Source organism: Bemisia tabaci, chromosome 7, assembly GCF_918797505.1.
Source record: "Bemisia tabaci chromosome 7, PGI_BMITA_v3".
Lineage (NCBI taxonomy): Eukaryota > Metazoa > Arthropoda > Insecta > Hemiptera > Aleyrodidae > Bemisia > Bemisia tabaci.
The window spans coordinates 18,658,451-18,920,495 of record NC_092799.1 but is presented as its reverse complement, the minus strand read 5'-3'; the positions used below and the strand labels follow the sequence as shown (position 1 = coordinate 18,920,495).

The following is a 262,045-nucleotide window of genomic DNA, read 5'->3' as shown; positions in this document are numbered from 1 at the left end:
AGCAAAGGAAAATTCTTTGTACACGAGTTTAAATACAATCCTACAAATGTCAAAAAAGCATACCCCTGCATTATTCCAAAACAGGTATTCCCTGTTTGCTGAAGACTACGAGTGCTTTTATAGGAAGGGTATTACAATTTTTGCAGGAAATGCAGCTTTGCGGTTGGCTCGACCAGATTGAATCTATAAATCCTTGAATTATTACCCTGCATATCTACCGGATCATTCTCCGAATTTCTCATAGTTATCGATCATTTTTGGTGTCCCCTTGGATGTCTTCATTCTTCCAATAAAAAGCGAGTCACTTAACTCGTAAGAATAGAATAGCCTCCCCAATAAATACCGTAAGGATAAGTCCCAGGGCCCACTTATCCGAAGAAATTGGAGATTGCATGAAGAAATGTACAATGAATACATAATAGGTGCTTGTATCCATTAACTATCTGGGAGGATCATTCGATTAGAATGCACGACAAAAGCATGCTTGGGAATGATAAAATAGGTTACAAAAGTCAAGGAGTTACGGCTCTGGGCTGCTTTGAGAGGAGGATAACTCCAACACTAGGTCTTTTGACAAATTGCTCAGTTACATGAAAAGCAGACAGAGAGACCAAGCCAAGGGATCAAATGGGCGGGGTGGAAATTATGATAATGTGACGAGTCTTTTCATGCGGGTACGTGCTTAAGGGACATGGCGCATAAAGATTATGATTGCATTTACCAATCGAGTTCTCTCTCTGATTTTATTCCGTCTTCCATTGGAGAGATCTCAATTTGATCGAAATCAAAGCTCATTTCCTTGATTGCTAAGATATACTTCGCTGAAGTAGCCTAATCAGCTCTAATATTAGAATATTGTTCATGCGGATGTTGAAGCAATAATGAATAGATGCATCAAAAGCACGATACAGATACAAAATTTATCAAGAAGATAGTCAAATTAACATGTTCATACTGTTATAAGCTCTTTTCACGATAATAAACGCTTATATTTTGATGGTTTAAAATAAATCAAAAATAAGGAGGACAGTGCAAAAATTTAGAAGAGAACTTAAATTCTACTTTACATTCAAGTTTTTGCGCGATTTCTTTCTGTGTTGGTGGTAAAATCTGGGTAAAAAGTGCTCTCTTTTAAAAGGCGTTTCAAAAACAGTTGTTATTTGCACTTTTTTGGAATACTCTCCCAAATCTATATGGAATTCATGCAATACTACATTGAATTAAACAAATCTAGTGTATTAGTAATATGGTTGATAAAATTGACATTCAAATTAAATGAACCCTAAATTTAAATGAGCCAATACCACATTTTTACTATCTTTCATTCATCAACATATTTACAGCGATTATGATGTCGAATTGTCAAATTTTCTACCGAAATTAAGGATAAACTTTCCTTAAATGAGAACCTTATGGAAGAGATGTTGAATTTGAATATGTAGCAAGATTTTTTGCAATTTCGGGTATTGAAATCATGAGAAAAAACTGTCGAGCTAATCACAGCCTGGCGAAAGACAGGACAAAAACCACCCTCTGCAGAATACTGTTCATGGTGAAGCTTAGAAATTCTGTAATCGAATATTGTCCTTGCCTCTTCTTTCATTTCCTTCACATTTTATTCAAATGGTTCTTCATATTTCTTGAATTTCAAATGTATCCCATACGTAGTAATTTTATGCGAATAATCTGCCTACAATGCTAGTGTTTCGTTAGATGTACATTTTACGGTACGAAAGTAAACCCTTTTAATTATGGTATTATGCAAAGCACCCTCTTACTTCCCGGAGACGTGTGGGTGTGGGTGGATGGCAGTTGAAATAATAAGCTCATAAGAGCCAAGCTGATGGTGATTTTGATGGGTGTGCTGAGCATTTTAAACGGTGCGTCTGTTTTGTGAATGCATATTTTCGCTGATTTATATCCAAGGGAACAGGTTAAAAAATTGACTCTTAGAGGTAGTTAGTGGTCTAACGTTCGCCTCATACTGAATATTCACGAATGCAGTCCCTCGCGATACAGGGTTTCCATAAAAGAAGGACTTGGTCGCGTATTTCACAGGATGGGCCACCAGATCATAGGTCTGAAATCCACTACTCACTATGCGAAATGAGCGGTTTGGAGGACAAGGCGCATAAATGCAGTTTTTGAGAAAATTAAGATGATAATGATTTTTTAGCAAAACTAGTTTTCATGCGTATTCTGTGTTGCTAAAAATTCGCTGCCTAGTTCCAATTTTAAAGTCAGTTTGAACTTTGTTTCCTCCATATGGCTCCATGTAATTTCGAAACATCAAACATGTTTTTCTCGAAACAGCAAAAACTTCACTTTTGCGCCTTGCCCCCCAAGCCCCTCAAATGTCTTCTCATGAAAATGCCTCAAAATCACGTGAATACAGGAATCTCTCTAAATAAAACCTCTACGCGCGAGAAATTAACGTATTAAGTAAGAATTAACTTTGCTTTGAAAACCTAAATTGGGTCATATTGTGCATTGTAAAGATGTGCACAGGATTTTTGAGCTATACATAACTTGTTAGGAATTTTTTTTCATTCACACATATTTCCACTTAGCTTAATTGTGTCACATTGGAAATATGAACAAATAACTTAAATGAAAAGGAACGATTAAGCGCGCAAATTCTACACGGAAATAAATATTTATTGGTGACGAAGCGTGAATGATCGATTATTGATAATTCCCCATTTGAAGCTATAGTAAAGAATCGATTATAAAGGTGTTAGTTGCGAACACCTGTTTATCGGTCCTTTTTCATAGGACAAAATGGCAGATCAATCGATCCATCGCAAAGCAAGCCACGTCACTGGTCTTTGTACTATATTTCAGATTATATGAACTAAATTTTGCAATTAGGAACTTTCAGTTTTGGCTCATCCATAAAAGCACCTATCAGCGTGGGGAGAGTAATGATGTAGTATTGTATTATTCTCAAAATGTGCCAAAATCGTAATCCCTTGGTGCGAAAGGGTGATATTTTCATCCCTCATTGAAAATTTAAAGAGTCGGACATAATAACAGCTTAAAGCCGAAGATAGGTCAAAATTTTGGTTCAAAGTGTTCTCCGGTTGCGACACTTTAAGCCACAATGCAGGTTTTTTCGCCGTTTAAAAAAAAATACGCACACGCTAATCAAAAGTTTTACTTCTTTCCTGTGAATTTTCCCTCTCGTTCAAATATTTTCACCGAAAATTTGTCTCCTTCTACAAACACAAACATTGGCACAGATTTCGAAATGGTGGAATGGCGGGCATACGGATTTCTCGATTTTACAGATAAATATTTATATTAAGTTTATTAGAAAGAAACCAGCCCACATTTTCGAAAAAATTCAGTTATGAATGTTTTTGGGTTCCACTAGCCGTATATCTTTCTCCTGCCAAAAACTGAAAGTCGAAAAACAGAAATTAGTTTGTGAAAAGAAGGGTAAAAGTTTATGTTCTAAATCGAACCTAACGCAGGAATAAATCTTCAAACCTCTTTTTCTCAGTTATAACTTAATGTGGGTTGGTTCCTTTCAAAAGAACTCCATCTATTTGAAATAATGAGTCAATTACCTGAATACCCTACGAAATAATCTTTAAAAGGTGAGGAAAGATTGCATAAAATCTTGATTTGCATTTATGGACGAAGTTTTTTCACATGAGAAAGCAGGAGTAGGTATTAAATCGAGCTTAGTGCGAAAAGATTTTCGTGGAGTACACCCTGTATAAACACGGCTAAAAATATGCGAGGAGAGATAAAGAAATTTGACATGTCCATCGAGCGGAAACAAAAAGGCAGCTTACTCGTAAAATACAGAGGAAAACCAATAAACTTTGGATATTTATAAAGTATCAATTCGAACCCGCAGAGGCTGGGGTTTAGGAAGGGGGAAGGGGAGGCCAAGGTATACGCAGCATAGAATACGTGCCCCATAAAATAAATTACTGAAAAATGTCTCGATTTACATCTACTGGACCAAGTGTTTGTTTTATAAGGACGTCTCTGTCAGCCAGATATAATTTATACGAAGCAACTTGTCAAAGAATTTTAATAGCTTACCGCGTCTCCCTTCTCCCCTCCCACCCGCTCATCTGCATCTTTGAACCAACCCTTTCGAATTTTCTTTTTTGATTCACTGCCTATGTTGATCGACGTGTCTTGTTCCGAAAATGTAGTGTAATTTCATTGGCGGGTTGGTTCAGGTGAAAAAATTAAATCAATTCTCGTATTTGGCCGCATAAACAGCCAGTGGCGAGGCGTGAATGATCGATTATCGATAATTCCTCCATTTGAAGCTATGGTAAAGAATCGATCATTAAGGTTTTCGTTGCGGACACCCTATTTATCAATTATTTTTCATAGATTTAAGTGGCAGATTAATCGATATATCGCAAGGCACGCCATGCCACAGATTGAGTAAGCTTATTTTTCCCTGCTCAAGCTTAGCTAATTGATCTACGATGACATCAAGTAATGAACAATCCAGATGTAAAAAGATGTTTCCGTGATCAAAATGCGCTGATCCAAATGGGACATCGATGTTATGCGATTCTTGAAAGTTGCCCATCAAAATTTAGGAGCCCCTCTCTTTTTGTTCAGCATAAATCGCCAAGCGAAGATAAAACGACACATATTTGGCCCTCTCTTTGCAATATATGTTGATCAAAAAAGTAAGACATCGCTAACTTTTAATGGGCAACACTCAACTTTAATATCAATGTCCCATTTTCTTCGTGGGAGCAACATCATCTTATCTTGCAAAGGAATTTCTGTAACATTTTTTGAAATCATTCCACGGGAGAGGAGGGATTCGAGTTAGACCTGATACCGTCGGAACTTAATCTATCAAAAACTAAGCTTAAAACAATGGAACAAATTAAGAACCTATAATCGATATCAAAAGGAACAATAAGTACAAAACATTTTTTGCATCACCTTTGTCGCAAGCCTATCAAATGACCTTTGTCAAAGAATGACTTGGCGAAATTAGCAAGATAATCAGCAGCATCAACTCTTCAAGTGTGCTTGTTGAGGCAATTTATAAAGTAAGAATTGTATCACCATGAATAACCGAGAACGTGTAATCAACAATTAGAATGTTTCCAGCCAGTTTTCCGGCCACCATATCCGTATATTGTACGGTAAGCATTCAATGTCTGGGGACAACGGACAACAGAGAGTCATTTTGTTCTACTTGTGTGCATCTATCTTCTCTCAGGCTTTAAAATTTCTAGGAAATATAAGGACTTTATTGGCATTCGCTACAGTGACAAATATCGCCATAAAATATTTCATTTTGCAAAAAAAGGTCAAATTGTAACTAAACTTGAGAACTCTGGGCTGGGAAAATAAACCCAGGGGCAAAAAATGAAAGGGCACGAGCTCGAGAAAAACAGATGAGCAAAACGTAAAAGAGAGGAGAAGAGATATTCAAAGAGGAAGATAATAATTCAAGAGAGGAAAGCATAAACGCGGGAGTCTCCGGTAAAGTCTCCAATCAAAATTCCAACTCCAGATATGTCACTGAAACGGGCGCCTGTTCTGTAATTTCATGAAATTTATAAAGTCTGACGCGGAGTTAACAGACTGGACCTGCCACGAAACGGACCAACTTGCCAGGGAGTGAGACAGGCAGTCAAGTCATCAAACTGGGAGACAACATCCAACACTGCCAACGTTGCCGCAGCAAACCAACGAATCGTAAATGTTAGCGTATATAAAGATAAATCCTTTGGTGCACATTGGCCAATAAATCAACCATGAGACAAGTCAATCATTACTCAGTATTACAATTAAAAAAAAATTGAAATTAAACCTCAGGATTCAGAGGCATTTTTAAAATGACACTAAATATTTGGTTCGGTGGTAAGAAATCTTATTTATTTGAATTAATCAAGTTTAAAACACACCTATTATTATGCTTGCGCACCGAATCCTTTAATGCCGATGCAGGATTAATAACACATAATAGGGGCTGCAAGGATTAATTCTATCTTTACACTAAAAAATACGGTTTCCTATGAAATACATTGTTAGTGGAAGGGTCAGTTTAAGTTGTGTTGAGCAACTAAATTAATTCTACGGTGAAGTATAGAGTACCACGAGGAATAAGGGCGCACCAGACTGAAACTGAATGACGCATAAAACTGCGGTGCCCCATCAAATACCCTGCTATAGAAGACGAGTTTGGTGAAGTTGGGTCACGCAACTATACAAACTCCACGGCGAAGCATGGAGTATCACGAGAAATGAAGGCGCACCAAACTGAGACTGAATTACGCATATAATGTCGGTTTCCTCTAAAATGCGTCGCTTGGTGAAGTTGGGTCACGCAACTATACAAACTCCACGGCGAAGCATGGAGTATCACGAGAAATGAAGGCGCACCGAACTGAGACTGAATCTCGCATATAGTGTCAGATCCTCTTGAAAATGAATTGATAGTAGAGAAGGTTAGGTTAGGTTGGGCTACAGGTGGATCCAGGGGGGAGGGGTGCACCTCCCTCCCGTGCGCTCCTCCTGTTCAAAGGAGGAAAAAAAAAGGAGGAAGAAAAAGGGAACAAAGAAGGAAGGAAGGTAGGAGGGAAGGAAGGAGGGAATGAAGGAAGGAAGGAAGGAAGGAAGGAAGGAAGGAAGGAAGGAAGGTAGTAGTAGTAAAATAATTTTATTTTAAAGCAAGGAAGGAAGGAAGGAAGGAAGGAAGGAAGGAATGAAGAAGTGGGAACCCTCAGATTTGGGAATTACTCATGACGAAATTGACTCAAACTGCATATCAGGTATTTAAAAAATTTGAAAATTCGCCAGGAGAGCCAAGACTCTCCCTACACCCCCCCCCCCCCTGCACGAAGTGTCTGAGTCTGCCTAAGGGTAAGACAACCGATCTAACTCCACGGCGAAGTATGAAGTATCATAAGAAATGAAGGCGGACCAATTTGAAACTGAAAAATATCATCAACAGAGCGTTGGCAGGAAAATTTCGAAAATCCGCTGGGAAGTCCATGATGTTATTCTGTAAATTCGGCAACAGTGGAAAATGTAGTTGTGGCTGCGGCTGGCACTTCTCATGAACAATCTGGCTTACCGTGTATCGCTCGTCACCGCGCATGGTGGACGCTTGACAAGTTGAACTCGATTATCATTCCACCATTTTTATTTTCCCCTCGGTAGTTGATAGAAGCCTACCGAGATCGAGTCTAAGAGAAAGAAAATGAGGCGCATATGATTGCGAATACCCGACCTGAGCCCCCCCCCCCTTTCATCTACCCTCCCCTCCCCTCTGAGGCGATTCACAAAGCTTGGTAGGAATCAGCGGCGTGGCGTCCTTTGCGATACATCGATTGGTCTGCCGTTTAAACCTATGGAAAAGGATCGATAAACAGATTGTTCATAACGAACATCTAAATAATCGATTATTTACCATAGCCTCAAATGAAAAAAATCGATAATCGATTATTCACTTCTCGCTACTGGTAGGCATCTTAACTTCCAAGATAACTAGTCTCTCCGTGAAAGCCCTGCTTGCAGTTTTATTAATCGTTGGGGTCGTTCGGTCGTCGTGGAAACTTAAGGAAAATATACTTGGCTAACAGATCTTTTGAGTATCACGTAACGCACGCGGGAAGGACGGGGTCTTGAGTCTACGATACGCAGCATTATTAAAGGAGGGAGAGGCGGTAATATACGGCTTACGCTTACGCAACGAAAAAAAATTAAAATTTCTATTCCGTACATCAGTGGCGTGGCTTGCTTTGCGATGTATCGATTGATCTACCATTTAAACCTATGGAATAGAATCGATAAACAGGGTGTTCGCAACGAACACCTTAATAATCGATTCTTCACCACAGCTTTAAATGGGGAATTATCGATAATCGATCATTCATGCCCCGCCACTGCCGTACATCTTTGAAAGGAGAAAGATATTTGGGGAACACAACTTAGGAAAATGTATGAGCACTTGAGCAGTGACAGAAAAGATCCTGTCCAGAATTATGCAGTTTTTTTTTTGTATTTACTTGAGATTATTTCCCCTTCAAACAGGGGTGTACGTAGTTTTTTGGCAGTTTCAAGCAACCAGAGATTCAGCCCACCCATTGTGGAATTACGTCATCGCAGTATTTTTCTAAAAATTAAACGCTGTCACATCCTGAAAATTCAACGCTCTCGCAGTAAATTTCTCAAAAAGTCAACGCTTAGCAGTAGATGTTTCAATGATCAACACTTGAACAGTAATTTTTTAAACAAACATCAACACTCAAATAGTAATATTCTCAAAATATCAACGCTTTCGCACTAGTTTTAACTATCGCAGTGCGTTCGCAAAACATCAACATCATTGTACAGCGTTTTCATAAAAATCAGTATACGTTGAGTGTTCACTTTTTCAAAAAAAAAAACAAATTTTATGATTCGTGTAACCGAACGTTCAGTTCAAGTAATCGAACTTCTTTCATCAGTTCGTTTACAGGGCCGGATTTACCTACTTGCCGCTCATGGGCTGCCTATATTTTGCCGCCCCCTTCTCATTCGTTTTGAAACATCGATAAAAACCATCGAGTGAACGTGCCGGAGGAGGAGGGGTGCATGAGACGCGTTTACTCGTGTTGGACACATTTTTTGCGTAAACCCTGTCAACACTAGTAGCTAAATTTCACGGAACTTTGCGCGAAAGTTGAGTTCCGTAAACCTATCTCTATGTGGAAAAGGCCTTCCATTTATAAGAAATGAACGAACTAATTATGAAAGAACAAACAAAAATGTGCTGTAATAATTTTAACTTTCGCCGCCGCGCCGTGCTGACCGCACTGTTTTTGGTGCAATTCGTGAAGTATTCATGCAGTCTTGTAGGCTCCTTGCGTTTCGCGCTGACTGCACTGTGTTTGACGCAATGCGGGAAGTATTCATGTAGTCTTGTAGGCGCTAATATGTTTTACATGCCGACCGCCGCGAGTCGCGCCGAGGGCTTCTCCTATTCATTTCAAGTCCTCGTCATCATTGCTCTCTGCGCCGCGACGCTCCAGGCCAAATTGCATGTTAACTGCTCTCTTAACTCGACTTATTGAAGGTGCTATCTCTTGTATCACCAAATGACGACAAAATTATACACTACTATACTCTCAGGAAATGAGAGATTTTGTCGCCTCTGGTCTGTAATTTTTTTTTCTGAATCCGATTTTTTATACCTTAATTTAAAGAAATGGCAAAATTTGCCGCCATGGGCCGCGGCCCATGTGACTACCCCCTACATCCGGCCCTGTTCGTTCAACCTCATAAGGTTTGTTACACGAACCGAACGTTTGGTTACACGGGCTGAAAGTCGAGTTTGAAAAACCGAATAGTAGAGATGGTAGAGAGCTTCTCCTTTCATTTTGTGGATACGCAATTTCACCTACCTGACAGTCTAAATAGTTATATTACGTGTTTTGCTCCATACACCTTTTTTACTCCTGCGTTAAAGTCTCTGAGTCAGCCGAAAAGGAATTCTCCTTCATTTCGTGGATACGCAATTTCACCTTCTTGGAAGTCGAAATAGTTGTATCACGAGTTTTGCTCCATCCACCTTTTCTACTCCTGCGTTAAAGTCTCTGAGTCATCCGAAAAGGAATTCTCCTTCATTTTGTGGATACGCAATTTCAACTACTTGGAAGTCGAAATAGTTGTATCATGTTTTGCTCCATCCGCACCTTTTCTACTCCTGCGTTAAAGTCTCTGAGTCAGCCGAAAAGGGATTCTCCTTCATTTTGTGTAAACGTAATTTTCCCTCCTTGAATGTCGAAATAGTTGTATCACGCGTTCCGCCGCATCCTTTTTTCCCCTCCGCGTGTTGTCAAAGGCAACGAAAAAGAGACCACGCAGCCTTTTTTTTATTGTTACAGAAAGTAATATTGCTTCATAATTGAGACCGGATCCGGAAAAATAGGACCTCATTCTCCGGAAGAATATTTCAGAAACTTTGAACTTGCGGGAAAAACGATTGCCAAATCATAAATCGATACTTTTAGACTCTTTCTTTCTGTAGGTAGCTGATCACATATACAAACAAAATCATTTTAAGAGCGGAGGGGGGGGGGGGTGACTACCACGACTGCCCCCTAACGCTTTTCAATGAGCGAAGAAAGGAGGGGGGACCGAATCGCTACTCGTGGCGAGCAGATGAATGGACTTGATATCTTCATGAAAAGTGAAGGAGAGCGGACAATAAAACACATATTTTAACAAAAGTGCGCTTTGCATACATTAGGTGACCAGGCGGTTGACAGTGGCTTATCTGCGGTAATATTGCTGTCAGCGAAAGCGAGCAAAGGCGAGCGCAGCGCCACGGGGCTCGGTGCGGGGAAACCAGAAACTGACTCCGTCACCACATGCTGACACTGGCGTGGCGCACCATGGTGTGACAATCGGAGAGTATTCATTCATGAAGCTTATCTTCCCGCCCCCGGACCCGCCGACCGTAGTAATCCGCGTCATCTTCACCCAGTTCTCAATGAAATCCAGCATATTTGCGTATCGCCTCATTATATCGCGGAGCTTGTGCGTTCGTCATTTTCTCCGGCTGATTTTCGGCTAGCGCCAGGCGGAGGCGCCATGTATTTTAATTGATGCTGCGTTGCCAACGCAACGTTGACCCATGTTGGTGCAGTTGGTGGGCCAGCCGGCTGATTGTTGAAATTGACGGGAAAAGACCAATGCCGGAATCACACGCTGAATGTGGCTTGAATGTAGTGGTCATCGACGCGACACCTACACGGAGAAAAAAACTTCGTGCGTGGGATCCGAAGTTTAGGTCATATGGATCTCAGAAGTTTTCGGATTTAGCATCTGAACACTTTAGGTCCAGCTGCTGAGGTTTGGATCACACATCTGAAACTTTCAATTCTTACATCTGAAGTACTTCGGTTTTGACATCCGAAAAACTTCGGTTCTCGCATCTAAAGTACTGCAGATGTAAGAACTAAAGTTTCAGATGTCATACCTGAACTTCGGCAGCCAGACCTTAAATGTTCAGATGCTCAATCCGAAAACTTCAGAGATCCATATGACCTAAACTTCGGGTTCCACGCACGAAGTTTTTTTCTCCGTGTATGAATCCTCCGCGTGTTGCGCAAAATTTAGCAACGATTCTCAGCGACTATCAAATAATGTTGGATACGTCTGGACTATTCGAATGAATTTGACGCAAAGTTGGATGACAATAACTCAAAATTGCAAGATTTCAGCCGTTGGGCGATGATTGTTGACTTCCATATTCAACTGCCGAATTCAGCGAGTGATTCCTGCATAAGAGGACCATGAGAAATTTAAAGCGATCCTGTCGGTTGAAATGTGTGGTTTTTGCAGGCTAAGGGAGAAAATGATGGACTTACCGAAGGCAACCTATGAGAGACCTCATACTGTTAGTCTATCATTTTCCCACTTAGTCTAGGAGTAACAATTACCCGTTTCAGCCAATAGGATCGCTCAATTTTTCCTTTGTTTTTTTTTTCATTGCTTTGTCTATCAATTTCAATAATCAGCCCGCAAAAGGGAGAAAAGTCTTGAAAGTTTTATTGTATTCTTCTCATAGACGTTGAAAAACTACACAAATTGATCGGAAAACCCATTCATAAGTGATATTGTCGGTGCTAGTTCGATTGTTGGAAACACGGTGTGAAATATGCTCCCGAAGCAGCATACACGAATCAATGCTCATTTCCACGCAGCAAAAGTGCGGAACTTCCATTTCGCAAGTTGCTCCTTCTTCTCCTCAAGTGCATACCTATTGATGCACGTGGGATGCTTTGTGGTATACCTTTTAAAATGAAGTAGCAGATTGACCATTTGCTTGTGCGTCATCAGACAGCTGAAGTCTCCATACTTTAACAATCGATTCTTTGACATGGCTTCAAATGGGAAATTATCGATACTCGATCGTTTACGCCTCGCAGCTGACGTCACTGGCAGGGAAGCTAAAGTCGCAAGGAAAAAAATGAATAATAAAAACAAAAAATCCGCGATTGGAAGTCGCTCGGACGAAGATAGGTGGACCCCGTAAGTTCAGTTAAAACTCTTATCCGACCATCCAGTTTCCATTGACTATTTGCATTCACCATTGACCAGTCAGCCGGCGAAGCTTGCACCGAGCGTGAGTTCACAATAAATTCCGTATCACGTGCTCGCAATCACTGCCGTGATAGCGAAAAGAGCCGTAAGTGCATGCTGGGATGAACCCCAAGCCATATAAAAGCATGTGCAAACCAGGGCTCATACAAAAACGCACTTACTATCACGGCAGGTCACTGGTCCAGCCGTGGTGGCTCGTAGCGGATCCGCGCCAAATTTGTCATTGGCTATCGATATCGCCCCATCTGAAGCTACGGTAAAGAATCGATCATTGAGAAACGTTGCGACAATCGATTCTTTTCCGTAGTTTCAAACGGCAGATCAATCGATTCATCGCTGAACACGACGCGCCTCTGCGTCGAACGTATGATCGAGGTTGAGGATACGACTCAATATTTCACCGGCCGATAAGGATCTGTTGTGCAACATAAAATAAGCTTGTAATTCGATTTATGGTACTCGGTGCATTCGATAATGGTCCTCTTGTTTCAACCTTGCATCCGGTTTTCGCGTTATCGTGTATCGTCAGCATAGCGCCGACTGCCAAGTTGCGGCCCAGTCCGCGCTGCAGGCGAATTTTAGGATGCAATACATTGAGAAAGTGATTACAGCGGGTGTGTTCGATGCTGTTTAAAACGCGTTTTGGGGGTGTATGTTTTAAAACGCAAGTCAATTGAAGTTCAACAAACCATTATTGGGCTCTCAAAATACCTCTGTATCAAGTGCCGCGGTCCAAACGGGTAACTAAATATTTTTCAACCGTTTCGAAAAATTGCAGGCAAGGAGTCAAATCAGGTCCTTGTTGCAAGATAGTGCTGAAAAGTCAGCAGTTTTCCAATTGAACGCCATGTAAAATTACCAATTTAATCGCACATCTTCATCGGCAAACTTAAAAACGCGCCTACATAGAAAACAGATGAGCGCTTCTCTAATACGTTCGTATTAGAGCTTTCCCGCTTGTTTCTTTTTTAGTTAGCAGAACTGAATCGAAAACGGAAATAACATCTTTGTTATTACTCGCACAGTATAGGATGGGCCGATGCAGGTGCCATATATGACTGCGCAAAAATGCGGAAATCGGCCTCCGCGCAGAAAATGAAAAGCGCATTCTTATCTGAAACGGGCTCCAACCTCATTTTCCAAAACCCATCAGCGGTAAGTGTCCGAACCGTGTTCGTGAAAGTAGATCACACTCGCCTTGAACGTAATCGAAAATAACCATGAAACCTAACGACTCCGCTCTCAAGTGGGGGGAGGGGGAAGGGAGTCCCTCGATCAGAATGATCATTCGAACTTGCACACTTTCAGACTCACGGAATTCAATATCCCTTTCAGCTTTGGGCTCTGGTGCCAGGGTGGTCATTTTCTCCTGTTCGAAAACAGGAGGGGGATGAAAGGTTGGTGACGAGAGGGAGAGGAGAGTTCGAGCCTACGATGAGGGAGCGGGGGGCGGGGAGGGGGGAGTGGAAAGTGTTGGAGAGAGAACGGAACGCTATGTGAAGTAGGAACGTTAAAAACAGTTTATGAAATTGATGTAAAAAGCATTATTCATGTGGAAACATTAGAGTTGATATAAGTATAGATGGTTGTTAATAAACGAGCGGAAAGGGTGGCAGAACTGAGTTAGTGGCGGGAACCTCCCGCTGGGCCCTTGAGTGCTCTCCGCCGTGCATCCTCTATCACTCCCGCAACAAAATAACATTTTCATGTTTTGTTCACTTAACGCGCTTTTTTCCCTCTTTTTTGTTTTTGTTTATCTCGGAGGAATAACGCCGTCCCCGGGATTAAAGCTTTAATTTTTTCCTCCTCCAGGATCTGCTCCCAACATCTGCAAACTTACAACTTTCTATCGCGTGTCCGTCACGCTCTGAAAGTTTCCAGCTTCGGGGACGAATTTACATTATCGCCTTCCAGTAAGGGGATGTTTCATGAAATCAGAAGTTGCAACTTGTTTTGAAACTCGTTGATTTGAAAAGGTCGATTTTTTCTCTTTTTTCGTTCCTTTGTTTTTGTATTTTTATTATTGGGGATGTTCAAGAACGATGCTGCACCGGCCTTGAGTGACCGGCCTTGCGGGCCCTGTACAATTCAGTCACTTTCGGAGGTCAACACTCAGACTTGCTTAATGATGACAAATGCATGATGACCGAAAAGTTGATCAATTGATTTAGCAATCGTGACCTAATTTGTAAAAAATCGACCACAAAACTTTACTCACTCAGACTTAGACTTAGTCATCATCGGACGAGTTTTACTTGATTTTATGCTCAATGAGTCGCTCATCTATCATCATCAGGTGAAAAGTAAGGATGGCCTCTGAATTCAATTTTTGCTTCATCTACTTACATTTTTCAGATTGTTATAGTATGGGTTTTTGCACTAATTAAAAACTATGGATAAATTTAATATATTGGTGGCGTTTCATATGACGTTTTGATACATTAAAGTCACTAGCATTATTAGGGGAATGTTTACCAATACGTTGGTAATTTTATCACAAACCTGGTAAAGTTATCATTTCAAGCTAAAAATACCACAATTATTGGTCAAGGATTTTACTTATTGAAATTTTAGAAGGAACACCACTAATACAGTCATCCTAACCATGGTTTTTTCGTAGTGTGAAATATGTATATTATCTCTGATCAAATGACTTGTTCATATGCTATCTCGATAAAGGTGCGTTTATCCTTTATCGACATGCTTGCCTGCTACACGTAGAGCCGATAGATGAGCGTCATATGCGAGCCGATCAAAATAATCGTGTTCACGAACAAAAGGATTAGTCCAAGCGAGACCCACACAAAAATAATGGCTCCGAACAAAGCCCGTACTATTTATTTTCATTTTGAATTAAAAAAATGACTACATTTCGTCACCTTTTGTTGTGCAGGAAAAAGTCAGGGGGGAGAGGAGGGAGCGGGGGGCTGGCTCTTGGAAGACATCTCCGAGGATCCCGATTGTCTGATCTTCTCTCATCCTTGTTTCTCTTGAAAATCCAGCCAAACACAATGGAGAGGCTTATGAAACGAAACGACCGATATCCTATGAACTCCGATCGACACCGAGTCATTCCGCAACGGCCGTGTCAGTGTTTATTGTCTCTCGTTCTGTTCATTTATTAATTAGGAGCTTGGATTTGAACGGAGCTAATTAAAAATTTGGTTAGATGAGGCTTAATCCGATGCCGTAATTGAACGGTGTGTTGTCGAGGCGTATTCATTCCGGACGCAATCGACCCTGATTGTTCTCTCGCTTTTAGGACACGTGCTTCGAGTCATTTTCCATAACCGTAGTTGCCACATTTTTCAAATTCTTAAAGTGAATCTTCAATATTGTTTAGAATGATTGGATAGGAGCTCGATCAATTGATAATATCTGGATTTAAGGACATTTTTTCAAAATTTCTAAGCATCATTTCATGCTCTAGTACGGTAGCTATTTTTATACCGCTAACCGGAAAATACTGTCTACAGCTTAGATGACGTTTTTTATTGCGCCGATCTGAAAATTTTCTTCCGCTAAGGTGACTTTACTGGATGACTTCCGAATTTGGTACCTGAAAAGAAAAAATAAATCTTTAGTGAAACGTCATACTCATGCCCATAAATTATCATATCAGTGATGAATTTTTGGTTCAAGTTTAATGATAAACAGCATCTTTTGGTATTATCATTTATCTGAAAGAATTAAGTAAACACAAAAATATTGGACGCAAAGACCAACAAATGTTGTCCAGGAATGACCAGTTAGTGTAACCATCGATGTTACCACGTTCATTCACATTAAACGTTGTATTAGAGAACTACATGCGCATTACACAGTAATAGTTGCTTGCCGCAGTGTAGCCACGTTCAATCCCATTAAATATTGCATCTAATGACTACTACCTATTGACAGTGCACCTTTTCACACTCACCCTGACCAGTTCGCCTTCAATTCTAAAATAGGCAATGAAAGGCATCAGAATAATGTGCTTTATTGAGGTAAGAAGGAACCACATGCAGGTTCCTTAAATAACCACATCATCTATCCACTTTCAGTCAGTTTTTTCTATAAGTGTGAACTGTAGTGTAAAAGCACATACAAGTTTCTTAACTGATTGCGGTAGACGCACGGATCCTTAAAACAGTAAGTTGGAATTTGTTATCCAACGTGCAGGGCCGGATTGAGGGGGTGGCCACATGGGCCACGGCCCATGGCGGCAAAATTAGGGGGCGGCAAATTTTGCAATTTTTTTATATGAAGGTACAAAAAAATTCGAATTCAGAAAAAAATTACAAACAAGAAAAGGTGACAAAATCTCTCATTTCCTGAAAGTTCATTAATTTCTAATTTTTTCGTATTTCGGTGATACAAAAGACTGGGCACCTTTAATTAGTTAAGTTAAGAGAGAAACCAAACACGTAATTTGGCCTGGAGCGGCTCGGCGCAAAAAGAAATGATGACGAGGACTTGAGATAAAAAGGAGAAGCCCTCAACGCGGCGGTCGGCATGTAACCCATATTAGCGCCTACGAGACTGCATGAATACCTCACGCATTGCGTCAAACACAGCACGGTCAACAGCGGTCGGCGCGGCGTGAAACGCACAGTGCCTACAAGACTACATGAATACTTCACGCATTGCGCGGAACACAGTGTGATCAGCGTCGCAGCGGCGGAAGTTAAAATTATTAAACCACATTTATGTTTGTTCTTTCATAATTTTTTCGTTCATTTCATATAAATGGAAGGCCTAGTCCACGCAGAGATTGGTTTACGGAACTTAACTTTCGCACCAAGTTCCGTGACCTTTTGCTAGTAGTGCTAGTAGTAGTGTTGACAGCAGGTTGACAGAGCTTTTGCAAAAAATGTGTCCAACACGAGTAAACGCGTCTTATGTACCCTTTTCCCTCCGGCACTGCGGCGGAAGTTAAAATTATTAAACCACATTTATGTTTGTTTTTTCTTAATTTTTTAGTTCATTTCTTACAAATGGACGTATTTCTATGAAACGGAACTATGTGCATTATGACGTGAGCCCTGCTATGAGTATAATCTCATGGTTCTCAGGACTCACGTAATAATGCACATAGTTCCGTTTGATAGAAACACGTCCAAATGAAAGGCCTTGTCCCCACAGAGATAGGTTTACGGAACTGAACTTTCGCGCGAAGTTCCGTGAACTTTTGCTAGTAGTGTTGACAGGGCTTACGCAAAAAATGTGTCCAACACGAGTGAACGCGTCTTATGCACCCTTCTCCCTCCGGCACGTTTACTTGATGGTTTTTATTGATGTTTCAAAATGAATGAGAAGAGGGCGGCAAAATACAGGCGGCCCATGGGCGGCAAGTAGGTAAATCCGGCCATGCCAACGTGCGTATATCAGCATAAAGCTGAAATCTCAAAAGGAGGGAAAAAGCTTGTATAAGCACAATTTTCCCTCAAAGAGATACGCTGTTTGGTGCAACACTAGTCACGACCCTTCAGGAAGGCAACTGCAGACGCGTTTCGGATCTAAATTGTGTGGAAAAATTGTGCTCATATGAGCTTTTTCCCTCTGTATTGAGATTTTCAACTTTATGCTGATATATGCACGTTGGCTTAAAAATTCCAACTTACCGACCAACAAGTTGGTTTGAAATTGTTACATTATAACTTCGTATACAAATTTCTAATGAATATTTTCCGGTCAGAGATGTGGCAAGCAGAAATGGAATAACGTTTTATTTAACGGGACGGTACCGACGAATGACCGGTTACACCATCAAATTCCCGTCAAATTCCGATCAAATGGTGACTGGTGCGCACCATCTACCATCAAATTTCTGCGCCCTGCAAAAATTTGATGGTAGATGATGGAGCTGTGGGGCTAATCCTTCATCTGATTTCCACACAATTGTGCTTATTTCATTCAACACGCTGTTTTAATTAATTCTACTCATCAATCTAGATAACTCTCGACCGCCATCTTGGTCATCATTTTGATCGGAATTTGACGGGAATTTGATCGTGTAACCGGGCCAGAACAACCACTATGAATTTCAAAATCCGATTTTTTACTCGACTCGACGAAAACGCTCCACCGAAAATTTCGTCTCCATGGACGAAGGGCCTTTTTTACGCGGACCGTCACATCATGTTGACAGTATCATTACCCTTCATCTCGCGGGAAGATTTCAACACATTGCACCGTGAACGTGTCAGCAGACTCTTCCAACCGGCCTCCGACCGAAAATAAAAACAAAGCGAAACGACAAAATGGCCGTCGTCCGCAAAATGGCGGCGCATTCCGAAATCGACCGCAGCAGTCACGGCCGCGGGCGATTCCCAGCGGAATAAATAAACGTCGACCGATGAGCGAATAAACGCGAGAATTTAATAGAGTATTAATTCGTCGCCTCCTTGAAATAAAACCGTAACTATACTCAGCGATGAGCCCTGTTATCCGTACACCCCAGTGGTGGCCAGGGCTCATCTTCAAAGGAAGTTACGCTCTTTTTCAAGCGGGGGCACGAATAAAGGAAACAGAAAGCCGGAGAACAGACGCGCGGCGAATAAGTCTTCTTATTTTGGTTCCGTTTCAAAGGGCGATCGTGCAAATGAGACCATAAATCTCGGTGCCCCAACAATTTCGTACTTGCAAATGAGTCGCCGTTCCCCGGAAAGGGGACGGGGGACCGGGGGAACGAGGGGGCGGTGGGAGGGAGGGGGAGGGCAGGTGGGAGTGTAAGTTCTCCGCGGCGCGGAAAATCATAAATATGAGTTCTCTGTCAGGAGTCTGGTGTTCGAAAGAAATTGAATTATCTCCCCGTGGCACGGGAGCGCGCTAATTAAAAACTAAACACGCCCGCACGTAACGTTTAATAGCGTCCTTCACTCCTCCTCCTTTCGTCTCGTTTCGACCCGAATTAAGGGCTCCCCGCCCTCCGCGAGGCTCGGGTCATCCTTTAACCCGGCCCGATTGGGTTTTCAGCTACCCTTAGAACGGAAGCTACGGCCTACGAGGCGCGAGGGTGAGAAATGTCTACTGTATGGCAACATAAAGAACTTCTGAAATATTTGAAGCTCATTTTTGAGGGCGCTCTTCACTTTGGAATCTTAATCAACTATGAACTATTTGATAAAACGATTGATAAACTTATATGAGAGGATTGGAAGACAAGGCGCATAAGTGTATTTTTAGACGGGATTGAGCTATTAATGATTCCAAGTAAAACTAGTCTTAAGGCAAATTCTCAGTGGCGAGGCGTGCTTAGCGATACATCGATTGTACTGTCATTTAAACCAATGATAAAGAATCGATTATTAAGGTGTTCGCTGCGAACACCCTGATTATCGATCCTTCTCCACAGGTTTAAATGGCAGTACAATCGATATATCGCAAAGCACGCCACGCCACTGCAAATTCTATGAACAACTCGCTCCCAAAATTCAATTTTCAAGCATCATAAAGTCAATTTTAGCTTTCTCTCCACCATAAGGATCCGTGTAATTCCGAAACTTCATACACGCGTATTTATCGAAAAATCAAAAACTGCACTTGCGCCTTGTCCTCCAAGCCCCTCATTAGTGTTCTTCAGCTACTTCTGATTGATGTAGAAAGTGAAGCACAAACCAACCCGAATTTTGTGTTGATTTTGGTACAGTTTGCTTTGAATTTAGAGCAAAAAACAATGGAGAGACTGAGAAATCCCATAGTCAAGCGGAGGCTTGGGTTATTTTTTGTTTTAATTCCCGTATTAACCAAACTTTTGGGTTGAGTTTTCTTCCTGTGTGGGTACTCAGTGCTCTTCAGCGCTTCAGGAGTATAGAGTTGTACAGCGCTTCTTAGTTCTATTTGATGGATGAGAATTTGCTGATCAAGCATTCAAATACACTGGTAAAACCTAACTAAGTATAGCGTTATTAATACAGTTTTACCCAATAGTGCTCTGAAGGAGCTGCGAAGAATTTCTACGTCTGACATCCTATTTTACGGTCTCAAGGTCTCAATGAAAATAGTTTCTTATAATTTTTTTCATGATTCTCATGCAGTTTTACACATGAGAGGATTTCTAATAGTAATTATGTTATTTTTCTATTAATATGTGTCATGGTCTTGAAAATACTTGTAACCGAAACCGGCGACATTACCGTTCCCGTTATAGTGGAATCATCCTTATCTCCTTTTTTTTTGCTTCAAAAAGCGCTTTCCGCTCAAATTTAATTAGTGAGAATTATATTTATATCGATCTCCAACATTAATCACTTATATCGCTGGAAATTCGCAAGCAGAATGTGTGCTGCCTCATTATATTGTAATAATTCGCATCGACGTGATAAAGGTTTCATTGGTGAAGAACTCCAGGAGTACGGTCTCGGCTTGGAGCGCCTTTAACTCCTCGTGATACTCCCCGCTTTACCGCCAGGTTAGTTTAGTTGCTGAACCCAACTAAACCTAACCAAGATCATTAATTTCATTACGCGCATGTTCAAGTGTAGTGAGAGCTACACGATTATGACTTTAAGAAGAAGAAAAAGTCTGCTTTAATTTCAAGCATAATAATAAGTACTCTCTATTGCTTCTTAATTTTTTACTTTTTATATTTTTCTATTCAATATAGATTTCACATTGCCGATGGTTCCTAAAAACCTGCGCTTATCAATTAGCCTACTCTCATAAAATTATAAATGTATATTGAATTTTCTATGATTTCTAATAAGCACAATAATCACGATGAAAATCCATCTCCTACTTTCTTAGGGGGAGCAGTGCTTTCTCAGCGTATATCCAGAAAACACCGTCAACTTTGCCCCCTCTCTGATATCGAATGATCGATATCAAAGAATGTCTTCGATATTTAATAGATATTCTCTAACACGAATTCAATTTCCATCGCAATCCGTAAACGTCCTGACAAGGAAGAAATCTTTAGTTCCTGTCCATCGCAACGAACAAACAACCGTGCTCAGAACCCTTTTGAGGAGAATTCAGAGCAGAAAAAAGCTGCTAATATGACCGTTTAGGCCAAGTAGGTGCAACATAACCAGTCGTTACGAAACAAAATGGAAATCAGCGAGGAAGGGGGGGGAGGGAGCCAAGAACCCACCGAACTAGAGAAGAAGCTAGCAAGTCGGGGCAAGGGATAACTCGTCGCCCCTCAGACGTAAAGGCGTATCTCAATTTCAATTCGAGCCACGTTTTACACGTAAATCCATGCTTTTTGGGGCTCATGAAGATATTTAGATACGCCCTTACGTCAGAGGAGCAACGAACTGCAAGCGAGCAACAAGCGGATCCAGAAGCGACGGGACAGGGACAAAAGCGAAGGGCCCGAAAAGTCGAATTGACCGAGTAATTGCTGATAACCTGCTGAGTGAAATCGCTAACAACTCCCAGCGCCGACATTATTTTAAAGGATATTTTTTTTATTCGCGGCCCTCGAACGAGATCGGATGCATGGATATCGGACAAATGACTTCCACAAAAGGGCCCCCGAGCAGTGCTTGAGTGTAATAATTTCATTGTGCTCCGGTCGCATAATAATACCTGTAAGTTCCGCGACGTGAGAATTCCGTCTTTCTTGCCTTTTCCTTTGAGCCGGAATAATATTTAGTTCATTTGGCCTTTGTGCCCGGCTGATTTGCCTTTGACTTAGCCCGGAACAATGGGACGGTGTTGTCACCCCTGAGTTATTATTTATTTGCCTCCCCTCGCGACGCGGGGTGACTCCCGGAAGTAGGCGTTGTTTCAAGGCTCCACTTTCCTCTCGAGGACTATTATCACGCGCTCGATTCTCGTCCTCCTCTCGCGCCACCTAGGCTTGCTCCTTTCGGAACCTGTAAGCTCTCCTGCAATTTTAATAATACCGTTCACCTTGCATCGCTCACAATTTGACGGATACTGGATTTTGGTGTCGATGCGGGTTGGTCATTTCTGCTCCATGAAATGCTCCTCCGAGTTTATCACGAAGGGAGCATGTCACATCAATATCAAGGTTAGAAAAGAGGGATGGAATGGACAAATTGTAGATTTTTTTTTTTAAATTTTTTTAATTCATCAAAGGTGACTTCTATACAGGAACTACTTAAGCCTTATTGAGCTTACACGAGGATAAGAATAAAATTACCATACACGGAGAAAAAAACTTCGTGCGAGGAACCCGAAGTTGAGGTCATATGGATCTCTGAAGTTTTCGGATCACGTTTTTAAAAACTTGAGGTCCAGCTCCCGAAGTTCGGGTTAGAATCGAGGCACTTCGGTATGTACCGGAATACTTCAGATGTGCGACCCGAACCCTTCGGTATGTATCGAAGTACTTCAGATGTCTGACCCGAACTTCGGCAGCTGGACCTCAAGTTTTTAGATACGTGATCCGAAAACTTTAGAGATCCATACGACCTCAACTTCGGGTCCCACGCACGAAGTTTTTTTCTCCGTGTAGAAAGATAAAGAATGACGACCAGAAGCTTCTTTGTAGAATACATAATCGTTGCTGTGACAGCAACGTAGAAGAACTTGATACATTTTTCCTTTCGATGCGTGCTTGATGACAGTATTAAAAATCAGAGTTTATGCCCTTGGTCGCGAGTTTTATCATTAGGAAGCACCCTGAATTGGAAGAAGGTGGCTCATAAATTTATCTTTTACCACTGAGGTAGATATTCCAATGTTAAAAAAAGACATTTAAAGAACAATTTTTGCAGAATTACGCAGTGCAAAAATGCTCCCACCCTCAAAGAGTAATATTCCGTCAAAAACTAAACTTCTGAAAATTTGGCAGTTCTATCCTTGTTCAAGAAACCCGTTCAATAGAGAAGTCGCACTCATTTTTTTTAACACCTCACCTGAGAGTGCTTAAAGAGGTGACATAGCAGTTTTTTTAAAAACATGATTTCTGATATGGGGCATAAGGACATTATGAGTATGGAGCGATCCTATTGGTTAATTTGGGTATAGACTAAGGGGATACATGATGGACTTGCTAAAGGGTCTTTCGTGGATTGGGGTTAGTTAGTCTATTACCTACCTCCTTTGTCCATTGCAACCACCCGCTTCCACCAATATGATCCATCCACATCCTTTTCGTCTTTTTGTCTATGGCTTTGCCTATCAATTTCAAATCCAGCCCGCAGCGGTCTGATTATTGAAATTGATCGACAAAGATATAGACAAAGAAGATAAGAGGTATATGGAGGGAACCCACTGGTGGAAGCGGGTGGTTGCAATGGAAAATGAGATAAGTAATAGACTAACTAACGGCAACCGACAAGAGACCCTTTAGTTAGTCCATCCTTTTCTCCCTTAGAGTCTATAGGAATACCACCCGTTTCAACCAATAGGATTGCTCCATACTCCCTATGTCTTCTTTGTCTATAGCTTAGTCTATCAACTTCAATAGTCAGCCCGCTGAAGCTACTTCGCTGAATCGTTCTCTTTTCGGAGCACCCTATGCCATGCCAGTGCTCTGGAGAGAGCAGTGTACCGCCGAAACCGTTCACTTCGCTGGATCCTTCTCTTTTCGGAGCACCCTGTGCGGATATTTGCGATAATTGAATTCACGCTCCACGAGCAAAATCGAGGCGTCTCGAATGCGGATAAAAAGAAATCCGCTATTAGTCCCAAATCCTGAGATCTAAATCTGCCATGGGCGATAAAACCGCGGATGAGGAAATATCTTCATCCCGTGACAATGAGGTGGACGCTCAAATCGGCGATGATGAAGATCCTCTCCGCACTTGGACCGTGGCGTTCATAGCTTCATTTCTGGATCATCTCATCGGCGATTCTCGGATCTGCTGCTCCCAATTTTACGCTCAGTTTGACGGGAAACTGGATTCGTAATAGATATCTTCGGTCTGACGGCGGTGACAGTCAAATCGGAGAGGTGGATTTGGGTTTTTGATGCCTCACACACGCACTGCGTGCCCGCAGATTGTATCTCCGAAAGTCAAACACGCTCATCGAAAAGGACATCGAAGAAGTTGCTCCCTCTTTTTCGAGAAGAATTTATTCGAGCCCAGTTAAAAATCGTGGCGTTAGCAAATCTTCTGTTATGATATTCGAGTCGAGTTAAAAGCTGGTTAAGGTGATACACTTGATACAGCAGAAGCAGAAGCACGTAAACATTTTCAGGAAAAATATTCGCTAGTTTGCTTAATTAAAATTCACCTCAATATTGCAAACATCTTCCCAAGGTGAGGAGATGGTGCTGGGTACACACTATTCCACAGGAAAGACAAAGCCAAGATATTCCAAAAAAATTTCAATTAGAGTAAAGAATGGTTCACTGGAAAAAAAACACATTGGATCTAGAGTCCAGACTCTTGAAAACATTGACACGAAAAACTACTCTTGATTCAATCAGATTTTTTCTTGAATCAAAAGGAAACCCGCTCAAATTAAGGGGCTTGGTTCTTGATTTAAGCAAAAATCCGATTGGATCAAGAGTATTATTTCTTGTCGATGTTTTTAGCGTCTGGACTCTAGATCCAATGTGTTTTTTTCCCAGTGTTTTGCTCTAATAAGATTTTTTGGATTTTGCTCAAATTTTGTTACTGTAATTGAAATTATTTTGGAATTAATTTCTTGGCTTTGTTTCCCCCACGTAATGGTGTGGACCCAGCACCATTTCTCCACCTCGTTAAATACAGCTCGGGCCATTTTTTAGCGTTTTTCTCGCATTTCCCCAGGTGAACTGTCTTTTTACAAACATACACTACTCTCTGAAATTCAGCTTTAACGACGCTGCTCGATGCGATAAACCCGAGGAGCGGTTAAGACTCGATTACGTAAGTTTTCGTTGCAGCTGGGCGGTTATTGGTCGTCGATGCGTGTGCACAGACCAGATCCTCCACCCCTAATCCGGGCCCACACTAATATCGGATAAACGAGCGGATCTAAGCTCAAAAGTTGGCGGCACTTGAAGCGGTGGCGTATGCGTTCGAGACGCTGCTTCGGCCTGAGGCAACGAGGACTCGGGAGCCAATCCGACACGAGTAGCACTCGAAAACGGCCCATGTGCCATGCGCCCGAGCACGAGGATCCGCGGCGGCCCCGGTGGGCGCACCAGCTGAAACCCCCGGCTGAGGTGCGCGGCGAGAGGTCTGCCTCTAGGGGTGCTTTAAACGCCGCGCCGCGCCTGATGTTGGGCCTCTTTCCAGCTGGATCGCAACTTTTTGGCGGCTTTTTTGCGGGTTGTTCGGATTTGATGGTGACGATTAGCAAGAGCACCCACACAGTTGGAAATTTCGGTATTTATCTACTCACTTTAAGTTCCTTTTTTTCGGTCAGATCAACGTGCCAAATGTAAAAAAAATTGTTGGAGGTTGTACCTTAAAATTGTGTTCCTGTCCCAGTTTGTTGGATGATACAGGTACTTACAATTAAATGTGATAGTGCCGCAACTCAAGTTGGGGTAGCAACTCAACATTTGGGTTGGTAACCTGATTTATTCCGGTAGTGCCCCAATTAATTGGAAATTCCGTATCATCCAACAACCGATACTTTTTTTCCGTGCAAAAATACTTTGTTAATCGACCGAAACCGTATAGGTTACTCTAAGAAATCGAGGCATAAAGTAAGTGTTCTGATGAACAACCATTAAGTATGGTCCGTGGGAAACTCAAATTTCTATGCAGGTAACATGTTTTACTTAATGCTCCCCGAGAAAGAATATCACTTTTACGGGAATGAACGAGTCCCTAGGAAGTGTTTACTTCCTCACAACAGAGAATTGCTATGGATAAAAAAGTGTCAGACAAGCTAGTTTTTGCGTCATAGATTCCTGATAGATTTCAGACGTTAATGGCGATTCCGCGCTTACAGTCTTTGACTTAGGAACAAAGCTGAGGGATATAAAACAAGAATGTTACAAATAAAGTGAAACATGGGCGCAATTAGAAACTGGCATTTAGGTTTTCAGCCCTTCAATAAAAATAGATATAAACCAAAAGGAAAACTTCAACGTCCTTAACTGACGGAGAAAAGCAAATATTGGTTTAAAAAATTTACGCGCATTTTGAGCCCGTTTCGGCGTAGGGGGTCCCAGCACTATGTACCGTGCTTCGGATCGTAAAATCACGACGATAGACTAGCTCTGCTGGTGACTTTTGCCAGGTATGCACGATGAATATAAAAGAAGATATTAAATGAAAAAATGCGCTCATAAAAATTGAGCACGCACACACATACTATGTTAGAGACAGAAGTGAGAGGATAATTTTTGTGTCATGTCTGCGTGCAGTAACATTCGCACTTGTCAAAGTGTGAGTTTATGGCGAGTTTAAATGATTGGATCAGCTCGTCGTGACGAAGGGGCGAGGATTCATGGATAGTTTAAGCGGGATGATCATGATTTTAAACCAGTAGACGTATTATGTGCGATTATTTTTTTTACACTTTCTCACAGGAAGCCAAAGCCTGAAAGTTGGCACCAGAAGCTTGGGAGATATAAATGGCTGCATTGACGTCGATTCGGATGTGTAATGCAATCGGTGAGGGTAATTTGAAAATGCCACCAGTTTTGTTTTAATTAAAAAACGAGCGGTGCATTTGTGAGATTTGACGAAATTTCGGTATCGCAGACTGGTTATCATTTAAATTTATTTCAAATTTTTCTCGATAAAATTAATAATCATTCTTTCGATAAAATTATAGTTTCATCCGAAGGAAACAGAAAATCGACTGATTTCAATTTTTTTTATTCTCGCTTAGAAGAAGAGGAAGAGAACAAAAATCCTCCTGAAAAAGATTTTGAGATCTTCATTTGAAAATACTAAGATGGGTTGTTTGAGCGTATGAGTCACACAAAAAACGTTGGTTTCAGACATCGTGCGTTACTCGTCTAAATGCACCAGAAAAAATTGATTCGTATTTAGAGAAAAATCGGATTTCACCTACATCTTTCTTTCTTAAGATTATTTGACTGGTCTTGACTGAATTGTAAAGCACCAAAGTCAAGGAGCATACATCTTGAAGGAGAAATGTAGGTGAATCTACTTCCTTTTTCAATGAGAAAACAGAAAAAAAATCTGATCTATATGGGAACGTAGTGGACGTTAGCTAAAATAGCACCACTTCAACTTTATATGAACTTTATATGCTCTATTAGATAAAATTCAGTTGGTTATGCCAGTGTTGGGCTAGGTAGTTGATTATCTTTTGCACCCTCAGAATTATGCGACTAATGATGCGAAGCTGATGCCACTAAGCCTCGCGAACAAGCACATAAGCAAAACGAGAAGATCCTAGGGGACCTACCCCCCTTCCAATAGCTGATGCCCCCCTCCCCCCAATATGTGTGATCGTGTGCACGGAGAAAAAACCTCGTGCGGGGGGCCCGAACTTTAGGTCTTATGGATCTCTGAAGTTTTTGGATTGAGCATCTGAGCACTTCAGGTCTAGCTGTCGAGGTTCGGATCACACATATGAAACTTCAGTTCTTCCATCTGAAGTACTTCAGATGTGAGAACCGAAATTTTTCGGATGTGCGAACCGAAGTTTTTTGGATGTGAAAACCGAAGTACTTCAGACGTAAGAAATGAAGTTTCAGATGTGTGATCCAAACCTCAGCAGCTGGACCTAAAGTGTTCAGATGCTCAATCCGAAAACTTCAGAGATCCATTTGACAAAAACTTCAGATCCCTTACACGAAGTTTTTTTTCTCCGTGTGGAGAGTTACTCAGCATCAAATGACCATGTTAAGAGTAATTGCCCCCCCTCCCCAAAAAAAAATAATTACGCTTATGAACAGAAATGAGTAGAATTCTGCATCATTAAGGATAACGATATACTACATGGAGGCTGTGTACCAAAGACTCTTCTACGCGGGCTGACTGAAGTGGCGCAACGGTGATGGCCGTGCAAAGCGGCCGCGGCATGCCGACGGCACGCGGGGAAAAGTTGGAGCTCAATGGTCGGGTGTTGCACCAGAATGAGGAGCACTCGGTACACGAGGTGATCGCACGTCGTATCGAACCCGGGACCACGTCAATCAAACCCCCGCCCGGTGAAATTATTTATTTTACATATTTGCATGCTGCGTTTTTGTGCTTTTGCTGCGCCCACCGGAGGGTGTGCACTACAGCGCTACCCTCAAAAACTTCCTGGGGGTCCGGACCCCCGAGGCGCCTCGCCCAACCACCACGGCTCGTAACTTATACTTAAACCCCGGTCCCTTGCCCTTCACTCGAACTGAATCAACCCTCTTTCTACCCTTAGTTTTAATTTCTCCATTTTTTTTTAAATATATAAATCCCAAAACGGTCATTTCATCCTACTGTATATTGAAGCCAAAACACCTCACATTAGCATTTCGGATGAGAACAAAGAGTAGACTGAGTATTGAGTAAACGTAACGAATAAATAGAATTAATTATTTTATAGGTATAAAAAACAATAGAAAATAGAGAACATGATTTTATATTTGAGAGTTTACACGAAAAGCTTTTTGTTGCTTCATCTGAAAGTGTCAAAATTGAGATTCCGCAGTACTTTCTCATAATTTTTTTCTGATATGGGAAATAGTATAAAAATAGACCCGAGGTTGAGAAAATGCACCCCCCGCTGACGTCATCTTGCGATATCTCCCATTTAGACACATGTATTTTAGCAAATTAGATAATTTTGTCATATCTACTCCAATGATTGTTCAATTTATGAGCCATGGGTATCCTCGTGTTAAGTTCAATAAGCAGTTACAGCAGTTACCAATTAAATACGAAATTCTTCAAATTTCAGATACGTGCAAATTCTCAACTGGAATAAAGTCGATGATATTTCTAGGTTTAGCAGTTAAAAATATTTACGGATACTTTTAGGGTATGCTGATAAGAACTTTTGCCGACAAGAATTTTTTTAAAAAAAAAAAAAAAAAAAAAAAATCAAAGAAACCTGTCAATGAACCACTAGACAAGGCACGTATTTCAGCATTCTGGTACGTGTTTCTTAATCAAAAGTTCACGTAGAACACGATGTGCGTAACGAAAATTACCGAAATCAACGCCTTACGAATATATTTAATGCTTCTTGATGCGTGAATTCAAACCACCCGCTCATGGAAACTCAATGCTCTGCGTGATTCACGTCGGGCACTAAACGTTATCATGACAATCTCTGCGATATAAAAATCTGGCAACCTCAATCTTGACGCTTTGGTTCAACTATAGCAAATTGCTTATAGTTTGAACAACACATGGTGGGAAATGAACATTGCTCGATTGAGCGGCTTGCTGAAACCGTTTTACTGCGCGATTCGACTCACGTAGAGCTTTGAGTTTCTTGTGAGCGGGCAGTTCAAAATACGCGTAACCAATGTGGAATAAAAAGGTTAATATTTTCGTTAGGAGTTGGCTTTAGTAATTTTCGTTTCGAATCGTGCTCTACGTGTAATTCTGGTTAAGAAACATGTATCAGAATGCTTGAATTTGTGCATTGTCTAGTGGTCCATTACCCTTAAAAAATGACACTTTCCTTTAAGATTGCTTGGGTATTCTTCCGTGTCAAAGAAAAACCCCGTATGAACCTCCAGGCGTTTCCAAATTTCCTTTGATAAAACACGAATTTCCTGATAAAGTTATGAATATTTTCTTTCCAATTTTTCAGATACTCTTGTCGCAATTCCACCTAAAGCTCCTGAAAATGTCAAAGAGAAATATTCGTAATTTTCCTAAAAAAATGAACATCTAATTTAAGTAAATTTGGCAACTCTCAAATGTTCATACGGCGTTCTTCCTTAGCACGACAGTATTGGTGAGTAAGCATGGGGCTTCTAGAAAGGGTGAGCTCCGCAATTTTACTTCGAAAAATCATTTCTTGGAACCGAAGCCGGGAGAAAGTTCAACAACCCCGCTTTCTATGAGCGAGGATAGCATTTCTGGAGCCGAGGAAAAATAAGGGATTGTCATTGAAACTGTATTAAGTGGTGGGAGTGCGGTCGACGCCGGCCCGCTATTGGATAAGAGCCACCGGGGTAGTCGGGTGGCGAGCGTTTGGAATCGCTTAATTCAATCAACCGAGCAGGGGGTTAATTATAAACAATGAGCGTCTCAGGACCAGCATCCAACGCCGACGTCCATACCCGAAACACGGTTGCCTCGTCCCGATCAAAATTCGACAACATTTTGCAATGGGAACTACGATGGGTCAGTTGCGCTGGTTACAGAATCGTGTGTTGATGCTTGATCCTTGTAGATTAGCTAACTATAAAAGGATTCGTCCAAACAGCAACTTTCTACGTTGATTTTGATTATTAACCGTGATATCGTGCCTTTAAAAACTTGATTTATGACGTCATCCACCGTGGTAGTACATACCATGTTATGCACAACCGTGGTGGATGACGTCAAAAACCCGACTTTTCATAGGGCGATATCTCGGTTAATATTGAACGTATCACTGGAAAAAAAACACATTGGATCTAGAGTCCAGACTCTTAAAAACATCGACAAGAAAAAATACTCCTGATTCAATCAGAATCTAGCTTAAATGGAGAGCCAAGCTTCTTAATTTAAGCGAATTTCGTTTTGACTCAAGCAAAAATCCGATTGAATCAAGAGTATTTTTTCTTGTCAATGTTTTCAAGAGTCTGGACCCTACATCCAATGTGTTTTTTTCCAGTGTAGACAGTTGCCGTTTGGACAGATCTTATTATATTTAGCTAATCTACAAGAATCAAGCACGGGTCTGTTACCAGCGCAACTGACCCATTTCTGGCTAATCTGCAGAAGTACCTATTTGCATACAGAAATTAATGTCACATTTTTGTTTCTAAAATGAGATAGATATAGTAGTTCCTGATCACACTGAGGCAGATTTACGAAGGAATTATCCTCGGTTCGGTCACCACTCAACACTGCAAAAAGCTGGGCGTTTTGAAATATGGAAGAAAAATAGTTTGCAAGCTGTTTACGCCACACGCCATAGACGGGAGGACTTACTGCTTGCAAATGAAAATTTGAACGATGATATCATCGTTTGCGCTCGGGGCAGTATTCTAATAACACTACAACCCAAAAAAGGCCGTGTCGATTATTTTCTACTTCTCACACAATTTTAGAAAAAGCTGCTTAAGGCATTTTCTGTCATATTCGATTCTCAAAGTAAGTAGATTGTAATGCAAAACGTTTTATCAGCTGGCACAAAAACTAACTAAAGTACTTGCAACATACTTCTCGGGGGATTAAAAAAGAGCCCAATTTTTTAGAAAACCTGCCGAAAAATGTGTAAAAACTTCTCAGTTTTTATATGTCTTTGAACACTATCGCGCATCCATAAATTTTACTACCAAATATATGTTTTCTCTCTTCAGATGAAAATAAAAATAAAAATCTAACCTAGTGAAAAGAAGTGTGTTGAGGAAAGAAACAACGTGCGCCTTCAAATGTTGCATATGCAATACAAACGACTCTCAAGTGGGTATAATTGCATTCAAGCAATGTGATGAGAGGAACAGTTGTTCACTCTGTATATCTAATTCACGTTTTGTCACCTATGAAAACGTTAGCGTGGTGCCGATAAAACTTAGAAGTCTACTCTCACTAATTTTTCGATTTGTACTTTTGCTCAGACAATAGGCCATAAGACATTAGACAAAGTCTGCATAAAAAAACGCCACTTGTTTTAGCTTCAAAATCTTACATTTGCATATAAAAAAATTCACACAAAGGGAAGTATTGAAATCTACTCCCTAACGAGATATTAACAGGTCTTTTAAACACAGATCAAATAGAAGTTCGATTATGCAAATGGCGTAATTTTTATATATTTTTGTCATTTAACCAACGATGATAGAAACAACTTATACTTAATTTAGGAGTTGATTTTCAGACTTCCCATTGTGTGATTTGTTTTTCTTGAAGAATTCTGAACAGAAAACATATATCGTTGTGCTTTAATCAATACCTTGTCTAGAGGCCTATTATCGATTCACAGGTAAATCGCCGTAACTCCATTCAAGATTTTGCATGTTCCTTTCGCACATTCTGCTCTCTTACGAAAAGTATGCTCCATATCCATTCCGCTCAATGATCTTAGTTTGAGTTCTCAGCAGTATGTCAAAGATATTCAAGAATTCTCAAGACTGAATGCTCGTTAGTTTTCTGTGATATAACATATTGCCTGGAAAAAATTGAAAAATAATCTATGATTTAGTTACGGCGTTTCTGCTTAAGACGGCAGAGTTATGCCTATATAGTTTTTTTCACCAGATCAAAAAATTACTTTTGAATTTTGTGGATTCAGATCTCCAGTTCGTGGAGGGTCACAAATATAGGACACTGGTGCCAACCAGGCAACCCGGATTATCGATGAAGCATGGAACGTTGTTCCTTTCATTAAAGTGTCCATTGTGTCAACGAAAATTGCCAACCCCCGTTCCTTCCTATCCCACTTAACGGAACTTCCCTTACTCCACCCCCGTGCCGAGGCTCTAAATGTGGAGATGTATCACCGCTACCATCCATCGTCCGATGGATAAATAGCTCATTACTACCTTGTGTTGCGGATCTCTCCTTTTCTCCTGTCCAGTTTCCTCCGCTGGACCGTGAAACATTATCTGACCTCCCTCCTCTTCCCTCCGATTTCCGCTCATGCTCCGATGCCAGGAATAATTGAACGCGTTGTTTTGAAAAGTGCCCGACTCTGAGGAGGGAAACAAGTGCAAATAACGAAAAAAAATATCGGTCCTGAGGCTTTTCATTAATTTGAAAAATATGTGTAATGCATGTTGCTAACTAACTTGCAAAGGATAGAGCCTATTACTTTCTTATAGGAGCACCGGCGCAAGCCGCAAGCGCGAAAATTTAGGAATTTGACTTTTTAGTGAATTACAGTTGCCGAGAAGTAGACGTATATTGTACTACAGGCTCAAAAAACGTCTCTAAATGACCTATAAAAGCATTTTAGATACTTCGTTTAGACTCAAAAAATTGGAAGGGTATGGCCTCGATTGACATGAATCGATCGAAAAATGAAAATGTGAATCGATTGACACCGATTCGATCGACAAATCATTAAAAAACTGGTGTCAATCCGATCGACACAAATAGATCGGGAAATAATAACGTGAACCGATCTACATGATTTGATCGACACCGATTCGATCGACAACGGTGAATCGCTCTATAAACCTGTGAACCATTCAACAAACCCGTGGATCGATCGACGAACTCGTGAATCGATCTGTTCACGCCGATCGATTCACGTTTTTATTTTCCTATCAATTCATGTCATTTCACCATCCAAAAAATTGAGCGTGGACGTCTAAAGAAACAGTTTTCCCCTTATTCTAAAAACTGGGGTTTTGGTGCTTGGAAAAAAAATTCGATTAAGTTGAAATGGTACCCAAATTTATACTCCTTTTGTCATAAAAAAAATGAGTGATCTAAAATTATAGAGATGGATCTGAATTGAAATTATCGGAGTCCCTAAGTAAAAACCTGATAGATTATCTTTTTTGAATGATTTTTCAATGAAAAAAGAAAAGTATTTGAATGCAGTTTTGTAAGACAGCCTGGAATAGCTTGAAAGACATCTAAAGCCAGATAGTTCAGGTGAGAAGACTCCGAAAGACTTCGGCATTGTTTTTAGCAAATGTAAGTTTTTTTCGGTCATTAGTTTCTATTATTACTCGCTAAACATTTTTTATTCATTCGCAACAGACGCGATTACTTGCTCCCCATCCGCGATCGAGAAGTTCACAATGACTATGTACCTAAAACTATACTACTCAAATTTCCAGTCTAATTTATTTCGAGTTTACCCATTACAAAGAACAGGGAAACTTTATTTTATTATATGGATTGAGAAAACTCTCCATTACATGTTTCGAGTTATATATTTTATCCCCTGGAGAAAATGACAGTAATTAATGCTGCTTTAATTGGACTGCATTTTGCAATTTGGAACTATAAATTCTGGCTCTTCTGGAAAAACACTTATGTGCATAGGGAAACTAATGACACATACGTTGTTTTCAAACCGGGCTAGAATTTATAGTTCCAAATTGCAAAATGCAGTCCAATTATTCTTACTTTAAGTTGTGGCCCAATCTGCCGTGCTAAGGAAAAACGGCATATGAGTCTTCGGGTGGTGCCAAATTTCCTCTGATGAAATAAAAATTGTCGAGGAAACTGTCGAATATTTTTCTTCCAATTTTTCAGTGAATTTGATTCCCACTTTGATTTAAAGTACATGGAAATTTTAAGATAAAATATCCTTAACTTTCCTTACAAATTACCGTTTTATTATAGGAAATTTGGCAACTCCTGGAGGCTCATACGGCGGTTATCCCTAGCGGGGCAGTAGTGGTCCATACAATCTCCATTCAATGGCCGAACCTAATGGAATCGGGAAGAGTTGAATCGCTTACTAAGCTTAATTTGCGACCTCCTCGCATTAATCCAAGCACCGCCGTCCAATGACGGTTTTGCAGCAGACCATTCTGAAATTAAATAATTGAAAAATATCTTTTTGATATTTATTAATTGCCCCTCGAAAAATGGAAGATTTACTGTTTAATATGAAGCGCCATCATTTTTCTCGGGAGACGGGACGGCCGACCAAGGAGCAAAGATTGATGGTTTATTCGTTAGAGAACACTGTAAACACGATAGAGAGGGGGTTCCGTACCACTTCGGCTCGCCATGGACCCCCCGTTCCCACCTCCATCGTCTATGTACGTTGCACATGACCCCTTGGGAGGTGCAAGTGCCCCCCTTCCCTCGGACCCAATCTCCTTTAACTACGCCCGCATTTACATTGCACCAGTGGCGAGGCGTGAATGATCGATTATTGAGATTTCCTCATTTGAAGTTATGGTAAAGAATCGATTTTTAAGGTGTTCGATGCAAACACCCTGTCTATTGATCCTTTTTCATGGGTTTAGATGACAGATCAATCGATAGATCGCAAAGCACGCTACGCCACTGCATCGCCCAATTGTTGCTATTAGATACTCTGGACTGTGTTCATCAGCACGAATTGGAGAGATCGAAGCAACATGCGAAAGTTGAGAAATGCGCATCTCTGAATGTATCGTTCAAAATCATCATTCATGATCTACTTTACGAGTATTTAAGAGGGGGCTAAGTTAAATTTTCATGGAGACACCCTCATACTTTATTTTTACATTTATTATTAGGAATAAAGACATACCGAAATTAGGCAGTGATGTCATTTTATGAAAACCTGCGGGGGGGAGGATACATATTTTTTGCTCGTAAAAATGACATGATACCAAATGTGACCACTAATGCTCCATAAAAATTAAAAGCGCTATTAATTCAAAAACCTTAATAACATTTTTAAAAAGAATCAAGTTTTCGGAAAGTTTGATCCCTTTTCCTTGTTTTAATCTAGGCTTTCAGAAACACCTATCTCTCCCCCCCCCCACCCTAAATGATGCTACTGAAACTAGATTAATTTTCTTCATCTTCCCCAAAAAAATTTGAATATAATAATTTTTCCTCTTTTTCTCATTTCAGCTTTTTCTTTCTCGAACATTGCGAAATGTGCTGCTTTTAATGGACAAGATTTGGGAATGGAATGGGTGAATTAGTGCATGAGAAAATACAAACTGTGGGAAAAGGGAGTAAATTTGTGCGGTTAAATTAAAATCAGAGAGTAGCGTAGGAGATAAGTTAATTTTGTAATAAATCAAGGAGCTTAACCTAAGCAAGAGGGGAATAAAAGGTGCCAGTTTTAATCTCGGCGACAAGGGAGGGGCGAGGGAACTCGCGTTTTAGCTGTGATGTTCTTAATTAAAAAATACGAAACATTATTCAGAGAGTGATTAAAGTTTCAAGAAGAAAAACCAACAAGGAAAATAGAACCAAGGTCTTTGCACGGTTTCATCTTTGGTGCCAAATTCTGGGCAGACTGTCGTCGCTTGAGACACATTGTTTTCCCTAAAAAATCGGGAAGCAAACGATACGCGTATTCATATTTTATTTTCAGATAATTGAGGTACACACGAATGTCACTCAGATGCAGCGATAAAATGTTTTCTTGCAAGTCACAACTTTCGATTACAATCGAGATTGCACGAACAAATGTATTTGTTACATCTGAGAGTGCTGCAGGAGCTACGTTTGCAGTATTTTTCATTATATTTCCTGATATTGGAAATTGTAAAAAATCATTAAGATAAGCTATTAAAGTATACCTTGGATGCTAATAAGGATAACTCTATGTATCGATGGGCAAAATATGACACTACGTATCTCCGTAGCGGTGTTTAAAAACTGCCGCTCCTATTTTATTTTTTTGAATGAAAAAAACAAGTTAATTGCATGATTTGAAATTCATACATAAATAACAGAGAAGAAAAATCAAGGAGGTTTTAAAGAATATACATAATCCAAAGAGAAAATATAGTATGACGGGAAGTCTGCAACGTCACAAATGGATATGGGTGGTTTCGCACTTTGGTCATCGATTTGTTCTGTCGATCAGTTGATAGAATTTCAAGACATTTTTTGAAATACAGCACGGAAGAAATTCCATCACGACCAAAAAAATGACATAAGAACTAAACTTTCGTTACCATGGCTAAAATTTCACTTCATGCACTAGGTTTCTTCCTAAACTAATTATTATCAAATCTCTCAAGCTCCTTTTCTCATACGCGTTTGTTCTTTCAATTCACGCACGGTCATAGCTCAGTTCTGCCATGCCAATGAAAAACGCCGTATAAACCTCCAGGCGTTGCCAAATTTCCTTTGAAAAACGACGAATTTTTGGAAACATTAACAGATATATTTCTACCAGTTTTTTTTAGGGAATTTAGTTCTTAATTTTATCTAAATAGTCCGAAGATTTAAAAAAAATGCACTTTATTTTCTTCAAAATTACATATTTTCTGTGAGAAAATTTGGCAATATTCGAATGCTCATACGGCGTTCCTCCTTAGCACGCCAGAGTTCTCCAAAGCACAAAATAAACGAATCATCACCGGAGAGATTTCACTGTGCCGTCCAACCCCTCACTCCTGCTACTGAGTAAACAACCAGGGCTGAGGGATAATATACTGCTCTCTCATGCAAAAAAAAACACGTAACTCCAACGAGGAGCTTACGCAGATACGCGATTTCATTCAGGAAGACAGTGGGGGTGATTAACGAAGCGAAGACATTGTAATGGACCGCAATCGAGTTTGATTGTCCCAAAGCACGAGGCGCGGGCCGGCGACCATGGGGGTTGCCTGGACAACCGAATCTCGACCCTCTCGCGGGATAAATGAATTGCGCGGATAAATATTTAATGTTATTTGTGTAAAAACACACTTACAATCCTAAATCAACTCGTCTCTCGTGTGCTATTAAGTCTGTGGGTGCGCGCGTGGCAGATACCCGGTTCTCACCCTTGAGGTCAGGGTGTAATGTTGTTCTCGATCAGGGTGTTGTACTCCCGTATTAAGGCAAAACGCCGTATGGAAATTCGATAGTTTACTTTACATTAACAGATTTTATAGTTGGATTGCATTTTACAAAAAGGAACCACTAGCATTGCAATGTTGCTAAGATTGTGCAACTTCTTTTGTCTTGGAGGAAAAACCCGATTACCCCTTAATAGTTTCTATTTTACTCGCTGAAAACGGTAAATTTAAGACAAAAATTATCATCTAAATTTCACAGTTTTTCACAATTTTCGCAATTTTATTGCAAAGGATGAAGTTGCACAATCTTAGCATCATTGCAATGCTAGTGGTTCCTTTTTGCAAAATGCAATCCAGTTTAAAGTCGCCCAAGTTTATTGGCGTATGGCACTGCTAGGAAATTTAGTAGAAAAATGCATCAAATGGATTGAATTACAGTAGACTCTGGATTATCCGGATTAATTGGTGCTGGGCCCGATCTCGATGAAAAAAAAATCCAGATAATAATAGCAAACACAAACACCACCAACCAACACCACAGTATTCTTATTATGTATACATCATGTACATACCAACATGAATTTAAAAGGTTAACGCCAAAGTGAACGACTCAATGGTGATTCTGAATGGTAGCCGACAACGATAAATTACAATACAACGATTAAAGCGCGCAATGTGTGAAGTATTCATGCAGTCATGTAGCTGCTAATGTGCGTTTTACGCTAACTGACCGACTGTACTGCGTTTGGCGTAATGCGAGAAGTATTTTTGCAATCTAGTAGGCGCTAATGCGTTCCACGCCGACCTCACTGTTTGGCGCAATGCGTGAAGTATTCCTTCAGCCTCGCAGGCGCCAGTATGCCTTGCGACCGCTTCTCCGCGGATCCGCTCACTTATCGGAATGCGTACGTAGTTACATGGTTGCAAAATCGATCCGGATAATCCAGAGTCTACTGTCTCTGTAATAGGAATTTATAGGTAACTCGTAGGCCAAGGGTGTCACTGCCGCGGAGAATGACCTCATAAAACGAATTTTCAAATCGGTATATATCGTCAACTACCGGTCAAGGTATCACAAGTGCCATGGGATGTTCAAAACTTTCCGCCGTCATTTTATTTTTTTGACTAAGAAAGTTCAACGAAGCTGTCCGAAAATTTCACTGAATTTTCTTCGTGCTGCCAATGAAATTGAGTGAAATTTTCGAACGGATTCAACCATCAATACCTCTGTAAAAAAATAAAATGACAGCGGAAATTTTGAAACGTCGCATGGCGCTTGTGATACTTTGACCGGAAGGTGCCAATATCTCGAATAATAGCAGGGCCGGATTAAGGGAGTGGCAGTGGCCACATGGGCCGCGGCCCATGCCGGCAAATCTAAGGGGCGGCAAAAATTTGCAATTTTTTTAATTGTAGGTATTAAAAAAAAATCGGATTTAGACAAAAAAAAATTACAAACGAGAAAAGGCGACAAAATCTCTCATTTACTGAGAGTATAGTAATTTCTAATTTTGTCGTCTCTTAGTGATGCAAGAGCCAGTACCTTCAATTAGTCAAGTTAAGAGAGAAACCAAACACGCAATTTGGCCTGGAACGGCGCGACTTAGAGAGAAATGTTAACGAGGACTTGAGGTGAAAATGAGAAGCCCTCGGCGCGGCGATCAGCATGTAACACATATTAGCGCCTACAAGACTGCACGAATACTTCTCGCATTGCATCAAACACTGTGAGGTCATTGCGGTCAGCGTGAAACGGATAGCGCCTACAAGAATGCATGAATACTTCATGCATTGCGCCAAAAACAGTGCGGTCAGCGTGAAACGCATAGCGCCCACAAGACTGCGTGAATACTTCACGCATTGCGTCCAACACAGTGCGTTCAGCAGCGGTCGGCGTGAAACGCATAACGCCTGCAGGACGTCTGAATACTTCACGCTTTGCGCCAAACATGGAAGGCCTTGTGCACACAGAGAAAGGTTTACGAAAATTAACTTTTGCGCAAAGTTTCGTGAACTTCTGCTAGTAGTGTTGACAGGGCTTTCGGGCTTTCCCCAAAAATGTGTTCAACACGAGTAAATGCGTCTTATGCACCCCTCCCCCGCTGGCACGTTTACTTGATGGTTTTTATCGAGTTTCAAAACGAATGAGAAGGGGGCAGCAAAATACAGGCGGCCCATGGGCGGCAAGAAGGTGAATCCGGCCCAGAATAATAGTGAACGTAGAAAGTTGCTTTGCGGACGGATCGTATTATTTTTAGCTGATCGACAAGAATCAAGCATTAAAACACGATTCTGAGACCAGCACAACTGACCCATCCACCCCCGCGATGCTCGTCCTCACGAAAGTGCCTTTACCCGTGCTGCCGTGCGAAGGGAAAACGCCGTATGAACATTCGAGAGTTGGGTCATTCCACGCCTAGGTAGTCCGGGGGGTATTTTTTTTTTCTCCTCCAAATGACCCAACGATATTTATTTTTGGACTCCTTAATACTCCTAGTTTTTGGAAATATATGTGGTTTACCTCCGTTTTGTTTTTTTTCTCACAATTTTTACGTGTTTTGTAACCCCGTTGCTTAGCTTTATCCTACTGTAAAAAGAGTGACAGTTTGGCAGCAATGCTTTCTGGTGTTTCCGCCAAAACCAAGTTTCAGGTTATGCTTGCAGTTGTCGAGAAACTGATTCAATGTGCTCCTGCAAAGTTTCAATTTTTAAAAGTAGTTACCGTATATTATATGTAACTTTTAAAACTTAAGGTACTGACTGTCACACCCGTTCCGCAAAACATGGGTTTTTTAATGTAACTATTTTAATTCATGTCATTTTGAGATGCCAATTTTTTCCGTACGTTTTCAAGTCGAGTACAGCTTTGGAGTATTTTTTCCAAATTTTTATTTCAACAATTGATGGGCAAAAATGCGTAACGGGTGTGACAAGTTACGGGTGTGACCAATGAGAAGAACCTTCAATTATGCAGATGTTGCCTCACTTTTCACCATTTTTTTATGGTTATCACAAGAAATACACTCATATGCATAATTAGAGGTTATGTGTACATCTAATAAGAGAGAGATATCCAACTTTTTTGCCATATTTCACTATTTAAAGTGAATACACCTTATCTCAAAAGGACTTCAAATAGAGCTCGTTGAACTCTCTCCGATTTGATTGAAATATTTTCACTTTACTATAGGCCCAGACCTACCGTGCCAGGGTTTTTTTTTTTTTTTGTTAATTTGGGCCATGCGAGGTCCAGGACTGCGGGGACGAAAAGGGAATCCTGGGTTACCCAAAGGAAAGCCCTGGGACGGTAGGTCTGGGCCACCCTGTAGAAAAATGTAGTTTTGGCATGTTCTACATCAAAATGCGTCATATTGCAGATTGATTTACTGCTTAGGATTGCCTACAATAAGAGTATGAGAAGAAAAGTAAGTTTTTTAACTTTTAAACTCTCTCAGAAATGATGGACCTCACAGAGACAATCTGTCACACCCGTGACGCAAACGGTAGGTCAGGGCCACCTTGTAGAAAAATGTAGTTTTGGCTTGTTCTACATTAAAATGCGTCAAACTGTTGATTGATTTACTGCTTAGGATTGTCTACAATAAGAGTATGAGAAGAAAAGTAAGTTTTTTAACTTTTAAACTCTCTCAGAAATGATGGACCTCACAGAGACAATCTGTCACACCCGTTACGTCACACCCGTTACGCAAACTTTCCCATTTTTCAAGGAAAGAAAAACAGATGATCGAAAACGGATCATCGGCAGTTGAAGCAAAAACCCTTGGCTTCATCATATAATTTAATCAGATTTTTACATTCATAAAATTCGCTGAGTTTCCACTTTACACTCACTGAGGAAAAACTCACTTCCAAAATCGGTCACACCCGTTACGCATGCCTTTTAATTTTTTCTGAGAAATGGAACAAAGTAAAAACAATTTCTGATAAACTGAAATGATCTACAAAAAAAGTTCTTTCTGCTGCTGCAGATCACTTTTTAATTAAACCCCAAGAAAGAGTTCAAATTCTTGTTTAAAGTTGAATTGTTGTCACACCCGTTACAATGGAATGACCCAGTTGCCAAATTTCTCCGAATAAAACATGTGTTTTTGAGTAGAGTTATGCATATTATTCGGTGAAATTTTCGGATATGTTAGATCAAGTTGCGAACAAAATGAAGATGTTGCATGTGTGAGGGATTTGCGATTTGACTGTTGATTCTTATGTAAAAGTTCGCGAGAAACACGATGGTGTCACTGCACTCAAAAAAAGCTCCGGCCGTGGAGGCCAGAAGCAGCGGACCTGGAGCACGGACTGGATGTGCTATATGGCACTACCGTTCGCCTACGCGCCTAACGGCCGGAGTGCTACGTGCGGGGACGACGCGGATTGCTACGGACATGAAAACCGTAAGTCGCGGCCTCGAGCGGCATAGGCAGCTTGCGCTCTCCGCGCTACTTACGGGCTGGACGGCCGGAGCTCTGCGCGCCGACGCTGTCCGCGACGTGGTGGATTTTTTCGGAACTACAGCTGAAAATTCACCATTAAAGTACATAGAAAAGAAAAACTTTCCAGCAAAGTTTTAAACATTGAGTGAATTATCTTGTGTCAATTTCTGAACAAGATTTTTTTTCTTTCCTTCTTTTTAAAATAGGTATATATTTCTTTGTTGATAGTTCATAACAATTTAGTTTCAGGAAAGTTATGGATAATTCACTGTCTAAGAAAGAAAAAGAGCACATGAACGTTAGCTTGTTGATCATGTTTCAGATATCAAGAGAGATTTGAACTCCTTGGCTGATAGTTCAGCAAGTCAATTTGAGAAAAGAGATGAATCTTAGAGAAGAGATGATGCTTATTGGGAAAGAAAATCAGCATATGAATGTTAGCTTATTCATCGTGTAGAGATATCAAGAGAAATTTTCAAAAACCTAACTTTAATGTTGCAAGCTTTCCTAGAAATAAATAAAGCACTGGGGAAGCACTGGAAGGAACAAATATAGATAGATCAAAAATTCTTGCTACCTATTTTAAATGTAGAACAGACTGCCCAAGGTATGATAAATTGCTAAAACTCATTGCAGCGAAAAATGTAAATTGAAAAATCATTTTTATCACTTGGCAGCCCGTTCTCAATAAATGTAATTACTTTCACTCAATGAGAATTCAGCATTTGTCAAAAACAAAACCTGGTTCATCCCTCAATAAAAAATACGAATGCAAAGTAGGAAATCACCTAAATGATTAACAAAGGAAAACCACAGGCGTAGGTCTGGGTACTTACAGATTTTTACTCCTTACGACAAGAAGAGCTTCAGAATCTTGAAAATGAGGTTGAGAATATTTCAAAGTGTAAATTCAGTAGTAAAAGTTGACAAAACTTCAAGATATAACTCTCCGCAATAACTACCGGATACAATTTCCACAAAATATTAGCGAAGAAATATACCACCGAAAATTGTCACACTTGTTAAAATTGTAGATCTTCCCTTCAGCAAACTGAAGCGCAATTCACACAAAATTTTACCACTATTACAGTACACTGAGCTCCCTAGAATTGGGATATGGAATCAGAGAGATATTCACAGCAACAATGTTTGCACTGGCTCTTATCGGATAATCAACGCAGGCAAGATTGGCTTACCTATAGCTTCCGCTGGCGGACAGCTATTTTGGCAACCGAGAAGGGAGGTGTTGGATGTCGGAGAGTGAAATACTACCTACTCTCAATTGAAAACATTTAAGTATAAGCCAGAGATTAGATTGAAATGGAATAAAAAATCAATCCAATCTTATGAGCAAGCAAAGGTGGCACAATGAAGTTGCAATCGGTAAATAGACATTCTCGTGTCTACATTATCAGTATTTTAGTGTGGCGGTAATTTACTCTGTGGGAAGATGCGTGGCAGGTAATTGATTGCTTTTCTTTGATTTAAGTTCTTTCCCTTAGTAGGGGGAAAATAAGTGAATTGCAAACGAACTTACAGGAGGAGAGGATATGAGCTCAGTGCGTAGGTAAAACTGACAATTTTCACTTAACTCTCGTCGCATTTCCGAAATTATTTGACAAGCGTTATCACACAGAACTTTAGAATCAATCGTGCACCGCACAGAATCAAGAAAATATATCGAAAACCTCCAAAATTAAACGAAGAACGAACACACGTAATGAGCAATGACCAACAATGACAAGCAATTTACTAGATTCTAACCTCAATAAACAACGCTGAGTGGTGGCTCCCGAATATGTTCAAAGCTGGCGGCAACTTTAAATTCACGCACTGAATAACATTGACGTAAAATATTATAATTTTCTGCGAATATACACGTAGCCGTCTCAATTTTAATCTGATGGTGACGCCATTTTCCGAAAACTGAATCTCACCTCACTGCCAACGGCCGTGGAAGCGGTTGGCTCCGATCCTGAAACCCGTAACTTACGCTCGGCTCCTAACCGGTCTTACGGCCACGAAGGCCGCGCGGGTTCCACGGGACATCGGCCGCTGGGTCCAGTACTAGCTGGCGCACAGCACGTTAACGCCGGGATCACCAGTGTCCAGAGCAACCGGGTCACAGGGCCGTAGTTTTTTTTTTGAGTGTGGTTTTCTCTGAAATCAACTCCCAAGCTCAAAAAAAGCTCTCAAGTTGAGGCCAAAATGGAGGGGATACCCCACGCTATCCTGAGAGTCCACCTCTACATCAAGACAAACTCTCCGTGCAAAGATAGGGAGCAAATACATTGACAGGGCTGCCACTTCATTTGGGAACTACACAACTGAAACCACGACAACCCTGCTAATGTATTTGCTCCCTATCTTTGCATGAAGAGTTTGTCTTGATGTAGAGGTGGACTCTCAGGATAGCGTGGGATATCCCCTCCATTTTGGCTCCAACTTGAGAGCTTTTTTTGAGCTTGAGAGATGCTTTCAGAGAAAACCAGTGGCACCATCGTGTTTCTCGCGAACTTTTACATAAGAATCAACAGTCAAATCGCAAATTCCTCACACATGCAACATCTCCATTATCTGAAAAATTCGAAGGAAAAAAAATATTCAAAATTTTCCCAGTAAATTCGGTTTATAGTAAAGGAAATCTGGCAACGTCTAGAGGCTCATACGTCGTTTTTCCTTATCACGGCAGCGTGGTTGGTCATAGCCGCAGTTTATAGAATCGCGGCTCTTCCTTCTTCCGAGGAACTGGATCCCGGGCTGCCTATCAGATCTCGACGCCCGGTTCGAGGGATCCGCGGCGACCAATTAAAACTGGTTTAGACATAACTAATTGCATTCAAAGATGGTCGGTCTCGAGGACGCGGCGTGTATATCCACCACGTGGGCGGATCCCATGCAATTAGCAGGATTCTGGTTAAAACACACGGAGTCGGACAAGTTATCAAAACCCCTCCCCCTCCGCTCCCCCCGATCCCCGAGGGATCCCTCGAGCCCCCCACCGAGGGATCTCGGCACGTCGTAGCCGGCGAATATTCAGCGAGTAATTCAATTCAGTTCGTAGGTATACATGTGCAACAAGTTGGTTTCTCGCGCCATTAATCCTTTGCATTCCGCGCTCCGATGGGAGGACCGTGGATGGCGGTGGGTGCTCCGATATTGTTACCAGATCGTGCTGAGAAATCACCTTTCTCCGTGTAATATATTCGAATTTTATCGCACAACCTGGCAACCGAGGAGACTCTCGTGTTGCGCTAGCTGTTGCGTCTCCACTCGACTCTGTTTCCTTTTAAAAAATGTAACGTCGCCTTTGAGTCGCACGATGCTCGTTACTAATTAGAATCTGAAAAGCTCCGGGGATTTATTCGCAACTTCCAGGAATGGATGCATTGTGAACGGAACCGTCGCGAGGGGCGCAAAAAGCACGCCCTCACGTAGGGCGCAATCGTGCGCTCGGAAGAATTTCTTGTCGGATCAACAGGGATTCCTGTTACAAATGCCGCAACATGAACGTCTTGTCGTAACAATTGGCCTGATGCAAATTTCAGCTAAAGCACGAAGAAGTAAATAATGCTGGTTTATTATAGAAAATGTCTTAGAAATCACAATTACCGCATCGGAAAAGTTCGAAACACACTCCTAATTTCCCAATAATATTTTTTTTTATTTTTTGTTTAAGTTTCCCGCTTCAAAAACGGTAGTAGGCTTCTCGTGGTGTAGTTGCTGTAGCGCTGGCCCTATGACCAAGAGATCCCGGGTTCGATTCCCGGTCAGGTGATCTGAGCTTGATGGTCCCAGGCAATGGTCACCTGGGGCTGGGGTAATAAACGTGGGATTAGCCGATAGGCTATTTGAAATCGGTAAAAAAAAGAAAGAAAAACTATGGTACAGGTGAATATTTTGTATGAAAAGTCGTTCCGTCCAACCCTCATACGCCATGTGCCCTGGATGCGACACGATATTCAACATGTTTGACACATCCTCGCGTAAAGCGTAAGGAAGCAATATGATCTTCATGAACGCAAGGGAAATGTAAATATAAACACACCGGTTCTTGTAAGCCCGTATCGTCACGTGTGTTTTGGTAGGTTGACGTCGGCCATGTTGAATATTGCGCAGTATCCTAATGCGCAAGGGTTGGATAGAACGACTTATTTTTCGAAATGTTCTCCAGTGCCGTAGTATCATTTTTGAAGCGGGAAGCTTGAAAAAACGCATATATTCCTAACGCAGAATTTGAACTTATGTATAGAAGCGTATTTCAGGCTTTCCCAATGCGCTTATAGTGATTTTTGAGCCACTTTCTTCCGGAAATAACTCCTCTTTTTGCTCTAACTGAGGTTTACAATAGGTCCAATGCAATTTGCTGCTCCATTGCCCAATGAGTCCACGATTTAGATCGAATAGAAAAGAGGATACTTACATATACTATAGAAGGCAACGTCCCTGGCTGTCACGCAGCCCAACCCGCAGAGGGTGAAAGCGCCATTTAAGGCCCGCTTTTAGAATCCTCATAAGTTAATCGAAATAGAGCGGGCTCATCAAGAAAGTATCTCCTATCGATAGTTGTAAAAATCATGAAAATCGATCCAGTAGGTCTTTAGAACGAACTTTCATAAAAATGAGCGTTTACATTTTTTAAATGGTAGAACCACTAGAACCCACAACTTAATCTTTAAATATAAAAAAAAACCTGGGTCGTATTTCCAAAATCTAAATCAAGTGGGTTTATCTAGCGACCATCATCTGCGAAAACCATTCACATCCCACCGGATGCAAGTTATTTAAGTAAAAGAAATGTTTGGGTCGATCTGAGACTTGTTCTTTATGTTCTTATTTTTACACACGAGGTATAAATGTGTCTGCTCCTTACGCTCCATTCCGAGAAAAGCGTGTTCCTCTCTGCATTTGGTTCGAGCCGCACATCATAATTTTTATCATATTTTCTTTCTTGGAGCGAGGAAAATACAGGGGCACCGTTAAATGAGAAGCAATTTATTTGTAAATGAGCCCGAGAAATAAGCATATCCCGAGAGAAACGGGTGATGGTTTTTGTGGGAGGGCGAAAGAGAAACCGGTTGATATGATATTAAAAATTCTAACTGATACACTGATCGCCGAGAGATTTTCATTCAAAATTCAAACTGCTCTTTCTGAATGATCCGCCACACATCGCAGATTCATTCGACCCGTGTGCTATGCGAACGAACACTCCGGCGGCAGAAATGAGAAGATCATTTGCGGTCATAAACATGACAAAAGCACACAGGCAATGCATTTAAATTGAATAAAAAGAAATAGTCTCGTACCCTTTTTGTGCATTTACAACAGGGAGGAACAACTTTTTATTTTTGAAGAGAAAAGAGGGTAAATTTATGCTTTCATTTGCTCTTTGAATTTTTCCTCCTACCAATTGATACTGTCGCCTCTGTTCGGAATGGTTTCGAACCATTTCCGTTAGCAAGATAACTACGAATGGTTCTTAAAAATGGCTCTTATTGTCTTCCTCTGATCATCGTCTGCGAGCAGTAAACATCATTAAAAGGGATTAATTTATGACTCACAGAGGCAATGAAAAACAAAAAACGGCAATATTTATGATTTTTTTTTATCAGAATCAATGACAAAAAGGTACAAACTCTATTTTTAACGTCACTTTTTTAAAATTTCGGTGCAAATCGGTAGCAAAAATGTGAAACCACGTATCTTCATTAAGGTGTTTCAAAACGTTCGTTTCTATTTCATTTTTTCGAAAAGGAGAAAGTCAACTTAATCGCTAAAAATTTTTCAGAATATTCTGCTGGCAGAAAATAAAAATTAAGGAAATCGTTTAGACATTACATTCACTGGTACTGAATAAAAACAAAAAAATTGTGACAAGAAGTTTACAACGTCGCAAAAGGAGATACGCGCTTTCGCACTTTGGCCATCGATATGTCAGGTACTTTTCTAAAAAAAAATGTAACTAACTTTGACTTTCGCATGGAATCCTGAGTATTTTTAGATGTAAATAGAAATTTTACGTGAAATTGTATATAATCTTACTTTCTATTTCGATAAAATGAATGAAGACACCTTATCTCTGAGGATTAGATAATAACTTCAGGTTCCACAATTCCCCTTTGGTGCATAACAGTGTGACACCGTACTTCCTCTCTTTTTGAGGGTGTGTCTTCAAAGAGGTTTAAAGGCAGTAAGTGCCCCAAAAAATCCCTGGAAATCAATTACTGGGCTCTTGACGTGCTGGGAGGCAATGATAAATCCATTTATCTGTCTTGCGTTAATTACCAAAGCGATTCTTTTTTCCGTCCTTTCAAGCCGCACAAAAGGAATCGGAAAGACAACGGAAGAGGAGAAAAGGGCACGACAATGAATCGAACTGATACAGAAGTCAGGAAATGGAGATGGGACCCTAACAAAAAAATCCAGCTCTCTTTCTTAGAAGCGTGCGTGCGAGCACTTTTTCACCTGGATCAATGTTTTGAAACGACGTTGTCGATTTCATGAAGTGGGTTCTTGAATTCCATTACAAAAGCATGCCATGACGATGCATGCTTTGTTAAAAACTCGCCAATTTCAGCCTCTGAATTTAAAAATTTGTAAATTAAGGTGATTCGATGGACGCCATATTTTGTGTCAGAATGGCATGCGATATATCGCATCAATTGGTTCCATTTTTTCAGCTACTCGTCATTTTTCTCTAATTTTGAGATCGCAATTCTGTTGTCAGGGGACTAAAGCACTCACTTACCAATATTAACAAAAAGATTCAACGTAATAAAGGCGTGGTTTTTTCAGAGAGAAAACATCGCATTCGATACTGATATCGAAACTGCACTCGAATGCGATATTTTCTCTCTAAAAAAACTATGCCTTTGATACGTTGAATTTCTTTGTTAAAATTGGTAAGTGAGTGCTTTAGTCTTCTGACAACAGAATTGCGATCTCAAAATTGGAGAAAAATGACGAGTAGCTGAAAAAATGGAACCAATTGATGCGATATATTGCATGCCGTTCTGACACAAAATATGGCGTCCATTGAATCACCTTAAACCGTATATGAAAAGCATCTGGAACATTTTGCAATTACTACGATTTCTGGCTCATCTGTAAAAGGACCTATCTTCATAAGGTAACTAGTAGCACGGACGTTGTTCCCAAAATCAGCCTGAGATGGTAGTTCCTTAATGCAATTTCTAATCCATTTGATAGAGGGGAAGCGACTAGATTTCGGTGTTTTCAAAATCGTACGTAGATGATAACTGAAAACTATTATTATACAATGTAGACGGTATTTGTTGAAAAATGGAAGTTCCTTGAGTTTACTTGGATTTGAATCACATCTGTTTCTACAAAACTTTATGCGCGTTTCGTAATGCAGCGATCATGCCTCTGTGTTTAAAGAAGCTTGCGATTCATTGCAAACAAACACTTGTGCGTGCAAAGTTGGCGTTTCATTTTCCGAGCTAACACAGAGTGTGGCAAAATGTCGAGTTTTCTTCTAGTTTCAACATTTTTCTTGAAGTATATTTTAACTGAGAGATAAGAATATTATCGGATGTAATCTTCGCTCGAAATGGTATTGTGACCAAAATTTCGAAAAAATTTTCTTCCATCAAGTTAAGAATCTAAAGTCTTGTGTTTATACTCACCCTCCATATTCTCTGTAAAGCCATTAAAAGCCTAAGTTGCCGAGCTAACACAGAGTGTGGCAAAATGTCGAGTTGTCTTCTAGTTTCAACATTTTTCTTGAAGTATATTTTAACTGAGAGATAAGAATATTATCCGATATATTTTTTTCTAGAAATGATATCGTGACCAAAATTTTGAAAACATTTTCTTCCATGAAGGTAAGAATATAAAGTCTTGTGTTTATACTCACCCTCCATATTCTCTGTAAAGCCATTAAAAGCCTAAGTTGCTGAATGTGTCTGATAAAATAACTAAATAACTACTAAAACAAAATCCTCGAAAAATTGGAATACATTTTTACGATCTGAAACGTATAATCATGATGAGAGATATCCCGAAGAAACTATGCTAGCAGAATTCTGAAATTTTCACAGTTTTAGCTAACGGACTGATAGGAGACATATTAAAACTGTTGCCAACCCCTTTTGATATCAATATGTAAGGATTAACTCCGGTTCGCTGTGAAGTTTCTGTTTCTCACTTTGCATTTTATCTCATTTTCCTTGGCTGACAATTCGTCTCAATTAAAAAAAGCATAAAAATAAGTGCATGAGTTTTAGACAATATACTAAATTTCCAGAGAGTTGCTTGTTTTTATCGGGCAGTTAAACAAATTTCACCAAAAAAAATAAATATATAAATGAAAAATAAAATAAAATAAATCATCAAACTCACCCGATGCTTTTATCACACCCTGTATACTAATGTCTGTGTACATAAAGGTAGTGATTATTTTTACGTCATTTTCCGTTGGAAAAGTCATCAGTCAAGCTCGCCCGATACTCTGTCACACCCTGTATATAACCATGTCTGTGCACACACAGGTCGCCATTATTTTTAAGTCGTTTGTCGTTGACACGTTCAAAAATCATCATTCGTGCACATTATTCGCGGTAGTGCAATATACTCAGTGGTGTAGAGTCAAGGTAAGAATTCACTCAAAAGGCAGCTCAGTTTGAGACTCAATATGACCGGAATGTTGCCGATTTTTAAGATTAACCTAAGAATTAGCCTCAGTAGCCTCTGCCTTATGGTCTTAAGTCCCCTATTTGTTAATTCGTTTATGCTCGATCCTCATAGCCGCGCAAAAATAAAATTAGAGTCTCAGCAAGTTGAGTTGGCCCAGCTGACCTACGCGAACCTCCTGAGCGTGGCGACTGTGGGGACCCCTCTGTTTTTGTCCCCTACCATCAAAAGAGGAGACATCGCTGAGGCTCGACGACTTGCCGCAGTCCTGCCAATCCCACCTCTACTCCCGGGAATCGAGAGTTTTTCCGGTTTCATCACCGTCAACGAAAACCTCGGATCCAACCTGTTTTTCTGGATGTTCAAATCCTTGGAGGGCGACTGGACGTCGAAGCCACTCATCATTTGGATCCAGGGCGGACCTGGCTTGACGGCCATGTTCGGATTGGTCGAAGAAATCGGACCTTTTACCGTCAATCAAAAGGTTAATGCCTTCAGAAGGAAGTACACGTGGTGCCGGAAGTACAATCTACTGTTCATTGACAGCCCTGTTGGAACTGGGTTCAGCTTCACGGCACATGACGCCGGCTACCCAACTTCAGACCTGGGTGTAGCGATAGACCTCTACGCCTTCCTCGTCCAGTTCTACGCTATGTTCCCGGAGTTGAAGAGTAACCCGATGTTCCTCATAGGTGAGATAAATCAGAAATATTACTTGAAAACACTCTAATGTCGATGGCAGTGGTGCGAAACCACGTATCTCTATTACGGCGTTTCAAAATTTCTACTCCTGTTAAGTTGTTTTAAAGATGAGCAAGCCAATTTTATAACTTGAATTTAATCAGAATATTCTGCTAGCAGAGAGAACAAATCAAGGCAGTTCCAAGAAATTAAGTTGACTAGCTTTCCATTGAAAAAATAAAGAATGACACCAAGTTTATACAACGTCGAAAATGGAGATACGTGTTTGCACTTAGGCCATCGATTTGCTGATGCCGATCTCTCAACATCATTAGCCTCTTTTAAGAATAGGTGGTGCTGCACTTCTCCCTTGCAAATAAAGAGTCATGTCTGCACTCATATCAGTCCAAAAAAGAAAAGAGATGGCCCCTTAGCTTGCATGGTTTTCCTTTTGACTAGTCTACCCAGGCTTACACTGGCGTTCGAAAACGAAAAAGCTCCGATAGAATTAGAACTCTTTGAATCAACTATTCGTGAAACTAAGAAGAGTAAATTATGATACAACTATTTTAACTCCAAAGTACGCGTGTTGCATACCTGCCGCCTTGAAGGCGAACATGCAGCCGTGTTGAGCGAATGCACCTCAGCAAATTTCAGTTTCTTTAATCGCCTGTGAGCAGTAGATTCTGATACCACTATTTTAACTCCAAAGTACGCGTGTAGCATACCTATACCAAAACGAAGGCAAACTTGCTTCGTCGTTAAAAGAAGGAACTTCCGCAGAATTTGAACTCACCTAATCTACTGATGGACCAGTGGATAAGGTAAAAATTTAAGCATCCTAATAAACGTTTCTTAACCTGAATTTCTTGTAGGACACGATTCGCGCAAATAAAATGACTGAATTCATCTCTTAACTAAGATACTATCGTTCCTAGTTAAGATCGGTTACGGGAAATTTGAAATCTCCGCTAACAAGAAAATCCAGTGTCTACTTCAATAAATCCGGTTACCACAATGATTTTGACAGGATTCTTGATCAAGCAATGATTCTTTTCCATCTTGTGTTGTTCAAAGCGTTGAAAACATGCAAAAGCTGAGCCGAAACACCGACTGTGAGGTTGCCATGTTTTCATAAGTACACCCCAAATAAGTTTAGGCACATTCAGACTGCTGCGACAAAAGATCCGTCTGATTCTTGAAATTACTTTACATGTTAAACTGACGTCGAACCATCGTCTGTCGCAGTTTAAAAGTGCGAAAACGTATTTGGCGTGGACCATACAGTGGGGATCATTACGATAGTTTAGTGTTTAGTGTACAATTTTTGATTCACGCAGACTTTTGTTTTTCCAAGGGCGGGAGGTCTGAATTAACGCATCGAAAACTGCTTATTATCTTAAGGAGTTGATTTCAGTTTAAATCGTAGTCTACCTGTAGTTTTGATAAGGAAACATTGATTGAATTGGGATGTGCGAAAACTGCTAATGTCCATTTTTCCAGTCTTAAGTTTTTTGGAGTTCATAATACTTTTCGGAGTTGGTTCCAACCACGAAAGTGGCGATAAAACTCATTTTCGGGTTTCCTTCATCCCAAAACGAATCCTTTCATCACTTTTATGGTTGTATCAACTCTTTAAAGTATTATGAAGTCAAAAAAACTTAAGACTGGAAAAATGGACACTAGCGGTTTCTGCACGCCCCAATTCACTCCGAATGATTAAATTTCCACCTTGTCTAGTGGTCCATTCCTGCAACCGCACCGTTCTATTTTCGCCCCTTGTTGTACCGCCTTTCGATCTAATTATACCCTTTCCTTTTCACAGGTGAGTCTTACGCCGGTAAGATGATCCCCGCTTTCGCACATTACATCCACCTGCGAAACAAGGAAAACGAGGGCAAAGGTTTCGTGGTACCCCTGACCGCAGTGGCAGTGGGGAACGGCTTCTCGGATCCCATCTCCATGCTGGACTACTCGAACTACCTCTACCACCTTGGTTACCTCGATCGAGCCGGGAGGGACCTGATACGAACGTACGAGGACCAAATTCGAGCCGCGATCAGAGCCAATAAGTGGGTCGAAGCCAGAAACATCTTTTACGATATGATGTTCGGGGCCATTTACAACATCACACAACTGATCGCCCCTTACAACTACATCCACGACGGCGCCGCGTCCAATCCACCCACCTACGAGTTCTTCATGAGACCGGACGTGAGAGCCGCGATCCACGTCGGCAACTTAAAGTTCAACTTCATGAGCGACAAAGTTTGGGACTCGATGGCCGCGGCGTTCATGCAGTCGGCCAAGCCTTGGATCGAGGACATCTTGAATTGGGGGGAGTTCTCTTACGTGTCGTTCAGCGGGATGTTGGACATCATCTGCGCCTACACCTTGAGCGAGAATATGTTCTACGACCTCAACTGGAAGCACGCGGCTGCTTACGCGACGGCGAAGAGGTGTCCGTATTATATGAATGGGTGGCTCGCTGGATACGTGAAAACAGTTGGCGTCTTTACAGAAGTCTCGTTGCGGACCGTTGGGCATATGGTTGCCTACGAGGAGCCCGAGATCGGGTTCACCTTCTTGGACACGCTCATGACGAACAGGACGTTAGGGTTTAGGTGTGATTGAGTAAGCCCGCCTGAATAGTTTTCTTATCGATAGCTAGGGTGTAATACAGTGGACTCTCGATAATTCGAGAACCTCGTTAATTCGAAGGAAAGTCCGTTTCCCTTGAAAATCTCCCGGTAATTCGAAGAAAATCAATGTATTTTTTTCCCCTCGTTATTTCGAAATTTTTAAGCTGGCGCGGCCCTCTATAATTCGAAATTGCGACGAAAATTCTCTCAGTGATTCGAAGTGTGGGAAGTAAATATGGTCCTCCCTCTATAATTCGAAATAAGACGGTACATTCCCCCTACAATTCGAAGTCAACTGTTTATGAACCTGGGTGTCTGAAAGAGCTGATGGGATTGTCAAAATGTAAACTTGTAATTAATAATTTTAAAATTAAATATAAATAATTAATACTTAATGATAACTTAGTGTAATTTTTACCGCCGGAAAGAAATAAACTGATATTTTTGGTTCCTTTTGACGTAAATTCGTCCATTTGCCTCTCTACGTTCGAACCTCTCTAATTCGAAATTTCTCCACATGAATCTTTTTATTTCGAAACCTCGCTAATTCGAAGAAAAAGCCGATTCCCTTCAATTTCGAATTATCGAGAGTCCACTGTACCACGTATCGTCATTTCCGTGTTTCAAGATTTCCGCTCCTTGCTAACTTTGTGGTGCTAGGTTATTCCCCTAAAAAAATTTTCCTACCATACTTCTTCCTAGTGCTTCGTACCTACTAGTTTTATGTTCCATCCTAGTAAGTCCTACGAATGAGATTTCGCACTGGCTTTTTTCAGTTTCAATCTTTTGCAAATTTCCGATGGAAAAAAGTCAGTAGTACATCCCATTCGCAGGACTAACTGCAACGGGACAAAAAAAAAAGAATAGAAAAGTAGTATTTAACCTTGTAGTAGGAAATCATGTTTTTGGAAAAATGACTTGCCACCAACTTCTTAGCTTGAAAACACAGAGTACGCTGCGAGCAGCTGAGTTTAAAAATTAGGGAAGTTATTAAAAAATCACGACAGTTAGTTTTTTAAAGAAAGCTAAAGTATGACATAAGGTTTGCAACGTCTCAAACGGAGATACGTGATTTTGTACTTTTCGACTTATTGACGAGGATAGATGGAAAGTGGAAATTCCAAATTTGATAAGTTTCATCAGGTGTGTTACAATTGGACGTGTTTTTCGTCGCTGTCTGGGTACCTAAGTACCATTTCTTCGTGGAATCTTCAAAGCAAAAATAGTCTCTCAACTTCGATCTTCTTTTCATAAAGATTCGACATTCTCAAGCCACTGGATTCTAGTTTAACGAGAGGGATGGTTGCACAATTGTGGAAACATCTGCACGCATGATGGCAATTACTAGGTTTTCACTTTCTAAATGTGATCTTCCACGGGAGACTGCATGCACACGCATCCTAGTCCACGAAGAAGAAGTTATTTTTAGTTTCCAGTTTTGTCTTCATCTTACAAATAGTCAGTTAGCAGATATGCGGTATCGTTCCTTAGCCACCTATATGTAAATTCTTGGTGACTAGTGTGCTCTGCAGCTTAAAATAACTGTAATTTCAAAACCGCAACTGCTCTAGTCGTCAGGTGACCAATCACCGAGTGGGAGTCCCTCCAGCTGGATTCTGATTGGTTGTCTTCCGGTCGACTTCATCTTCCCACGACGCGGTCTAAATCATCACAATGTCTCGGGGGGTGGATTAAAAATGAGGAGTCATAAATGTGGCAAGAAACAGGCGTAAGTAAGTAAACACGGGGGCACAGGGCCGAGGGGAAGGGACGAAGGGATGGGCGGCCTCGGCGCGCTAAAACAAAACTGAAATGTCCCCGGAGAAGGAGGAGGCGGTGAGCGAGCGAGCGAGAACGCGGAGGAAGGACGGAGGAGAGAGGAAAGAATACAAGGAACGCAGTGTGATGTATCTTGTTAATTACATTAATATAATTTATGTGTTTCATTAAAAACACACCGAGTACTGTACTAATTCTTTTTGTGTTAATTTCTCATGCTGGAACCCCGTTGCCCGGTGCGCGCTCCTTACCTCAGTTCGTCCGCCCTGAAATTTATTGCGCCTAGCCTTAATCCATTTATTTATAAATTTATAAATCATAAAATGTACACTCTATGTACAGGTATTGCTTTTTGAGAAATATATAGAATTAATAAAATATCTTCATCGTTACACCAGGCAGCGCCTCCCCCGCCCGCCACCCGCCCCCGCGAGACGAAAAATAATCACGATCCAAGATAAATTGGCGTTGGCATCGCCACGCATTTTCCCTCGAAAACTCAGGAGCTCTAGCGGGAAATTGACGTCGCTTGTTTTCGCCGGTGATTTGTGGCTAGCAATTTCCTTCTGAAAAATTACACGGATCAGTGATCAGAGGACTTTAATTGAGTGAAAGTGGGACGAGCCCTGCTTCAGCGGGGTTTTTATAAGCATTGTTTGGAATCTATCTGCTTCATAGAGGAGGATAAGCTGTAGGTTACTTTTTTTTGGGTGAACGCTGAAAAAAAATGGAAGTTGATTTAACATTCTGAATGTAGAAAAAGTGTGCGGGAACTTATAAACGGCTAAATTACCCGCCATTGCACCACTGAAAAAAATGTGTGCTGACATGCTGATTCTTGAATTTCAAGCCAAGATTTTTTTTACCTTGATTTAAGCTGAATTTTTCTTGATCCACAAAAAATCATGCTTGGGTTACGCAAAAAAGTTGTTTATGTTCAGCAGCAATATTCTTGATTTAAGAAAAAATACCTTTTGGCGGCAAATTTAAGATTTTTTTTCAGTGGCAGTTAGTTTTACATCTTGGTTTTGATAAAGTAACTGCTGCAGCGGGTAATTCAGAATTTTTTAAGTTCTCGAACACTTTTTTTTACATCCAGCATGTTAATTCAACTTCACTTTTTTCGCGGTGTGCATTAACATTCGCATTTACTGTGGAACTTGTACACTTTATATACTGTATTAACTTCTTCTTTACTTTACTTCACCTATTCCTCACTTACATTATATGTATCGTGGAACAGGGTCGGATTCACTTACTTGCCGCCCATGGGCCGCCTGTATTTTGCCACTCTCTTCTCATTCATTTTGAAGCATCAATACCATCAAGTGAACGTGCCGGAGGGGGAGGGGTGCATAAGATACGTTTACTCTTGTTGGACACATTTTTCGCGAAAGCACTGTCAACACTACTAGCAAAAGTTCACGGAACTTAGCGCGAAAGTTAAGTTTCGTAAACCTATCTCTGTGTGGACAAGGCCTTCCATTTATATGAAATGAGCGAAAATATTATAAAAGAACAAGCATAAATGTGGTTTAATAATTTTAACTTCCACCGCCGCGCCGCGCTGACCGCACGGTGTTTGGCGCAATGCGTGAAGTATTCCCACAGTCTTGTAGGCGCTATGCGTTTCTCGCCGCCCGCTGCTGACCGTAGCGACCGCACTGTCTTTAACGCAATGCGTGAAGTATTCATTCAGTCTTGTAGGCGCTACGCGTTTCACGCCGCCCGCTGCTGACCGTAGCGACCGCACTGTCTTTGACGCAATGCGTGAAGTATTCATGCGGTCTTGTAGGTTCTAATATGTTTTACATGCCGACCGCTGCGCCGTGCCAAGGGTTTCTTCTTTTCATCTTAAGTTCTCGTCATCATTGCTCTCTGCGCCGCGCCGTTCCAGGCCAAATTCTGTGTTCGGTTTCTTTCTTGGTCTTAACTCGACTAATCAATTAAAGATGCTGTCTATTGTATCACAGAAAGACGACGAAATTAGAGATATACTCTCAGGAAATGAGAGATTTTATCACCTTCTCTCGTTCGTAATTTTTTTCTAAATCCGATTTTTCTTTATAGCTACATTTAAAAAAATTGCAAAATTTGCCGCCCCCTAAATCCGGCCCTGTCGTAGAAAATACTGTAGGTATGTTTGACACTACAATCTAAATCTATAGCCCTTGCAAGACTCTTGTACGAAATAAAACAATTTTTAGTTGAATTTGAATCAGAGTTGTACAATTTATGTGAAATAAAGTAGTGGATAATGACATTTACTGCGTGGGATACATTACAAAAAAAAGTGTGATCAAATGAACCAAACTAAGACCATATCCACATGGACAGAAATATTCGCTTTGTCTAGCCTAACGATTGGTTCATGCGATCGAACTTCTGGATTGAACTGAATTGAAAAAAAAGACTGTTACAAGAAGTGAATGTTCATATATTATTTGAATCAGAATATCGGTTTGACACGTACATCGAACAGTTATTGATCTTGATCAATTTATGTGACGCTGAGCTCTGATGAACACGATCAGACGAGCAAACTCCTTCTTTCCCGATCATCCATAAATACGCCCATTTCATCACATTATAAATTTTAAGAAATTCTTAGACTTCAAGAAAATTTTACAAAGCCATATACTTTTATACTTCTAAGTTTCGAAATGAGGAAAATATAAGTTTTTAAAGCTTCCTTGTCAAGTCTGACGTTTCTCGTTAGCTTGTTCCAGTGCGCATGGGTTTGGCATCGAGCTGATTCAAAAAATACCCTCAGGCGAATTTCACAAATTATAAATTTTAAGGGATGCCTCTTCAAGGACATTTTACACGGTCACTTTTAAACTTCTAGGTTTCGAATTGAGGAAAATATAAGTTCTTAAAGCTTCCTTGTCATGCCCGACCTCTCTCTTTGCCTCAATCCAGTGCGCGTAGGTTTGGCACCGAGCTGATTCCAAAAATACCCCCAGGGGAATTTCACAAATTATAAATTTTAAGGGATGCCTCTTCAAGGACATTTTACACAGTCTTTTTCAAACTTCTATGTTTCGAATTGAGGAAGAAGAGTCTTACAGCTTCCTTGTCGTGTCCGACTTTCCTCATTGGCTTGTTCCAGTGCGCGTAGGTTTGGCATCGAGCTGATTCCAAAAATACCCCCAGGGGAATTTCACAAATTATAAATTTTAAGGGATGCTTCTTCAATGAAATTTTACAATGCCACTTTTAAACTTCTACGTTTTGCAGTATGTTGGAGCTTTTTAGCCAACGTGCGTTAAAAATTCAGCATAAAGCTGTACATCTCAATACAAAGGGCACAATTGTCTCTCAAAGATATACGCTGTTTGGTAGTTAGAGTTTCTTTCCCCTCTGTGTTGAGATTTTAAGCTTTATGCTGATTTTTAAGGCACGTTGCCTAAAAAGCTCCAACATAGTGTCTTACGACCCGTGCGTCCACCGCACTCAGTTTTTGCTCTATGTTTCGAATTGAGGAAGATAAAAGTTTTTAAAGTTTCCTTGTCATGCCCGACCTTCCTCATTGGCTTGTTCCAGCGCGCGTAGGTTTGGCACGGAGCAGATTCCAAAAATACCTCCCGGCTAATTTCACACGAGGATGATGCACCGTGAAACGGCCCATAATTAATGGCCGATTATTCGTCTGCTCACAGCCGCGCTCAACACCGTAGGACACGGGAGGCTGCGAGAGTATCCTCGGATGCTGTGTGGTACGGCTCGACGGCGTGTCCGGTGTTATTTTAAAGGCGGGGTCACACTGTTAACGCCTCCCGACGCTCTCTCGCGTCGGCGGCGCGGCGCGCGGAGAGGCAGAGGTGTCACTCCAGATGGGCCGTAACACGTGTCTTCACCAGGTCCCACCCCCCGGAACCCTCCTCCGCGCCTGTAAAACCGCGCACCCGCGCCGGGTCCTCGTGGGGAGTTGCGTCGTTTGGTCGCGGTGGGGCGGAATCATCTTCAATCCACCCCGCTGGTGCCCCGCACAAAAACAAAGGCTTCAATTTATGAACTCCGACGCGCGCGTCAATATTGCCGACGTCTTGTCAACAACACGAGCTTGTTTATTTGCTCGCTTGCCCAACGCTCGCTGACGATGGATGCAACGTTTCCAAGGCGTAACTCCTCCTTGCGTAGACGTGTACCGAACATACGACCCTCCCCTGTCAAGCTTTGCTCGGAGATAAAATCCACTATTATTTTGTTTCGAGCTTGGAGGGTGTCTCGCATGAAGTAGAGTTAAGTGACGTCCTCGTGAATCGGAGAAAAACGATGCTTGCAGTTGGAAAAGAAGGAGGTGGAAGTTTTCGATATAAATGGGGTTAGAACTCGGTTAACGAGTCGAAAAAATAAGCGTCAAATTCTAAAAAAATAATTACTGAAAATGACTAACATCTTTGTTGTTATCTTTTTTCGGAATTAGATGTATTTACGCGGAATGGTTACAAAGGAAATGTGAATCACGCACATGCTATGTAAATAGCTCATTGCGATGTAGACAAATGATATTAAGCATGTTCATTGTATTTTTTTTTTTTTTTTTGAAAACTTCATGAACCATAAATTCTCAATATCTCAGATGTTTTCGGTGTGTTTCTGCAAGCAAGCATATAGTATATGACTTAAATTTTGACAAAGTAGGCACAAAAGTATACGACTTTAGGTGAATAATGAAATGAAGTATTGAAATTATATTATGATTTAACTTTTTAGTGTTTTTAGTGCCTTCAGCTTTTTTAACCCTGCTTACAGTAGATGTTGCTAGGCCCACGCGCGCATGGTAGCTTTATCATGAAAAAAAGGGTATATTTTCAGATTCGGGAACAACGCCCCGACAAAACTGATAAAAAGGCATCAAACTCTGTTGGCGTGCGTTTATCATGCAGTTTTAATGTGCGGTTTGGGGTGTTATCCATTTCAACGCTTTGATGCAGTTATTCGAGATTGAAGGCTGACCATGTTGCATATCGACGGTGAAACTACCAAACCACGTATCTCGTTTGCGGTGTTTAAAAATCTACGCTCACATTTTATTTTTTTGAAGTAGACCAAATCAATATCATTCTTTGAAATTTTCACGGAATTTTCTCCGCACAAAGAGGAAAAATCACAGAAATTTTCAAGACTGGATGTTAAGTAGTTTTTCATTTAAAAAATAAAGTATGACAGGAAGTCTGCGACGTCGCAAACCGAGATACGTGGTTTGGTAGTTTCACCGTCGATATACTAAATTATGAAAGCGCGATGGTCGATTCTTTTTTAAAACATTACAGAGGACGCTTTTTTAAAGCTACTGGTGGTTGATCTGGTGATCTCACTCCTTGCCGATCAAAGTGATGCGACATGCTGAGTGGCGATTTTAACGTCACACGGCCTGCTATATCATCATGACAACATTATGGAAAGAACATTCGCTGGTGAGAATCGAAAAATATGCATCTCTCTCATTGACGTTTTAAATTTCTCGCCACATTTATTTCTTCCTTCTTCTCAAAGGAAATCTAATCTGGCGTGTAACGGAAGGACGTCAAAGGAACATCAAAACTTCGCCAAATTACCTCCAAAAAATTATTCATTTGAGAATACCCCTCTTTAAAAATTTTATGCTCGCTGACTCAAATTCCGAAGAAAACTAAAATTGCGATTGTCTTAATCAGCTAACAACGACAACAATACAAATGAGGAGACCATAGATATGAATGATCCTCCATGCAAATTTGGAATGAAAATAAACAAATATTTTGAGTAATGGCCGTGCACAGAAATAGGGTACTTCGGAGGGACGGACACCAATTTTTCAAGTATGGTTCTATGGTACTGGGGGAAAAAAACACATTGGATCTAGAGCCCAGACTCTTGAAAACATTGACAAGAAAAAAGACTCTTGATTCAATCAGATTTAAGCTTAAATCAAAAGGAAATCCGCTCAAATTAAGAGGCTTGGTTCTTGAGTTTAGCAGAAATCCGATTGAATCAAGAGTATTTTTTCTTGTCGATGTTTTTAAGAGTCTGGACTCTAGATCCAATGTGTTTTTTTTCCAGTGTGAGGCTCGAAAGTTTTCGATCGCTTCAAGCATCGGAAACAAAATGGCGGCGATACAGGATCTCGGGGCCGCCGGAAAAATGGAGAAGGCACCGCCGGGTCGAAGCGAGAGGGGAACAGGTAATAAATGGCTGAAATGAAGACAATCATCGGGAAGCAACGGCGGGCGGGAGCGACGGGCGGAGGGGGAGGGGGGCGAAAAAATTGTGGGAATATTTTCCCGAACGACCATAAGTTGATGAAGGGGGGGAAGGAAAGGCCGGAGAGTGCAACGAGACGAAAATCAGGAATGAAACATTAGGAGCGTCTATTTTATTTCATTCGTTCATTAATAATGCCCATTCATCGTCTCGGTGGTTGCGCTCTTGGCTCTCGCAGCATCGCAATAATCACTAACCACGACGCCCCCCTCCCCCCCACTTTCCTCGTGGCCCCTCGCGCCCTTTTGGGCCCCGGCGCGGCACGGCGGCCGCGGCAGTCGAGATAGGGCCATTTTGAAGGCCACGAACCGCGGACGGCTGCATCGTTGCTTCATGCGCATGCACTCGACGACTCGTCTCTCGTGATTCGTCTTCGAGATTGGAAATCGATGGCCCGAGCTTGAACCGTTGACCAATCAGAAATCACATCGAACTCCAATTACCGATTTTTAAAGGATCCAGCCCACGCACGAACGGGGGCCTTCAAACTGGCACTTATTCTTTCATTTCTCGGCCACACTGAAAAAAAAAAAAAAAAAACCACACATTGGATCTAGAGTCCAGACTCTTAAAAACATCGACAAGAAAAAATACTCTTGATTCAATCGGATTTTTGCTTAAATCAAGAACCAAGCCTCTTAATTTGAGCGGATTTCCTTTTGATTTAAGCTTAAATCTGATTGCATCAAGAGTATTTTTTCTTGTCAATGCTTTCAAGAGTCTGGACTCTAGATCCAATTTGTTTTTTTCCAGTGCATTTCTGCACGAAATTTTTTGAAAATCTCAAAATTGGATCTTTGATAGGTCTCAAAAATATCAGTTATCTTCAATGATCGTCAGGCCAACAATCTTTGAAAGCCAACAGTCAACAATTCTATCGATGAACCTCTTTGATGCCTCTAGATTGTACGTGAGCTGGACGCTTAAGGCCTCGATTTCATTGTGTATAGGATGCCTATGTTGGGAGAGTATTGATATTTGAGGGGCTTGGAGGAAAAGGTGCACAAGTGTGATTTTTGCTATTTCTTGAAATACGTGTTTGAAGTGTCAAAATGACACGAATCCTTACGAGGCGGCGGGAAGAAAGTTCAAGCCGACTTTTGATGCTCAGAAATTGGAATTTGAGAGCGAATTTTTCACAGAAAATGCATTTATGAGACCAGCTTTACATAAGATACTTCAATTTTCTGGAAAACTGCATCAGTTATGCACCTTGTTCTCAAAGCCCCTCATTTCTGAAAGTCGGAAAATTCATCGATGCCTCTGCCTGTGATAGAAATTTATTTGACACCTCGCGAGACAAATAGGTCACAATTTGGCGGGAGTTCAAAACAAAGTGTTTCATTACTCATTTTCCACCTCCGAAAAGAGCGAAAACGCAATTCGCGTAATGAATTGGTGCGCCGAAAATTAATAAAAGTATGTACGCGAAGAAATGCTCTGTACATTATAACTAATAAATATAAAGAGGATTTAGGTAGGAAATAAGAAATGTGACTAGAGGATTTATTAGACTTAATAAAGTGCCCTCTGGAAGAGGCGCCCCCCGGGGAGCCGAAATTGAGCTAAGCATCCCACTCCGTATTTCCCGTGCCACGCTCTTCTTCGCCCCTCCCCCATTTTTCCTCCTTCCTTTCTCTGAATTCTCTTACATTAATAATATATCATCAAAAGGTCTTGTTTCCTTATGACAGAGTGGCTCTTGTCCGATCCATTGAACAAATTTTTTAAACCACTTCGCAACTCGAGTTGTGATTCGGGGGGCGACAGAGACATATTCCTCGTTTTTGATCAACCGAATTTCCTCTGAAATTAAGATTCCTCGCCGAGACGGATAACAGTATTTCGGAGACCATCAATTGAAATTTTTTTTACGAGGATATATGGCGCTTCCTCGTCTACGTAAATAAAGTCGCTCGTATTTTGCGGAGCTGTCTTCGGAAACGAACGCGGATCCAAAATAGTTAATGAATCACTCGAAAAATGTCGCTGGGATTTACGGGAGTTGACACCGATATTTTTATCGCCTTGGCACCGGGCATAACTGAATTATTGCTTTTAATTCAACCAGCGAGGTAAAGAGAAATTGAGAAACGGATGAACAACCGTTTGGATGTGGAAATTGAAGAATTATGTAAAATAATATCATTATGAGAGTAATCATAATTTGAAAATTTACCCAGCACTACGAGAATTAAATTGACTGTTTTTACATTTTAGGTAGTTTTTATTAAAAATTTCTTCCTAAAACGATAAATTTAGATGGTAAATTTCTACAAAATTAACTAACGTTGAGGAAGTAATTCTTGTTTTCTAATAAAATCAATCTGTCAGAATTTTTGAGGGTATGAGAGAAAAGAAGATGTAGATGTAGTGGAAAAAAGCTCTGAATGGCTATCTTTTGGGGACACATTTTTTCGGACATCATATAAATAACTTTTTGGTTCGGAATACCGCAGTCCTCACTCCTCAGTAAAAAATACGCATCTTACACAAAGTAAAAATAAAAAAAACACAAGAAATAATTATTTTGGTAACGTTTGCCAAAATTCATTTCCTATTACTACAAAATTTGTCGTTCAATTGAAGCCAATTTTGTTTTCTCCATATAAAATTGAGTTAGAAGAATATACCGTGCGCCAAGAAATGCTGCTGATATGTATGAATGGTACGCAATGAATGAAATAATACTACTTTCATCCTCTAATTTGCATAAACTAGTGTTGTGTCACCACATTCTTTTTCTCAGTGTCAACTCCAATTCCAGCTCATTCATTCAGCGCCTTGCGCTTGTCAGTCATTCGAGCCAGGAATCGTCAAAAATCATGCTCGTGGCAATCCAGTTCCATCGTTAAGACCACATCAAAATTTTCTCCCGGTGACGCCAACCCATAAACGTCCTATGAAGAGATTTCAGATTGAAATCTCAGATAACAGTTACCAGTTTTCGGCATTTTAATTTTCACGTGGAACTCAAAATGCCATGCTAAGGCAAAACGCCGTATGAAAATTTGGAGGTTGCCAAGCTTTTTCTCACATGGTAGTCATGATTAGGGCAATAAATGGATGTTTTTCTTCAGCATTTTTAGACACATCACGTTAAATTGTGAAATATGTTGGATGCTCTACAGCATGTGTCAAGATATACATTTGAACAACTTACAACAACGGGTAATGAGGCCAGAATACACAAATGAAACCAAGACGTTTCGGCTGGAAACACCACAGCCTTCTTTAGTCTTTCTAAAGAACAAGAAATATTTAAAAACTTAGCACTCGATTGTACGAAAACGAGATGAATCCACCACCCGTTACACAATAGATCAAGTCAATAAGAGAAGGTCGGACAAAATTTGGAAACTTAAAACGCTTATAACTCCGTTTATAGAAGTTTGTTAGGACCAAAAGTGACTCCATTGGTTTCGTGAAACTCTCTTTTAGAAATACCCCTTAAAGTCTAAAATGTGACGAAATAAACATCAAAATTTGCGGTTTTAGTCAAAAATGTCATGTCCAACCTCTCCAATTGACTCAATCCACTGTGATTTATCTCGCTCATCACGTTCATCACGTTTTAGAAGGGTACAACCGAGTGCTAAGTTTTTAAATTTTTTAATATTTATTGTTACTTATGCAACGGAAAAAGGCCGTGGTGTTTCCAGCCAAAACTTCTTGGTTTATTTGTGTTTTCTAGAATTTTCACCCGCTGTTGTAATTGTTTAAACGTTAAATTGTGAGTTTATATCTCTGAAAAAATAAAACAAGCACAAATGAAATCTTTATCATTGTCGGTTTATATCAGTACAAATTTGGCAAAACATACAGGGTGATTAATTAGTACCGCATTACCAGCACCAAACAGCATCCCTGTAACTTTTGGGAAAAAATGAGATAGGTAGGGACTTGAAATGTTGTGGGTGCTCGAAACGACTTTAGGAAACCCCCAAAATTTTAAAGGGATCATTCTGAAAAAGGCAAAAGCCCGAAGGGTAATAGCGGCAGCAGTGGCGTGGCGTGAATTGCGATTGAGTTGAGATCGAATGTTAAACCTATTACCGCCATTCAAACCTATGAAAAAAGATCGATTATCAGGGTGTTCGCAGCGAACACCTTAGTAATCGATTCTTTACCTTAGCTTCAAATGGCGAGATATCGATAATCGATTATTCACGCCACGCCACTGAGCGGCAGTGCGGTACTTTTGGATCACCCTACAGATATTCATACGTCGTTTTTCCTTAGCACGGCAAAGTTTGCGCAAGAGAGCTCATCAAAATAGCGTTACGACATTTCGCGACAAATTCGGCTGATGAAGCCGGATAGAGGGCGTTAGGCGCGCGAGCCGATACGACATTTTACGAGGGTTTACGTGTTAAAATGATGGATACACTTCCTCCAGGACGAGATTATTCATAATAAAAACGGAGGAAAAAACAACCGGGAGAAAAATGGAAAAATGATATTTATCTGAGCGTAAGAAATTTCAACCGGGTAGCTGTCTCCGATCGGACGCCGAGATAAAGCCGCAAGAATTTTAAAAGTTCGGCTTCGAAAGGAAACTGGTCGTGGATTTTCATTGAGGATCTCTGCTCAGCTGAGGAAAAACGCCGTATGAGCCTTCAGACGTTGCCTAATTTCCTTCGAAAAATCACGAATTTCCGGCAAAATTTGTGAATATTTTCTTCCGATTTTTCAGAGAATTTTTTTTCGTAATTTTATCTAAAATTTTTAAAAATTTCAAGGGTAAATGGACCGTGTTCAACAGAAAGGAACCAAGCCACATCAGCTGTTGCCAACTTTAATCGGGCAATTTAATTTTTTACATGAAAACGGTTGCGCAGATTTTCGTGCAGATTTCGGTGCATTTTCTCCATAGTACGAAGCTAATTCCCTCAAAATTTTCAAAGAAATCCACACAGACTTTCTCTCGTAAAAAATTAAATTGCCTCATTAAATTTGGCAATGGCTGATGTAGCTTGGTTCCTTTCTGTTAAACGCGGTCCAAATATTTCTTACTCTCTTAAAAAATTGATACTTTTTAAGAGGAAATTTGACAACATCCGAAGCCTCATACGGCGTTCCTCCTTAGCACGACAGATCTGCCCTCGTGATATCAGATTTTCATTCCTGGATGCTCGGCGAAACAATGCAGGTGGGCCACGTTGCCAGATGAGACATACGCAGCATGGAGGATTATTAATCCAGGCGCTGGACTCGGCAACGCTGCTTCGGAAATATGAATGAGAATCGCGTGCATATTTGTTGAGTCGCGATCTGGAATAAAGACGTCCAGTCAAAAATACGACTTCCTGTTATTGGGGCTTTGGATCCGTGGGTACACGCGTCTCCGCTTACCTAACCTCAAATCTTGAACTCAATGACATTTTGGACCGGTTTCGGTCCTGTCGAACGACTATGAATGAATAGCGATGGGCTATAACGCGGCACCATAATTTTTGGATCCATCGAGTGGTGTCCGGACGTTGCTATATTTTAAGGTTGAACGAACATGGATTTTTAGTGTATTTTCCGAAGAAAATACACTATTATAGATTATATTCTCATTATTGGTACACTGAAAAAAAATACTTTGGCTGTGGAAGCTGTATTTACGGGCTATATAGACGTACCGTCCACGTTCTGGGCTCTGAGACCGAAAGTTCCGGGCGTAGCATCCGGAGCAATCGAAGCCGTAGCTCCAGCACCCCTGAACTTTCGGCTTTTGTGCCCGGAACGGACGGTAGGTCTATGTAGCCGTAGACCGTAAATTTTTTTTCAGTATGAATCCCCCATTGCAGCACCGGGTAGTTCGTAAAGTAGTTCACCGAAAGTAGTTCGGTGAAAGCAAATTAAGGAGATGAAAAGATTCATGTAGTTATGTTTGGTACGCATTACTCATAGTGCACAATCAAACTATGCTCAGTTGGAAAATTTATTGTGTGCACGGAGCAAAACTAGGTACTATATCGTCGGCCTCTTGACTTAAGGACGAAACTATGTTTGACGATGAACCCTGTAGTCCATAAAACTCAATGCTTTTCCGGGCTCAGCTTTAAGTGTAGTTACGCCTTTTTGTCAGCCAAGCGACGATGTCTCCCGAACACGTGATATCTTTGCACTGAAAAAAAATTAAAAAGTTAAAGGCTGCATAGAGATACCGTCCGTTCCGGGCTCAGAGGTCGAAAGTCCCGGATGCCGGCGCCAAAGTTTCGATTGCTCCGGGTTTGGTGGCCGGCGGAACCAGGGCCGGATTTTCCTACTTGCCGCCCATGGGCTGCCTGCATTTTGCCGCCCCCTTCTCATTCGTTTTGAAACATCAATAAAAACCATCAAGTGAACGTGCCGGCGGGGGAGGGGTGCATAAGACGCGTTTACTCGTGTTGAACACATTTTTTGGGAAAGCCCTGTCATTACTTCTAGCAAAAGGTCACGGAACTTTGCGCGAAAGTCAAGTTAACCTATCTCTAATGGACAAGGCCTTCCATTCATAAGAAATGACCGAAAAAATTATGATAGAACAAACACAAAATTGGGTTGAATGATTTTAACTTCCGCCGCCGCGCCGCGCCGACCGCACCGTGTTTGGCGCAATGCGTGAAGTATTCACGTTGTCTCGTAGGCGCTGTGCGTTTCACGCTGACCGCACTGTTTGGCGCAATGCGTGAAGTATTCATTCATTCTTGTAGGCGCTATCCGTTTCACGCTGACCACAATAACCGCACTGTGTTTGATGCAATGCGTGAAGTATTCGTGCAGTCTTGTAAGGAGTCTTGTAGGAAATGAGAGATTTGGTCGCCTTTTCTCGTTTGTAATTTTTTTTCTAAATCCGATTTTTTTTATACCTACATTTAAAAAAATTGCAAAATTTGCCGCCCCCTATAGATTTGCCGCCATGGGCCGCGGCGTATGGGGCCACCCCCTTAATCCGGCCCTGCTCTTACTGTGAAGGAAATACGTCCATTATATGCATATAAAATCTCCGTGTAATGAACCGTGTAACAGTGACTTTTCGGAAACATTTGCCAAGGAAGATCCCGTGGTTTACGCAAAATTCATCAAATAAATTTGAATGACAGTATTTTTCATCCCAATACTTATCAGTGTTTTCAAATTTATTTAGAGTTTGTAAAAACTCACCGCAACTTTGATGCTCCTATTCGGTTACACTAGTGGTGAAAAATGCAATTTTTCCCTCTTTAAAACACAATGATTACAATCGAAAATTGCAATTTTTACTTCCAAATCTGAGAAAAAATTAGACATTAAAAGATGAACTGCAGGCTGATCGTGGGTAAATGGAGAATTTGCACGCAGATGTTTCATTGCCTCGTCTGAGAGTGCTTAAAGAGCTGATTTTGCACTATTTTTTATAATTTTTTTTCTGTCATGTGAAATAGTATAAAAATAGTTTTAAAAGTGAAAAAATTAATCGCCTAGTGACTTCATTTGGCGGTATTTTTCATTTAAACGCATGCATTTTAGCAGAACTAGAGTCCCTTTATACCCAGAGTTAAGACAACTCACTTTTGGTTGGGCCAGGGTTGGACTGAAAGTGGCCTAAAAAAAAATCCAATTCTGATTGGTTCTCGCTCATGGAGGCCAAAACGAGTGCACCAAGATGGCGGTACCTAGAATGTGAACAAGAATAATGAAAATATTACCTATTTGTGGTTTATCAAGAGTAAATTGTTATTTCCATCGGTCCAAAATGAAAATAGATTAAGAAATGTTTCACAAACCAATCTCACTTTCTTTTTAATTGATCAATTTGTTGATGATGTTTTTGTGTGACAGACATCGCAGGATATTCCTGATCCTTATCCCTCAATATCCTTCGTTCGGGTGCACTCGTTTCGGCCTCCATGGCCAGCCAAGGCCGGCTGCCAGTCAGCTGATAATCGAGTTGTCTTAACTCTGGGTATAAAGGGACTCTAAGCAGAACAGGTCCTTGGGTCTTATTATCTCCTCAAATAATTGTTCAATTTATTAGAAAAAAGTGTTATATTTATCATTGTGTTAAGTTCACCCAGTGGTTTCCACTTAAACACAAAATTCGTCAATTTTCAGAAACCTGCAAATTTTTAATTCATCCTAATTTTTTTTGTACCAATGAATTAAATATCCAGCAGAGCAACAAAAAATCAGTTGATTTAACCCTCTATGGCATGCATTAATTTGGATCTCAGATTCTAGGGGACACCAATCTATTTTGTGACTTGCATAAAAAATATAGTACCAATTCTTTTTCAAAATTTTAAAGCTGAGAAAATAATTTTTCCACAAAAGGAAAAATCTAATTAAATTTTGCAAAAGCATGGCACATGGGAAAGATCCAATTTTTAAAAACCCCGAAAGTACGTTGTCACGAATTCATAACGCTATGTCGTAGAGAGTTTTAATGCGTCTAAATATAGTAGATTTTCAGAGAGGAGATACCTGTACCGAGAGTATGACTTGCTCGGAGCCGACACGGCGCAAACCCCGCGTGAATTTACTTGCATAGAAGCACAACCTTGCTCTCGGAAGTTAAATGCATTACCCTGTTATTATCTCGTTATGAACAGACCCCGAGCTGTAACTTCCAGACTCGCCGAACGAAGGGAGATCCCTCACAAAAGCAGACCCCAGCATCCCAGGGCCATTCTTATCACTTCCGGTTACGCCTAAAGCGGTGCCTTTTAGCCCTATTTAGGGCAAGCACCGTTTTACGCGCTTATAAGACTGACAAATAAATACTTCGCAGATTCTTAACTCTCCTGCTTTAATCTCCGCTTTTTGTTTCTCCTTCTGCCCCGTGGGAACCTCGCGTTTTCAGGTGAATTCGAGTGATATTTGATGAAGGTTCGATGGTGACTTTTAATGTGCGGTTCATTTTATTGTGTCTCAAATTTTTTTCTCTTGGTCAGAACATAGACTGATAGACACCAAAGATTGACAAAATATAACATTTTTAAAGGAAACACCCCTAAAAGAACATCGACGGCAGTGGCGTGGCGTACTTTGCGATACATCGATTGATGGGCCATTTAAACCTATGGAAAAGTATCGATAGACAGGGTGTTCGCAGCGAACACCTTAATAATCGATTTTTTACCACAGCTTCAAATGAGGGAATATCGATAGATCGAAAAGCACGCCACGCCACTGATCGACGGTGTAAGTCCGCAACCGCGTATCTCGATTTGCGACGTCCCAGACTTCCTGTCATACTTATTGTTAGTTTTTTAAACGGAAAACTACTCGACAGCAATTATTTAAAACTGCTGTGATTTTTTTTCTCTGTGCGAAGAAAATTCTGCAAAAACTTCAAGGACTCATGTTAATTTGTTCTCCTTTAAAAAAATAACATGGAGCCAGATATTTTCAGACACCCCAAACGAGGTACGTGCGGTTGCGGACTTACGCCGTCGAAATGCACGCGTTTGTGCACAGACTGACCATCCTAAAACGGTAAATTCCTAGACGACTGTGATATTCAAGATATAAACTCCCAGACAAGTGAAATTATCATGAAACACCCCTAGAGGATCGTTGAGATGAGAAAAATCGTCGCCTCCTTGACATAAGGGTGTACCTATACACTCTGTAATGAATTGTCTCCCGTATATTTCAATGCTTTTTCGGGCTCATCTCAATGTGTAGTTACGCCCTTATATCAGCCAAGCGACGAAATCAGAGAATAACAACAGAACAAGGCTCTCGAACTCGCTCACGGAGCTTTGATACCACTATTCGTGCCTCATGGATGTGCTTGAAGTATCGTCAAAATTGAAGGCGAAATGAGACATCTGGTCAGTGGCCTTGACTTCGACTTCGTGCCGCGCTTAAGGACGACCCTTTTCCATTGAATAGTAGCATCTATCCCCGTTATTTGAGTATATCTACGACGAAAGTGCAAAGTTACGCAACTCACTTTGCGATGTTGCAGATTTCCCGTCGTATTTTAATTTTGCGAAAGATGATTAACCACGATGGACACTTGGTCTAGTCATTTGGTGTTTTTATGTAGTTTTGAGAGCGGAACCTATTTTGTCGACAGATCTCTCACTTATGGAGGATCTCATGCGAGAATCCAAATTTACCTCCCTACAAACCACGAGGAAAACCCCAAAATCAAAAAATCTTGACTTTTCTAGCTTACTCGAAAAATGTGGAACTTTATTGCAACGTTTCACAATTCCCGCACTGGTTTAAATCTCGGAATGAAATTCGGTGTACTGTCACCCCTGCTTGTGCGCAGCGCCCAAAAAGCATCCGTCAAAAGAGTAGATCCCGCTCCATAAGAGTGCAAGTCACTCTGTATAAAGAACGAATTTCGCTCCGCAATTATATCACTCGGGTTTTTGGGTGCTATAAGAACTCCGGATGAAGGATGGACGCCGAATTTCACCCCGAGATTCTTACATTCTGACTTGGAGGACAAGCCGCATAATTGTGCAGTTTTTGCTATTTCGAGAAATACGTGTTTCGATATTACATGGATCCTCATGGCGGAGAGAAAGTTTAATCTGACTTTTTGATACTGAAAAATTGGAATTTGGGGGCGAATTTTTCACAGAATATGCATCGGGTCTAGTTCTACCAATAATATCTCAATTTTTTTTCGAAAACTGCACTTATGCGCCTTATCTTCCCAGCCCCTCTTTTAATACATTTAATTTTGTCTAGAGGAGACGAACCGAAATGAGTCCTTAAATTTTTTTTTTCGTATTACTCGGGACATTTTACCGTATAGTTTATCGTATAAGCCATGTCTACTGCACTATTGTCAGGGGACTCAAAATATTGACTATTCATCAGCGTAGGCGCCTCGGTTTTACAATCGGACGTGTTTTGTCAAACGGTACCATGTACATTATGACGCGAGCCCTGTTATGCATATATTCTTACGGGTCTCAGGGCTCAAGTATTCATGCACATGGTTCCGCTCGGCAGATATACGTCCAATTTGCCCACGACACATAAAATATGAAAATGAGAAATCTCAGAGGAAGGCGTAAAAATCTTCGTTGCTCAATGAGTCTTGCATGACATTTTTCGAGTCGGCCGGAGTGAGTCCCAATCCCGAAAGCAGGTTCGGACGAACAGGTTGCTCCGCGCAGGTAGAAATACCATCCCCGCTAAGCCGGAATCGCGCAACTGACACGGAATCCCCATGCAGATAGGCGGTTTTGGCCGGGGCATAATATAAGTCGCAACTCACAACTCACGCCGCCTCGGAGACAACGGCGACGTGAACAGCGAACACTCTTGAGTTTAATGACTCATAACAAAATAAATCAAGCGAGCCTGCACATGTGAACTGCACGAATTTATATCAAAAGGACATATCTTTATTGTGAAATAAACTCTGCCGTGCTACACTCTTATGCGTCCCAGAGCTTAGGTCACAGTGGCGATAGTTCGTTTTGATTGAATATGATCCACCTAGGCCTACGCGACTCTCCGTCGAATCAATAATTGATGAATTATAATACCTGATAAACGTCTGAGAATCGTCTGCCACCGCTCCGTGTAAGTTTTTCACCTTTTCGAAATCCAGTTTGTCTTATAAAACTCCTCTTTATTCCGCCAACGCTGGCTTTGTTTGTGTTTATGATATATTGATCAACCGCTGTCATCAGGAAGAAAGGGCACCCGAATGGTCTCTTCATAACAGGTGAAACTTTTTTCCCATGACCTTCAAGGAGACTGAATCGTAAAATAAATCCCATTACTGCGAGTCACTCTTGGCTTAGAGGACCCAATGTGGCAATCAGATTAACTGTGTCTTTATACACGGAATAAAAATGATGGGATCTCAAAAGTCTCCTTAATCTTTGTCTTTTTCCTGATTTTTTATATTGTTATAAAATTAACCTGCACAAAGTTCACCGAGGACTCGAGGAGCGTAAAATTGTTTATGAGTATGACGTATCGATGGCGAAACTAAAAGTTGATGTGTTTCAAAATTTTCGCCCCAGCTTCCGATTTTTTTTCTCTTTTTTTTTAAAAAAAAAAAAGGATAATGAACTAGCATTATTGCCCAAAATTTTGACAGAATATTGACGTATCATTGAAATTTTCAAATAATGATATGCTTTGGTTTAGCATAGAAAAATCAAATATGGCAGAAGAATTCCAACGTCGCGGCAAGCTGAGATTCGCGTTTTGTCTGCTATGAAATCAGTTATGAACAATCAGTACCTAATGTACAGTTACATGTACCCGTAAGCCGGTTTGCCGTTCCATCCATAGACATATTTTTTTTTTAAAAAGTAATGCTCAGCGATTAAAAGAATAAGTCCAAATGATACAGACATAGTAAATTAAAGAAACCACCTAACTACGAGGGAGCTGATGATTGTAACTACGAAAATATACTGCTCTTTCATTCCAAAAAGTATAAACAAATTGGATGAAAAATATTTCATCTAAGAATTCTCGAGCCTATCAGCTACACAAAGAAATTCATGTTTAAAAAAGTGAATAATACAAATGAGGGGCTTGCAAGACAAGGCGCATGAGTGCAGTTTTTAAAAAAATTAAGATTTTAATGATTTCAAGGAAAACTTCTCAGAGGATAGTCTGTGAAAAATTCGCGTCCAAATTCCAATTTTTAAGCATCAAAAAGTTTCCGCCATAAGGATCCATGTAATTGCGAAACCTCAAGCACGTATTTCTCGAAGTAGCAAAAACTGCACTTAAGCGCCTTGTCCTCCATTTCCCAAAAATGGGAGACATGTCTGACCGAGATTGTGTACAAGCGTCATAAAAAAGGTCATATGCACGAAGAAAAATAACAACCACGCTCTGAAACCGGCACGGCCCAAGTAATGATTGAGACACAGTTAATTCATATCATTACATCGCATACATTCCCGCCATTTTTTACGCATCACCATCAAGCCCTCTCGACTTTATCTACAACACAAATCCTCATTTTATCCAAGGGAAAATTTCCCACCATAAATTTAATTTGCGCGCCCCATTGTACAATGTAAGTGCAAACTAGCGTGTGTGACTATTTTAGTCTCATATATTTCTCGGCGATATAAATTAAATTTTTCCTCGTGTTTTGAAAATCTCTCGGGAGGAAATGGTGAATGAAAAATATAAAAATGCGAAATGGAAGAAGAAGAAAAAGTAGGGAAATACGGAGAGCTGAGCCTCGGCCGGGTAATTTATTGCAATTGCAGAGGATCGAGAACTCCCTGTTGGATGATAGTAGTTATTTGTTGCTATAAACTTGCAACTTGTAAAGCGAGGGAAAGATAAATTTGATTTTGGAATCGTAACAGCTTCCCCGCGCCCCCAGCCCTCCCATGTGGGGAGACTCTCGGCTCTCGACAGTCTCATGCTTATCGGAGAATCAAAATATGCTTTTAGGATTTTCTCAAGCAACTTACAGGAAATGTTCAACATCCGAAATTTTCGCATGTGCATTTGTTTTTTTTTCAAGCGTCTTTTTCTGTGTTCATTTCTCAACTAAATTGCAAATGAGGGGTTTGGAGTACGAGGCGCATGATTGCAGTTTTTGCCATTTAGAGAAATACGTGTTTCGAGTTTCAAAATTACATGGAGTCTGATGGCGGAAAGGAAGTTTAAACTCACTTTTTGATGCTTTAAAGCTGGATTTTACTTGTGAATTTTCCACAGAATATACTTCCAAACTAGTTTTCGTCGAGTTCATGAATATCTCAATTTTATCACACTTATGCGCCTTGGCCTCCAAGCCCCTCAAATGAGAATGAACTTAAGGAAACATGGTATGCTCACTATCAAAAGATATCATTAAAATCTTGGTTTTGGGTTAAACAAATTAGTGTGAGATTTTGAGGGGGAAAACATAGAAATAAAATTACTTTCTTTTTTATTTTGTGCTGAGCAATTCGGTTGAGCTCTCTTAAATTCTCTTTAATTGAATCTATCGAGAGTGCCACTGATAAATATTTTCTACTGAAGCCAGATGTTTTTTTTTATCAAAGTCTGAAAACTCTATTTACAGAACTGAAACTTAATATTACATACACCGAATAAGGGTTTTTGGTATCATTTACATTATTGAATGTTCCACTTTTATTTTGATTTTTGTTATTTTTTTTTTTTTTTTTTTATCCTTCATGACATCTCTCCCAAATCAATCAATTCTTATATCGCAGGTGGAGATTTGAACGCGACATAGAAAAGTAAACTAAGACTACAACTTAATAATTGTGATCCGACAGGAATTATATTATGAAACTTCTTGGAATTCTTTCAAGTATGAAACAAGGGAGTACGGCCTCTAACCGCTTCACGGTCCAACACCCCAAAACGCTTCGCGCCTCAAGCGTTATGCGTTATTACGCATTACTTTATGATTTTATATTATAGAGTATAATATAAGGGTTTTTTTGACTGAGGGTATAAAATATTGATGACCCCTAAGTCGGAAATGTTGGAAAAGTTCTACATTAATTTCTAACCTTTTTTTTTTTTGGAACCGCTGAAATTGTGCAAAATACTTCAATATCAAAACGTTTCATAACATTTCGAGTTTTTTATTTAAAAGAAAAACGCAAAAAGTTATATTATACTTCCATTGTTTGTCGAAATTCATATCATTATGACATTTATATATTATAACATTTTCCTGAATATTTATGACGAGAAACATTGATTGATCGTGAAACAACGATAAAAATTATAAAATCCCTCCAGATCAATCGAAAGCATCCGCTAAAGTTCATCAAGGCTGTTTCACAGCCACGTGCATTTTATGAGCTCATATAATCCTTTCCTAACTCGGAGCTTCAATTTCATACATTCATTAACAATCGTGAGCACAATAACAGCTCATTCTCCCGATGGAGGTAAGATCCAAGACGAGCACAATGAGGTATCGAATGTTCGACGATACATAACCGCGATGCTATTAAATTCGTCAAAATTGTGTCAAACTTTGAATAGGAGGTCGCGTCGAGGCAGAGGATACCATCGTGCTAAGCAGGAACCACGCAACGCCAACGAAAATCCCATGGTAAGATACGCGGTTCTTGCTCAGAACGGAAGGATAAGGCACCGACTTGATTATTGGCAAGGCTTAATCTCGGGACAAAGTTCAGAATTAGACAGAGGAGAGACACTGAAAGCCGGGGCAAGGGATTACGGCACAGAAATTAATATTAAGGAACAAAGAGCCGGTTGCCCCGGCCTCCAATTGAGCCATTAAATGCAAAAATCCCGATCCTCCCGCGCGTTTCGGACTGCAGATGCGCGTTTTTTGCACCCGGGCCCTCAATTATGAATCAACGAGAGAACAAAGGCTATCTTTTTCCATGACGGAAGTGCCCCGGCCCTTGTGTTGTGTGATACGCGAGCGGGTGTTGAGTGTTGAATGTTGAGCTTGCGGCTCCCAGCCAGGTATCATGCAGCTTTTAATTAATCCTCCTTTGTTTCATCATTCCTCCCCGCTTTTTCTTCTTTTTTTCTCAAGAGTAAGTTCGGGATTCTGTGTTATGTCGATGCATTAGCTTTCCAGCTATTGTCATCGGGTCCTGAAGTGAGCCAAGGATATGTTCAGTCAATAATCGAGTATCAATTCCTTCGGCGTTGTCACTTTGCGGCTCAAACACGAAGAATAAGTGTTTATGGAACAGGTGTTTGGAAGAAAGTACCTAATGGCATCGAGAAAAAAAAAAGCTGGTCGCATTTCGGGGATTTTGGATTTTGTCGATGACGTAAGTTGCGGAGCGGATGGTTTTTATATCATCGATTTTCTTGGAAATAATGTCGTCTATGGAAAAAAGTCATTTCATATGATGTGTTTGAAATTCTGTTATGCGTTTATTTAAGCCAAAAAATGGACGTTATGGTCCACGTTTCATACCTCGAATTTCGGATTTCGATAGAATATCGCCGCCGTATTGTACGTTGACACGGGATCACAATCGTGGGAGAGAAGGGGGACTGCGTCACAAACCTCAAGATGCGACCACCTCCTTTTTTTACTCTATGACCTGATGCCTCTTTTCTTATGGTAATCCTGGTGGCGTTTGGTGTCCTGGAAATGAACTTTGGATAACAATTTTCGATAATTTCAGCGACTGCTTCTATTGAAAAGGCCCTCCTCCCTCCAAAAAGAAAGAGTAAAACAGTAAATCCCCCCAAAAAATGTGATCACATCTTTTTTTTTAACGAAACGGTTCAATCACTCCTCAAAAATTCAATTAACTGCAAGGGTGTGTTAGTTTCACGTATTACAGGCTCATATTTTGATGGATAAATATCACAGAGCATCAAGGTATAATATAACGAGATCCATTCGAATGACATGCTTTATGCTATTACCGCGCCATACGCACCACTAAAAATAAAATTTATTAATTGGATTTACATTTAACGTAAGAGATTGATTACTTCTGGTTTAAATAAATAGTCTCAGTGTTGCGTCTGAGGCAGGGAGAGAAAGCAATCTAGATCGATTCTACGGCATGAAATAAGAATATTAGAAAGTCAGTTGGTTGCGAGAAAAATACGACTCGCCCAGCATGGAACTAACCCTTCTCGCTTGTTTTAGTGATACTTTATGCGCTATATGCGATACGAGAGCGCATATAAATATGTGATAATTCTCAGTGGCCTACACTCATTTGCTTGTTTTCCTCATTTTCCCGCACGAAATACATACAGCATGTGATTCGCAATCTACATTGTGACTGACTGCGTATACGCACACCGTTTTGCTTTTGCAGCTCTTTAGTTTATTGCCGTTCGAACGTAATATCGTTCCTATACTACCCTTCATACTTTAGTATTCCATTTGCTCGTTGTTTTCAATTAATACCCGAATCAAATCAAAATGAAATTAGGCCCTAAAGACGGTTCGGGAAGCACATTTAATTCATTAAATGTCAAGCCTTGTCTTCGCACTTGAATTGTAATTGAACTTTTTCCGACTGAAAATGCATTTTTGAGCTTTTGAACGTGATTTACTGTTCTTCTTGCAAATTATATTTCTAGCTCAGAATAGTATCATCCAAGGAATTTAGGCTGACGCGAGTGAACAAATTTTACGGCAATGCCAAACGTACAATTTTCTGTGACCTATCGTTTGAACTTAGATTCGTAATTCATACTTACAAATGCAGATCCTTCTTTCACATTTTCTTGCCGGCTGCGCTGTTAAACTCAGATCTAACTGATTGAATGCATATTCTCTCATCTTAAAGCGCCTTCACAAATGGCTTACTTAAAAATAAATGAGATAAACTTTATCGAAAGCTCTATGCACTGGAAAAAATGCTACACTACAAAAGTAAACTCCGACTTCCGAAATCCACAGATATACCGTCCGTTCCGGACTCCAAGGCCGAAAGTTCCGGGTGTGGCTCCCGCGTTCCTCCCAGAGCCGGATTAAGGGGGTGGCCACATCGGCCGCGGCCCATGGCGGCAAATCTAGGGGGCGGCAAAAATTTGCAATTTTTTCAAGTGTAGGTACAAACAAGTTGGTTTTTGCAATCGCTAGCGATAGCAATATTCGTCATGGGAACTTTTGCTTCTGGGATATGAAAATTTTAAGGTAGGTACAGTTCGCTTGTAGTATCTTCAGAATTGAAGGGGCTATGTAATTTTGTGTCGACATCTCTTTTTTAACATTTTTAATTTTTTTTCTTTGCATACAAGAAAGCTGTTATTTACCAATTATTTATTTTCGTTGGATTATGTATGGTTTTTGGAAGTTAACGCATTTAACTTTCAGTTTCGTTTTTTCGGCGTAAAGTATGATATTTTTACTCTACGCATATGCCCGAATACGCATCATAACGACGGTGAAACTACCAAACCGTATCTCGTTTGCGGTGTTTAAAAATCTCCGCTCACATTTTATTTTTTTGAAGTAGACCAAATCCATATCATTCCTTGAAATTTTCACAGAATTTTCTCCGCACGAAGAGGAAAAATCAGGGAAATTTTCAAGACTGGACGTTAAGTAGCTTTTCATTTAAAAAATAAAGTATGACAGGAAGTCTGCGACGTCGCAAACCGAGATACGTGGTTTGGTAGTTTCACCGTCGATAAGTGACCTATGTGCTTCCTAAGTTGCCATTTTTTCATTCAAATAGATGTAACCGAAATGTTAGATGTGTACTACCTATACTACTTTCATGTCATTGCTTTATTTATTTATTTACATTTTGCGTAGGTATATATTGTTATTTTTTGCTGAATTTTGGAGAAAATATTGCTTTAAGAACGTGGAATGTAAATTAATTTTATTGAAAAAAGAAAATACCATCATTAATTTGGGCGAACAGAGAAAATATACATCAATATTTGGGTCAACATCTCCCTGATTATATAAAGGATGAATATATTAGTATTTCTGTATCAAAAAACTTAGCTTTTGTCTTCAGAGATACGATGATTCTAGTCCCAGTCAATTTGTTTTATTGAAAAAACAAAAAAACAAAAAATAAATAAAAAAAAAAAAAAAACAACTGAAATGTTAGCATACTATTTTCATGTCTTTCTATTTGTATCAATAGGTACTTTTTGCTTAACTTACGAACGTTGAATGCAAATTAACTTTATTGAAAAAAGAAAATAACGTCATTAATTTGGGGCAACAAGTGGCTGATTATATGAAGGAGGTATATTCCAGTATTTTTGTTTAACATATTAACTCACGAGAAAATGTTCGTACATTTATCATCTAGTATTAATTATTTTTTGATGATTGGTCTAAAACATTCAATACAACCATTAAAAATTATCTCCCATCGCCGGGTATCGAACTCCCGATCACCTATTGCCCGCACCTTATCAAAAATATGGGGCGCCTCAGTCGACTAGGCTATCACAGATAGGCAAAAGGATGGGAAAATATAGCATTTAAAAGACTCGGACGATGGGCGGGACTTATCACAAGAGTTGTCCTTGAGCGATTCGGCGATTCGCGTCTTCGTAGCTTCTGGAGAAATGAGCTAAGCGCCTTTCTCTGTGAGACATTGTTTGCCTATGCTATCATGTGTCTCAAGGTTCATATCAGCAGTCATTTGCCATTGCGGCAGTAAGCTGAGGCAATATTTCTGTATTCATGGAATAAATCAATCAATCGAGTTCCGATTTTGGCTCATATATCCGTAACGGGTCCTCCAGAGCAGTTTTCCACCTTGCACAATAGTTATAATTTCTTTATTTCTATTTGTAAAATTTGAGGTGGGATAATGGCGGCTTCTCAAGAGCAACGAGGTAGGCGATCTTTTGCACCAACGAACAGAAAACTGATGGCGAAAAATAACCAATCAGAACCTCCCAAAAAAAAGAATTTGCCTAAAAACGGAACTTCGTGGATCTGCGCAGATTTACCAGTCAGACACGACATCTCAAGTTGGAAAAAAACTCGCTGAAAGCGAATTTTAGCAATCAACACAACTTGACGTAGAGACATGATTGGCTAAAAAATACAACGGTTTTTGATACATCGGAAAATCAACCAAAAATCGGAGACTGGGCGAAACGCTCAAGGTCGCAGAGGTATAGGGAATCCCATAGCGAAAGCAACGGAACGATTGTAATATCATGGGGAACTCCGTTCCCATGACAAAAAAAAATCGGATTCATAAAAACAAAATTACAAACGAGAAAAGGAGACAAAATCTCTCATTTCCTGAGAGTATAGTAATTTCTAATTTTGTCGTCTTTCAGTGATACAAGAGACAGCACCTTTAATTAGTCGAGTTAAGAGAGAAACCAAACACGCAATTGGCCATGAACCTAGGGGCGACTTAGGGAGAAATGATGACGAGGACTTGAGATGAAAAGGAGAAGCCCTCGGCGCGGCAATCGGCATGTAACACATATTAGCGCCTACAAGACTGCACGAATACTTCACGCATTGCATCAAACACAGTGCGGTCATTGCGGACAGCGTGAAACAGATAGCGCCTACTAGAATGTATGAATACCTCACGCATTGCGGCCAACACAGTGCGATCAGCGTGAAACGCATAGCGCCTACTAGACTGCGTGAATACTTCACGCAGTGCGCCAAACAAGGTGCGGTCAGCGGGAAATTCATAGCGCCTACAAGACTGCGTGAATACTTCACGCATTGCGCCAAACACGGTGCGGTCGGCGCGGCGGCGGAAGTTAAAATCATTCAACCAAATTTTGTGTTTGTTCTTTCATAATTTTTTCGTTCATTTCTTATGAATGGAAGGCCTTGTCCATTAGAGATAGGTTTACGAAACTTGACTTTCGTGCCAAGTTCCGTGACCTTTTGCTAGTAGTGTTGACAGGGCTTTCCCAAAAAATTTGTTCAACACGAGTAAACACCATCGAGTCTCTACAGCACCAAATTGTAATGTAATACCAGTGTAATATCGCCACCTTCCGGCCAAAGTATCACAAGCTCCATATGCGACGTTTAAACATTTCCACCGCCATTTTGTTTCTTTACAGAGAAATTGATGGTTGAGTCTATTTGAAAATTTCACTGAATTTGATCGGGAGCACAAAGAAAATTCAGTGAAATTTTCGGACAGCTTTGTTGAACAATTTTTTTGTAAAAAAATAAAATGGCGGCGGAAATTTTTAAACGTCACATGGCGCTTGTGATACTTTGGCCAGGAGGTGACGATACGTTTAACGGCAGGTTCAAAGTGAAAGGCACCGTTTGTTTATCACCTAAGCTCTCAAAAGCCACGAAGTGAGAAAAAAATGAAGAGGTTAATTTATTAAGTTCGATATGATTTTGACCAAGTTTGACGTGCTCTCTAGTGTAATTGTCCACATAGTCGAACAATTTCGGCTTAATTTGCAGCTTACACGCTAATATTCGTATTGATACAGCGTGATCTGTTTTTCCTCGCGTATGACAATGCTTTTTGCTGGCGGGATGGATGTTCCACGCGTCCGCCTGGTCAGAACCCAGCGGAGCGCCCCAGCAAGGGGCAGCCCTCCTGTGCAGCTTCTGTACCACTGAAAGTTGCCATTTTTGCAAGAAATCCCCAAATTATCTCATGGAAGGCTGTAGAAACTTGGTAAACGCGACGTGAAAAGTAGCAACGTTTGCCTCACCAAATCGCGACGCAAACGTGAGGCGTTCAACGCTTCAACGGTGGATCGTGCGAGTCTTTATTTGAACGTACTTCTGCCAAACGGAACTATGTGCATTATGACGTGAGCCCTGTTGTGCGTATATCCTTATGGGTCTCAGGGCTCATGTCTAAATGCACATAGTGTTGTTTGGCAGAAATACGTCCGTTTGACTCTCGTCTACGGTCAACAGTTGGGCAGTATTTTTCTGAAAGGCACCAGATGACGTCAGCTGTTGCCTTATCTTATTGGACGTTTTATTTTTTTAGAGAGAACGTTTTTACCGATTTTTTTTAAAATTTCATTGAATTTTCGTTAAAATGCAAAGCTGCATGATCCTCTGGACTATTCAAGAGAATCAATATTACCGCTCTCTTACAAAAGAATAATTTTTTCCTGGGAATTTGGCAACAGTCGATGTCACTTGATTCTTTTTAGAGAAACACCGCCTGGTTAACGCTCATCGACAAACAAGCGTTTCTCTCCGCTCTGGTCGTTCGATTTGACCCGTAAAACCGTCTCGGAACGTGAGTGATTGCGAACGTGACCGTTAAATCGTGACGTCATCCTGTTTCTAGCTTCTTGATTGTCCGACGACGAGGAGAGCCACTCACCTTTTCCTGATGAAAAATAGTTCGGAGATCCACAATGGCTGTGCGAGCAATTCAAAACGGCGCCACATTACTGGACGGAAGCAAAACTGTGGTAAACGGACTCAAGTAAATTCGTGGGTGTAGGTAATTAAAGCTCTGTTAGTATTTAACGTATTTGTGTATAATAGCTTTATTTTAATATGGTAAATGCTAATCAGATTTTAATTATCTTCACTTGAGGCCTGTAACCTGTTTGGATCCTAAATCAGATAGACTTGTGGTTTTGACCGTACTTTTTCCGTGAACCATTCAAACGGGTTTCTCAACTTGTAATGGTAGATACTTCGAAGAAATTGGATCACAGTGGTCCATTTTGGTTTTAAAACCAAAATAAAATTAAAAGAGTTGTATTTAATAGAAAATGGCTCAAAAATCATGATGAGTGCACCGGGAAAGTGTGAAATACACTCTTAACTTCGCAATCTCCGTGAAAAATAACTTCCCGTTTCAAAAACGACACTTTGGCGCAGGTGAACATTTTGTAAGAGGAGTCGTCCCATCCAATCCCTGCGCACTTAGGATATGACTCATTTTCCAACATGTCCGATGCTAACCCGCCAAAACACAGATAACAAGGCGGGATTTTATCAACCGACGTGTTTATATTTACATTTTCCATGTGTTGATAAAGACAATGGTGCCTTCTTACGCTTTGTACAAGAAAGTATCAGACATGCTGGATATTGTGTATAGCACCTTATGAAATTGAAGCTCTGATTGGTGGAAAAAGACCTGAGTTGAGGATGCGACCAATGAGAGGCCAAATTTGATGGCTCAATTTGATCATGTAACTGGACCTTTAGGGCGGAAGGTTTGGACGGAACGATTCCTCTTATGAAATGTGCACCTGTGCAGTAGTATCCTTTTTGAAGCTGAATGAAGCTTTAAAAAACGCAGAATTCTTCCGCAGATTGTGAAATTAGGAGTGTGTGGAATTAGGACTTTCTCGATGTGCTCTTCGTGAGTTTTGAGCCATTTTCTGTAAGGAAAAACTATTCTTTCTCCTCTGGCTGAAGTTTACAGCAGGCCCATTGAATACCAAACACGTTCGCTATCAGCAGAGCACTTAAAAAGTGCTCTGCTCACGCATTACAAAATTTTCGCTCTTTTTTTTATCAGACCGTGCAATTTTTGATTATGTTGCCTTTTATACGGTGAGCAGATCGACTCGAAAGAAAGAGCGACCCGAAGGAAGGAAGAATAATTTGATTATAAAAGAATGGCGGAGCGCGCGCAACCTGTAATTCGGGTGGTATTAATTATGACAAGCGCATCGCCCAAAACTCCCGCCTCCCATGCAGTGCTGCCAAATGACACAGAAATAAAACAAAATGCACAAGATAAAAGATATTTGCGTGTACGAATTGGCGTGTGGCGTTTCCCTCACCAAGTCCAGGATCGTCGAGTCCTCCTCCCACATTTAGCTCGGCCCCGAAGCCCGCTCCGCTAAGCCAAACCCACTCGACCGCAAAGGTAACCTTTATCTACGTGTGCGTTTTTTTCTTCAGACGACTGAATTAAAGTTAATTTATCGGATTCAACACGAGCCGGTTCCAGTTGTTTCGGCCGCGACCAGGTGTTGGGTATCGGCTCATTGAGGGGTAAAAAAAGTCGAAAATATGCGAAACGATAATTTAAGTGTTGATAGCTCATTAATCCGCAGCGTGGAGTGCGGGGCGAGGCAATTTCGCCACCTACCACCCTAGCTCACACCCAAACAACCACATTTCATCTTCTTGCACTCGCGGCCTGTCTTGTTCCTCAAATCTGAGATGGATTCGACGTGGACCTGGACCACCATCTGTGGTCTCGGGTTCAGCGCCCTGCTTTGAACTGCAGCTTCGAAATCCCGAAATAGTGTTAGTGTGCAGTTTGCCGTTTGAACTTCTCGAGGGTCTCCTCTAAGAATTCAAGATATTCGCCCTCCAAGAGGCTTTCAGGGGTCCTTCTGGCTTTCTCTGTGCATACAATTCTAGGGATAACCACTCTTGAACCTTCCAAATCTTGGGGAGTTCCGTTGAGAAAAATACACCGTATCCTAAATGAAATTACACGAATGCATTTCAACGTCATAAAATTTTCGCTCACATATTGTATTTTCACTGAGAAACTTTTGGTGCCGTTCTGAAGGCAAATTTTATCAATTATTTATCTTATGTCACGAGAAAGCCGGCGTTACTTTGAATAAAAATCGCGCAGTCTTAATCTTCTTAAAAATTCAACTGTAGGGGCTTATGCACTTGCTTACTAGTCACAAGTTTACTGTTTACGTATGTGCGCCTTATCATATTAGTAATGAGTCAGATGATAACAAAGATTTTGATAACATCATGAAACATTGTAGAAAAGTAGTTTCCATACTGCCATATGGACTATAAGTGAATCAGTATTTATAAGAAGGGCGGAAGTCCACTTTTTCTCGGTTTTCTTCCATTTTTTACGCCCTTTTCACGTGAAATTTGCATTCCTGTGCATCGCGTTTCAACAAGCGGATCACCGCTGTTTCCTGAGGCATCATGGTAATGACAGCAGGAAAGTTAAAAAAATTTAAAAAATCAATTTTGAAAAATAGACTTTAGCCCTTTTTAGAAGCACCGATTCTTATGGAATTTAAATTTTAGCAACACATTGATTACTTATTTCACAAATTTTTGGCAATATTTTTCGTATGACGTCATAAAAAAATCATCAGAAATTGCACTGGCTTTCTTAGTTCGAAACGTGGACGGAGGTATACGTGACTCGGTAGTTTCACCATCTACTTGCCCCTAGCTTTCATCTCTTTGATTACAAACTATTTTCAAAGAAAGGACAGACGTCATTTGGAATTCTGGAACCAATCACGACGATCTGCCATCTGTTTTGATGACGATACGTTTTTGCAGTATCCCATAAACGACGTTGGGCTAGAAACAGAGATCGGGCGATCGATGACCGTATCGTCGACCGAGACGTTCAACGTATCTATTTCCCGCTCTGGAAAAGGGGCTAACAGTATAATTACGCTAACTGTTATTCCGAATCGGTGAGAAAAAACCCCGGCCTGATTAGAGGAAATGAAAAACAACTGAAATGGAGAGAGAGAATTACAGCTAAAGTACCATAACCTGGCAGTGCCGTCGTGTTTCCTCTCCCGGAAAAATCAGTCAAAACCGCATATCTGAATCACATACTATGAAGGGTTATGCGATTTTGACTTAACGTGGCAGAACGAGCGGTGAGAACCAGTAGCCAGGGAGGGGAGGGAAACGCAAGTTTGAAAAAACAGTTTCCGTGCGGCTGGGAAGCCAGCGCGGATGTTTTTATTCAATTACCGAGTATAACTGACCACACACAGTGCATAACTAATTTAATAATAGAAACATCCAATTGTAATCATAACACTCGGAATGGGAGAAATGAGAGCGCCTCTCCTCTCGACTGTCTCTCTGCTTTTTTTCTTGTTTCGTTTTTTGTTCGTCTTCATTGGACTCATCGTCGCTACACCGTTCCATTGGCGAGGCGTGAATGATCGATAATCGATATTTTCCTATTTGAAGCTACGCTAAAAGATCGATTTTTAAGGTGTCCGTTGCGAACACCCAGCTCATCGATACTTTTCCATAGATCTAAATGGCAGATCGATGGATATATCGCATAGCGCGCCACGCCACTGCACCGTTCGGCCCGAGTGCCGAGCATCGGGAAGCAACTGACGGAGGCGATGCAATGTGCGCCAATATCGGAGCCCGGGCAAAACATGAGAGAAACAGAGCTGAAGAAAGAGGATGTTCTTTGTCATTGATTCAATCGATTTTTATTAAATTAGAGGAATATCATTTTTAACGGGGCAAGAAGTTTCGGTAATTCTGCGAGCGTGACCAATCAGATTAAATCCGTTCGATCACGAGTTTCATTAATCAAGAATTACAAATGTCAGGTATTAACGTCATGATTCCTTGCGAGTTTTATTCTCGCGAGCAGTTTTTGCACGGAGTTTTTTTTCTTTCAAGAATTAACAATCTTGTCGAGTGAAACATAAGTAAAATAATTTCTGTGTCTCCATAAATTCGTATTATAGTAAAAACTAAGTGACTTGGAGGCACATAGGGGAAGCTTCTGCTATATTTCGAGAAATGCGTGTTTGGGGTTTTGAAATCACACGGGTCGCTATGGTGAAAAGAGAGTTCAAACTGACTTTTTGATGCTTAAAAATTGAACTTTTGGAGCGAATTTTTCACAGTTCATGCATTGAGACTAGTTATACTTGAAATCATTATTATGTGAATTTGTTCAAAAAATACAATCATGCGCCTTGTCCTCAAAGCCCCTCATTTCTGAAAGTTGGAAAATTCATCGGATCTTCATCGATGCATCTGCCCGTTGTTTCGTCAGCATATATCTTTGATAAGTGAATTGACTTTGAGTGGTTTGAAAATTACAGTGAAAACGAATCAGATCCTCCAAATTAAGTAGCATTTCAGTTTTCAGCTATGCAACATGGATATCAAACACGCTCGCAAAGTTGCATCCGAGTTTGGTCACCAGTGAGCTTGCGTCTTCAGTTTAAGCTACACAAGACGTTAATTTACTGTCGGATTTACATCGCCATGCCTGTCCATTACTGAAGAAATTACATCGCCCCCCACCAAACACTTAGTAACGTTCTCTAAAATGCAGTAGTGCATACCATGTTTCCCTCATTCCTGGATTCATTGGTGATTTGTATGTCATGCGACCAGCAAAAAATATGTGTGTGTCGCAAATTGTCATGAAAAGTTGTGAGAGTTTATGGCATGCAAAGTTGATTTTATGGCACCATCGACCTTTTTCCTCAGGAGACAATATAAGGAAGTGATTGGAGGAAGAAAATCTATACAAGTTACAAACATCAACAAGCGATTCTGTCACCCACGCATAACTGCACTACATTTTGCAATCAGGGACTTCAATCTCTAGCTCACTTTGGAAAAAATGTATCCATGGCTATAAATGTTTTTACGGATGAGCCAAAAATTCTAGTTCCTAATTGCAAAATGTATTCAAACTGACCCATTGAACTAAACACTCATTGAGCATCTTTTGAGAAAAAGAAATATTTGCTCGCAGAGCAAAGGGTTAGAGAACATTTTTTCACCAAGGATTCTAAGACATTATCGTGGTAACAAAGAAGACCTCAGGGTTTTTTTTGTGTGCCATCAGCGCATAGCGTTCAACCAGCATTTTACAATCAAATGATCGAGCGAGCACGAGACAAAGGCGAAATAAATCGATTGTAGGTTCACTGTTTTCACCTGCACCCTTTCTCTCCCTTTTGTGGATATCTTTAATTGTTCGAGGTGAATTGTTGTGTTGACCACACGCATCGTGTAGGGAACAGCAACAGCACTGGTCGAATATTTTGGTTTCGTTTCGACTCGTTTTTTGAATGACTTGGTCATTCGTAAATTGAGGGTCGCAGGACAGGGTGCGCACGCTTGGCTCCAGAACCAAAATCATTCTTTCAATAGGACGTGTTTATGCTAAAAGGAACTATGTTGCACGCAATCCCTATGCGCATAGTTCCTTTTAGCATGAATACGTTCAATAGTATTTTCTCCCACGTTGTCGAATCCAATTTTACAAGCGTGTTTAGTCTGACGTCCGTAGATGTCAAAGTAGTATCTATACTGTCTGCCACTAACGGTTTCTTTTTGTTTTGTTGGAGTGGAGCCTTGCCCTCGACCTCAAATAATGACCTCGACAAGAAGTGAATTTTTTACTCCCATGTTTTATTTCTTGAACGAGAAAATTACTCAGAGAAGACAAAAAAATTTTCATAAAGCTGCTGCGAATGTCTTCTGTACCGAGGATACCATATACTCTCGTGTGTAATACTTTCAATTAATATGAGAGATAACACACAAGCTCATTTAAAGTTTGTGTTAACTTCGGCTATCACAAAGAACATTGAAAAAACCTAACAAAATTTGGATTCAACCGGGTTGGAGAAAAGTTTCATCTTGCATTCGGGCATTGAGTCGAGGTTGCGCCTTCAACTTTTAGCTATGCAATACGGACATCATTCGAGTAGATTTAGTTGCTTCCGAACGTTGTCATGTAGTGGCGCTTTTATTTCAGCCAAGCAATATGCATATCCAACAAGCACGTTCAAGTTTTATTCAAAATCTGCTGTAGATTTTACATCTTAAGTGTTGTCTCAAGTGCACGGTTCTTTGCTTCGTCTTTTGCAAAATGAAATGCATTTTTTTTTCTCATCTAAAGGAATGTCATAAAAAATCTGATCATCTTTTCCAGCAATAAAAGAGCAGACCAATTTTTAACTGCGGTTATTGGCTTTTCTGTGAAAATGCATAAAACGCCACGATAACTATTCACTTGTTTCCCCAACGTACAAATTGTTTCTCTAAATAAATCGTTTTGTAAGTACATGGCCATAGTCGAAAAATTAATATCTCGATTATGTCATTGAACATCTGCGCTAGTCTTAATTTAAAAAAAAAAAAAAAAAAAAAAAAAAAAAAACCGCCAGAACAATTTTTTAGCTTCTGTTTTTTTCTTTACTTGGTTAGGTTCCTTTTCAAAATACATTAAAATTGGAAATTTTAATATAGATAATTCGGATTATTTTACATTGGTAACCGATAAATGAATTTTTGTTTGTGGTCTAAGAAGTCTGATCCAGTGACAAGGAAGAGTCTCATGTCTCAAATTGCATCGGTATCTCCATAATAATCAAAAAAAAAAAAAAAAACTTGTGCGTGAAAAATTTACCATCATGAGGTTTTCTACTCAATTTGCCTCTAGAATACGATTTTTAAGTTTGGGCTCGTTTAAATGTAAATTGTTCACAGATAACATTAAATCAATTCAAGCATTTGCAGGATGATGGAGACACCCCCCAGTTAGTTCAAAGGAATGCACGGGACAAAAGTGTCTAGCTCGCTAATATTTCATGTGCCAATGGCGTAACCGTACGCCTGTGTAAGTCTTCGCAGAAGCCAATCGGTGTGCCCATTTCTTTTCGGATACGGATATCGACGAGACTGGTGGATGTAAAAACATCGGGAGGATAAACAACGTTGACAACTCAACTCGTGCGTAATAACAGAACGCCCCCACGAAAACGCAGGCACGTCAGAAGTCAAACGAGAGAAGACGGATTGCCCGAGTTATTCGGGTGATTAGCCTGTTATTGATGCTGCTGACCGGAGGTCCATCGCTATACAGGGTGACTCACAATTACTTACCAAGGCCTTGTCTCCACGGGACGTTTTCATGGGATTTGTCCTAAGTTCGAATCGCAAGAATGAAACTTCTGGGATTTTTCCCAGTTACCGTCTCCACGGGACGGGGCTCATACAGTCCTGCGACTAGTTTGCGCGGGAAGATAAAGTAGTCAAAGTCGAGTATTTAACCGGGATTATAATAATAAATGCACTCAATTGACAATGAGACACATTATTTTAACTAAACAAACATTAACAATGTAGTAATGAATAAAATATCGCACAATTCGTTTTCACTTCTTCTTCTTCTCTCAGTGGGTCCTAGGGGTACAAGTAGGTACCATACTTGGTACTAGGAAAAATATTGATTAACTCAATATTTTTCCCAACTTGGTAAGTAGGATTTTTCCCTGGGACAAATCTCGTGAAACGGCTCCTGGAGACAAGGCCCAATAGAGCAACTCCCAGAGTTTCCATTTCTCAGCTTCGTGAGAAGGAAAACAATTATGTTACCGATTTTGAAAGAGGAGAATTATTTTTTCATTTTTGTAATGATGAATAATCAATGTCCAAGAAAGTTAAGTTTGCTTGTTGACGTATTTAAATAAACACGGATTTACAGATTTCGGTTACGAAAATGTACAGGCCAAGATCTTTTTGCGTCGAAGAAAGAGCGGAATTAATTTCGGTACACACATTTTACGATGAAACATTGTCTCCTTTTCCTATGCTGAATTTTTCTTGTGATGCGGACGAGTTTTAAATATTTGAAGAGGGAATATTGGTCAAAAATGTCGTGAAATTCAGAAAAACTGAGATAAAGTTTGCCCGGGAATACCCGAGAAAAAGTCATCCTTAAGCGCAGCACAAAGATGGGGTCAAGACCGAGTGTCTCATTTCGCCTTCAATTTTGATGATACTTCAAGCACAACCATAAAGCACGAATAGTCGTATCAAAGCGCCGTGTGAGTTTCAGAGCGTTGTTCTCTTGTCGCCTTTTGATTTTTCACATCTCAAAGGTATTTCTTAAGCAATAATCTCAGTTCGATACCGTCGCGAGGTTGAACGAAAAACTGTAAGATAAAGTTTGCCTAGACGTCGAGGATAATCGTTCCGGTTCGTTAGAAAGAGGTTGTCTTTCGGCTTGGCATAAAGTCGGAATCAGGTCCAGTTGTCTCATTTCTCCTTCAATTTTGATGATACTTCAAGCACATCCATAAAGCACGAATAGTCGTATCAAAGCGCCGTGTAGGTTTCAGAGCCTTGTTCTCTGGTCACCTCTTGATTCTTGACATCTCAATGGTATTTTTTACGAAATTGTCTCAGTTTGATACCGTCGCGAGAATTAAAATTAACCAAAAAAACTATAAAATAAAGATTGCCCATTCTTGCTGTGTTCAGACGTCACTATGTCTCCAACAGCATGAGACGTATGGATCGCCCTGTATTGTGACGGAAATGTCACCATTAGATCTGCCAACACAGTGGGAACGCACCCCAATCTTGTCTCCGAACCGGGAGGTCTCCACACTTCCAGGCTGCCCCGCGCATCGCGCCCCGAGCGGACTTCCGATGTGGGATGTTCCTCCACCCCATGCTCCACTTATTATACGCGCTATTTCAATCCATCGTATGCGTAACTCATAAATTAGACCCTCCGATGACACGCTTCTTTTATGGCTTTCTCCGGGTCACCACCCCACCGATACGCAGAGGGCACGCTCTCAAAGGTCATCTAATGAAGATGGAAGTACCCACCATCAATCCGCAGATTCCTCGACAAAGCTTCTCCGGCTCCCGGGTAAATATTGGCTCAAATTATGAGACAGGGCAGACCTAATCTCAAGGTGATGTCCTAATAAATAGAACGCCCATTTCCGCCCGCTTTAGGCGATGAATGAAACGGTATCCGAGTTTACGATTTTCTGCCGAATAATGTTCCATTCTCGGATTGCTGGGCGAGCCATGATGCTTCATTTTTTGGCAATATAAAGAATTATACACTCTGTCGAGGATGAAGTTTAACGACTAACGTCTTAAATATTTTTTTTTTTTTTCGACTTGGAATTTTTGACACAATATGGTAACGTTCTCTCGTCTAGAAAACGACGATACGGGCCGAATTTAAGCATCATGGCAAAAAAATGGGCTGGGAAGAGCTATGAATTTTTAAGAGTGATTTGATCAAATGAGATGCTTACATTTTTGTACGTATTTGAAAAAACTAGTCATTTCATTCAGCTGTCTCTCAACTGCTCTTCAATAAATTTTTTCTCCTTAAGCCTTACATTTTACAGCATATGCTGTTTGCACCAAGAATTATGCAGGCAAAAGCCTTTATAAATTCAAAAAATGTCAAAAAAATTGCTGAGAATTTTCAGATTTGTTTTCAATATTCATTTTACATGACAGTTTGCATTTAAAGGCCCCTTGTTCCAAACAGAAGGCAGATGAAAAATGCATTCTTTGGTATTTAGACCCACAATATTCAAATTGTAATTTTAAATAATTAAAGTTAGAATTTTTAAAAACAATTATTAGACATGTTCGCATGCAGAGAAGGTTGTGTCGTCTTGCAAAGTAAGTCGTTTCTCTCCTTTACTCTGAAATGTACCGTTAAGCAAGAGGAAACGAAGTTTCGTGTTGAAATGCTAACGACGACCGTGGAAAGAAATTCGTGAAGGTGTTGGTCCACCTGCAGCGTGAATGTCCTTACACCCGTCACCAATACAAAAACAAGGTTAGCTTAAAACAAAGCAGCAAAAAACGCATGAATAAGTAAACAAGCGAACGGATAGAACTTGGACTCTGGAGGAAAGCCCTCCTTTATCAGCGGCCTTTGAATGTCTGACAAGAGGATTTTGTGGTGTCAAAACTCTTCCCTTTTTAACATATCGAATCCACTGGTTCCCCGAGGATGCGAAGCACAGGAGCACAGCATTCAAAGAACTGCTGGCCAGGGACAAAGGGTGCACAAATGCGGGGACAAAGGCCCAATAACAATTAGTCCGGTTGAAACAAGAGGCGAGCTGGAAAGTAAACAAATCTAGTTCGCCACGGCGCGTTGTGAGGTCTTTCTAACCTGGTCGTATCAATGACCGGGGTGGACCCGGCCGGACAGTGTCCAACAATGGGTCTTCTCGCCCGATGAATGCCGTGAAAACTATTTACGACTTATTGCACAGTGCAAGGCGCTCTCCAAACGAGCACCAATTCATCAGGGCAACCTGCGATATATCAAATTTGACGCGACCTCACTTACGGTCGCCAGCGAGGACGAACTCTCAACTTCCCATTCAATGGATTTTAGAAAGCAGCCCTGCCGTGCTAAGTAAAAACGCCGTATAAGCCTTCGAATGTTGCCAAGTTTCTTCTTTGAAAATATGTATTCTTGTAGAAAGTTATGAATAATTTTCCTTGAAATTTTCAGACTTTTTAGATCAAATTACGGCTGAAATCCTCTAAATAATCGAAGGAGAAATATTCACTAATTTTCCAAAAAAATTCGTTATTTGTCGAAGGAAATTTGGCAACGTTTGATGGCTCATACGACGTTCTTACTTAGCACGGCAGAGTGCGCTCGGGAATCCGGATCGTGTGTCCTCAGTCACAGTGTCACACGACCTTTTTACTCCGATCTGGGCTTCCTTTTTTTTAAGCACTGATATTTTTTATTGTTCCCGATTTTCCAACCCCCGCCCCTCCCCATCGCCTTGCGTGGCGTGTGCCTCTATCTATGTGTGTGGTTGGTGATTTTGTCCCGGGCCCCATTGTTTCCTTTGTTTTCCCCCTATTTTCCCTCTTTTTTAAATCGCCTTTTCCTAGGCACCAAGTTAGAAATCCTTTAGTTCGCATGTGAATTCAGTTGATTTTCTACCCCTTTTCGATGTTTTGACTTTAAGAAATGGGTCAGCTGGACCAATCAAGGATTAAACTCATGATGTTGGAATCCTCTAGGTTTGCAAAAATTAATGGAAACTGTTGGTTGCATTGTTTCTATGGCCAAAATCATCGTTAACATCATACTCAAAAAAATACTGTGATTTGCTTTACACTCCTGCCCGTAAAATGTACCTTGCTTCTTTCATCTTACATCTCTCAATCAGATATACGCATAATTGCACATATCCTTCCATGTACATTGCTAACAAGACCAGTACATGGGTTGAATCCGAAAATGAAAAACCGAAAAACCATGTTATACATTTCCGCACAGGGTGATATCTCCGGTTTATCGGTACGCCTACTTTGCTGCCTTGCGTTAAAGTCCCTGAAAAAATTCCTACATTTTGCCGTCTCGGCGATCTCTCATATGGTTTAGTGATCGACTTTTTAAATATTAATGCCCCTATGCGTCAAACGACTCCCGTTTCTCGATACGCCTACTTTTATACCCTACGTTAAAGTCTCCAAAGTGATTCTTGATTTTTGCCGTGTTTGACGCTTGTTTTACGAGAGTAACTGTAGACCTTATTTGGTAAAGATGTGAGGAAAAGATATACTTTGATGAGCGAATATTTATGTGAAATTTTAGGTTTTAAAAAAGGTGTAGAGAAGGGCAATAGTTTGAATAATCGAAAACCTGAAAAATTAAATGAGTGTGTGGAAGGTTTATGGATAGAAAAACAATCGATCCATTATCAGTCGAGATCATTAATCATTAAAACGAACAAATGCATTATTAGCAAGGATACATTACGGTCACTGACCAACTCAGTAAGTCAGCCAACACCCTGCAGACAAAATTTGCACTTCTATCGAAACCCAACTGAAAGCAAGCGTATAGTCACGGAATCATCAGGTAAAAAAAATCCAGGTTTGAGGACGATTAAAATGAATAGTCTCGAGAAAGGAGCAAGTTATAAATGAAAGGCTACTTTAAAGATCTGAAGCTGATTTTCCTTAGGTTTCGTTCATTTATTAGACTGCGGTCTTTCGGCCACCGGATTGCCAGAATCGGATTTCTCGGCCCGTAGAGGCCACTTGAAACCTTTCGGTTTGAAAAACCGATTGTCACCGTTGAAAAATTGGACGATCACCGTAAGATGGCCCGCTTCTTGCCTTCTGCTGATTATAAATGGACCCGTACTCGATAAAAGAGAACATTCCCATTCCCGGAGGAGCCCTAAAATCCACAAAGGTGCCAACCGCACGGGGCTCATCTTGGAGCGGACATTGCCTCTTTTAAAAAGCAAGGTTCAAATTGGGAACCCGGCTCATTCTGATGACCACGTCCTTCGTAATCTTGACTGTTTTATTAATGATGTGGCTTGCGTAAAAAGCACCCACCTTTGGATCAGATGAAATGATTCGCATCTAAAGGATCCCGTCCGGAAACTAAATATTTTAACGGCCGACAAGTTTGAAAAAATCAGTTTTTGGAGACCATCACCTCTTACTCCTAATCACACGAAAGGAAGTGATGAGAAAACTGTTCAGAAAACAGTGCTCGGTTTGACAAACTTCTCCGGCGAGTGCCTACTTGGTGCGCTTTAAACATTATCAGATCTATATCAGATTGGAGATGCGAGTCAGGTTGAGCTATCCATGAGAACGATTTTGCATCCCCGAAAGTGACGTTTACCTCAAACTCAAAATTAAAAATATCTAAAATCAAAATATCTGAAGAATTTTGTTTTTAATAAAAACTTTGAGGTTTTAAGGTAACTTAAGGGATGACCAAAACTTGACTTGTGCTCAAAACATTACAACCCTAATAGCACAAGTGGTGTCACAAAATTGGGAGAGGTTTCTAAAATGTTTCGGTAAGTGTCTATATCGGATCTTTCAATTGATACATTTCTAACACAGTTTTAAAATGTTTCAATGAGAGGAAAGTTTTCCCGTATCATTAACACATTTTATAAATGTATTAAAAATATTTTTACGACACATATTAGAAACGTTTTATTGATAGGTTCAGGGACAGTTTTCAAAACGTGTAAGTTATGTCTCATGCTCCGGCATTCGGCAAGAAAATAGAGAGTTGCAGGAAACGTTTCAAAAACGTGTCAAACACCTTCCCCACGTGTTTCGTTGTTACATTTCTTACGCCTATCTAAAATGTTTTTTTGCGTTTCAACATTTTTGGACCACAGATCAGCTTCGTTTTAGACCCGTTTCAGACACATGGGAACGAATCATCGGCATGAAAATAGAAACTTGCAGGAAACGTTTCAAAAACGTGTCAAACACCTTCCCTACGTGTTTCGTTGTTACATTTTTAACGCCTGTCTAAAATGTTTTTCTGCGTTTCAACCTTTTTTCGACAACAGATCAGATTCGTATCAGACTCGTTTCAGACACATGGGAACGAATCATCGGCATGAAAATAGAAACTTGCAGGAAACGTTTCAAAAACGTGTCAAACACCTTCCCTACGTGTTTCGTTGTTACATTTTTAACGCCTGTCTAAAATGTTTTTCTGCGTTTCAACCTTTTTTCGACAACAGATCAGATTCGTATCAGACTCGTTTCAGACACATGGGAACGAATCATCGGCATGAAAATAGAAACTTGCAGGAAACGTTTCAAAAACGTGTCAAACACCTTCCCTACGTGTTTCGTTGTTACATTTTTAACGCCTGTCTAAAATGTTTTTCTGCGTTTCAACCTTTTTTCGACAACAGATCAGATTCGTATCAGACTCGTTTCAGACACATGGGAACGAATCATCGGCATGAAAATAGAAACTTGCAGGAAACGTTTCAAAAACGTGTCAAACACCTTCCCTACGTGTTTCGTTGTTACATTTTTAACGCCTGTCTAAAATGTTTTTCTGCGGTTCAACCTTTCTTCGACAACAGATCAGATTCGCATCAGACTCGTTTCAGACACATGGGAACGACTCATCGGCATGGATATTAGCACATACAGGAAACGTTTCGAAAACGTGTCAATCACCTTTCCTACGTGTTTCGTTGTTACATTCTTTACGCCTGTCTTAAATGTTTTTCCTCATATGCAATTTCTTCCCGTGTGCTTTCGAAAAATAAGATTTTTTTCCTTCTTCTTTGTTTTTGCCTCGGTTTGGCCTATGTTATCAGCAAAATTTCTATTAATTGAACGTAAGTTCTTCTCACATTTCTGTCTTTCAGAAAATTTTTTACTCTAATGGAAATTGTTGGAACTTTCTCTGGCCTTGATTTCCCTGCAAAATATTATCCCAGGACTATTCCACCAACTTGTTACTCACAGTCAGGGCCACATTTTTAGTGACTTTTTCTCTTCTAGTTTTTAAGTTTACTAATCAATAGTTACCTATTTTGAATACTTTTTTTCAAAGTGTACTAATGGTATTGTCTAGTTTCTTAATTCCTTTTGTTTCATTTCATTAAAGTTTTTCTTTGTCTTTTCAATAATTAGCATTTGTCTATTGGAAAATGAACTTTCAACTCGGACCTTTGAAGCTTTTAAAAACTACGTACCTAGTAAAGTAGTGAAAGAAATTAAAACTAACCTTTAGTTCTTTCCTCCTATGGAATCTTTTGAGAACATACAATTTTTAGCCTTTGTACAGCCTTAAAGAGATAGTTAACGTTTTAAGCATTTTTTTAAGCCATCCTTTTGGGAGCAAAATTATTAGATTACGGAGAGATATAATGCTCAATAGTAATATTCTGGATATTTTTTGTGTTCACTAAATTTAAAAATATTGAAGCAATTCACATTCAGTATTATGTCAGAAACTTTGCTCTGATCTATAATGCGGTCTGTTGTAATGTTTGCTGAGAATGTTTCATAGATGTTCCCATGTAGCATTTGGATTTCAAGATTAAGTAAGGAAAGAGTAAATATTACCTAATCATTAGATCAATTTAATGATTATATAAACATTAGTTAACGATTAGGTAATCATTAAATAAAAAAATTTTGAAATTTTTCTTTACTTAATGATTAGGTAATCATTATTTAAACTTTATTTAATGAAGAAGTAAACATTAATTTATTTTATTACCTAAAGATGAAAATATGTATTAAATAATTATTACTTGTTTATTACGTAATGAAGAAGTAATGGTCAAGATATTTAATTACTTCAACATTAATTAATAATTAAATAATGATTACTTGTTCATTACCTAATAGAAAAGTAATTTTTCAAGATATTTTATTACTTCAGGATTAAATAATGATTAAATAATGATTTCTTGTTCTTTACCTAAAGAACAAGTAAATGTTAGAGATATTTTATTACTTTGAGATTAAATCATGTTTAAATAATTATTACGTTTTCATTACCTAAGGAGAAAGTAAATTTTAAAGAAATTGTATTACTTTAAGATTAATTAATCATTAAAGCATCATTACTTGTTCTTTACCTAACGAAAAATAATTTTTTTTTTTTTTTTTTTCTTTTTTTTTTTAAGGTTCATTTGAACGCGTTATCATACATAAGGGTGGTTTTTCCATTTGGACGCAAAATGTTGGGGTCTGTTGCCCCCAAGGAGTCCCCCTGCATAGTTAGGGGGCGCGGCCTTGACTAAGGAAAGGCCCCGAACGTTTAAATTTTTACCTCAACTAAGTACAAAGTTAGAAGGGGGGAGGGGGCTTTCCAGGTTGCTGTTAAGAATGTTTCTAATCACCACCCTGTATATGTTATGCTTCTTCAGTGTTAAATCATCAGCTGGAAAAACTCCTAGTTGCTTCATCTATTTAACTCTCTTCAAACACAGTTTCTTCTCAAAACAGAGACAGAACACAAAATACAGTGGTGTGAGCTGAAGTGTTGCTTCTCATTTGCGCTTTAGATTGCTGACCCTTGAACCCATGCGACAGAGAGGAAAGAGACAAAATGCTGATTACCTCATCTCTTTTTGCCACACTTGAGGCTTCCAAGGTAACTCACAATCAGGGAAACAGCCAGTGAGATACAAAATGTCAGCTCGCGCTCGCACCACTGATACATGCAGATATACACATTGTTGTCAGCTCCTCATCGTTTTAGAGGCCATCAAAACCAAATTTGGAGGCATAATACACATGTGACAGTAGGTAACAAATTTACTCATGCACCGGCACAACCACCCAAAAACTCAGATTTTGTTGAGCGTCAAATCATGATAAAATAGAATTATCAACGTTTCTCTTCTTAAGATTTGCCCACTGCTTGCTGAGACTAATATTGGAGATAACCGTGTAGAATAAGTGGATGACATTGATCAAAACATGGCCAAGTACATTGGGGCATTTACAGAAGCACCTATCCTGCGTGAAGAAATTAATTGCAGGTAATGTTATGTCTGAAATAAGCCAGAAATGTTGGTTCTCTTTCGACACGTAAACTCTGCGCAGACTATCTATGCACATACGCTTAGATTATTCTTTCCTGACAAGACTTCTCATTGTAAGTAAAATCAGGTATCAAGTTAGGGAATTAATTGAGGGATTACTATCCACCGATTGCATGAAAATTGAAGTCTCTGCAAATATAAGTACAAAGGGTCAATATAATGTCAGCTGTCACAGCCCTCCAGAAGAAAAAAAGAGAAATTATTCACATGGCAAATTACTCACTGGCAGCAGGTAAAGGATGTTTCAATTGCCAATCGTAGACATTTCCGTTTGAACTCATACGAAGAACTGTAATAATAAAATTCCGTGGGGATTTGCTAGCTGTTCACACTGATAATAGGAAGAAATGTATTCAGGAAACGAAGTGTAACACTTCGACTGGTAACGCCTTAAAGCCTCGGTAAATAACTCGGGAAAGCCCCAAACGTGCATTTGAGGTGATACACGAAACCATTTCTTTCTCATTCTCATATTTCCTTCGTGAAAACTAGAGTGTGAAAACTGTAGTGGTCTGGTGAAAAATTGTGGTTTGATTTGTTTACGAATTGTTATCACGAGTTCTCAGTTCAGTTCAGTTCGTGTTCCGGGAACGAAATTCCCTTTTGGTCCGATGATCCGCGTCCGCGTTCCGCGTACATCGTTGAGGAATTTTCAGGATGCAACTTGAAGGAGCCGTTAGCCGTTACCTCGTTGTTACAGCCTGAGACGATGTTGGTCTATTTTTCCAGTCTCTCTTCAAATGCAGCCTCAAAAATAAATGTAAGTACTTAAAGTTTGTTAGTATATCATTCAGGAAATGTAGATCGACAGATCCTACCCAAAATTAATGATCTAAATCAACTGAGATCTTCCTCCCTCCAGCAACGAAATTTCTGTTCTCACTTCCTCACATGAGTCACATGAAATGACATACCTGTCACAGTGTCATTATTATGAGAAGAAAAGTCGTTCTGGAAAACATGGAGAGGGCAGGTATCGTTTAGGACTCACTGGAAACCATGAAATACTTTTGTCTCACAAGTTGTAAGTGGTAAGTCTCCATTACTCTCATGAGACTACACTGCAGTGATAGCGAAGAGAGCGATAAGTGCAAACTAGGATGAACCTCAAAACAAAGAAAATCATGTGCTAATCATGGCTCATGCAGAAATGCGCTTATGGCTCTCTTCGCCATCACGGCAGAAAGGTGTGCAAATTTAGACCTTCGTCCCGATTTGACCAATGTCCCACTCAACAAGTTGGGCCAAGCTCATCTCGCCATCAAAACATCTCATCACTTCTTAATTATTAGGTCATACCTCCATTTTCACACGAGCCCTGCAAGTACGCACCAAGCTATATGAACATTATGTCTCAGTACAATACAAAGTTGCGTCCATTTGTCCTAGGAGTGATGATATGTCCCGTTCTCTATTATTTTTATTACCCACACTACCTGGTACGTTTTCATTAGGTTGATCCAACACATAACCTCTTCTAATTCTCTCAGTGAATGTAAAACGATACCTCTTGAATATTCAATACATCACTTGCGTGACTCAGCACTGTCAGTGTAAAGGACCTGCAACTATCATAATTTGTTTCTGTGACATATACAACTGACCCATTTTACTTTTCTTAAAACTGAGCTTCTGCATGTTAGAATATCCAATAGGGATTAAAGAGAAACGATGTTCCTGTGAGCCCTACCTCCGGCTCTTTGTCCCTTGATTATTTACTACCACCAAGGCAACGTAGACTGCCGTAGAAATTAAGCATGAGCAATCATCACATCGGAATAGCATTTCATTAAACTGCGTGTAAGGACCAAGATATGAAAGGACCCAAGCGTAAAGAGCGAACCAGTTTATCGTCTCTCAGGCTCCGTTTTACTTGTACTGAATGCTAGAGCATTATTACACAAATGAACTAGAGTGCGGTAAACAGAATGTTTGTTTTTTCCAAGAGCACAATAAATGAGAAAAATCATGTTACATTGCACTAACCTAAATTTTGGGAACGTTGTAAGGTAAATTTTCAAAGAAATATGTGTTAATGATGTAACAATTTCAATTGTTGCGTTTGATTGGAGGGGGAGAAAAGAAGATAATTAAAGTCCGATTTCGGATGCCTACTTTTTCTCAGTTTAAATATTTGCCGAGACTGGTTGAAAATAAATTGTTGGCAACTCGATTTTGGTAAGTGTTCCTTACCTCACCTTAACTGTACCTCACTTAGGTACCTGTTTTCTACTTTAGACAGGGCAAAATATTAAAATCCTCAGTTTCAAGAGAGTTCTGAAAAAAAACTAATTTTTAAGAAAAATTCTTTGGTATCAACAATTGAGAAGTTACACCGATTTTTAGTTTTTGAAAGAACTGCAATTTTATGATTATTTTAAAATATCATTCTAGGTACTTAAATGAAACAGCTTGAGATCTAGGTAATTTTTTTTTCAACGGATAAAATTTGCACTTCAATTATGAGTAAAATCTAAGAGCTAAACAGTCACAAGTCACCTCATTGAACTGTCACCATGCCTTGTATAATGCTGTTTATTTGTCTGTTTTTCAGGTTTTTGAAGGGCTTTCTGCACTTCAGCTTGCTCCCTCTTTCTGGATTTCTTGCATTCTGGATTAAGAAAGCGGCTACTATTCTATGACATGGCTGTCAGTTTCTCACCTGAGCAGTCATCCGATAGGAAATTAGCAGCGACTAAAAATCATCTGGTTTTGAGAAATTCACCATGAATCGCCTCAAAACAACATCATCAAAAGAAATTGCAGTGTGTTCAGAGAAAATAAACATAAGTAGCAGCTATAGTTTTCCTAAAAATTTTATGTCTGACCGGAAATTTCTTAAGAAATTTGAAGTGGTGTGAAGTTCGATTAGTTACCTTAATTATTAATTATACCTTAATATTCATTGCTCTAATCTAAAGGAGAAAATAAATGAAAGTGAAAGTGCTGTGTTCCAAGTATCATGAATAGCATCATTGGTGTTTTTCTTCAGGTTTTATTTTTGATGAAGGATCAGTTGAATTTGGTGAGTCAAATCTATTATATTTTCCTTTTGCATGCTATTTTGCCACAGGAAACTGTCAATAAATAAAATAAAATTACCTAATGCCCTTGTAATTGAATCAATTCTGCCTTTTTCCCTTCAGTTTGTTGGCTCCTTGAGTCTGAAGGATGTACGAATTTATTCTGAGAAACAAGCCTGAAACGGGTGGTGTATATCACCCTGTTAAATTTCACCATAAAGTACTGCAGCTAACAGGCCTCGTTCCGACACTGAAGCTGCAGTAATATTACTTAAGAAAAAAAAGATAAGGAAGGAGCAAATGGAAATTTTCAGCTCTGAAGTGATGTAAGCTTCAATTGACAATCAATGCATGAATAAATCGTCACCTTTCGGCCAAAGTATCACAAGATCCATGCGACGTTCAAAAATTTCCGCCAACATTTCATTTTTTTACAGAGAAATTTTCCGACAAAGCTGTCCAAAAATTTCACTAAATTTTCTTAGTGCTGCTGATAAAAATCAGTGAAATTTTCAAACAGATTCAACAATTTCTCTATAAAAAAATTAAATGGCAGCAGAAATTTTTAAACCTTGCATGGAGCTTGCGAAACTTTGGCCGGAAAGTGGCGATATAAACATTAGCTAAAATTTTGATCCAGAAATGGACACCTCAGAATTATATCAGTGTTACTTAATGCATAGTAAATCGTTAGGTAATCATTTGGTAAAACTGATTTTTAACCTCAAGTAACGATTACTTAAAATCCTTCTCAAAAAAAGTGACAGTTTTACTCAAAATTGATTAAGTATTACTTTATCGTGAAGTAAACGTGAATTCACCATTACTTTAAGCTTACTTCAAGCTTACTGCACGTTTATTACTCCCTTACTTAATCTTGAAATCCAAAATGCTACATGGGAATTGTTGTTGATTTGTTGATACATGGTTACATCACATTTTTTGCCACTCAATCATTGTTTCCAAGAGTTTGAAACGCTTGTAGAACCTAGATATAGACTTCAAAAGGATAACAACTTTTTTGAAACATGCGTTCAAAACTTTGAGATAAGGCACCAAAAATAATAAAAAAAAAAAACCATGTATTCTGACTGCTGGGGCAACAACTCAGTATGAAAATATTTGTACTCTAAATTTTGCTGACATGTTTCCAAGTGATGATATATGGGACGTTTCTAAGATGGTGTGGACGATTAAAAATTTCTAAAACAATTTCTATGTAAAAAATATTTATTTGTCAGAAAATAACAGAAAAGACAAGTTGAGATTTGAAATGAAATAAAACCTTAAATGTTTTCAGGATACGTCTCTAGAACATGTCCCCGCAACCTTTAAACCAGTTGCATAGAGAGGTGTCAATCATGGTTGACCCCTGTCTATGCAACTGGTTTAGAGGTTGCGGGGACACGTTCTAGAGAGGTATCCTGAAAACATTCAGTTTTTCATTTTTTGATACGTTCTTTAAACTTTTGAAACTCATGTCTGAAACATTTCTGAAACGATTTTAGATTTTGTGACCATTAAAAAGTATGTGTCACAAATGAGTCAAAAACAAATTTGAAAGGTTTTCAGGATAGATCTCTGAAAGGTGTCACCTGACACCTTTAAAAGGGTGACATAGAAAGGTTTCAGGCACGTTTCTGAAACGTGATTTAAACTTTTTCAGGCGGAAGTCATGTCTGAAACATTTCTGAAACATTTCTGAAACAATTTAAGATTTTGCGATCTGTTTTAAGGAGGTGTCAAAAATGTGTCAAAGAGGTACAGCCTTCCCTGACCTGAGTCTGAAATAAATTGAAAACGAATCTGAAAGGTTTTAAGGACACATCTCTGAAAGGTGTCACTTGACACCTTTAAAAGGGTGACATAGAAAGGTTTCAGGCACGTTTCTGAAACGTGATTTAAACTTTCTAAGTATCTAAAATGTTTCAGTGAAACATTTTATAAATGTTCAAAGGTTTCATTGACACCTTTTAAAAACGTTTTTAAAACCAGATGTGCTATTAGGGAAGTGCCGTCGCGGAGTTAATCCACAATTGTATTACCAACTCCATGCGAGGAGACATATTTTTTGAATTTTCACTTGGAGCACTCGAGGACTTTGGAAAAACCATATTCTTCCCAAACGGAAAATAGCACGTTAAACGGGCGGATTTTAGACCTCGAAAAACTGGTTGATAATAATATATGGTTGATAATAATAACTAGGTTGATAATAATCTAATTGTAAGTTGAGATAGAACTTATCAACGTTTATACCTCATGTAAACGCAACAATGATTTTAATTTTCTTCACCCAAAGTAGTTCTACTTAGGTTCAAAATCTGGTAGACATGTAATTATACTTATAAGTTTTTATTTTTGTGCATTTACCTTGATACGCGAAACCAAGTCACCCTAAAAGTGCGTTCAATGTTTCCCACATTTTTAAAAAAAAATTTATCATAAATTTTGTGCCTATTTTCTCCATTTTGCAGTCTTCACTGAGAGAAACTCGATTGAGGAGCTGTATTCGAAAGAATAATCATTCACTTGAAACCAAAATAGATTGAAAACGGCTTCAATCACTTACCTTATTTAACAGGCGAAACTAATATAATTAGTAACACTTTATTTAATTTCAGAAAATTTAGCGGTGCTTCGGAATGAGAGAAATCTGAAGGAAAAAAAACATTAATCAAATCTTAGTATAAAAGAACTAGCAAAATCTAGCGTTTTGTTCCTTCTGCAAGCGAGTAAGTTAATGATTCAAAAAGGGTCCCTAATGATGGAGAGGCATTTCACCTCGTGTTTCTCATTCCTCTGGTTTACTCCAATCTCACGTATCATTAAAAAAGAACAGAAGAAAAAGGGAAAAAGGCATTATAGTGATTTTGTGGTGACGTCGCATTGTGTGCTATTCGAGCACGCAGTCATAAGTCCTATATACGACTAAAATATTTACTGACATTTTCATACCCACACATCCAGATTACAGTATTATCTCAACTGTAATCTTGCTTGTTTTTTTGCGTACATGTTATTTCAAAAACGTAAAAATAGATAAACGAATGGGTCAAAAGTATTATAAAAAATGTTCAGAGGAGATGATGCATACATTGGCGAGGCGCGAATGATCGATTATCGATATTTCCCCATTTTAAGCTTTGGTAGAAAATTGTTTATTAAGGCGTTCGTTACCATCACCCTCTTTATTGATCCGTTTCCATAGGTTTAAAGGGCAAATTAATCAATATATCGCAAAGTTCTCCACGCCACTGAATGCATAAGAGTAACAAACAGTCGATCTTTCCCTTAGATGATGATAATAATAATAATTCACAACTAATCACCAGCAGCAAGTTTTTTGAGTTAGAAATGATTGACTAAAACCTTTTAGGGAGCTTTTGTATCCAAGGTTAAATTTTGAATATAATTCGAGATTTAAATGGACATATTTATGTTAAAAAGTATTATATTCAAAATAATTCGATCAAAAGTAGCTACGATGTGGGGAGTATGTGTACAAAGCTCTTTTTGATAGAATTGTATGCAGATAGTTCTCACAAGTATAGTTACGTCCAAATATATGTTTTTCTTCTTTGTCAAGTCCGATTAAAGAACATCCAAAGGAACTACCAATTTCAATGGCGTGTACGAATATGGAAATAACTGTAACAGCCATAATATGTTTCATTTGATAATTTCAACCATTATACCTCTCATGACTTTCATAATACTGATTGACTTATCACGAGACAATTTCTGTAGTATGCTGTCGGTGCGATCGACTGATTCCATTCAAAATTACCAACAGCGACAAATACGACGAATACATACCATTCAGTTCCATAGACCGCCGATCAAAAGCGTATTATAGATGCAAGACAGGGATACGAGGATATTCAACGCGCCCTCAAAAATTTGAAAGAGGCCCATATTTAGCATATTTCGTCGGGTCCCATCTCCGCTGGAATGTTGGAAAAGACCCGAAACTCCGCTCGAAAAAAATTCATCATCGAAAGTTGAGTATCATTTCCAGTACTAAAGAAGAAAAAAAAACACATTGCTTATACATATGAATACACCCCTTTTCGTCTATGGACAGGCGCAGGGCACGAGTGTCTAATACGCGTGTATACGTTTATTTATAATGGTGATGGTGATGCGTTTTGGTGGTGCATTTACAAATGATTCATCTGTTTTGTTATCTCTCGAGACCCCCACAGCGCGTGTTCCAGGTGAGGACACAGGGGGAGGTCACCCCCGCGCTTTACCCCGAGGGTCGATCTCCGAATCGTATCGAATGACCGCGATCGATTAATAGCATTGCTAAGATAGGGAACTGTCGATGGAAATCGACCTGCTGGACCGAGTCCGTTTTGGAACCCCTTCTTACAACGCGACGATTAATATTACCCTCAGCGTTGTAATTACCGGCTGTGTTTTACATATTATTTCGGCGACATAGGGGGTAAATAGTCGCGCGGCTCATCATTACTCTCTCCGAGACCGAGAGAATTAAATCGATTACTTTTAATTTGAATTCATGATTATTGTGGGACTCGAACACGCGGCCGCTATCATGGGCGACTTACTTCGGTATCGCCTTGTGAAGTCCGAGGGTTGCACTAAAACAGGCGGAGATCTAGCTGATAGCTTTTTTCTTGTGGCAGTCGGATGGACAATCTTGGACCGCTCTAATCTTTCCGGAGGTGAAAGGTGTGACCTTTCAAAATCATGATTTTAAACTGGGTTTTGTTTCTAATTTTATAGAGGAAAACAAGCCCGATCCTCATCACGAGAAGAAGAAAAAGAAGAAGAAGAAGAAGAAGAAAAAGAAAAATATGAAGAAGAAGAAGAAGAAGAGGAAGAGGAAGAGGAAGAGGAAGAGGAAGAGGAAGAAGAAGAAGAAGAAGAAGAAGAAGAAGAAGAAGAAGAAGAAGAAGAAGAAGAAGAGGATACCGCACAGTGCAGGACCAACGATGAAGCATCAGCTGTGCCAAGTACATTATCGTAGTTGGCTTTTTGAAAACTGTGAATATGCAAAAATATGACTTACTGCACATATAGGACGCAGTTCAATCGTTTCACGCGATCAATTAAATCGTGTATTTTGAAAATGGGCAGACTTCGTTATTTCTTTTCTTTTTTCCGAAAGCTTTTTTTTTTTTTAGGTAAAAGAGCCCTTTTCCGCGCAAGTAACTCAATCTTGGAAAAACCCTAAGTTTGCCCCTTTTGAAATAAACTATGGTCTTGATAATTTATTTTTGCTCAAATTTCATCACTTCCTAATTTAACAAGTACAGTACTTTGTACTAAATGATAAACTGAAAGAATACATTTTACAGTGCGAAAAAAACAGCCTCACAATATGACGTATGATTCACCGAAAAACCACCGAATCAGAAAAGAACAATAGTGGTAGCACTTACCTCTTAAAAAAGGAGCGAAGGAATTAATTAAGTGGATCGTCAGGTAATAAATTAGGCGCCACCCTTACCTGTCTTATGTGGGACGTGCTTCGAGCAGCTCCCTCATCTCGAACCGAGTTTCTTTCCGATGAACAGACGAAGAAAAAACAAATATTTACTAATAACGGTGTTGATGATGGGAAAAAATCGGGTCCAAAAGACGGTATACTGCTCCGATAAGATCTTCGATGATCCTTAATAAATTTACACCGTCGCATTTTTACGGTTTGTTGATTTTTCCGTGAGGGTAGCCGGTGGTGCGGCTGCCTTTTAGAGCTATTGTTTTGATTTTTTCCGCCTGCATTCTTGGTCTAAGACCCTGCAGTATGTTTACATGCCTTTTTAACGCTATACTACTTCATTAAGTTTTTCAACTCTAGAAATTACCGATCAACAGAGGAAAACAAGAAAAAAAAGAGGTTGACTCGATATCAGCGGTATACTCTGCTTACAAATGCTGATCTGAAATGTGAAGACCATAGTATTTAAGATATGAGATCATCATCAACGAATGTCATTATGACGCTATAAATGGGTGTCTTGATTACGTCATTAAAGGGTGTCCCGATGATTGTAATCATAAGGGGTGTAAGGAGTGTTCCGATGACAGCAACGGCTGGTACTGTTGTCCCAATGACTTCATCAATGGTGCCACTGCGACGTCATCAGTCGGAACCAGTGCGAGGAATGGCCAAAAGTAGGTGCCCCAAGGACGTAATCAACCGTTGTTAGATTACGTCATTAATGGGTGCCCTGTCTTCAGTCGAAAATAGCCAAAAAGCTTCGAAAGTAGATTGCAATATTTCGTCTTTCCCCAGCTATTTTCAGTGAAATGCGCATCATTTTCGGCTGATGACGAAGAAATCTGTTGATGGTGTAATGTGACAAGGGTTGATAACGTCAATGGGTCGTACCAATTTTCAAAACTTGTGGCTGCTTGGCTATTTTCGGCTTTTGCGAGCTAGGAATTTTTTTAGACGGTCATCAAGCCATTCACATTTGAACTAGAATTTGAAATCGACTAAATTTTAAAATTTAAAGAGTAACTATAAACTCTAAGACGATCGGTTGCCAAAGCAGGTTTTCGATTGGGTTCCTCCCGGAAGGCGACAGCGTGGACGTCCTGTGAGGGGTTGGCAACATGGGGTGGAGGAAGAGATCAGAAAGTGCCAATTCCCTGATGATCTCTGGGAGGATAGGGGGCAATGGCGATTGGGCGTCGCCGAGCGCGAGGCAGCGCTGTGAAAGTGACTCAATGTAAGTACTTAACTTTAAAAATTACTACACTGAAAAATTTGACTAATATCGCTCTACTTAAAATGGTAGCTTCATGGACTAGCGTATTTTTCTCCGCAGACGATGACTCATACTTGTTAACGAAGCCAATATGTGAAATTTTGCAACAGTTAACATTCAAATTGAAGAACGACCGGGAAATATGGGAACCGGCTGAAATGGAACTCGAGGGGAGGAAGGGGAATAGCAAGCACAGGCACATGTCAGCTTCAAAAATGAAAAGGAGGAAAAAAAACAGGACTCGAATGAAAATAATGATGATTGCAGACCCGTGGAAAAAAGACGAGTCCAAGAAGGAGAAGGAGGAGGAGATGGTGGAGAAGAGGAAGAACCACGCAAACTCAACGAACAGGGACATCGCTGCACTATAAGCAAAAACGTCGCACGGAGGTTCGGGTGTTGCCAAGTTGTGTTCGTTACACACAAATTTGTTAAATATTTTATGATTTTCTCCCATATAATTTTTCAGAGAATTTTTCCGTGCTTTAATCCAATGTAAGTGGGAATATATATATAAAAAAAAATACTCTCCAAAATCACCACCCCACTATCGGATTGAGTACTACGTATATTTACACGGAGAAAAAAACCTCGCGCGTGGGACCCGAAGTTTAGATCATATGGATCTCTGAAGTTTTCAGATTGAGCATCTGAACACTTAAGATCTAGCTCTCGAGGTTCGGATCACACATCTGAAACTTCAGTTCTTACATCTGAAGTACTTCGGTTTTCACATCCGAAAAACTTCGGTTCTCACATCTGAAGTACTTCAGATGTAAGAACTGAAGTTTCAAATGTCAGACCTGAACTTCGGCAACTAGACCTTATGAATTCAGATGCTCGATCCGAAAACTTCAGAGATCCATATGACCTAAACTTCGGGTCCCACGCACGAGGTTTTTTTCTCTGTGTAAATTTTTGCTCTCAGAAGTAAATATTTGACTGGGAGAAATTTGGCAAAGCTGAAATGTTCTTACGGCGTTCTTGCCGGGCGAGGCAGGACGGTCTCAGTTGCATATTACATGTGCGAGGGCGGGGGGAGGGGGAGAGAGGACTAGATGAAAATAATTCTGTTTCTGCTCGGCACAATTGCTGATCATAACTGCATTCTGCTGCTGCATCCCATGATACGAGAGAGGGAGACGCACCATTAAGAGGCGCTCGGGCGAAATTACTCGCATAAAATAGTGCTCCTTCGCATGCACTCACACACTCACGAGGCTCAATCCGAGTCCGATGCGCCCGACACCACGCAACTAGGGCGGAGCCTGGAGAACCACGTATCTTCCGTGGAGAGGACCGGGGAGATACGCGGTTTTGGGCGTGACGTCACGCGGGCGCGGTGACGAGCGTTGCGCGCGCCTGGCGACCTCGGCAACGACCCCTTCGCACTTTACACGTCGTTGGCAGTCGGGTTCCCCGGTTTCCCCGGCCTGGGAACCCGGCTCCCCGTCCGGGCCACGGCGCGGCGGCGGGGAATTTGAATAAATAAACGCTTTAATAAATGCACTGACCGGTAAACAAACTGAAATTAATCTGGAGTCCGCACGTTTTGCGCTTGGTGAGCTGGAGCCTGGAGATCCAGTTCTCCTCACTGGAAATAAACACATTGGATCTAGAGTCCAGACTCTTAAAAACATCGACAAGAAAAAGTACTCTTGATTCAATCAGATTTAAGCTTAAATGAAGAACCAAGCCTCTTAATTTAAGCGGATTTCCTTTTGATTCAAGCAAAAATCCGATTGAATCAAGAGTATTTTTTCTTCTCAATGTTTTCAAGAGTCTGGACGCTAGATACTGATTTTTTTTCCAAAGCTCAGGTCGGGTCACTGCTTGGCTCGATTCGATCTGCGAGCTGATTTTTTAAATTGATCGACATAACGATAGACAAAGAAGACGTAGGTAGTATGGAGCGATCCTATTGGCTGAAATGGGTGGCTGTTATAGACGAGAAGAGAAAAACTCTACGATTTTTTGCCAATTGGAGGTCTGTATTTTCCAGAATGCATTGTGGTTTGGTCATTTTTGGTCTCTTACGGGGTCCATTACCAACTTGAAAATCAATTTTCGCGAAAATTAAGTTGATTTTGTAGGTTTGCGGTCGATTGCCAAAAAATCAGCATTTTTCGCCATATCGGCCGTCAGCCCCACTTGCCGGCTAATTTTAGACTAGAAAAGTGACCAAAAATGACCAAAATTCGCAGAGTTGAGAAAATTCCCCGGAAAAATTTAGACTTCACCGAACTCGAAGCGGTGACTCGAGCTCATCGTCACTAGTTCAGTTTTCAATGTAGGCAAAACGAGCTCCCACGAGGCCGAATAGTGGTATTACTCTCATAGATGGCGCGATAGCCGAGAGAGATGCTCACAATCACATAGAGGAAGAAAGCAGGACTACGAAGCGGAAAGCGGTTCCTGGGTTGTCCGAGAACCAGATTCTTCGCTAGTTTGGTCAGACATTTTTTTAGCGAGTCTGGGAATCTACTTTCATGATCAACTCATGAAAAAGACAGTTTCGTCAGACGCCTAGCGGAAAAAATCTATTCAACGTGAAAATTTGCGTTTGACTTCGCCCTTGACATTGAACCGAACAATAGTATAAAACTTCAAATCTCTCATTCTCGATTCAAACTCTATGCGACAAACTCTGTTGCGTATCTGCTGAATTTGGTTCAACTAAGGATCGGTCTCTATGACAAAGGCTCGACTCTTCATACATCACCGGCGAAAACCCCAAAATAGGCCTTAAATTATATTGAAAAAGCCGATTTCAATTCAATATGAATTTAGCCATCCTCCATCATAAATTTGGTTAATTACAAATCCTGCTCGTTTTTTGCGTGAATTAATTAGCATTTATATGGTCCTCAGCTTCGGGAGTCAGATAGGATCCTAGATTTACGAGCGTCCCGCGGCGACGCGTGAAAACGGGGACGTGAGCGACCACTCCACACGGCGCGGCGCACAATGGAACGAGAGGTCTAAAAAAATTTGGAAACTTTAAAAGTATATAACTCCGTTTATACAAAACTTTGAGATTTTAAAAGTTGTTCCGTTGATTTCCTCGTGAAATTCTCCTCTAGAAGCACCCCTAAATATATAAAATGTGACGAATTAAATGTCCAAATCTGCAGTTATAGTCTAAGATTTCATGTTCGATCCCTCTGATTGCGGCGATCCACTGTGCGGCGTACGCGTACGCGACAAATCGCGTTGATGTTTCTCTTGGAGGAATGCGCTTGACAAGTACAGACATAGTTCATTCAACGCTACCCTCATTTCAATCGACCCTCTCAAATAACGCGACCCCCTCCTTTTTACCCCCTTTTGTTCTTCATTCTTACTATATTTTTTTTCCCTCGTGTGTTTGTCTCAATTTGTCACTAAAGGCAATTCATCCTCCCCCCCCTCCTCCCTACTCATAATTACACGAATATTTTTCCAGACTGTGGCTCTGTTGTCAATTTTCGTTCGGCAGGGAGAACCTCCCCTGATTTCTCAACTGGCTTTAGAAAATGGACGTATCCACGATAAAGGATACTATGTACGAACTATTCTGCTCCCAGAAACCCGCGTGGGACGGACACTGAGCGGAACCATCTCTTTTTGCTTACTTCAATTTACTCTCATTATTTAGCGTTCTTTTTTATCTTAAAACCCTAAAATTAATCCACTTTTTATAAATAGCTAAATAGGTACCGTGAATGGGACGGGTAGTTGTGGGATTACTTAATGAAGGTATGTTTTCAAAAGAAAATAATTACTCTCGTACTTCAAAAGTTTCGGTGTGAAATCCGGAATGTATTTAACATCGGAGTCCATATGACGACCAAACCATCCAAGTGACATGCATCCCAATCGGAAATTTGACCTTGGTACAAGCTTAGTATGACATTTTTTCACATTTGAATAGAGTTGTCAAGCTTATCTTGCTAATGTTCCCACAATGTTAGCAGGACATTTATTTTACCTCTGGGACAAGCTTGAGCCCAAAGATTGCGCCAAGGTTCGGTTTGTAAGAAGGCTCTAAGCCTATCCTGACAATATTGCCACAATATTGGTGGGACATTATTTTACTTCCGAGACAAACTTGGATATTCAATATTGTGACAACGTTATGTTAATAATATTGCTCCAAGCTTGTTCAGCGGATATTGTGATCATGATGTTGCCATAGACTTGATGTTAAAATATTGCCAAAATATTGGCAGGATATTTATTTTACCTCTGAGACAAGCTTGGATTTCCAATCTTACCTCTGCGGTAAGGTAGGCGATAGAGCGCCGTATTACCTGCCGTCCTCGCGGAAGAAGTTTCTTAGCGTCCCAATGCCTGATGTAGGCATACGGAACATTGGAGTGCTGAGGAACCTTTCTAAGTCAGCTACTTTCTTGGCTACTTGCACTGGCTGAAGTTTTCAACTTGGATCCCACTTGTAACGGGCACTGCCCAGGCGAAACGAGAACCAACCCCATTGACGGGGCGGCCGCGCGCGGACCGTTGCCAAAAAGCTCCATTTTAGCCCTTGGCCTAAGAATATCGGTAAGATGGGTTAGACGCCTATGGATCATGTGCCTATTACGTCAAAAAGCGAAAGGTCGCAGTTTTTGCCCTTTAATTTGCCCTTAAAGGGACTGCAACGGCAGATCCGCGGCGAGCGCGCCCTGGTGGCGGAAATAGCAAACGCGGTCGAATTGTGCTCGCCGCGCACAATATTGTGTTAATCTTATGACAATATTAGAAACAGAAGCCTAAAATGTTTATTTTCTTAATCTTGTGACAATGTTAAAGTGCAAATATTACCACAATGTTGTAAAAATAATGTTAGCATAATATCAATTCAGCTGTTTTAGATATCCAATATTGTGTCAATATTATGACAATATTACGAACAGAAGCCTGTTATGTTTGTTGTTCTAACGTTAATTGAATGTTAACATAATAACAATACCGCAGTATCACAGAGATAACATCGTCTCGATATTATTTTAGCAATTTTGTTTTCCTAATATTGTGTCAATATTGTGTCAATATTATAAGCAGAAGCCTATGTTCAGTATTTTTTTTAATAATGCGCCAATGTTAAAACTAACATATTACTGCAATATTGAAAACATAACTCTACGACAGTATTAGTTTACCAATATTGTATAACCAATATTGTGACAACATTGTGGCAATCTTAGAATCACCGAGCACCACCTGACGTTGGATTTCTAATGTTGCTAATATTGGTGCAATATTAAAATACTAAGGTTATATATCCGGTATTGATGGTATATTGTACCAAGATTCTCAGGCCAATCTTACTGTTGAAATATGCTCACAGTCTCGCTAAGGTTGCCACAGTATTATTCCGATCTGCCCAAGGTCAAATTTCCGATTGGGATGCGAAGTGAAATTCGCTCTACAAGAGCGCATACTATTTCACAAGAAGACTGACAGGACTTGGGAAAAATCTGTACAAAGGGAAGCTCACTCCTTATCACTCAGGTTTCCCGAGGGCATAATGGAGTGAAATCCACTCCGGACCTCATTCTGATACTTCTAACAGCGCTCTTGCTGAGCTGAGTCCAAGAGCTAGATTGATCGGCGGAACTGACAGGACTTGGGAAATATCTGTACAAAGGGAAGCTCACTCCTTATCACTCAGGTTTTCCTAGGGTAAAATGGGCTCCGGAGTGACATTCACTCCGAACCTCATTCCTATATTTCTAACAGCGCTCTTGCTGAGCTGACTCCAAGAGCCAGATTGATCGACGAAACTGACAAAACTCGGGAAAAAATCTGTACAAAGTAGAGTTCCCTCCTTATCATTCGGGCTCTCCGATGGCAAAATGGGCTCCGGAGTGAAATCCACTCCGGACCTCATTCTGATACTTCTAACAGCGCTCTTGCCGAGCTGAGTCCAAGAGCTAGATTGATCGGCGGAGCTGACAATATTCGGGGAAAAAGGAGTGACATTCACTCTGAACCTTGTCCCGATATTTCTAACAGCGCTCTTGCTGAGCTGACTCCAAGAGCCAGATTGATCGACGGAACTGACAAAACTCGGGAAAAAATCTCGAGGAAAAAATCTGTACAAAGTAGAGTTCCCTCCTTATCATTCGGGCTCTCCGATGGCAAAATGGGCTCCAGAGTGAAATTCACTCCGGACCTCTATCCTACATTTCTAACAGCGCTCTTGCTGAGCTGAGTCCAAGAGCTCGATTGATCGGCAGAACTGACAAGATTCGGGGAAAAAGGAGTGAAATTCACTCTGAACCTCATCCCGATATTTCTAACAGCGCTCTTGCTGAGCTGACTCCAAGAGCTAGATTGATCGGCGGAACTGACAAGACTTGGGAAATATCTGTACAAAGGGAAGCTCACTCCTTATCACTCAGGTTTTCCTAGGGTAAAATAGGCTCCGGAGTGAAATCCACTCCGGACCTCACTCCGATACTTCTACCAGCGCTCTTGCTGAGCTGAGTCCAAGAGGTAGATTGATTGGCGGAACCGACAGGACTCGGGAAAATACCTCGAGCGTGGAGTGATCGGATCCGGTGAGTAGCGGGTAGTGGATAAATTGAATTTTCCCGAGGAATAAGGGTGAGGCAGGAGTAGCAGACGGAGGAGTGATGAAGGCCCTCGGGGCAGGAGCGCGATGCGGTCCCGCGCGCCGCCGCCGAACGGATACATTAAGATTAAGAGGCATCGCTCATTTAGTGGTCGGAGCTTCCCACTAAATTACCGCTCGGGAGCTCCGTGGGAGGGGCTTTTGTTTCTTCGGGAGTCGCTCCCACATCTCCCTTTTTTTTCGAAATTTATTTATGATTTATCAACCGTAAACAAGGCTCACTCCTGTACTGACCTATTCCATTCACGCTTGCGCCGGATTCTCCGATCTCCGGGGCTCGTCTGACGTGCACTCAACCACCGTGTGTGTACCCGACTTCGAGAGGATATTCGTTATTAAGATGTTCCAGACTCTCACTCGATCAGACAGTCTGCGGACGGTTTTTCTGAGATCACTCCCCCCCCCCCCCCCCGAGGTTTGCCGAGGGATGGTAGAGAACGTGACACGTTTTCAAATGGTCTAGGGATGGTATGCTCTGAAAAATAATATTATTTCGCGTGATAAGCATTTTAGTTGCCTCTGGGGATCAGATTTTGCTACACGGAAAAAAAGTATCACACGGAAAAAAAATTGCTGATTCAGCAATTCAATTGCTGAGAGCAGTGAGTGCAATGTTTCAATGTAGATTTTACAACACAAAAATGCTACTTTAACCACCCCCGTGATTAAATTAGCTTACAATGTGGTTAAAGTAGCATTTTTGTGGTTAAATTAGTTTACAATGTGGTTAAAGTAGCATTTTTGTGGTTAAACTAGTTTACAATGTGGTTAAAGTAGCATTTTTGTGGTTAAATTAGTTTACAATGTGGTTAAAGTAGCATTTTTGTGTTGTAAAATCTACATTGAAACATTGCACTCACTGCCTTTAGCAATTTAATTGCTGAATCAGCAATTCTTTTTTTTTCCGTTCACGATGCCAACTATACGACACTGGAAAAAAAACACATTGGATCTAGAGTCCAGACTCTTAAAAACATCGACAAGAAAAAGTAGTCTTGATTCAATCAGAATCTAGCTTAAATCAAGAACCAAGCCTCTTACTTTAAGCGGATTTCGTTTTGATTCAAGCAAAAATCCGATTGAATCAAGAGTATTTTTTCTTGTCAATGTTTTCAAGAGTCTGGACGCTAGATCCAATGTGTTTCTTTTTCCAGTGTACTTAGCTGATTTTGGCGCCAGATATTAAGAGTAGTTGCACAACTGAAGGGGATTCTAAGCAGAATTAATTTCCCGTTTGCTCGTTCTAGTTCTGGGGCGTACCTATACTTAAAAAATCTTGACCTCAAATGATATCAGACATTTTGAGGTTTGAAATGGAAAACAGAATTTGAGTTGCTTTTCTTTTCTCCTTCTGTAATTTTCAAGAGCTTACTATCCCCCCCCCCTCTCCTTTTTTAAAATTTGTTAAGATAAATACCTACTAATTTTTTGATAAGATCGCATAGGCTTGGCGGAATTTTTACCCTTTTTGAGGGCTTTTTGTGGTTTTAACTATACCGCTGGCTGGTGCCTTTACACGTCTAGCTGGTGCAACTACTCTTATGGTTGGCGCCAAAATCAGCTGGAGGTATGCTTGAGATTGTGTCACTTTTTTTAGTGTACTTGACTCAGTTTAAGGCATCCTTATAGAGAGGGTGTGGACAGTGCAGGCGGTATGATTATTGATATGTCGCTAAGAGTAGCAATCGCCGGCAAATTGCAATTTACTTGTTTGAATAAGGAAATGTAAAAATTTTAAAGTAAGGGACGAAAATAGAAAGCACTGATTACAATGCTCTGAATTCAAACAGACGTTTTTCCTTTCTTGAAAGTATGGTGCCAGGTACCAGTCAGCACACTCGTGAATGTGGGTGTTGAAATCAGTGACCGTAGTTGGGTCTGGTTCGGGTAGGCAACTAAACTGACTTCCTGGTAAAACGGAGGGTATCGACGGGATTTGAAGGCGCTCAAAGCCGAGACTGAGCTTCGAAGTTCTTTACCAATGAGATTGTTCGTGTCGATAGATAGATAGAATAGATAGATAGGTAGATAGATAGATATAATTTATTGATGCATACAGCTTATATTAAAAATCTCTGGCGCAAGTCAAATTTACAATTTATACAACAATTTAAGCAAAATGAAATTATACAGGATCTTCGAAAACTTATTTTAGACTATAATCGGCTTTATTTTTTAGTTTTATTTTCAATTGGTTAAGGAATATTTTGACGGAACTTTCCCTGTACATTACTTTCAATTCGCTGGTCATGGTGTTGAAAAACGTTATCGCTTGATTTTACATTAATTTACTCTCCCTAGCTGTTACACAAGAAAAAAAAAGAAATTGTTGCAATTCGATGAATTAACAAGCACGCCTGCAAATTGCCAGCGATTGCTGAAAGCCTGAGACCTGCGACAGATAGACGAAGAAAGCACTGAAATATGCTAGTGTGGTTGCTAAAAATGTAAAATTTACATTGCTGTTTTTCCAAACCCGCAGCTTTGAACTCAAGCTAAAAATTATCATGGAGACTTTTCCATCTCATTTCAACCACATTCTGACTTTTTCGAAAAAAAGAGCGTCTCTTCGGGAGACATTTTCGACTTCAGTGAGCGGCTTCGATCACTGGTAGAGAGGATAAGAAAACAAAACGCGGAATGAACAAGAGGAAAATAGAGGAGAAAAAAACGAATATATCTTTGTCTACAGAAGAGAAATACTGGCGAGGAAAACGAAGCGAAGTTCTGAGCGTAGTTAAAACTGGGCAGACAAACCAACGCGGATAATGAGCTTCTATATCAGTCCTATTGGTCGAGCGAGCGCGAGACGGGATTTATGGTGAATCGGTGAGCGGACATTGATCAGTGAGCGTTGTCCAAGAGGAGGAGAGAAGGAAAACGTGAGGGGGGGGGCGAAAAAAGAAGAGAATAAAAATAAAACAATGTTCAATCACACGTTGAGTTATATTTAAATACTAGTGTGAGGCATATTAAATCACCGACGATCGAATATGAGAACCGTAGGTGGCATTTCGGATGGTCTTGGTCAACCTATTAAAATTACGGAGTCGTTTAACTCTCGCTCGGGCCACGGTGAGTCAACCTAACCCGGACGCGAATCACCAAAAGCGCCTAACTGCACATTGAGATGAGCCTCGTCGCCCGTTATATTCCATACTCTTCAGGGCTCATGTAGAGTCCGGTTGCGTTCTTTTGTCAGCCCGGCGAAGAGATGGGCAGTTATGAATAATTGCTCGTCTCGCGAGTAGGACAGAGGCATCGGGCATCAGGGTGCGTTTTTCTCCTCTGGAAAAAGGGTTAGAATAGCCCCGACCCCCCTCTAAGAGGCGACCACGACTTACATCTAATTAATTGCTATTCAATACTGTTTTCCTCCGCATATGAAACAAAATGTTCATACGGTAACTAATTTTTGGGGTACACGGCTGCATGGGGGGTGCCCCGTGTTATTTTTTCAGTTTTTGACAATCGGGCTACGCTACGATTAATAGTTTCCAGTGCACCGATGCATTTAAATCGAGAGAAGGGTATACGACCGTATAAACGTATCGAGTTTGACGCGGGAGTGAAAATTTGTTTCGGTTTCTTAAGCCAGCGAGGGGTAAATTTGAGAGGGAAACGATTTGAGGCCGGTTTCCATTATTTTAATTATTGTGTAGTTGAGGAATTGACCGAATCTGCTCATTATTTCGTTTTACAACTGCAGCGGGGTGCAATGGTGCATTATTCATAAATATTTAAATTTTAGATAGTCCGTCATTCGAGTCCGTCTCGTGTTCGTTACAGATCCTCAGAAAAAAGATATACCGTCAGAGAGTATTTTTGGAATGCATACGGATTCATAGAGTGGAAATTCCGTTAGTCGTCAGTTTCAATATGCGTTTAGACAGAACGTTGAAATGTATTTTAAAACGTAGGACGATCCAAAAAAACAGCGTCCAATGGTTTTTAAAAATACATGTATCGATCCAAAATTGTATACAATAAATTCTATAGTAACATCTTGATTTAAATTTTGAGGGTTTTTAAGGTCCACGTCGATGAAAACGCAATGTATAATCCGAGTCTTTGATTAGTCGAAAATCCTCCAAAATATGTAGACTTAATAACAATCGCTTGGACAGACAATATTCAACCATCGTATGTGATGGAATCACTTTCGGAAAATTTTGAATGTGATGATGGTCAAAGACCTCTTCATGCTTCTATCAAAATAGTAGAGTTCAGGATTGAGAAAATGTAGAACATTTGACTGATGGAAACGTAGAACTAACTAAAATATTGTACTATCTTCTAATAAATCAGCCTGAATTTCAGGTAGCTACTTAAACACACAGATTGTATAGCTTCCATCACCAGACTCCTAGGAATTTTCGGTGGTTACCTTGTGCTGTAAATTTTTGACATGAAGTTGGAAGTATCAAAGCCGGTGTTGCTAAAAAAAATAAGAAGAAAGTACTACCAGCATGATTGAGCATGGTTTTGCAGCGATGTTTTGCTCCTAAACACAATCTGCAACATCGCCCTACCAACACTTTAGTGATAATTTTACAGCTCATAAGCCATAAAAACGCAGGCAGTTGGGTTTAACAATTTCTAAGAGTTAGCTTTAAAATTGATATCATTTTTCCCCCTTGTAATTCCGTTAACCTTGGTAGATCAGGAGGGGGAAAATCTATGTTATTTATGATAATATAAAAAAATCTCTCCATCCGAAAACGACTTATCGCGAAAGAACGAAATTTTTCAGGAGACAATAAAGACTGCGCAACAGCCAGAGAAGGAGTGTTTCTACACAAAAAAATGAAGATTCAAAACTTCCAGCAGAGAATAAGGACTCACGAGTCGACTGAAAGTCTGGCGTAAAACATTTGTTTACTCAAGTCAATCTCTATATCGACGGTGAAACTACCAAACCACGTATCTCGGTTTGCGACGTCGCAGACTTCCTGTCATACTTTATTTTTTAAATGAAAAACTACTTAATGTCCAGTCTTGAAAATTTCTGTGATTTTTCCTCTTTGTGCGGAGAAAATTCCGTGAAAATTTCAAGGAATGATATTGATTTGGTCTACTTCAAAAAAATAAAATGTGAGCGTAGATTTTTAAACACCGCAAACGAGATACGTGGTTTGGTAGTTTCACCGTCGATATGCAGAAAATTTTGACATTTTTGTAATTTTCCTCACGAAAGGACGTAACTACATTTCAATGTTGCCGAACTTCCCCTCGCGCATTGCACCTTTGATCAGATAATTTTAGGCATTTCTAACTGAGAAGTTCACCGATTTTTCCTCTGATCTCATGCAAAAATGATAAAAAAAAGTTTGGGAAAATTGCATGGATGTACTTTCGTTAAAAAATTAAAATTTTTGAGTCAATTTTGCAATTTTGGAATAGAGTTACGTTCTTTCGTCAAGGAAACGACGATATAGCTTGCAAAATGAAGGCACAGCTTTTGAAATTGCCAAAGTTAGTTTCTATGTTTTGCCCCAAATTCTTGTCAGAGGCATAAATCAATGGGAAAAGAGTCCGAGGGTTGCTGCGTTGCTTACTAAGAAATGTCTATCCTGAAAAATGATTTCTGCGACCCTTCGAAGTGTGAACTTCTTCAGGGAGAAATTAAACCTCCGTTAGACAAACCGACAAGTTCAGTGGGCATTTCTCGGGTCAAAGGGTTGAGACGTGCTAACCTATCCAATCGACTGAACTGAATTTCGGTTTGATGAACCGAATCGAATATAGGTTTAATAAACTGAACCTTATTCCGGCTTGATGAACAGAACCAAGAAACTAATAAAATTAAGTTTTTCGATTCGCTGAATTGAGCTAGCCAATGGTGTGGCGTGCTTTGCGATGAATCGATTGATCCGCCATTCAAACCTATGATAAAGAATCGATTATCAGAGTGTTCGAAACAAAAACCATACAAACGATTTTTTACCATAGCTTCAAATGGGAAAATTTCGATAGTCGAAGATTCAAACCTCGCCACTAAACTGAGCTTTCACAGAGGGAACATTTAGTGTTCAATAATAATCTTGATTTTAGAGTTCAACAAGTTTTTGAAAACATTCATTTGATAACCTTTAAGAAATAGAGGAAAAAGTTTATCGTATGAACGGACCTTTTAAAAAAGAGCCTTCGGACGATGCGAGGCTTTACATCAACTTTTACATGTTCTTCTTCTGCATAGAAACCATGCCTTTGAAGAATGAAGTAATCAATGTTTTTGTTATAACACGATAATACATTTTTAACGATAATGCACATTTGATGCATAATGTATACATTATGCATCAAATTTTTATAAGTCTTCAATTCTAGCGCGTGAATACAGTGATGAAAAAGTACTTTTAAGCAACAGGAAAGGTTCGCGAGGTGTCTGTGTTCCTCTAATTTCATCTACTCGTTTGTAATGACCTACTTTTGGAGAGTGACTTTCTAAACTTTTCTTGGCATTAAAATAGTCATAAAGTCTAATCAAAGAAAAAAAGTATTAAATTTAAATTACCCTAAATTTTGGCAAACATGTGAATGAAATGCTATTGAAACGAGAGTAAATTCAATATTACCTCATTTTTGGTCCAAGTTTGATGATATTTTAAAATTTTCGATATAAAATTTATGAATGCAAACATTTCTTTCGCACAGGGATGAAATAATTTTAAAATTAGATACACGAGAATTGGAAAAGTAAAGTTGATATGTGATGGTTATTTGAGGACAGGAATCGAAAAAATGCATATAAAAGCATAAATGTTAAACTCTAGCAAAGATGTATTGAATTATTTACAAAACATGTATTGTAATAAAAAAACTTGACGATATTGGATGCTACGAAAAAATAAGATTCTTAAGTCATTTGAAAAATTCATTGAATACTATGATTAAAAATTTCACGTCATGCTTAGCGTGAGGGTCCCGGCGGTGCATCCCCACCGAAGACGATATTTCGAAGTTTGTCGTCCCTACGCTCCTGTAAAAGCAAATCTTGTTTTCGAAATTTCAAAAATTTTACTCGATAAATCAAAATAATGTATGTGCTTTCGAAGGTACTTTTTATACAATATAACCACTTAAACTTGCAAGAATATAAAGTCGGCCCAGAGGAAATAGAATTTTGATATTTTATTTTCATTTTTTTTTCTTCAAAAAATTAAGAAGTGATACATTCTTGGAAGATTGATGAAGCAAGAGGGCGTAAGTCTACATTTCAGAGTTGTAAAAACAAGAGTAAAAAAAGAACAAAAAAAACCTTGCCTTAGAATGAATGAATGAATCTATTTATTTTTATTGATTAGTACAACGATGTATGAGATTAGTTGGTAAATTTCCGTTGTTGTTCGTATTTTATTGCTTTAATATCTACTAACATGCTGTATTGTTTAAAGAAAAAATTAAAATTTGAAGAAAGTACCCAGTGATTAAAATAGTGAAGCTATATTCCTATTCGCCAGAACGTAAAAAAAATATCACTATAAAAAACAAGGGAAGATTATTCAAAAAAGCGTTCTTCAAATATTACATAAATTCGGATTTATTTTATGCATCATTGACCGAGAGGAGCAGCGAAAGTTACGTTTCTAATATAGGGGCTCTTCGGTCTGTTTTGAAGAAGGATAAAGAAAATAAAAGGAAACATTTCCGAGGAGAATCGTTATCAGATCACGTGACAAATTCGTGTATCTTCAAAAGGAAGGAGCAAAAACACGAGATCACAAGAGAGAGTCCAACAAGAGTAACTTTTACAGAAGCCACCGCAAGAGCTAATATGCAACTTGGTCTCGAAATTCCCGCCCCGCAAGCACGGCAAAAGCATACTTTTGTTGACGCGAGCACCATCTCTCGGCCGCGGATAGAACAGGGTGGAAAAAGACATATTACTAACAAGTATAAAAACAGAGCTCTCATAAACGAAAGAAAATATCATCTTAACAGCAAAAAGTAATAAGAAAATAATGGAGGGAAACGGCTATAAATCAAAGCGGCAAGGAGCGCACGCTGCCCGCCCTTCGGGGGCCGGGATTGGCTGCCGCGGCGGGGCCGGAACCAATCGCATCGCGCCCTCGCTCGGGGGGCCTCATTGAGATCGCCGGTCTCTCCCTCCCCAGCCGTAAACAGAACGCCTCCATAAAGATACCTCGTAGGGCTCGCGCGGCTGGATATTCAGTCCTGCTGTGTGGATGCACTGAGTCGGTTTATTCGAGTGTATTTTCGTTTTTTTTTGTTTTTGTTTTTTTTTAGTTCTTATTTTTAGTTTTCCGTTTTTATTTCCCCCCCGGCCCCGACCTTTAGTTTCTTTTACGTCCACCCCGGCAAGAAAATCGTGTTTTCGTTTGTTTCGGAATTTTCTCGTTTTTCGAACCAATCGCGACGCGCGCGGGTCAACCGTGATAACAGCTGTTATCAAACTTTATCGGCGGCGCTCACATGGATTTGTTTACATCGGGAACGCCGCGCTTTCGTGAAGTGTCTCCGGGTCGCAGCCAGCTGTGACCGGAAAATGTGCGTTTGTGAAAACGAGTGCATCGCAGGAAACTTAGGCAGCTCCTCGGAAAATCTCCTCTTCATCAAGTGTGCCAAGTGATATCCAGGAATGTAGAAGTGCGTCTATAATGAAAAAAATCAAAGTGATCCCACGTACTTTCGAGTGTTTTTCATCGTGAGGAATCCCTTGCGAGTCTCATCACCGTGCGCGAATACACCCGACCAGAAATGATAAATGCTTTTATGGAACCCCCTCACCATCACAGCACGCTAGCCAGCATGGGTATCAAAATGTCTCCGACCCATCAAACCGACCTGAGTGGAGCAGGTGGCAATATGCAGAACACGGGTGCAATGCTAGGCAATACTATCTTAGACTCTAGTGGCGTGGACGGGCAACAACACCACTTCCACCAGAACTCCGGCTGGCCGAGCGCCCCCAACCACCACCACATGCACCATAGTTCTTATGCTGCCCGGGATTTCATCCTCAGGAGCAGGGACTCTGTAAATAACAGCGAATACTCGCCTAACCCTTCGATAAATAGCAACAACGACTTCTTGTCCAGTTTGCACCACCATCATCACCACGACCCTCTGACGGTGCCGTCGCACCATCAGATGCTGTACTCGAGGCCGGACGCCACGACCGGAGGTTACGGGCAGGAGCCGATGGTGCCGTACAACCCGATGTCTTCGCCGCACCATGGGGCGTTTTTTCGCTACATGCGGCAACCCATCAAGACGGAGATGACCTGTCTGTGGGTCGACACCCCCGGCCCGCGGAAAATCTGCGGCAAGTGTTTTACCTCGATGCACGAAATTGTGACGCATCTGACTGTCGAGCATGTCGGCGGGCCCGAGTGCACGACGCATGCCTGTTTCTGGCAGGGCTGCCCCCGCAACGGCAGACCCTTCAAAGCCAAATACAAATTAGTCAATCATATCCGCGTTCATACCGGGGAGAAGCCTTTTCCCTGCCCGTTCCCATCGTGCGGCAAGGTGTTCGCCAGGTCGGAGAATCTCAAGATCCACAAGAGGACGCATACAGGTGAGTCTGTCGTATGACTAATACAATGAGTGCACTGGAAAAAAAAAAAAAAAAAAAAAAAAACACATTGGATCTAGAGTCCAGACTCTTGAAAACATTGACAAGGAAAAGGACTCTTGATTGAGTCAGATGTAAGCTTAATTCAAAAGGAAATCCGCTCAAATTAAGAGGCTTTGTTCTTGATCTAAGCTTAAATCTGATTGAATCGAGAGTATTTTTTCTTGTCGATGTTTTTATGAGTCTGTACTCTAGATCAAATGTGTTTTCTTTCCCAGTGTGCGTCGTTTCACTCGCGAAAGAGCGTAACTACATCTCAATGTTGCCAAATTTCCCCAAGTAAATTCCGTGTTTACCAGCACTGAAAAAAAAATGTGCTCGGCTTAAGCATGCTGATTATTGAATTTGCCGCCAAGAATTTCTTTTTATCTTGATTTACGACGAATTTTTCTTGATACAAGAAATAAATGCTTGGGTTACGCAATAATTTAGTTTATATTAAGCAGAAAAATTTTCGATTCAAGGAAAAATACTTCTTGGCGGCAAATTTAAGATTCTTTTTTTTTTCAGTGAGGAGAATCTTGGGAATTTTTGATTAAAAAATTCACTGATTTTTCCTCCGATTGTGTGCAAAAACCGAAATAACTTGGACCAAAATTGCACGGGTACATTCTAGGAAAAATTGAATAGTTTGCGTCAATATCGCAACCTTGGAATGGAGTTATTACGTTCCTTCGTCCAGAAAATGACGGATTGAGAGGCTTAGAGGACAAGTGGTATAAGTGAGGTTTTTGAAAATAAACTGGGATACTATTGATTTCAACTAATACTAGTCTTAAAATTTTATCCGTAAAAAGTGCATCTCTAAATTCAAATTTTAAGCATCAAGAGGTGAGTTGTAACTATCTTTCGGCCATATTATGTAATTTTGAAACTTTAATTACACCTGTTTATTTAAATAGCAAAAACTGCTCCCACACTTGTCCTCCAGGCCCTTCAATTGAACAGGAAGCTACCAAGACACGTCTTGTCAGGGGGTATAGTCGAGCTTAATAACCGCACTGTTTCCCTGTGAAAAGCTCAATGTTAATAGAAAATATTTTGGATGGAAATAACGTTGACTTTTATTTCTGGGAAGCACGGTCTAATCCTCTCATTCTTGGTTTTATTTTTATGCAGCTTTGTTCCTTTTTTTTTTTGAACTTACATGTAGTTTATTTTTTTATCGTTTATCACTTGCCGTATTTTAAGTGCGATTGGATACCGGAAATACTTATTGAGAACAAAATATTTTACCTCCGTGGATAAAACCACTTGCAATACATGAACAATGAGCGGGTAAAACAGAATCAATGATATAAGGACGAGTAGCAAATAAACCAAGAACTATACGCATGCCAACGGTCATATCTGTAATAGGTTACTCATTTTACACGAGGCATATATAATTATGTATCGACACTCTTAGCCACCGGCATACCTCACCATGCATTTATCTATATACATAGGCCCATATGTTTCACTACCGAGAAAATATATACCCTAAAATATTCCCACGTAGTACACTCTTCTTTCCAAAAAAAAGAACAAGAAAAAAAAAATGAAAATTATGTCTAAATGCAAATTACGAAGATTTCGACGGGCTCATGTAGTAACTATAACTTGGACTTGGGACTTGATTGACAGTTTTGGAACTCTCAGTTGAACCAATTTTCAGTGAGCAATCTAAGTTGCAAAAATTTAAGTATAAGAAAATGATTTGTCTATATTTTTAGTTATGTTTCTAGACACGTGCATAATGCAATTAAAGGTGTTGGGAAAATGGGCTCATATCAGTTAGGTACACGCTTATTAATACAGACAAATGTGGTAAATATTGTGAAAAATATTCAGATGCTTGATTATTTGTTTAATTTAATGCACTGTTATCGAATGGTGCAGGTGTCGCTTTTTCACAAATTGAAGCGTTTGTTAAAAAAAAATGAATGAACTTTCAATATGAATGAAATTTAATTAGAAAATGTTTTCATCCGTGGTTCAAAATGCAACCGTTACTTAAGAGATCCGCCATAGAATCATGTTTTTTTTAGATTTTTTTTCTTTTTTTACTTATAAACGTAGCACTCACGTGGGTATTTTAATTCAATGCTCTGGTTTTTCGAACGGGGTTTTTGCTGTGAAAAAGGGTCCAGGCGGTAATTTTTCCGCTCATAGTTGCTGCTGATCTTGAAATATTTACCAACTTTCTTTTATCACTTTAAATGATGTTTTTTTAAATAAGTCTCTTCAAACTAGGACAGAGCGACCATTCAATAATAATCGGAACTTTACAAAGTTGCTCCGAATTCATTAGCCTCCATTATCTATTACGTATAGTTTTATCTAGTTTGACTGTGTCACGTTTCCGATAACCTCACAGAAGAGGGCCAAGAGATTCATAAATCACATGAAAAGAATAAGCAGACGGACGAGTGAACTACTCGATATTATTAATGTACGGAATATTTGATTTTAGAGACACAGAAAAAAGGTAAAGCTCATCTGCCCATCTGATGATCCCATAAAAACGCGTGAAAAGGGGTGAAGATATTCCGAAATAAAAAAGCCGAAAAAGAATACCATCCGAAATTTGATAGAGCCGACTTCAGATTTCATTTCATATCTCAAAATCTTAGGCAAGGATATGGTACCTCCGCGAGTGCAGCAAAGCATATCTGTCCGTACGATCTTTCCTTAGTTTTTTATATTTTTGTTTCAACTAGGCTTTTAATCCTTGGCCAGTTTTAAGCCTTGAGCCGCGCCGCGTTCCTGTTCAGTCGAGAATTAACATAATTGAGAACGGGGTTTAATTTCGAGGTATACAGAGCTTATCGCGTACCGGCTCTCTACAATACGAATACTCATATGGGTCCGTAAATATCCGAGTAATAAAATTTTACGAGGAGCGTTATGATGTAGCCTAATATTCCTCCGAAAAGTGTATTATATGAGGTGGAATGCCGAGTGATGTCACCCTCACATTTCGAGCCGAAAAATTCAGGTAGAAAGGAGGCTGAGAGATGGATTTTTGAGCGAGGAGAAAGAGGGTTAATCTTAACGCCATCTCCGAATGTGTAGCGTAACAATAGGATCAGGCCTATTCGGCTGCGTATCTGTTGACTCCTGGTAATTGAAATTAAATATATTTATTGAAAAAACAGATTTACGGACGAGCTGAAAGGGACAGCTTTGGGTTCTTGGTACTGGCTTTTTCGGAATTCAAGAATATTTCCCTTCGTGACATTCGGATGCCGGGGTGGGCACAAATAGGAGGGCACAATAATCTCCTTCTAATACACAAGATTTTAACTCCATTTTCACTTTACGGTTAGGGTAGTTTTTTTCTCCTTCATTTTTGATTTTGTATTTGGTTTATTATTATTTTTCCCCTTCTTTTTTTATTAAAATGGAATTCCGCTACCATTTGGGCTATCAAAGTATTTTGTTATATGACTAGTTTTTAAACACATTAACTGTGTGAAATTTTAATGAGTGAACCCCAATTGCAACGACGGTTTGAAGCACTGATCGTGAGGAGCGATTGGAAAAATTTTAAGGAAAATAAAAAGTGGATCTCGTCTTTACTTTTATAGACAAAACGGAGCTAAATGACAAATAATATGACAAATTTCACACTAATTGAGAGAGACGGATTCATCAACGTTCAAAAATTTTCAATCCACTACTTGTCTCCTTTCCGATTGAAGCAGATTTTTTAACATAATATTTATATTACCAGAAAAAGGAAAAGTGATACCTCACACTTAGGCTTGACAAAATGTTTGAGAATTTTCTTAAATAGACTGCGATAGTTTTATCGTCAGCAGAAATGTCTCATAGCAATTTTTCTTTTATTCATCTCATAATGTTGCTTTGTTTAATTACGGAAAAAAAACGAAAAAAAAAAAAACAATAAATACTTAATTTTTCCCCTTAGGAACTTTTGATTTTTACAAAGAAATCTGGTATTTGCGGTTAGTGATGGGATATCACTAAGATCATATTATACGCACTATTAGTATTGGATATCCACCAACAATAAATAATATGACACTTTACTAGGTATTTGGCACTCGCGATTGATTATTTGGAGGTATTTATGCTAAAAGGACCTATGTGCATACGTTTAGCGTGCGACATAGTTCCTTTTAGCATAAATACGTCCAGTTAAAAAATAAAAATGCTCAAACCTAACTTACTGGGTACTTATCCTCTACATGTATGAAATGTAAATTTATGTAATTAATTCTTTGGAAAACAACAGTAAAGCGTCGTAGAAACGGTTAAAATATTATCCTGTAACTTGGTCATGGTGTAATTACAACTGCAACTTTTGTTACTAGTACGAGCTTTGGGTTTTTTGTGTCGAGATGAAAACAAACAATATTTTATAAAATTTAGGTCTTTTCACTCATGCAATATCTTTAACCTTACTCAATAAAGGGTATGAGTGTCATAAAAAATTCTTATAATGCGGGTATACAGTATTTAAGAAAAATTAAAAACTTCGCACGATATCAATTAATTACGCAAGTACCCGGAACATTTAGTCCTTTTAAATTAAACGATACTTCTCGCAGAGTTAAAACAATTAACAGATGATGACGGGTGAAGACTTATTTTGAACAAAAATGAACAACTCGTGAAGTTTAGGCTGAGCCTGGAGGCACTTTTCCGAAGGAAGATGAGTCAGTGCCTCAACTAATTGTGTGAAGGATCCCGAGTCAAAATCCAGGCACCACTTCTCAGCATCGTTATCAAATCGGCCGCAAATCTCCAAAATACCCTTACCTCCTCACGGTTTTTCTATTCAGGGCAGATTTTATAACTATTTTTATCGCGGAGACGTATAACGTGAAAAATATCATTTTGGCGATGCGAGGAGGTTCCGAATCTCACACTGAAGAATAAAATCTCGGTGTATTTACTAAGAAAAGGGTAAAATTACCAAGAATTCAGGGTTCTATTTGATCCCAGTTTTTTCTTGGTAAAATTACCAGTAATGGAATTGGTAATTTTACTGAGAAATTTTGGTAAAATTATTGAGCTCTCTCGGTAATTTTACTGGACCTTGGTAAAAACGCCAATATTTTTTATCGACTGTAGTAGAATTACCGAGATAAAATGGCAAAGTTACCGGGAATTGATAACCAATAAAAGTGGTATCCTTACCTGAAAAAAAACAGTAAAAATACCGGTTTTTAGGTAAGCTTACCAGTCCGTCTTGGTAAAATTACCAATAATTGGTAAAAAAAGTGAGATGGTAAAGGTACCAACGGACCTTGGTAAAAACGCCGAGAATTTTTGTTCAGTGGATCGCGCTTCGAACGGCAACATCCTGCAGGAAGCGCGGGCTCTAAATCCGCTGCGAGTAGAGCGCAGCTCGTGGGAAGAACAAATCCTTTAATGAATTAAACATATTTGAAAAAAGAAAATAGTTGGAATATTTTTTCAATGCCAAAATGCCCGGAGGCACGGACAGTTTGACCTACGACTTCACGTCAGAAGATCTTGATATATGATCCGATTTCATTTACCAATCCCGGCCGGTAACGGGCTTATCCGTACGCGAGAAATTTTCAAACTGGATTACAGTGTTGACGATGCACCAGCGGTGCTCGTAAAATCGGGTCGGCTGAGTTTTTTTTACGATCATTAAGAACAGTGTAAGATAATGAATAATCGCGATTTTAAAAAAAGTAACCTCTAGCAAGGTTTTTCCTATTTTTATATTATCTTTTTAAAAATATTTGCTCATTTTTATCGCTTATTCTAATCGCTCTAACTTAATTTCCATTCGAGTGGGCAACATTGCTGAGTAATAACTCTACAGAGGATGTTTTATGATTGGTTCGGGAAAAATCTTCTCACACAAATTTTTCGGTCGCTGTTTCCGGCTACGCGGAGGGCGCGAAAAAATCTTCGCCCAGTGTAATTTAAAGTTATAGCCGGGCACCGCATCACGGAACCCCTTTCTTTTATCATAACCTTTTTTGAAATATCCACTCTAAAAAGTGCGTCATGAATTAATGAAGAACAATTTTAGGATCATTAGAAATCAAGGTGTGAGAAATGATTTGGGGAAAGTTAGAAATTTCAAAGAAATGCTGGTTTTGAGTAACTGAGTTTAACTTATTGTTAGGTTAATTCGGTAAGATATATCCCGTGTGCAATGTTTCTCAAATAATTATTTTTTTTTTTTTTCAAAAATTTTGAAGTAGGCGACAATACTTCTACAAAAAAATAAAAACCATAATTTACTGTTTAAATTCGAACGACTTGTGCGGCATTCTTGGTGTCCCGTAAGTCACCAAACAAGCTGCAAGCGAAGTACAAAACATATATGATGCAATATTTTTGAGTAGAATTGCGGTTGCTGCCAAAATATTTTACAGTGTGCTTCAAACAGTGAAGGCGCACATCAAATATTAAACATGCACACTTTCCAGCAGGTTCCGTCCGGATCCATCTCAGCTACTCCTGATTTTTTCGTCAAGAAGCACCGTTCATTTCATTTTGCTGAAATTTTATGCGTTGTGATTCTTTTCTGGAAATTGAAAGTTAGAGGGGTGCAATTTAAAAAAATCAAGGCAAAAAAAATTGAATTGAAAAAAATATGAAAAACATTTTTTTTTAAAAAAAAAAAACATAGAAAATTACAAAGATTAAACAAATATTCAATTCTAACCAAAGGTCATTTTTATCCAGTCAATTTATCTCATACATACACATACATCTAGAAAAAAAACAGGTAATAAGCTTTTCTTCATATTATTAGGTATTAGACATTTTCCGGTTCAGAAAACCGAAGTTTTCGTTGAAAAAAAGTGAACTTCAGAGCCTGTGCTACATTATTGTTTTTGTTAAGGCCTCTCGTCCTTGTAGGCTTTGATTTTATTTTTCGGAATTTAGAAGAAATATTTTTGTAAAGCGATTTGCTTTTCTTACTAGGTTAAGTTCAATTAGACTAAGGTTGTTGTAGAATATATTCAATATTAACCCGACATTGAAAAAGTTCAAAAGGCCGCGAGTTGTATTCCGTAAGCTTTGTGAAGTCACTTAATTTTTATGTATAGATGAAGTACGCAACATTTTCAAAACAAAATCTTTTTAGAAGTTTACGAACGCAAAAAACTATCCAAAATTTTTTCGCAATCAGTGCCGTGAATCCGCCCATATTGATTAATGTCAATTAATCGAATATGTCAATTAATCGAATTTAATTTTCCGTGGTTCGATAACGTTCTCATAAACACACTGAGAAAAATAAAATGCTCTCTTGGGTTCCATATAAATATACATTCAAACATTATTTGCGAACCTCTTACAATAAAAAATTCCAAATGACTTTAAGTATAACAAAAAGAGTTAGCTATACAATACAATAGCGCGGTACCATGATTCACTTTACAATCTAATTTTTCCTGAGTCAGCCATACCTTAATCTACTTGCTTTCCACGTTTCAACAGAATTTCCAATTTATTAGATAAAAGCCATTCTGCTCTATGCAGATAGGATAACTCCTTTTCGCGCTACCATTGGGAGCTAACGGAAGCTCATCAATCAAAGTAAAACAATTCCCTCGACGAAAAGTGAAAAATGGGAAGAAATAAAACGGCAGATACCTACTACGAACGGAAAGAAGTACTTAAGAGGAGGGAGATATAAATCATAAACGGGGGAAAATGCGCACTTTATGTACGTAGAAGAAGCACGGGAGTTGCGTTGCGTTTAGCGAGCAGATAAGACCTATAGTGCCAAGAAATAACGCCGTAAGAGCACTCAAGTTTTGCCAAATCTCCCCCAGTAAAATCAAAATCTTCTGGAAAAGATGTGAATTTTTTTCCTGGCCTTCTGAGAGAAATCTGTTTGGAAATTACTCTAAGATTTTTATAAAAGTTTACGGGAAAATATTCATAGCTTTTCTTAAAAATAAAGATTCTGTCTGAGGAGGTTTGACAATGTTCAAATTAATGTTCATATGGTGTTTCTCTTTTGCACGGCAGAGACGTGGGTTATATTTTTAATGGTTTACCTCATACCTACTGCAATTTGCAAACTCACGTGGCCTCAACGTTCTCCACGTACGTAAAATAAAAAACCTCATCTTCCGCCCACCTTGTTAAATCTTACGAGTACCGAGAGGATATTAAATAAATGAAGTATACTGTGTCGTAAAACGCCCAGGTGCTGTATGAGAAGTGGCAATCATTGCAGTTTGGCAACTGTTGTTAGTTACGTTCATTTAAATGTAGGTAAAACAAGGATGGATATTTATCAATGCATGCAGTCTAACGCAGTTACTGTATACTACCCGTCAAGGAGAAAAATCTCAGTGCACTAAAGTTCAAATTTGAGTTGATGATATCAGTGCATAAGGAAGCGTTCCAGAAACATTTGGGTCAAAAGCGCAGAAAAATAAACAAAAAACAAAAAACAAAACCTGTATGGTGGCTTGACTATGTTGTTAATAAAATAATCCTCTATTATTTTCTGGAAGATAGTTTACCTATTCAACATTATTTTAGTACGATGGTCATTTTTACCAGTTGGTAGACAATACGTTTTGAAGCTCCACATAAAAATCAGTTGCGAATATTGTTTATGACGTCTAAATTAGGGAGCGCACCATTTTGAAGGTCAGGGGTGAAAATATCCATGCATTCTTGAATCGACAACCTTTAAAGCCAAGTCTGGTCAATTCAATGTTATCAATAACGAATGAACCTGGTTACATTTCCTACATACCTTGCCAATTTTTGCTTGAAATTGTACTTCCACCTACAAACTGTATTTCTGTTTGAAAATTTCAGGGATTTTCCCTCTGATTACACGCGCAAATCAGAAAAAATAGCAAGATATTGTACAGTCATTGTAAAAAATGTAATGGTTTAAGTCGGCTTTGCGACCTTGTATTCAAGTTACGTTTTTCTTACATTTCTTTAAATGTTACCAGTCTGTCCTTCTGAGGAAATTCGATCTTCTTCTGACAACTTTTGACCCCTCTACGACGCCACTACTAGTAATATAGTGAAGTTCATAATTTATTTTTTCACATTTTCTGGTAGATGTCATTTGACGAGAAAACCACAGAAAATCCGCAGCCCATCCTTCGCGCGATCGATCTTCCAGATTTGAATACCTAACCGTTGCTTCTTTGCCGTAAGGGCTCAACTCAGTTTTCACGTGAACCCTAATCTCCGTACCTCGCCATGCTTTCCGGGGCTCATACGGATATCAAGATACGCCCTAACGTCAGTGGAGCGACGGATTCACCCACCCAACATGCCCACGACCGGGCCGAGCGTAAGAAAGGGTGACGGGTGCGCATGCCTCTCGATTTAACATACCGCAGCCTCAAATTGAGCGGACTAAAGACGGAAAAATCGGGAGAGGACACCGGTGATCGGTGATCGATGAGCCCCGATAAGGTCTCGGCGGCCACCGCACGGCCGCGCCACCGTCGCCGGCCGCGGGCAGGTAGCTCCATCTCGATAACCATCGCGACACGACAGAGGACATCCCGGAGCCCGGGGAAAGTGGTAATCTGTCAGTAATACAACCACAATTAATTGTTTAACCAAACTACCGGCCGGCCGAGAAAAAAAGTCGCGGCTGAAATCAAATCATCGAAAATGACAAGAAAGGAGACTCCTTATAATTTGTTATTTTTAAAGTTCGGGAGAAGGAGGAGGCGGAGGGGTGACACTCGCCGAGAAGTGGGTGCGACCACTCGGGAATGGATGACCGGACGGTGGGGGACCAGTGGGGGGACCGGTGGGGGACGGGGAGGGGGAGGGGGTCTCAGACTCGACTGGGGGACCGCGGGGGGACCGGGGGGTCCGGCTCGACGCCACGGAAATTCTTTTCTCACGCTGAATAATATGCATAATAAGTTCGCCCGAGCAATCGAGCATCTCTTTCGCGAGTTGGGGTTTCGGAAATATTACTTTTGACAGTTTGATCGTGCCAAATAGAGGGAGAGAGAGGGGAAGAGTCAAGAATGAGAGAGAGGAAATATGCAGCCACTGGTGCAGGTCTTGGACCGAGACTTTGCGCTTCGAGAGGCTGGTTTACGTCTTCCCCCGATGGACTCGCCTAGTGGCGTAGCGTGCTTTGCGATGTTTCGATTGCTATGCCATTAGAACCTATGAAAAAGATCGATTTTTAAGGCATTCGAAACGAACACTATGATACTCGATTTTTTACCATAGTTTCAAATGGGATTATATAGATAGTCGATTTTCATGCCTCGCCTCTGAACTCATCCCGTCGTATTCAGAGCGTAAATGGACAAAATTATGCTAAAGGAATCCATGTGAAAATGAATGAAACTTAAGAGAAAATATGTGCGCAGGATTAAAATACTCAGTTCTATTTGCTTTAACTCATTTGTTCACAGTTTTATATAGTTTAGCTTGAGTGCTTCGTTAATTATGCAAATATTATGTACCATCAAACATTGAAACTCATTTTTTCCAAGGTATATCTAATCGAATTTAACATGTTTTCGTTGTCGTGACATAAGGACGAAGATTTTGAAGGAAGGTGAATGAAACTTAAATAGGATGTAATCCTACTGAAAATTCTATTGAAATGCCTCTCCATTAGCGACGCCACTTTGTCCACATGAAGAATGAGAACTCTTAAAATTTTAGTTTACTAAACTCAACACACTAAAGTTTTCATATAATCTATTTTCGCTGAGCGTTTTGCGTTACCCAATGAAGCTTTGAGGTACAAACTTTTTAAATCGTGCTTAGAATTCCAACAAATTTCTCTTTTTCTATGGAAAAATAATGATATAAGCCATGCACGCCGTGTCTTCCTGTTTTACACACAAAAATGAGACCAATATTGTATTATTTTTTATAATTAAGACATTTTAACACAGCTGTAACCCCTGATTTTCAAAATATGTGAGCAACTTTGGATCAGTAATAGTTCCTCGTTTTAGTTTATTCGTGTTTATTTGGTTCCCGTACCATTCATCCGTTAGTTGAGGTGCATGTCGCGCAGTGTGTCGCGCTCCGACTAGTTCGCCTTCAAAACTTATGCAGGCAATTTGTGCGGCTCAGGAGCAGTAATAGTTGCTTGCTGTAGGTTGTTCACGCTCATTCAATTTTCGTAACAATCACACCTCGACAGTAGATCCAATTTGTCTCTGCAACTCGCAAAGCGTCTGAAAGTAAAAATTATCGGCGATTGCTAGTTGCTTAAGACGTATAAAAATGATATTCACGATGAATTGAGTCGGGAAGGATTTCTAGGTTCTTAGCAGTATAGTTTTAGATTTCCGCCAAAAAAATTAAAATGCTCTTTTTCGCTTCTATTCCAGCGTAATTTTGACTTTATTTATATGAATTTGTTTTTCTTTGTTTGTTGCAGGTAAGAGACATCTTCAACTTTAAAGGACCTAAAATATTGAGTTGTGTAGTTCAATTTAGTATCATTTATAGAGTGAAAAAAATCATCGAGGGTGAGTCAAGTTTACTCGTTTATTTTAATTTTACCTTTTGACAGAGGGTATTTCTGATGCTTTCAAGTGGATTCTTTCAAGTCAGCAGAAAAATCAACTTTATTTTTTTTTTCTTCCATTTATTTTTCATACAATGATTGATTAGGAAAGTTCCGCATGCGGAAGCCTCCGTAGAAACAAAACAAAACATGTATAAACGACCGGAGTTCTTAGCCGTTTGTTCACCCAACACTGCAAAAAAAATACATTGGATCTAGAGACCAGACTCTTAAAAACGTCAACAAGAAAAAGTACTCTTGGTTCAATCAGAGCCTAGCTTAAATCAAGTACCAAGCCTCTTAATGTAAGCGGATGTCGTTTTGATTCAAGCAAAAATCCGATTGAATCAGGAGTATTTTTTCTTGCCAATGTTTTCAAGAGTCTGGACTCTAGATCCAATGTGTTTTTTTTTCCAGCATAGTATTCCACCAATCTTATAGTTATCTTTACTAGTTGCAATTCAGTATTTTTCGGCCTTTTTCCCGCATCAACCACGGAACAGTCAATAAAATGATTCCGCACTTGGCGCATTTATTCAGAGAGCACTGTCGTTTTGAGTGTTTGTTTTGAGGGGGAGAAAGGCGCGACTCTGCCTATTGTCATATCTCACACCCTCGCTGCGAGGAGGATACGAAGTCTATCAATTTGATTTACCACAGAGAAACGAGGCATAAGCCAGCCGTTCAAAATCATAAAGATTCGAGCATTTCCGTTTATCATTATTGTTCTGGGCGCTGCCGCGGGGTGGAGATCTACCGCTTTCCACCACTCTCAACAGTCGCGGAAGAAGGGGTGACGGAATATAAGGGGTGAGGCGCGGGGCGGTTGCGACGCGCGCGTCCATCAATAGAACCGCTCGAACTAAAAAAGACGCAAGTCCCAAAAAAGCATGGACATTTCAAGCTATCATAAATGAAAGAAAACCAAGGCGCAAGTGTTTTTAGCGCGTGAGTGTTTCTTCTTTCAAGAGAAAATGAGCGTTTCGATTTTCGACACATTCCGAGCGAGCGCCGCACACTGGATCGAGTCGATCAGAGAAGTTGGACATGAAATTTTTAACTAAAACTGCAAATTTTGAAGTTTAATTCGCAAATTTTGTATAATAAGGTGTGGCGCTAGGGGGAAATTTCACGGGAAAACCAACCGAACCACTTTCAAAACCTCAGAGTTTTCACTGGAAAAATAACAAAAACACATCGTATCTAGAGTCCAGACTCTTAAAAACATCGACCAGAAAAAATACTCTTGATTCAATCAGATTTACTTACGAGTAAGCTTAAATCAAAAACCAAGCCTCTTAATTTGAGCGGATTTCCTTTCGATTTAAGCTTAAATCTGATTGAATCAAGAGTCCTTTTTCTTGTCAATGTTTTCAAGAGTCTGGACTCTAGATTTAATGTGTTTTTTTTCAAGTGTTGTATGAACGGAGTTATACGCTTTTAAGGTTCCCAAATTTTATCCGACCTCTACCCATTGACTCGATCCATTGTGCGCCGACGCCGAACCCAGTTCGCTAATTGAACATTAGCGGCGACGGAAACAAGATTCCTTCTTCCGAATTTTTATCGTCCATTGTTGACGTCTGGAGGGGGGGGGGGGGGGCGGAAGGCGGCGATAGCTTTCCTGCGACGCGTTTCTGACGCCCTCCGAAGGCGGATCTGGCGGAGAGATGTGGCGGAAGAACGTCGCATTTCATTATTTTATCCGGAAAATAGGACAAAAGAATGCGCGAGTAGGTTTTACTGTTATATGTATGGTTATGGTGAAACTTGGGAATGAGCATGAGTAGATTGGCTGATTGCAAAGCAAAAATCACTGGAGAGAAAAACGACAAAGAAAAAGAGAAAAAAAGTCCTGCACGGCTTGGATAGTTCTTTCCTATTGCAAAATATAGTCAAATTAGAATTGAAAAATTGCGGGGAAATTTTAATCACGTGACTTTTAAACCCCAACATTAGGGCCTCGAGTTAGGTTAGGTTAGGTTGTGTTAGGTTAGGTTAGGTTAGGTTACATCAGGTTAGAGAGAAAGCTCTGTTTTTCTTCTATTTTTCTTGATAATATTAATTATAATATTAAGTATACAATTTCTGCTTTAAATGACTGAAAGCGTAATTTTCATTTTAAAAATGGAGCGTAACTCATTTATCCGTAAATTATATAGTATTAATTATATATTTTTTTTATTAAAATGATGAAAGTGTAATTTTTTTTTTAAACTGGAGCGTAACTCATTTATCCGTAAAACCCTTCAATTATAACATTCCTATACAATACCAAAAAAAGCATTGGTTTTTCACAATATTTTTTGCTCTTATGACAATTCAGATGTTTTTCCAGAGAGGAGTTCGTAAAATAGCCGCGATATGGGGATATTTAGTCAAGTGCTTTAAAGTCAAAAGTACAAATGGAAATGCTTTGTCGTTTGATCCAAGTTTCCTTTACGAATCACGAAAGTTTATGCGTTGAGTTAAGCTTTGAACTAACCTGCGCTCCGGCTAGAAAACGCCATAAACTCAAATATGAGGCAAGTTTCGAGGCAAAATAAATCTCTATCGAGCGGACAATATGAAATACGAATTGTTACTGCGCGGAGGTTGTACGCCTAATATCGGCTCGAAACTCGGGCTTGCGGACGCAGATATAGAGATCATTGTTTTCCCAGCCGACGATATGTCATTCAATGACAAATATCCTACATGATCGGAGCTTTCTCGAGATATTGAGATAGCATTATGGGAATAAATATCAATATGACAACCTCAGATGAGTCTACGTCGAACCTGACCATAAACCGAGTATCTCCGATGGTAATGGCGCTATGGATAAGTGGTTTTTCCTTAGCCTGCCTCCACCCACGGTACAAGCTAAAGCGAGACGGACGATAAAATATTCCTCGGCTTCGCACCAACACACCGGCACAGGAACACAGCGCTGATATGCATAAATACTCGCACACCAGCACGCTGACACAAAGACCGGTATTTTACCAGCAGGCAAACCTTTGGGTTTGTCAGACGATTCTGTCATTGATTCTTAAATGGATATAATAAAGAACACGGTCCATTGAAGCTGTGTCCCACATTTGGACGAGCATCGATATTTCTCACGCTTATGACGCACTGCGTCGCCACCGTCGTGTCGGCACTAGGCGCTAGACGGTGTCTCGGTGACGTCATCCAAGGTGCTGCACTGCTTAAAAAGTTGCTAAAATTACCGGTAATATCTAGGTAGTCATTTATCACGGGACTAAAATTGTCTTCCGCTAATTGCAGTACGTTTTCGATGGTTCATTCTACAAACTTTTCTCGGTAGCCGGGTATCTTCGCCGTGCAGAGCATCGCAAAGGCCATCAGGCGTTGCCAATTTTTTCTGTTAAAATGCAAATTTTCAGGAAAATCTATGAATATTTTTCCTCTAAGTTTTTAGAGACTTTTATTCCTGAAAATTTCGAGAGACAACATTCATAGCTTTCCCCAAAAATGTTCATTTTATAGGACGGAATTTGACAACTCTCGGAGGTATATACGGCGTTCTTCTGGAGTACGGTAACTTATTGTGTTACATAAATGAAATCTGTGCATTATAAATTGCTAAAGCTGTACAATAATCCTCGCCGATGAGATTGCGTTTTACTAAAGCTGCAATTTTTATGTGTATCCAGTAATAAATTGTATCGTGGATAGGTGGCATTCAAGATGAAATTACAAGATGCCATTTACCAGATGACCTCTGGATCGATAAACAAGAATGGCGCTCAGGTGTCGCAGAGCGCCTGGGCGCGCTGTAAAAGCGACTTGAATGTATGTATGAAGTAATAAACTGTAAATCGTAACGGCCACTTGCTTGTATGAAGGCAATTTTTGGAGAACACCAATGGAAGTTCTTTTAAAATTTTGCGTTTTAGATCTGAAATAGCTGGAACTTCTAAGCTTAAGCCGGAAATTTAACTTTTAAGCTTTTAAAGTTTCCACATCATGCCGTAAGTCTATTACCTTACTCAACTGGCGCTAAAAGAGTCAGATTTTCCGATCCTGAGGGGCGGTTAAATTACGCTCCTGATTCCAACTACATCATGCTCGAAAATAAGTCAGGGTGGAATCACAGTGCTTATAAATCATATTTCATTCGTTTGACATGAACATGGTCAGCGGGAGGAAGGGGGGGGGGGGGGGGCTGGGCTCCCATGCACAGCGATATGATCGGGCGCAGAAAATTCTCCGGAGACGAGAGCACAGAGCTCAGCGCTGTCGTGCTTAGGAAAAACACCGTATGAGCCTTCAGACGTTGCCAAATTTCCTTCGACAAATCACGAATTTTAAGAAAAATGTGTAAATATTTCTCTTGCGATTTTTCTGAGAATTTTGTTGGTAATTTCATCTAAAACCTATGCAAATTTTAAGGAGAAATATTCATAACTTTCTTCAAAAATAGATAATTTCTTAGAGGAAATTTGGCAACGCCTGAAAGCTTATACGGCGTTTTTCCTTAGCACGGCAGAGCACCTTGGGCACAATCAAGATGCACACGCTGGACCGGACATTCGAAGTATTGTGTCCCTCCTGTCATTCACTCTCGAGATCTGTGAGGAATCTTCGTGCACGCTAACTGCTCTCGACGTAAAACAAATACCTCGATCATCACAATCATTATCGTCATGGTCGTATCGGGCTTAATTTTTTCCCAGTACTCGAGCATCACAACATACCGACGGTGAAACTACGGATATTGATCGCAGTGTTCCAAAATTTCTGACATATTTTCATTTTTACACGAATACTACTGAATATTTTCCCTTGAAATTTCCTGTGAATACTATCAGAAAGGGGAGGAATCTCCCTTAAAAATGTTGATCAATATCGCGGATTAGCTGTTATTCCTCAAGAAAGTATGACGTGTAAGGAGATCTGCACCGTTTCAAAACAAGGTGCGTGATATAGTAGATCCATCCTAAAATATTGGTCGGACGACGATGTAATGCAAACTAAGCTGTCAATGGAGGGTTTTGCAAACCGAATTTCTGTCTGGACGCATCTATTCGTGCACTTAAAATATATGTTTTGTATCAAACGAATTTGAAGGAGAGATAATGAAAGTTTAACCCCGCACTGTTTCAGGAACCTCTCCATTCTTAGTGGATCTGATCCCAGAAATGTCTAGTGATACGACTATTTTAACTCCCCGCGGAGCTGGGGAAGTATACCCACAAAATAGAAGGCTTTTTTACGCAGAGCGGAATGACGTCATCTCTTGTACTGCGCCCGTTTCTTTTTATAATTTCATCCTTGCAGTTTTACTCAGGGGAATTACTAATAATTCATAATTTTATAATATTCATAATTAATTGTTGTTTTATAAAACACTCCTCTATTCTTCTTTACCTTATCATTCCACCGGCATTGTAAAATACAGGCGAAATTACGATGTGCGAATCGCAGAACAAGCCATCAGAAAACGGACGTACAAGATCCCAAACTTGTGATACAACTATTCGAACTCCTAGGAGCGCATTTTGCCTACATCGTCAATTGAAGGAGAATCTTACGGCTGCAGCTAGGATTGAAAAACTTATTGATCAGACAGGGAATAAGAGTATAATAGCGACGCATTTCAGCCCCTCGAAGCACTCCTCGTCACAGACGTTATGCGTTACGCGTTAGTAGTATGATTATATACAGGGTGTTCCAAAAGTCCCGCTCCTCCCTCTAAACTGTACTAAAGAGTAAGATACTCAATTTCTATGACTAGACAGTTTTATCGTTTTAAAGAAATTCCTAGCAGTCAAAATCCGATATTTTGTTATTGAACAGGGGCCGAATAACTTATCACGGTAACGACTCCGAACGAACCCTTTTCTCTCCGTCGAGGCTCCCGTCATAAGGGTAGGCGCTACTGGAGAAGCATCCAATGCTAACCAACTTTCCATTTCATAATTAATTCGTGACGTTCGGGTGCGTGTGTCGGGCGGGAGGATTTGCATAAAAGCACATCGCCTTTGAAGGAACGGCGAGGTGATTATGAAGTGATCATTGATCACGGGCTGGAAGGTGAGCGTTTAGCGTTTCCAGGGAGCATTGTTTTGAATACATTAGACGGGGCGGCGAGGGAACTTGGCCCAAGGGGCTGGTTGAGCACCCATTAAATCCACCCCCTGCTCGGAGATGTGCGGTTAATCATAGCGGTTATTACTCACTTGCTCGCCTTGTTTATCTTGAGCAGAAGGTCTCAGCGTCGAGGGGCCATTTATCCAGGCAGCAACACTCTTTTATTTTAACGCGTTGCTCCTGCCCACTTTTCAGCGCTGACTCGAGTCGACGCCCCCCGCTCCCCACCCCCCACCCCCGATCGGAGCTCCACTCCAGCCTCGAGCGCTAATTTTCATCCGTGCCCCTGATGCTTCTGTTTACGCACCTATGTTTCCCGACTCCACCTTCTCATTATGGATCCAGAGTATGGAATCCGGGAAAGTAACCAATGCGGAGTCCGTTCTCATTTTTAAAACAGGGAGTCAGTGCTCCTATTCCATGCCCGGCAAAAGTTCCGGGATTCGGAACTTCTTTAGACGGGTTTATGCCCAAAGGAACTATGTGCATGAGGTTTGCGTGAGACATAGTTCCTTTTGGCACAAATACGCTCCTTTGTTCCGATGTCTTCCACTCTATGACCGTCAAAAGTTCTGGGATTACTTTTAGAGTTTTTCAAAAGCTCGGGGAAAGTTCCGGAAACTGCAAAAGATCTGGAACATTTCGGGAATTTCAAATTTCCGGGAAAAATTCAGGAAAATCTCATAAGGTCCGGAAATAGGAGCACTGCATGGAGTGACCGGGGAGGGGTGGCAGGGTTTCCTCACGTACAGGGTGATCTGGAAGTCCTGCGCCACCCTTAGGAAAAACGCCGTATAAGCCCGCAGGCATTGCCAAATTTCATTCGATAAAACACGAATTTCCCTGTAAACTTATAGATATGAATATTCCTTCCAATTTTTCAGATATTTTCGTTAGCAATTTCACCTAAGTCCCTGAAAATTTCAAGGAAAAACATTTATAGCTCAAAATTAAGCATTCATTCGAAGGAAATTCAGCAACTCTTTGATGTCCATCCGGCGTTCCCCCTTAGTACGGTAGCATAAAACCTCAGGTTTCTTGCGTCTACTCAGGGAGACCCTAAAATTTTGGAGGGTTCTCAAAAAGCAGTTACCTTTTGAGCTGAATGACCCTGAATGAAGGTACACGATTCCGCACTTTAGCCGTCGATATGACCCGAACTTTGAATCTCACGCACGTATTTTTTTTTCATGCGACTGTCGCTTAAATCTCGCCTCCCAGGAGCTCCATTACGTAACATAATATTATAATATGATAGCTTGTATGTGCTTAAGAATTAAACTTTCGAGACGGCACACAGTGGAACGAGTTAATAGGAGAGGTCGTACATGAAATTTTTGATTGAAACTTGCAAATTTTGATGTTTAATTCGTCAAATTTTAAATTTTGAGGGGTAGCTCTGGACGAAAATTTCACGAGAAAACCAATGGAACCACTTTTAAAACCTCAAAATCTCGTATGAACAGAGTAAAAAGCTTTCAAAGTTTCCGAATTTTGTTCGATTTCGCCTATTGACTCGATCCACTGTGCGGCAACACCGTGCGAGCACGTAGCACGATAGCTACGGACGTGATTAATACGGCAGCGCTCAGAATGAGCCGGTCGCGCGACAAGTGAAGTGAGCTTTCCTCCCCATTCGTAGCGACTAAGTGTGGCGGGCCGAATAATTCAAACATGTTTGCTTTTTGAGCACAATAAAGTTGAGCAAGACAACTGTTTCGCGCCCGCTCATCCTCGTAAATTCGCTGTTGCTCCTTTGAGCAGTAACTCGGCGTAACAGCGCGATATAACTGAGAGCTGCAACTTCCTGCGAGTGCCGCCCGCTTCGTGTTGGACAGTAAATACTGCGCTTGCGCAGCTTGACGTGCGCGCCTCATTTCGCGGTTTCTTAGCAGACCGTCGGGGGATTTAGTTGAAAAAAAGAACTGAGAGAGAGCTTAACCTGTCAATCAGCCATAATTTTAAAATATTTTTAAGATTTTTTTGATGTTCCTGATAACAATAGTATTGCAAAAATGTTTTCAAAATTACTCTAACGAGAACCAACTCTGCGGCTGAGTTCTATGGAATGGCATTGAGTAAATTTTGGGTAGGTACTATCCCTAAAGTCGTAAGACTGAGCATTGAACACTGATCCGGTAAGGCGTTCCATTTTGTCTTCTGTGGTAAGGGAAAACGTCGTATGGGCCTTCAGGCGTTGCCCAATTTCCTTTGGTAGACCACGAACTTTTGGGAAAATTTGCAAGAAAATGTCTCCAATTTTCAGGTAATTTTGCTCACAATTTCACCTAAAAGTCCTGAAATTTTTAAGGCAAAGTATTCATAGCTTTCCTCAAAAATAGACAATATATCGCAGGAAATTTGGCAACTCTCGAATGTTCATAAGACGTTTTTCCTTAGCACTATACGGCCGTGCCATGAAAGGACGCCGTATGAACATCCGAGAGTTGCCAAATTTCCTCCAATAAAATGTTTATTTTTGAGGGAAGATACGAATATTTTTCCTTGAAATTTTAAGGGACTTTCGATGAAATTGCGAACAAAATTATCTGAAAAATTGAAAGCAAAATATTCATATGTTTACAAGGAAATTTGTGTTTCATCAATGGAAATTTGGCAACGCCTGAAGGCTCATACGGCGTTCTTCCTTAGCACGGCAGTATAGCATTGCTTAGATACATCCGTCAGTATCGAATTGATTCCGCGCCCGGAGAATCCGAGCCCAGGAGACAAGTCGCATTATGCAACTCCTCGATCATTACCTCATTTCAAGGATGAGTTCGAATCGGGAGTAGGAAAAAGCGCATAAATCCAACGGAAACCCGGCGAGGATACGTTGTTTCTGAGCCGGCGACGTATCTGTCACAACATGGACGCCGGTGAGCAGCGCAGGGAGGACCCGAGATCCGGGGCATCTCCTCGTCCGCGAGGGCGAGGGGTGGATTAAACTCTGCCCCCCGAGCCGGAACACCCGAAACGAGCGAGTAACGAATCAATAAAAACCGGTAGGGGTGCGGATTCCACCAATCAAAACATTGTTATCACACCCCGCGCTCCCCGCGCGCGCGGATACATCCTCGCCCCTCCGACGTAAAGACGTAACGCCATCCTCACGTGAGCCCCAGAACGCATATAACTACATAGATAGCAAGGCCCATCCCTAGATGAAGTTACGTCCTAACTCTAGAGGGGTGGCGACATCATCCCCTTCGCGACCCGCGCTCCGGCCGCTTAATAGTTCATTAACGCTCATCTCTAGCTCCCGGGGGAAAAACCGCGTAACTCGAATGTAAACCTGGCGTATATAAGTGGTTTTTATCGAGATCTCGGCGTCGCGCTAAGTCCCGTAACACGATGAGCTTAGTCTTATTCTCATCTGGCGGTGCGCTTTTTGTTCCGTGTGCGAGTCGCCGGGTTAAGGCGATTTTATTTGAATTTTCACCCCCCCCCCCCTCCCATCAGCCTCCTCCGGTCTGCGCCGCTGACAAATGGCGGATGACTCAACCGGAAAATCTCCTTCAGGACTAACAGTCGGAGTTTTCATGATCCCCTGTGATTGCTCCTCGGCTCCTGCGTGGAGAGATCGTGTTTTCATGCATTCTGTGTTTTGTTGGCTTGAGTGGCTCCTTTTCGAAGGGGTTGGGGTGCGGGTGTTCGCCCTCATCCCTAAGCTTTTACTCACGCTGGTGTTTTTTTTTTTTTTTTTTTTTGGTCATTTTTCTTTTTAAAAATGTACGAACTGTATATGTAGCTGTCATATGGCGTTTTCACATGATCAAAGACACCGAAAAATTAGTAGTTTCAACGAAAAAAGGCTGATAAAACCGATATCACCGACAACCCCTAGCGTAACAGATAGGTCGTCAGCCCTGGGAGGATATATCTTCGAAGTATTACCGTTGATATATATGCGCATTTGACATCCTCGAATCGAGTTCCATCGTGAAATGAAGCATTAACCGGAGACATACCGTCCGTTCCGGGCTCAGAGGCCAAAAGTTCCAGGTGCTGGAGCCGTAGCTTCGATTGTTCCGGATGCTACGCCCGGAACTTTCAGCCTCGGAGCCCGGAACGCGACGGTATGTCAAGCCCGTAAGTCCGGCCTCCACGGCCAGAGTCCTCTTTTCAATGCATCCTTAAAATTACAAAAAAAAAAAGGCCAAGTTTCCTCTTCGTTCTGCAAAATAGTCAGTTTGCAGATAGCCGGTTTTGTTCATTAGCCATTGATATGTAAATTCTACACACTGGAAAAAAAAACACATTGGATCTAGAGTCCAGACTCTTAAAAACATTGACAAGAAAAAGGACTCTTGATTCAATCAGATTTAAGCTTAAATCAAAAGGGAATCCGCTCAAAATAAGAGGCTTGGTTCTTGATTTAAGCTTACTCGTAAATCTGATTGAATCAAGAGTATTTTTTCTTGTCGATGTTTTTAAGAGTCTGGACTCTAGATCCAATGTGTTTTTTTTCCCCAGTGTGCTCGAGGTGCGATCAGAACAGAAACTCAGTGTTACCTTTTCTTCCCGGCACAACCTGTGGAAAAGCGCGGTTATTCCCGTGGACGAACGACAACACCGCTCCTCAAAGACCGAAGACTCATGACCGCCGCGCGGAGCTTATAGGTCTTTGTTAACGGGGCAGTCTCATTGTTACCGGGCCCGAATCGGACAAATTTCATATGATAACTATTTATAGAGCCACTTTCCCCCGGCCGGCCGCCCCTCCTCCGTATTCCTCTTTATAAATCGCGGGGAATGTCAAGTGAGTATTATTCAACATTTATTTGTCAATTATCCCCCGCTCCTTCCATCACATTTATCACGCTGCTCCACGCAGTCCACACCTCAGTTGTCACCAGGTAATGACTCGCTTTTCGGCCCCCTCCCCCCTCCCCCCTACCCCGGGTCCTCCCCGAGCACTCATCGTCCCTGATTTTTCTTTCTCCGGACTTGACTGAAAATCAAATTATTTATCACCGTATCACTACCTCGTCGGTGCCGTCCCGTCCTGCGTCGAGAGCCTCGCTGCCGAGCTTGGGAAAAACGCCGTATGAGCCTTCAAGCGTTGCCGAATTTCCTCTGATGAAACGCGAATTTCCTGGAAAACTTTTGGGTATTTTCCTTCCAATTTTTCAGATCACTTTGTTCACGATTTCACCTAAAGTTCCTGAAAGTTTAAAGGAAGAATATTCATAGCGCTCCTGAAAAATAAACATTTAATCGGAGGAAATTTGGCAACTCTAGAATGTCCATACGCCGTTCTTCCTCAGCACGGCAGCTCGGTTCGTTGTGCCGTCGGCGCCGGTCGCCTTTTCGGCGACGAAATTGCTTGATTGAAATTTACATAACTCAATAATTTCTCGGGTTCTCCATCCTACATTTCAATAAATTAATTTATGTGAGTTTTATTCTACTTAGTGCATCCTGAACGTGAAATTGCGGCTATCGTTAATACAGAAGAGTACCCCTCTGATGAGAGAGTGGAAACCTTTAAAGTAGCCTCGTGGTAACCTTTAAAATTTAGGGAAATGACAGTAGATTTGGAAGGGAGACGATGTCATTAACTTCTGACGATTATCTCCTGTTGTCGTTTTTAGGTCTATGTTTTAACGTTTTTTCGAATGATGTGCAGAAAATTGCTGTCAAACTAAGTAGTCATCTGAATATAAATTCCCAATGCTACGAGAAAATGAAATTGCACACTCATTAATCTAAGAACATTACCTACCTATTCCGTACGCCGGATGAAAGACTGCCTCCGAAGATGCCTGAATCAGAAATGTATCTCTTAATGTGCATGCCCTGCTCTCCCTACAATGGGGGGCTGATTTTCACCTAACTTTGTATTTGATACAAGGTATAACTTTTCTAGCTGTAACTACTGAAGCATAGTTCTTCATAACTGTCCAAATTTTTCCAATGGTGAACTTTTTTGCCTAAAATTTGATGACCTTCCCTCATCAAGTAAAATTACCACTACTTGACACTTTTAGTAGGCGGTATTATATTGTTTGCAGATCGGGATACTCGTTAATAATCAAATAATAATCAGATTAGCTTCATTCTCGTTTGATTTAAATTAACGCGGCAATGAATGGCCCTCAACCTTTCATTTGCTTTCCCTCTTTGCACTTTGAACTTAAAACCGCGTAAAAGCAAATGGACGTCCTATGCACATACTTCGTTTTCGCTTGGTCTGATAACACTCCCTCGCCTCTCCACCGTTCTCCTGGTCAACTAATCAAATGTCAAGGTATTACAGGTGGATTTGAATAATTGCCAAGACAGGAATGCATGTACAGAAGGTAGTGAGACAGATCTGACCGTTCCCGACGGTGCAACTAAGAATCGGACGTATTAAACTGAAAGGGACCATATCCATTTTAGCATGAGCTCTGCCATACATTTATTCTTATGGGTTCCAGAACGCATGTCAGAGTGGATATAGTTTCTTTTGATTTGAATACGTCCAATTCACTCTAATGAGTAAATAGGTATCACTTTGTCTTCAGGTTTTGATGTCTAACCCGATCCAGGACTACGGCGGCGCTTCAGACAAAATCGGATTTAGATTATAAAAGCAATTCTGCACCGAACGGTTAGCAAGTTCTGGGATTTTCTTGTCAGCTGCCTTTTACTTCTACCTCCAATATACTGCCGTGCTATAGGGAAGAACGCCGCATGAATTTCTGGAGTTGCATGCACGATTTCAACCGACAAAAAGCGGATTTTCTGCAAAACTTTTGAAAATGTCTCTCGATTTTTTCGCGGGATTTTCTTTTAAATATAATTTAAAGTAAGTGCTATACGTGTGTGATTTTCTGCTCTTCACGTGGGTATCAGAGATTGGAACCAGTTTCGTTTATCTTGCGAAGTTTTTATGATTTTTTCTTGCACGAATATGTATTATGAACTGATCAGAGGCGGACAGTACAGTATTTGACTCCAAAAGATAAGCAAATCGGGGCAAACAAGAGGCGGTTTAGTATTTGCCCCTGCTTTGTCCTCCTCTATCTTTCCACAGTAATTCTGACAAATATTTTCGTTTTCATACCTCACAAACATCCTCCGTAAAGTGTAAAAACCCCGCATTTTTCACACATTATAACCGGTCCCATATTTGTCACAGAGTGTGAAGCTCAAGCACCCTTGATCTCCGGGGCGGACAATAGAAATTTCACTCTTTTGCGAGGCTAAAAAACGGCTAAATAAATACATGAGGGTGTATCGGATGAAGAGCCGAAGATTATGTGGAGTGAAGCAAATACACAAACAAACATGAAGTATCGCATCCTCCTCTCCTCTCTCCCCGCTTCGGGATGACAGTGAATGGAGGATTTAAGAGGGGAAAGCTCACAAATGCTCTAAAGGGACTTGTTTAGGTTGGATGGGAGGAGGGGGGGGGGGTTGATGCTCCATGATAATCGGTTGCGCAGGGAGGCGGAGGAACATCCCTAACAGAATCATTACCCTTCCGACTGTCGCAGAACGGTTCGTCTCAAAGCATATGTTCCACAATGCACGTTTTGCCGATGATTTGTATCCAACCGCTTGGAAAATGGCTATGGAAGCTCTGGGAATCTCGCTTCTCCGCTTGGTTTTCCTCCCTTTGGAAAATTGAAGAATGTGCCTCAGGACAAATAGGGAGGGTTTTTATTCGCATCATAACGAACTAAAAATTACAAAATTTAAATCATTTCAATACCCTTGTATTGCAATGAATTTCACGTTTTTCGCACACTTTTTTTTTCAAAAATTTCCCTAGAATTTGCTCTTTTTTTAAGTTACTCTCACAACGACAGTCATAACGGTGAACGTTATTAACTTTTGCTGGCACTTAATGAGAAATTGCCGTGTTTATTGTTACTTTGGGTTACTTCTTTTTGGTCAGATCAACCGAAAAGAGACACTTTTTGGTTAAATCGATCGACGCCGTAGGTTACTTTGAGACATCTGGGGATGAGGAAGCGTCCGGCTGAACTGATCTGCCGTTCAAAGTAAATACGGCGTATCTCCATTCAACACTTTTTCAATTTCTTCCTTACACAATGCTGTTTTACAAAAGACCTAACAAACGTCCATCCTTCATTTTTTCAATACAATTCCATCACCCTGTTAGGAACTAAAATTTAAAAAATGAACCCTTGTGGCAATTGCATTTTCTTGTAATAGAACAGTACGTGCCGGAGAAAATAAGACCATTTTGAGCGGAGCTACTGCCTTTTTGCTGTTGACGGCAGTGATGTACTCTTGAGGAGGTTACGACTCGCGATTGGCTAGCACATTGGACCAATAGCGATCCATGTTCGACCCTGGCAGCTCACGCTTGACTTTCGACAAGGGGTTGCAAATTTTCAGCCCAGAGATTTGGTTAACGCAGCCCGAAGATTTGGTCAATGTAACCAAAAAAAAAAAAAAAAACTAAGCAAAAAATATTAAGCGTGTATGTACAAAGATTAAGTCCATTTGTTTTAAGGGAGCATCAAATCTGCTCCACATGAGTTTTTCAAACTAACGCTCCGCTGAAATGACAGTATCACTTTTGCTGTTATTTTTAAGAGTTGAAATACATACGAGGGAGCCAGGGATGTAAAATTAGCCGTGGAGGGTACGTCGTTCTTATTATTATGCCTCGCGATCAGCTGCGAGAAAAACAACAACAACAGTTAACCGGCAACTGAGATCGAAACTTGTCAAGAGCCGAGCGAGGGATGCCACTTCTGTCCGGAAAAATAGTCGATTCGACTTGAAGGCGAGAGCAATTCCTCGCTCCATTACAGCTGAAAGTTGAAGACTTGACAATGCGTGACTCGTCACGGGGTGTCAAACCTGTTGTTGCCGGGAGCCCAACGAGCAGACGAGCCGGCTCAAAGTCGGGTCTCACCATCCCTCGAGGTACAATGTACATGTGTGTTTGTTTGTTGTACCGGGGCAAATTTGCGGTTTGCTCCTGCCAATAAAAATAATGCTTGATTCAGCTATCAGCACGGAGAAAAAAACCTCGTGCGTGGGACCCGAAGTTTAGGTCATATGGATCTCTGAAGTTTTCAGATTGAGCATCTGAACACTTTAGGTCTAGCTATCGAGGTTCGGATCACACATCTGAAACTTCATTTCTTACATCTGAAGTACTTCAGATGTGAAAACCGAAGTACTTCAGATGTGAGAACTGAAGTTTCAGATGTGTGATCCAAACCTCAGCAGCTGGACCTTAAGTGTTCGGTTGCTCAATCCGAAAACTTCAGAGATCCATATGACCTAAACTTCGGGTCCCACGCACGAAGTTTTTTTCTCCGTGAGTGGTTAGAATAAAATGCTGCCTTGCTCGTATGAATATTCAAGGGTTGCAAAATATCCTCATGTGAAATTTTTACTTTTGAGGATATTCGTGATGATTTTTCAAATATTTATTTTCGAAGGAAGTTACGAATACTTTTCTTTGAGATTTTCAGACCCCTCCGATCAACTTACGAACGAGATTCTTAGTACACGGAGAAAAAAAACTCGTGCGTGGGACCCGAAGTTTAGGTCGTATGGATCTCTGAAGTTTTCAGATTGAGCATCTGAACACTTTAGGTCTAGCTGCCGAAGTTCGGATCATACATCTGAAACTTCAGTTCTTACATCTGAAGTACTTCAGATGTGAGAACCGAAGTACTTCGGATGTGAGAGCCGAAGTACTTCGGATGTGAGAACCGAAGTACTTCAGATGTAAGAACTGAAGTTTCAGATGTATGATCCGAACTTCGGCAGCTAGACCTGAAGTGTTCAGATGCTCAATCTAAAAACTTCAGAGATCCATATGACCTAAACTTCGGGTCCCACGCACGAGTTTTTTTTCTCCGTGTAAAACCAAGAGAAAAATATTCACAATTTTCCCTGTAAATCCGTGATTTGTCGAGGGAAATTTGGCAATGTCTGAAGGCTCATACGGCGTTCTTCCTTAGCACGGAAGTATGGATATTTGAAATTTTCCGATCGTGCATCTAAAAACTTGAGATCCAGCTACCGAAGTTCGGGTCGCACTTTTAAGGTACCTCAGTTGACTCCAGAGAAGTTCAACCGAAGTGCCTCAGATCTGTGATCCGAACTTCGGCAGTTGAGCCTCAAGTTTTCAGATGCACGACCCGGAAACTTCAAAGATCCATATGAACTGAACATGCATATTCCATGCACGATGTTTTTTTCTCCGCACCGAAAAAAGGTTACGGGCTGTATAGACATGTCGTCCATTCCGGGCTCGGAGGCCGATAGTTCTGGGTGCTAGAGCCGTAGCCTCGACTGCTCCGTGTTGTACGCTCGGAAGTACCTATCGGCTTCTGAGCCCGGAGCACAGACAGAATGCCTATATAGCCCGTAAAGCACGGCTTCTGTGGCCAGAGTTTCTATTGCAGTGCGTGCGCCCGCCAAAATTTCTCCATCAATGGATCACTGATAAGTTTCACGAGCGTCTTCTTGTGAATGAAGAGCATCTGAATGAAACAATCTCGAGTGTACTTTTAATGCAATCAAGTGGTGGATCCTTATCGGTCAATCTCGTATCTGGCACCTAAACCTCCGTGTCGGTGCTCGAGGCCGTTGCAGATTCCATCTTTCCGCCGGCAAAGTCGAGTGGATCCCGAAGGAGGATGCCGCAAAAAGGCGGAGGTGTGATCCCTGAGCCGACCCTGCCAGAAGCGCAGGTGATTACCGTGGGGCAACAGTAGCGATCCGGCTCCTGTTTGTGTCAGTTGTCACCGTTAGTTGATCTTGGCCGCTTTCATCTCCGCCGAGATGTTTTGTAAACGTTTCAAGTGTAGCTGTCGGGCCCCGAGTGTTAAATTCGGGGGATTATCCCTGGTGATAACAAGTTGGTAATAATGCTTGGGTGGATAGTCTCAAAAGCGAGGATACCTGGGCTTCTTACGGGAATCCGTGAATGGGCAGATATCCCGATTGTTTCTCTTGAGGAGCCCTGTCGGTTTTCGTGCTCCGCGCCTGCGGGCCCCGCCAAAACCGCGTATCTGCGCGAGGTTACCGTTCACCGTTACGCGGTTCTTCCTGCGAGGGGCTGTGTTTTTGTCCGCCACCGTTTGATTCAACCATGCATTATGCCTCAAGTGGGAGTCCATACAGTCCATTTGTCCGTCGACTCTCTTTTAGGCTCATTCTTTCTTTTGCCCTTCTTTCTTGCGTTTCCGCGTGTCTCTTTTTCTTTCTTCTAATTTTGGTCCTTTCTCCAGCTACCCACCGCTACTTCAATTTTACATTCGAGTCTTTAATGGACCGCGCTTAGCAGAAAGGAACCAAGCCACATCAGCTATTGCCACATTTGGACGTATTTTTGCCCAACGGTACTATATGCATTAAGATATAAGCCCTGAGACCCATAAGAATGTGTGTATAACAGGGCTCGCGTCATAATGCACATAGTTCCGTTTGGCAAAATTACGTCCATTCAATTGCGCAATTTAATTTTTTACACAAAAACGTAGCGTTTGCTCATATCATACTATTTTTTAATTATTCTCTCTGAAATAATTAGCAGATTCCCAGATTTTATGAGCGTCTTGGGTCAGCGTACTCTTTAGATTAATGCAAGGCAACTTCAACGAGACTGGTTGGAGATAAGGGACGAAAAGAGAAGGAGGGGGATAAATGGAAGACTATAAGAAAGCAGACACGCTCAGAGCGAATGTATGAGTTGTATGACATCATAAATTACACAACTCACCTGCTCTTACCTTATGTCTCCTAATCTAATAAAGCAAATCTGGAAATGATGACGCTGCAAGGTAAGTGGATTTTAAACCGAAAAAAGACAGAAGGAGTGGATCATGAGAGTAAGAGAGAAAACCATCTTGTAAAAAGGATTATAAGGGAAAACATTATGCTTTGCGTTGCTAGTCGGTTGAAAATCTTGACTTTATATCGTATTATTTCGACACATAATGAGCTTTGTGAGAATGTTGGGCAATCAAAACTTGAGCGATAACGCTTGCTGTTTTATTTCAGTACAATGACAAATGGACGTATCTTTACTCGTCTCCGCTAGATAGGTCAAACTTGAAAATCGAAAACATATGTACTATTATAAAAGCGTTAGCTGAAATATTTCAAGAAGCCGTTGTGTGTCTATGTAAAGGTGGAAACAAATCTTAAATTTTCAAGGCAAGACACTATTTTCGTCCTCAAGAATTCGTGTTTCCACCGCTTAATTCATGTTTGGCGTTACTTCAAAAAAACGCATTGTTAGAGTGAAAGGCGTTGCTATTTAATATGTTGCCTAGTGCAGACCTCTGGAATGATTGAGACCTGCAACGCAATAAATAACATGTGCACTGTCTTTTACATAAAGGTGCGCCTTCAAACATGAAGTAGGCAAAATAACATCCTAAGAGTCTAAATAGATGCCTAACTTAAAATTAAATGATTCAAATGCTGGCAAATGTTGGAATCCGTTTTTGCTGTTACGCTTTTTACCTGCCTAAGAAGTTTTTTTCTGTCGGCTGAAAATTGTTCATTACAGATAGATTTCATTCCGATTTTATTCACTTTCTGCCCGTGCTCTTACCTCCTTATGCGTTACCTCCACTATTTCCAAGGTGATTGTATTCTTGTTTTAGACACTTTTGCCTAAGGCCAATAGGGTGCATTTTGGTGTCGCCTCTGTCTTCTCAATGATAGCCATTTCATACGCCAAAAAGAGTGTTTTTCCTTCTATTATTTTACTTGGGGAGCACGATCTGACTACCTCTCGGTCTCATCCTTCGAAGAGCGCGTTCTTCCCAGCAGGGCTGCTGAGCGCCATGCCGCGCCGCGCCGGCCGGCCAGCCGTTTCGCTTTCGCGTTGTGACCACCCCCTGCGTTGTCTGCAGTGTGGCCTACTTTCAATTTTCATTCATCTTCGACTAACTCTGAACTTACCATTTGGCATTTAATGCCTCAAAATACGTATGTTTAGAAAGAAAATTCTAAAAAGATGTTTCACGGATGTTTCTAAAACGCAGGAAAAATCTAAACAATTCTAAAATGACTTTGAAACGTTTAACGAGATAGGTCATGGTGACGTTTCCTATATAATTTTTACATTAAACTGGTTATACTCGTTTTAAATGCGCTGAAAAAAAAAAACTTCGGAAGGGAGAGCCGTGGTCACAGGCTACACAGAGACATACCGGTTGCTCTAGACTCAGAGGCCGAAAGTTCCGGGTGTTTCAGTCGTTGCTCTGGTCATTGAACCTGGCGAATTTGAAGGTACAATCCCGGCACCCCGATCTCTCGGCTTCTGAGCCCAGAACGGACGATATTTTTATAATGACAGTAAGTGTGGTTTTTTTTCTTTTTTTTTTCTTCTTTTTTTTTCCCAGGGTCGATCCAAGCAAAAATCCGATTGAACCAAGAGTATTTTTCCCTTTAAAATGTTTTCCAGATTTCTTATATTGACCTAACTTTTTCTCAGTGCACTTTTCACGGAGTCAATTTGCCAAAATGATAATTTTTTTACTTTTTTTTAAAAAAAATTTCAAGAATCTGGACTCTGGACTTTTTCCCATCCATCGTTCGGCAAAAATTTCGTTGATCCCCGAACGGAACTTTCAGAGCACACGCGGACTGTGGATAATATCGTGCCTGCGCGAGATTGATGGAGACATCTAGAGAGAACATCCGAGCAGGTGATACAAACTTGGGCGATCGTTGTCTCCCGCCTCACCCCCCCTCCCCGCCCCTCCTCCCAATCCACCATTCGTCATTCTCCTCTTCCTTCCTCTCTCTCCACCGACTCTCTCTATCGATTGGTTCCTGCCGGTGCTCGCTTGTGTTGGTGTTTTTGTTGTTGGGTGATGAGATCCGGCGCGAGAGAGGGTAACTTCTAAGTTCTAACGGGATTTTAAGCAATGTCTGTGATTGACAGCAGCTCATTCTGCGCCCCCCTCCCCCTCCCCTTGCTTCTCCTCCCCCGTGCCTCACGAATCCACTGCTCCGTCTCCTCTTCCTAACGCACCCACTACAGCCCTCCCCTATCTCCTGTTCGCCGACTTCGATTATCCCTTGAAATCGTCCTGCGGGTCGATCGCAGAGGCGGCTCCAGCAATTTGGCAACACCGGATTTCCTCCATTTAAACCTATGCTAAATAATCGATTATTATCGGAGCACCTGACCCCTCCAAGAATCGATACATTTCCATAGTTTGGAGGAAATCCGGTGTTGCAAAATTGCTGAATCCGCCAATGGTCGATCGTTGAATCGTTATCAAATAACCTTGCGATCGATATATAGCATTGCCAAGATAGGGATTTATCCCGATCGAGTTCATTCGATAACGATTTAACAATCGACCCGCTGGAGTCAATTCATGGATTAAATATTTAAAAACTTCCGACTCGGTTTCAAACACTATACGAAACAATTAATACAAGTTTTAAAAAATTATAGGTACTGAAATAAAAAACATAAAGCAACAAGGAACTCCAATTTCTGTCTCATTTTAAAGAAAAAAGTATGTGCCACTTGTTTTCCCTATGTAAATAAGAGCTTTTATGGTTGAGCCAGAAATAGTAGCTCCTTATTGCAAAATTTAGGTATTCAAAAATATGATGATGGCACTACGGAGCCTCGTCTCTCGATTTGCGATGTTGCCACATCTTACATTTTTGAAAAGTATACCAAATCATCTTGATGCAAAGTGTACTTCAAAGATATTTTTTGTCTTATCGTGAGTATTCACTAAAAATTTCAAATAAAAATGTTCTGCGATAATTCTTTAGAGTAGGGAGAAAAAGAGCAGCAACGCGCAAACATTTGGAACCTCATCAGCGGGGAACTTGTTCCTCTATTTTTACAGTCGAAGTGCAAGTTTGACCAGCTTGAAGTGACACAACTTTCACGGAAGTTTGATAGTTTTGCCGTCAAAGTGTAATAAAGATCGAAATACTTCAGAAACGAAGGAAGATGACAGATAAAAACCAAAAATTGACAAGATGCGGGCTGCTTCATATTAAAAACCTTTAGCATGCAAATCTAGGAGTGAGTATTCGCCCGTTAAAATAAATTAGCCGGGGAAATGTGCACGAAGATTAGCAAACTAAGAAGAATGAAAATTGAATGGAATAAAGATGCTTCCCAGAGATACCGGTCGGAGAAAATAATTTGAAAATCCAACGGCGAGTAAGGATTCATTCAGGAGGCGAGCGAGAGGGAGAGATACAGGGTATGAAAGGAGAGGAAGAGAGAGAAAACACAGGAAAGGGGGGCGAGAGAGGAGAGGAATGGAGGCGAGAGAAGGCTCTGTCAAAGTAAAAATTCCATATCATAACCTTTATGTGACCTCAACATGTCTCGTTATGAAATACTTGCATGAGAACTGCGCTCACCGGACCAGCGAACTGAGGACTCTCTGGACTAACAAATAAGAGGATACTTAATTTTATTAGTTGAAGAGCCAGGGTACCAGCTAGTGATCCCCCGTATTATCCAGTCCGTTTCCCTTTTTCCTCTGGATGTTCAGCTATTAAATTTTAGTGTTCCCTCCTTGCCTCGCCTTTTATACCCCTTCCATTTTCTACCTCTGCATCTTTCCCTCCCGGATTGTCGCTGGAAGAAAACCTTATATTCGAATTCTTTTGATCTTTCAGCTTTTACGGGTCCGAAAAATTCAAATTGACTTGTAACAGGGTTACATATTGATGACCGAAGTGCGAAACCAGGTAAACCACATCATAATTGGACGTATTTCTGCCAAACGGAACTATGTGCATCATGACGTGAGCCGTGTTATGCATGTATTCTTATGGGTCTCAGGGCTCATGTCTTAATGCACATAGTTCCGTTTGGCAGAAATATGTCCAATTCTGAAAAAATTTGAACACCCCCAATCCTGATCCCGTGCTCTCTTTCGAAAAATGCAAACCTGCCGGGCAACATGCTACATAAGATGTTTGTCTCCCTCGAAGATTATGTCCATCCGCGAGCGAACAGAAGACTACCGAGGATTGTTGTCGGATGAGCAATCAAGTTTACTTGAAACCTTTAGAAACGAGCGATCTAATCCGAAAGTCAGATCGTATTTCGCCCGTTTAAAAAAAGGTACAAAGCGGAGGTAGGTGTAGGCATTAATGAACGGGATCGAGGGTGAGATCCTGAATGCCGGAGGTGAGGGTTGAGGAGTGAGTAAAAAAAGAGCGAGTTTAAGAACCTGGAAGTTAAACCAAAGGGCGTAACTTGGGGTTAGGAAGAAAAGGCTCGGTACTTTGGAGAAGTGGTCCTGTGTCTCCTCTGTTTGCGCGATATCTGATATGTTTATTACGGGGACTCCGTCTTGATCCATCACGAATCTCCGTCGTTCTACCCGCATTTTGAGATGAGCCCTCGGGTGCGTTGATTTCAATGCTGATCAGGGCTCAGGGAGGAATTCGAGTTACCGCTCTTTTCCTGCCAGTGACGTCATGATCCGCGGATGAGCCCGTGAAGGCGTTCCCGCGGGCTCACTGAAAGGGCATTATTATCCGGCTAAATATCTGTCAAATGTAAAATATCTTTTGCTCCTCTTTCACGAGGATTTCGCTTGAAAGAAACCTAGTTTTTATTTTTAGTTATAAACTCTATTTCCGTTCTGCATTTGTGAGGATAGTCTCTGCTTCCCTCACTCGCATGATTCATTTTATTCAATGTGTTTGTGTGTGTGTGTGTGTGTGTGTGTGTGTGTGTTTTGTGAACGTCGTGGTCGAAGGCTTAGAATAGATTTGTTTCACATAATATTAATATATTCAACTCGCTCAGTCCATGAGCATTTGGCAAAGCCCTAGGTATTTGTTTGCACAACCTGCTTTTTGAGATTCTCACACGGTTTTCAAGCGATTGAGGTTGTAGACCGGGAAAAAATGACTCTATTTAACACTTTTTATGTCCTTGAATGCCTTGACGTGTGTTTTACTTGTTTTTTGAGGAACCCGACGGATCATTTCATGGCTTAATTTTCCGTAGTTTTGTTATGTGTCATAATCACTGAGTCAGGGGAGCATAAAATTCGAATTGCACCGCATACAAAGTTCTTATTCAAGCTTTCAATTTGGCAGGGAAAAATCACTAAGATTACTCGCTACGTCTCAGGTGCGAACCTGAGACCAGGGGCAAACCTGAAACGAGGTGCAAACCTATAACCATCCCGCCCAACACGGAAATATTTTAAAAATATTGCTGAAATATTGTCAAAAACATTTTAACAATATTTTAACAATATCGAAATAATATTGCTGCAATAGTTTGTTGTCCGCCCCCCTGACAATATTGCAGCAATATTGTCAAGGTAATATTGATAATATATTTTAAAAATATTTACTTGCGATGAGGTTATCATATTCCATATCCGTGTGCGCGCACTCTAGGAGACGTCTTTGGTACTAATTTTCTTTCTAATGTACACATGCGTCCAGGTTGTGGATCGTAGAGTTGTTACTGACCTTAAAATCCGCGCCGTCCTAGTCGGGATTAGAACCCACGCCTCGGGGTGGAGTTGATATCCGAAGTCCAGTACTTTACCACCAGACCAGCCCGGCTTGATGTAGATGGGCCCGTAAATTCAATCTCTTAACTATCGCAGGCCTCTGAGTCCGTAATATGTTTGTTTATTGACGGATTCTTATAATATTTTACCAGAATTTATTATTTATTATTTATTTATTATTTTTTATTTCATCCTGTAATTTGTGTTTCAAATTCTTTATTAATTGTACTCAACATATTCCTATTCATGTATTACAAATTTTCGTTTTTTTTAACTCTCTCTCATTTTTTTCTTTACCAAATTACTGTTTTTTATAATTGCGTCTTTTTCCAGTTTTAATTATTTGAGCTTTTTCCTAGTTTGAATTAATGTCGATGTATTTATGTTATGTTATTTATTTTTTTCCCTTCTTTTTGTCTTTTCTTCCCCCCCCCCTTTCTTTTTTCTAGCGATTGATTTTAGTAAGTTCCGCAAAATAATTGGTAAACAGAGCAAAACCATACGCTAATTTGGCAAACATTTTGAAAATCTAGCAAAAATTTTAGCCATAATAGCATAAACTAGTAATGTTAATTTCGCAAAAGTATAGTTTGCCATTTTCGCACAATAAAATTACCACTTTTGCAAATTGTTGTGTCGTTCTCGCCACGAGGGTGGGCATTTTAGCAAAAAAAAGCAAATTGCAGAAATCGCAAACCATTTTTTGCCATTTTAGCAATTAATTTTTAAATATTACAAAAATATTTATAAAATATTTTTAACATAATATTAAACAAATATTTTTAAACTAATATTTCTAAAATAATTTTAAAATATTTTGTAAATATATTTTACAAACTGTTTTAAAAGTAATTACATAAATATATTTTGTAAATATATTTAAAACATTTTTATAAATATATTGTTACAATATTGTCATGAAATATTTTAGCAATATTGTCAACATATTTCTGCAGTGTATTTAAGGAAATATTTACATGACAATATTGTTTCAATATTGACAATATTGCTGCAATATTGCTGCAATATTTCGTGTTGGGCGGGATGCAGGTGCAAACTTTTTAAACCTGTGCGTTCTATCACCATAGAGGAAACCAACCTTTTAAATTCCAACAATCTAGTATTACTTTGCTTTACTCGTGAAGAATACTCCTCAAGAATTTCTCGTAAAAATATTCTTCAATTTTTTACCTCATCTCCCCCACCCTTTGGAAAGAATTACTTACGGGCAGAAACTGTGAGACTTCGGATTCAGGGTTCAGGATTTTCAATTTTCACTATCGAAAAACGTGCTGTCTTTTGGGTCCATGAATGAGCTTTGGTCGCTCTCTGTTGCGAGCCTTTTGGCTCACGATAAAAACAAAAGCACTGAACACTCAAAATGAGTGTTATTGTGGTATTAAGAGCTAACCTGCTTACCTGGTTTATTCTTCACAGCGTAAACATTAAAGCAGGTATTCCGTCTCAAGTGCTCTCATACGAGGAGGGAGCAATCGTTCGGGAAAAGGGTTAAATGGGTATTCAAACACGAACAGTCCTTGTAATTACTCCAGTTTTTCGGAGTGTTTGTGAGCTCTATACGCGCAATCAACCATGAAACCACTCGATCCCTGCACCCACTACCTGTATTTCCGCCGATTAATAGGTGCATGTGAGTGGTGCCCTTACAAGGTTGAGGCTGTGGGTTGAGTTAGAGGCTACTCGTTCTTTGTGATGGTATTTTTTGTTAACGGTAAATTTAAGTTAAATTGATAATTAAACCAAATAAATTACAACAAATTCTTTTTCGAAGCGCTGTTAAAGATTCATTTTTGGATCGGCCTGAAGGTAATCACCATAATTTCATATCTGAACTCTAAATTTAGGTTTTGATTGCCACCCTTACAACCAAATTATCCTAAATAATCACAAAATTATCCTAAAAATTCATAATTTTTCGAAGGGAATTCTGCATCCCCTGATGGCCTACATGACATTTTTCCTCGGCACGGCAATATCAGAGAGGCAATATATAGAAAGCCTTAGAGCTTGATGCCAGAGAGACGGAGCATCAAGAAAGATGAGGTCAACCCAGCTTTCGCGGTCGTAAGTTCAGGAGGGCCCGAACTTTGAGGAAACTCGAGGGAGCGGAGGGGAGGGTTGGAAAGGGAGAGGGTTGGAGGGGCGGAATGATTTCCAACAAGGCGGAAACTCGGCTCGTAATAATACTATCGCGGGAGTTTTTCGTCTCGTCAGCTGCTCTTGAAGGGAGGCTCGAGCCAATATTATCCCTGTTCAAACATAAACTGCTCTTGACGCTCGCTCAAAATGTTCGCAACAAAGTCATCCCTCCGCCGGTTGTCTTGTGCCCGTACCTGCCCACAATGCAATTACCCCCGGCTGAAACCGCGTAACTCCCGCGTGGATCCCCGGCACATACGCGGTTTTTCGTGCGGGGCGATGAAGGAGTCTTAATTTGGCACGTGGATTCGCGGCCGGCCTGTCAAACCTCGCGGCCTGGGTTCTGCCCCTTGCTCCGGCCCTCCGCTGCGTTCGGCGCCCCCCCCCCTCTTCTTCTACCCCTCCCTCCGCCACCCCCGCCACCCCCGCCACCGAGGAACTCACCGCTGGAAGTATATACTCTATTCGAACAACCTCAATTTCGCGCACCCGCTCTCGTCCGCTTGCAAAAGACGTATGCTGCCGTGCTAAGGAAGAACGCCGAATGAACATTCGAGAGTTGCCAAATTTCCTTCGATAAAATGTTTATTTTTGAGGAAAATTATGAATATTTTTCCTTGAAGTTTTCAGACACCGGAAAAAGAAAACACATTGGATCTAGAGTCCAGACTCTTAAAAACATCGACAAGAAAAAATACTCTCGATTCAGTCAGGTTTAAGCTTAAATCAAGAACCAAGCCTCTTAATTTGAGCGGATTTCCTTTTGATTTAAGCTTAAATCTGCTTGAATCAAGAGTCATTTTTCTTGTCAATGTTTTCCAGAGTCTGGACTCTAGATCCAATGTGTGTTTTTTTTTTTTTCAGTGAGGTTTTGGATCAAACTGCAAACAAAATTATCCGAGAAATTGGTAGACAAATATTCAAAAATTTTCCCGAAAATTAGCGATTTGCCGGGGGAAATTTGGCAACGCCTAAAGCTCATACGGCGTTTTTCCCTGGCACGGCAGTGTAATGGACGCGCAAGCGGTGGAAATGACGACTCGTTTCATTTTTGCGATGCCTGTGATATCAGGTAGAGTGAAGGGATGAATGGTTCAGTAGTCATTGGATCACTGCCTGCCAAGAAATGGAAAAATGACGTATGCATGCTGCCGTGCTGAGTAAAAACGCTGAATGTGCATTCGGAAGTTGCCAAATTTTTTCTTTGAAAATATTTATTTGTTGGAGAAAGTTATGAATATTTTCCCTTGCAATATCCAGACTTTTCAGGTGAAATTACGAACGAAATCCTCTAAAAAATTGGAAGAGATGTATTCAGAAGAAAGAAATTCAGACGTATTAAGAAAAGAGAGTGCAACTCCTTGCAGTGTTAAAAATTTTTGAGTGGAATTCTGTGCCTAAGCATATATGGCACCCAAAAACCCCAAGTGACATGAATGCGAAGAGGTATCTATTATCCTTACGGAAAAACTTACATACGGAGCGGAATTACTCTTTTTGCGGTGTGTCATACGCTTTTTTAGTGCTGATTCCACTTCGAATAAACATCCTTCGGGGTTTTTAGGCGCTGCAGAGACCCTGGCACCGAATTTCACTCCTCGATTTTTGACAGAGTATTTTGGGGCTCCAGAAGCACAAAATCCTCATTAATGATACAAAATGGATGCACAAACGAGATGTAATCACGTGTTGCAAGGCAAATACATAAAAATTGTAAAAAGACTCTCGTAGATGCGCTTGAGGCTTATGAAATGTGAGAGGCGTGTCGCACACTGTCTTGACGTAAAGATGTGTCTCTATCTCCACATGAGCCCCGGAAAGTTTGGACCTTTATGGATTTTAGGGCTCATCTGAGGGCACAGTTACGCCCTCGAGTCAGATTGGCGACGACGTGTGATCACCAAACTTGGAAAAGACTTACTTTAATTTTCACTTGACCTCCAGAGCACATGCATGTACACGTATCGTATGGTTCACCACGAGTTATAGCTACGGCCTTCCATCAGCAAAGCCAGAGAGGGACAATGAATGGCTGCGAACGGCCGGCTTCAGAATTTATGTGGGCAGCAGAGTCAAAGTTAGCCACCTCGTACATTCGCACGTAACCTATCAAGTGACCAAGTAATGCATTCTTCAGCCCAACAACAACTTCTGGAAATATTTATCAGTCCGTCCGATCTGTTGTAATAATCAGCGTAATTTATTATATCTTCATTGCTAGCATGTTTCCTCATATCTGCATTACTTATCCGTCGTAATAATGTAAAGTCACTACTCACAATCTTCGTCACCGGTTGGATTTTTACCTAAGCCCGTGATTTGCCCACGCTCTTCAAGTGAGCGAAGTTTTACTTTGCTACAAATCTGATCAGTTTTTGTCGTTTGTTTTTTCTTTTTTATGATATTCTCTCCTTTTTAAGGGGCTTGTTTGTATTTTGATTCTTTCCATAATTTTTAGAATGAAAGCAGTCTATGAACATAAAAAGTTGACAAAAACAGAATCCACATTTACGCTGTATAATTTTACAATTTTTACAATTCTTTAAATATATAAGGCATAAATCAATTTAAGTCAATGAAGATACCCCGCATATGGCCTTTTCGAGTTCCATCAAATAGAGATTTGAAGACACGCTCTGCTCGTGTTACTTGCGGTTCTCATCAATGGCGAGAAGTGAATGATCGATTATCGATATTTCTCCATTTGAAGTAAAGATTCGATTAATAAGCTGTCTGTCGCGAACACCCTGTATATCTTTTTCCGTAAATTTAAATGGCTAATCAATCGATACAAGCACGCCACGCCACTGGTTCTCATGCTGGGAACAATGACAAAACATATTCAGAGTTGTCAAAAAATCTAATGATCCGTGCCAGAAAAACAAAGACCACCCGGAGAAAACAAAAGATTGGCGAGTTCTTCATTCCTCTTCATTGACCCATATTTCCTGTTTTTTGGTTTTCATGGCATTCCCACGGTAAAATTTGAGCTAAACCTGAAAATGCGGCCAGCGGTCGCTTAGAAGAATAACCGGTGAACAATGTTATTACTACTCTCCAGAGAGTTCAACTCAGGGCATCTGACTTTAACAAATCAGCTTTAAATAGGTGTTCAGGAGATTGAATCTGAATAATATTTTCGGTGCCAAACGGGGATGAAAATGTCGAGCAGAATGTTTTATCGGGGTTGAAAAGTCTCAAGAGCCTTGCTTCCTATATATCCCATTAATATTTTAAATTTAAAAATTGCAAGGGCAAATATTCACACCTCTCCCCTAAAATTAATATTTTACTGAGGAAATTTGGCAACAATCGAATGTTTATACGGCGGTCCTCCAGAGCATGACGGAATATAACTTCATTTTGCATCTTGTTAAAGTCTTGTTATGTAGGAAATTCAAAAACAAAATATCAGTATTCGGCCCACAGATTTAATCCGTTTGTTATAATGCGTCTACTGTAAGAGATTTTTTCAGCGGGCCGATTACTGAACTTTGATTGGTTTAGTTCAATGGAAAACTCGATAAATGGTGAAAATGATATACTTTTGTCAATCGGCCACTCAATAAAATCAATAAAAGAGCGCCAAAGATGCAATGACCAACCCGTAGATGCTAGCAACCTCTATAGTCTTGGTGCTCCTACTTTTTTTTTGGAGACTTAAACGAAAGGGTAGAAAAGTAGACGCTTGAGTTCGCGGATAGGTCGATCGCGTTTAAATGCTTAAACTTGCCAATTTTGCCACAGGTAGTGCAAAAATAAATACAGGGTTTTTTTCTGTTATTGAACATCGAATTTAGCACCATGTGCAAAGTGATGATGCTTAAAAACTCTTGTTTTATAATTCAATGTTCATTGGTCATTTTACTATGGCCATTGCAAATAGCGCTGAAGATGTGTTTGATTTTCTTTGCCCTCCAAGGCATCTTTTATATGTTGGAAATAAATTGTGATTAAACAGTCTAACTTAACGTACATAATAAGAGAGAATACAGGTGGTGAAAGGTTGAATTACTTGAAAACAACATTACAAGGTGTTTTAGCGCCTTGCGGCACCAACATCAGCTGCCAAAAAGAACTTTCCCGAAATCACAAGAAAAAAAATAAATTACCATAAAAAATAATCTAGAAACCCATTGATTTTAAAGTTTACAGTTGTTGTGCTAAGAGAGAACGGCGTATGATTGAGAATGTTGCCAAATTTCCTTTCAAAAATATTTATTTTTGAAGAAAGTTATGAGTGTTTTTCCACTGAATTCTCAGATCTTTCATAGATCAAATCACGAACAAAATACTCTGAAATATCGGGAAAACAGATTTAAAAATTTCCTCGATGATTCGTGAATGGCCAAAGGACATTCGGACACTTTTAAAGCTTCGTACAGTTTTCTTCCTAAACACGCTAGAAAAGACTTCGAATCAAGATCGAGCGTTTTCAACAGAAGGTATTTAGCGGCCAAGACTGGGAGCAAGTGAATATGAGGCAAATAACATAAAAATGGGACAAAAGCAGAAAACGATTACCCTCAAACAAAGGTCAAGATTCCTCCCGTCTGAATGGCTCAGCCTCCGAAGTCGTAATTTCGTGAATCGTCATTTCGACGGAAAACGGCAGAGTTTGAATCGCAGCGCTGCTCCGAACATCCGAGTCACCAGGTGTAAAATGTCAATAAAAGGCCTGGATGGGACCGAGAGACGAAAGTGCCCTGAAATAAATGTACGTGTCGCATTGTAACCTTGACTCTTTGTGAGGGTGGTCGAGGCAAGCCAAACAATGGACCAGCCCCTAACGTATCTCAAAATCAACGTGAGCCCTATCCTCCGTATGACTCCATGTTTTTCGCGGCTCTTGTGGAAATGGAGATACGTTCTTCCGTCGGATTGGCGATGAAAAGACGTGTGAAGAGCGGGCGTAGCGGGTCAATCCGGGACCCTATAATCATTTACGTATAATTGTATTTTAAATCTCAGCCTATTCAAGCGGCCTCAAACCTGGCGCATCTAAATTTCGCCCTATTCACCGGGGCCAGCGATCTATCAGTGCGGCCGGGAAAACTCGTGAAATTTAAACGGTTTTAAACGCGAGTGTCGAACGTGACAAAGGACAGCATTCTTCTCCCTTGCTTAGCGAGAATCGCGTAACAGAAAGGAGAATCCAATGTGCATAGGAGTTTCTTGCATATCAAGGCAGTCTTATTCCTCTAATCTGCTTGTTCCAATTATGACTCCTCACTTATGAACGACCTCCTTTGCTGGATCTTTTAATGGTTTCATTGAGCATTTATGTTTAGTCCCTTTCTTCATGAATATTAAAAGTATTCAGGCTTAAAAGAAGTATGTACAAATTAATAAAATCAAAGACACATATGAGGCACGTAATTCACATACACGTAGTGGCTTAAACGTAAGGTTTTGTTGAGCTTTTATATGTATGTTAGCTTTCTCTTAACCCTTTTTTATCTTAAAGTTTGAATTCATTGTCGTCCTTCAATTTTTAAGGCCTCCTTAAGCCACAAAAATTACATTGTTTAAGAGATCTTCAATTTCTAAGGAGCGATTTTAAATACCCTCATTCTGCCATGTTCAAAAGATAGGCTGACTCTCTTTATTGACAATTTTCATCCTGCTATATATTAAAATGTTCTCATTTGAGCCAAAATTTTAAAATAAATAATGCTCTATCTTTTAAAAAAAAAATTAGGATTACCGAGACATCTTGTGATTTTTTAAAACCCAATATTGATGGTTAAAGTGCAAAACCTCGCACATCCGTTTGCGACGTTGTAGACTCCCTGACATACTTTATTTTTACTTCTGAAAACTAGTGAACGAAATTTCTTGAAAACTCTTAAATTTATTCCTCTTCTGGCAAGAAATTCTTTAAAAATATCAAGTCATAAAGCCGGCTTGACTTTTGTGTAAAAAAAAAAAAAACAGGAACGGAAATTTTGAAACATCGCAACGGAAATATGCGGTTTCGCATTTCGGCCATCTATATTCTTCTCTACTGTCGCATAGCACTAGGTTGGATCCTCTGAAGCAATTAAGCCAAGTTGTCATCGAGCAATAAATTATGCCAAAAGTAATCCTCCCGAAAAGCTGTCATAGTTTTTCCTACATCATACACGGTGTCCCTCTCATTTCCTTCGGATGAATTTTATTAAGCTCATAAAAAAATTGCTAATACTACAGCTCGTGTTTCGAAGAGCCAGATTCGTGGGAGTCGCGGTATGAAAATGTAAATATTGGATATTAGAAGCGTTTGGCGAGTCTTTATTTTTTCATCTTCGCGAACTCACTCGTCCTTCCTTGACGTGTGGGGTACCAAGTGACGGCGGTCGACAGGTCTTAAATCACCTCCTGATCCTCATTCGATTTTCGCTCGGTTCCTCCTCTCACCACTCCAGTGGCGTGGCGCGCTTTGCGATCTATCGATTGATCTGCCATTTAAACCTATGGAATATGATCAATAAACAGGGTGCTCGCAACGAACACCTTAATAATCGATTCTTTACCATAGTTTTGAATGGGAAAATATCGATAGTCGATCATTTACGCTCCGTCACTGCATTTCTCACCACTCTCAATATTCATTTCATTTTTACCGTCATTCAAACGCTTTCGAGGGTTGCATTCCACGAAAATCCTGGTTATGGTTGATGGCATCCTCTTCTGTGCTGGGGGAAAATGCCGTGTGGATCTTGGAACGTCGCCAAATATCCTCGAATTAGAATCGAATTTACACGGAAAATTGGAAATTTGTTACCTTAAATTATCGGGACTATTTTGTTCGCAGTTAAATCGGAAATGTATAAAAAATGTTCGAGGATTAATGTGCATGACTTTCCCAAGTTTTGTTTTTTTCTTAATGCGGTCTGCGTTTAAAATAAAGGAAAGGACAAAGTTAAATTATGCACGAAGTATCCAGTTGAATGAGCCGTAGAATATTCAAAAAATAGAGCTCCTGAATCCATGGTTATTTGACGTTCTCAAGTACATAAAATCAACATTGTATGATGGTCTTAAAGTCTCTGGTTTAAATGCTGTCCCGATCATAACTAACCAGAATTTCAGTCTATATCGACCTAAATTCAGAGTGGGTAGCTGGATAAAATCATATTTCTTCCTTTGACTTTTTGGAAAGCAGACGGATGAAAATACTCGAGGAAAAGGCGTTAACTGGCTTGAAAATGAGATTGAGTTACGATTATGGCAACCAGGATTAAATTTGTATGAGAGGAAAGAGAAGAAAATTATATCTAGTGAAGGAAACATTAAACTGTCGTTGACATTCTTAGGAGCATACGAGTTATTTATATGATAATCTGGATGCGGTGATTCGAGTGCTACTGTCGGCGCGTCTCAAATATTTTACAGGGTGTTTCAACTTATCGCAGTGCATCTCGGTTTGAATATATGGTAAATACCAGATTAAGTGGTCTGGGTATTGTGCATCACCCTGTATTCCTCTTCAATATTGAATCAACGCCGCGTCGCAGTAACGGTCGGCACAGTCTCCCAAATTAGAAGTTTCATTCATAAATTAAATCAGTTTTGCTCCACCCTGAGGCGGACTTTAATCTCCTGAATTATGATTTTACAAATATCACCCAGCTAATTGAATTTCGGAACTCACCCTGTAATAAGTTCCATTGTTTTTTGTTTTTTGTTTTTTTTTTGCCTCTGAAAGACTATTCCTCGATGACCGGTCTTGAATGCCGATGAAAAACAACACAGGTCTTATATCGATGGCTAAAGTGCAAAACCACGTACCTCCAATGCGATGTTTCAAAATCTCCGTACCGATTTTATTTTTTCGGAGTCAGAAATGAAATAAGTCAGCAATGTAGCTTGGATTTTCTGCAGAATATTCTGTTAGGTAATAAAGAATAAAAATCGAGGGATGTGTATTTTTTCTTTTTCTGGTGACTTTCAAAACCATACATTTTTCGGTTTTTTTATCGACCATTGAACTGTAAGGTCTGCTCTGGTTTGAAATAAGTTTAATCTAATTTTATACTTGACAAAATATGCAAATTCAGCAGCTCCATAGTTCATTTTTGCGACAACTTAATCTGTCAATCAAATTGGTTGGTTCTCATTCAATCCTATATCATCGACAGTTCCACGATAGTGAACAAAGTCAGCCAAAAATATGATTTATTCCTGTTTTGTCCAGTTGCAAGTATGCCTTCGAGGTAAAATATTCCACGAGAGTATGAACTGAGAGAGTAGTTACGAAAGAGGGGGGGTGTAGGCGGTATGGGAAGGAGGGTGAGGGAGCAAAAACCTCGTTTCATTCATGAGTGAATAGAACGACTGTAAAAGGGTGAAAGTGGGGGGGGGGGGCAAAGAGAGGTAAGGTGAATGAAGGTGAATGAAGCAGAGACTAAGAAGGAAGATGTGAAATTTTGGTCTGCAAAAGACATGAAACCTTTTTGTCAGTCGATTGAGAGAGGATAACCGAGAGACTGTGGGTCCCTGGAAGAGGTATGATGTTATTAAAATAGTTTATAACCCGCGCTGCCCAATAACATGCCCACAACTGCCCCGACGTATAATTTATGTATATCCCTGTTCATACATACTTTTTATGTACCCAACATAAATACATTTCCTCAACACAGTCGCCACTCAAACAATATTTCACTCACACTCATGTAAATACCCTGGTGCAGCACCAACACAGAGACGCGTTAATACTTAAAGATAAATATTTGTGATTATTCTCGAATCTTGTTGTGGTCATGTTAGCGTGTAAAATTTATTGGAGTACCTGAAATATTAAAGATTAAATGTAGCTGTTTTCCTTCGGTTATAAAACTCGGTGTTTCGAGGGAGACGACTTTTTTATTATTTATATTCTTTTAGCCCATTGTTTCGCCCTGGGAAGAATTACCCAGGATTTAAAAATGAAAGGCAAGATTCATTTCAACGGTGCGAAATTCTTTTCATCTGCTACAAGTACCAAAAAAAGAGAGCTCTATTTGACTCGTATGTTTTGGGTTTTTTTACGAGACCTAAAAAGAAATTAAACGTATGATTACCACAAAAAAAATACAAAGGTATAGTATATGAATCACTACGATTTGCAATTTAAGGGATTTAACCAGAATACAGCCTCGTTGAATTTCAGGTTGTCTAATTTCCTCTTTTGCTTTATTGCCTTACAGGGTAACTAAATGATTCAATGCATCAAAGGTTCTAGTGTAAATACTCCACAGTATGAAGGATATACTCACAAAATTTATAGTCAAAATGTTGTTCCATTTTCTTGTATAAAGAATAATTATTTTTGGAGAGGAATATGAATAATTTTCCTTGATACTCTCAGGAGCTTTAAGAGAAATTGCGAAGTAAATCCACAGACGAATTGGAAGAAAAATATTCTTAAGTTCACCAGAAAATTTGTGTTTTTTATAAGGAAATTTGCCACCGCCTGTAGGCTCATACCGCGTTTTTCCTTAGCAAAGCAGAACTCTCTTTTAGAGTGTCTACAAATGGGTTAATTTTTTCAAACGTAGACACCAAAGAGGGCGAATTGATTAAAATAAAAAATAAAAAAAATGGACACCTCTTCAAATTGTCTCTAAACAAGAGGAAAAGAGGCCTGATATTGGAATATTTAAGGTTAGCTCAAAGCTTATTATCCTCAAGTGATGACTTGAAGCTCCAATGAAGCGTGGCCTCGACGGTATGAACAGAAATGTGTCCTCGATGAACTTATCGAACAAAAGACGAAGCGCCACGGAGGAGAGGATGAAAAGTAAAAGGAGGCACAGACATCTAATTACAAAAAAGTGCGGGGAGACACACTAACGCATTTTTGATTAATAACAGCGACGACCAAATGCATTAAGGTTCGGAGGAAACAAAGGCCTTGGTTATGGTCCCGGCATTGTTTCTCCACTATCGACTCATTTGCCGAACATTGTAATACAGCCGGGAGATTGTTATGAAAAACATTGTTCGTTGTGTTTACCTAATGCCCTTAGCCATTTTCTTTTGTTTCGGGGCTCTCGGCGATTCCTTAAACCAAATCCATTATTCCGCATTAAATTGAGGTTACGGCATCGTTGTCGCTCCTCTTGAAAATCCTAATTTCTTCATTGAGAGCCAATGTAGGTGAGGGGTGGAGCTTCTCTCGTGGCAAAGCCAATTTTTTAACTTTATCTACATCTAATTTTAGTAATTTTATGTGTATTACATTATATAAATTTATATAATTTTTGTTTATATCTTTGCGCATTTGGATTTTGCATAGACATCCACTCACAATACTGTCAGAACGTGCAATGTGTAAATTGTCGTTTCAGCCGTTACATGATATTTTGGGCAAACTGGTGTATCAATTTGTATCTATTATACTATAATATATCTATTCTATATTATGCTATTCTATATTCTATATCCATTTTATGAAGGAAATATTAGAAATATTAGTTATAGCATGTAGCCCAAAACCATAACTTGATTAAAAAGAAAAAAAATAATAATGAAAACGTAGAAAAAGAGGGTAAAACAATAAAGTAGCACAGGACGTTTCGTTCAGTGATCCTGGTGATTACCAACTGTTGAAACAAATTAAAAAAGCAAAATATAAGAAAAACAATCAGATATAATAATCAATCCGTGTGAGTAGCCCCGATGAAAAATAAGACTGATCAAATAAATCTACCCTTACGATTTCAGACGAATCGAAGTTCGCAAAACATCGCGAAAAAAATTCAAATTTACCCGGAAAAATGGCAATGGCGGCGAGGCGTCTTTCCGCCCTTTCATCCTTGATTAGCGGGGCGAGGTGGCGCTACGCGTGTTTTTCGTGGGCTCTTTGTGCGACTTTATTAGGGCTTTAACAGGGTTTAAAACCCCAACATTGGCGTTACCCCGACGCTACGCGTCTTCACTAATTCGGTCTTGCCTCGTCTTGTCGCTTTCCCGACGTAAAGGCATATCTCACTCTCCGCATGAGCCCCAAAATACACGGATTCTTAATTAAAACAGGGCTCACGTGGAAATCGAGATACGCCCTTTGGTCCGAGGGGCGACGTTGTCTTGTATTCCAAAACCCTCCCTCCCGATCCGTCGCCGCGTAACGATATATTGTTCACACGTCTGACGGCTCGCGCGTACCGAGACAAATCACTAATTGAAGCGATTACACGAGCATTTCTCATCGCTCGCAATCGATAACAGATCAATCGACGATCCGCGACGAATCATCCGAGCCCGGGTACCGAAAATGTGTGCGTCGGGCCAAGTCTGCCCGAGTTCGAACTACTTCAGGGGTTGAAATTCGGGAAAGACGTCGCGATTGCCTATTATTTTACATTGAGAAAAAAACAATGCACTGGAAAAAATTTCAACTTTTTTTTTTTTTTTTCCCCTTGGAGGATGACAATACTTTCTCGCTCTACCCTAGGGGAGCGAGAAAGTAAAACACATTGTATCTAGAGTTCAGACTTTTAAAAACATCGACAAGAAAAAATACTCATGATTCAATCAAATTTAAGCTTAAATCAAGAACCTAGCCTCTGAATTTGAGCGGATTTCCTTTTGATTTAAGCTCAAATCTGATTGAATCAAGAGTCCTTTTTCTTGTCGATGTTTTTAAGAGTCTGGACTCTTGATCCAATGTGTTTTTTTTTCAAGTGAGTAATGGCGTGGCGTGCTTTGCGATATATCGATCGATCTGCCATTTAAACCCAAAAAAAAACGATCGATCAACAGGGTGTTCGCAACGAACGACCTAAAAATCGATTCTTTACCATAGCTTCAAATGGGGAAATATCGATGATCATTGATCGATCATTCACGTGGAAAAAAATGAGGAAAATTCATAAAAATGGGGGAAAAGGCAATTTTCTTCCCTCAAAAACAATGAGCGGTGATTCGTAAACACCGTGATCGAAGCTACAAATTTTTGACTTTAACCACCGATATTACTTAGAATTTATAAGCAATACATCGAATGTGTCCATGCAATCATTTCATTTTTTATACTAACGATGTTGTACTTTTTTTTGTTTCAGGTATGCATCGCACATTTAAATAACCTGATAGACGTTTCAGGAGGTCTCGATCTAATCGTAAGTTCCATTTGGACAACGTTTCATGTTTAGAATTTCATTGCTAATTCTCAAAAGGAAGCAGTAAGTGCAACAAAGTGACTTTACATTTTTTCAGAACGTCAAGAAAGTATGCAGTGCATACAGTTTAGGAGTGGGTCCCAATTTTATCCTTTTTAATTATAATAACAAAACTACACCTATTCTGTCGTCTGAAACACTTAAGCTAACCCACAACTTTTGCACATTAGGAAATTTTGCACATACTCTTTACTTTCAGAAAAGCGATGATAAAAGTGGAAAGTAGATGAATATGCCTCAAAACGATAGAAAGCAGAGAAATCGCATTTACCTCGATGAGCTGTGAACAGTGCATGCCCTGGAGAAATGACCCCGAGCTTAGCCAATACACTGAAAAAAAATTCTCGGCGTTTTTACCAAGGTCCGTTGGTACCTTTACCATCTCACTTTTTTTTTTACCAATTATTGGTAATTTTACCAAGACAGACTGGTAAGCTTACCTAAAAACATGTATTTTTACTGTTTTTTCCAGGTAAGAATACCACTTTTATTGGTAATCAATTCCCGGTAACTTTGCCATTTTATCTCGGTAATTCTACCACAGTCGATGAAAAATATTTGCGTTTTTACCGGGGTCCAGTAAAATTACCGAGAAAGTTAATAATTTTACCGAGATTACGCGGTAAAATTACCAATTCCATAAATGGTAATTTTACCAAGAAAAAACTGGGATCAAATAGAACTCTAAATTCTTGGTAATTTTACCCTTTTCTTAGTAAATACACCGATATTTTTTTTTCAGTGTAGTAGCCATGATAAACAACTCCCGATTTATCTTTTGAGTTATATTTAGCCGGTTGCTGAATTTTCATGAAGAAAGAAAAGATACAGCGAGAAGGATCATCCTACACGGCAACCAAAATTTCTCACGATCCGCTCGGGTTTTTGAAAAATGACTCGGCGTGAAATCCGAACGGAAAGTGCGACACTCGCCCATTCACAACACAGCGATTTCCGTACGATATCTTCAGCATCAACCCGTTAGCAGCCCATATATTTATGACGTTAAGCCCTTCATAATGACAAACCGCACAAATACCTCGTCGGGCGATAGACCTTTCCATTTCGGCCAGGAAGTTTGTGGGAACGAGGAATGCAAATTATGGACCGCCGGAAAAGGAGAGACTCAGTGGCGAGGCTTGAACGATCGATTATCGATATTTCCCCATTTGAAGCTGTGGGAAAGAATCGATTATTGGAGTGCTCGTTGCGTATCGAATCCTTTTCCATGGGTTTAAATGGCAGATCGATCGATATATCGCTGTAGATGATGATGTCATTAGGTGTTCGCGCGGAGCTCGCGAGATTTGCGTTGATTTACATTTTTGAGTCATTCAGAAAAAGGGAGTTCGAATGAAAATACCAACGGACTCTCTTAGCGAGCGTCAGGTGCTTCGCGCATGCGCGCCGGGGTAAATTTATGAGGAATGTGCCAACTTATGATTCTGACTAGTTTTTTCTTCTTTTTTTTCGAGGATACCTCGTATCGTACCCACTGCCGTCCTCAAGTCATGAGCCCCAACTCTCCACAGACTCCAACTTCAACCGCGCTTGTCAAATTGGACGGTAAAATACTGTACATCGAGGGTTAAGGAACAGCACTGCCGTGTTAAGGAAAAATGCTGTATGAACCTTCTGGCGTTGCCAAATTTTCTTTGATAAAACACAAATTTCCTAGTGAACTTATGAATATTTTCCTTCCAATTTTTTAGGTAATTATGTTCGCAATTACATCTAAAGTCCCTGAAAATTTCGAGGACAAATATTTGTAACTTTCTTCAAAACTGAACATTTAATTGAAGGAAATTTGGCAACTCTCGACTGTTCATACGGCGTTTTTCCTTAGCCGTGCTAAAGAAGAACGCCGTATGAACATTCGAGAGTTGCCACATTTCCTTCGATAAAATGTTTATTTTTGAGGTAAGTTATGAATATTTTCCCTTGAAATTGTCAGGAACTTTAGGTGAAATTGCGTACCAAATTATATGAAAAATCATAAGGAAAATATTTATGGCATGTTTGGCTTAAGGCAACGCCTGAAGTTTCATATGGCGTTCTTCCTTAGCACGGCACAATAGCCTATTTTTGTGCCTCGAGAGGCTTTAATCTCCGCCATTTTTGTGCTTTTTTTATCGAATTAGGATTTAGATTTATTTTATAAAACCACGTTTTTTTTAAATCTTTAGAATTCAAATCGACGCAACCTTTGTTTGGTTCGGCTGCTGATGGCATTTTTTTGGGTCTATTTTCCTGCCAACCGTCACATATTTTCAAAGTTTATAAAAATAAATAGAAAATTCGATGATGACCCTCAGTCCGGCAAACTTGCCTCGAAGACCGACGAGGCGCGAGGGGTTTGATGTCCGCTGCCTCGGAAGGGGGGGGGGCTCCAGAGGGGGGGGGGGGGCTGAGAATTGCACCTGGCGCACCAGCGAACCTCGTCTAGTTTTCACTGTCCCCGCATCAGATTTATTCCGTTGATACCTCCACGCTCCCCCCCCCCTCGCCCCCTGCGCCCCTTGGCCGTATCTCCATTTTTATCTGACATGGATCATAAAGTGTGGTGCCACTGACTTTGGGTCCAGATACAAATTGGATAGAACTATCTTTGGACAGGCGCGCAGTCCGTTTTAGTCGCGCGCTGCGCTCGGCCGCTGGATCAGGATCTCGTCTCGAAAAAAGCAGAACACTCTTCATGTATCATTCAGTTCGTTCTCTGGGCATGCGTTGCTCCTTTCTCGGATGACGCCGGGGTTATTTAACCGAGATTCATCGAAATTCACCGATTATACTGCCGTGCTGAGGAAAAACGCCGTATGAGCATTCGGGAGTTTTCTTTCCTCCAGTTAAATGTTTGTTTTCAAGGAGAGTTATGAATATTTTCTCTTGAAATCATCAGATGATGTAGATCTGACCGCGAATAAAATTCTTCGAAAAATTGGAGGAAAAGTATCCACAGATTTCCCTGGAAATTCATATATTAATAAAATAAATTTGGGAACGTCTAAAAGCTCATACGGTGTTCTTCCTTAGCTCCATGCAGCATTCAGCATTTCAAGTTATCGCACACTTTTTTTTACAGCCAGAGTGTTAAATCAACTTCACTTTTTTTCCGGTGTGATTTTCTCACTTTTAAATATATTTTTCTTCGGTTTCTCATTACGGAGAAAAATCATGAAAAATAATGCGAACGCAGCTTATTAAGCACTTTTACGTGCAGCAATTAAAATGTTTCGTGCAAACTCTCCATTCGCCAAATTTGAGACACCTGAAAATTCTCCATTCAAAATGTACTTGAGCGCAACGTTAAAAGAAACAAGGTAGAAACGATCTTAGAACGCTTCGTCACCAACTACACGAAACCTGTTGGTTAGGTTGGGTTACATTGAGTGATGGATGACAACCGGTGATTATCCTATTCATTGGGCTCAGGTGGGAATGTCACGAACAAGAGCTAATTAATATTCGGTAGGCGTGCAAAATGCGACAAGAGCCGCAAATGCGGGTGAGGGCTCCTCCCCCACCTCTGACTCACTATCTTACATGACGTATACATGAGTTTTCAGATACTCCTTCTCATGGTTGCAATTTTTCATGAAAAATGAAATCTTTAGAGCACTGGAAAAAAGTCGATCGGATCTAGAGTCCAGACTTTTGAAAAATTTGACAAAATAAAAAAATACTCTTGATTCGATCGGTTTTTTGCTTAAATTTAAAGGAAATCCGCATAAATTAAGAACCGGACTCTCGATTCAAGCAAAAATCCGATTGCATCGAGAGTATTTTTTTTTTTTCGATTTCTTTAAGAGCCAGGACTCTAGATCCTAGTGAGGAGAGTTATCAACAAGGGTCATTTCGTTGTTCTCCTATACGAAAAAACGAGACTACATTTCAATACTGCCAAGTTTTTCCTCGCGAACTCCATTTTTACTATAGGAGAATCTAGAGCATTTTTAAGTGAAAAATTTGACCGATTTTTCCTCTGATCTCAAGCAAAAATCGGGACAATCATGGATCAAACTAGCACAGGTACATCCTTTGTGAAAAACTTAATGCTTTAAGCGAGGCCAAGGTCTATCGAATAGGCTGTATTCTTCCAAAATGTCAAAGTCGGCTGCTTTGACATCAATGTGGCAATGAATGTCACGAAAAAAAACGCAACCAATATTCAAAGTGATGTCAGCAAATCGATTAGTCAAATCGGAAGGTGAGCTTTCTGCTTTCAAAGATGATATGTAGCTTAATTTAGGACCATAAAATGAGGCTTCTATCGGTGTACAGAACTTGAATATTTGATGAGCTTTGATTTAGGCGCATCGAGGGGGATTTATAAACTTGCCTCAATGCATCCGACGTCAAAATTAAATGACTCGTCAAAATGAATGTATCATTTTTACCGGTCCGACCTGCATTCCTTTCTGTTTGCACTCAGGATTTACGACTTCATTTCGTCGCTTGCCGGACAAAACTTCGTTTCTCGGACGAAAGAACGTAACTCCATTCCAACGTTGCAAAGTGGACTCGAACGATCAATTTTTTGCATTGTTGTACCTGCGTAATTTTTGTTGAAAATTGTTCTGATATTTTTTATGAGATCGGGAGGAAATTCAGCGGAATATTCAATCAGAAATTCCCAAAATTCTCCTGGTGAAAGTGCGATTTGCGCGGGAAAATTTGGCGACATTGAAATGAAGTTATGCTCTTTTGTTAGAGGAACGACGGAATAGGCGTAACAACACTTTGGGATGAGCCCGGGAAATCATTAAGTAATATGGACAACAGAGTTCATTGCCAATTAGCCAAACGTTCTTGTGTCAGGAAGGCGACGATTTCAGGAGATTCAGGAATCGTGAAAGGATGTTTTGCGTGGCTGAAGAGGAGCTAATGGTCTTAATCGAACTCTGATAACGAACTTTCCAGACATTCAGAGATGGAACCTCTGTGTGCCTACGTGCAGTGTGGTTGTTTGGGAGGAACCGAATTTAGGGTGAGGAACCAAAGTTAGGGAGAGGAACCAAAGGTTAGGGGGAGGAACCAAAGTTGAATATTGTAAGGCATCCTGGTGTGTAAGGGTTGGAATGAAGGACTCCTCTTAAGAAATGTTCAGCTGTATTGTAGTATCGTTTTCGAGGCGGGGAGCTGAAAAAACGCATATTTTTCACGCAGATTGTGAAGTTAGAAGTGTATTTCAGACTTTTCCGATGCGCTCATCATGATTTTTGAGCCATTTCTTGTCAGCTACGAAACAACTCTTCTCTTTGCTCTAGCTGAAGTTTGCAATAGGCCGATTGTAGTCTCTTATTGCAAAATTTGGTACATTTTATCTCTTAGAGCAGCGGAATGGCAAAAAAGGTGCTTATAGCCGCAACGTACAAAACTTACCTCGGGTAAATTCGTGAAGTTCACTCGGGGGCGAACATGGAAAACACGGAGACCGGGTTAGCGCAAAGCCAGGTCGAAAAGAGAAGAACAGAACAGCGGGCGTGAATAAAACAACGAAGCGCGGGGCTTTGCGGAAAGGGAGGGGGGTTAATCCCCCACCTCGGCGTCACCGGGGAGCGGGGGGGGGGAGGGGGTCGCCGGGCATGGCGCGTCGCGGAGTTTCATTTGTCATTTGACACATACCACCCATTTCTTTATGGCTGGCCGAGAATATTAATAGTTGCTCCTTGTCCCGAGATTTGTTTTAAATAATTGTCTTCATCTGGATGAATGAAGATCCCCTCCCCCCGGAGCCGCGGCACTCCGGATTGTCATTCCGCGTTCTTGCGCGACACTTTCCCTTTCCCCTCCTCCTTTTCTCGCGCGTCTGCTCGCGTTCATTCGCGCGAATCTTCGCGCGTTTAACACTCCGCTTGCCGCCCTCTCGGGTCGCCGCCCGTTTCACGCCCTCTCTCTCTTGCCGTCGCACAGTGGAACGAGTAAATAGATCGTTCTCGATACATCAAAATAGGTGAGATTGTATCGATATCGAATGTGGTTCAACATGTAAACATAGCGTCAAAAGTCAATCGAGTAATCTGAGGAAACGAGGTTTTTCTGATAGATTTTTGATTCTTATGAGTACCAAATGGCATCGCAAGGTGAAATGGTTAGGAATTTTCTCATTTTCAGCTTTTCCGACTGACATCCTGAAAGTTTTGATTGAGGCTATTGTTTTGAACCAAACGATACATCGAACCACTATCAAAAACGATCTATAGGAGAGGGCGGACAAAATTTGGGAACTTCAAACGCTTGTAACTCCGGTTATGCAAAAATTTGAGGTTCTAAAAGTGGTTCCATTGGTTTCTTCGTGAAATTTTCTTCCAATATTATCCCTCAAAATTTAAATTGTGACGAATTAAATATCAAAATTCTCAATTTAAGTCAAAAATTTTATGTCCGACCTCTCTAATTGACTCGATCCCTAATTGTGCGTCGCCTTGTTTAACTGTGGACCCCACGATGAGTTCATCTGAGGCTGAGAGTGCATCTCAAAATGAAATTAATGGCGCATGTATCTTTCATGTTTTCCCTGGTAATAATAACAAGACACATTTTTCAAAAACTCTTAAAACCCCTGTTAAAGCTGTACTTCATTTATTTGCTTTTCGCGGGAAATTTTACTCTTAGAATCATACTTAGAATTTTAATCTAAAAAAATAACAATTTTAACATCTAAAACATCTATATAATAACATCTATTCAAACATTTTAAGTGTTAAAAACTACTGTAGTTCTTTTAGGAGTTTTTTAACATCTTTTTTCCACTGAAAGTTCGCCTCCTGGAACGTTTCTCCTAAAATGATACTCTAATAGGCTTCTTAAAACATAATTATTGTCAGTTTTTTTTTTCTTTAAATTGCAAGTTCTATGTGTTACTGGGGCTAGTCCTCACCCTCACCATGTTTGAGTTACAGGAGTTTAAGAGCTCCCATAAATTTGTCTGTTTTTCGGCAACTTGGGGAATTCATTGAAGTGTAAGTGAATATAATCCTCGTATAAGCTAGAGAGAAGTTTCTACAATAATTCGATGTTCTATAATATTCATAATTAATTGTTTTATGAAACACTCCGCTATTCTGCTTTGCCCCGTCACTCCGCCGGCATGGTAAGATAAAGGCGAAATTACGATGTGCGAATCGCAAAACAAGCCATCAGAAAACGGACGCACTCGATCCCAAACTTGTGATACAACTATTCGAACTCCTAGGAGCGCATTCTGCCTACATCGTCAATTGAAGGGGAATCATACCGCTGCAGCTAGGATTGTAAAACGTATTGATCAGATAGGGAATAAGAGCATGATGGCGTCGCATTTCTAAGTATAGTAACTTCAGCAAAGGTGCACTTTATGAGTGTTATGGCATTGAAAGAAAACAAGGGGGTGCGCCCCTTGACCGCTTCGCAGTCCGATCCCCAAAGCGCTTCGCGCCTCAGGTGTTGTGCGTCACGCTTTGCTCTTACGATTTTATTTTGAAGGGAGCGAGGAAACAAAGTAAGACTGTTGAAAAAAAAAATCAATTATGTCATTAAGTAATTTTTAGTGAAGTGGTCCTAGGGTATACTTTGGGTAAAAACTGAACGCTAAGGCTCATTTTAACGTTCATAGTGCTCGTATTTCAAGTTTATTAGTGTCACGAGCTTCCAGATAATTGTTTAAACTTTCTTTAAATCGCAGCAATTTTTTTAAACTCCTTTAGCTACTGTATCCTTCAGTTAATTTTGCCACTGCATATAAAGTTCTATTGACCATAAATATAAAAGTGTAGATTGACTGAGAGTATATCGATAGTGAAACTTCCAAACCAAGTATCTCAGTTTGCGACATCACAGACTTCCTGTCAGCTTTCATTTTTAGAAGGAACACTACTCGATGTTCAGTCTTTGAAAATTCCGTGATTTTTCTGCTCTGTGCGAAGAAAAATCTATGAAAACGTAACGATGTTGATTCGCTCTCGGAAAAAAAGAAAAATAAAGGGAATGGTGATTTTCGAAGACCGCAAACGAGATACGTGGTTGGGACGATTTTTGTTTCTACGAGTTTCTTCCATGAGTCACACCTGGCGGCCTCAAAAGAGAACCCAGAAATATCCCTCAGGAATCAAGGCTCGAGTAACTTAAAAACGCCCGGAGTTCATTCAATTCGAATCAAACGCATCAAAAAACCGTGTGCAAATCGCGAAATAATGTGTGGCCGTCTTTCGAGGGCGAGAAGCGAAGGCCGAGGGCCACTTGAATTAATTCAAGAAAGCGAATGATTCCGATAATGGCCGAGAGAATCGGAGACAGTGGCTCTTCCTTCCAGCGATTTTTCCCGTTTTTTTTTTTCGCGTTGCGCGCCCCCTCCTCTTTGTTTAGGTTACAATCTTTCTTGTTATTCACAAGTGGATGAACTCAAGAGTCCGGTACAAAAACCGCGTAAGTTAAACGAGAACGCCGCGGCTATCCGCGGTTCTCGCTTACGACGGAGTACCGTTCGTCGCCCCAGCATCCTCTGGCGGTTCCTCCCTTCGGTTCCATGGTTTCACAGTTTGCTGCCCCCTTTGTGCCACTTCCTTCTGCCATCCGCGCCCGCATCGTTGCCATTTTACACGAAAACCCGATTACTTTTTACGGGCGTCGGTGAGTTTTTTCCCCGCGGACGGCAACCTCTATTGACAATCGGAATCACGCGTTGCCAAGATCACCGATTTCTCCGTTCGGAACATCGGGAAGTGATGTCGCACCCAGGAAAAACACCGCATGAGCATTTGAATGTTGCCAAATCTCCTCTAATATAATATACATTTTCTTGATGAATTCTGAAATTTCTGTCTTGATTTTTTCAGGGGATTTCACTCGTAGTTCACTCCAGCGTTTCTGAAAATTTCCAGGAAAAACACTCGTGATTTTCCTCGAAAACTGACATTTTATCCGGAGAGATTTACCAACGTCCGAATGTGCATATGCTGTTTTTCCTTTCGGGTGCGTTTATTGTGGAGAATGGCACCGTCGTGAATGTACTTTACGCCTTGTCTGGATTCGCCACCGAGGGCATCGCGTTCTTCGGGTGCTAGCTTTTGCACTTGAAATCCGTCATTTTTCTCAGCGCCAACGTAAACGGAGGCTTTAAGCAGGTTGGCTCAGCCGTCTCGAGGGCTACCATCATCCCTTTCCCTCCTCTAAATTCCCCGACGGGGATAATCTGAGAGCTCTTCTCATCCCCTCACCTCCATCTTCGGTTTGTCACTCGGGTGGAGTTTTGCAAAGAGCCGACCGATATTCCTGAATGAGCCCTCACAGTGAGAAAAATCCGTGGGTTCTCAATGAAAAGTTGAACTCGACCATTTTGCTCTTTCGGCAATTCTCACTCGTGGAAGAAACTCATACTCGAGATCACACTGATACACTGAAAAAAAATTCTCGGCGTTCTTACCAAGGTCCGTTGGTACCTTTACTATCTCACTTTTTTTTACCAATTATTGGTAATTTTAGCAAGACAGATTGGTAAGCTTACCTAAAAACCTGTATTTTTACTGTTTTTTTCAGGTAAGAACACCACTTTTATTGGTAATCAATTCCCGGTAACTTTGCCATTTTATCTCGGTAATTTTACCACAGTCGATAAAAAATATTGGTGTTTTTACCGGGGATCAGTAAAATTACCGAGAAAGTCAATAATTTTACCGAGATTTATCGGTAAAATTACCAATTTCATAAATGGTAATTTTACCAAGAAAAAACTGGGATCGAATAGAACCCTGAATTCTTGGTAATTTTACCCTTTTCTTGGTAAATACACCGAGATTTTTTTTTTCAGTGCAACTTCTCATAAATCGTAGCGGAGTGAGTTCATTTTTTGAACAATGCTGTTGTGCAAAAATCGAACGAACTTCAAAATATTCTAATTTTTAAATGATTAAATATGTATCTTTTGCAACGCTGTAGTGAAAAGCCGAGCTTTGAACTCAAGCTAAAAATGAGACTGGTGGATTGTCTAACCATAAGGTGTCGTTCCGACCACATTTGAACGACATCTCTGAGTTTCCCTCATAAGGTGCACTTTTCTACACTGGAAAAAAAACACATTGGATCTAGAGTTCAGACTCTTAAAAACATCGACAAGAAAAGGTACTCTTGATTCAATCAGAATCTAGCTTGAATCAAGAACCAAGCCTCTTAATTTAAGCGGATTTCGTTTTGATTCAAGCAAAAATCCTATTGAATCAAGAATATTTTTTCTTGTCAATGTTTTCAAGAGTCTGGACTCTAGATCCAAAGTGTTTTTTTTTTTTCATTGTAACAAGCTCCTTCCTCGAGGAGCTTATTTTTTGTAGCGTACAAGCAAAAACGTCACTGTTTGATGAAAATTTATAATTTGACCAATCAGAGGCGCCTCAATTAAATTTTAATAGGAAAAAAGGGAGGGCAACTAACTGTACAGAGTGAAAAAAAATGCCCTAAAACGCCACTCAATCGATTTTTCCCCTTCCGATAATATCTTAACTTAATTAACCTCATTTGATTATTAATTAAGACTATCGACGCTCCCTACAACACAGCGTATACTAAATTGATCTTCGATGGAGAGGCATGAGATTGATTCGAGTGTTGGATTTATGGTTCTCAGTATAAAAATCGTTATACTGGCGTAAACACGCTTTGTGGTGAGACTTGCTGTCCTCTTAACTCCATTGAATACAGGACTCATGTCGAAATGCCGTTACGTGGTTTTATTAGAGGAGCGACGAAATACCTCCGAGACGGAAATCAGCTGAATCATTGGTGGCTTTTTTTATTCTTTTTTCGAATTTGAAAAACCCTATAATAGGCAAATAAGAGTGATAGCCATCGTCGCGGCCTTATTCTCTTTGTACGAGAATTAGTCAGCGTAGTTGAAGCCGGCCGCGTCATTTATCATCAGTTTTTGACGTCAGCATTGCGATATTGCCACGGCTTATTAAGATCCTCCAATCAGATTAGTGATCAATATACCTGGAGTATGATTCGACAGTTTTGCGCCAACCCTCGATGTGCTGGACATGATTTTCAGTTCCCTCGTGATAAATGAAAAAATCGAAAATAAAACAATGAATGCCAACGGCAATTTCGTGTTTACGTAGTCAATAATTCGATTATGAAATTAACCGGCGAATATTAATTCCAACCCACCGTAGAGCTGCTATTCTTCGGTCAGAAACCTTCGAATGTTGGATACTTTACTCGCAACTGTTATTGCTTTGGGTTCTAGTCCACCCATTTCAACGATGAATTAAACAGAAAAGCACATTTTTAGAGTTAGATCTTGACACACACGCAACTTGCCATATAGTTTTTTCAGACTTTAAATATGAAAAAATCGTCAAACCAAGCAGTAACTTAAACTAGAACAAAAATTGTAAAGAGTATCCATCTATAGTTTTAAACAAGCCAGAGTCTAAGGACTCACCCGCTCATATTTTAATCATTTTCTTATTCATGTAAAAACAGTTAATACTATGTAGTCCTGTTGTGTAAATAAAAGTTTAAAAAAGAAAGGGAAAACAAATGTGCGAACAATTTATTGTACTACATCTTGCAATAAGTGACTATGATTGCTTGCTCATTTCTGAAACAGCATATGTGCTATTAGGTTCCTTGAGCAGATAGATGATATTATAGATGAGCTCTAAATAGTAGTTCCTTATTGCTAAACTCAGTCCAATCCGTCATGCGGGATTTCATCCCTTATTCACATTCCACACCCACCCAACCTCTCTAAGCAGATTTTCGTTATGAGCTCGGATTCGGCTCGCGTTTACAATGGATGCTCATTAAAGTCAAATAATAGTAGCAGTAAGGACTTTATTAGAAATATCGGATGTGAGGGGAGAGGGGGGTTAATATTTACGCAAGGACGGGACAATAAGAGTATCGAATCCCTTGTACAAACAGCGCGAAGGGCTGTTAATAGACCCGTGTCGTTAGTGGGTTGTGGTAGTGGCAGCACGCAGCCGACTCAATGTTTGCCCATTGCCGATTCAGGTGGAAAATATTATTCGGATTATGAATTACGCGATCCCCTGAAATCCGCGCCGATAAAATCTGCCAATTATCCACGTCACGGGCGCCCCTAAGATCGCCTCGCGGGTCGGGTTTCGCGTATTCAATCTTGCTCGCGGGTAATGTTTCAGATTTAATGATACTCTAAACATTTGGACGTATTCATGCTAAAAGGAACTATGTTGTACACAAACCCTATGCACGTACTTCCTTTTAGCATACGTACGTCCATTTGTTTGAGAATTCATGAGGTGATTCCCTCCCCAATAGCACATTGGAGAACATGATTGTTTTATGGACGTTTTGTCCGTAAAGGAAGCGATTATAAGATATATTAAAACATTAAAATAGTTAAAGTAAAAATTAAATTACGCACTTTTGGCAAAATTATTATCATTATCAAAGTGAAACATGTGTGTAAGCAATTTTAGAAAATAACTTGAGAATTGTTAGTATTTGAAGTTCTCCTATAAATTTTAGAACAACCCTTTTTTTATTTTTTATCTTCAAAACATGTTTTCAGAAAATCTATTCTTCGAGGAAATTGTATAACAACAAAAAATATTTAATAATTATTTTTCGGAATGCCAAGTCATATTCTTAAAATAATGGATCGGTAGAGTCAATTTTGTAAATTTACAGTGAAGTTACGTACTCTTATAGAAAAATAACATGCTGTGCCAGGAAAAGCCGTTCTATTTGTGCGAAAACACCTTACACATAGTAACAGGCTCTTTGCACCCAGTTTTAGGCCGGATTTTTTTCTTTCTTTTTTTTTCTCTCGCATTACTTCATTGGATACAAATCTCGAACCGGTAACTGTTTTTAGAGAGTTACTTCAAGTGACCTAATTTCCCAACCATTCTCAGACAGTATACGTATATCTTCAACTTTTAACGCAAACGATGGGCATTATAGAATCTCGAACTTTTAAGTTTACGAAATAAAACAAGGGGTGAAAATGGTTAGATCTCGCACCAAGTAATAGACAAATAAGGAAGTCGAACAAAAGACTCGGATTTCTCGAGTGAGAATGGGAAATAATGGCTTATCTTTTCACATGGTTGACAATGCCCCGAAGAAGGCAGCCTTTGACTATTTTCTACCCCGAGTCAAAAAGAATAGCTATCATTCTAGGAGCATTGTGACTCGAACTCGGGGTTGCTCTCTCATTTACAGCCGTTAAAGCAGAACAGCCTATCTACAATCCGGGCATGAGACCTGCTGATGTTGTATCTCAATACGGTCAAGGGATCATTCCGAGGTTTGGTTAGGTGCTTGTGTCCACTGCTATTCATTTTAAGGTCGAAACCGAGGGATTTTTTAATGAGAGAGTGGAGCAGGTTCTTGTTATCGATGTTTTACTGTTGTTGTTGGAGTTTGCATCGGATCAAATAGACTTCTGGGAATTTTCAGCGGATGGGCTGCAGTCTCTGCATCCTGGAATGCCCATCTCTTCCGAATGAAAGACACTATGATCGATAAATTACGTTAAATGGATGAACTGTTTGATGCTGGATTCAATATGCACCTAATTTCCGAGAAACACGGGATGATGCACAATCTGGTTGTAAGAACCATTTCTCGTCCTGTTTTTGCTTCCTCTGCGATGTTCCTTCAGCTGAAGCATCTATAATGGTCGATACTTAACCATTTTAATAGGAGTTACGGAAAAGTCTTGTTATTGAGGGGTAATCTTTTTACGTATAAATGTTTACATCTCATCCATGGATGTTGTCGATGCACCACCTTTGAACAACTTCCCACTAAAAATCCAGAATAAATGGTATCTGGTGAATTATTCATTAGTATAGAACTTCAACTAAATACAGAAAGAGATTATATTTTTTTGCTGGGGATGCTGGGATGCTGGATGCGGGGATCTAGGGATGCTGGTTGCAATTCGTTAGAAATAACAAGAAACAACCAACGTATATGACATATCCTTAAACAGGTCACTGGACGCTTTTTAAATCAAAATGAACTAAATCCAAGATGACATTACAGTTGTGCTAAGGAAAAACGCCGTATGAGCCTTCAGGCGTTGCCAAATTCCCTCTGGCAAATCACTAATTTTCAGGAAAATTTTTGACCATACATATACTTCTGCCAATTCCTCAGATAATTTTGTTTGTAATTTGATCTATAGTGTCTGAATATTTCAAGAAAAAATATTTATGACTTTCATAAAAAATGAACATTTTATCGAAGGAAATTTGGCAATTCTCAAATTATCATACGGCGATCATCCTTAGCACTGTAGACTAGTCCTGCCATGCACGTATTCCTCAGGATTCTAGGGCTCATGTCAAAATGGAGATAGTTCCTTTTGATTTAAATACGTCCAACTATAACAGCACGGATGATGTGTTCTAGCCTACCTGAAAAATTGAAGGCGAAGTGGCGAAAGATGCTGAACACATTCCATATCCTCTACGCCTTATTCTGATTGGGGTTATTTGAGTTATACACATAAATGCATGCCAATATAAATGCATTTTTCATCTCGTAAACAATGCACACAGAAATACAAAAAAAGGAAAATGCAACATAGGACGACTGGAAAAGGTTTTCCCGAATTCGGTCCGTTTGACTGTGTGGAACTGGGAGTGCCACTCGGCGAAAGACAGCTACAGTCCGCAAGGAAAATAGATGGACGGTATTGGCGGGACAACCAGGTGAATGGTGGGGTGATAAGGGATGATGCTCGGGGGAGGCTGCAAGACGGGCGAGGGGCGAGGGGTCGCGCGGTCGCTCTGATGCGCGCACAGGCGGCGACGGGATAATCCTCCCCTATAAATACATATATACACCCCATATATATGTAGAGCTTCATAAATAACTCTCCCTCCAGTGATTTATTCACGTTGTATGCAAAATACCGGTCGGGAAATAAAGTATCCCTTCATCCCTGACACAGAGTGGATCTAGGTATTGCAAGTCTCCCTCCCCCCCTCCCCTCTCGCTCTGATGCCGTTATTGTATATTCTATCTCCTCTAATTTCTCATTATGGCCCGCTCGCTTGACGCCTTCCGCCGTTCGGAATCCCTTTTAATAATGCCTCTTCTTTTCTCCCTTTATTAATTTCCCTTGTTCGGCCGATTTTTAGGGGTTTTCGCGCTGCTTCCCCCTTTTCCACTTCAAGTTTGCTCCTCGCTTTTTGTGACGCTGCTTAGGTTCCACCCGTTCACAATTTGAAAGTTCAACATCCGCGAACCAGCGGGCTGATCATTGAAATTGATAGACAAAGCTATAGAGAAAGAAAACATAGGGGGTATGGAGCGATCATATTGGTTGGAATGTGTGGTTCTTATAGACTAAGGGAGAAAATGATGTACTGACCGTCGGGCTTCTCGTGGGTTGCCGTTAGTTAGTCTATTACCTACTGCCTTTGTCCATTGCAACCACCGGCTTTCACCATTAGGCTCCCTCCATATCCCTTTTGTCTATATCTTTGTCTTTCAATTTCAATAATCGGCCCGCAGCCTCTACTAATTTTGCTGTAAAATCTGGATAAATTATTCTGCCGGTATACGGAAATGTCGTCGCTCCTCTGACACAAGGGTGTTTTTCGATCTCCACGTCAGTCCCAGCGGGCTGATTGTTGGGATTGATAGACAAAGCTATGGACAAAGAAGACAAAAATGGTATGGAGCGATCTTATTGGTTAAAATGAGTGGTTCTTATAGACTAAGGCAGAAAATAGTGGACTACCTAAAGGCTCTCTAAAGGCTTTCACGCGGAGGGAACGGAAAGAAAGACGGGGGAATATATCAAGAAGCGATGTAGTGCATAAATATATCCCTTGACCTAGATTAACCTAGATGAGAATGTACTTCTCTTTCATAATCCTCACTATGCAATTGCAGTAAAAAATATTCCTTAATACATACTCCTCCACGAATGCCGGCGAAACGCGCCAATTTTTCCAGTCTGAGAGCAACGAATAGCCCGGCTGCGAGATGCATGACCCACTTAATAAGGTCCATATGCCGACCCGGGCGCGGGGGATAAGGAGCCAAGAACAATGCGGGGACGAATTTTGATAAATGATGGAGAAAAAAAGGAATCGTGAAAACTGTGAAACTCAATTTGGGAACACAATGGACGTCCATAATATGATTAGGCAAGAGACACAGTGTTTCGGGGGCATCAAAATAGTGTGCGGGCCGACCGCAGTTGACTCCCGCTCCTGGTCTAGCCTCTCCAGGTATAATATCAGACATGTCAAATGATCGAGGGATAAACTCAGGAATTCCCTCGCGGTGTTCTTCTTCTTCCTCCTACTCTCTCTATCTGGGCCACCGATCTAAATATGAGCCGTGTGTTACTGATAGCCGTGCCTGAGCCGCCCTAAGCCGCCCTAACCGAATTATTGCTCCGAGTTCGGCGCTGGACAGCCGTCATCTATTCCGTCACGCTCCACGAAAAAACCACCTATGCTACCGTGATAAGGAAAACCCCGTATGAGGCTTCAGGCGTTGCCAAATTTTCGTCGGTAAATCAAAAATTTTCGGGAAAATTTGTAAATATTTTTCTTCCGATGGACCACTAGACAAGGTACGAATTTAAGCAGTCTAATACATGTTTCTCAACCAGAATTTCACGCAGAACACGATTCGCGCAACGAAAATTACTGAAACCAGCTTCTGATGAAGATATTAACTTTTTTATTTCACATCGGTTACGCGGATTTTGAACTGCCCGCTCACAAGAAACTCAAAGCTCTACGTGAGTCAAATCGCGCACCACAACAGTTTCAGCTAGCCTCTCAATCGATCACTGTTCATAACCCACCATGTGTTGTTCAAATTATAAGCAATTTGCTATAGCTAAGTCCAAGCGTCAAAATTGAGGTTGCCAGATTTGTATATCGCAAAGACTGTCATGATAATGTTCAGCGCGCAATTCGAATCACGTAGAGCATTGAGTTTTAATGAGCGGGTGGTTTGAATTCACGCATCAGGAATCATTTAATATCATTGTAAGGAGTTGATTTCGGTAATTTTTGTTGTGCGTATCGTGTTTCACGTGAAATTTTGGTTAAAAAATATGTATCAGAATGCTTAAATTCGTACCTTGTCTAGTGGTTCATTTTTCAGGTAATTTTGTTCGCAATTTTACCCGAAGTTCTTGAAAATTTCTCGGAAAAATACTCATAGCTTTCCTCAAAAATAAACATTTTATCGAAGGAAATTTGGCAACTCTCGAATGTTCTTACGGCGTTCTTCCTTAGCACGGCAGTATGGGATGTGCCCGAGTCGTATGTTTCTAAATCCAATACTGACGGAAACATCGCCTCTCAGGGCATGATGGATGATGTCATCGTACAGAGCGTAAGTGCACGCTATGATTGACTCGGTTTTTTTGCGGGTGACATCGCCGTTCAGCATGCAAGCAGATACTGAAAATGGAGAATTTGCGGGGGTCTAAAATTTGGTGTGAATTTCATGTTTAGGGGAGCTACTTAGTGAACTGAGCATGAAAATATCCTCGGTGTCCCGAATGAACAATTATAAGAAGAGATATGACCACATGACCTATCTGCTATAAAAATGGGTTATGGGAATTAGGCCACCTGATGATGCCCGAAGGTGGCTGATATTTTCACTTTTGAATCCATTTTCTTTTAGTTTCCCCACTAAGTAAAAAACTCATGAAAAATCCTGCGAACGCAGCTCGTTCAACAGTATCAGAAGCAGCAATAAAAAAAATTCGCACGAATTTTCCATTCACCAAACAGACACTTGCAAATTCTCCATTCAAAACATCCAAATGACCTAATCTGCCATAAAAATGTTTTTTAATGAGAAATGCCGCTGAATGACGTCACTAGGCGTGGCGACCTCTTAATTGGACTGTGCTTACCATTCAAGTGCGACATTTTCTAGATTATTTCAGAAACAATATATTCGTCATTTGTTGCACTATACAGATAGGCGTATTTTTATAGATGAGTAAGAAATAGTGCGGGTCCATATTCCAAGATGAAGCCCAATTTAGTGGAGTGGTATTCGGTTGTAGCACAGGTGACTGACAAGAATCGACTGCCTTTTCATCTCATCTCAGGACGGGCAATAAACCGAGGCGAAGTCCCCGAAATCGGGTCAAATTGATTTCAAAGTCGATTGGTTCGCAGAGTCGATGACAGGGGGTTCGCGAGCGAAAACGGGAACGAGACATTTCATTAAAAGGCGCTGTTTATCTTGCGTCGAGCGTCTGTAAAGGTGACCTTTCGGGATTGTAAAACCACCGAGACAGCGGCCCGATCGATTTTCGAATCGGCCACCGAAAAGATCAATCGGAGAAACGCTGGTTGACGACCGGTTCTCGTGTGACGCGGAACAAGGATCGATCAACAATATTACCAGTTGTAAAATGTTCTCTGAATATCAATAACTCGGGTCCGGGCCCAGGTATGGGACGGGCGGATAATGGCCATTCATAATACGGGCGGATGATATTTTGGTGGTCTTTTAATAGGTATGTCATATCGCACTTTTCAAAATGTCAAGATAAGGATCTCGGAAAACCGAGGAGGTATCAGATCGCCTCGCTCTCCTGACTTCCATCTCACACTATAAATCTCGTTAACTTCATCTCTCGTGTGTGTCTGTTTCTTCCTTCACAATTAGCCTCTCGGAGAACCCTCTTGGTTGCCGATTATCCAGAAAATTATTTGATTCTCCCTTCTAAACGATTATAATTTATACATTCTAAAACGAAATTCAGTACAATCGAACTATTTTGGAACTTATTTTTGTTTGAGAGATGGGGGAGTGCCAACTCTCTGGAGGGCTCTGAGAGGATGGGGGACTTTGGCGGCTGGAAGTCGCAGAGCGCTGGAGAGCGCTGTAAAAGCGGCTTCTGTGTAAGTATTTTTGTTCGGTTTGGTCTATTAAATCTCAGGATTTGTGTTACCTCGATCGAATAGTTCTGCTGAGCAAATCGAAAAAAGAAGTAGTAAAAATAGAGCTAGTAGAATTGGAAAACAATTTTGGGAAATCCAAACTATTCGGATGCTATGTGTCTAGGTTTTTTATGCAAAACGAAATATTCTGAAATTCAGTCGAGCAAACCGAATGATTCGGTTGCGAGCACCGAAAAAGAAATATCATTTGAACAATTCGGGGTTTTCAAGATAGTTTCCCCATTATATCAGCTCCTTTATTGCTCTTATCCAAATTTCCGATGATCTGCTTGACCTGTATACATGATTTTTTGGTTATTAGCAAATAAAAATGTTTAATAAGCTCATCATCTGCATATCCTCTATACAAGACCCAGATTTTTTTATCTTTGCCAGAAACCGAAGGGATAGAGTTCATGGTACATTATAGAGTGGGAAAATTTCAATACTGCGGTTATTAAGTTCGATAGATTAATTTTAGAGTTGGATAAAATTTGACTTGATCTGGAATCGAATGCGTAAATTACGGCCCCCTTTTCATATAAAAACGAATCCCAAACAATTCAGTTTTAATTTATACCATGCTTATACTTGAAAAATGGCAGCGCTGCTCTCTGCCCCTCATGCAGGCCAGGTTTGGGCAACAGATACGGTTGCCTCTAAGTTGCCTTCTTGAATTCCTATGTGTATGAAAAACTTACAAAGCGATTTCAATCTTGGCCATTATGTACGTAAGCCGAATGATATTTTACATCTAGAGAATGTGGACGATGCCTCTTTCAATTTCGACGGAATCGGCCGATTTGAATACGAAAAAGATTCGGTAATGCATTTAATCATAAAATATAAGTGCGATGGTTGCACATTGTGCATGGACAACAGAAAAACTCGAATCCCTGACAAGTTAGGCAAATAAGAATATATGTAGTTTCGAACCACAAATATTTAGTAAAAATCGACGAAACTACAGTTAAGAAACTATCTTCTTCAGGATTAGTGTAATTTTATCGAGGTTTGACGTGATCTGCTATTTGGGAAGTAACGTGCTTGAAAACAGTGTTTTGAATCGATAGCTATTGTTGTAAGGAGTAACTTCTGTAGTTAGCCTCGCAAATTGAAGGGGTAATATGGCTATGTTATCGGCTCACTTACACACTCAGATAATTCAGATTACTTAGAAGCCGCATCCAATACAGAACCTATAACTTTCAATTCTTCTGAAAAAATGAGAAAAATATGAAGATTACTGCAGCAAAGCTTAATCATTTGTTTTCTCACTATCTTAGCAATAAACTTAGTCTACGCTTATGCGACTCATCATTGTTATCGTTACAAGAGATATTTCAATTCTTGTATTAATGAGGAAACAATTTATGATCGCAATTATTCTTGTCCAGATAAATGGTTAAATATCCTGAGTACAGTAAACAATATTTGCTTCTCTCTTTATGTAGGAACATGCAGCTTTTATTCTTAGTATGATCATTTCTCTAAACATTTATTGATAGTTTTTGGACCTGAAAAAGGGTTTTAAAATGTTTTTTTCTGAATGTTTGGAAAGCGTGGTACCAGACTGAAAAATGATGAGGTAGGGTGTTTAAATTAGTCCCTATTTTTCTTTCTACCTCCAATTCATAATTTCATGACGAGGTCAGACACCGTGCAGAAAAATAATGTCAGATGACGACAATGTTAAGTGCGACTCCACTTGCATACCTAATGAGCTTTGGGTAATACGCTACCAGTGGAGTGGTCATGGGATTTGGCGGATAACCGATGTTGGTCGGAGTACAGTCTTCCTGCGGTGAAAAGAAACGCCGTGTGAGCCCTCAAACGTTGCCAAATTTTCCCGAACAAAAGTCGAATTTTCTGGAAAACTTATCTACGCTTTTCTACGAATTTTTACTAGAATTAATTTCGCAATTTGATCTTGAATGTCTGAAAATTTCCAAGAAAAGCACTCTTAACTATGCTCAAAAAGTGATGTTTTATCGGAGAAAAGTTGGCAACTATGGAATGGTCATACGGCGTTTCTCCCTCGGATGGCACAGTAATAGCCAAGCGGAAGGGGGATAATTTTCCCAAGACAGAGTTGCCAACAAAGCATGGATTTACCAAAAAAAGCTACGTGGATATCAATGGTGAAAGTACCAAAACCACGCGTTTGGTTTGCGATAATGCAAATCTCTTGTCACGAATTCTTTTTCTGAGGAAGGTCTGAAAATATTGCACAAAGTTGTCGAGGAGTCTTCTCAGAAAAAATAAAATATGAGCAGAAATTTTTAAAAATCGCTATCGAGATGCGCTATTTTTTAAAAACCGCGTCCTACCTGTCCGTCCTCTCATTAAAATAGAATTAAAATAGTCGATTTTAGGTAGGGCTGCGTGTTTGACAAGTATCGATTGTTTTACTTGTATGTTCAAATCGGCGAATCCTAGTATTGCCAGCTTTATATATATGATCAATTCTACATACAACTTATGGTATAACCAAGAAATATAATCGAATTTGAATATCTTTAATGTAGATAGAACGTACAAAAGCAAGAAAATACAATGTACTGCTCTATAACCGTCCCGTCACGTTTATGTCCTTTTGCGAGAGGGCCGGCATTCCATCTTATTTACGTATAATGCGTATAGATGATTGCCTACTTCAAATTATGAAGGAGCTCCTTGCCTCTAGACACTTGCGATTGGCGGTACTGACTATTTTCGTCGAGTTTACGTTGCCTCGATGGAATTTTATGATTTTTTTTCGTCAAGTGTTGCAGGATGTTTTCGTACATTTCTCATAAGATTCTAATCATGATTTTAACAATAGTGTTTCCTTTTTTGTTGCAGGAGAAAAGCCGTTTAAATGTGAATTTGAAGGTTGTGATAGGAGATTTGCAAATAGTTCGGATAGGAAAAAACATTCTCACGTTCATACCTCGGACAAACCTTACAACTGCCGAGTCTCAGGATGTGATAAATCTTATACCCACCCTAGCTCACTTAGAAAACATATGAAGGTACGCAGCAATTGTAAAATATTTTACTTTATTGTATAATCATACCTTGTAAAATTTATTTATGCCTATATATCAGGAAAATCGTTCATTTTGATCGAAGATCAAAGGTCAGCCTGCAGGATGTCGATCATTAATCGTATCGTATCGTATTATCCTTAAGAAAATAAGCTGCCTCAAAAGTGATTCAATACGTCAACTAGAACTAGACAAGGCAGAATTTGCTTTAAAATTGCTTGTCATCAACCTTTTTAAAGTATTTTAATCGCCTCTTAAAGGAAAAACAATCACTTTTTCTCGTCCTTCTAATTCCTTTTATCCACATTCTTTGCATCCATCCACGTCCGATCGTCTAAAAATGACAGAAAAAAAGGGGATCACGTTTCTACTCTCGCGTTAAAGTCTCCAAATGAACCGCCAATGAACTGGTAGATAAGCTAATTTCAGCAAAATAGCGAATGGTGTCCATGCAAAATTTCACTTTAGACACGATTTTTGTAAAATTGAAAGCTTAATTGAACTCCTGACTAAGATATTTAACGGCTTTTGTTGCGTAAATTAAAACTTCCCGCTCACGAAAAAAACAGAAGTCTATTTGAGTCGAATTGCGTACTACAAAGTGCCGTAAAAGTCTCTGCGGTATAAAAATATGGCAACCTTAATCTTGGCGCTTCGACTCAGCTGTTGCGCGTTGCTGACATTTCGCATAAAACAAGCAGGAAGGAAATTGGCTCGATTAAGAAGCCTGTCAAATCTTTAAAGTGCGCGATATGATTCAAGTAGAATTGTTTATTTTGTGAGTGGGGAATTCGAATTTCCCGTGGCCAGTGTAAACTAGATACGCTCAAATCTAAGTCAGGAGTACATGTTGGTAATTTTCGTCGCGCGCATCGTGTTTTACGTGAAATTTTGGTCAGGAAACATTTGTCATAATACTTGAATTTGCACCTTCTCCACTGGTCCATTGCGCATATAAATGCGGTCTCCTATGAAGTAGAATCGACGCTCAATAAGTTTACGCACTTTTAGACAGCGATAGAAGATCGTCCGACGTCAGTTTCGCATGGAAACTAAATGCAAGAGGAAGATGACAGATCATCTGTCACAGTCTCATAGTGCGTAACCTTAGTCAGCAGCGCGGACTCTATTATATTCCTGGTGGAAGGTTTAGGTTCAGTTGGGTTAAGCAACTAAACTAACTCCACGGCGGAGCATGAAGTATCACGAGAAATGAAGGCGCACAAAACTGAGACAAGTATATCGATGATAAAACTGCAGAGATGCGTACCTCAAAAAATTCTTAGTTCCGCTATATTACCCCGCCTCTCTCTCCCCCCTCCCTCTCTCTCTCCCTCTCTATTCCCCTCTTTTTAACGATATGTTCCTCCTTTTTTCAAAATGTGTTGACTAATTTCGATTGTTTTTGTGGATAGGTTCACGGTAGCGGTGGTAAAACGTCTCCGGGCGGCTACGACAGTGACGACTCCAACTCATCGTCGGCGGGATCGATTACGGTGACGGTGACCGAGAACATCAGTTCGAGTGGAGGCGGCGGCGGTGGAGGCGGAGGAGGCGGCGGCGGGGGACGAACCCACAACTCCACCTCCAACAACAACAACAGCAGCAATGCCAGCAACCCGGCCACGACGCCCAATAGCATCTTACCACCAACCACACCTCCTCACCATCACCAGAATAGCAATTTAGAGTGGTGAGTTAACCTACCTTTCAAGCAGCCAATGAAAATATATTGAAAGGGAAAGATAAAAATTTAAAAATAAAATAAAATTCATACACTGAAAAAAAATATGGTAGATTTTACCATACTCTAACATAGTGATACAAGCCAGGTAATAAACACCAGACTCTGTGGTAGTATTTACCATATTTTGGTATGTATCACCTGAGTTCTGGTGAATACTACTATAATTCTGGTTATTTTCACTAAATAGTATCACTGTGTAAAAAATCAAAAAGACTTATGGTAAATTTTATCATACTTTTTTTCAGTGTAATAATCAATTTTAAAGGATCAATTTTAAATAAAAATCAAATTTAAAGAATATCAACCACCCGTTTCAACCAACAGAATCGGCATTCTCCTGTCGTCTTTTTTGTCTATCTATCATTTTGTCCATCAATTTGCAATAATCAGCCTGCCAGAAGGTGTATACAGATATTTTTTTAATTAAATTGCGAACAAATAAAATGTTTAGGCAACGGACGTCCATATACCCTATAAAAATTGACCTGCAGAGAACATAAGCTATAATCAAGTGTATTTTGTTGAATTTAACAGCGTATCTATTTTCTCATAATTTTTGTCGAGTTGATCACCGCTTCATGACCTAATCAAACGTTCTTTTTCCATTTCAACAGGTATGGAATGGCGACGCCACCGAGCGAGCACCACTCACCGCTCAACAACCACCATCACCACCATCACCACTTCCCGAACCATTTGAGCAGTCACTATCATCACTCGCTGTACCATCACCACCATCATCACCACCCGAGCCCAACCACCGCATACTGAGATTCAGCCCCCACTTCACAACACTTGCTCGGCCTACCCTGGCGACCTTTGTAAATTTTAGTTCAATTTGCGACACAGATCTGTAAGAGCACAGTTGGTCCGAGGAGGTTTTGTTCGTGCAGGAGTTTGCGGGAAAAGGGGATTTTTATCGCTTGCTTTTTCGGGACATTTTAATGCAGGGTATTTTTTTCCAACGAAATAATAAAATTGATTGATTTTCTCTGTTGGGCATAAGTAAGTGATTTTTGAGGTAATCCAAAGATAAAATTCTGCACATCGTCAACAACATAAGCATTGTCTAAGAAAATCCCATCGGATTCATATATATTCTTGAAACACTGATTTTGTTTTGCACTTATGCTCATTTGCTTTGTACGAAACGACAAGAAAAAAACTGTGCTGTTCCAGTATTTTTTTCCTTGTTTTAAGCTTATGTAAAGTAAAATTCACACCAACAAAAATAATATGGTGAGGCAAAATGTAGAGTAAAGATACAGCTTCAGTGTGTAAGTTACCCTGTTAGAGAATGGACGATACAAGGGATACTTCTTCACAATGCGTAAGGACATTCAGTTTTACTCACATATATATGTAGACTGTTATGCGGTTAATTTTTGTGAGGAGATTTTCAACTCCTACTTTTTTTGGATATCACTGTTTCAAAAACAAAGCAATAGACCAAAACATCAAATAACATAAATAATAAATTTGCCAAAGTTCACTTTTTACACATTTCACTTAGTTTTAAGGACTTCTACAGAATTTTCAAGACAAAATTAAAATTAATTTTTACCATCTGACCTGGATTTTTGAAACTCTTCAATTGTCACCTAGTGACCTGCGCAACACAATTTGTGAAGCTCTGTGTTCGATTGAGCTTTCCTGTTCTGATTCGCAAACTCTAAACTCGGAACAAGATCTCCTATGACCATATATAGGCACGCTACCTTACGCAATTAATGTCTAAGGTTGAGCGAATACTTTATTGTGTTTAATACTCCTCAGCTGTTCATTTCACCAAAAGCATCAAAGGTTGAACATGTAACTCTATCTAGTCTAAATAATTTAAATATTGCAGTTAGTTTCAAGCGAACAAAAGTGAATTGCTCAAAAGAAATGAAAGTTATAAGGCATCGTAATTTAATTGAGTTCGTCGAAAATTTTATTTATTTTTGTTCCCAAAAACAAGATTGCTCATTTAAGTTTGAGGCTTTCACTAAAAAATTACCATGGTCGAAAAATTGAGGCGAAATTGCAATGCACGTTCCTCCTGTGTTTAGTGACGTCAAGTGTTTTCAAATTAGAAGTGTCCTCACTGGATATTTTTTCAACAATGAGAAGAATAGTCTTCGAGAATGTCAAACCATGGTGTTGGTTTGGTTTCTTTTGAAAAAATAAAATAGGAGCGGAAAATTTGAAACACGGCACTCGATATACGCATTTTTGCAGTTCCGCCGTCGTCATGCTACATAGTTTTGTACGTAAAGGAAAGTCATTCAAAACGATGAATGCGTTTATCGTTTAGCGTAATGTCAAAAAGAAATTTCAAAACTTCGACGCTTCCCTCTTTGAATTAGCGTAAAAAGAATGAGAAATGAATTAGACACGAATTTTTAAATCTAAGAGAGCAAATATTTTAGATTCTGTTGGTGATTATCCAATTAAAGTATCTGTTATTCATCAAATGCTCTTATATTAATCTAATGCACTTCATTTAATTTTTCATTTTGCTTTGTCCACTTACACGCTTCTAGACATTGGCTGTCTAATCAGCAAATTATGTCTCGGCCTACCGAACAACGTCATAAATTTTTGTTTGATTAAAATGAATGAAACGTAGTAACTGTAGTACATGAATTTCTGTTCTCTGTACTCCATTTTTGATGCTCATGTCAAGTTAACCTTGCATAATTTGTGTGAAGTGGGGGTGTTTTGTTGTTAAGACTAATTGTATGAAGCAATAGTTTTGACAACATGTTGTGAATATTGTATTTATATAGGTGTATTTATTGTCAGTGAGCCCATACTCAATGGGATACTTCTGTCTCTCTTTTACCCTGTCTACATCATGTGTAGTCGTAAGATAATTAGGGTTATACACTGTGATATTAAAATTATTTTTTATCCGCAGATTATTCAAATTTTTATTGTTTAAAATTTTAATTTATTTGTTTATACTTTTAAGTTAATCAGGTTGAAACTCATGTCTAACAGTTCCTGATATGGAATTAGCGCGTCATGGAATAAAATGTCTTAAGGAAAATGTCATTGATTTTAGAGAAAAATTGATTCTTAACTCGCTAAAACAATTGAAATAAAAGACCATTCATTCAAATAGCTATTTAAACCCTTTTTCCTCTATTTACTTTGATGTTGCAATCATTAAAATGAAAAAATTCACGCAGTCTGTCAGAAAAGAAGTTACGTTTTTTAATTTTCTGTTTTATTGTACCTGTAAGGACATTTTATTTTTTTACCGTCTAACCAAAATACATCCCCAAAATGTAGGTTACAAAGTAACATGTCTTCGAGTACAATACTCGCTCAAATATTTTCTAACGAAAACAATTTCTCCGTAGAAACCCATGCACTCTCAAAAGGATAATTTACTTCAGTGTACCCCTCGATGTTCCTTTCATGTCCAAATGTATGCCGAAATTGATCCCGGTCCAAAAATTTTTCACTTTAACTCAATCTGTGCTTGATCTCATATTGTATTTATTTTATGTTAGCCCAAAAAATACTCATGAACTTCTATATCTAAAATATAAGAGCTAAAATGTTGGAGGCTCGTCAACATTTCAGAAAAGACAGCTTGTTTTCAATCGACTAACCCCATCTTTGGTGCATACAAGTGTACATCGTGTCGACGAGCTTCATAGTCCGCCTTCGGTTTGTTGGCTATGCAACTATTCGTGCTCCCCTGGAGGCGGGAAGTCTCAGTCTCAAATGAAGGATTTCTGAAAGTTTTCTTTTTCCAATCATTATATTGGCAATGAATGTCATATGTGAAGACGACTTGTTATTCAAACTATATGTTGTTCAGCGCACACTGAAAAATAAGTTATCACTTCCAAAACATCTGATCCAAAATTTTCCCGCCAACAATTTACGATTGAAAATGATTGTAATAGATTGAAGCCCACCAAAATTAATCGGTAAAAGTGTTATTTCATCATACTTTAATTTATGATTTTAATTTAGAGTGGCTTTTTTCCATTGTTATTTTTTGTACTTTTTTCTTTTGTACTGAGCCTTCAAAAACATCACAGATGATGTGATAATATTTGAGAGATTCATGTCCATTCAAGTATTATTCACATTTTCAAGTAGTCTATGAATCTTACAATGGGGTTTCCTTCCTCCGTATGCGAGAACTCTCAATTTTCTTCAGTTTTCTTTGTATTGCGTGTATTCGTTTATCGAAAATAAACTCTAATATTCTGTCCAAATCTGTCGTGCTTTATAAAAATTTTATGATGTAGCTAAAATAAATAAGAATAAAAATGATTACGTGCACGTATCTTATGTCTTGTTTTATCATTGCTATAAGGACGTATTTCTATCAAATGGAACTATGTACATTGTGACGTGAGCCCTGTAATGCATCTATTTGTATGGGTCTCAGGGCTCATGTCTTAATGCACATAGTTCCTTTTGATAGAAATACGTCCATATCATCCTATTAATCTGCACGTCTCACAATGAATTGACGTTTATAATGCAAGCAGAATGAACAGTTGGGGTTAGATAAGTTCTACTTTTAAGTCTAAAGGAGAGGAAGTCTAATTGATAATTCACGGCCTCTTAAAAAATCTCTAACAATGCTATTTGTTGAAAAATAGTACGATCATAGATAATGTAGTTTTTTCAGCTATGCCACAGAGACGAGAATATGATTTCTGACACTCCCATTTCTACATGCATTGCTTAATTTGGCTCGGAAAAATCAGGAAATTATTTATTTATTCAAAAATGCTACCCAGCACGTTCGTGCACGAAACTTCTTAATTAGCACAATGAAGTCGGAAACTTCCATACAGAGAGAAATTTCAACAAAAAAGTTAGGTTAATGTGGGAAGTAAGACACAAAATAACTCTAGCCTTTGATTGACAGTTTCAAGTGAAAATGTCAGCTATAGTTTTCTAAAAGAAATTTAATAAAAAAACGTGTGGTGAATACCATCGTAGTTATCGAAGGAATGCATTTTCCCAGTTCTCCTGTGTTCTGCGCTTAAATTTACCCCAAATTGTACCAAAGTCAACACAAAATTCGTGTTGGTTTGTGTTTTACTTCCTATATTAACCCAAAGTAACCCAAGAACACGAATATTTTTATAAGTACGGTGTGCAGTGGTGTGGCGTTCTTAGAGATTAATCGATTGATCAGCCGGTTAAACCTATGGAAAAGGATCGATTAAAAGGGTGATCGCAAAGAACACCTTTAAAATCGATCATTTACCATAGCTACAAATGGGGAAATATCGATAATCGATCATTCATTCCTCGTTACTGGAATTTTCATGTATCAACCCATCTACCAGAACAATATCGATTGAAAAATGAGAAACAGTAAATGCAGTCCTGTCCTGATCAAAAATTGATTGTATACAATGTAGAAAGTATAGAGAGGAGGAAAAAAGACATAATGGGTCAATCGTGGACAGGATATTAATCAAGCACTAAATACAAGATGTTTGATGAGTGATAATTTATCATGACAGCATCTCCTTGAGATTAACTTGAAGTGGAGTGCAAACATCGGAAAAATTTGAACAAAAGGCGTAAAAGCGGACACATCGTCATTCAACTTCCGTCTCACTTGACGGCGAAACTGTAAAACCGCTTATCTCGGTTCCGGAATTTTTAAATCCCCGTACCAAATTCATTTTTTTTAAAGAGAAACGAATCCACATCATGACTTGAAATTTTCACGGAATATTCATCACAAAAAGATGATTAATCGCAGATGTTTTCAAGATATGGCTTTAAGTATTTTTTCATTTAAAGGGTAAAGTATAAGACAAGAACTCTGCAACAACACAAACGGAAATACGCGTTTTTTCATGCTGACTAAAGTTTGCGTTTACGCTAGAGACACACTTATCCCGAACGTTGCAGAAATTCCTCGCATTATGAACAAGGAATTTTTCCATTCGTATGCTTTTGCGCAATCATTATGTTGGCAGCGCTTGCCCCCTCCTCTCTCCCCTTCTAATCATACCTGAAAAAAGGAAAAGTCCACAACTATTCAAAATTGAGTCGCTGGTAGATGGTGCCCACTTAAGAGTGATAACTGCAGCGAGATGATTCTTCTGATATATGATCATATCACTGGCACTGCATTCCTGAGTTATGAGATTGTCGCCCTCTAAACTCCTGGAATTTTCCTGGTCCTTCACATACTTTCTTTGCGTATTCCTGCATACAATCGCATTTTTACTCTTCTAAAGCTATAACTCTTCAAGTTTGCTCGGCTAATTTTTAATTGGACTGCATTTTGCAATTTGGAGCTATAAATTCTGGCTCATCTGAAAAAACACTTATGTGCATAGGGAAACGAATGACATATACGTTGTTTTTAAACCGGGCCGGAAGTTATAGTTCCTAATTGCAAAATTTAGTCCGATTTGAGTTCCTCTTATACTTCAGGTTATTGCTATACTCAATTTGTTACTTCTCCAATGAGTGCCTTTTTGCATTCTTAGTGCGCACAGAAACAAGTTAAAAATTGTTTCTGTCGTGTTAAGTATATATCGCAAGATAATTGCACAATAAATTTTTTACTCTTGTGGGAAACCATCATTAAATCAATACCCTAATTAACTCTTGATAATCTTCAGAATATACTCTTTAAAAATTAGGTAGTCAGGTATCATGAGTTTGGAGTTGCTAGAATGGAAAATCGATAGATTTATGACCTAGATAAAACTGCAAAGCCTCTTACTGTTTACCGAATAGTAATTAGTCGGATATGTGGGATTACATTGTTAAATGGTACGATTCATAGCAATATACCTCCTTTATCTCAGAGGAAATCCATGTTGTAGATCTGAAAAAATTTCAACTTCGCATGTTTTTCCCTATCCTCGAAAAAAGGGCACTCTCGTCTCACCTCTTTCTCTGAGATCGAAAAACATGTCTCTCGATTTTGGACATTGTAGATTTCTCGTCACAATGTATTCCATGAGGGAATTACTGGACCGCGTAAGCAGAAAGGAATCAAGCCACATCAGCTATTGCCAAATTTCATGGGGCAATTCATTATTTTACATGAAAACGGTTGTGCGGATTTTTGTGCAAATTTAAGTGAATTTTCTGCTTAGAGCGAAGCAATTTCCTTGAACTTTTAAAAGGAATCCGCACAAACGCTCTAATGTAAAAAAATTAAATTGCCTATTTAAATTTGGCAATACCTGGAGGCTTGATTCCTTTCTGCTAAACGAAGTCCAACCATAAGTGACGTTCTTTTTTCAGTTGTTTTGTTTGTTTCACCCCGTGGAGAAAATTCTGTTAAATTTCCAAACCACATCGTTCACATGTTTTCTTTGAAAAATTAGGATTATTAAACGTCATAACTAGAATAGGTTTTTTGTTTTACGTGAGTCTCTACAAAACAATGCTGGCGAAAACACTCTGAAAAATGTTAATTTTCTTCTATAACCACTATTTTCATCCCCCTTTGCCCCTCCCCCTCCCTCTCGATGGTATTCTGATGCCACCTACCTTTTGCTTCCGGAATATTCCATACCAAGGAGTCATGCCCCACAGAGGGCGCTTCGCGCTCTCTTGGGCCCGCTTTGACAAAAGAACGACCGAAAAAAAGTTGAAAAGATTTTCATAACCGACTCTCATTATTTGTCCCATCTCCCTGTGGTCGGGAGCGATTGGACCATTGAGAATCACATGAAAAAAATCGTTATTTATTTTCAACTTCATGCCAACGCTTAAACGAAACAGCATGAACGGAACGGAGCGTTTCGTCACTTTTAAATATATCGTCTGCGGCAAAGGAGATTTCACTTACTTTAAAATCACTTTCTTTACTCTACTGACGGACCAAGATTCAATATTTCCTGCCTCGTTAAATTTTCGTTATAAATGTGCATTTACAAATAAAATAAATTATTATTATTATTATTATTATTTAAGCAGCACAAAAATCTTGAGTCAAACCTGCTGAGTCTTACATCAAGCCACCATGGCTGCTAATTCTAAGAAGTTGTTTCTTGATTCAAGATAATGTATACTCGATTCAAGATTCCTGGTTTCAAGCATGACACGAATCTTGGAAATAGATGAAAAAATTAGACTTAAATTAAGTTTGCAGCCAACTTCTTGAATTAAGTTTCCATTGGATTTTAACCACTCCGCCTTCATTTTCGCACGGGCATTAAGTTACACATTCCTACATTCTCAAGTCATTCCAGGAGATCTCCAAAAGCCGCGCATTTTAACAGTGCGCTGCAAACCGAGAACAAAACCCGCGGCAACGCACGACGACTTCAACATGATCCATGTTGAAGAATCAGTAACGTTTTATCCCTACGTTACGGAATTTTATGAAAAATGAATAAAACTTTCAGTATTTAGTATTGGATCCGAGCATTATACGAAAAATAATTAAGATTCCGCCGGGTAGCTAATTTCAAGCAGCACGGCCATGCTTATTTCAAGTTATAAGTTTCTTGGCGGCAAATTTAAGATTTTTTCCAGCTTCCTTCAAGCTGATTTTGATTTGTTTCAAGCTACTTTTTTTTCCAGTGTATAGGCGTATAGGTCGTTATTACGCCCATCTGCTTTTCGGATTCTACGTACCCTGGAGTATGCTGTGGTAGCGATAGAATATAGATAGGTAACGGCTCGAGGTCGAAAAGCCTTTTTTTTCCGAGTTAAGTCAGGCCTCTGGATCGATGGTTGCAAGAACGACCTGTAAACGGGTCTATAAGGTGCTTGTTACCCCTTCCTTTACTCACTATCGATATTCTTTCATTTTGCGTTAATCATAAGTGATTAAAATGATTCATACTTCATATTGCCACCAAAATGACTGTTGAGCGTAATTATGGCCTATAAACAGCTTTTTTAAATTAAATATATGAGAGTGTAAACCCAAAATGTATTGCAAAATCTACCCGGCATCCTTCAGTAGAAGGGTTAGGTCACCCAAAAAACCAAAACAGGGCACCTGCATAGAAAAGTCTGCTCAATACATCAAAAACAAAACTTTAAATGCGTTTTTCTCAAAACGCGGTTTCCAGTTATAGGCTGTTCTTGGTGCGGTGTCTTCAATTGCTTATCGGAACTTGCAAAAATCATGAAAATCAACTCAGTAGAACCCTGGAACTACACAAGTTCGTTACCACATGTGCAAATTTAGGAGGTCTCGGAGCTTATAGTATAGTTTAGGAATATTTTGAGCTCTTTCGACCATTTTTGGTTATTCTCAGCTATGGTCATCGAAGAACCGTTGATGACGTCATCGGGGTACCAGTCAGTTCAAATATAAATTATTATTCTTGTATTATTCGCAATGCTATTCAATATTTACTGAATCCTAATATTTAAAGTAACATTTCCGTTAAATTTGTACCTGCTGCAGCAGATATAGTACAAGAAAAATACACTTCAAAAATTGGTACAACAAGGCAAAAATACCAGTACCAGTAGGTACCAGTCAGTTCAAATATAAATTATTATTCTTGTATTATTCGCAATGCTATTCAATATTTACTGAATCCTAATATTTAAAGTAACATTTCCGTTAAATTTGTACCTGCTGCAGCAGATATAGTACAAGAAAAATACACTTCAAAAATTGGTACAACAAGGCAAAAATACCAGTACCAGTAGGTACCAGTCAGTTCAAATATAAATTATTATTCTTGTATTATTCGCAATGCTATTCAATATTTACTGAATCCTAATATTTAAAGTAACATTTCCGTTAAATTTGTACCTGCTGCAGCAGATATAGTACAAGAAAAATACACTTCAAAAATTGGTACAACAAGGCAAAAATAGAAAATGTACACAGGTAGGATCTGTCGTGACAGGTAAGTGTCAAGTTCATTTACTTTTCTTCTGTGTATTATGCTGATTTGGAATGCAGGATATATAAAAAGTAGAGAGAGCAGCAAGACAACAGCTTACTCGGTTTAAGGGATTAACGCCCAATGCAGTGTTCTGTACACACACCTCTTGTTTACTAATTGCACCCACTTGAGAAACAACACATTTCTTGAGCACATCTACATGCAACTATTGTTCTAGCGAATTCAAACTTCAAACAGGTACTTCAGATATCCATGCTCCGTATATCCATTGTAAATATTTTGTTTAAAAATTAGGATATTTTGATGTTTACGGATCAGTTCCGAAAAATTGTGATCGGAACACTCAATCATCACAACTTGACATGCAGAACGTGCCAAATCGTTGAAGAATAAAACCCTCTTCTTGCAAAAATCTCTAAATGAGATCTCTTATTGCTATATTCGATCTTTCTCTCGATGAGAAATGACCTCTTAATTTTGCATTTCAACCGGTCGATTTGGTGTTTGCTGTAGACGACACTTAAAAAAAAGTATCTTGGACCCTAAGTCTAGATTCTAAAAAAATTGTCAAGAAAAAATACTCTTGCTTAAATCGCATTTTTACTTGTATCGAGAGCCGCGCCTCTTAGTTTAAGCAAATTTCCTTTTGATTCGAGCAAAAATCCGATTTTCAAGACTTCAATTGTTTTGTCAAATCTTCCAAGAGTCTGGACTCCAGATCCAAGAGACCTTTTCCCATTGTCGGTCGATTTTTGAAATACTCATGCTCAAAAGGTGATGACTTTTTTTGATCACTTGCCAAATCCTAACTGATTGACTGTAGAGAACGTCTGCTCTTGCTCTTCGAAGTACGTCTATAAACGAATTTAAATTACAAAGATACGTATCTACTGACTTTTGAAAGCCCACGACGCGACGCAAGTCATCACAGATAAATGACTTTCTAACACTGGCCAATACAAGAACATGTGTCATTTAAGGAATACCACCATTCGCACATATATGAGCTGTTTTTGCCAAATCGTAAAAGTGAAGAGAGAAAAGCTCCCCAGTGCAAAATGAAAATAGTTTTAGGAGATTGTGATTAATCTACATTTGAAGGGCCTGGAGGACAAATCAAATAAGTGCTGTTTTTGAAAAAAAATGAGACATTAATGATTTCAAGTGAAACTAGTCTTAATGCATATTCTGTAAAAAAAATTCGATCCAAAATTTCAATTTTTAAGCATCAAAGAGTCAGTTTGAACTTCCTCTCCGCAATACGGATCCGTGTAATTTCGAAATTTCAAACACGTATTTCTCGAAATAGCAAAAACTTCTCTTATACGCCTTGTCCTCCAAGCGCCTCATTGAATGATCAATCAAAAGCAGATGCTAAAATGCGTAAAAGTTGGCTTCATGATGATGTAAGTACCTTACTCGAGAGAAAATTCATACATGTTTTCTCTTAATTTAACCTAAAAATTAGAATGTCAATAATGAGACTAGAAAAATACTAGCTCGAATGAGACTAGAAAAATACTAGCTCGAAGACTGACTCTTTAAAATGTATGCTGTTATATAATTTTTCTTCGGGGAAAATTAATTCATATTTTTACATGACATTTTTTGAGCATAAATGAAGGACTTTCGGGTGTATCTCCCATATTTAAATGTTTCAAGAAGTTTTCAATACTAGAAACCAGAGTGGCGTTTTCATAATTTTACCAATGAAAATGATTTGATGTCAAGGAGTGTCTCGCTCTCGAAAACAGCGTCTCATCTGAGAAGAAAATCTGAGAGAAAAAAGACCATCCGTGCTCACCAACTGTGTCAAGGGTTGTAAATCGATACGAGTAAAATAGGTGTGATTTAGAAGCGCAAAAAAACTGACCTTACATGAGGCATCACACGCTCATATGGCATGAGCAAAATGCCTGTTCAAGAGTTATTTAATCATTAAAGAGGCTGAGCCACCTTTTTATCCCATTGTTCATCTCGTACTTAGATAATCCCTTGAAAATCCCTTAATCATCGCTAAGAAATGCTGGCTGAATATAGCAAGGGTGTAAAAAACAATAGGTAATAGGATATACTGGCTGTAAAATTCATATATACGCTTGGCTTTAACAAACATTATTTTCATCTAACTCGATGATACTTCAAATTTTGTGCTTTGACAAGCTTCTTCAGTTAATGAAAACATCAATCTCTTAGTATCAAATTTAAAGATTGAACAAAGTTGAAAACAAACTTCTCGGTGGAAAGAAACAACGACCTTGAGCGTGCCATGAACTTTGAAATGTATTTAAATTAATTTCAAGTGTAAACCGGATCAAAGAGCTTGCTTCAATTCATAGAGGTTTATCACTTAAATTGTCGCTTTTCAAACAAAGGAAACGTAACTCCAAGGTTGCAAAATTGACGAAAAAGTTCCATTTTTTTGCAGAAATATGGTTGCAATTTTGCATTGAGGTTAATCATCTACATTTTTTATTGATCGGGGAGGGGGGTGTTAGGAGGGGAGCGTTTAATTTGTCGAGTTAAGAGAGAAAGCAAACACGCAATTTGAACTGGAACGGCGCGACTTGCCTAGAGAGAAATGATGACGAGGACTTGAGATGAAAAGGAGTAGCCCTCGGTGCGGCGGTTGGCATATAACACACATTAGCGCCTACAAGACTGCATGAATACTTCACGCATTGCATCAAAGGCAGTGCGGTCATTGCGGATAGCGTGACATGAGTAGCGCCTACAAGAATGCATGAATACTTCACGCATTGCGCCTAACACAGTGCGGTCAGCGTGAGATGCATAGCGCCTACAAGACTGCGAGAATACTTCACGCATTGCGTCACACACAGTGCGGTCTGCGAGGCGCGGCGGCGGAAGTTAAAATCATTAATCCACATTTATGCTTGTATTGCATAATTTTTTCGTTCATTTCTTATGAATAGAAGGCCTTGTCCACACAGAGATAGGTTTACGAAACTTAATTTTAGCGCAAAGTTCCGTGAACTTTTGCTAGTAGTGTTGACAGGGCTTTCCCCAAAAATGTGTTCAACACCAGTAAACGTGTCTTTTGCACCCCTCCCCCGCTGGCACGTTGATTTGATGGTTTTCATTGATGTTTCAAAACGAATGAGAAGGGGGCGGCAAAAAACTAGCGGTCAATGGGCGGCAAGTAGGTAAATCCGGCCCTGCAACTGTGAATCAATGAGAAAAATGAAGTTTGATGAGTAGGCCGACGGAGAGAGAACCTCCAAAATTAATCTGGTCGATTGATTATATTTTGGAGGGCCACTAATGGAGCGCTCAGTACGCATGTAACATTCGTCCAGGAAGCTGTTAACACCTAGTCCAAGTCTCCTGTAGTTGAATATTTCAGCCCAGATGAGCTTCATAATAATTTAGCCAAGGACCACCTTAAATTTTCCAAAAAGGAACATTTGCTCCCTTTGCATCTATTGATGTTAAAACTTCTAACAAAATTTTTTCGACTTATTATTCATTTGTAAACACCTTTGACGCGTGTTTACTGAATTGAAATAAGTTCAAACTTTCCTTCTCTTTTCTTTTCCTTCTCAGCTAAAATAATTGGGCTAATATTTGGAACAGTATGTCAGGTATTTTTCAATGCAAAAATTCAAAGAAAATCCCGTATTTATTATTTTGAAGTAAAGTATTTTTTCTCGATGATCACATAGTAAATACATTTTTCACTGACACGAGAAATCTGCTGAAATATCCTCGAACATACCACCAAGTGCTTTTTCGAACAATTTAAGTTACGTGCAGCGGAAAATCTAACGTAAAACTTTTTTTAAAAAAAAAAAAAAAAAAAAAAAAAAAAAAAAAAAAAAAAAGACGTCATACCCGAGTCATTACGTGTTATGTATCCAAAAAACATAAGGCAGTTCGAATGCAAAGTAATAACGTTAAAGATAATCTGAACTTGAGCGAAGAGTGCAAATTTTGGATTAAGGTTCAAGCACTTGAAAACAGAGAGAGGAGAAGTATAATAAGGAGGAGGAGAGAGATAGAACACTGCGAATAGCGCATCATCGAGAGAGAAGAAGGAGGGACTATCTGGAGGTCGCGCAAAAAATGCGAACATCTAGAGTGGCGAATGCTCAGTATAAATAATACAAGTGGGAAGTGTTGGTCAGTATTCGCGACCAGTATCTCACCGCGAAGAAAAGTTCGCGGAAAATTTTCTCAGTTCTATTCACTACTAATTCACCCTCTCATATTTTTTTCATAGTTTAAGACTTGCCTGACAATTTCACCCTAACAGGGCTCATGTATTTTTGACATAGTCTTTAAGTCTCAAAATGACCGTTTTATTTGTGAATCTTTTCGCTGTTGCTATTGTTACAACCTATTTCGCGACGGTAACATGCGCAGTAGCAGGAGCAGATAATTCTAAGACGGAGGACTGTGATGATACGGCCTTATTTGAGCAATCAATGGCAACTCACCCAAAACAATCGAAATTGGGTACAGGATCGGAACGGAAGTCTGACGAGAAACTTGAATGGTGGCAGACAAGTGTTTTCTATCAAATCTACCCCATGTCTTTCAAAGACGCGAACGGGGATGGAAAAGGAGATTTACAAGGTAAGTTCAGAATTGGGGTAAATTATTTAATCAAACACTTTTTCCTCTCGGGAAAAAGTCTTACCTTGCCATGAAGGTACGTCGCAGGCAACTAGCAAAATCAAGCTTTCTATCAAATGCCTAGGCAAATAGTCACACGCACATACTTAGATTAGAATTCTGATTATTTTCCTTCTGTTTGACAAAATGACGCATTGCTCCCGTGAGGAAGAATTCTCTTCAAGAATATGCATCATACAATAGTATTTTAAACGATTTTAGCCCATTACTTTGACAATTTCAGCATTTAAATAAAATACAGAAGTCTTCAAAATTTTAACACTTAAATATATGTGAGGCATTTAAAGAGGAAGGAACAAGAGGAATTCGGAGATTTGATGAGTTATTTTCTCCAAAATATTGAAAACTCCAGATCTCTGCGCTATGAATTTACAAAATTTTGTAAAGTCAAAATTTGACTATCTGATGACTAGGCATTTGATAGAATACCTGATTTGACTATTTGTCCTCAACAGATATAATATTAGAAATAAGTTTTTTCTTTTCTTTTTTCTTTACATTTATTTGTGGTGTGACAGAGAACCAATTAATAACCGTAATTGTGGACCATTTAGTTCATCTTCGCACAATACGAAGAGTGTAACTTTTAGTTCCAAGCATATAATAGCTTGAAAATAAACGTAATTTTTTCTCATAGAATCACATTAAAGAAAATGCAAACTACACACCGGAAGAATTCCGGCTTTACACGACATTAATTTTTGAGGCGTCGGACGTTCCCCTAAGCATTTAAATCGGTAGGCAATTTTAAGTTTTTACGGAAATAAAGCCCTTTATGCCGTTTGCAGGAGAAAATCATTCAGAGTGTTCACTTACAATACGCACATGCGTTGATGTCCTCTACTGGAGTCTTCAATATCCGTGCCCTCTCCAGAAAGAGAAGACCTCAAAATTTGCCTAGGGGCGAGCGCACCCCCCCCCCCTCCGAAAGGGGGATTAGGGCATCATCCTGATGAATAGGGAAAAAAGGTATGAGAAGCGCAGAAATTTTTTTAAAAATGTCCGAAAAGGGCCTTCAAATGTTGCAAAAAAGGGCTCCTTTTGCGGGTTATTTGGCTGGAAAAAGGTAATCGCCCCCTCCCCCTCCCTTCCGTCCCCTGAGAAAGTTCATCCTTGGTCTTGTTCAAGCCTATCATTTTTGAAGTAAGAGAGCTATGTTTTTATATGTTTTGACGCATAATCAATCTCAATTTTGATGCATTTTTGATAATTGGGCAGCGAGGATATTAAAAAAACATCCCTCTTTGCGGATCTTTTACCACCTTGTTACATACGGCTCGGACCGCATTTTTAGTTTTTTTCATGTTTCTTTAAAAAAAAAAATTAAACTGAAGGATTTTATTTCCTTCAAAATTGCCGCATAAAGAAACAATTCATATGCGTTATAAGTGCGCACTAAGTAGCCCTACCGCCGTGCTAAGGAAGAACACCGTATGAACATTCGAGAGTTGTCAAATTTCCTTCGATGACATGTTTATTCCTGAGAAAAGTTATGAATATTTTTCCTCTAAATTTTCAGAGTCTTCAGGTGAAATTGCGAACAAAATTACCTGAAAAATTGGGAGGAAAATATTTATATGTTTACCAGGAAATTCGTGTTTTATCAAAGGAAATTTGGCAACGCCTGATGGTGTATACGGCGTTTTTCCTTAGCACGGCAGCATAGCTAAGTCACCGCTGCACCATTAGTTTCAATGCTTTCATTATCATCCGTTGATTTGCATCGCACTTATTAGAGGATACCATTCAAGAATCCCAATGCTGGATAAAAACTCATAAGGAAATCAGTGATTGAATTCATCGCATGACTGATTGCTGGATTCTAGGCTAGCAGAATCAGAATCGGCTCCTCTGTGAACTCTGTCACCAGCTCCCTAACCAGTGTTGATCATCTCCTCCGTTAAGCAGAAACCGCATAATTCCAATCTAAACTTACAGTAGCTGCGCTGTTTTTGCTCAGCATAGCGGTCATGGCCGGGCTATTTACTATTCTGAGCCAACTTCGGTTTAAGACGTTTGCAAAATGCATACTTTAATTGCTTCTTTCCGTTTCCGAACGCTCAGCAGCGCTGCCAAACGTGGCTTAAAAAATAACGCGATTTCACTCAGACAAATGAGAAAACATACATTATTTTCGACTATGTCGAGGCGCTGTAAAAAAATCCTTGACCGCTAAACAAGCTTCTGACTTTACTTTGGCTCTGGTACAAACGGAATTTAATATTATGACCGCCCTGGAGCAATCATTCTTTATTGACCTATGCAAAAATAATCAATACTTTGCTGATCGATATAGAATAGTTTTCTTACACTATCACACAGGTATCCGTTCTCTTGAATCATTGCCTAGTTACAATTCATAGAGAGAGAAAAGAAGGTGTTTGCATCTTGAGGATTATTTGACGTGACGTAGGTCGGTACACGTACTCTGGCAAAATCCGGAATTTGAAGTATGAAAAATGGACCATAACGTCCGATTTTTTTGCTTTATAACCAACTCATGATATAATTTCTAATTCTTTATATATAATGACTTTTTTTCATAAACTGCACCATTTCCAAGAAAATGGATGATAAAAACTATCCGTACCGACCTGCGTCATCAAAAAACACCCGAGATGCCCGGGATGCCCAAGATGCAAACACCGCAATTTTTTTCTCTGTGGTTGCAATTTGATTCATAAATAGTACAAGGATGAGTATATTTCATTATGTCCATCGTCGGAGAGCAAAAAGGAAAAACAAATCAGTACTGTAATCATAGTTAAAATAAGGGAACTTTTGTTAATTTCTGCAGTTTATACTTTATTTCACGAGGTTCGAAACTTACTTCAGCAACATTTAATAGTCAATACCTTATACACTTATTATACTTTCATACTTGTGCGTATCATAATGTTTACCCCTTCTTAGTGAATACCGAAGAAATAATTTTGTGTAGAATCATGTAGCGCTCAGAAACTAAGCTCAATGTGTTTTTGATAAGTCAGGTGCGTGATAAAATATGAAAACAAAAGAAGAAGAAAAGAGAAATGGAAAGAAAGGAACAAGAGTACTTTCAACTATTATTGCAAATGCACCCCTTCTGGCCATTTTCTCAAGTGACTAAATAATTCCATAAAGCCGTCAATTCCATAATTTTATGACCTGCGCAATCAACTCGTTCAGAAGAAGTTTCATCCTTTTAAGCCACAGCGTTATTATTCTATTACTTATTAAGAGTGTTAAGAATCCCCCTGAATCCTGCGGCAAACAACGATTTCGCATATCCAATTTCGGATTAAGTTCAAGGGTCCGCCTTACAACACAAAGATTATCGGTGATTTTGCGACTCAGACCTCTAGCTCGATCGTCAAGTGCCTATCATTTTATAATAGAGTGGTTATAGACTTATTGCATTCAAGAGCGGTGAAGAACATGAAAAAATCTGTATAATACATGGCAGTTATCTTCAGAAACCTGAAGTTGGTACGAGATGTAGATAGTCCTATTGTTTTGTTGAAGAGCCGCAAATCTGATGCGATTGTATGCCGCAACCGCACGCGGTGGACATGATGGAATGGAATTAGTGTCGCTATTATAGAAAAATGAGAAGTATTTGTCGCCTTTATACCAATGATACCGTGAAATTAAGTTTTTAGTCAATTTTATCCTCATTTTAAGTTATAGGTGCCCTTATTTTAACGATCAAGTTTTTAATCAAGAGCATGATTGTTGACATTGAAACTTAACGGAGAGAGAGGGAAAAACTTATTTTTTAATCTATTTTTTACACAAAAAAACTTTCGTAAGGGTTCCAGAAAGTTTAAAATAAGCAGCGAGATAGGTATTCTTGGTACGTGTAGATATTCATGTAAAGTTACCTTTGTGTATTCTACATTTTGGAGTATAATTTCATTGTAATCAGGCGCACCTAATTCCACTTCAACTCTCACTGTGTATATATACATTTCCTTGACTTATGGAACAACTTGTTATCAACACAAAACACAATGCATAGCTCAGTTGCGCTGTTCATAATATTGTGATTTGCAGATAAGCTAAAAATAATAAGATCCGTCCAAACAGCAGGTTTCTACTTTCAATATTAACCGGTATCGAGCTTTGAAAAATTCGGTTTATGACGTCATCCACAGCGGTTATGCATATAATGATCTCTCACCCTGAATTCATTAATCGGTGATACACACATTTGCACTGGTTACTCAAATTGAAAATCAAATTAAAGCAAGGTGGAAGAAACCAAGGGTGTCGCTACTGCCGTGGATGACGTCATAAACCGAATTTTTCAAAGCGCGATATCTCAGTTAGTATTGAACATAGAGAGTTGCTGTTTGGACGGATCTTATTATTTTTAGCTGCTCTTTAAAAACCAATCATCAAAATACAATTCTGTGACCAGCGCGATTGATCCATTATACAGAAAATTGACTGAAAAATTAGCATAAAATGTGAGAGGAAGAGCAACCTCATAGAATAAATTTGACTAATCGGAAATGGAAGCCAATGCCAGCGAATCGAATCGGTAATGGTTCTGTGCGTGAGTCAATTGAGAATCATAGAGAAACCAGGATATTATTTAATGCGACTGGATGAAAATACGTGGACAGACTAAAGAATAGACGCAAAAATTAGCACTTGCTTCTCCGTCTCAAGATCAAGGTCAATTTGAAATGTGGATAATATTCCCGAGTAAGATGAGTGCAGCTATGCATGAGTAATTTCTAGTTAAAATTATTACGAATATGAACATAGGCCAAGCAAAACTCTCAAAAATATTTTGACTTGACTTCACGTCCACCAGATTTCTTCAATTTAGGAACAGGTAGATTTGACGCTTCATAGATAAGAAGCATGTTTTCTCCAGGATATTTTACGTCTATTTGATCATGTTTATAAGAATCTCTGCTATAAAGAGTTGATATAGTGATTTCAGGGACACGGATGGAACTTTTTGTACAGTTTCTGACGCAGTATTTGTGTTTTTTTCCTCTTTTTATCGTATGAAGTAGATTTACCAAATCCCAGTCTGCGAACTAGGAAGCTACCAAAATTATTATGAATAATAAAAAATTCAATGCGCAATTACTCATGTACGACCACCTGTTGGCATTTTCATCCCCAGTGGGCTTGTATTCAATTATGTTATTAATTAACTCATTTAGTAATTTTCAATTCTTGCTATATTGGGTTTGCACCTTTGTTCACGGAGTGTTTTCGTATACACCCCCCCCCCCCCCCGTATTAGTAACTCATAGAAGGAGAGTTCAAAGTTGCGAAGTTGTAATCTTCATTGGAACACGCTTTACGGAGTAAGCCAAGATGGCGTCCATAAATATCCCTCCCAATACGTGCGTGTTCCGTTTGCCCGCGCGATCTCTCTGTTGTAATTTGAGATCCATGCAGCCGTTATCAATGCGCAACTAGAGGGTTCATGAATCGTGGCAGAAGAGTCACGCGTAGAAAAGTGAAAAAAAAATACGAAACCTCGAACACGTTTTTCATCTGTTGTTAACAAAGGATGAAAAATTGAGACTCATAAAAATCGGGAGAGATTTATGTCACCAGAATGCAATCTATGTTTTTAAATATGCAAAAATAAAAATGACTGAAAAAGCTCATCATGAAAAATAGACCGCTTAAAAAATGTCTAGTGACTACCGAGGATATTTTGAAGACGGCGTTTACCAACCGCGGAGCACTGAAATCTCGACAGGGCTCATTAACATCCGAAAAGAAGGTAATCACCATTTTGTTTCTTTTCGAAGTTTCGCGTACACGGGGAGAGCGAAATTTCACGGTCATTTTCATGCGCATTGTGTCAAGTTCATGAACAAAGCTTGTCAGATCGGCAAATTCGGTCGTGAATGAAGTGTTGAGAGTGAGTGACCCATCGGTATTATCCAACTAAATCCGAAAAAAGCGCACAATTGCATTTGATAATTGCTACCATGAAGGAACCAACACATTTTGTCGGGGAAACAAAATATGACATGAAGTACCACACACTGTTTATCCCTAAGTGGGGGAATTATATCTTGTTATGCGGGTTAAAAATTCAATGTCAGCTGATGGCAACAAATAATTGAAACACTTGAGCAGGGATGATGATGATTGAGATGAATCATTTTCATTAAAAAAATTAAACTTCTTTAATAAATTTTAGTGTAAAATACATGATAATAATGGGAGTAAAAATACGACAATCTTCTCTTGTAACATATTTTCTGCCAATTTTTGTATACAAAACAATTATGCAATTCTTCCACGACTAGACATTTTCATGCCAATCTAGATGAGAAAGAAACGCTTAGAAATAAACAAATGATGCCGAAAATGTCGATAAATTAGTTTAGAGACATATAGTAAAAAAATTGTGAAAATCATTTAAATCTTGCGTCTCGTGAATAATTAATATTACCTATTTATTTCCGTTGATTTCATAACTAAAAGGTGAGATTCGTTGATCCACCAAGGCTTGCATGTTTTTTGTTTTTTTCCGCTCAAGCACAGTTATTGAGTCCATTCGTACATTCTTGAATAACATTGCACAGTTTGGCAAAGCTATTATTAACACTGCCATCTCACAACTCCTACAATTTCGTTTTGTCTTCGCGTAACAGTCCGTTTCCTCCTATACATTGAACAATGCAATGCCACCGTGAAGGAGCGAGCATAACTAGATGCAACTAAGTTTGATACGGCAACTGAGCTATAACTCAAGCGAAACTGTTGGTAGAAGTGGTGATAACACACGTCTGTGCCTGCGTAAAAATACAAATTGCATACTTAAACGTGAACAGAACACCTGTAATATTTGTTGGTTCAAATAATCCGTGAAGAATACTAATATACACAACGTTTAGATACTTAATTGTACGATAATGGTTCCATTTTTTGTTTTGTTTTTTGTTTTATTCTTGCAAATGACAACATTTATTGAGAAACTACAGATTGGATGAGGGGCGATAGAGCCCCTACTCGAAAGAAGAAGCAGTATGAAAACTAAAATTAAAATTTTTTATGTGGTTGTGCCAAGAAAGGCTATAGTTCACAAGATTTTCTATAAAAAAATACAATATCAATAAATATAATACAAATAAACTGATCACAATACTTCAATCATCTTGTATGCATTTACTCCATTAGAAGTTTCCACATTGTGCGGTGTCTTAATGCAACTCACACCTTGAGGTATAATGCCACTAGTTCCATGAGACTTAGTTGATAGTTAGGTCTGATAGGTCCAACAGGGCCGGATTTACTTACTTACCGCCCATGGGCCGCCTGTATTTTGCCGCCCCCAACTCATTCGTTTTGAAACATCGATAAAAATCATCAAGTGAACGGGCTGGAGGGGGAGGGGTGCATAAGAAGCGTTCACTTGTGTTGGACACATTTTTTGCGAAAGCCCTGTCAACACTATACTAGCAAAAGTTCAAGGAGCTTGGCGCGGAAGTTAAGTTCAGTAAGGCAATTAGTTGGCGGAGTTGTGTCTCTGTGTGGACAAGGCCTTCTATTTACATGAAATGAACGAAAATATAATGAAAGAACAAACATAAATGTGGTTTAATAATTTTAACTTCCTCCGCCGCGCCGCGCTGACCGCACTGTGTTTGAAGCAATGCGTGAAGTATCCCTACAGTCTTGTATGCGCTATGCGTTTCATGTTCATGCCGACCGCCGCTGCACGCTCTGTGTTTGACGCAATGCGTGAAGTATTCATGCAGTCTTGTAGGCGCTATGCGTTTCACGCTGCCCGCTGCTGACCGCAGTGACCGCACGGCGTACTGTCTTTGACGGAAAGCGTGAAGTATTGATGCAGTCTTGTAGGCGCTAATATGTGTTACATGTCGACCGCCGCGCCGTTCCGAGGGTTTCTCCTTTTCATCTCAAGTTCTCGTCATCATTGCTCTCTGCGTCGCGCCGTTCTAGGCCAAATTCCGTGTTCGGTTTCTCTCTTAGTCTTAACTAATTAAAGGTGCTGTCTATTGTATCACATAAAGGCGGCAAACTTAGACATATATACTCTCAGAGAATGAGAGATTTTGTCACCTTTTCTCGTTTGTAATTTTTTTTCTGAATCCGATTTTTCTTTATAGCCACATTCAAAAAAATTGCGAAATTTGCCGCCATGGGCCGCGGCCCATGTGGCCACCGCCACCCCCTAAATCCGGCCCTGAGGTCCAAAAACTTTAATTTGCCAAGACAGGAAAAAACTACCTTTTTATTCGAACTGAATCTATGCGTAAATTTAATTTTGGTCTTGTTGGGAGTTTGCATGGAATGTTCAAAAAGGTGGTATTTGTTTTAAGGAGCACATCCAATTTTCGATATTTTTGCGTGATCCTTATTAAGGATAGAAATTTTCTGAAAGAAGAGATCTCCGCAAAAAATCTACGTTTTTATTTTATTTTTTTTTTGGGGGGGGGTGGGGGGGGGCATGGCTGTGGTTTGAATATTTTGCCTCATTAATGGAAAGACGCATAAAAAATTTCCAATGATGCACATAAAAAACAAGGGAGTGTTTATTCACTTCTGAAGGTGCTTAAATAGTCTGAATAAGTAATAATTTCGTGTTTCAGGGATCGCATCCAAGGCCGATCACTTTGTAGACATTGGCGTGGGAGCAGTATGGTTGTCTCCGATTTATTCCTCTCCAATGGCCGATTTTGGGTACGACATCTCAAACTATACCGAGATAAACGAAATTTTTGGCAACCTGGATGACTTGGTTCACCTCAGAGAAAAATTGCATGCCCGTGGTAAGTGTCCTTATCACCACGATTCATTCCATTAGTGATCAAAACTTGCCGGGTATCGCTCTTTAAAACGATCGAAGAGTTTGGAATGGACTAAATTTTGCAATTAGGAACTAAATTTCTGGCTCAGTTTAGAAACAACGTATGCACCATTAGTTTTCCTATGGGCGTAGAAGTCCCTACGGATAAGCCAGAGATTGTAGTTCCTACTTGCATAATGTAATCCAATAATAATGTCGCAAGTTGATCACGATATTAGGCTATGTAACTGCAAAAAAAGGTGCATCACTTACAAAAGTGCAATGACAATTTTGTTGACTGCTACTTGGAAAATAATTCCTCAAACAGGACCCTTAGCTGCTCTATTTTCAAAACACTGAGAAAGAAAATTTAGCTTCTTTGAACTGGAGTACGGTGCTCTACATTAACTGCACTATTCGGTTCATGTAATCGTCTTCCTCGGTTCTTGAAACTACTTTTTTCATTCAGTCGAACTTTCATACCAAACCAAAGTAGATCGATCAATGAAACGAACTGCAAAAAGAGCTCCATTGGATGAACTTGCGAATACGGTTACATGAACCGAATGCATCCCAAATAGGACACTGTATTTTGATTCACATGATGGATTGACCGAACTTTCCTTTCACTGAGCATAATATGAGGTGCTTGGAGGACAAGGCGCATAGGTGCAGTTTTTGAAAAATTGAGATATTAATGATACCGAATAAAACTAGTCTTAATTCATATTTCGTGAGAAATTCGCTTTTAAATTCCAATTTTTAGGCATCATAAAATCAGTTTGAACTTTCTTTCCGCCCTGAGGATCCGTGTAAATTCGAAACTTCAAACACGTATTTTTCAAAATACCACAAACTGCACTTACGCGCCTTGTCCTCCAAGTCCCTCAAATGTGACAGATATAACAGACTAATCGTAGAGACGAAACTTAAATAGATTGAATGTGAAATTTCTGAAAGTGCACCAAAAGTAATATTCTTTTTGACGAAAATAGTATGATATAGGTACATAATATCAGGTCAAACTGACGATGAGGGTTGATCGTAAAAGCATCCTGAAATGTGAAACTTTTCTTTACATTTTAATAGGAGTCAAGCTGATTTTGGATTTTGTGCCCAATCATTCAAGCAATGAACACCCTTGGTTCCTCAAGTCTGTAAAGAAAATTGACCCGTACACTAACTACTACGTATGGAGGGATCCAGTGATTGACGCTAATGGCAAGAAGAGCCCTCCAAACAACTGGGTATGTCAAGTACATATTATACATTTTTAATCATATGTTGGTCTGTCACACACAATGGGCCGGAGCGTTGGATGTAAATACAAAACAACAAAATTAGTGACACTCACAGAGTCGAAAGTATAAAGATGTCAGGGAACATGGTCATGATCTTAACGAAAATTTTAAAAAAAGGAATGTCAAGCATTTTTTTTTTTTCATGTTTTATCGGCTTGCGGTTAGTCATCAGTCACGTCCTGAAAGTCTGTGGGCTGCCAGTCTTGAACAAATCACAGCATGCAAATCCTACAGAAGATATTTTGGAAAAGAGTGTTTCATCATTCGAATATGGTCAAAAATTAAGTCTTTTGGCGCATGTGAGAATTGTAGTTTCCCTATGTAGATTTTATTTGATCTCTCCGATAGCCGGGATCGAGTCAGTGGGAGAGGTCGGACAAAATTTGGAAACTTTAAAAGCTCAAAACTGTGTACACGAAACTTTGAGGTTCTAAATGTGGTTTAATTGGTTTCATCGTGAAATTTTCTTCCAGAGGCACTCCTTAAAATTTAAAATGTGACGAAGTAAACATCGAAATTTGCAGTTTTAGTCAAAAATGCCATGTCCAACCTTTTTAATTGACTCGATCCACTGTGCGTAAATACACCGGAAAAATTTGTCTCTTGTGCTCACTGAATGAAATGCTAATAATATTAATTAGACTAATTAATAAATCCAGTATAATGAGAACCTTAAAAAAATAAAAAAGGGACTTCAAATAAAAATATATGCATTCCAAACAACATGAGGGGAGCCTTGAGACTTCATTCCCTGCTTATGAATAAAATATTTTTAGAGCCTCCCAACAACTATCGAAGAAGTATTTTTAATATTTTCTTTTTTCGCGTCCAATAGTTGAGTATTTTCAACAGTGGCTCTGCATGGGAATGGAACGAAGAGAGAGGACAATACTACCTGCATCAATTTGCAGTTCAGCAACCTGATTTGAACTACAATAGTAAGGAGCTCGTGGAGGAAATGAAGGTAAATAGTCTACTCTGTATCTCGCAGTGACGAGGTGACCTAAAAATCTATATTATCATCTCTGCTGATTATCTTTTTTAAATCAGAGATTTAATTCCTCTTTAAATATAACAAGATCAAATGAATTAAATGATAAAAAGTAAGTCCTGTTCAATATTTATAAAACAATTTGAGTTGTACATGATTACGTATGTTTGTAATAAGAAAGTCTCAATTGGATTTTTCCGAGCGAAAAATTTACGTTTCAAATTTTCGTGCGAATGTGGTCAATAACAACAAAAAAAAACAGGACACATAAGCATTTTTGCGAATCAGAGGGTTGGCAAAACTCAAAAATAAGTTTGTAATACATTTCATTTATTCCTCATTATATTTCAAATTATTACAATACAGTTTTTCTCCCATTTTTCTAAAGGAAGTTCTCAGATTTTGGCTCAGTCATGGCGTGGATGGTTTTCGTATGGATGCAGTGCCTTACTTATTTGAGGATTCTTTGTTCCGTAATGAGCCGTACGTCGACGAGAATATTAAAAACTCCAAAATGTACGACTCTCTCATTCACATTTACTCCATGGATCGACCGAAGACTTACGAAATGATCGGCCAGTTCAGAAAAGTTCTAGACGATTTCGCCAAGGAACATAACACACCTCCAAAGTAAGTAGCGAACTATGCCGGAACTCGAGCTGGGTATAGGTATTACTTGTTGCGGAACCTCAAATTGAAGGCGATTTTTTCTCGGATAAGCATTCGTTGAACGTAGCAGTTGCTTGATTTCTTATTAACTCAGGATAAATTATTGTGCCAATGTAAAATAAACTAAGTCTTGCGATTAAACATAAGTTGTAATTTTATGCTTTTTAATTCGCCCGTATGGGTTTGTGACACATCTTTTAATTGTAACTAAAAACTAAAATTCGGGCAATCATAGAGCCTCTTATTGTATGATGCATGGTGATTAATCATCATTTGAATGTAACGTATTGATTAGTGATTAGTCATCATTTGAATGTAACGTATTGATTACAATGATTCTAGGGTTATTTTGAGCGAGGCCTACACATCTTTGAACTATACAATGAAATACTACGGAGACGCTAAAAATCCCGGAAGCCACATGCCGTTCAACTTCTTGATGATCAACGAATGTCATAAAGATTCGAGTGCCAACGATTTCAATGCCGCCATTCACAACTGGATGGACAATATGCCTGATGATCACTGGGCCAACTGGGTGGTGCGTACTCATGATCCCTGTTTATAGCTCTTCCATGAAAGCATTCATCACGAATACAAACTGGATCGAATTCAGCAAAAAGAGACCAGCACGATTACAGTGTTTCCAAAATCGTGCAACTTCTCATTTTCTCTCGAAAATATTTAATGTCTGTACCGTGTTATTTCTTTAAAATTCAAAACTTTTTGGTCTGAAGCGAAAATTGTTTGCTACTCTGGGAGATTTTTTAGATATTTATGCAGAAGCAACAATGTCACAACACCGTATACGCGCTGTTTCCTTTTTCCTAAACGCGATCCATTTTTTTACGGCCGCAAAAGTGGAAAACTCAGATTTACCTATAAATACATTGTTTGCACTCAAAAACATTGAGTGTCCTAACAATTGAACGAAGAATATTAAAAAATAAATTGATCATTCATGATTTTACATGTTGATTGCGCAAAACACATATGTACCTCATCGAAGTTATGAATTTGTATATGAATAAATACCAGAAGCTGACTCACGTTCGTGTTGCACTACCAGTTTCCGCGGTGTCGCACATGTTGCTGTCAAGGATTTTGAAGGAGTTTAATGCTGCGGACGGTCTACTTCAATACGTTCTCCTGAGTCTAGACTGTCAGATTGAGATTTTCTCCGCGGAAAATGAAGATGATCAGCGGTGGCTGTTGATGAAGGATGTATTGACTCGAAATCGACGACGTTTAATTTTAAATTCCTCATTAATGACATCTTTCTGATTCAATCGCTTATCGCATTCATAGTAAATTTTACGCAAATAAGAAGATGATAACATCGTCAAATATAACTTGAACTGAAACTGAAACCATTTCTGTAGTTTGAAGTTTGAACGAACTCGGGTCTTAGTCAATCATCCACATTTTATGTGCATACGTAACTGAGTAGATATGATGTTTAGTTTTGTAAGTCCAATATTATGACTTTGATCTGTAAAATTCAAAGATTTAACTTTTTTCTCTATTTAATGATTTATTATTTTTTCAGATGGGAAACCATGATCAACCTCGGATTGCGACACGATACGGACCTGAATTAGTGGATGCTATTAATATGCTTGTGATGCTACTTCCAGGAACGGCCATTACCTATAACGGCGAAGAAATTGGTAAGGATGCACTGAGTTTGTAGTTAATACGATGAGTCAAAATTTCCCAAATACCTTAAAACATCAGGTCCTGTCATTCTAAAAGTTACTGTTGGTTGTCAAACCGAGCTTCAGATCTGATTATACGTTATAAGTCTTGATGAGTCATCTTCTTAGCAAACAAGGCACAATGTACCCAATGAAAAATATTACTTTTTAACTTGACCTACCGTCGAATTTTGTGAATCAAGTTTGATCGATTGCTATCTTTGCTTTTTTGCTATCAATAAGTATCTATTATCAGATAATACATCGACGATGAGACTACCAGACCACGTATCTCGATCGCAGTATTGGTAAATCTCCGCTACTCCCATTTTACTTTTTTGACGGAGAACAAATCTATAGAATTTCTTTAAACTTTCACAGAGTTTTCTATGCATAGAGAGGAAACAAATTGAAGTTTTCCAGAATTGATGTTAAGTAGGTTCCCATCTGAAAAAAAGTGTGACAGGAAGTCTACAAAGTCGCAAACCGAGATACTTGGTCTGTTAGTTGCACCGTCGACATGTCGTCACCTTCCGAACAAAGTATCACAAGCGCCATGCGACGTTTTAAAATTTCTGCCGCCATTTTATTTTTTACAGAGACATTTTCGAACAGTTTCGTTGAACATTTTCTCTGTAAAAAAATATAATGGCGGCGGAAATTTTTAAACGTCGCATGGCGCTTGTGATACAATGGCTGGAAGGTGACGATGTGTTTAAATGAAAAACGCCTTACGCTAACAAAGCCACAATGCAGATCTCACTTTTACATCTGCTGTCCTTTAATTATCCACATGAAAGACAAAGAAAAAAATTGTAAGAAATATTGTGCAAACAGTATCAAGTACTTCCACGTGGAGGCGATAACGTTTCCTCCTGCAAATTCTCCATAACTCAGAGCTTCCAAAAGAGCTTTCTATGACCTCATGGTGAAATGTTATTATTTAGTTTGATGTTGAGGATATAGAACACATGAAAGAAAATTGGGTAACGCAAGCTGTTAGGCTGCCTCTACTTAAAACCATTCAGGTAAAGATCCTTTAGATATATCAATTGCCAAAGTGCGAAGCCACGTATCTCCTTTTGCGACGTTCCAGACTTCTTCCATACTTTAGTATTCCTTTGGGAAACTATTCATCGTAATTTCTTGAAAATTTCCTTGATCATTTTCTCCGTTTGCAGAATATTTTGTAGAAAATGTCTTCCTAAAAGCCACCTTTACAGGACAACAAATAGCAGCGGTCATTCTGCTGCACCGCTTTGTAATTACGTGATTTCGCACTTTGGCCATCGCTATATTTTTAAAAAAATAATAATTATAAACATAACCGTTTTCTTGCAGGCATGTCAAATGGTTACATTCGATGGGATCAAACCATTGATCCTGCGGGGATAAATGTCGGACCGAAAGAATACGAGAAGTACTCCCGTGATGGATGCAGGACCCCATTTCAGTGGGACGATTCAGTTAGTGCAGGTAATGTAATTATAACTCGTTACACGAATTACGATTAATTATATATCAGGGGCTTGGATGGCAAGGCGCAGTGCAGTTTTTGAAAAATCGAGGTATTAACGATTTCAAGGAATCCTATCATTAATGCATATTCTGTTAAAAATTTGCTTGGTTAGGTTCGAAGGACAAAGCAAAACCCGAAATTTGTTGTGCTGTGTTATTATTCTCCTTTGATAAATTGATACATATTTTTTCCCATCAATTTAAATGAGAATAATCAATGCAACACATTCAAACATTTCAAAATCATGAGTTAAAAAACGCTGAATATGCGAGTATAAATATTAAAGCCTAACAGAGCGGAGCGGCGCGGCGTGCTGCCAGCACGAGAGGCTCACTGGCGCCTACAAACCTAAGTGTATACTTCACGCATTGCACAATGCTTGAAGTATCCACTTAGGTTTGTAGGCGCCAGTGAGCCTCTCGCGCTGGCAGCACGCCCGCCGTGCGGCCCTGCGGCGGCGCCTGAGGCAACTATTTCACAATAGAGGTGTTGCACAGATATGAAATTGAACGTATTAAGAATGACAGGCATCCTTTAAGAGTACAGATCTTTCCTCGCAAAATAAATCAAGATACTTATCGTACACAGGAAAAATCTAAGAGCCTTTAGCTGAGGCAAATATAGAGGTTCATCCGGTTGAGGTATAACAAGGTGGGAATTTCTTGAAAGATAATTAAGTCCTGTTGCACCAAAGAGGTGTAGAGAGTTTTAAAGAATTTTGTCTCATGGAATTGACGTTCCCCTATTTTTACCAAAACTCTCAACTATATATTATTCTCCGTTGGACCAAACAGACAAAACAAAAAAAACAAGCAAACCCTCATTCTTCCAAGACATTATACATTTTCATCCAAAAACGTCGTGAGCAATGGTCATTTGTACTTACATGTGGGCCAATTAACTTTGGGTCTCAACTGGCACAGGGACCAAAACTCCCGTGCCGGAAAAACGCGTGGACGTAAATTACTAGAAAAAACAGGTGCGCGGACAAAAAATCGTTGACGAAATGTCCTATCACCATTACGAGCTATCCACACTTTTTTATTTTTAACAATCACCACGGCCCAAAGCGGTAACGTTATCTTTCTCATGTGCGTGTCTCTCACTCTGTCGAGTGCGCCTTCAATAACAGCGATGGCAATTTGAGCGGCTTGAAAGCACGGATAGTTGCATGTGGCAATCTTGCCACTTTTGCTCAGTCTCGGCAAGGTAAATGAGTCAACTTTTCTCTCTTTTGCTTGTTTGTTTGTGAAACTATGCAGATTGATGGCTAAAGTGCGAAACCACGTATCTTCATTGCTGTATTTTAAAAGCTCTGCTCCTAAGCAATATTAATTTCCTAGTAATTTTTTCAGAGAGAAACAAGTCAACTATCGAATTTCTAGTCAAGTCAATTATTCTGCTGATATAAAGAAGAAAAATCACAGAAATTTCCAGGAAATTGAGTCGACTTGTTTCTCCGCGAAAAAGTAAAGCAGGAGAAGAGCTTTTAAACATAGCGATGGAGATACGCGATTTTACTCTGTAGCCATCGAGATTTATGTACTCTTACAAAATGGTATCAAGTATACCAGGCTAGAACTTGTTCTCCGTTTTTTTTCTCATGCAGTACAATATGAATCAATATTTCTTCCCCTTCACAGGATTTTCTTCTAACAGCCGGACCTGGTTACCTGTCAACCCTAATTCCTACTACTTGAATTTAAAGAACCAAAAAGAGGAAAGTTACAGCCACTACCACATTTACAAAAGGCTCACAGCTCTTCGTAAGACGAGGACATTCCAGAGAGGGGCATGGAAGACTTATGTCCTCTCCAACTGGGTCTTAGCCATTGAAAGGTAAATGAAAAAATGAAATAATAAAAAAAAAAATAAAAAAAATATGAAAAATCAATATGAAAATTATGAAAAATTTGAAAATCATTTATTTAAAGTTGAACTTATTTTTATCGGGCTGCATTATGTTGATGAAAATTACCTTTCTCCCGATCACTTTTATCCGGTTCTCAGACGAGTCGAGTTCGTGTTTACCGAAGTCGAAGTCGAAGACCTGATGATGATGATTTATATCATCGAAATAGCTATCGTCTGAGAACCGGATGAAAGTGATCGGGAGAAAGGTAATTTTCATCAATCATTTATTTGTAAAACAGCCTAACAGTTCCTATCCAAATTCTCTAGACGGAGGCGCATACTTTACCTTTCGGCCTTTAACACTCGGTTTCGACTTTATTTACGAAGAATTAATTTAAATTATAACGACGAAGTGACCAATTAAAATAGCACATTTCATGTTGCAATTTAATTCCCAGTAGATATGCTTTTTTTTCTTCTTGGTGAAGGCTGTTCCTTAATTTGTCAAATTATCGTTCCCAATAACCTTCCTCTATATTTCAATTTTTTTTAATATCTTTTAAATTTAAAAATTAAATTCTGATTGTTTGCTTCTTTTAGGATGATGGACGGAGAGGACTCTTACGTTCTGGTCATAAATCTTGGAAGTGAATATGAATCAATAAAACTTTCCGACCAAATTAAGTCCTTACCAGACATGATGAGAGTTCATACAGCCAGTGTCAACTCCGCGATTAAAAATGGGTATGTTCTCTTTATTTGTTTGTTTGTTTGTTTGTTTGTTTGTTCTCTTTATTTGTTTTCTCTTTAGTTGTTTTATTCTGTTCACTAATTTCATTTTGATAAATATGAAGTCATGTGATACAAATTACTTCCCACATCACTAAGTTAACAGGCTTTGACTTATGATTGATTCATTACACGGAAAAATTTCAAAAAATACGCCACAAAATAATATTTTTGAAGGTTAATTCAAAAAGATTTGAAATTCCAGACCCACTACGAGAGGTGAATAGAGCCGTACCCATGATAAGGCTCCTTAGAATAACCATGAGAACTCAAATTCGAATTTTATCTCTTCATTTTCAGCGAAAGCGTGACCACGGCTAGTTCCGGCTTTTTGATGCGGCCAAAATCAGCTCTAGTTCTGACGACATCCAAGGAGGACCCACCGAACCCCGCCCCGGCCAGCAGTTCCGTTTCCTTGAAGACAAGTCTATTTGTCCTCGTTTTTGGAATCCTCTTCGCAATATTGAGGTAGACATTTTGGATTGACGATCTCGCAAATGACCAATCGAAATTAAGACTACTTATATGAAACGAATGCCAATCAGGCACGAGTCATATTATCTGCGTTACTGCGCGCATTACTGAGGTGGTTCAGTAGTTTGATACGCGAATTTCAAATGGTTACGGATTACCTGAAAAATGTAAGGGAAACCTGTGACAGAATTAAACTGAATGATACAGCCATAGGAGACTGTATGTGATAAAGGTCCCACCAACGTACAAAAGCAACGAAAAATACTTCTTTGTAAATACATATATTGGTTCATGAAGGACCTAGGCTTCAGGATTTTGAAATAAAATCTAAAGTCCATTTTCATTGGCTGACAGCCATTGGCACACAGAGTGATAGGGGTATGGAGGTAGAATCCTTAGGTTCTTACAAAACAAAATTCTGGAAAAATGTATTGTTTTCATTTTGTTTTTATCAACTGGAACCTTCACCTCCGTTTGATGCTTTGCTTTTCTGTGCCACCTCCCCTGCAGCCCTCTTCCCTCGACAAAATAAGTTATTCAGCAAATTGTATCAAATGTATGAATGACGTGTTTCATTTGATGAAAAATTCCTTCTAAGAAGGATGGATGGATATCCAAAAGAACAGATGGATCAAAGAATTTAGTGACGGCTCTTGAGACTGAGGTAACTCTCTGGTTAATAAGTGCTAAACCTTGTATAGCCATATTATTGTGTAAATGAGCATGTGGTTCATTAAATATGCTATATTTTTTGTTTTGATCTACATATTTATTTATTGATTTATATTAATGTAACATTTAAAGTACTCTATGTTCCTCATGCGTGTTGTTAAAATTTTAATAAAGACTATTTTGTTCTGTTTTTATGTTCAGTGTCAAAGCCATTTGTTACTGTCGAACATCTAAATCCAGCACTGTCATAACTGACTTGAAATCGGGGCAATGATATGTATCCTTTTTTAATGAAACATCCTGAATTTATTAAAACTCCTCTTTAAATTAACGAAAAATAGACTTGGGCACAGAGACAACCTGCGAATACGGTAAAAACCTCCTGTAGCTCTTATCAATATAAGACCAAATGCCCACTTTTCGTAGTTGTGTAGTTACGAATAGCAGAATTGAGTTTTTCCCCCTCGTGCTCAGCCCATTTCATGTTTCAAGCATGGCGTTGATATTGTGCATAGAGCATAATTTCGTACAAAATAAAAAGACACATAATCTGTAACAAAATATTTATTGAGAGCGTAGTAATATAGTTTGGGATTTCACTTACAAATGGTAGTTACCCTATTTGCCATTGAAAGTCCTAAGCTCAGCACCAGACCAGAAAGAGAACTAAAATGTGAATGAAACGTTTTCGATCATCATCATTTTAAAGAACTTTCTAATTCTGTTGTATTTTGAAATTAACTAGTGATTAGATTCGATTATTCGTACACAGTACGAAAGTATTAAACATTGCTTTAACGCAAACAATTTAAAAGAGAATAAAAGACAAGGAAAACTAAAACATTTACATATTTAAGGGCGTCAGTTCTGTAATGGAAAACTGAAAGTTTTGGTAATTTTGATTAAACACTCGTAAAACTTATACATTAACATAGATTGAGGCAAGCTCTACTTTGTTTTGTCCGTTTGTTTAGGATAAAAATTTGCGAAGCGAACCAGTTCTTAAATAACGCAGCTTCTAGATGCGCAATGGTGAGAAAACATGAATTTTCTAAAATATTTCATTCTTGCAGCCAAATATTTACCAAAGAATTTTTAATAAAATTTGTTTTTTTTTACTTACCTGCATTAATTTCGTTCCTATGCATTTAAAAAAACTATAATAAGACTCTGCAGCATTGTCAAATAATGATTTAAATTTTGATTAAATTCTTGAACAGTCGATGACTGCACTCCAAGGTCAGTGCTTTTTCAAAACTGGAAGTACATATCTGAATTTGTTTTAAATGAATTAGTTTGGCACATGCAACTATATATACACAATTATCATTTAAAATATGAGGACTGGAATCAAGAGATTGTTTGACGGCGATTATTATAAATTTGATGGGTTGAAACTTTTGTCCACGAATCTTCTTTCTGGGGAAGAATATTGTTGTTTGTGAGTAAACTGGGTAGACTTTGAAGATCTTTCTCGATGATCTGCCGGAGGTATTTCCAATAGTATTTTCTAAAATAACATCCAAACTTTTTAATGTTGTACCGCTGCAAGTACTTCTATGGTCGGAATTAATGCGGAGTTTGGAGCAAAAGTTGTTACAAATGCATTAAAAAGTTGAAATGCACGACTCTATGCGCTGTTTTTCATCTCACAACCACATAAGTTTCATACAAGATTTTGCAAATAAATGTTTCTTAGACTCATTGCGACTGCAATGTATATCTATATTTTTTGCACAATGCGCTGGAATAAAAATATCGTATTTGCTGGTCAAGAATATAATAAAAGAAATTTACCGATGCAGCCCCATGAGTCCCAATCTTATGGCAGCTTACGATGTACATTCATGTTGGGACTTATTCGCACCAAAGTGCGGAATCATTTGGCAAATTTTAAACATGGTTATTCAATTGCACTGTAGTGCTATGGAAAAACGCCGTGTGACCCTCCAGGCGTTGCCAAATTTCCTTTGATAAAACACGAATTTCCTTGTAAGTTTATGGATATTTTCCTTCCAATTTGTCAGATAATTTTGTTCGCAATTCATCAGAAGTTCCTGATAATTTCGAAGAAAAATATTCATAACGTTCCGCAAAAAATTAACATTTTATCGAAGAAAATTTGACAACACTCGAATGTTCATACGGCGTTGTTCCTCAGCTCGGCAGTGTATAGTGTCTCTTTTACGGCTCGATGATCCGTATGTAATGCAGGAGAGATCATGAGACGCATCATTAACAAAAATACGTGTACCATGGAAACAATGAGTCGCACAAAACTGCATTCGTTGCTATGTAGTTGCAACAAATGTAACACTGTTGCACCAAACTCTGCGCAATTGGTCACCTACTTCAGTAGTGTTACAATCAAATAAGAATTATTCCGCCGGTAAAATCGTGTTCAGATCAAAATCATTAAAATGCTTATTGTAAATATCCGTGAAAGCTGTTGAGACTACGTCGTTGACCATCGGACGAACAAAAACTAGACCTGGCCTCCAGAAACCGTTGATCATTCTGTCGAGGATTCCCTCTGAAATTGAAGTAAAAAATAAAAATCCACATTATATCACCATTCACAATTATCTCACGTCAATACACTGGATAACAGAATAAATTATTCTTTGAGATTATATATCGACAGTGAAACTACCAAACCAAGCATCTCGGTTTGCGACGTTGAAGACTTCCTTTTAGACTTTATTTTTGAAATAAAAAACTAATAAACGTCGATTCCTGAAAAATTCCGTGATTATTCCTCTCTGTACGAGGAGACTGAAAATTTCAAGGAATGATATCGATTTGCACTCCTCAAAAAAATGAAATGAGAGCGGAGATTTTTAAACACTGTAAACGAGATACGTGATCTGGTACCCAGTTTCACCGTCGATATTGATGAAAAATAAAATGTTACGCAAAACTGGGAATTTCTCCCAGAAATAAATGAACTTCAATAATGAATTTGAACATATCAATAATGATTTCAGAAAGAAAATGAAAAATAAAATAAACAAAAAAATAATGAGTAATTAATTTGGAATTGCTATCGAAGCACAGTAAAAGCTCTCTCTGCCGACTTTTATTTGGGACTTTATAAAATGTTGGCTGAGGGCAGGCTTCTGGGCTGTTTTTCTGCCGCCCAACAAGAAATCAAATTTCATTAATTTATTAATTTAATTTAATTTTTGCGATTTCAAGAATGCGCGGCGTTTCCTGTAAAAATTAAAGTCTCACCTAAAAATGTCCTGCCTCTTAATAGATTACTGATATGCAGCTTCAGATTACCAACTTCTTTCATTTGAATGTTAACCTTCAGTCGTTTCGTGTTCTTTGATCTATAGATAGTTGTAGTTTGATTGTACTCGTCTGTAAAAAAATAACAGCATTGATTAAAAACATCTGCTCTAAAAATGAGGCCAAACATCACATGTTTCCATCCAAACATTTGTTGATACAATTCATACAAGCATAAAAAAATAATAATGACTATTGCTCAACATTGAAAATAATAATCTACAAATTATCTAAGAGATACCAATTTTTTCCTTGTCATGTTGACTGTTACATGAAGGGACAAAAAGAATACATTTTGAGAACATTATTTTGAGATAAATAATTAATTGAATGATACACCAGTACTCGCATATTATGAAGAATTAACAGTATGTTTTCGCGGATGAGTTTTGGCTAAAAGCCATCTTCAGCGAGAAAAATTCACAAAAATTCAAGAAAGAGCACTATATAAAGATAAAGATGTATCACAAAGCGTGTTAAAGACTATCATCAAAAACGCCAAGGAAAAATAATGAAAGAGTTATCAAAAAATTAAACACAGACAAAAATGTGAAATCAACATTCAGGCGGAACAACGAGTGATAAGGACCAAATAATGTAAACAACTTTAAGATGGACATATTCAGTAAACATAGTGCAGTCGGGAATTATTCCATCAATTTTGGACCGTAAATTTTGCTCCGGTTGAGATCCGATTGGGAGCATTTTCGACCCCTCCCGAATAAAAAAATATTTATCGAGGAGGAAGTATAATTGTGATCCATAAAACACGCTCCTAATTTGAGACAGCCTGTATTATTTTGCAGAATAAACACACCAATTTTTTGACTGATTAATTACTTAAAATATTAAAAATAAACGTAACTTACACAGTGTCAAATTGAAAACACCGCGGTTTTCTCTCTGTTGGATGAGATTGCTTTCAGCTTCCCATTCTCCTTCCAGGTACTTTTCGGGGAAGTATTGAGTGTACACGATCATTTGTGCCTTTGCATTACTCCTGAAGATGAAGCATAAATAATTTTGTAAATAAAGATTCCAAATCTTAAAATGCTCAAAGTTAAAGTTATGGTGATCAAAAGTTTAGTTCCGGTACCAATTCTTTAGTTCCGATAGTGATGCAGTATTAATACCGAGACCATAATACTTCTTGTTTCCAGGAAAGTGATATTGCAGACTAGGACTAGAAAAAGAGGTACGCCTAGGATGCCTGTATTGTTTTCTCTGAGTCCATTTGAATAGGCCTGTGGCACAATTTTTTTTTATATTGGTTGTATCAAGAGCACTAAACATCCTGATTTTACAAGAATTTTCTCGAAGTTTTTTGACTACCGCAAACAACCCCCCCCCCCCCCAAATCAACTAATAACGCCCCCAAATTCAGATTTTCAAAACGGTCACGTTTACGCAGAAATGGATCCGGTCAGTGGCGTGGCGTGAATTGCGATGTATCGATTGTTTTTCCATACAAACCCATGGTAAAGAATCTATTATTAAGGTGTTTGCTGCGAACACGCTGTTTATCGATCCTTTTCCGTAGATTTAAATGGCATAACAATTGATCCATCGCAATTTACGCCACGCCACTGGATCCAGTACACTCGTGCCGCCTCAATACATGGCAAACCTGGTCTCTTCATCGTTTACAATGTAGTTCTCATACGGAATTGGCAACAGCTTTATGAGAAGACTAGGTTTGTCATGTACTGTGACGTCACGAATGTACCGAATCAGAGACCGTTTTGAATGGGTCGGCCCTCAAACAGCTTTTTTAGAGTTTGGGAGGTGATTTCAAGGTTTTTTAATTGCATCACCGTTCTTTTCGTAAAATTTTCCATCGAAATCAGTTATCAATTCGCAAATCCCCGCACCTCCCAACAGGCCATTTGAGTCGGTCTGTCGAATCAACACAAGACAAGTCTAATTTCCGAACTACGGGTTTGCAATAATTTACGGAAGTCTAGATTAATGAAATCTTACGGAAATGAAAACTCTTCACAGCCAATTAATCATTCCGCTGGATCGAATAATGTTGATTAATTCATGACCGCTAGACCAAGATAAATTGACTTCCGCAACTGGAAACCTACTGTTAAATTATTTGGAAATTCTGAGCCCATTATATCACAAGTCACTTGAAACTTAGCAAGAGGGCACCCTGGCACCATATCGATAGCAAAAGTGCGAAAGCACGTATATTTGTTTGCGACGTTTTAGAGACTTCCTGTCATACTTTATTTTTCCTTCGGAAAACTTATCATCATTTTTTTGAAAACTACCTTGATTTTTTTCTCCGTTAGCAGAATATTCTGCAAAAAATTCAAGGTATAACGTTGGCTTGTTTCTCTTCGAATATGAAATCTCGAGAAAATGAAATAGGAACGGAAGTCTTGAAACGCCGCAATGGAGATACGTGGTTTCGCATTTTGGTCATCGATATATTGCGAGTAAGAGAGCCATCATAGCAATGAAAATTTAATATCAAGAGGGAATGACTCAGAGCGCAATATTTTGACATAAAAGCTGTTGAGATCGTAGGTTCCGTAATGACTAAAATTAGACTTTGCCAGATAACTTTCTCCTTGGAGCTTTGCTGCAAGAACGGAGCTGATAGAGACTCTTTACAGTGTGAATTATTGATCATTAACTGTCTACTACATACTTAAATGTTTTCAATGGATTACGGAAATTTTATCGCGGCTGAACTTAAAGCTATATCTAAACAATTTAAAATTCAAAAGTCTCTGAATGCGACTCACACTGAACATTTTTTTAACCAAAACCTGTTGATGCTTTATCTGCTGAAGTATAATATATTTATGTATTTAATAGAAATTGTCATTTTAAATTATGATGATTTATGATTGATGAAAAATATAACTCGCCTGAACTTTGTGACGAGAGACTGCTTCCATCCGGCCTCTCGAACATTTCTTAGTTTTAAATTGTAGCCTATGCCTGGTCCACCCCACTTCTGAATTATTTCCTCCGCAAACCACGGATCAAAAGGAGGGATTTTCAAATCGGGCACACCTGCAAAATTCAAAATTTTTTGTTATAAATTATACAGTGTTGCAGTTTCCAAACTTCAATCCATGGCAGAATAAATTTGTAAGATGTCCGATTTTCAGAATACAAGGGCTTAAGCTAAGGCATAGGTACCTCATTAAAAAATACTCTAAGCGACTCTATAGACTCCGAAAAAGACTCTATAACTTGATTGTCTAAAACATAACGGTTAAGTAAAGATTCAAACATTAAATAAAATATTACATGAACAACAAATACTAGAATCAGCAAAATAACAAGGAGTGAAAAATCATATGGAAATGATATTTTTTCTACTTAAAATAAATCTAGCACTATTCTGAAAGCAAATTTTGAAATTTATTATGCATTTTTAATTAGATAGGTATTTGCAAAACTTTAAGAAAATAAGTTTATCAATACTGTGCGTGCTATACGTGATATATTGTCAAAAAATATTTCCCAAACTGAGGAAAACTGTTGTTGAAATTCCGACAACTAGACAAAATTGCAAAAGATTCTCTGCGAAAACAAAGTTTAAAATTTTCCTTTAGTCATCGAAGTTAACTCGTGATTATGAGCGCATATTCAGACTGAAAACGTTCAATTAACGCTGCTTTATAAATACTGCTTACAGCTTGTATCCGCTTTTCAATTTCCTCAAAGTTTCAAAACCAGTGATTTTCTTTTTTCTTTTTTTCACCCTCCAGAATCTTGAAATATAAATTGAAATTAACATTTCTAAAATGGTATATGATGATCATTCCAGCATTTTCAAAAGAAGCTCTAAATGAAAGAAATTACGAACAGTGCCGGAAAATTTCGATTTCCGAATCCACGGAGACGACCTTTAATCTTAAGAGGTTAGCTTTACTTCCTTAATTTAGGGACGATGCGTCTACTGTTGGTATCACTACAGACAGGTGCGTTTATAAAAGTCCATGTTGTCGGTATCCTTATAGCACTGGACCTAAAGCATATATATAAGCACAACTAATATTCATTCGAAAACGAATTTAAAGCAACTTTCAAAGTCGCCATATTATTATCATTTGAACTGAACCTAGTCACGTGGGTATATTAGTAATGTTTTACCTGTCGTAAAATAAGGTGTGACAGAATTTAGCGCTGTGCGGATACATTTGTCAAAAGTAGGTGAACTCCTTTTGCATGACTCGAAGTATTTCACTGAAACAAATAAACCAAAATTTCAATTAGTTTCAAGAGCAGGAAGAAAACTTGAAAAATTAGTACATTGTTGTGGTGCTTGTTTACTTGTCCAATACATCCAGTCAGACTGACAAAATCAACACTCTTATGAAGGATGGTTTTGTAAACTTTGATGAACTTCTTCCATAGGATAATACTATAGCCCAAGACAAATGAGTTTACATACTTCAATACATGCGACAGATGATTGTTACACATGTAAAGTAAATGGAGGAATCAAGATGGCGGATCTTCTGTCACTTTATAAAAGTACGCAAACTTATTTGGCGTGGTTTCAAACAACTTTGCCGGAGTCAGGAAAGGCTATTCATGGAAAAATTAAATCGTTAAATACAACAAATGTCGATTTGGAGCTAAAAGCACTGATTTTAGTTTTGAAAGTTAAAATTTTGTTTATATTCTCAATAACATAGGGTCACAATATTAAGCCATCACTTGCATCCTTGATTATGTTATAAGCGTTTGAATTGTATCATCTCGACGGCTAGAAACAGCCGTGCCTTCAAATTGTTGACCATAGGTATCGTGGCTAGCTGGAACTGGACAAATAGGGAGTATTTAAGTCATAAAATGGTTTACTTTTCTACGGTAGCGTTAAAGTCTCCGAACTTTCCTGTCTTCCCCGACTCATCAAATGTCTCGGACGAGAGAACGTTTCTCTTTATGACTATCATGGCCGACCGGACTCGACGATTAATGGAACTCTCGCCATTTGAAGTATGGTTTACTTTTCTACCGCTGCGTTTAAGTCTCCAAACTTTCATGTGTGTTTCCCGACTTATCAAATGTGTTGAGCAAGAGACTGTTTTGCTGCCGTCTTGTCATGGCCGCCATGGGCAATTGAACTGAATGAGGAGTTGTCACGTCGTGAAATGTTTACTTTTCTACGGTAGCGTTGAAGTCTCCAAGCTTTCCTGCGTTTCCCGACTCATCAAGTGTCTCGGATGAAGGATGATTTACTTCTCTACCGCTGCGTTTAAGTCTCCAAACTTTCATGTGTGTTTCCCGACTCATCAAATATGTTGAGCAAGAGACTGTTACAGCGTTTTTGTTCAGTACGGCAGTACTGGAGCATACGTTGCTTCAGTAATGTTTGGTTCGAAATCACGGCAGTCTTGCTTTCGTGTTCGACACTGTTATTTGCCTAAACATTTTATTCCTAATGGACCGCGTTAAGCAGAAAAGAACCAAGCCACGTCACCTACTGCCAAATTTAACTGGGCAATTTAATGTTTTACAAGAGAATGTTTTGGCGAATTCTTTTGAAAATGTTAATGAATTTGCTAAGTACTAGTAACTATAATCGTGTAAAAAATTAAATCGCCCGGTTGAATTTGGCCATAGCTGACAGGGTTTGGTTCCTTTCTGCTTAACGCGGTCCTAATAATATTCGAGATAGGCTTTTTAACAATTTGAAGATAGAGGGGATAGCCTAACAACTTTCAAACCACTTTTTTGGTTCCATTTCGAACGAATGTCTCGGATTATCTCTTGCAACCTGCCACATGCAGGAAACCGAAATTTGCCAAAACTGGCACCAAGGTAGTGCAACTCAACGCGAGGTTTTTAACCTACTTCACCAGTGGGTAATTTTATAAGCTGCAAGAAGCTCTCGCTCTCCGTTGAGTTCCGACGATTAAAATCGAAGCTGAGCTCCACCGCTGTGACGTCACCTCTCGAACGTCATAATTTATTGAGTAATCCATGCGAAAGAAGAAGTATCGCTCAGGCTCCGACATCCACGCAAAACTTCTCCTTTTGCTTCGTTAAGTTCCTTTTCTGCCGTGCTAAGGAAGAACGCCCAATGAGTATTTAGGCGTTGCCAGATTACTTTCGATAAAAAACGAATTTACTGCAGGAAAATTTTGAATATTTTTTCTTCATTCGCAATATTCATGAAAATTCTGAATATTCATTTTCTGAATATTTCTTCATTTTGAATATTGTTTCTTCCTTCGCAATTTCATTTGAGATATCTGAAAATTTTAAGGAAAAATATGCATAGCCTCCTTAAAAAATACGTGTTTTATTCGGGGAAATTTGGCAACTCTCGAATGTTCATACGGCGTTCTTCCTTGGCACGGCAGTATTTGAGCTTGCTCCTTGGGGTAAGTATGTGGAAACTCAGCTTTATAAACGTTAACATGTCGATGATAAAATTGCGAAACCACATATCCCCATTTGCGACGTCGCAGGTTTCTTGTCTTTTTTTATTTTTCAAATAGAAAACTAGTCGTCGTAATTTCTTGGTAAATTCCTTGATTTTTCCTCTGAGTTAGCAGAGTACTCTGTAAAAGTCCACGCTGGAAAAGTTGGCTAATCTCTCCTCGAAAAATAAAATAGGAACGAAAATTTGGATACATCGTAATGGGGTTACGTTGTTTTGCACTTTGGTCATCGATGTTAGAAGCTGTGAACATTTCTGGGCTTTCTCGGTGTGCAAATACGATCTTTTGTCAACTGAGGCATGAATTTTGAACGTTTTCAAAACGTGGTGATGACTTCAAAAATACAATATTTGGAACATACAAGGTAAGTCAACATTAAGTATGCGGTATCAATAAAACGATCTCTCTGTTGAAGCCGTATTGGGCTTCAATTGCCAATTCAGCTTGATAGAATGTATATTCGTACATGAATGAGTTCAATTGCGAAAAAACGAGAGGACACCCGACTAAAATGTGAAAAATAGGGCAAAGGACAATTCGTTTCCCCCAAAGTTCACCAGAGCACCAGAGAATTTAGCCAGTTCAGCACCAAGATGACCGCGAGTAACCGCATTCGTTGGACGACATTGAAAATAATTGCTGCTCGGTTTACTTTCACTTGACAACGACCGTGCGGTAACACGGACTACACGACTAATTCCTTGTAATTAACCCAGTCCTAACCAAATAATAAAGTTATAAACGTTATTTAGCCGGTCATCAACATTTAATGTTTGGGGGCCGCGTGTGGTCCGCTGAAAACCTTTAGTTTTTAGTCTTAGGTGATCCATCACATCGCGAGAAAATTTGATAACTTTCGAAAATTCAATCGGTACATCTGCTCTACCGCTCAAATTTTTGGTTTAAGGATCTCTGTAGCTTTACGTCATGTCATACTTGATATTCCTTTGTCAGACACTATAAGGGCCCCTTTAGGGTCTCTAAAGGGAGGGACCCCTCCATCCTTTCGGCGCTTTCGCGTGATTGGACCAAATTGCGCATGGAGGAACTAACTTTCTTGGATTCAATTAAACAGAAACACACACACATCGATGGCTAAGGCGCGAAACCACGTATCTTTCTTGTAATATATCAAAACCTCTGCTCTTTTTATACTTTTTCGAGGAGAAAAAAGTCAACTATACAGCTTGAAATTTCTGCTGGATATTCTGCTAATAGAGAAGATAAATCACGGAAGTTTTCAAGATATTACTCGTAACTTGACACGCTTTTCAAAGAAAAATTAAAGCAAGACAGGAAGTCTACAACGTCGCAAACGCAGGTACGCAGTTTTGCATTTTATCCATCTATATGTGGCATCAGTTTCCTTATGCAGATAGGTGCTTTTTTAGATAAGCCTGTAAAACACCTCTTTTCTGCATAAAGCAGTCAACCTTTTTGAACGATCCCTTAATCTCTCGCTGGCGTCATCGAATACTCGACATTTCCAAAGCATTATTCATTTTCGCTCACCTGTCAGCGGTATTAATTTGGTGTGACATTTTGCCGGACCTAAAACAGGTGATCCACTGCAGACAAAATCAACCTGGCAAAAACCACATCAATATTTGCAAGTATGGATCCATCGGTTAGGATGGGTGTAAATTAATCATTCGTGGCTAAAGCGCAGCGTTTGAGTATCTGTTTATAAAAACGAGATATCGTCGCTCATCTGACGTAAGAGCGCATCTCGATTCCCGTTTGAGCCTTAGATAACATGCATTTATATGTAAAACAGGGCTCAGTTGAACATTGAGATACGCCTCTTCGTCTGAAGAGCGACGATATGTCCACTCGTGAATACGTTGTGCATATGAATGCATTTACGGCGCGGCAAGTAAGCCAAGGTCTCGCGACGTGCGGCCGCTGGACCTTTGGTATTATGAAACTTTTCACCGGCTGGGCACTTCAGGTGCACGTATATGTGAAAGGTCTATCGGATCAACTGATGCGACTAATTGTCGGGATGGCGTAAATTTATTGCTCGAGCTTCAACAATTTGACGTATTTAAATCAAAAGGAACTCTATCTCTTTTAGCCTGGGCCCTGAGACTCTTGGAAATACATGCATTACAGGGCCCTTATTACAATGGTGATGGTCTCATTTGATTTAAATCAGTTAAATTTAGACAAGATGCAGCTTCGAATGTCCGTGCCTTTCCTTTCAAAAAAAGGTGGATTATATTTTGTTCTTTGTGATGATCATCGATTCACCGAGAATATTGTATGAGGAAAGGGGAACAAGCAGTGAACTCCAACACAATGTGTTGATAAGGCGCGTCATTAACTCACACATATCAACCCCTTTAGTTTACAATTACAGAGATTTCAAAATAGGCAAGTAGCACAACAAGAGAATTCATACGATCCAACTCTTCGACGACGCACTTTGACGAGACCGTGTATTGTGAATGTAGAAAGCCATTCGAACGAGTTTAAGTTTTTTGATCTGCCCCCAGCAATATCTTATCAGATTCTTGAAGAAAAGTGCTACGGAATAATTTAAGCGAAGAAAGGAAAAGTTCTGTTGAACTCCTGAAAGATACAGTCGATTTAAAGGTATTTTTGGAGCTAAAATATCCAAATCACCGGTACCTATTATAAATCCCGATTGTATTATTGAAAAGAAATTGACTCGATATAAATGTAATTGCATTAAATATGTCTTGATTTTGTTATTTTAAACGTATTTCTATGCAAAGAAGTTCAACCATGTCCATGCTTTATTCATTCATGAATTGAAAGTAAGCAATCTACATCCTGAAAATCTACCGATTTGCCGTAAAAATTGCAGAAACTTGATATACCAGGTCGATGCACTCACTCGTTGAATTTACCAACCAATTTCGTGGGGGGTGCAAATATATAAAAATCAATATGCTATAGTCATTTTGGGTACATTTATTTTTCATGAAACAATAATAATTTCAATCCCGAAAAACCATCAATTTTCCGTATAAAATCGAAAAAATCGAGATGTGTCGACTCCCTGACGTGAAAATTAGATTCTACGTGTAAAAATACTTACACATGGATATGCTGAACAGAAACCATGTGTGGACACAGTTAGGATACATAGCCCCAGAATACTTTTAAAGCGCCTTTACTTTCCAGAATCTTGACGGAATTTTTTTTTTTGGCTTAAACGACTCAAGAGACACTGTAGTTAAAAAATATAAAGAATTTTCGATTTTGACACAAAAAAAAAATTTTCGTTCAGGCACACCATGTATTGTATGGTGTAGTGCGCTGGTATTCAATCCTTGCCTTCAGATCAAAATTCTTACAAGGAAGCCCCTTGCAAGAAGCGAATTTTTTGTAATTTCTTCCAATTTTTTCTTCGTTATATAGTTGAATTGCTTGCCAAATTCTGAGGTCAATTGTATTTAATTGTAATTTATACATTTCTTTTTTCCCCTTCATTTTATTTTTTGTTTGGAGAAGTTTCGTTGATTTCTTCGGATTTCGAATACTGTAACTTCTCTTCTATTCGGCCGATTTTTATGAATGAGACCTCTTTCAATTCGTCTTTGAACGGAGAGTAAGGAAAAAATTGTTAAGTACTCGCGAAACAATTTTTTCGAAAATTTGATGGATCCCAGCGTGACGGTGAAATGGGAAATCGAGTGAAAGTAATTAGGTCTGACTGTGACGAGGACCGCGAGGGTCGCCTTTTGTTCTTCAGCTGGGAAGCGACGCGGCGAGCCAGGACCGGGACACTACCTGGGTTTTGTGCCTGCCTGAGCACTGTTTTGGCCTGATAGGGGAGTGAATTTCTGTATGGGCCACGGTTAGCACATGGTCTAATGAGTCTCGAGGCTCATCACAGATTGCACTTACCACTATCCTGCTGGCCCCGGCTATCAGAGCAAGGAGTACCAAAATTTGAAAATCATAACACCGTTGTGGAGATCCGTCAAAGCAACGTTTTAAACAAAACGAAGAAGTGAAATTCTCATTCAACGAGTGCCGACCTGATCAGCCATCCTCGAATCAGTTCGCTTGCTTCTGCTTATATATGCATATTTTGAATCAGCGCGCCCCATTCTAAGGTTTTTTTAAAAAAAACCAAGAAACGTAGACTCTTGGTATTCATTACACATAAACTAGAGACCCCCAGAATGAGAAACAACTTTAAATCATAATTATTGACGGATAAATAAACTTTTTACACGCTTTGGAAAATCTCAGAAGTTCGCGGTAGTCACTTTTCGGTAAGGAACTAAGGGACTCGGTTATTGTATCGAGTGGGGGGTCGAAACGATCGCAAAGGCGGTATACTACGTATACGCGCCAAAAAATACTTAGGAACAGGGTAAGTTTACCAGGAATTTTATATTACGAAGAGCAAAGTGGCGAGACGCACCAGTCAAATAAACACAAGTTGGTTGAGACACATGGACACACATCAAGCAGCTTGTGTCTAACTTCGTCGTTACCAATTATCAGAAATCCTCGTTATTTTCAACTTTTTTTTACCTAGCCTGGTGCAATCAAAGTTTATCAGAAAAAAAGTTAATGCATTGTATGAATTTTCCGGCGATCCGTAACCACAAGGAAAATGTTCAGTTCCTTTAAATGTACAAGATTTAGAGCACCAGGGTCAGCAGTCCAAGTAACCAAAGTTGTTGGTCACAAGAACATTTAAGCTTAAGTATTTAGATTTGTTACATGCCATCTCGCACTTTTTACTGATTGCCATGGGTGTCCGATTTCTGGATCTAAAAGACTTTCATTGGTCAGACCTGGGATAACGCGAATTCGCGATGCTTAAAATGTCGATGCTATATATCGATGTTCAAAGAGTCCGTTTCGCATGGGTAATGGACATCTCGTCACCTTCCGGCCAAAGTATCACAATTATCACATGCGCCATGCGAAGTTAAAAATTTCCGCAGCCATTTTATTTTCTTACAGAAAAATTGTTGGTTGAATCTGTTTGAAAATTTCACCGAATTTTATCGGCAGCACAAAGAAAATTGAATAAAATTCGGACAGCTTTGTTGAACAATTGGACCGCGTTAAGCAGAAAGGAACCAAGCCACATCAGCTATTGCCAAATTTAACTGGGCAATTTAATTCATTACATGAAAACGGTGAAGCGGATTTGTTTGAAAATTTCAGTGAATTTTCTGCATGTTACAAGGCCGATCCCCTAATCTTTTTAAAAAAAAATCGCACAAACGTTCTCTTGTAGAAAATTGAATATTAAATGTGGCAACAGCCGATGTGGCTTGGTTCTTCCTGTTAAACACGGTTCAATGGCTCTGTAAAAAATAAAACAGCGGAGAAATTTTAAACGTCGCATGGCGCTGGTGATACTTTGGCTGGAAGGAGACGACCTTAGAATTTTCTTAACCACACTGGAAAAAAAAAAAACACATTGGATCTAGAGTCCAGACTCTTAAAAACATCGACAAGAAAAAATACTTTTGATTCAATCGGATTTTTGCTTAAATCAAGAACCAAGCCTCTTAATTTGAGCGGATTTCCTTTTGATTTAAGCTTAAATCTGATTGAATCAAGAGTATTTTTTTTTGTCAATGTTTTCAAGAGTCTGGACTCTAGATCCAATGTGTTTTTTTTTTCCAGCGCAAAAATCATTGTTTTCCTCGGAAGAGATGACAACGTTGTATAATAGGAAGAATCTTCCCTTGACTGGGCTGGAGAACGAGGTGATGCAACCACCGCTCCACGGACGAAGTGCATTGACTCCCAAAGTCGTGTCATCGACGCCAGCGCCGCGGCTAGCGTCGTCGACCGTCGAGGTTTCCCAAGTGGGACAGGGGGAGGGGCACGGGGCCCGGCTCGGTGCGGGAGGCTCCTTAAAACTTCCATAATCACTCATTTATGCAACCCTGATTCCGTGAAACTGGAATCCGTGTTTGTGAGTTTGTGAGCGCCGTCATCGGTGACGTTCAAGAGGTGCATCGTCACGCAGAACTCGTCCGCGTAGTCTGAGTCCAAACTTCGCTCGTCGACTTTCGGGACGCATGGAGAAATATTTCCGTTTGGTCAAGGATTAATAATATGAACAGAGACAATACAGGGTGATCCAGGGTTAAAGGTCCCCCAGATAAGACAGACATATTTAGCCAATATTTAAACAACATTGTTTTGATATTATGCAAACATAGGGCCAATATTGGTTAAATATTGAACCAATGTTAAAAGTGTACGAAATGAAATACTGTGCCAATACTGTGAAAATATTTTTATAATATTTCGGGTAAACATATTCTTTTTAAAAATACTAAATAAAGATTCTTTAAATATTTTTTTTAAAAAATAATTTTGATTAAAATATTATCGAAATATTGTCAGTATTGTGTAAATATTGCAACAATACTGACAATATTTGCCCAATATTGTAAAAATATTATGTCTTATCTAGGCCGGACTGCAGGAGCCGAAACACCCTCAAACTCCCCTTTAAATTGAGATTGCGATTTTTTTTTTAAAAAAATCACTTATGAATGCAGGGCATAAAAGTATTCGGGAAAGTACACATTTTCATGAGATTTGGTTCACAACCGTTACCAAAATTCAGGAGAGAGGATTTACTTTCCCAAATTTTCGGGGGCTGTAGCTCCGACTGAGGGCAATTTTGGAAAAAAAAACTTTATACAGCAAAAAAGTCTCATTTTGACTCATAGAACACGCTCCTGCAGTCTAGCCGTTTAACTCTGGATCACCCTGTATACTTCACATCTAGGAAATGTAATCGGTCGAAGCAAAGGTAAAGTTCGGAGGTCAACGCTATTTTTCTTCCTGCGATTTGTGAGCAACGTGTTGATCATAAAATACGCCAAATGAGGAGTTATGAATGGAGGAGTACTTTGCTAGGTGAGTACTTGCATAACAAGGTGGGAAAATAGTGCTGAGTTCACACTATCTCGCGTGGAAAGCAAAGGCCGAAAATTTCAATCAGAGTAAAAAATTTAAGTGCCCATTCAGTAGATCTGCCTGGCAGATAAGGTTAGATTTTCAAAAACCAATCGCTTAACCCCTTTTTATAATCCCTTTTCTCTCAAACGTGTACAGTCAAAAGTGATGATTACAAAAGAACATAGCTGAATTTAAAAATTCTAATTTTTTTAATTATTCTATAATGTGATACCTGATTATGCTCTAGATTTGGGTAAATGAAGGCTGCATATTTGAATTAATCCAAGGGAGAGGAAAAAACCTTTGACGATTAATTTACACGTATGTGAGGGTTGAGCAATATCATTTCAAGGTTAAACTATATGTATACTGCTGACAAAACTGTACTCGCGAATTCATCAGTACTTTCACCTTTTTGACTCGGAATGTTCATTATGAAAGCCCGCATGATCAACTCCCTAAACTGATTAACCTTCAAGAAGAATAATTTAATCTTTCACACATCTTCCAATCAATTAAACCAGTTTTCGAGTTTAAAGAAGGAGAGATTAGAAGTCAAGTGCTGAGAAATGTTACGGTCAACGCTGGCTGTCTCATAGTCTGCAGACGAGAATATAATGTCAATGTAGGTCAGTTTGAAACTGCATTCTTGTTGATTTGTGCGTGTGCGAGTGTGTTAGTGAATCGATTAAACTACTTCGCGCGGCAAAACATGGAGTTGCGTCATTTTTTCATCTCCGCGCTGGGCCGCATTGATCGTGTGGTATTTAATCGATGCATATTTTTTCAGATTTAATTTTATATGGAGATTACGATGATGGCTCGGATGTGCATCCCTTAATGCGGTCTTGAGTCAGATGCAAGTTTTATTAATACTCACTTGTGAGTCACTGAAAAAAAAAATCTCGGTGCATTTACTAAGAAAAGGGTAAAATTACCGAGAATTTAGGGTTCTATTTGATCCCAGTTTTTTCTTGGTAAAATTACCATTAATGGAATTGGTAATTTTACCGGGAAATCTCGGTAAAATTATTGAACTTTCTCAGTAATTTTACTGGACCTTGGTAAAAACGCCAATATTTTTTATCGACTGTAGTAGAATTACCGAGATAAAATGGCTAAGTTACCGGGAATTGATTACCAATAAAAGTGGTATTCTTACCTGAAAAAAAAACCAGTAAAAATACCGGTTTTTAGGTAAGCTTACCAGTCTGTCTTGGTAAAATTACCAATAATTGGTAAAAAAAAGTGAATGGTAAAGGTACCAACGGACCTTGGTAAAAACGCCGTGAATTTTTTTTCATCATTTGTTAAGATGCGGTATGCGATTGCCTTCAATGAATGTCCTATAAAAAATTTACATAAACTTATCATCGTGTGTGGGAACAATAAATTTGTTAATCGTTTAAGTTTTCATTAGGATTGCGAAGATACTTATACACGACATTGATGAGCATACATTGACTTCGTGGAATGAACTTTTGTGTTAAAATTAATCATTTGAATTTCTATGTCGTACTCATTAAGTTTGATATGATAAGAGGTGTTCAAGGCCGGATTAGGGGTAGCGCATGAATAGTGGCTGCACAGGGTCAAAGTGATGTGAAAGAAATTTATGTCATTATAATGCTCAGATAGAACACCGTATGAACATTCATGTATTGCCCAATTTCTTTCATTGAAATATATTCAAGAAAAATGTATTTATTTATTTATTTCCAATAAAAATGTTGCTTAGTTTCTCTGTCATCACAATTTAACTCGAAAGGAGATTAGGCAACTTTGGTGTGCTAACTAATATTCTACTTAGTTTGGTTGAATAATTAATCATTACACGAATACATTTTTTTAGGATGGATTAGCACTCCGTGGTGCTAGCAAGTGTGATGTTAGTGCGGATGGATTGCGAATAGCCACCACAGCCTGGATCACTGGACCAAAACAATACCGATCAGCGATGACGCTACCTGCTTTCACTTCCTGGACTTGAAATATTACCATAAACCCACCTAGTGACACCAATTAGGGTCAAGAGGCCAGAGTTAAGGTAAATTTCATCCTCCTCAGCCAAATCACTGTCAGATATCTCAAACCGTGCCATCATTGGTCTGCTAGCGGATTGACGAAAACGAACGCAGTATTATACATACACTGCAACAGACGATTTATCACTTCAGGATTAGGGGCTCAAAAAATTGACCCTGTGATAACTATGAGGCATTTTTCAGTATATTTCGGTAGGAGGGGTCCAGGGGCATTTTGTCACATCTGCTGGAAACTTGTTAATTGAAATCAAAATTTATAGTGTATTTGCCAAAAAGAAGCCAAAAAAGAGAGAGATGACACTAGTGTTATCCTGCAGTGAGGAACAAAATGCATAATCTTTGGTAATACTTGATGACGCTCAGTAAGTTTTGAATTTTCACTCTTCTTTGGTAGATGTTTTTTTAAGAAAAAATAATTAAATAATTATATTCGCACAAATCCGCTGACCTATTCATTTTAAGGAAAAATATTCATACACTTTGGCTATATAATTATTTCACTGAGCGAAATTGGACAACACATGAATGTTCATGCGGTGTTCTATCTGAGCAACATAATGGCATCAATTTGTCGCATCACTTTCGCATCCTGTTTTGCCACAATCTTTCATTAGAATAGAGACAAGCTATCCAGCAGATTGATGCATATTGTGCATGTGAGCATTGTCTCAGTATGCGAGAGAATGTACTTTGAAATCGCTCTATAATAGCTTTGATTTCGTGTGAACTAAACGACTTGTCGAGATGATACCTCTACGTTACAATCACTATCTTGATCAATGTAAACTTAACACACATTGCTCGCACTTCGTGTGATAGTATCATCGTTGAATCTGTAAAGCTGAGAAAACTACTCGCACAGCCATGCGAGGGAGGCAAGGATTCTGTTTCGTCACCATGACTAATTAAGACAACGAAAACTTGTCAGGATGGGAATTTTAATGAAATACAGGAATCACGTTGCTTTCGCCGTAGATAATTATTACTAACAGTTACGAATATCGCTCCACGTATGATCATCGGTCCGTGTCAAAACCTAACAGGTCCAATTTCTCTTAAGCCTTGCGAAGAAAGAATTCTAAAGGGTCTCAAGGGTCACAAGAAAACGGATTTGTAGCATTTGAACATTTCTCGATTCACGATGTGAATAAGAGTCTCCTATTTGAAAGTCAATGGTAGGTGCATGATTCGCCTGCAGTTTTAGGATGTTTCCCGTAATTATTCAACGTTAGTGTTATCCCACTACGGCTCAGATAGGACCGCTGCTCGGTGAATATATACGATCTTATTCGTAAAATAGAGAAAATAATTTTTTTTTCAAGGGGTCTCCTGAATCTCATTGAAAATTGTTATTTTACGCATAGCACTTAAGAAAATAAAATTTGTATGATAAGTGAGTAACCTGAGAGGGAACATCATCCCAATAAGCTCTCTGGGCCCTTAAATTTTCATTTTTATCACAGTTTATTTTACCATTCTATTGGGCCGAATTCCATGGTTTTTGCTGTTAACAGCAAGCGATAGTCCATACATGATCCTGCTCTATTTAGATGTTACAATTTATGACCTAGGCTTTTGCATATTACGTGATAAAGTTATGGATCTCTCCACTTAAAAAAATTTCATATTCCTTTTTTTTCAGGGTTCGTTCTACAGATCTGACGGGTCGATTTTTATGATTTTTGCGGCTACCATTGGTAGATGGTCTCCAAATGAGCCCGCTTTATTTGAATTGGTCGTATTTATGCTAAATGGAACCATGTGCAAGTGGAAAGGTGGGGTGTGCTCGTCAGTTCAGGGCCGTAAGAATGAATGGGAATTTTACAGCTCCAGTGACGTCAGCGGCGAAGAAGCCGCCATGGCCGAGCATTAACTCATGAGCCCTGTCCACAGCGCTCTTGTCACATGTCCACGGCTCACGAGTTAGCGCTCAGTTCCTCTTGATTCAATGTAAAATCCCGCTTTTCTATTTTCTCAAAGGGAACTATGTCCACTCTCACATTGTTTCTTATCCAGCTCACCACCCCATTTTTCCACGTACACATAGTTGCTTTTAGCATAAATACGTCCAATTATTTTATTACAGAGGGGATCCAAGCGGGTCTTAGAGGGTTCAAAGCGCTCTCAGAGGGTTGAGCGGCCAGGGAACGTACCTCTTGATAGAGTCATAGTTGCTTTCCAACCTCTCATCCCTCTGCTAATCGTATGAGACCTCCCCAGGGGCATAAAGGGCATTAAGAAACGACTATGAATATTGCCCATAGTTAATGACACACGACACAGCCCTGGTGGCTGTTTTATTCCTCGCACAACCACTGGGCGTGCACAAAAATCGCGAATCTGGCTCACCTACTTTTACGACCGGGCCACGACGAGCAACGCCGATGGCCGGTGCCGCGACAAAAAGAGCTCGTCCCTGATCCGATGACTTTTGAAATCCTAAATCATGTGATAAGAGCGGTTTTTTGGCTGTGAAGGTCGGTCGGTCGGTCGGTCGGTCGGGCCCGGTCGGTCGTCTGCCGGTGGCAAGTCTGGTTGCCCGGCGCGGCTCGTGTCTCGCGTCTGTCTCGCGTCGCCGCGGTGTGTCACAGTGTCACCAGAGGTCGTCGTCATTAACTCCGACCTAATGACGCGACAAGTCCGCTCCTCAACCATCAATAATGATAACACATCGCCGACAATGTGTTATTATACTCCCGGTGCGTCGATGCAACATTCATCTTATGGTTGACAATAGTAGCTATGCCATTCTTGCGGTATTCGATATGTAGGGTGCCCCAGGTTTACTGCACCAGCGCAGCGGGCTGATTATTGAGATTGACGGAGAAAACGATTGACAAAAAATACAAAGGAAAAATTGTACGATCATATTGGTTGGAACGGGGGGTTATTATAGACCACAAGGGAAAACAATGGGCTAACTAGAGAGACTCTTGTGGATCGCAGTTAGTTAGTCTATTTATGGTAAAAGACCAACCTGATGGATTTATGATAGATCTATAGTAACTCCTTTGTCCATCACAATTACCGCGTTCACTAAAAGAATCGCTCTATTTTTCCTATGCCTTCACGCAAAAAAATATGCCGTGCTTATGACAGACCCTTCTGTTCACAGGGCTCCTGCACTTTTTTGATAGGGGTTACCATTTGAAAAAAAAAGTTGGGGGCCCCCACGCCCCCCCCCCCCCGAGGGAGGGACAAAAATTTTGAACCCCCTAGCAGATAGACTCCTTTGAGATAGAAATATTCCCAAAGTTTCGTTTTTATATCTCTAACCGTTCAAAAGTTACCAAGGGGGGAGGGGGGTACGGACTTTTGGGACACCCTGTATGTAAGTGAGGCATCGGTTGTAAGGTAAGTATTATTATCGACTGTCTTACATTTTACTTTGGATGGCCACCAACAAAATCCCTCAATCTGCCATGGATGCATTCCATAATTTTATTCTTTGATGATCGTTGATGAGGAGACGGAATTAAAAATTAATAGTCACAAAAGATTTAGGACTTAATCTCACGTTTAAAGTGGGGATCATCTGCTGGACGCACAGCGAGGTGGCAAAACAAATTGGGCGTTACGAGCCGTATGGAACGTTGTCTAATTTATATTAAAAAAGAGAATGTTTTGGAGGAAGAAACACTCGCTGAGTTTAAATCCGTTTAATAGTATAAAATGTTCCCGCGTTTCTGCCGTTCAAACACTAAGCACTGACTTTGGAAGGACTTTACACTGAGGCCGAGCAATTCTCTCACTTTTATTTAGAGGAATGGAAAAAAAAATCTAAAAAAAAATATATTAGAATAGTGGGGAGAAAAGGCTTAAGTAGTTCGTACGGTTTACATTAGTATAAAATTCAAATTTGTACGATCTTAGCAGCGCTGCTAAGCATAAGCACGTCTTATTAAAGCAATCGCCGTTTCTGTGTTTATTGTCCAAGGAAAATTAAAAGTGTACATCAGATGTGCTTTTCATGAAGTGCAATAAATTTCTTAATAATTATTATTAAAAAGCAATACATTTATATTAAATTTATTTTAAAAGCATATTATTACTTTTATTTTATTATTTATCAAGTAATCTATTAATTATTTTATTTCTTCATTTTTTTAGTATTTGTTTATAATTATTTTCGTATTCTTCAATTTAAAAAAAAAAAACCAAGTTAATGTAAATTATGCATCTTCCAAATTGCATCATACGCAATAATTTCACTGTTTCAAAGACTTCAAAAGTTATCAGACTGAAGCTGGAGTTCAGAGCAAAGCTGTCACCCATCACAAACCATAATCGTCAAAACTGTCTTGCTCCCAATTCCGATTCGCCGCGGCAACCTTGCAGTTTTGCATCACAACTGAATTAATTAATCTTTCGAGCAACTCGTTGAGAGAAGCATAGGTCAATACCCGTTCCCGGTTTAAGAGGAAATCGATGCCGTAAGCTAAGAACACGTGGTTCGGATTGAACTCAGGGGTTTAACAAAGTTGTCACGCATCACTGACATCATAACAGGCATCATTAAATCCTCGAAAATTGTTCGGCCTATACTCAGAAACGACCTAACTTCCACAAATTCTACGCGCACCACTTCATACTTTTGCGAAGGCGGCCATCGATTGGCTTCTTTCTCATGCACACACTGTCCCATTTAAAGGAGCTGAATTTGGTGACTTATCCAATTATGGTCATTCAATTATTAATAATAAATTACCATACTTGCACGTGCGTCTACATACATGTGTATGCATCAATCCTTTCACGCAGACAAAAAAAGTAAATAAAGTACCTAAAATTCCCTTATACATAGGGCAGGTATCATGCCACTTTAGATGACTTGTTTTCTCATCTTTGAATCGTGCTTAAGTGGTCAAATCTTGGGAATTTTCAAAAAGTCGAGATATAAATCAAACACGAAGTTCGTTCATCCGATAATATCGGAAAAATAGTCGTTTGGAAAGAGAGCGAACAAACTTTGGGTGACTTTGAGTCGGAAAATTTCTCAATATAAGTACATCATTCAATGACGACGTAGAACATGCATCAAAATTTGCAACAAAATTAAAGTGCACGGAAAAAAAAGGCCTGCTACCCGAGCGGACTAGTCCGTACCGGTTGCAGGAAAGTTCCTGTGAATATAGCGCTATAGAGGGTTACCGGGGTTGACGACTGTAATAGTACCTGTGAATTTGATGGTCACTATGCCGGAGTGGACAACTGCGAATGTCTCGCTACGCCGACCGTCCTCCTCATTCACCACTCCAGAGAGGTCCGCTGTGAATACCGGAACTCCCGGTCGTTCATGCGGGCTTATTCGTTCGTTAGATCAGACCAAGACGAATTTTGTAGCAGAGCTAGACTGATGTAATCACAGTACCGAATTTCTTTTTCTTCCCCCCCCCCTTCTCAGCCCTGCTGCTCCAGGGATCCTCAGGTTTTCCCTGTGCATTAGACCAGTTATTATTCGTTGAGAAAGCTCTTGTTCCTATATAGGAATAAGAGTTTATTAGTTCTTCAGGTTCGCATCCGTTTTAGCAATTTCGTACTTCCCGTTCATGCGCAGTTCATGATGTAAGTCAGAAACCCAAAAAAGTCCCGCAATCAAGATCTGGTGCTCCTGTATCAGTTTCTGTTTGATTTTGATAGTTTTTCCGAAAGATGAGAGTTTTTTAAAAGAGCTGTCAGGCGTCAAAGCTGTTCAAAAGCTCAAAGATGTGTGTGTTTATCAGTCATTGAACACCGTCATGAATTTTCTACCAATTTTCAAAATTCGTCACCCTTTAGTTACTTATTAACTAAATAAATAAATAAGCAAAAAATGGGGGGAAATAATTGTTTCATGTAACACATTTGCTTTGAAGTTAACGTGCATCAAGCGTTTGTCGATGTCAGTATTTCCTCTCTTTGGATTTCAGCCTTTCAATAAATCAGTGGGACTTAATAGTTGCGTTACTAATGTCGTGAATGTGTAATGAAATGCCAGTATTCTTAAAAATTCAAATTGCGGATTTTATCATTGATTGATTTCTAAATGAGTGACCAAATAACAAATATACAAGCATTATAAAACCATCGATTCCATTAAAAATGAATGAATGCAAATAAAAATTGAATATTAGTTACATTAAATTCCTCACTGTTGTCCAGCTATGCGTAACTCAAATGGTAAATATTCTCGCGTTGTACTTGATATATGTATAAAGTAGGTGCGCACTTGTTTGCAGGTGTGATGGGGCAAAAACAATAAAGATCCAAGATACGAAAAATTGAATGATTCTGTGAAGCAAAATGTGAGAAATGAAATAAGAAAGATAAAAATGTGAGTAATAATGTATGAGTGACGAATTCTGAAAATCTAGAATATTCGAGGGCCTAAAATGGCCTAATAAACACACTCACCTTGACAATACACTTAATCCTTAACTGCCTACAGCTCTCGTAGAATCGTCTCAGATTTCTTCAAATACATCAACATCGTACACAAAAACAAAACAGAAAATAACACAGTGTTCACACAGATATTAATATTCCAACTGAAACTTGGAAAGCAGTTAAAACGGTCAGAACGGTTGGAAGTAAAACACCAATATGGCGCGCGGTGGTAAGTGGACAAAGACCACGCCAACGGTAATTAGTTGGCCGGACAGACATGCGGAGATGCGGACCAACGCGGGGTTGAGCCCTGATCCTTCTGTGCCGACGGGGGTCGATGCGTCCGGTATCGACGGGGTGGACTTTCCCCGTTCGTTGGCGCCGACCAGCCGCTCGTCATTACTGAAGTTACGGTATTCATCTCAGACCCGAACAGCCGGGTTCCACAGGCGACCTGAGTACGGGGTTGACAACCAGGAGTCACCTGGGTCTTTATCAGACAGTCGTTCCTCAAGCTCGTACCTCAAATTCACCGAGCAGGTCCGCTCACGTAGCGGACCACTTTTTTTTCCGTGTGGAGGCTATGGCTCCTACATCAAAGACATCGTTCACTTTCTTTCAAAGAATGATCATCTCAATGATCTCTTGTGCAAAGGTACGACTTGGCGATTTAACTGTTTATAGACTTGTAAAGGTTTTAGACACTGAAATTAATACAAAATGCTGTGACAAGCAGAGCTGACCAATCTTACTCCATATAATAGCTTGTTAGTCATGAATCGTATCCAAACTATTGAAAAATACTGGTCTTAAGAAAAAAAAAATGCAGGACACTTGATTTTAGTTGTCCTGATACGAGGAAAGTAGCGTAAAATGTTAAGAAGCCTCTTATTTGAATTATTCCAAATGAAGTCAGTGAGCCAAAAGTCAACACTCGCAATGAAATGTTACTGGGATTGAGTAACTTTATTTTTTTCTTACGGACCCAAAATCGCACACGGTTGCAAATCCTCCCTCAAAAATGTAAGTCATTCATTCCGAGCGTTACTGTTCAACAGCAACTGGCAAATGTGCAAACGTGTCAATTAGCTCCAAGAAATTCAAGAGGACGGTGGCACACTTTCTGAATTCACAATATACTTGTTAAATTGTTTGCTATGGTGGACATATGACTATCTCACAGTCAAATATCCTCTCCATCTCCACTTTTTATTAGGTGAATCCCTGTTTGAAGTTTTTAACATTAATACATATTTCCTTAAGAATTTTTGCATTAAAAATAATGTTTTTTCGATTCAATTTTTTTTGAAGGGGGGGGATAACAAAATTTTACAAACCAAACGATTATCCACATATATGTCCCAAAAATTCTTAATTATCAATTTTAGAGATTTTTTTTTAATTTTTCGGAGCCCCTCCCCTTCCCTCTCTTTAATACATCGGGCGAGACTCTTTTGTAACTGCTAATTTCCTCTACCTCCCCGTTAAACGTGTGCACTGAAAAAAATAAAAGTTAACCATCCGAAAAAGATTATAGTATGTGCTGTTTTCCAAAATTAGATAGCTATGAACCTTATGTCAGGTAAATAGTTCTTTTATCAATCTCGCGATTTCAGAAAACTACTGAGAGACCAACTGTACATGGGAAGTTATAGGAAAGCTATCTCAACGAGAGTATCAAGTTGAGCACTGACACACAATAATAACAATAAATAATGATAATAAATTATTTTAAAAGGCGTGATGATGATGTAAGTCATTCGTCAACTCCAAAGAAGCAGGAGGAAGAATAAGTTATAGATGCAATCAACAAAAGGGCAACGAGCTTAACCTGACGGTACAGTGTGCTCTAAAAGTTTTACTATACTTTCCTCCGAACGGCTCAAAATTTAAAACTAAAATCAAGCGTCACTTAATTGATTAAAGTTTTTGAAAATATTAGGCACCAGGATTAATCCACGAGAAAAAGAAAACAAATGACAATCGTAAAAAAAAAAAAAAAAAAAAATCATTTTCCTGCGAAACAAACTTTTTTGATTTATTTTAAATGTAAGATGTTATACTATCCGTTTATGTGTGATTAATATTAAATATTCTAACGGCTGAAGCAATACAAGTGGGTCTATTTTCATGGGTCTCATTTTGCTGATCAACTTTCGCTCAATTTTTGACTCCCACACTTTTCTTTCTTGCCTTTATTGAGAGACAATGGCTTTAAAATATTTTTATTTGCAAAGAGACATACAAAAGGTGCTGAAATATATTTTTGATTGAGACCAGTTTAACGATTTGAATACAAACTCGAATAATTAGGTTAAACGCAAAAATTAGTTGTTTTTTCTATATCCGCGTTAAAGTCTCCAAGGAGGCAGAATCCAATATCGGCTTTGTCAAGCGCTCTGAATTTTTTTTTAAATTTGAAACATTGTTTACTAGGTAAAAAGAAGGTAAGAAAAGTGAATTACTCTGTATTCTATACCTGCTTCATTTATTTTTGGGAGTAAAATGTTATTATTCGTTTTTATATGTGTGTTTTTTAATGATAAATATTTTGACGACTGAATTAAGTGATCCAATTTAATGCGTCTATTTTCGCCTGTCTCGTTTTGCATTTCTGCTCACTTTTTGACTTCCATAACTTTCTCTCTTGCCTATATCAAGAGATTATGACATTTAAATACATTTTCTGAAAATCTGATTTTCAAGTCACAGAACATTATTTGAGCCGTGAATAACTGAACTGTTTTCTTGTCGAGAATTTTTCAACGTCTCATACCGGCCATTGATGTTCTCATGGTTTCACAATTTTTTTAAGGAAAGGGAAGAGGTAACTACTGATCACACTAACAAAACAGTGGAAACTGAGAATGATTGACAAAAATAAGCGCCATGCACTTAAAATCTTAAGTCCTAGTGTCAGAATTTTCGTTTAAAGCAGAATCTCTGGACCAGACTATACATATTAATTGTGTCCGTATCTGAATTGGGTAAGGGTAAGGATTAGCGAGGTCCGAATGAGTCCAATTCTGACGGTTAAGGCTTCTGCATCGACATATCGGTGTTACCAATTGACAAGCCGCTCTGCTGCACCCCTGTTCGCGGAATTCGTCACGTAACCTTAGAGGCGCGATACAGAGTTCAGTCCATTTTTAAATACTTTTTCCTCCTTACCAGTATGTAGTCATTGCAAGAATTGTTTATTTTCCTGAATTGATATTAAAGTGGTACATGCGTATTCTGCCGTGCTAAGGAAGAACGCCGTATGAGCCTTCAGACGTTGCCAAATGTCCGTCGATAAATATCGAATTTATTGGGAAAATTATGACTATTTTTTTTAACCCTCTCGAGCAGAGAAGTTTGACGTGCTGTAGTTTCTCCTTATCCATAGGCCTTGGAGATGTAATAAAGAAGCAAGACACTTCAAATGAAGGGCTTGCAAGACAAGGCGTATGAGTGCGGTCTTTGCCATTCCGAGAAACACGTGTTTGAAGTTTCGGAATTTCATGGATCCTTATGGCGGAAAGAAAGTTCAAACCGACCTCTTAATGCTTAAAAATTGGAATTTGGAAGCGAATTTTTTACAGAATATGCAGTAAGACTAGTTTTACTTGACATCATGAATAACTCAATTTTTTTCAAAAACAGCACTCATGCGCCTTATCCTTCAAGCCCCTCAAATATATGTTCAACTTACAGAAATCAGCCGTGCAGTTATTCCTTACTGGAGTCGAGCTGTCAAAACTGTTAGAACTTTCGGAACTGGTCGTGAAGCTACTATCGTAACACTGAGAACACACGAGGGGTAAGAGGGTCGTCAGAAACGCGAGACATCTCAAAGGAACGTTATCACGGCCCACAAACATGGTGGATCTTAGGTTATCTTAAATCACTAAAAAAATATTTAAACTAGACAATTTCGACTTCAATCAACCTATCTGCATTTTAGCTCAGTAAGCTGTAGCCGACACTACTCTCTTATGATACAATCTACTGCATGAAATAAAATATCTAAAATGATATTATTGTTGGATCGGATATTCTGAAGAGAGGAGTGTGATTGGGTGATCGTCGACACTGTCGCATATTCCGGTGGTGGTCGACGCACGCGCGGTGTAACAATCTGCCGTGAAGCCGGTGCGGTGTATGACGGGCGAGCGGGTAAACATGAAAAAAATCCCGCCGCACAGAGGGCGGACGCAACGGAAAAAATTTGTGAAATAATTCCGTTTTGTGGGGGGGGGGGGGGGGGAGAAAGTGAAAGGAGCCGGTTCTCCCTCTCCGCGGCGCCGAAAATTTACTAGAACTGGCCAAGGTTCACGAGATGACTGGTCCGCCTGTCATGCCGGGTGAGGCGCCCGGGGTCTTCGGGTACTGGCCGGGTCGCGCGTGCCGTCCGAGGAGTGTCATTGCGCATTGCACCGCGCGCATGATGCCCGCTTGATTTAGTGTGGATCTTCATCTTCGCCGTGATGCTTTCGAGGAGCAGCCAATACGCTATAGATAGCCGTATATTTGCTTCTTTCTGCAGGCGGTGATCCACTGAAAAAAATATCTCGGTGTATTTAG

General features: G+C 39.5%; 5 protein-coding genes and 1 long non-coding RNA gene across 7 annotated transcripts; 4 read left to right on the top strand and 2 right to left on the bottom strand.

Annotated features, from left to right (window-relative positions):
- Positions 1 to 50,403: 50,403 nt before the first annotated feature.
- Positions 50,404 to 56,026, top strand: LOC109029665 (venom serine carboxypeptidase). Its single transcript, XM_019040239.2, has 2 exons — positions 50,404 to 51,236; positions 53,051 to 56,026. The coding sequence occupies exons 1-2, from the start codon at positions 50,546 to 50,548 to the stop codon at positions 53,857 to 53,859; spliced, it is 1,500 nt and encodes a 499-aa protein (XP_018895784.1). The 5' UTR covers positions 50,404 to 50,545; the 3' UTR covers positions 53,860 to 56,026.
- Positions 56,027 to 75,991: 19,965 nt separating this feature from the next.
- LOC109029698 (uncharacterized) lies at positions 75,992 to 110,452 on the top strand. 2 transcript variants are annotated; one of them, XM_019040279.2, is made up of 2 exons: positions 75,992 to 83,663; positions 107,891 to 110,452. In XM_019040279.2, exons 1-2 carry the CDS (start codon positions 83,582 to 83,584, stop codon positions 108,169 to 108,171), a joined length of 363 nt encoding a protein of 120 aa, XP_018895824.1. In that variant the 5' UTR covers positions 75,992 to 83,581; the 3' UTR covers positions 108,172 to 110,452. The 2 variants fall into 2 exon arrangements, 1 of the variants encoding a protein (XP_018895824.1); XR_011900300.1 differs by lacking the exon at positions 75,992 to 83,663 and adding an exon at positions 83,707 to 86,130 and having other exon boundaries at positions 107,891 to 107,960.
- Positions 104,348 to 129,982, bottom strand: LOC140225156 (uncharacterized). Its single transcript, XR_011900301.1, has 3 exons — positions 128,173 to 129,982; positions 106,955 to 107,158; positions 104,348 to 105,791 (listed from the first exon to the last, which is right to left on the bottom strand). It is a non-coding gene; the product is annotated as an uncharacterized lncRNA (long non-coding RNA).
- Positions 122,795 to 203,482, top strand: opa (Zic family member odd paired). Its single transcript, XM_019040283.2, has 4 exons — positions 122,795 to 126,047; positions 197,257 to 197,426; positions 198,857 to 199,134; positions 199,803 to 203,482. Exons 1-4 carry the CDS (start codon positions 125,225 to 125,227, stop codon positions 199,957 to 199,959), a joined length of 1,428 nt encoding a protein of 475 aa, XP_018895828.1. The 5' UTR covers positions 122,795 to 125,224; the 3' UTR covers positions 199,960 to 203,482.
- A 9,648-nt stretch (positions 203,483 to 213,130) lies between these two features.
- On the top strand, positions 213,131 to 233,540 carry LOC109029656 (maltase 2). The gene is made up of 12 exons (XM_019040212.2): positions 213,131 to 213,614; positions 222,260 to 222,439; positions 223,546 to 223,703; positions 224,593 to 224,721; positions 225,137 to 225,378; positions 225,760 to 225,958; positions 226,967 to 227,087; positions 228,456 to 228,590; positions 230,277 to 230,472; positions 231,088 to 231,231; positions 231,577 to 231,744; positions 232,624 to 233,540. The coding sequence occupies exons 1-12, from the start codon at positions 213,329 to 213,331 to the stop codon at positions 232,694 to 232,696; spliced, it is 2,031 nt and encodes a 676-aa protein (XP_018895757.1). The 5' UTR covers positions 213,131 to 213,328; the 3' UTR covers positions 232,697 to 233,540.
- LOC109029657 (uncharacterized) lies at positions 232,972 to 261,718 on the bottom strand. Its single transcript, XM_019040214.2, has 6 exons — positions 261,174 to 261,718; positions 239,839 to 239,931; positions 238,602 to 238,749; positions 236,586 to 236,716; positions 235,657 to 235,788; positions 232,972 to 234,955 (listed from the first exon to the last, which is right to left on the bottom strand). The coding sequence occupies exons 1-6, from the start codon at positions 261,340 to 261,342 to the stop codon at positions 234,801 to 234,803; spliced, it is 828 nt and encodes a 275-aa protein (XP_018895759.1). The 5' UTR covers positions 261,343 to 261,718; the 3' UTR covers positions 232,972 to 234,800.
- Positions 261,719 to 262,045: the final 327 nt, after the last annotated feature.

Excerpts from the sequence above, each read along its gene's own strand:
- LOC109029665 (XM_019040239.2), top strand. The coding sequence starts at position 50,546 with ATGACCGGAATGTTGCCGATTTTTAAGATTAACCTAAGAATTAGCCTC. Across the intron at positions 51,237-53,050 it reads TAACCCGATGTTCCTCATAG|GTGAGTCTTACGCCGGTAAG; the intron begins GTGAGATAAATC and ends TCCTTTTCACAG.
- LOC109029698 (XM_019040279.2), top strand. The coding sequence starts at position 83,582 with ATGAAAAATAGTTCGGAGATCCACAATGGCTGTGCGAGCAATTCAAAA. Across the intron at positions 83,664-107,890 it reads TGGACGGAAGCAAAACTGTG|AGGAAAACAAGCCCGATCCT; the intron begins GTAAACGGACTC and ends CTAATTTTATAG.
- opa (XM_019040283.2), top strand. The coding sequence starts at position 125,225 with ATGATAAATGCTTTTATGGAACCCCCTCACCATCACAGCACGCTAGCC. Across the intron at positions 126,048-197,256 it reads CCACAAGAGGACGCATACAG|GAGAAAAGCCGTTTAAATGT; the intron begins GTGAGTCTGTCG and ends TTTTTGTTGCAG. Across the intron at positions 197,427-198,856 it reads CACTTAGAAAACATATGAAG|GTTCACGGTAGCGGTGGTAA; the intron begins GTACGCAGCAAT and ends TTTTGTGGATAG.
- LOC109029656 (XM_019040212.2), top strand. The coding sequence starts at position 213,329 with ATGACCGTTTTATTTGTGAATCTTTTCGCTGTTGCTATTGTTACAACC. Across the intron at positions 224,722-225,136 it reads AGCTCGTGGAGGAAATGAAG|GAAGTTCTCAGATTTTGGCT; the intron begins GTAAATAGTCTA and ends ATTTTTCTAAAG. Across the intron at positions 228,591-230,276 it reads GGACGATTCAGTTAGTGCAG|GATTTTCTTCTAACAGCCGG; the intron begins GTAATGTAATTA and ends TCCCCTTCACAG.
- LOC109029657 (XM_019040214.2), bottom strand. The coding sequence starts at position 261,342 with ATGTTTGTGGGCCGTGATAACGTTCCTTTGAGATGTCTCGCGTTTCTG. Across the intron at positions 239,932-261,173 it reads TAACTGCACGGCTGATTTCT|TGAAATACTTCGAGTCATGC; the intron begins GTAAGTTGAACA and ends TATTTGTTTCAG. Across the intron at positions 238,750-239,838 it reads CACACCTTATTTTACGACAG|GTGTGCCCGATTTGAAAATC; the intron begins GTAAAACATTAC and ends TGAATTTTGCAG.